We start from the raw sequence: 247,977 nt of genomic DNA on the forward strand, positions 1-247,977 counted from the left end.
AGAGGCAGCAGCTCCCTGACCCATCCTGCTCCCCTGTGTGCTCCAGGAATTCGCTCATTAGGAGGCCTGGGCTGCAGGGATCACAACAAGGAACCCCCCAGCTCTGCTCCACCCTCGGCTCTCAGGAGGAATTGGCCCAAGGGGCCGTGACCAGGGAGAATGGAAAAGGAAGATGTTCTGCCAGAGGCATTGGCAGGGTCAGCAGGGGAGCACGGCCACGTCCCGGCAATCCTGGATCTTCCTCCGGCCGTGACCTCGGGGTCAGGACTGCAGCACTCTGTAGGGATGCCCTGTGTCTGCTCCAGGAGCAGTCAGGACTCATCCAATTGTCCCCAAAGGAAATTCAGAGTGTCAGATCTTGGCAGCAGGACTTGGGGTGACACGTCCCCACCCAGGAAGAACAGCCAGCACAGGGTAATGGGAATATTTTCCCTCTCCTGAGGAAACTTTGGTGTGGCTCCTGAGAATTCATCTGCTCGGCTTAGTTTTCAGATAAATGAGAAGCCCATAAAAAAGGGATTAAAGCAGAGCAGATTCCACCACAGGACCAAGTTACGCTCGTCCCATCACAGCAAAGCCAACAAAACAAGATGATTTTTAGATATGTCACTGAGACTTTTCACAGATCTCTGGAAACCTCGTTCAGATTTCTAACAGAACTGGAATGCTGGACATGGACCATGCTTGGGAATGCAGCAGCCATGGAAAAGGGATATTTTGTGTGTGCAGGGAGGCACTTGGACTGTCTGGCACTACTGTACACGCTCCTCTAGGCAGGAGAATTCATAAATACAATTATACTGTGGAAAAATTTACACATTGTAACCTAATTTCTTTTCAAAAGAATACAGAAAAAGAGGGTTTTAAGGTTAATCAACAGCCCAGGGAAACGCCAAGAGTTCTTAAGGCCTCTTGTCTGTCTCCAGGGCATGGTCTGCTATAGACTTGTTAAAGGGTGACTGTCTGTCTTTCTCAATAGAGGAGAGGTCGAGGTGAACCACTTCACTTTCATAAATCAAAAGAAAGAAAAAAAGTGAGAAAATCTCCCGAGTTCAAACATTTCTTTAAACCCCAAACTTTAAATACTAAATGGGCTTCATGGCTGCCATTTTGAAAAACATTAGTTTGCCAAAGGACCCTTTTGATTCCTATTGGAAAAGCGAGCGCTCACAGATAATCCATTGAGAATCCAAACCCCCACAAAAGGCTCCCTGAAACAATCGCGGCGCTGCTGAAGGACAACATTTTTGTGCCCAAAAGAAAACATTTTAACGCGCTACAATCCATGACACATATATTCCTCCATTTCCTTTCAGTAATTATTCATTAGAAAACATTTAACGTCACTGTGGATTTCACACTGGGCAGTCTGCACACAAAGGAGAAGAGTTGGCCCATTTAGAAGGGGCTGAGGCCGCCTTTTCTCATCCCAGGAGCTCCAAGGCGGAGGGGGCTGCCGGACACAAGGGGCCGGCTAAATTGTGCGGTTAACGGTCAAAGCCCCCCTGCCTACTTTGACACTCATTTAAAGATGACGGGGAACAATAGAGATTTGTTCTTAGCAACTCTTTCTTGTGCCACGGGGTCCCCGTCGGCCGCGCCGGGCGCTCTGAGGCCTGCGAGCGGGGCCTAGGCCCGGGCCCACCTGCCCCCGGCGCTCCCCACTTTAACACAATGAGACAGGTAAAGAATATCAGCAAAAAAAGAGCCCCATTCAGCACGTCAGCTTCAATAAAACAATGGCCTGTCAGGTTCATGCCAGCAGCTCGGAGTTTGGGTGGGTGCCAGCAAGCCCGGCCCAGGTTAGGCAAATGCTTCAGAATTCCCAGTTTGGATCCGTGCTGCCAGGTTACAGCAGGCAGCCAAGCGTTCAGGCACCTGACTTAGAGCATAAAACATTTCTTTAGAGGTTTTTTCACTCATAGGAAGGGCTCTTTTGCTGTCTCAGCTTGTTTCACACGCACAGAGATGCTGCCCAAAACTCCCTGCATCCCAGACATGGATGAGAGAGGAAAGCAGCAGCAATTCCACCTTCCTTGGGAAATTTAGGAAAAACCAGGTAAAATGCAGCCCAAATTCTGTCAGGCCAGAGCACGAACAGTGTAGTGCTCACTCCCTCAGTTGTTGGCTTTTAGATCTGAATTTCAGAGTTTTCTTCATGCTTGGATTTACTGACCAGAGACAGCTCCTAAAAGCACCCTGAATCCTTATTAATTGCAGAACAGGTGATTTATTAGAAAACATCAATATTGATAAACTCCATAGATAACCTCTTTATGCTCCAGAGCATTCCCCAGCTGACATAGCACAGGAATTCCAGCTGAAAAACTAAAACTCAGAGTTAAAAATCCTGGGAATACAGCAAGGCAGATTGATTAAATTTCTAGGAAAAAGAAGGATGGTCATGACAGTCCCTAAGGTACAGGAAGAGGAGTGTTTAACCACAGTAAATTCATGTATTCCAAGCTGAACACACTTCCAGGGTGTTTACAAGCCAGAACAGAGAAAGAGAGGAAAATGGCCCCAAAATCACATTTATGGCCACAGGAAGAAAGCCACTGATAAAGCAGGGATTGGGATCCAATCTCCCATAGGAGTGTTCCAACACCCCCCAAAGGCCAAACCCTTTGGGCACCAGGCAGCAGAAAGGAGCTCCCTGTGTGAGCCAGCATCGGAACTGAGAGCAGATGAGACAAATGACACCTGGGACAACAAATCCCAGCCCAAACCAAGACTACAAGTCCATTTCCCACAGCAAAATCCAGTTTTTATCACTCCATAAGAGCCTCCCAAAAGTCAGGGGCTGCTTCCATAACATCTACACACCAGAGACTTGCAGAGGCTGCAACACAAGGTCTGATTGAGGAATTGCAGCCAAGGTCACCCAAAGCCCTCTGTGATTTAGGACAGGCCTTGCTGTGGCTCTGCTCTGTCAGGGTTGAGGGGACAGCAGTGCCAGGGCTGCAGTTTTGGGTGGGAGGAGCTGGAGGGGCAGCAAAGAGGCTGGAAGGGCTCATGGCCAGGCTGAGGATTGACTGGCAGGGCAGGATTTCAGCTGAGCCTGGAGATGCAGTCACGATGGGAATAAAGAGCATAAACCTCCTCCAGAAAACACCTTCATCTGCCTTTCTGTGGACCCTTGGCACACAAAGCACTTTGGTACAAGATTTGGAATCCAGGAGTCAGGCACAGAGACATTGTCATTCTCTCCAAAATACCCCCAAACTCCTTCTCCCTCTGTTCCTTGGAGAAGGACAACAGCCACTGCTCCCAGTCAGGTCCCAGTTTGCCATTACTCAGAAATTCCCATAAAACCTAAGGAAGAGTTCTGAACTTACCCCACTTTTCCACAGTGCTACAAAAAGGCAGCTTAAGGCAAGCCAAGAAGGAAAGAGGAAAAATTAATCCCCCCCAGGCTTTCTGAATCACAAAATTATTAATTCCATGTGGGGTGGAGGGCAGGGCAGAGCAGGTGGAGGCACAGGGGACTCAGCTGATTCCCAAATGGCTTCTGGATGGCTGACAGAGGGAAAGGTAATCCTCTGAAACAGGGAAAACCTGTAAATGGGTCAGAATAGCCACATTTTATTGGATTTAGGTGCATGTTTGAATCAGAAAGTGTTGCTATTCCTCATCTTGAAATTTAAATGTACCTAAAATTAACAAGTTTCTTTTAAAGAGTCTCATAACTCTTTATGAATTATTTATTATTTTTTATACTTACAGCTAAATGTTATTTGAGGAAGTAGAAATAACTGCAGTGATTTAGATGGAAATGTTTTACCTATTAAAAATAACACAGGAGCTCTTTAGAGGAAAGGGATGAAACTTCCCTGGAAGAATTCCTCACTGAGGACTATTTACAGTGTGTGGAAATTATCCTGGCAGTCAGGCTGAGAATTTCCCTGCTGCTGGATGAGGAGCAAAGAGAAGACGTAGGAGAAAAGCAGGGAAGAGAAAGGAGAAGGCAGATCCTGCAGCCAGTGCTCTGCCCATGTTCCAGCTCTGCAGCAGAACAATTATCCCAGTAATTATCCCAAATTATCCCAGTAATGAATGTTCTCATCCTGTTTGCTGGAATTCTGCCTCGTGTCATTAATACAGTAAATATCCAGACAGGGATTCCCATCTGACAGGGGAAAAGACCCCTCCAAACCAAGCCTTCCTGAGAAGGAATTATTCTTGAGCCTCCTGCAACCATGAGTGAAAAGAAATTCCCTTGCTCCTCTATCAGCTCCAAGCCTCAGTGGCAAAGTCCTTACCCCAATGGATGGACCCTCCTGCTGCTGAATTTTGGGTCATTGAGCAGGGGGATCCACCACCCCTGACTCAGCCAGACCATGCAGAGTAAAAATCCAGCAGTAATCCACAGTAAATTTACCCTGCAGCACAACATGCAGAGTAAATATCCCATCCATGCTGCAACAAGGAAAACTCCAGGGATCTCCCAGGATTGTCCCACAGCCAGACACCCCCAGCTCAGCCCTCAGGACCTCAGCCCCCTGAGACACCCCTTTGCCTCCCTCTCTGCTGGGACCCACCAAAGCAAACCCACCTCTCACTCCGTGTTCTCACCAGACTTCAGATGTGGCAGGAATTCATTGTGGCTGATTAAAAATTAAATCCTCCCTTGCCTTCGGTCACTGTATTTCTCTCTCTCTCTGCCTCAGCCTGTCACGCTCTGCCTCTGCCACCTTCTCCCTGGGAATAATTTCCTTCCTTCTCCTTGGCCTCTGCATCCATATGCCCTGAGGAGCCTGGCTCCTGCTCTGCTCCCAGCTGACCAGCTTGGCTGCAGCTCCTCTGCCCGTGCCTCAGAGTCACTCCTTCCTTCTTTCCTTCCTTCCTTGCCTCCAGCCCCCCCAGCTGCAGGGCCTCCCCCTCCTCCTGCCTCTTTCCAGCCCAGGGAGCAGCTCCCTGGGAAGCTTTTCCAGCACATTTGGAGCTCCCAGAGCTGCTGCAGGACTGACCTTCCTGGGCTGAGCCCGGGCTCTGTGTCCCACCAGTTTTCCGCGGGAACAGGAGATGCCCAGGGAGCCTCTTGCCTCTGAGCAGGTCTCACCACACCAATGCTCAATAAATAAACCAAGGATTAACCAGGTTATTTGCAGCAGGTGGAATGTTTGCCAAGGAGACCACAGGAATTTCAGCCCCATCCAGTTCTTCAGGAGGCAGCTCTGGACAGAGAATGTCAAGGTTACCTGGATGTTTGTCCTGCAAAAGCCGTGCCCAGGTTTTGTGATGGGATTTGATGCAGATTGCAGAGCACCACACCAAAACTGTGACCTCTGTCCAAGGAGCCCAGCTCCAGAACCTTGGGAGCATTTAGGAAAATTTAACTGGACTGTTTAAGAAATCAGCCTGCACCCATGTTAGTGGTGCAGTACTGCAGAATTTTCCCTGGAAGTTTCCCTAAAGTCTATGACGAGAGAAACTCATCAGCAGAAACCAAGAAACCTGCACCTTAATTATAATTTGTTATAAACCTTCCCATTTCAGCATCTTCTTGGAAAAAATAAAAAAGTAGCTGGATTGATCCTGGAGTTCCATCTGTTATCTCCTCTGTCAAGACTTCATTACCATGCAAGTGAGATGTCATCCCAGTCCCAGCTTCCAAGATATTTCTGTGCTGAAGTCCAAAAATGCCATTAGCCAGCAGAGAAGGAAAGGGAGCCTTTAGGACCACACAGGAATCAACAAGAAAAGTCACTCTTACCCCACATTCTCCAGGATAAACCCAAATATATTTCTGCACCAGGAAGTTTGGGAAAAAAAGTCCTGATATTTGTGTCTGAATTACATCAGTTGTGTGCTTTATAAAAATACAATTTTCAGATCATTACCCCATCATTTAATCTATAGAAATGCCCCACTCAAATACACAGTAATACAAATAATAGAAATCTTAAAATCCCTGAGTGATTGGTTTGGAAAAGACCTTAAAAACCTTCCAGTCCCAACCCCCTGCAGGAAGTGCCCCATGGAATAAATCTCTCTGTTAATGCATCTCCCCCTAGAGCCATGATAATTTGAGTTACCTGGGCGTCCATCCTGGCTGCTGTTACCAATTATTCCAGGGAAACCATTCACCAGGGGCTTTGAACCTGGGTAAGGTCCCTCAGAACTCTGGGCAGCTGGGCAGGGACAACGTCCTCACCCCAATTGAGCACCTTTAATAATTTACTGGGACCAGGGACTTGGACCTATGGCACTTGCATCCACTTAGTGGCCACTTTTCCAAGATAAGAACTAGAAACTGTATCTTCCTCCAGATTAGGTTGCACTTGAGGATCCTTGAGGAGTCAGGGTGAGTGTTCTGTGTTAATTACAAACTGCCCAAATTAGGGAGGGCATCCTTTGGGTGTGTTGAGATGGAGCCATCCCAGTTTGATGGCACCACGTTGCAGGTGGTGGGTGCTCAGCTGCTCCTTCAGAACCCACTGCAGGAGCTGCCTGGAGCCGGGAGCTTTAAGGTTAATAATGTATATTCCCTTGGTTATAGGATCTCCCTTCCCCAGGCTAAGACATGCTTAAAAATTAACAGTGCAGATGTCCCACAAAGGAGGAGCAGGTGCTAAGACTCCACATGAATCTTTCATGCGATTCCAACTCACAGAGGCAATTTTAGCAGCTTCCCTGCATTGCTGCAGCCTTTGGGATCTCCCCACCTCACTGGGACAGGGCCCAGGGTGGGTAGAGATGACCCTGAAGGAATTGGAATAAAACTCTTGTGGAGGATGAGGGCCCCCACTCTCACATGCAGATATTGAATTCTGCTTTTTTCCTCGCCGGGGTCCTGACGTGCTGTAACCAGATCTGGGGAGAGGCTGCTCCTCCTGCACCTTGCCAGCCTCACTCAGCATCAGCTGCTGAAAAACTACACCCCGAGCTCTGAGCCATTCCTACAGCTGCTTCTACAGGGGAAATATTCATTAAATTCATTCAGGATTTATCCCATTCATTCCTCTGAAGCATAGGGATATTGCTGTGGGTGTTTGAACTCGGAACAGAGGGCAGGGAGCACTTACAGGACTGAGCAGCACCAAAGCTTTAGGGTAAAAATCCCAGGGATGAATTGGGAAATGCATGTTAACACTGCCAAGCCACTCAAGTTTAGATCCTGGGCACCTTCCAGGAAAAGGGAGAGGAAAACAGAGAAATGAATATAATATGAGGTGGTGTAACACAGAGATGGAAAGCATATAAATGTGTGTTATTGACTTTGGGGCAGAAACACTGAGGAAAACCCATTAATTCATTTAGGGATGTGCTGGAGCAGAGCTGAGGGCGTCACTGAGAGTTACAAGAAATGGAAAACAAAGGGTGCTCGTGGCCATTCAGACTCTCCAGGCAGGTCCAATTTATCCCTCCCAATCCCTTCTTTTGCTGGCAGAAAATCCCAAAGTCCCTGTCTGGTCACAGGGACAAGGAGGATCTTTCCAGTGAGCTGGCCTGGACTGTTGGATGTGCCATGGGCATCCCTTGTCCACCTGGACTGTTGGACATGCCAAGAAGGTGTCACCCTGTCCACCAGAACAGCTCTGCTCTCTCCCACACATTATTTCTCACAAATTACAACTGGAAGTTGCCACCAGCTAAAATAAAATCCCAAAGAGATCTTTCCATGCCACCAATGGAAAGGGGATTACTCAGGGAATTGCAGAATCATTTGGGTTGGGAAAGACATCCAGGATTGAGTCCAAGCTGATCCTGACCTTGTCCCCAGCCCAGAGCACTGGGTGCCACATCCAGTCCTCCCTTGGACACCTCCTGGGATGGGCACTCCAAACCTCCCAGTCCCTGACCACCCTTTCCATGAAGAAAGCACAGAAAAAACAGACTAAAAGGAATTAAAATAGACATAAATGTTGTTCTCTGCTGGCAAATGCAAAATGACAACTTTGTAGCTGGAGCCGGGGTGTTGTGATGGACACATGGAGCCTTCAAATACTCCTTGCAACTCAGAATCCTGCTTTCCTCCAGCAAAATATTTTATTTCTAACCCACATTCTTTCTCCAGCTGGTTGAGAGGAAACAAAAACAAAGGAGACAAAAAAAATCCCAAAAAAACAGCACCCCAAAACAGCAGAGAGGGAACAGGAGATCATTTGATCCTGGTAAAACCCATGAAAACCACAACCTGTTCATTCCTATGGACGGCTCATGGGATGGCTCCCAGGAAATCATTTCCCTGTGTCCTGTTCTCCCTGCCCTTCCCTCCAGCACAGCCCCAGCCCCTGCCCTGCTGGCACAGGGACATTTCAGCAGCTGGCAGTGGCTCCCTGTCCCAGCTCCTTTGTGTGCAGAGATCACCCTCAGCGATTATTTATTGCGGGAGTTCAGATTCCTGCCTTCCTGCGACATGATGAATGACTTTTAAGTAACATAATATCTGGTTTCCTCCTCTTTCACACACCCATTTCATTGCCAGGTGTCTTCAGTGACCAGATCCAAAGGGATTGGTTGCAGTCAAAAGGGAAAGAGAAATCCTTCACCACGTGCCCAGCCTCCTCTTGTTCATATTTAATGGAATTCTTGCTTGGGTTAAAATGATTATCAATTATTCGCCCTTGATCTCAGTAATTCCAAACATCCCAAGTAATAAATAGTACTCCTCTACTGCTGGTAAAAATTCCCAAATATTTTGGGTTTTATTTTTTAAGCTCTTCTCCAGGTAATTATAATATATTCTATTTATTATAGAATATAAATGTATATATTAATTAAAGAATAAAGCAGGTTAGCAGGCCAGTAGTGTCAGGAGGCAGATCCATCAGCTCAGGATCTGAGTTTGTCCCATCACTGCTGGGAACAGCACTGGGAACAAAGTCCTGTCCTTTCAAAGCAGCCCTCAGACCTCTCTTTCAGCCTGTTTTAACATTTGAAAAGAGTATTTCTTGTCTGGCTAAATTAAATCCTCGACATCTTTTGTTTCTAACCCACATTCTTTCTCAAGCTGGTTGAGAGGAAACAAAAACAAAGCAGACACAAAAAAAAAAAAACCCAAAAACCCAAAAAACCACCCCAAAACAGCACTGAGGGAAGAGGAGATAATTTGATCCTGGTAAAATCCATGAAAACCACAACCTGCTCTCAATGAGCCTCTCCAAACCCTGCTGCACCTCTGGAACAGAGCAGCCACACATGAGGAAATTCTGTCACTATAATGTTGGAATTTGAGATTTTTACTTTGCGTTTAAAGCCCAAACAAGGTGGGAACAATCACAGGTTGGACTGGATGGTCTGGGAGGTCTTTTCCACCCTCAGTGATTCTGGGATTAATCCAGCACAGCCAGAATAATCCATGAGCTTCATGTAGCACCAAGGTCCATAAAATCATTAACTTATCCCATTAAAAGTTCATATTCATGAGGCAAAAAAAAAAAAAAAAATCAGGAAAATGTGACCTTCTCTTCAAATGAACAAATCCTTCTCTGCACTTGAAATTGGGATGAATTTCTTAGGATGAGGATTTAAAGTTTCTTCCGAACAGGAAAACTTCATGGACCCAGCAATGTTGTGCCCTGACTGGGTAGCTGCAACTCACAGAAATTAATTGTTACAGCAAATATGAGAGTAATATTTTTGTTAACTCAGCAACAGAAGGGGGAACACTGAAACCCTTTATCTCTGGTGTGAATTTCCCCCAAAAAATGCTGTACTGAACAAGCACAGGCATAAAACCCAGCATCCAAACCACTCCAGTCTCCCTCACCACAACCTTCCCACAAAAACACCCAAAACTTCAGCTCCACACCCACAACGTGGCTGACCATTAAAGGATGACAATCCTTTCTCTCCCTGGTGTGGCTGCAGGGAATATTCCCAGCAAAGCCTAAATCCTGATGTGCAAAAGGCAGAAAAATCCCAAATTTAGACCCATGGGATCATGGAAAGCTGTGATAAATACTGATACACAGAGGCATGGAAAGCTGTGATAAATCCCAAATACTGATACACAGAGGTGTGGAAAGCTGCAATAAATCCCTTTCAGGCTCACTCCTCACACAGGTCACTAAATCTGTATTTTTGGGATTGTGCTGCTCACTGGACAAAGGCCTTTTCTCTCCAAGTTCAGTCAAAAGGACAACAGCACATGACAGAGCCCTTGGATCTGCTGGGATTTTAGGGTCAGAGCAGGGACCTCCTGCAGGGCCAGGGAAAGAGGGGGATTCTTAGCCAGGATAAAGCAAAAAAAAATCACCCAATGAGTGGAAAAGCTGGGGAGTTCATGCAGTTGGTGCTGTGTGGCTGGAAGAGCATTTCCAAGCTGGCTGTGGGGATGGAAAATCATCCCCAGAGGTGCCATCACATCAACTCTCAGGTGAGTGGTTGGGCTGAAAATAAAAGCAGTTTTGGTGCTATTTTTGGAGGTATTTTTGGAGCTGTTTTTGCTCTCCCAGCAGAAGTGACAGCCTCTGTGTGCAGCAAAAGCAATGCCAGGAGGAAAGCTGGAGATCCAGCATGGACAGGCAGCAAAGGGCTCATCCAGGAGCTTCTCCAGGCTGCAGGAATTCCCTGATCCAGAAAAGGTGGCAGAGGCAGCAGGAGAATTGAGACAGGACTGAATTTGGGCTGGGAAGGGTGGCTGACACCAAGGAGAGCATTGGGAAGGAGCAAGGACTGGACAAATATTGAGTAATCCTTGCTCATTTTCTCCAGGACAATCCCAGCCTCCAGGCCTGATGTCAGAGATTTCCATAATTAAGTGTCAGTTAATTAACACAATATATAATTACTAATGCAAACTGCCCAAACTCCTAAAAGTAAAGATCCCACTGTTCCAAACTGTAGGATCCTTGTCTTGGATTCCTCAAGACATTTTGGATGTGTTACTTCTCATGGGAGAAGTGCTGCAATTTGTTTATTTGACCTTCAAGCAAAGCTGAAGAGGAAAGTACAGAAAATATAAATATATCAAAGGAAATGTCATTTGAAACGAGTGTTTGACCTCACCTGTGCAAAGGAAAATCCAGTATTTAATCAAAGCCTTGGTTCCATGAGTAATGCAAAGAGTTTTGTGAGGGATTAACTGCTTTGAGAACTCTGGCAAAGTTAAAGCTTCAATAACAAATGACTTGGTCTTGCAGCTGACTCAACGAAAGAGCACAGGGAATGATTTACCAAAGTGATTTTTATGGCTGAAAACCACCAGAAGGGTGAGACAACTCCTTCCTCGGCACGGGCTGGAATGTTCTTTCCCTAAGAAAATCCAAGACACGAACATTTATTATATTTACAGCAACAGGATGGTTCAATTCCATCTTTATCCAGAGGTGTCTTCACAGAAAAGCCCCAAATGATAGTGATAAAAATGTTGCTTTGTGGCAGAAAAAAAGCTGTGAATTGAACAGCAAAAATGCCCATGTTGAGGTATTGAGAGGAATCTTCCCTTTAAATTCTGAATAAAAACTTCCCACAGGAATTTGGGGAAAACTTTCAGCAGTTTCTCTGTTTGCATGACACCCCTGCAAATCTGTTTAAAACTACCTGAACCATGTGAAGCTCTCACAGGCAGCCTGGGCCGATTAAAGAGATTTTCATCACCACCCTGGGCCCACTTTGGATTTTTGGTATAAAAGTTTAGAGAAAAGGTCCAACAGGTGCAGGGCCAGGTCAGGTTCTAATTAACAGGAGTGTCCTCACACCCCAGGCAGGTTTTACACAACACAGAGCTCAAAGCAGGAACACTCTGCAAAAAGCAAAGCCTGCAAACAAACCCTGTCGTTCTGTGAAACTTAAAATACAATTTGACTCTGTCATAGCCATGCAGATGAGCTATCTGCATTAAATTGTGTTTAATTTAACTCTAGAACTATAGGGCCCAATTAAAAATAATGAGGCCTGTCTCCAACTGTCAGGCTTAATTAGAGGTAATGGGAAGTGATAGTTCCTGGAATAGATTCATTTTTGTCTGGTAGACGAACTGGGGCAGGGGTCTTGGCAGGGGTCAGTGGAATAGACCTGCCAACAAAACACGGGTCAGTCAAGCTTAAGGAGTCTTAAGGAACCTGGTTATTAAATAAGGAAGTAGGAAGTAAATCAAATCCAAAAGCACATGAATAACCCCAACAGATTCTTTTTTTTGTTGTTGTTTTTCCTGTTTTATCCCCATATATCGAAATTCATCTGAGCATTAAAGTGCCCATTCTGAACCTAAATACAGGAGAAATAAAGGTTAAAGCTGTTTGGCAGGGCTGAAGGGGAACTCGAAAAAGAAGGGCCCAACTTCATATCCCAAGGCAAAAAACTGTAGCAAAACCACCGAGCTTTTATCTTATAAAAAACAACCATCAGCAATGATGATTTGGATGTAGAAAGAAACCAAGGTGTTGAAGAATGTAATGAGAAACCAAGCAAGGTGTTCTGCGGGAAGTGGATTTGTAGAGTTTTTAGGGTTTGATAGAAAACCCTAAAAAACTCTCTACAATTCCATTTTAGGATTTGATAGGAACTCCTAAAAACTCTCTACAAACCCATTTTAGGGTTTGATAGGAACCCCTAAAAACTCTCTACAAACCCATCTTAGGGTTTGATAGAAAACCCTAAAAACTCCCTACAAATCCATTTCTCACATCCTTCTGTGTGATGATTTGATTGCTTCGGGCAACAAAAACCGGAAAAATTTGCCAACTTCTCCTTCCAAAATCGCAGCAGAGCAGTCAGAGCAGCTCAGAAGCGAAACCACTCACCCTTGAGGAAGCTCAAATGGGTGACAACCCTTGGTCACCAGACAGTGGCTGTCATTTTGGATGAGTAATTGATCCTGAGTGGGGAGGGAGCCGCAAGGCCGGGGCCCGTGTGGGCCGTTCCGTGTGCGTCCACACTGCAGGCACTGCAGGGACAGAATCCTGTCCTTGTCCTCATCCCTGCAGTGCCTCTGGGGCTCGTGTTGGATAATCCTGATGCTCCCAGCCAGCCTCTCCTTTTGTTTGTGTGGGAAGACACTTTTTTAATCTAATGATATCTCTCTCTCTCCGTGCACCGTGCCCGCGGCTCCTCATCCCGGCTCCCCTCCCCCTTGTGCAGCCCAGCCTGCTGCAAAGTCATGCTTTGAATTTAAATCTCTGCTCTGGGGGCTTCTGAGGAGGGAAAGAACAGCTCAGGGACTGAGCTTCTCCCCAGCTGTTCTGAAAAAAAAAATGGGCAAATTTGTAATTAGACTTGTTGTTTCTTCTGGTCCTTCACTACTCGCTCACCAAGAACCTCAGGAGGGGACACAGAATGACCAATGAACAAATCCTTCTCTGCACTTGTGTCACTGCTGAAATGCAGCAAAGGGTCACTGGCAATACACAGGATCAATGCTATTCCCTTCCTGCAGGGTTTTAAGGCCCTTGACAGACCCTCACCCCAGGTCTGGGGGAAAACCTTCCTGAGCTGCCCACATGGGAATCACCACAGGCAGGAAAGGCTTGGCAGCCTGAGCCACCACTCGGCAGCTGTGCAAAACTCAGAAAAACAGGGAGTCAGCTCCAATCACCACCCTTAGGTGTGATCTAGTTCTAAAAATCCCTACAGAGATGTCTCAGTTTGCTCTGAAGGATATCCAGCTCCTGTCGTCCAGCACTCGGGATTTGGAGGATTCTGATATTTGAGCTCAACACAAAAACTGCTCCTGGGATTCAGGGCTGAGCTCCTGGTGGGAATTCAGGTGTGTGAGTACAAGGCCCAGCCCCTGGAAGTGTCCAAGGCCAGGGTGGATGAAGCTTGGAGCAAACTAGGACAGCAGAAGATGTCCCTGGCCATGGCAGGAGTGGAACTGGAGGAGATTTAAGGTCCCTTCCAACCCAAACCATTCTGGGATTCTCTAAGTACAAGGATGTGTGTCCTTAAGAAAACCCTCCTGATTACTTCATATCTTAAAATCTTAAGCTGGGAGCACTACTTAAAATCAACTGAAATGTTTTAAACTGTGCTAGAGACAGTTCTAGACCCTGACCTTTTGTGTCATGGGTGTGGCAAAAGGAGAAAAGCCAGGAAAATCAGATTTAATGTAGGGATTTGTAAGGTTGGCCAGGGAAAACCTTTTGATGATGAGTAGAAGAAAATAAAATCATTTTTTCCATGCAGCTTCTGAAATGGTATAAACCCCTGTGTTTACAGAGCAAATAAAGTGTTTTTACTGTTTTTATTGAAGTAAAAGCAAAGCCAAAGATTCTAATTTCCAAATATCAAATCCTACATGGAAGAGAATTTTATTTATGGCCAATTCTGCCACCCTCATGAAGCCAGAGATTGTTTTACCTTCAATGGCCAGGAGCAGACTCACAACAAAATCAACTTCATGGTGAGACCTCTCCAGAAGGCTCAGAAGGTTCCTCCAGCAGGTGCATCCCACTGCTCCACAGAAACCCCTTAATTTGCTATACAGGCTGAGATGTTGCCATCACTTAAATCTGAAGACTGTCACCACCACAATAATCAGACGTTTATCTTGCAGGGAATTCCAAATACAAAGAAACGCAGCGGGCAGCCAAGGAATCCCCACCCCCGGGGCTCCTCTGATTAAAAAACAACCTTATGGGGAGGAAGGGAAAGAGACACACCATTCATCCCGAGGATACCAGGGGGTTTTTCCTGCTGAGTGGGCCCTGGTTTTGCCCAGGAGCCCAGGGAAGCACCAAGATCATACAGTCGCCCCTTGGTCACTCGTTACTGTAGCAGAAAAATCAGTTTATTCTCTTGTGACAGTAACCCAGGGAACAAATCCGTGATGACACCGTTCCATGCATTGGTGAACTTCGTGGCCTCGTAGGTCACTGGACAAATCTCTCTAAACTGAACTGTTGACAGTTCTTTGCAGGGTTCCCCCCAGGAAACTGAAGGTTAATTGACCATTCTTTCAAACCATGAAATGCTTTTGAAAATGTTAGTTTTAAGTCTCCTAGCCTAAAAGCTGATGAAGCAGCGTGTTCTGTACTGGGGTGTCTTCTAATTACTGCAATGAAGAGTTATGGCCAGGGAAGGTGCAGAAATGGTTTAATTAGACTTGTGTGCCATGGAAGCAGGAAACAATATTCCCTAAATCGTGGGGCTGGTCAGGGCAGAGCTGCTGAGGGAGCAGGAGAAGCTGCTCATAAATGGAGCTGAGGATTTCTTGGCTATGTTAATTTGGTGATGGCCTCATTAAGAGAAGGGATCTTAATTTTTTCACTCTTAAAAAACCTCAGGAAAATACTCACAGGCTTCTCTTTGCTCACTGGCTCCAAAGGAATGGTCATGGCTGGATTCTGATGGGTGCTTCCACCCAGGAATAGTTGCACAAATCCTCAGAAACTGGGATCCCTGAAAACATCCAACACTCTGGATGCTTCCAGGAATAGTTACACAAATCCTCAGAATCAGGAATCTCTGAAAACACTCAGCACTCTGGAACACAAGTAGGGATGATATCCCTCTTTTCTGAGGGATGATGCATGGGTAGAACCAATATTCACTAAATATTTAGAGAAACCAGGGAGAAAATGGAAATCAAACCTTCTGTCCCTACTGAAAGGATTTGGGCTGAATTTGGGCTGTACACACTTGGATGTTACTCTGACATCCTCTGAGTATTATTTTTTATTTGAGATAAAAATGTGTCTGTGACACACTGAAAATATTGCAGAAATAAAAACAAAGAAAAAAAACCTGTTTGTTTGTTTGTTATTAACACTTCTCCACAAACCTTGAAGAATGTTCTACTTGAGCATCTCCAGTCATGGCTGAGAGTCCTGATGCCATCAGGAATTTTGAGCTCTGCAACATTTCTAGTCCCAAATCAGACTTTGGCATCCTCTGTCATCTCTGTGGTTCTGTGTCAGAAATATCAATTTAACCATGGTCAGGGTGGGATCCTCAGACCATCCCTGTCCCTGTGCCAATGGAATTCCCTCGCTGGGAAGCAGAATGAGCTCTCTGAAAGTTGGGCTCCAGCTCTGGGTTTTTCATGAGCTGCGCCCTCAGGGATGAATTTCCCAAATTATTTCTGTATTCACTCAACATTCATTGCTTGCATTTGCCCAAAGATGGAGCAAAGAGCTCCAAAATCTCCTTTTTTTCTTCTTTCCTTTTCACCTACTAAGACAAAAAACTTCATGTGAGCACAGAGACAGAGAAAACCCTGACTGCCATTATCTGCATGACACAATCCACGGGGATTTGCTGAAACAATGAGGGACATTAATTAAGGAAAAGTTAATTACTATGATGAAGGAATAGGTGAGACCTACACAGGATTCTCAGTTCCTCAGCTGTAAATAAACCACAGGCTACAAAAGAGCAATAAAGAGATCAAAAGTGACAATTTTGTCTGCTCTGGGACTGAAGTTGTCTCCTCCAATGACAAACTAAATTAGGAATTACATCCATCAGCCAACAGCATATTGATAGCCCTCTGTTTTTGGGGAAAAAAAATAATTTCAGAAGCATTTATTTCATTCCCTAAATGAAAAACAAAAGTATTCATTCTATGCTGACATAATACACAGATTTGTTCTAATTTCATTGCTGCATATTATTGCACACAATAACCACTGCACAATTACAGCACCTATAAACCCATTTTGCCCCGGACTGGACATAAATCAGAGCAAAATATTCTTGTAGTGCACTCACAGATGTAAAAATTGTGCTAAGCTTAGGTTTAACTGGCTAAATAATAAATATATTGTCAGGCTTTGTGTATCTTTGTGGGTTGGGTTTGGGGTTCTGCCAGCACAAACAATCCTGGCTCTGCAGGATTTCTGTTGCAGGGGCATTTAGAAGCCACGGGTCCATTTTTCCAGGCAAATCATGGAATCCCAGAGAGGTTAGGGGTGGAAGAGACTTAAATCTCCTCTTGTTCCATTCCTGCCATGGGCAGGGACACTTTCCATTATCCCAGAGCCCCCCATCCAGCCTGCCCTGGGGCACTCCCAGGGATGGGGAATTGCACTCACACACCTGAACCCCCACCAGGAGCAGGCAGCACGATGGATTCTGTTCCTAAATAAGAACAATTTCACATTAAAATCAGGCAGCAGCTCAGCTGGCAGTTGGAATTTCAGGGCTGTGCAGGGCAGCAAATGCCATTTCACAAGGATAAAGATTAATTTCTTCCAGGCCAGGCTTCCAGCACTTCACAGCATTTTCCCTGTGGGATAGACAGAATTAATTCTGGGGAACAAGAAGCTGCCAGACTCTGAAAGGAATCCCCATTTGTTGGTGTTTGCAACCTAAAGATGCAACAAAACAAGGAAAAAAAAAAGGAATAAGAAAAGAAGAAACACCATTAGGAAGTAAAAATGGGGTTTGAGCTTTCAAAGGGAGTCAGAGCAGGTTCCCCTTTGTTTGGGAGAACTTTTCCAGGGCAGATTTTCCAGGACAGCTCTCCCAGCAGGAGTCAGGCTCCAGCACCTCCGGAGATTTCCTCACCTTGGCCATGAGGAAAAGCTTTCTGTCCGTTACATCCCCGCATCTCATCAGGGCCGGGGCCTTTTGTCACACGCCCAGGCACCATCTGTGTGCTCCCAAGTGGCCAGGCCAGGGCCAAACCCCCGGCCCGGCGGGATTAATCTGCAATTTCACACCAAATGATTTTTAAGGATAATTTGTTAGGATACAGTATCCCGAAATAAAACAAACGGTCGGTGCTTTCGCAGGGGGATAAAAGGAGGGAGCTTGTGGGGTTTTCCTGTTTCCAGTGGCTTGGGCTGAATCCATTTGCACATTTTTGTTCCCATATGAATGCACAAATCCTGGGAAAAGAGCCTGTGGGGAATGGGAAGAGCTGCTTTTGATTTTTGGGGGTGAGGATGGAACCCCAAATCCGGGCACTGGAAAGGGGATGAAGTGTGACCAAATTCCCATCTCCAACAGGGGCTGAGAATCCGAGACTTATCTGAATATAAGATCTGAATCTTATTTCAGTTCTCCAGAAGTGCCTGATAAAGGCATTGATTCATAGAAGTATTGATTAATCTCCACTTCTATTGACAGCAATTAACAGAGTGAGATTTGATGCTCATCAAAGCGAACAGCTGCAGTTTAAAATGTGAATAGAATATTTCACTTCTGCAGGGATAAATTTAATTTGGTAAAAATAAAGGACAAGCTCAAAAATCCAACCTTTCCCATAAAACAAAGCTGGCTTAAAGTGTGCAAGTATTACTCTGTAAGAAGCACTAAATGCTTTCAGAGCTGAATTAACATCCGTATTTCCCCCGCATCTGGAAGAGAGAGATGAAAACCACAATCAGAAAAAAAAAAGCCAAGTGAGGAGCAGGAAGATCCAGGGTTGGGGCACCCCAATGTCCTCTCACAAAAAACAACAACAATGAATAAACATGAAGCTGCTTTTCAGCCATTCTGGGTTCACCACAAAAACCACAGGTCCCAGTCCAAACTGCCTGAGGTGGGGGAAATATTTTGATTTTCCAGCCTGATGCAGAGGTCACCAAAATCTTCACAGAGTTCTCATCAATCTCTGCTTTTGAAGGTTTCTCAGCTCTCTCTTGCTCTTTTTTTTTTTCCTCCTATTTTTCTCCTAAAGCAGTGGAGAGTGTGGAAAACAAACCAAACTTGTTTTATGATGACCTCAGCTGGTAGCAAAATGAATTCAGTTTGTCATCCAAAAGAAATTCCTACAGTTTAAAAGAAAATCTGTAGAAATTAAAGATATTTCAGGAGAAATTCATACAAGAGAAAGTGAATGCCTTTGAAAAACAAATCCCTATTTTACTTTTGTTGTTGTATTGCACTGTTTGTTTACTACAAAGTTGTTAGTGCAAATAAAGGAAGAAGTTAATTGCTGAACAATGTTCATTTAAAGGCTATATGTGATTTTTCATGCCACCAAATAAATCAGACAGAAATTGGATCAATAGAAAAACCTAATGCACATTTCTCTGCTAATATTCACAGTAAAAATAACTTCAGTTGTGCCAGGTGAATTTGAGCCATTCCTTAACTGAGATAAGGATAAATACAAATACAATCAGGAATTGTCCTTATCTCGTGATCTTGCATTTTAAATCACAGAAAGAAACAGAGCTGCTGGACACCAGGAGAAAATACACCCCAATATTCCTTTCCATGCCATTCCAATGGACAGCATCACTTCTCCAGCCTGGCAGGAACTGGTGAGAAAAAAAAACAAAAACCAAAGGGAAAACCCCAATTTTTTAAAAGTCCAACAATCAGCCTGCAGTTCTGCAGCTCCAGATGGAACATGGAACAGCTGCAGCTCCCTGGGCTGTGGAAGGGACTGAAACAACCTGAGTTTTTAAGGTCCCTCCCAACCCAAACCTTTCTGTGCCTCCCCGAACTCCTCAGAGTTTTGTCCCGTCCAAAACCTCCCCAGCGCCCATTGCAGTGTTGGACTTCCCCCATTGTGAAAAAGCTCCTTGCACCAATCTACTGGATTTTTCCTTGTTGGAACTTGCTGCTGCAGGTTTTGGACAGCTAAGCCCTTGATCCCTGCCCGTGGCAGGTGAGCAAACGGGGCAGGAGCCACCCCTTGATCCTCACCTGCCCTTCCAAGGTGTGCAAACCACCTGAGATGGGGAAAACCAGCTCGGGCATGGAATGTGTTCCTGCGGGAAAGCAGCCAGGGGGAAAGCTCAGCACAAGGTCTTGAACAGGCTCCAGGGAGACCTGGAGGGAACCTTGTGTTTTATCCTCACCCCTCCTGCAAATATTCAGCCACAAAACCCCATTCTTTAAAGTGTTTTTTGAGTTACCAGGTAAGGATGTAAAGATCTGAGATGACCTTTTAATAAGTTGCAGCCCAGCGCTAATTAATGCAGCCTGTAATTAAGGGAACCCTTGCAACTGTGCAAACTCCATGCCTGAGGCTCTGCCAGTACTGTGACTTCTCCTCTTATTTCAGCTCTCCAGAACTGCCTGATAAAGGCATTGATTTCATGGAAGTATTGATTAACCTCCCCTTCTATTGACAGCAATTAACAGAGAGAGATTTGATGCTCATCAAAGTGAACAGATTCTCATTAAGAACAGAATAAAAAAGATCTGTATTCACATTTCACCCCCTCCATACTCTGTGGTAAACTGGCAAGTACAAGGAAATATATTTATCATGGATCTTGTGGGTTTTCCTTGTGCAAGGATATTGGGAGTATTTCCACATTTCAGCTTTGCTGTGCAAAGGTCCCAGTGTCATCACAGACTTCAAACTTTTTCCTGACAGAGAAGGTTGGTCCCTGTTTTGATGATGGGTTTATAGGAAATAAAACCTGGTCTCAAGAAAAGACCTAGACAGTCCAAGCCAATATTTCCTGGGGCTGGATCTGTGCTGGTGTGGGATTTGACCTTGGCTCAGATGTTTGATCCATGATTTTGTGGTCCTTGGAAGTAACACTGTCCCAAATTCATGCCATTATCATCAGACTTAACTCTCTGATGGCTAAATCACGCTTAAAAACCTCTGGTGAAAGAGGAGGCAGAATTACAATGCTCAGAATGACTTTTTCTCTTTACAGATTGCTCCAAACCCTGTCCAGCCTGGCCTTGGACCTTTCCAGGGTTAGCCACAGCTTCTCTGAGCATCCTGTGCCAGGGCCTCAGCATCCTTCCCATCCTCATCCTTCCCATCCTCATCCTTCCCATCCTCATCCTTCCCATCCTCATCCCTGCCATCCTCATCCCTCACCTCCCGCAGTGCTGAGACTCAGGCCGGGCGCTCCCTGCCCGGGGCTGTCCCGGCTCCGTTCCCGCTCCCGCGGCCATCCCGGTACCGGGGACAACCGGGGACAACCGGGGACAGGCGGGACAGGCGGTTCCGGCCGCTGCCTCCGCTCCGCTTCCCGCAGCAACGAGCGGGGCACCGAGCACCGGGTACCGAGCATCCGCTGAGCACCGTGCACTGAGCACCGGTACCGGGCACCGTGCGTTGAGCACCGGCTCCCCCCGCCCCGCCCCGCTCCGCTCCGCTCTCCTCCCGCCGGTGCCCGTTTGAGCGGGCGGGTCCCTCCCCCTCCTCCCTGCGGAAAGTTGCACAAAGTTGGGTCAATCCGGGCTTTTCCCCCTTTTCCCATTCGCCGCTCTCCGCCGGGACGCGCCGCCCGGTGCGGCGGGGCGGGGGCACCGGGGGCGGGGGCGGCTCTGCCCGGCCCTGCCCCGCCGCTGACCCCGGCCCGGGCCGCGCATGCTCGGGGCTGGACAGCTCCGGAGAGGGAAATTTAAACCGGGGCCGGAGCGCGGCCCCGCCGCCGGCCCCGCGCACCGAGCGCCCGCCGAGCTCCGGGCGGCCCCGGGGCCCCGCCCGACAGGTTGGTGCACGGAGCGGGGCAGCACCGGGTGAGGGGTGGGAGACCGGGGATGGGGAGCCCCGGGCTCCCTCCGTGCCGGGGCAGCGGGGATGGGGAACCCCGGGTTCCCTGCATCCATCCATGCAGGGACAGCAGAGATGGGGACCCCCGGGGTCCCTGCATCCATCCATGCCCGGGGCAGCGGGGATGGGGAGCCCCGGACTCACTCCATGCCGGGGCAGCAGAGATGGGGACTCCCGGGTTCCCTCCATGCAAGGACAGCGGGGATGGGGAGCCCCGTGTCCCCTGCATCCATCCATGCCCGGGGCAGCGCGGTGGGAATGCCGGGGCTCGCTCCATCCCGGGGACCCCCGGGCTCGTCCATCCCTCGTCTCCCCCTGACCCCTCCCGAGGTTGCGGGGCTGGCTTTTTTCCAGGCTCGCTCCATCCCCGTGGATGCGGGGCTGGGGTTTTCCCCGGCTCCCTCCATCCCTGGGGCAGCGGTTTGGGGATTCTCCCGGATTTGGGATTCCCCTTCTATCCGCGGGGCTGGAAGCACCAGGCTCCCTCCATCCGTGGGGCAGGGGTGCTGGGATCCCCCCCGGGCTCCCCTTGCATGACCGGGAGTCCAGGACTGGGGTCTCCCCTCATCCCCGCGCTCGGGCCGCCGCAGCTCCCGCAGCTTTTCCACCCAAAATGCGGCGGATGCTGATTGCGGGATAAGAGCGGGAGCGCTCCCGGCTGGCTCGGTGCTCCCGGTCCCCTCACCCCGTGGGCAGCTGTCCCTCCCTCAGGGGTCCCTCTCTGGGCTGGGATCATCCCCGGGATGTTTTCCTGCCGTTCCCGGTGCCAGCAGCGCACCTGGCCGCGCCGGTGCCGGTGCCGTGCCCGGGGCCGGGGCTCGGGCGGGCTCGGGGGCTCCCGCCGCTGCTGAAGTGCTGGATAGCTACTGCTGCTGACCGCTGCCTTCTGCTGCTTCCCCAGGAGATGATAGAGAGCGATATCCCGTCCATAATGTCAGGAATCATTAGGAATTCAGGGCAAAACCACCACCCCTCGCAGGAGTACAGGTGAGGTTTGCTCCGTCTCAAAAACGTGCACTGCACTCCTGCTGCCTCCTCCTTGCTTCCTAAAAAATCCTTTTAGTATGTAGAAATCCACTTTTCTTCTTCTTCTTTATTTTTTTTAAAGCTATCTGAGTTATTTCTCCACTCTAAATAAGATTTGTAAGGCTGATGAGCAGTTACAATGCATTCCTTATTCAGAAACATTCCTGTTTAAAGTATTCACATTTGGATGAAGGCTGGACTTGGTAATATTGCAGGTCTTTTACATCCATAATCATTCTGTGATTCTCTGATTTTGATACTAACCTATATTTGATAAACACACCTCCAAAACCTTGGGCTGACCTCTCTGTAAATTCTCAGTCCTGTGTGAGCGCTGCCACAAAAGGAGATTCTCGTTACAATATAATAATTTAAAAGTTCCCTTGCAGATCACTTTTTGCATTGTTGTGGAGCAGTCATGGAGAGACTGAGCAAGCGACACTGGAGGAGTTTTTTTTAATTAAAACAAGCACTTGTGCAGCCCTCCAAAGCACTGACAACCTGTCAAAGGGCTTTTAATATGGGTGGGAACAAACCTGGCTCTGCCAAAGAGCCTTTCATAATTTAATTTACCTGCACCGCCGTGCCTCCATTTATCATTTCAAAGCATTGTTGGAGGTTGCAGGAGGGTTCTGCATGAGTTACAGAGCCCTGGGTTATGTTAGGTTACATTTTGTCACATGATGCCGAGCTCCAACAAATACAGAACACACACAACACGTCCCACTTCCCACGACAAAACAGAAAAGCAAACCAGAAGGAAATTAATTCTTTTTGTTTTAACGCATAAAACGAGCATTGAGAGAATCCTCCCTCCCAGCCTGAGGGGTTTGCAACCTTTCCTGGGGCTGCTGCAGGTATTCTTCTCCTGGCCTCTCTCTATTCAAAATGCAAAGGCTGCAGCTCAGGCTCTTGCAGCTGAGCCAGGGATTTGTTTTAGTCCCTGCAGCCTCTGGGGAAAGGGTTTGTGCCTCTGCCTTTGCTCTGTGCCCAGGCACTGTTGGCTCGGGGCATTTTTCTTGGCTGCGTAAATATTGGTGAAGAAATTATTGGGGATTTAAGGAAGGGTGTGGGTGAGAGGGACTTCTGGGGACGTGGATTTAAGGCTGGGTCTTCAGTGCCCTGCAGAATTCACCACCTTAACAAAGCCCCTTTTTTAGGGAGAGAACTGTTCTTTAACTCAGAGCTGCAGGGAAAAAAAATTATTTTTGGGGGGAGAAAGATAGGATTTATCTTATTTCAGTAAAAAAATCATAACTTTCTTATTTTCTCCTTTTAAAAACCAGCTTTGAGTCCTCTGTGAAACATTTTGTGCTCAGTTCTCTAAAGTTTTTCACCCACTTGTGTTTTGTTTTTTTTTACCACGGCTTTAAAACAAATTATTTGACCTCGTTTAATAGCGGCAAATTCTGATAAAAATGCATAAAATCTGAACTGCACCATAAATGCAGAGCAGTATTTGTCCTACTTCATGAGAAAACACTTTGGATTATGTAAAAGAAAATCTTTTAGACTGAATGATTTTAAGAAAAGAATAGACCTGTCAAATTCTATCAGCTCTGTTTACTCTCCTGCTGTCACCACAGTCCAAGACTGGAACCCACAGTCCTGAGTTCTCCATGGGGGAGCATCAAGGCTCCACAAAATGGGGAATGGCCTCCAATTAGCGAGTGGGAGGCTGGGGCTGTGCTGAGAATACTCTTCTGTCTCATTTGGAGCCTTTCAATGGGACAGTTGGACCTGGAGGAGCCCCGGCTCCGCTGGGGAGGGAGGGGATCAAACCCCCAGACACCCATCAGTCTGCAGGCAGGCTGTGCTTACAGCTGGAAAACTTGGGATTTTATAATTTTTTTAATTTTTTTTTTTTTTTTTTTTTTTTTTGGTGAAGGGAATGTGGCAAAAATCTGATTTTAGCAGATCTTTGAATTGCGCAGCTCCAAAGCCTCTGCAGTGAATTTGAATTTGCTGTGGCTCGGGGTGGTGATGAAGTTTTGGCCGCAGGACTTTCTGCACCCCAGTAAATTGATTTTAGGCAAATGTCTCTCCCAGCAGTGCAGCTCTGGGATATTAAACAGCACAGATTAAGGGCCATCAGATCTCCTCCACTGCCTGTTTTTATGGTGCTGTCACTGCCTGGCTGCGATGCAAAGTAATTATTTATTTTAGCAGCTGCCTCTCTCAGTTTCCTACAGAAAATACCACCATATTCAATATATTTACCCTTGTAGGGCTGACAAATATTTCTAATAATTCCATATTGCATTTAAGGGAATGAAAATAGAGAGTTGTAACACACCGAGATTTTTTAACCCTTAGTACTTCATCCTTGTTAATCATCATTAATAATTAACATGCTTTAGTGCCAGTATTTTGATTTTAAATCACAGCACAGGCAGACCACGAGTTTTCTATACAGTGGTGGCTCGTGGTAGCTCCAGCACAGACCTGTACAAATTATAGGAGCCAGCTCCAGGCTTTTCCCATGGAATTTATGGTCTGATTCCTGATAATCCAGGTTCTTCAGCTCCTGGGTGCTGCAGCCTTCAAGCAATATTTTGAATTGAAATATGAAATCTGTCGTTTTGATTTTAAGATCTGATTCAACAATATTTGGTGTAAGGACCACATTTCTATTTTTTTGCTTTATTATGTATTTCCAGTTGGCAGAAGCCTTGTGGAGAGTTTTGAAGGCCTTGCAATGTATTTTCTATATGTTAAATGGGAATTAAGCTTTAAATTTTTGATGAAAAGGTGTTAATCATTAATAATTCAGTATATTGGTAGATTTTATTGTCCTTTACCCCATTTTAATTATCTCTTTGATTCTTAAAGAATTGTCTATATTCATTAGCTCATTAGTCTGATCAATTTTTTCCTTAATTACTTTATGTTGCCACAGTATAGTGTAAAATCAGATTAAGATGCACAGAACTGCTGTACTCCATAAATTCCAGATGTGACAGCATTCCAGTGTGGAAAAAGATGACAAATCTCTAATTTGAGCACATTTGTTGTCCTCTCATGTCTGGGGTTTCTGGAGAGCAAGTGACGCCTCTGTCCCCTGGGATGGATGGATGGATGGATGGATGGATGGATGGATGGATGGATGGATGGATGGATGGATGGGAGTGTGCACACAAAAAGGTTACAAATGCATCACTAACAACACCCTAATTGTTCCTGGAGAAAATGCCAGTGTCCATTCCTGTGACATTCCTGTGACAGGCACTGAGATAATGACTCGAAGTGCCCCAGGAATTCCAGCACGGGAGTGGCTTCATTCTTTTCCCCAAAAAAAAAAAAAAAAAAAAAAAAAAAAAAAAAAAAAAAGAGAAAAAAAAAAAGTGAGAAACCTCCAAGGAATCAGTCAAACTGGATTGATTTAAGTGGATTAGCACAACTGTTTCCTCAGCACTCCTGAAATGTGCTGATCTGGAGGAATAAAATTTGTGGCCTTTTGCTTCTCCTGGGGCTGGTTTGGGGCAGCACCCCGGGATCCTGTGAGAGCAGAAAGGGCTCATCCATTACCTCAGAAAGGCCAAAACATGGATAGAGAAAGGGATTTGGGATTTTTCCAGCATTCCTGAGGGATCCCAGAGGCTCATGTGCAGGAAGAGGAGCTGCTGCAGGCCCAGAGACTGAGGGGTTCTGAGAGCCCTGCCCAGGGACAGGTTGGAGAGCTGATATCCATCCCCTCCACACTGCTCTGACACCCACACAAGGCTCCAGGGCTAATGAACAGCAATTCCCTAGGAAAAAGCAGCTCCCCAGTCTGACCATGGTCCTGATTTTAGTATAAAGCATTCCTGTGGTGCCTGGTGCTTCAGCACGTTTTGCTTGTTCTGACTTCGGTCAAAGGGCTGATTTTTGAGTTGTTTGGTTTGGGATTTTTTTACCAAACAGGTTCCAGAGTCAGATCCCAGCTGTATTTGGCAAATCCCAGCCTAGGGATGGTTAGGGCAGAGCAGGGAATGAGTGGCTGGGGGTGCAGTGCTGCCATCACCTCTTGTTTCCTCTTGTGTTTAAGCATTACACATTTCACTGTAATTCAGTTTCCACTGATCCCACAGCAAACTGGTGTAATGAGGGCTGTGAAATGGGGAGCTAGGATGGATAAAAGGCTCCAGGAGTGCAGCTGTAGCTTGTTCTTAGTGCCAAGTACCTTTGCAGGAGATTTTCAGAGTCCAGCATGGTGCGAGGAAAGGGGACCATCACCACCTACCAGGTTATTGATGATATTTAATTTTTCCTCACTAGTTTTTGTTCTGATGACACTATGTTTCTTGAGTTATAGATAAGGAGGGACCCTCTTGAAACTTAATTTCTGTTCTGATTTCCAGCAAGGCCAGAAATAACCCAGAAATCTTGAAGCCAGAGAGAGGGGTGGGATGATGGTGTGGGACTGGATGTGTGTGCTGTGCCTTCAGGGAGAAATCACAGACCAAAAACTCTGGGAGCTGCTGGTAAAGCAGGAGAGGGGCTGGGACAGAAACAAGTTGTAGGGTGTTGTGAGTGTGGAAACCAGAAAACAGTGGGAGGAAAAGCACCTGGGAGGCAGGAAAATGAAGGGGAAGGACTTACAGGGAATGAGGAGCTGAAGGAGATGGGGAAGTTGAGTCCCTCAGTAAAACAGAGGACACTTCTCACCATGGACACAGATGGAGAGTCACAATACAAATCTTCTCCTTGTCTTGCACATAAGAACTCCCTGTGCTTGCCCTGAGGATTTTGTGTAACCCCAGACAAAGGAAAACACCACTTCTAGAAGAGGTTTGCTTTGGACTCTTCCTGCCCAGTTGTCTCTGACTGGAGAAACCATTGCAAACAGTTAATTAAGAACTCATCACCCAATTGCTCCTGCCTGTTGAGCAGTTGTGTCACCCAAGCCTGGGATAAAAAACTCAGTGCTGAAAATGGGAAACAGCCCTGTCCACTGAGTGCGACTCAAAACCCTGGAATATCCCAAATGCAGCTGTGGGCTTTTGGCCTGGCTCTGTTTCAGGTGGAGGTGATGAGTTCTTGAGATGATCCTTACAGTCTGCAGCCATGAATTCACTGTCCTAGGCAATGTAGAGGTGGATAATTCATGGATAATTCCCCTGGCAGAGGTTCCCAAGGGGAGGAACCACCTCGAGCTCAGCCTGAGGGAAGGTGGCAAAGCCCCACTGGTGAGCACAGGCTCAGATCCAGCTCTGGTGTTAAACTCCTGCAAGGCCAGGCCAGGAATGACCCCAATTCCACCTTGTGCCAGCAGGATGCCCTTGATGGTGGGGGGAAAATGGTGAAAATAACCTTTAGGTAGCTGTGAGTGAGGATTTTGTGCTGCTGGCAGGCTCTGGTGAACTTTGCCAGGATCAGATCTGGAAAGGGGTCTCATTCCAAGGTGCTCCTGATGGGAATAAATATTTTGGGCAGATAACTCCAGAGCAGATTGTAAAGACTAACAGTGTCAAGGAGCATTTCTGTATCACACCCAGTTTTCCAGGCACTTTTCCCAGGATCAGCATCCTGGGACACACAGGAGAACTGGGCTGTAAACCCTCAGCACCCTCTGGATTCTCATCCTTGCAGGAGACAAACAGAAGCATGAGATATTTTACTGCAGAGGGGTAAAAGTGGAGTTGCATCATTTCACCACACTCTGAAAAAAACAACATCATGTTTGCAGCACCTCTGCTGGGGCTGCAGCCTCCCCTTGCTGGGGTTCTGTTCCAGGAGCCCTGGGAATGAGCAGGGGAGGCTCAGCAGTGCATTAATTACAGCCTATCACTATTTATCTCATTTACATGCACTGAAAGGCTGCTTTTACCACAGTGCCCCATTGTGCCAGGGGCTGTGAACACCCAGCCAAAGGCAGGAGCTCTGACTCCTGGAGTTTGTCCTCCTGGAATTTATCCTCCAAAGTGAGATGAGCAAGGTTGTGGTGGGGAGCTGAATCCAATCCCACCTGGTATTCCAATTTATGGATCTGTAGCTGGCAATTTTGAGGTCAGGAAGACTGAAGCCCAGGAGATGACAGTGTTGGTTATTCCTGTGCTTGGCTCTCTCTCTTTTTTTTTTTTTTTTGCAGTTAAATTAGAATTTCTTCACTGGAAGAAATTGAGCCTGTGGCCTGGGAGATGTGCTGGGTTTATGCTACAGAATATTCCCAGATTTTAAAGCTCCTCAGCCAGGCAGCAATGGGAATTCTTTAAAATTTCACCTACTTTAAGACATGAGAGATATCAACATGGGTTTTGAAGGCAGCCTGGAGAATAATCCTTAAACTTGAAACCGTGGAATCATAGAACTATCAAATCATGGAATCGCAGAATTATCAAATAATCACAGAATCCAGACCGGTTTGGGTTGGAAGGGACCTTAAATATCTTGTTTCAACCCTCTGCCATGGGCAGGGGTGTAATTCTGATTGAATTTGCTTTCTCCTTCATTTTTACCAGGATGTTAATCTGATAAGTAGCAAATCTATTTTTTAAAAAAAGCGTAGTGAACAGGCTGAGGTGGTTTTAAAAGAATTACTGTAAACTCAAAGAAGGGAAGGGAAGGGAAGGGAAGGGAAGGGAAGGGGAGGGGAGGGAAGGGAAGGGAAGGGAAGGGAAGGGAAGGGAAGGGAAGGGAAGGGAAGGGAAGGGAAGGGAAGGGAAGGGAAGGGAAGGGAAGGGAAGGGAAGGGAAGGGAAGGGAAGGGAAGGGAAGGGAAGGGAAGGGAAGGGAAGACCATTGACTTGGACAAAGAGCCATTTTGCACACTTCTCTAGTTACTAAATACCATTACACCTTCATATCCATTTAAAACAGAGCCTCATGCACTAACAACAATTTCCCATCCTATACCAGAGCCTTTCCTCGCCCCTCTCCGCGTCCCTGGCGCGGATGCTGAGCGGGACACGCTGTCCCACCTTCCCGGGGCTGGGAGCATCCCGGGCCAGGGCTGGGCAGCAGAACGGCCGGGAATGCGGCCCGGGAGCGCCGATCCTGCCCGGGGGAAGGGCCCGATGGCGCAGAATTGGGCGATTCTGCGTTTGCACGATGCGGAGCGCTGACCCCGTTCGTGCCGGCGGGGCGCGGGGTGCCAGATGGCGAGGGGACGTGTGTTGTGTGTCGCCTGTCACTCGGGGCAGATTAATGGGAGGCTTGTAAAGAGGGAGCGGGTGCGGGGGGTGGCACAATTAAGCGGGGTCCCCAAAGACAAAGGGGACACGTGCCAGGGGCGGCGGGCGTTGGGCGCACAAAGGGCCCGCGGCTCCCCCTGCTCCCAACCAACTGTTGCGAGCGACCCCCGAGCCTGCCCGGTTTTCAAATCATTTCATGCCCCTGTTTTCTTCCAATCCAGCCAATCTCCGAGCCGGGAGAGCCGTCACCTGATGATGGGGTTTGCTTTTTTTTTTTTTTTTTTTTTTTTTTTGGGGTTTTTTTTTTGTTTTTTTTTTTTTTGTTTTTTTTTTTGGTTTTTTTTTTTTTAATGGATGGAAGTCCCCAAGCCTGGCCAAATAACGGCGTAACCATGGCAATGCTAATTATTGCCCTATAACTACAGTAGGAGAGAGAAAGCGGGGCAGGCTGAGAGGGAGATTTGAAGAGGGTTTTTTTATTCTTTGGCTCTTGGTCCCGTGTTGATTTCCCCCCCGCTTTTCTCCTATACAAAATCTTTTTGCAAACAAAAATATTTTTTTTTAGTTTTTTCCCCCCGACAGTGGTTCAGGGAGCCTTTATAGGTGTTTCTGGAATTCCTGAATAGAGGAGCTGAGAGCTCCAGGGCAGGCAGGCACTGAAGTTGTGCCTTGCTCTTTTAAGCTGATTTAGAGTCGTGTAAAGCATAAAAGATGCTTCAGCGAGAGATCAGATTTATTTAAGTTTCCTGCAGCATCACTTGGCAGCAAACACGCATCAGCAGCAGACACCACTTTAACACATCTCTGAGAGCTTTTGAAAGCAAAAGGGTTTGAAAGCAAAATCAGCTGCATCCAACTAAATTGTGTTCTTCTGAGAGATAAAGATGTTTTCCTGGATCTGAATCCCTTTAGGTTTACCCTTGGTGTCAGTGACAACTCCCTGACATGTCCTAATTACTGCTTTACTCCTCCAGGTACCAGTGACTCCTGTAATACTCTTCCACATTAATTAATTTAGCCTTTCATTTGCAAGAGTTCTTTTATTGACTTTAACAGGGAGTTTGGACCACACAGGAATTTTTGAGTACTGTAAATATATTCCAATATTCTCATTTTGTACCACATGCTCTATCATAAGCAAAGCAAAACAGGTGATCTGGAGCATGTAAAAGGTGTCAAAAGCAGAGCTTTAAACCAAAAGCAGCCTGTCACAGCTGTGCCTGCTGTTGTTGCTGGTGCCTGGCAGATATGGTGCCTCCAGTCTCAAACCTTTCATTCTGCTCCTTTACTCTGTCAAAAACTGCCTAAAAATTGGTTTTTTAAGTATCAATAACTTCATGTATCTGAATGGAAGCTATCAGCAGTCTGTGGAGCTCTTTTTATGCAGATGCTGATCTGTCACAGCTGACAGGATCCAGGGGCTGGGAGAAGTTTTTCCAGGTGTTCCAGCATTACCACATGTGTTCCCCAGGAGCTGGGCACAGAGCTCCTTCCAAGGCTCTGAGTTGCAGGGTTAATACAGAATGACCAGGTTATTTATAAGTCCTGGTTTCTCTCCCATCAAAGCCAAACAAGTGCAAATTTCTGACAGATGTGAAAATCAGGAATCATATTGGGTTTGTTTCCAGGCAGTTTCTGTGCTGGGTTCCTGGGCCTGCTTCCCCTACAAATGCTCCACAGGAGGTTTTCTCAACCAAAATGTTCCAGACTGGACAAAGGAACACAACACCAGGTGAAGGGTGTCAGAACCCAGCTGTGAAGCCACGGGGCACATCTGGATTTGGATACAGAATTCCAGCCTGGTGGTTCTTCCCCCTGACCTGCAGGAGCTTTGGCACCCATCCATCTCTTTCCAGGGCCAACGCAGCCATTCCTGCTCCCTGTTAACCTCCCCTGCTGCTTTGCAGGCTCCTGGCCTCAGACCCTTCCCAGCTGAGTGAGGATGAGCTCCCGGGGGATCTGCAGTCCCTGTCCTGGCTGACATCCGTGGATGTGCCTCGGCTCCAGCAGATGGCCAGTGGGAGAATGGATTTCAGCCTGGGGGCCCAGAGTGCCATGCTCCAGCAGACAGGTACTGTGGGGTGGAAAATGGGAAATGGGAAATGGGAAAAGGGAATAACTGCTCCTTAAACAGCACAGCCTGCCCCTGCCACTCCCCCTCAGGCTCCCTTTTCCCATCCTTTCACATTTTGCTTCCTGTCCAAAGACCTGGAGCCTGTTGGCTTCTCTTGAGGGCTCTGCTGGTGCCTTTCCCCCCATTCCAAGAGGGAGAGAGCTCCAGCGCTGGCAACACTCAGATCCTATGGGAATTTCTGTTCAGTGCAGCTGCTGGTGCCCTGTTGGGCTGAGGTATTTTAAGTCCTGGCTTTCAGAGGTTTTCAACACCTCTGAAATGAGATAATTAATCTTTTTGCTTTGTTTCAACACTGATAAAGCAAAGGGCACCTCATTTACCTCACACCTCTTTGCTTCTTGCAGCCTTGCAGCGTGTGTTGGCTGAACTCCTTTCTTTCCCTTGTGAACATCCTTTAGGCAAACACACATCACAGAGCTCAGAGTGTCACCCTGCCTGCCCGAGAGCACAAATCCAGCTGATGCTGAGCGTGTTGTTTGTCTTTTGTAAGACACAGTGTCTGTGTCACCGCCGTGGGCTGTTAAACAGCTGCCGCCTCTCATTCCCTGCCTAACGAGTTTTGGGAGCAGCTGATGTCATCTGGGCAGGCTGTGAAGAGCCAGGGAGGTTGGATTCTCCACTCCAGAGCTTCCCTGTGCTCAGCTGCATCCATTAACCCCCTCCCTTCCCTGAGCTGTGCTTCCATGGGAGCATCCCTTGCGTTCCTCTCTCCGTGCCAGGTGCCGTGGGGAGCGCGATGCACTCGGCGCCCGGAGTGATGATCCACGTCCAGGCCAGCCTCCCCCAGGGAATCCTGGGCCTCAACTCCATTTCCACACATGGAGCCAATGTAAGAGCAGGCCTTGGTGGGTCTTTATTGCCCCAGCTCCTGGGATAAGGTGGTGGTCATTCCTTGACTGTTGTGTTTTTCTCGGCAGATGAGCCCCTACGCCGTGGGTGGGCAGCTGTCCCCTGGTTTGCAAACACAGCAACAGCTCTTCCCTCCTCATCCTCCTCATCCTCCTCATCCTCCTCCTCCTCACCCCCAGCAGGTGTTTGCCCTGGCCCAGAACCCCCAGCAGGTACTGGTATGTGCTTGTTGTCTGTCTTGGAAGTACCTGCCGAGATCAAATCTAGATATCTTTTAAAAGAAAACCAAAATATCCCTAAACCCACACACCCCAGTGGACATTTTGCATCTGTCACTTCCCTTCTTTTCCCTGTGCACACAGTGTAACCCAGCAACAATCTACAACACATCCTATGGGACACAGCCACACTATTCCCAGCCACGCCTGGCTCCCCACTCTGCCCAGGAGCTGCACCCAAAGCATTATCCCAAGCCCATCTACTCCTACAGGTGAGTGGGGAGCAGGAGGCACAGTGCCCACAGCCTATCCAGGGGTGCCTGTGATGACACTGCAGGGGTGTCAGGGTCCTTTGGGAGGGAACAAAAATCCCCCCATCCATGCAGGAGTTGTGTGGGAGCTGCCTCTGAGGGGTGGCAGGAGTGAACAAGGGAAGTTATTCCTGGAGAGCAGTGAGAGAGTAACAGCATAGAGGAGTAAAAAACCTGAGGATCACGGGGAAGTGGCCACAGCACCAGGCCTGGCAGAGCCCAAGAAGAAGGGTTTGGACAATCCTTTTGGGAATGTGGTGTGACTCTTGGGGATGGGCCAGGAGCTGGACTCAGTGATCTCCGTGGGTCCCTTCTAAATCAGCTCATCCTGTGATTCTGTGACTTCTGAGCCCTTGGGAGCAGGCATCCCAGGATCCCAGCTGTCTGTGTCTGAAGAGGTGGGTCCAAGGGTGCCAAGCACAAGAAGGTGTGGAGTGACAGGACAGGAGGAGTGAGCTCCCACTGCCAGAGGCAGGGTTAGATGGGATATTGGGAAGGAATTCCTCCCTGTGAGGATGGTGAGGCCCCAGCGCTGGCTGCCCAGAGAAGCTGTGGAAGCGCCCAAGGCCAGGCTGGACATGACTTGGAGCAACCTGGGCTAGTGGAAGGTGGTGGCAGGGGGTGGAACTAGATGAGCTTTAAGGTCCCTTCCCACCCAAGCCATTCCATGATTCCAAGCCATTCCTGGGTTTCCTGCCCACAGCTGTTTGATTGCCATGGCACTGAAGAACAGCAAGACTGGGAGCCTGCCCGTGAGCGAGATCTACAGCTTCATGAAGGAGCACTTCCCCTACTTCAAGGTACCTGGGCCTTCCCCAGCTCGGAAATGCCACATCCCTGCCCCCTTTCCCCCGTGGTGTGGTGTTGTTGGGTCCCCACGACGAGGTGAGAGATGAGAATTTGACTCCAAGTTCTCAGAAGGTTGATATTATATTATGTTATGTTATGTTATATTACTTATATATAATATAATATAATATAATATAATATAACATAACATAACATAACATAACATAACATAACATAACATAACATAACATAATATAATATAATATAATATAATATATACTATTGTAATAGTATATTATATTATTTATAGTATAGTAATATTATAGTATATTAATTATATTGTATTAATCATATTATTCTGTTTATAGTATAGTATAGTATAATATACTATTATATCATATCATACTATATCATACTATACCTTATATTACATTACATTATATTATATTATATTATATTATATTATATTATATTATATTATATTATATTATATTATATTATATTATATTATATTATATTATATCATATCATATCATATCATATCATATCATATTATATCATATTATACTATATATCATAACTAATGATATACTAAAACTATCCTAAAGAAAGAGAAAGGATACACGAGAAGACAAGAATGGCAATAAAAACCCATGACTGACCAGAGAGTCCGACACAGCTTGGATTGGTCTGGGATTGGTCATTCAGTAAAAACAACTCACATGGAACCAATCAAAGATGCACCTGCCGCATTCCAGAGCAGCAAAACACAGGGAGAAGTGATCAGATAATTGTTGCTTACATCTCTTTTCTGAGGCTTCTCAGGAGAAAAAACCCTGGCCAAGGGATTTTTCAGGAAATATCATGGCTGCTCCCATTAACCCCTTCCTGCCCTCGCAGACTGCCCCTGATGGGTGGAAGAATTCCGTGCGCCACAACCTGTCCCTGAACAAGTGCTTTGAGAAGGTGGAGAACAAACTGAGCGGGACGTCCCGCAAGGGCTGCCTGTGGGCCCTCAACCCCGCCAAGATCGACAAGATGGAGGAGGAGATGCAGAAGTGGAAGAGGAAGGATTTGGCTGCTATTCACAGGAGCATGGCTAACCCAGGTAGGGCCCACGTTCCCCATCCTGCTCGTCCACGGCATTCCCTGCACGGCTCCTCTGCCTCTGGGGCTAGTTTGGGGGAATATTTTAATATCCAGCCATATTTAATGCACTTTTCATAGAGAAGCATTTTAATGCCATTTCTTGCCTGTTCTTCTGCAAAAATCTCCATTTCCTAAGACACTTTCTTATTTATAAAATAGAATTTAATATTATTTATACTATATTAACTACAACATATAAATATTATGTAGTTATATCTATTATCTATATTATCTAATATATAGAGATCTAAATAGATATATATCTAATATTATATCTATCTATTTATTTATTTATAAAATATTACATTACATTATACTATATATATTATATTATATTATATTATATTATATTATATTATATTATATTATATTATATTATATTATATTATATTATATTATATTATATTATATTATATTATATGTCTATATCTATATCTGTAGATATATATCTAATATTATATCTATTTATTTATATATAAAAATATTATATTATATTATATTATATTATATTATATTATATTATATTATATTATATGTCTATATCTATATCTATTATATAGAATATTCTCTATAATATATTTATTATTTATAGCTTATTTATGTATAATTCCCTCCCTTATTTATAACATTTCTTATTTATAAAGAAACACATTTTAGATGCTTTCAGGAGCTCGGAATTGACAAAATCAACTGGAATTTTTTTTGCTACAAAATCAGTAACATGCAGTCAGTGATAAATGACATGTTATTGTTTAAAAGCAAAAGGGCCACTGCAACAGCCAGGAGTTTTTTGCAGTTATTTGGGAGACAAGCAGAATTTTTTCATACTTATAGATAAGCAGAATTCTGAATGTTTCTCTGACCACAGAGCTCTACAGCTGGGAGTGAGCTGCCATCAGGGGTGCCTGGGCTGCTCTGCAGTTGCATGATCATTCCTTTGGCTCAGTCAGGGATAACCATGGCTTTGGGGAAGGAATTAGATGTCATTTCTTGCTCCCTGCACAGTCACAGCCTGTGCTGGGTCTCACACTGTGACAATCAGTTCACGCCACAAACGCAGTTGTTCTTTGGGCAGCACCGCCTTGAACAAACGTGTTAAAGCATCTCTTTTCCTCCCTGGAACGGGCAGAGGAGCTGGACAAGCTGATCACCGACAGACCCGAGAGCTGCAGGCGGCCCAGCAAGCAGGCAGAGCCCGAGGGGCCCCCCCTGGGCCGCATCTCGGTGTCCCAGCTCCAGCCCCAGCCCATCATGACGCTGTCCCTGCAGCCCCTGCCGCTGCACCACCAGCTCCAGACCCAGGCTCGCCTCGCCCCCAACTCGCCAGCACCTGCACAAACCCCTCCTCTGCACACCCTGCCTGACATAAGCCACAGCCCCCTGCCCCACCACCCCATGGGACGCGCCCCGGACTTCCCCAACGTGGCGGTGGACATGAGCACGGAGGTGGATGCTCTGGATCCCAGCATCATGGATTTCGCGCTGCAAGGTACGGGGCAAGGCACTGGGAGGGCACAGCTGGGGTTTGTGGGTGTGTTCACGCTGAATAAACAGCCAGGATCCTCAGGGGGATGTTCTGGGATGGGGTTGGGTGGTGGCATCTTCAGGGTGACTTCCCTCAGTGGATTTTTGTCCCTGTGCCAGGTGGGAAAGCTGGGACACCTTCCTGGCCCCAGTGGGGGAAGCAGGGGTGTCCAACCAGGTGGATGTGGGACACCACATGCTTTGGGGTTCTCCTTCTGTGCAAGTAGAACTTCTCTGGTTTGTGGCAATGCCTGACATGGTCCTGGGTAGAGCACAGGTAGAGGGATGCTGTGTGGAAAGATCTGGAAGCAGAGGATTTGGGAGATAGACACACTTGCTGCCCAGCAAGGTCTGGGATCACAGGATTTGGGGGATCAGACACAGAAAATCTGGAATCACAGGATTTGGTGGATCAGACTTGCTGCCCAGAAAGGTCTGGAATCACAGGGAATTACAGGATTTGGGGGATCAGACACTTGCTGCCCAGAAAGGTCTGGAATTGCAGGATTTTGGGGATCAGACTTGCTGCCCAGAAAGGTCTGGAATCACAGGATTTGGGGGATCAGACTTGCTGCCCAGAAAGGTCTGGAATCACAGGATTTGGGGGATCAGACTTGCTGCCCAGAAAGGTCTGGAATCACAGGATTTGGGGGATCAGACTTGCTGCCCAGAAAGGTCTGGAATCACAGGATTTAGGGGATCAGACTTGCTGTCCCTTGCACCACCACGGTCCCACGCTCGAGCATCAAATTAAGCCCTTCAGTCCCAGCCCCGTGGAACTGGGCATGTGCTGCTGTGAGCAGGATTCCATCTTTTCCAGGGAACATTTGGGAGGAGATGAAGGACGACAGCTTCAGCCTGGACACCCTGGGTGCCTTCAGCAACTCCCCCCTGCATCTCTCCGACTGCGAGCTGGGCACGCCCGGCCTCACGCCCGCGTCCAGCGGCAGCGACCGCTCCTTCTCCGACCTGCAGGTCACTGGCCTTTACACCACCTACACCACCCTGGACAATGTGGCAGCTGCTCAGTACATGAACCCCCAAGGCAACAAACCCATCCCTCTGCTCTGAGCTTGGCACCGTTCCGCAGATCCCGAGGGACGGTTCTTCCCCGTGGTTAAAATCCGACCGGGAAGCTCCAAGGGCTTCGTCCTGCTTTGGGATGCGTTGGCTGCTTCCACAGCGTGTGAGGCCAAAATAAATCAAGCTGGGACTTGTGAAACCACTTTCCCCCATGGCAAGGGCATGGACACTCGTGTTGTGGGACTGGGGAGCTCTCCAGAAGGACCTGGAAGGCAGCAGGAACTTTCACTGGAATGTAACTGAGCTAAAAATCACCAGGTTAAGGGAATTAAATTTATTACACACCGAGGTGGAGCTGCTGTGTCACCACTGTCACAGAAGCCACCACAAGCCAAGGGGCTGGCCAGCCCCAAGTTAGTTGATTGTACCCCTGGTGTGTCATTTTTTTCTTAATTTGCCAAATTGGACAAAGACCTCCCCCAGTTCCTGGAGATGTTTGCACCACTAACACTTTTCTGATGTAACTGTTGTTAATTTATTGTTAGGAGGTAGGAAAAAAGGAGCAAAACCACTAAAAAAGGAAAAGTCACCTCCCTAGCAGATCACTGTTATATCTAGATTTGTAAAAGTCCTCACCCCTGAAGGAAGTGGTACTACTGAACTATTAAACTGATCACTGGCTAGAGGATTTTAGGAATTATGCAGATTTTTAGGATTTTTTTAAAAAATAGATTTATAGTCTTGTGTATTGTGCTTCTGTCTATTCTTGTGCTAGGCAGTATTACTATTTGTAAATTTATTTATATTTATTGTTATGAAAAGAAATTATGTGAACTGAGCACTGTTCAATTTGTATAATGCTGCAGTAACCTTTCTTACAGCCACTAAATTATTCATCCTCAGAACCACAACCATCCTATCAGTTTTTACACTACACTTCTTTAATAAGCACTTTTGATACTGTGAAACTCATGCTTTTTAAAAAATTCAGAGACCAAATATTGTCACTGTACCTTTCATAATAGTCTTTGCTAATTAACTAAAACCCCTGATTCTAATGTAGCTTTTAAAAAAGAATTTCAAACCCTGCTTTGTACTTGTTAACATGCATTGAAAATAATGTGATGAAACATCTGAAATATGTTGGAATTTAGCATTTAGTCTACTTATACCTCTGTGAGCAAAAAGTGATATTTATACCTTGGGTTTTGTCTGTTCCTGTGCATTCAGAGAATTTCCCGGTGCCGTACCCAGGTGCTCCCAGGCTTTTCTCTCCCACACCCATCCATGGATTAAAGCTGGAGGGTGCAGGATGCTGGAGTGGCCCCACAGGGCACTTTCTTGCTTGAAAAATATGAAGATCAGGGGGCTTGGAAATATCTGTGCCTGTATCCTCCCAGTGCATCCCTCCACGGCAACCTCTTCCAAAGGGCACCATGATGCTCCACATGATAATTTATTGTCCAAGGACAAATGTGACGAATGATCCTTTGCTGTTACTGGTGTCACCTACAATGTCTTTGCTTTTTTTTAATAAACATTTCTTAGCACTACGCCTGGGGCATTCTGGATGTGCTGTGCGGTGCCTGCTCTGGTGTTATGTTGGGTTTCCCAAGCTTTTTTCCCTTTACAGACCCTATGGCCAAATTGAAGGTGGATCCATGGCTCAAATCCTCCAGGAGAGTAAGAGTTTACAGGTATTTACTCTAAGAGTTCACTCACAGGTATTTACTCTAAGAGTTTACAGGTCCTGTGCCACAGAGAAGGGGCTGCCCAGTGCCAGAGACACCAGGCCCTGCTCAGGACAATGACAGAAGACACAGAGGTCAGGGAGTTCTCTGGGAGCTGAGCTCACTTTATTGCCTGTCAGCAGTGACACCTTCCAGCCAGGAAGTGACCCACAAGACCCTTCCCATCCCCACCCCAGGACAGGAGACCTCCTACAGACCTTGTGGGATCCCAGGAGGTGTCCAACACCTTCGCCCAGGGCAATACCAGCACTGCACTTGAGCCAGGTGTCCCATCTTCCTGACCCTCCTCTTTTTGAGCCCAAGGTAAATCTGTGCTGGGGAAATGACACAGCCAGAGGCACAGGAAAACCTCAAATTTCCCCTCCACAACCAAGGTGATCAAAGGCTACCTGAGCAGCAGGGTGCAGGTCCCAGCAGGTGACAGCTCCCCCTGGCTCTGCTGCTTCCAAGGAGGAACCAGGACACTGGAGCCATCCTCCCTCCTCTCCATGCTCTGCAGGAGCCAGAAAGGACACGAGAGGCACAGCCAGGTCAGCCAAAGCCTGATGGATCCTTGGACATTCCCAAGGGAGCAGCTCCCAGATTAGCTCACTGGGGTCTTTCCTGGACCATCAGCTACTCATGGCCACATTTTCTCTTTGCTCCCCAGTGAGGGTAAGGATGACACAAATTGCTCCTCACAGTTTATAAAGCATCACTTGGAGGCTGCTTCTCATTTCCAGGTCTTGGTGCCTGGTCAGCTTGAACCCAGCCAGCTGGACACTGGCCCTGGCCAGGGGTCTGTGCCTCCAGCTCTGTCCAGTCTCATGAGACGTGTCTGACCTGGTGCTTGTTTGGAAGACCAAGGGCTGGCAACTAAAACAGGAAAATATTTTGGATTCTTTTTAAAACCAAGTTCTGCACCAGGTCCAGATTCCAGGCTTGGCTCGGGACAAGTTCATCTTCTGGCAGCACCCCCAGTGCCAGAGAGGACTGCATGGATGGCAAGACCATCTCCATGGCTTAAAATACTTAAAAGCACTGGTGTCCTTTATTTAGGCACATAAGCAAGAGTCCAAGGCTTCAGTTCAAGGGCTGAGGAGCCAGGTGGGCAAGTGAGGTCTGGCTGTGTCCTGGTGCTTCTCCTACCCTGTGGTGATTGTCCAGATCAGGAGGGATCATCAGTGTCCACCCTGGACAGGAGATGGGCGACCTGGGCCTTCTGTGGGCCGGTGATGTGCTGAGCCATCTGCACGATGCAGTCCATGGTCAGCTCAGGGTTGGCCTGGAGCAAGCTGCAAGGCACAGGGCAGAGAGAGGCTAAAGTGAGAACTGTCTGGTCTCCACCACCTGCTGTTCCCATCCCAGGGACCCCTTCTCATCCCAGATCCCACAGCACTCACCTCCGGATGTGCTTGAGGATGTAATCCCGCTTCAGGTACTTGATGTTCTGCCTGATGGCTGACTGGGTGCCATCCTCCTCCTGCATGTGCTTCTCCAGCCACTCCACCACCACCTGGTTGTTGTCCCAGAGGTAGCCCTGGAGAAAGCAGCACTGTGGGCAGGGGGTTCTGCTGCCTGCACAGCCTGAGCCCTCCCTTCCTCCTGGAGCCTCAAATCCAGGCCATGGGATTTTTCTTCCCTGATCTGCACCTGTTTGCAAACCACTTAAAAAGCAAAGAGGTAAAACATGGTTCCTTTGCATGTCCTGCTTCCTGAGGAAGGCACAGCAACCTGAGTGTCATTTGAGAACAGCCCAAATGCTAAAAACCCCATTTTTGCTGTGGGAAGTAAAAAATGTTTATTTGTGGACTAATTTGCCATCACTGAGCACCAGCACCCAACTGGAGTCACCTGATTTGAAGAGCCAGCCCCAGCCCAGGGCTGCTTCACTGCCCATGCTCACACATTCCCATCACACACTGAAACACTACTGACACTTCTGAATGGTGGCAGAGCAAGCTGAGATCCCTCGGGATGCGCTGGCTGGAGGTGCCTCAGGAAGCCGGGGCTGGGGGTACCTTCTCAGCTCCTTCGGTCTCCATGAACCAGCGCCGCAGCATGGACTGGATGTGGATGTGGGTGAGCTCGCTGTTGGCCTTCAGCACCTCCCCCTTCACCATCTCCTCCAGCAGCAGCCGCCGCAGCCGCCAGTAGAGGAAGGAGCGGGCGCTCTTCCACTCCAGGATGTCCTGGGGAAATCGGAGCACAGCCCGGGTTTGCCGGCGGCTGCTGGCTCCCGGCTCCGGCGGCATGGAGGGCAGGGATGTCACAGGGGAGGGATTTTCCCCCCACCTTTGCCTGTCACCTCGGAGCCCCTCCCCGGTGCCCGGCTCACCGTGATGACCCCTTTCTCCTGCATGCGGCCCGGGGTGTCGTGCAGGTCTGCGAAGCGCACGGCCACCTGGTGGTACACGGGCAGCAGCAGCTCCTCCCGCGCCTTCAGCTGCTGCTCCAGCTGCTTGCGCTGCGCCTCCGACAGCTCGGGGGAGCCTGCGGGACACAGCGGGCTGAGCAGCCCCCCGGTGATGCCACCAGGGTGTCGCCTCTATGCTGCCACATCAGCCACCATGCCCAGTGCCATGGCTCTCTCCTTGGCACGCTGACACCAGAGCCATACAAGCCACAAAGAGGTCACACCACACTCAGTGCCTGCTACATGAAAGGGGAGATGGCATTTGCAAGGATTTTGTGGGACCATGCTGTGGCAGGCTGGAGGGACATGGGGGCAAGGAGCTCCTGATGCATCAGGAATCGATTCAACGTGGCCATGGCCATCCTTCATCTCAAAGCATGGGAGAAGACCCCAGCCCCATTTAACCCATTGATGGAGCCCCCAGGAGATACCAGGTGTTCTAAAGTACCACCACATCCTCTCAGCTCCACCAACAGAAAAGACAAAATGAGTTTTCCCAGGACACTGGTGGTTGCCACCAAAGTGCTTGAGCCTCATGTTTAACTTACCACCACCAATGTCCACAATCCCAAACTCCCTTTCCTTACCCATCTGTTCAACAAGCTTGGCATAAACTGTATCAATCCTTCTCATGGTCTTCACTAGATCCTTCTTTCTGAACTTGATCTCCACTGTTCCTCCAGGCTCCAAAATGCCTCCCCTGGAAGGGAAGTTTGGTAAAACAAGGACTGGTGTGCATGGGAGAATAAATCCTAGGACAAGATGACACACACAGGTATTTTGGATGACCCACACAGGTGTTCAGGCTGCTGACCTGCTCTCCTTGTCAGCGTAGAGCTCCACGTGCAGGGGGTTGATGGTGGAGTCGATGACCACCCAGGAGCCGCCGCGCAGCTCGGCGTGAGGGGGGATGTACACCAGCACCGGCTGCCTGAAGTCCCGCAGGCTGTCCACGATGAAGGCGCCAAACTTCAGCATCTGGTCGTACATGTCTGAAACACAAAGGGACTCAGGGGCTGGGTGTCCCAAATGCCACCGTCCCAGCCTGCTCCCAGCTGCCCAAAGCCACCTTGTCTATTGGAGAGACAAAGCAGCCTGCAAAACCAGCCAGCAGGAAGCCACCAACTCCTGGGACTTCTGCCCTGTGATCCCCCATGACCTCCTCAGCCCAACCCAACCCCACATCCCAGAGTGCTGCATACCCTGGTAGGCTGGGCCATCTCAGGACCCTGTGGGGTGGAAGGGGTGACAGAGTTTTGTCACACACCATGGGAATGTGGGCATCCCAAGCACAGGTACCTTTCATGCCGCTGGAGAAGCCTCTCCAGTTGGCAAAGATCATCAGCGGGAGGTGCTCCCGGTTGAAGTCCCGAATGGCCTGGGCTGTTTTAAAAGCAGAGTCTGGGAACCACACCTGTCCAGCCTGCTGGATTATCTGGAAAAGACAGTGAGCAGCTGAGACTGTGCCAGTTCTTCCTGGCATGCTGCATGAAACAGCTGCAAGAAAACAAACTGCCCCAGCACCCTTGATTTCACCTGAATTAAGGAAAATTATGCCCAAGGATCATGCTGAGCTATTACTCCTCCCTTCCCCCCAGTTCCTCTCAGATGCCACCTGGCCCCAGCTGTACCCCACTCACCTTTGCCTCTGAGTCCAGGTTGGCAGGGTCAGCAGGTATTGTCACCTCCACGGTGCGGGTCTCAACAGCGATGACACCCACAGGGAGACCTCCCAGCCTGTGGCAGGGCAGGGTGGGCTCAGCAAGGCCTGTTCCCCTCCACCCCAGCCCCACCAGAGAGCTGCTCCCTCTCCACCATCCCAAAAGCAGTGCCACAGACAGGGATTGAAGGTGAAGGGCCACACATGCAGGATCCCAGCTGCATCCCCTGCTCCTGGCAGTACCTTGCTCTGCCAACCACCACGGTCTGAGCCCACGGCTTCATGATCTCCATGAAGCTGCCCTGGTCGAAGAAGCCGCTCTGCCAGGTCCCTTTGAGAGCTGCAGAGCACAGGAAAACATGGAGTGGTGCAAGGGCAAGCACTGAAAGGTTCCTGAACACCAACCCACAGCCAAGAGCATCTTCTGCACCTACAGGATGCATTTGGGAGCAGTGCTGCACAGGCCTTGGGTTGTTCTCACTTACTTCTCACTCTCACTCACTTACTTCTCCCTGCCAGCATCCACCTGGGGTCATAGGGGACTTTGGAAGGGACAAAACCAATTTCTCTTTCAACAGGGTCAACTATGGCAGTGACAGGCACTGGGCTCTGGTTATCCTGTAAGGGAGACCCCGAGGGCAGGTCACCAGCCAGGTATGGGTGACATCCCCCTCCTTCCCCCCTGCAGCACCCTCCTACCTTGGGTATGTATGAGAGCCACTGCAGGATGGTGTAGACCCCCTCAAAGTCATCTGGGACAGTGACATGAGAAACACCATTGTTATGCATGATCTGCACTCCTCCCAGCTGGTTGTTGGATGTGTAAACCTCCCGTCCCAGCACCTAGGGAAACACATGGGGCTCTGCTGACACAGGAGCTGCTCCCTTGCTCTGTTTGTCAGCCCAAGCCCCTACACAGGCAAATTCCCTCTAGGCTGAGGCAGAATGTCCACCTCTATCCAGGCTGATGTTCCATGGGACAGGGAAGGAGCCCACACAGGGAGTGGTGAGAAGGACAGTGCCATGGAGGACATGCAGCCAGAGCTTGGTACCTTGTTGAGAGCTGTGACACCTGTGAGGATGATGTGGGAGTTCTCCACCTGGATGACACGCTGGCCCAGCCTCACCAGGTAGGCACCGATGCCGATGGCACGACAAGTCACCTGGGCACACACAAAGGGACACCTGGGGTCACTGGGGCTGCAGCACACACCTGGAGAAGGATGCTGTGAAGGGCTTGTTGCATCCTGTCACCCCTCCCATGGTGACTTTAAGAGCCAGCAGGAGAGAGGGGAGGAGCAGAGAGGGGAAGGGCCCCACTGTACCATGCTGATGGTCACTATTTCGTCATAGGCACGGGAGGACTCCCCAGCTATGGTACCAGCTGCTCTCAGGTTTTCCACCCCAAATCCATTGTCCTTCCCAATGATGTCCAGCAGGACATACCTGCAGAGAAAGTGGAGCTGTGGTCTGGGAAGCACTCACTGCATGATGTGCCTGGCAGGATGCTGAGGTGGAAGCTGCATCTTGGTGGGGTTAGGGCACAGCTTGCAGTGGCTCTGTGTGTCTCATGGGATATGGGACTCACCTGGACTCTCCACCTTCCTCCACATGCTCACAGCGCACCGAGTTCATGGCGCTGATCCTCGTGTAGTCCTGGGGAGTCAGGTACAGGTACCTGAACCCCTGCAAGGAAAGAGGAGAAGGATAATTTATGGAGCCCCCCACACACATGCTCACATGGCACATGGTCCTTTCCCAAACCTATCCCAAACCATGCTGTGCAGCAGCTCAGGGACCAGAGCTGAACAGAGCAGCCATGCCAGCACTGGCACCTTCACCTCCACCACGTGGGAGAAGCCAAAGGAACCACCCCCATGGTGCTGGGTGCAGGTATGGTCTTACTCCTGCTCTAATCCCACAACCTGACATCCCACTTTTTCTGCTCATCCCTTCCCCAGCTGGACCCTCTGCTGTTTCCTGTGCTGCAGGAGGGGAGGTGCCCACACACCTTGAAGGGCTCAGCTGGGTCCACCCAGGCCACCTGGAACATGTGTTTGACCTCCTCAGCGAAGCCGATGCGGGCGCCGCTGTTGGCAGCGATGTAGATGCGGGGGATGCCCTCAGCCCGTGCCAGCTCTGATGCCCTCAGGAACACCAGGTCCTCCTCAGGCCCAAAGGAGCCAATCTTGTGTGTGATGTCGTTGCAGATGAGCACAATGTCCCGGCCTTTGGGGTACTCAGGGGTCTTCAGCTTCATTTTGAAAGCAACCATCCCCACCTGCCTCGAAACGGCACAAGGTTACACAGAAGAATCTCCAGAGAGTCACAGAGTCATTTACAGAATCACAGAATTAACCAGGCTCAAAAAGACCTCCAAGATCACTGAGTCCAATGCTTGACTGATCACCACTTTGTCAACTAGACCAGAGCACTAAGTGCCACGTCCAAGAGACACAGGGGCTGAGCTGCAGGTGGCATTAACCATCAGACAAAATGGTTGAGGAGCATCTCCCAAGCTTTAAACACAGCCAGATTAAGCCACCAGCCATTCCCACCTGCTTCCTCTGCCCAATTCCAAACAATTCCCTGCTACCTCGTTCCCTCCAGGGACCCTGTTCATCTGCACAAGGTGCCCCTGAGGGTCCAGGACCAGCTCAGTGTAGGTCATGATGTCCTTGGGATACAGGTCCGAGGAGCCCCACAGCTTGAAGAGAGCCTGTGGAGACACAGCATGTTGCTTGGAATGGTTTAGCTTGGAAGAGAACTTAAAGACCATCTAGTTTCAGGAATTCCAAGAGCTAGGAATTGGTTTAGAAATGTTTCATATAACCAAAAATGTTGGAGCTTGGGCTCTTTTTGTTTTCTTTTGGCAGCCTGAGGAGACGGACCTTTTCCTCAGGTGGGAATATTTGGGGATAAAGAGCAGTAATTTGGAGCCTCTTTCTGCTCAGCCAGGCTCACCTGCCTGATCATCTCTGGGAAGTCATACACATAGGTGGTGCCCAAGGACTGTGCCTGGAAGCGCTTGGCCTGAAGCAGGTCCTTGGTGACATAGGGGGTGTTGATGAGCATCCCATGCTGCGGCCCGTGCTTGTCCCCATACGACTGGAACATGATCTGGAGAGAAAAGCAGAGCATTGTTTGCCTTCCCTGGATGTCATGGTGACTTTTTCTGGAGCACTGCTGAGCCCTGCTTGGTCAAGGTGATTTTCCACTCATTTTTTCACTATTGAGGGGACTATCACACTGATGTGCTGCCAGTACTAGTGACACCCTAACACTGACCATCACCTCCAGCACTCAAAACTGCCCAGCTCCACACCAGCATCAACTCAAGGAACCCAACTGGGTGAAGCTCAGCACATTTTGAATAAAGCACCACCCCAACTGGATGCAGACAGATGGATGAAACCAACCCAGCTGTGGGAATGCTGTTGGAAGTCTGGGGGTTCACAAGGAGTTTTGCAGAAGCTCCCCCAAAGCTCTGCTGGAGCTGGCAACTCTCAGGCAGGCATGGTTGGGTTCCTGCAGTCACCACTGGGGTTACTCACGCTGCCAGTGCCAGGGTCCTTCACTTCCTTGTAGAGGCTGATGTCCAGGTAATATCCGGACTCGTTTGTGAGGAAGAGGCGGATGGGGATGGCGGTGGCAGTGGGCGTCAGGCGGATGTTGATCTTCACCTCAGCCTGCAGCACACGCAGCTTCCAGAGGCGGCTGCCGTAGCGCATCACCATGGAGCGCACCGACTCCTCGATCTGCACAGGGGATGGCACAAAGGGGGGGTTGGTGACCTCAGGGACAGCACTGAGCACACAATGCCACGGCTGGAGCAGCCCTGTTGCATGTCCACCCCCAAACAGCCATTTTGGATTTGCTTTGGGTGAGTCCCTTCTGTCTCTCCATGGGCCTGGTGCTGATATCCACCCTCTCCACTGGGGACAGGGAAAGATGGTGGGGGCTGGCTGCCCATCTGTGCACAGGGCATGACAGAGAAACTTTTCCAGGACAGAGGAAGCAGGACCCCCAAGAAACACACCTTGGACGGGTCCATGATGACGGTGGGCACGAAGTTGAGGAAGATGTGGTTGCAGTCGGTGCGCACGATGGTGTTGTTGAAAGCCACCTCCAGCTCATCCATGGCCTCCAGGAGCAGCCGCTCGCCCTCGTTCTGCAGGTACTCGAAGGAAGCCTCCTGTGATGGAGCAGGTGGCTCAGCAGGGGCCAGGCCAACCCCGCACCCTCACTGTGCCCCAGGGTGCCACCCTGCCTTGGTGATGAGGTCGGAGTGGCGCACGATGGCGCGGATGAAGAAGCGGTAGTCGGTGGCCTCGGTGCCTGCCTGGACCTTGGCAGCCCCCAGGTACAGGTGCATCTTGTGGTTGGCACAGGGGATGGCCGTCAGGTCGAAGTTGCGCATGCGGCTCAGCTCCAGCTGGAAGGCGAGCGCCGGCTCCAGGTGCCGGTAGATCCGATCCTCTGCGAACTGCCGGGCACAGCCGTGAGCCAGGGCCGTGCTGGAGCCGCGCCGGCACCACTCCCACGGGATCTTACCTCGTCCCTGGCTCTGAACGTGAAGAACTTTGGGAATTCTCTCTGCAGCAAAAGGGAGAGAGAAGGCAATGTGAATAGGCCTGGCCCACAGAGGATTGTTGATTCTCCATTGATTGATTCTCCATTAAAAAAAAACTTTGCAGGCTTTGTTCTCCCCCAAAGAGAAAAGGGCGGGGAGGGATTGATTAGATTGGATTTAGGAAGGAATTGTTCCCTGTGAAGGAGGTGAGCCCTTGGCACAGGCTGCCCAAAGAAGCTGTGGCTGCCTCATCCCTGGAAGTGTCCCAGGCCAGGTAGGAGAGGGCTTGGAGAAACCTGGGACAGTGGAGAGTTCCACCTCATGGCAGGGAGTGGAACAGGATGAACTCTAAGGTCCCTTCTCACCCAAACCACTCTGGGCTTCTACTCTGTGAAGGCTTCTAAAGGCACCTTAAAGCTATGGAGTGGCTCTGCAGGAACCACGTTACTGGAAACATGAGCAGGATAAAGGATTATACAGGAGATGAATCACTCATTGAATTGCTCATTAATTAATTCCCAGCTCCTGAAGCACAGTGGGTCCATCCATCACTCAGTGTTGTGTCTGTAAGGTATTTATAGATGTCAGAATCAGAGCTGCACTCACCTGCTGGGCAATGAGGAATGTGATTCTCCGGAGACCATGTTCAACGAGGATCTTTTTCTACACAGAAACAGAAAATGCCGCCAGTTAAGAGAGCTTAAACATATCCACCAAGGGAGCAAACAAAACCTAAACTGCAGCATTTTGGGGTGCACTGCATGGAGAGGAGGCAGTGTCCTTGGGTACAGTGTTCTGGCTTGCAGAGTTAACAAAAAGAGGGTCCAGTCCCAGCAACAAACCTTGGACTGGGCAAAGGCTCTGAAGATGGGCACCAGCTTCTCATCTTCCGCGTGGTCAGCTGAGCAGAGCGCGATGTTGAGGATGTGGATTGGCTCCTCATGGATGTTCTGGCAACAAAACCCTACAGTCAACCCTGGCCAGCAGCATCAGTGCTGTCCCAGCACCACCTGGGGACACCAGCAGCAGCTTCATGCCCACCTTGGTGTCCTCCTCATCGTAGGTGGTGGCCTGTGCATCACTGAGGAGCTCACTGTTCAACGAGTTGGAGAAGCACCAGATCACTTCATCAAAGTTCCTGCCCAAACAGCAGAGGTGGGGTCACAAGCCAGCATGTTGTGCCCACGTCCTGCCTGAAGGGACAGCGCCAGGAACCCACTGTGACAGTGCGACAGGGACACAGGTACCAGCACAATGGCCCCACCATCCCACAGCAAACCCACAGCTCAAGAAATGCAGCTCTGGGCTCTGCTGCATTAATGTTCAAATCTAAGCTGTGCCATGTAAGCTTTCCCCACGTTCCTCATGTCCCCACAAGGTTGTTGTACTGAGAATACCCAGTCTGCAGCTACGCTGGGAACTGGAGCTGCCTCTAACACCACCCAGCTGCCCCCAGCTGTGGCTCTTTCACCCCAGTTTGCTTTCCAATGACCCAAAATGCACAAACACTGGCCAGGTGTGTCCCTGCATCTCCACCTTTTGAAGTCCTCGAATCTGCGGAAGGCCACCATGACTCCCATCCTCTGGCTCCCAGGGCAGAAGCCGCTGTCCATGAAGAGCTCAGTGCTGTGCCGGGCCAGGTCAGGGTTGGTGATGCTGACAGGGATGGATATCCTGCCATGGGGAGCAAGTGTCAGCTCTGGGGAAGGCACCGTGTGGGACCACACAGCTCCCATAGGGGACCCTGACCTGGAGAGGGCTCATCCTGCTCCATTGGCAATGGGACAGTGTGGTGGCAGCACCCACTTTGCACAGAGGGAATAATACAAAGCTTTGTGAAAGGCTTTGTGTCCAGGGGAGCAGGACAGGTGTGTGGCAGGGACCCCTGTACCTATTGGGGTGGGAGCAGGGCAGCATGAACTGGAACTCCACGAGGCAGGTGCCATCAGAGAGCTGCTGGTGCTGCAGGCTGTGCAGCTCGTAGGCGATGTACCCCCGCCGCACGTACACCTGTGAGGGGACACAGGAGGTACCACCTTGCCCCTGCCACCCCTGGGCCCCCCATGCCACCCTCAGGCCCCACTCTGTGCCCCCCAGGCCTCACCTCCAGCGCTGCCATGCGCACCACCCTGTTGGTGTGGTAGAAGAACACGGGGAGCACATCAAAGATGGAGGTTTCTGACAGGATCAGTTTCTGCGGGAAGAAAGGAAAATTTAGGGCAAGGATGAAGTGAGACTTCCCTGCTCCATTTAGGTGCAGGACTGGTCACCAGGGTGCCATGGAATACCCAGCCCACCATGGGGAAACCAGAAGAGTCAGACATGGATCCACACATCTGTTCCCTCCCAAATGGAACATGGAGCAATGCATAGAGACTGGGGTGCACCCCCTCCTCTGCTCCACACAGCCACTACAGCAAGGTTTTGAATGATTTTTAGTTGTTTTTAAGACTAAACCACTTGCAGCCAGACCCCTTCCCTGAAGTCACCCAAATTCCCTCTGGAAAAACACATAATTCCCAACCTTCAGGTTCTCAGGGCAGTACTCATGTCCGTACATGTCGATAGCAGAGATGAAGATGGACTCAACCTGGTTGTGCCGCAGCTCGTAGGAGGGCATGTGAGAGGCAATGAGCACCTGCCAGGGGAGAGAGGAGCTGGGAGCACAGGGGACAGGGATGGGGACAGGAATGGGGTGGCACTGCATGGTGCTGGCTGACCTGCCGGGCCCTCAGTGCCACTTTGGAGTGCTCGGTCTTGCTGAGCTGTGTCAGCTCATGAAGGATGGTTGTCAGCTCATCTGTCAGCGTGGGGTCACGGCCACACAGCTGGTCCTGCAAGGTCACAACCACCATGGCTCAGCTCAGGCTCCTCACTTTGTGGGATGGCTTCGTCCTGCATCCCAGCCCCATGCAGCCAAAGAGGACAAGACCCAAGGGACTAAAATGGGCTCTCTTTGACCCAAGCATAGTCACAAAACACCACAGAGGGAAGATAATTAAAATAAACCGATAACGAGGCACAAATGGACACTTCAAACAATGCAGAGCTGCCTTGACTCTTCCCTGCCACCAGCCTTTGCTCCTGGAGTCTCAGGCACAGGCTGTACTCACAATTAACATGATCACCAGCTCGTTCTTCTTGGCCACCTGGGCATGGGAGAAGATGCTCTCCACCACGGGGGTCATGTTGGGTTTGCACTGCTCCCGCAGGCTGATGACACACTTGTCGTAGTGAGCTGTGGGGCAGGGTCTGGTGAGCCCTGCAGCTCCTCCAGAGAGCCCTGCAGCTCCCCCAGAGAGCCCTGAGCCCTCACCATGCTGGAACTGTGTCTCCACTTGCAGGTAGCGCCTGAGCAGGTCCAGCACCACGGCCTTCATGTAGCCCCGGATGCCACTGCGGTACCTGGGGAGCAAAGAGCCCATCATGCTGTGAGGAGGTGGCTGTGGGGGGACATGGGGGTCACAGACAGTATGGGGCTCACCTCTGCACCAGCTGCACCAGGCTCTGGGTGTTCATGAAGAAGACCTCCCGCTCAGCCTTCCTCTGCAGCGTGGCTGCATGGGTGTCCAGCACGTTGGCGATCTGTGGGGAGAGGGGACAGGGTCCAGGGTGGCTCAGGGGCATGAGGCTGCCATCTCCCCCTTTGCTTACTCCACCCAGAGCCTTTCCCTTGGCTTTTTTTTCCCAAAGTGAAAAATGCAAAGTGACAAATGAATATAAAAAAGAAAGGCACACACAGAAGCAAATACACATACAAAACCAAACACACATACAAAATATAAACCTCCACATATTTCCCTCACTCATTTCATTTGTTATAAAATCTTGGCAGCACAAATTGAGGTAGGAGCTCCCAGCTGGCTCCAGTGCAGAGGATGTGAGCCCCCTTTGGCACTCACCTGCTGGCTGGGGAAGCGGCAGAGCACAGAGGTGATGTTGCTGGCATACTGCGCCATCACCTTCCGGATGGATTTCTCCACAGCCAGCGGGATCCGTCCCGAAATGCTCGTCATGATCTCCTGCAGCTCCAGCAGGGGCAGGGCAGGGTCCCGCAGGGTCTTCATCAGCTGTGCCACCCACTCCTTCACCTGCAGGAGCAGAAGATGGTGCTGCTGGACCTGCCCTCGTGGCAACTGGGTGGAACCCATGGTGCCTGGCACCCACCTTGGTCTTGAAGTAGGGCTCGGGCAGGCAGTAGCCGTTCATGACGTTGGTCAGGTTGTCCAGAACGTTGCGCAGAACCTGGTGCTGCTTCTCACCAGTGATGGGGAGGGTCTGCTGGGCTGGGAGTCCCCCTGTGAATGGATTTGCCTGGAGAGGGCAAAGGGAGGTGGGCTGAACTGTTGTTGTTGTCAGAAACAGAGCTCCTGAGAGCTGCAGCTGCCCCAGAAACCCAGCACAACCCATGCTTTGGGTCAGGTATGAGGAAGCACCTGACATTAAGCATAATGGATCTGCCAGTGTCTCATGATGAAAATAACATGGAAAAACTGGCGATTTTAGTGCTATAAATGCACTTTTTAGTGCATGTGAGCTCCTGCACATCGAGGAAGCAGAGTGGAGCAGCACTTGAACCCAAAGACAGCCCAAGGACATGGCATGACCTTCACTGTGACGCCCCACTAGAGCAGCTCCTCCATTTTGCCCCATAGGGAGCATTCCCAGGATGCCAACTGGGAGCTGGCAGGAGGGGATGGCAGCCCCTAGGAGACTCACAGGCTTCACTTTGGAGGGATCATCGAGCTGGAGGCGGGCAATGACACAGCCAGCCTCCAGCAGCGTTCCCGGCCGCTTGACGTAGTTCAGCTTCCCCGCCTCCTCCACCGTCAGCGTCATGATGATCTTCATCACCTGGGAAGGAAGAGACACGGTCACTGAGCCAGCAGCACCAAAAATTCTGCTCCTCCAGCTCTTCTGCAAAGCTCACCTCCATCTCTGCATAAACCTTCCCCTCGTCCACGTGGCCGCCGTCCTCCACCATGTACTGCAGCAGCTTCCCCGCGCACGGTGAGCGCAGCACCGTCGGGTCCTTCTCCTTCTCGAAGGTGCACGTTTTGTTGCCGATGGTGATCCGGTACCTAAGGGACAGGGGAAGGTGTCACCAGCCAGCTGGTGGCCATAGGGGAGGGGGAATGGTGGCCCTGGCAGGGGGTACCTGTCAATCTCCTCTTTCATGTAGGTGGTGTAGCTGCAGCCGTCGTAGGAGAGCAGCAGCCCACCGTCGTTGAGGCGGTGCACGTCGATCTCGATGTGCGTGCAGTTCATGATGACCACGTAGGTGGTCAGCGACTGGCGGGCCACCTGCGGGCAGGGGACACCGTCAGTGCAACCCCAAAACACACTGGACAGCAAGGCTAGGGGCTGAGGGGGCACCTCCCCATGGGCTGCTCCCATGGGATAGGGCTGTGCTGGCAAGGCAGGAGGCACAACCTCAGGCTGCACCCAGGAGCTGGTCAACTCTGCCCAGAGCTGGTTTAACTCACAGCCCAGAACTGGTTTAACTCAACTCTGCCCAGAGCTGGTTTAACACACAGCCCAGAACTGGTTTAACTCAACTCACAGCCCAGAACTGGTTTAACACACAGCCCAGAACTGGTTTAACTCAACTCACAGCCCAGAACTGGTTTAACTCAACTCACAACCCAGAACTGGTTTAACACACAGCCCAGAGCTCATGCAGCACATGGCTCGCTTGCCACTTTCATAGTGAGTAAGGAGTTTTGCATGAAGTCCAACTAATTTGGTTTAAAAGCAAGAAAATGAAGTCCCTTAATAACTCAGGGCAACGGGGTGTATGAAAAAGTTTGTCAGGTTAAAATGAGGTAATTAAGTTATGAGGTTATTAAGCTCATTTTTACGTTGCCCATTTTTAAAGGACAGCTCTGTATTCATTTCAGTTTTCTCCCCTGGGACAGAAGCATGTCCCTGACCCCTTGAGAAGCACTGTGGCTGGTTTGGGTGGAGCACAGCCCTGTCCTCACCTGCAGAATGTACTTCACACCCTCATAGAGGAGCTCCACATCGACAATGTTCAGCAGAGAGGCTGCTGGCAGCACCTGGCCCCTGAAAAACAATGGAGGGATCAGGCCCCAGGGAATTCCCAGCCTCTCCAAGCCTGTGGGATGTCAGCAGTGCTCCCAGTCCTGGTGGGAGGGCACAGTGGTGACCAGAGGGGACAAGCATCAGCTTTAAGTGACCCACACGAGCACCATGCACAGCCAGGTCTGGAGGGAGGCCAGGCACTGGGAAAACACTCAGATAAGGCACATGGGAGAGCCCTGGGAGTCCTCCAAGGCTGGAGGAATAACCTTGATACTCAACAACAAAAGCAAACTGCACAGCCAAGCCACTTCCCCTTGAAAACTGTTTTCCCAGCCAGGGGAAGCCTTTCCTACTGTCCAAACTGATAACTGAGGATCCAGATACTCCTGTCCCTGCATGTCACAGCACTACTGTCACTGAACTTGTAAAGCAAAACTGGAAGGAAGATGCCCCAGAACAACACTTAGGTCTCCATTGTGACTGCCCCAATCCTGGAATTCCTCAAGGCAAGGTTGGATGGGGCTTGGAGCAACCTGATCTGGTGGAATCAGATGATTCCACATGACTGAGCCCCCACCCTGTGCAGCCCCCACTCCGCACCTCTCCAGGGTGTGCAGGAAGTCACTCATGCACTCTCTGAAAGCAGCATCTGCCACGTTCAGGGCACCACAGACAACCCCCAGCATCGTGTCTGGCTTCTCTGCCTGTGGGGGCAAAACCAACAGGGTTTGGGTTTTACCCCAAGGGAGGGGAGTGGTGACCCCAGGGCATCACCCCCACCTGCACTTTCTCAGCAATCAGGTGGTCCAGCCAGCCCGTGTGGATCTCGTTGTTCTGGAAGCTCTCTGTCTCCAGCAGCTTGATCAGGTACTCCACCGTGGTGCGGAAATCCCCACGGATAGACAGCTCCTTCAGGGCCACCACCATGTTCCTTTCAGGGAGAGAAGTCCTTCATTAATGACTGAGAAGGTGGCACTTGGCTCCCAGCAGAGGGAACTGGGGAGCTTCAGGGCCTAGGGTGATGAGCTCCTGAGGTGATGAGCTCCTGAGCCCCCAGCACCTTTATAATCACTGCATGGTTTGGGTTGGAAGCAACCTTAAAAACTCTCTTGTTCCACCCCCTGCCATGGACAGGGACACTAGATCAAGTTACTCCAAGCCCCATCAGCTCGTCCATGAAACTGCTGCTCAGTTCCTGATGGACACTGCTGCTCATGGGCACCAAGCAAGGCTCGGCAGATGACTTCAACATGCCCTTGAGAAACAGGTGGATGAATTGGGGCTGTAGGACCACCACAGTCCAAAACATTCTGGCTTTGGCCAGACAGCCAGGTGCTTAGCACAGCAGCACCGCTCTGGTCCTGTCAGATAAAAACCACTTTTCCCAGCTCACACATCAACTGTGACTCCTCCCAAGGACACACGCCCTCCAACTCATCCCGCCACACTCACGAGGTGGCCTCCTCCCGGTTCTCTCCCCATGAGAAGCAGTGTCCAAACTGGGAATCAGCAAACTCGTGCAGCCCCCCGGCTGCTGCCACGCTGAAGTACCCCCAGACGTTCTTGCTGCTGCGGAAGTTCAGCTCCTGCACCGTCCCCGAGCTGGGCTTGAAACCCTGAGCCAGAACAGAGCAGAGATGGAGGAACCAGGATTGAGAATCCTGCAGCAAGACAGGGAAGGGGAACCCCCATGGATTGCACCAATCCCATGAACACTGTCTGGCTGGGGAGGACCATGCCCAGCTCAACCCCGCGGGTGGCAGAGTCCCTTTGTCTCAGCCCAACCCCAGCTCACCTCCTCGGGGTTCTCGCTGGTGATCCGGGCAGCAATGACGTGGCCCCTGGGCACGGGGGGGTTGGAGGGGCTGTGGAAGGAGATGGGGGTGTCCCCCCAGGGGCTCTCCCCATACAGCACCCGGATGTCTTTTATCCTGTGCAAGGGGATGCCCATTGCAATCTGCAGAGAGACAAAGGCCTGAGCTGCCAGGGAGACACCGACAGAATCTGAATGGAGAGCTCCCAACGGGAAGCCAGAGTAGAAGGAAAGCTGCCACACCTCTTTCACCTGCACCCTCCGTGCTGGGATATGGGGCAGCTTCCCTCTGCCAGGCTCCAGCCCAGTGCTCTTCCCTCAACACCCAAACTGCCTCCTCCAACACCCCTGGAGCGAGCCCTGTGTGCAGCTACCTGCAGCTGGGCAGCCGGGAGGTTCACGTCCGCCACCATCTCCGTGCACGGGTGCTCCACCTGCAGCCGGGGGTTCAGCTCCAGGAAGTGGAAGCTCCCGTCCTCCCCGAACAGATACTCCACGGTGCCCGCACTGACGTACCCAACCATCTGCGCCAGGCGGACAGCGCACTGCGGGAGAGGGAAACCCCTGGGTCATGGAATCCTGCCTGGGAAGGGACCCGCAGGATCGGCATCCAGCTCCTGCTTGTGCAGAGGACACCCCCAAAACCCCACCGTGTGCCTGGAAGTCCAAACGCTCCTTGGACTCTGGCACACTTAGGGCTGTGATCACTTCCGTGGGGAGGCTGCTCCTGTGCCCGACCAACCTGGGCAGGGAGTCCTGCTCAGCTCAGGACCCCTCCCTTCCTTAAAACCCCAATAAACGCAGCCCAGTTTCCCATTAAAACTGGGAAACCCAGCCCTCAAGCTGCCCTTAGATCAGGCCACCCACCTTCTCCATCATCTCGGTGACAGCGGGGGCAGCGATGGTGGCGGGTGCCTCCTCAATGATCTTCTGGTGGCGGCGCTGGATGGAGCAGTCCCGGCTGAAGAGGGAGATGGCGTTGCCGTACTCATCTGCCAGGACCTGCACCTCCAGGTGCCGAGCGTGCTGCGCCAGCTGCATCAGGAAAATGGGGGATCCGGGCGCCTCCGCCTGCACCTGCGGCCGGAGGGAGGGTCCTGCTCTGGCATCACCGCCCAAAATTCATCCCAGGATGGAGGCAGAGGTGCGGCAGGAAGTGGGAGGTGCCCCGGGTGGGAGCAGGACCCTGCCAGGATGGGACAGGAACAGGGATGGGGGTTCCAGGCACCTCTCACCTGCCGGAAACTGGCACTGAATTCCTCTGCTGCCTCCACTTTCCGGATGCCTTTGCCCCCGCCGCCTTCTGCTGCCTTGATCATCAGGGGGTAGCCGATCCTCGTGGCCACCTGAGAGGGTCAGGGATGGGGTGACTGTAGTGTTTTGGACCCCAGCACATCACCCCGACAGCCCACACAATTCCAGGCATCCCTGAGCAGGGTTATCCCAAGTGACATTCATTCAGTGGGACAAACTGCTGCTGGCACAGCCTTGTGTCACTGTGGTGTGTGCTGGGAGGCCAGAAGAGCCAAGGCAGGCAGGCTCTGAGGAGGAATCATGGTGGGCAACAGATAAGCAGCTGCCTACAGGCTCAGCTTTACCTCCAGGCCTTCCTCCACGTCCTTCACACAGCCCTGTGCGTACGTCTCCAGAGGGATGCTGATGGTCTGCTGCTGATTCTGGTCCTCCTCGGACCACTGAGCCACCAGACCTGCAGATATGGCCAGGGCTGTGGTCACCACCAGGGTGGCACAGCTGGGGTGGCATGCTGGGTGTCCCCAGGGAGCTGAGGGTTCCATTGTTTCCCTTGTTTCCTTGCACTTCATCTCCAAAATCCCCCTGCCCGAACCAGCTGCTGCAATGGGGTCCCCAATACGTGTGGCCAGATGGAGCAAGGACCCCCATCCTGGTGCTTGTTTTGGGGGCAAGGAGAGGCAGGGAAGAGGGGAGCAGGGAGAGTATGGGGGCTGTGAGGAGGCACTCACCACTCCCACTCCACGGCAGTGTGGGGATCTCCAGGGTCTGAGCCACGATGGTGGAGGCAACTTTGTCCCCCAGTGCCCACATGGCATCACTGGGGGGACCTTTGGAGAGGGAGAGAAGAGCTGAGGGGGTGCTCAATCCACCAGCCCATCCCCACATCACTGAGTTGGCCCAACAAGCCTTCTGCAAGGACTAGGAATGTAGGACAGGAACCTCCCCAAACCCACTGCCCAGCTCAGGACTGGGAATCCCACAAGGTCTGCTCCCACCCAATGTTCCTCTGTGAACACTGCATCAGCCTGAACATTACAGGGAAAACCCAGAAAACAGCAGGATTCCTGGGAATGCCCCAGGAAACCAGCCTGAGGACTGCCACTCCATGGGCTGGGCATGCCAGAGGCACCAAAGGGGCACTCCCAGTGCAGTGTCCCTGGCAGCGACTGTGAGTGCACACACCAGCCCAACTCCCAGCACAGAAAAGCAGTAAGACCTTACCTAGGAAAGCTATCCCATTTTTCTGCAGCAGCTCTGGCAGCTTGTGGTTCTCTGAGGCGTGTCCCCAGCCAGCCCACACCGCCTGGCACAAGGAGAAGCAGCAGTGGGTGGCATCTCCCACCATGCCCAGCTCCTCAGCACACAGGGACATCACCCCCCTTGCAAGGAGGTGGGAGCCACACAAATGCTCATTACCTGGACTGGGATCCGTTTGGAAATGTCCACAATCAGCTCCACGTTGGCGTAGTTGTTGTTGTTTGTCCCTCCAGGGACTGGCACGTAGTGATCTGCCATCTTGATGTACTCTGCAAGAGAGCACGGGGAGTGGTGGTGAGAGCCAGATCCCTGAACCAGATCCCCGAGCCAGATCCCTGAGCCAGATCCCCGAGCCAGATCTCCCTCCCAAATCCTCCATCCCAGGGAGGCTGGAGCAGGGAAAAATTTATTCCTGGATTTGGCTGCGCAGGAGTAAACTGTGTGACTCCAGGCTGTGCAGAGCCCTCACGTGCCAGGCAGGAAAGGGCTGCCCTGGCTCAGCCACAGGCAGGGAACCTCCTTTTTGGGGATATTTTCAAGAATTACCTGCGTTAGCCTTGAGGTCCTCGGGGGTGACCATGACCACGAAGCGAATGGCGCGCTCGTTGCGGAACATCTCGTAGGCCCAGCGGCGGATGGAGCGCATGCACTTCACAGCAGCGATGCCATTGTTGGCAATGAGGACCTGGGGACACAGGGACAGGGGGTGGCAGGGTGAGCCCTGGCCTTGCTACCCCCAGGGATGGCAGTGTGTGGTAATGCTCCTCATTCAAGGTCACCAAATGTGGTAACGTTCCTCACTCGTGGTCACCAAATGTAGGAATTGCAGGCATCCCCGACATGGGAAGAGATGAGAATCTTGACTCCTTGTTTCAGAAAGCTGATTTATTATTTTATGATACATATATTATATTAAAAGAAAATTATATATTAAAACTATGCTAAAGAATAGAAGAAAGTATTTCATCAGAATGCTTAAAAGGAATAGAAAAGAATGATAATAAAATCTTGTGATTGCTCACAGCCTTGACACAGGTGGCTGTCATTGGTCATCAAGTAAAAACAATTTCACAAGCTGGGTAAACAATTCTCCAAATCACATTCCAAAGCAGCAAAACATGGAGAAGCTGAAGCTTCTCAGTTTTTCAGGATAAAAGATCCTAATAAAAGGATTTTTCATAAAATATGCCTGTGACAGCAGTGCAGGGGCAAGGGGTAAGTGTGGAGCAAAGCAGGGGGAGTGTGTCAATCAGGAGCTGCCATTGCTCCAAGCCTGGCAGACACAGGACATTTGGGCAGTGCTCAAAGATGTCCCTGTGAAAAACAGTGACCCCCTAGCCAGGCACAAGCAGGGATGTGTGGGGACAGACCTTCTCGATGACACGGTTGCCCCCAAAGCGGGTGACGAACTCGGCTGGGGAGGCAACAGAAAAATCCCGCTGCAGGTCCATCTTCCTGCGGGTCCTCTTCGTCAGGCTCAGCCCCGACATGCTGGGCCTGTGGTGGGATGTGGTGGCTGTCACTGAGCCCAGGGCCACCCCAGAGAGCCCAGAGCCACTCCAGTGAGCCCTCCCCCAGCCCCAAACCCCCTGCAGAGCCTGTCCTGCAAAGGTCACCAACCATGTCTACAATGTGACTCAGGAAATTCTTTATTTGTGGAAGGATGGAAGAATAGCACGGATACTGCTGGCAGCACCACCTCAAACCCTGCGTGGCAAGAGCCACCGTCGGGCTGTCGAGTGTCACAACATGTCCCTGCAGCTAAAGGTTTGTTATTTTTAGCCACAGCAGAGCAGCTGGAGGAGGCAGGCAGCAGCATTTGGCTTCCAAGTTGTTTCTTCTGGATATATCAGCTGTGCTCCCATGGGAGCTTCCCAGTGAGCTGCCCCACATCCAAACTAGAGATTTTGGAGGGCACCCCCTGCCCTGCTTCTTGCCGGTGGCACTGCTGTCACACAGCCAAGGACACTCACTGGCTCTCCTCCCTCAAAGGGAGCAGGACTGGGGACATCACCTTGTGGTTCTGAGGAGCACCTGCACATGTGCACCCCAATTTTATTTATCAACGGCAACGTACCCACCACAAGCACCCACCCTCCCTAACTGGGACATCCTTATCCGACCACGCTCCGGCCATCGGGGGTTGCCTTCCGTACCTGATGCCGCCGCTGGGCTCCAGAATGTCGCTCACGGTGGTTGGCTCGGGGACGGTACCGGCCACCCCGGCCAGGCTGCTGCGCCGCCGGCCCACCTTGAAGGCCGTGGCCATCGGCTCATCATCGGAGGAGTTGTCGTCGAAGGAGCCCAGCACGAACTTGGCGAGGGCCGGGCGGCGCAGCGCCGCGGGGTTGTACACGGCGAGCTGCTCCTGCTCCGAGCCCGCCCGCCCGGCCCGCGGCGGCGGCTGCCGGCCCGGGGGGCTCTGCCGGCCCGAGGGGCTCTGCTGGACCGGGGGGCTCGGCATGGCTGCGGGGCTCTCCTCCGGCTCCTTCTCCTGCTCGGACCGAGAGCTGGACATTTTGGCCCAAAGGAGCAGCAGCAGAGCGAGCAGGAGCAGCGCAGCCGGCAGCATTCACGGGCCCTGGGGGACACGGAGCACGGCGGTCACGGCTGTGCCGCTGAAACCACGGCCCCGTCCCGCAGCGCCCGGTGCCGGCCGCCCTCAGGCGGAGCGGAGCTCCGTGAGGAGCCGGGGGGGTGACACGGCCTGGCCCGGCCGGCCCTCACAGCACCCTCAGGATGGCGGTTCCTCACACGGGGGGGCGTTGAACGGGACCCCCGAAGCGCGGTGAGTGCGGTGGATTATCCCCGTCAGAGTGGGCATGGGGGTGAGGGAAAAGCGCCTCACTTTCCCCTCAGCCCTCTCCCTTCCCTCAGCCCCCCCAAGCTCCCCTCAGCTCCTCGCCCTCCCCTCAGCCCTCGCCCCCTCACCATGGCTACCAGCCCCGAGCCCCCTCCCTGCCGCTCTCCCGGGTCACTGCAGTGTCAGCGGTCGGTCCTCGGTCCGTGTGTCCATCTGTCCCTCCCCGCTGTCCCCGGGCCGGAGCCCACGCGGTGCCAGGGCCGCCCCAAGGGAAGCACAGGCCGCCCTCCCTGCCCGGCTGTTCCCGTTTGGTCTCACACGTGACGGTCACGTCAAGCAGAAATATTTCGCTGCTAACGCGTCTGGAAAAGTTCTGCTGGAGATGAGGGTGGAGGGAGGGAGGGAGGGGGACACCCGATCCTTGGGGGACAAAGGTGCCCTGGCCCTGTGCCTGGTCACGGGGATGAGGACAAGGACACGCTCATGGGTTTGGTTCCCTGGGGGGAACAGGGACTCCCCATTCCACCCTCCCCGAGTTAAAATACCAATGCAAGATCATGTAAACAAAGTCATTTTTATTTAAAAAAACACACTCGGAAAAAAAAAAAAAACCCCAAGCAAACAACATATACAGCAAGGCCACAGACAGTGTCAATTCACTGGCGATAGTGTTAGCTCAGAGAGAACACCAGAGGAAGGGTTACAAGGATATTCTATAAAAACTGGTGTGATTTCCAAAAAAAAAAAAAATAAAAGCTCTGAATTTCCATTAAAGGAATTACAAAGTCGAAGATGGGCTGGAAACCCAGGAGTATGAAGTCAACACCTCTCCCTCCTGGAAATCCTGACAGTTATTGCCAACAGTAGGTGGAAACTTTAATTTGCTCCCAAAGTGGCAAAGCACAAACTTCCATGTTTTAAGATCTTAAAAAGATCTGAAGTAATTTGCAACTATCAGTCCCTGAACTGGGAGATGTCAATGAACAAACCTTCGCTGCTGCCATCAGCAAATACCCCCAGGTCCTTGGTCAGCACAGCTCACCTGTCACCCAGGTGATTCTACACCCAGGAAGAAACTAAAACCTTTGGATTTTCCTGTCTAAATGCCAACAAAAAATTCAAAAGCATTTCCAGGGGTCTTGGTCACAGCCTCCCTGTGGCTGAAGGGAGGATTTATCCCGAAATCTTGAGATCATGGACACACCAAGCAACACTCCTGACCCTGTATTTTCTTTACAGCCTTGAGAAGCCGTTTGTGTAATAAATCTGTAGCAAAAAGCTAAAACCAAAAGCCTTTTCCTCCCATGGACACAGCTCCATTCCCCCCAAAGAGGCAAACTGGATTTGTGTGGGATGGAGGAAGCAGAGCATGCACAAAAGCTGAGCAGCTCACTAAGAACTGACATCCCTTCACCAGAGTCTGAAAATAAATTCTCATTGCCACAAAGGCCACAAATTAATACACAACTCTGGTGTTTGGGATCTTTTTTTGCTTCAAACCAGGCCAAGATCTGTTCCAGCAGCAGAGCTGTCCATCAAACACTCCCACACACTCTCAGAAAATAAACCTTAAAAACAAAAATATAATCTGAAAGTTTGGAAATTGATCAACACCATCTCCGAAAGTTTGGAAATTGATCAACACCTGAAGAGGAGTTTTTCAGAAATGGCCCAGGGGCTGCTCCCAAGCCCCAGCCCCAGCTCAGAGTGCTTTCCAGTCAATGGGCTTCTTCCCAGATTTCCTGAGGAATTCATTGGTCTTGGAGAAGTGCCGGCAGCCAAAGAACCCTCTGTTGACAGAGAGGGGCGAGGGATGAACGGTCTGCAGGACGTGGTGACGCTTCTGGGGACAGCAGAGGAAAACACTTGTTAGATTTGCAGGGTTTTGGCTGCTCCTGTTCCAGGGCAGGTGATTTACCCCCATTCCTCCTTTTCCTGCTCCAGGGCAGGTGATTTACCCCCATTCCTCCTTTTCCTGCTCCAGGGCAGGTGTGATTTACCCCCATTCCTGCTCCAGGGCAGCTGTGATCTCCCCTTACACCCCCTCCTGCACCAGCCTGAGACCCAAAGAGAACCAGCCACAAGCACCAAGACTTCTGTCCCACTAAGCAAAGCCATAAATGCCCTGGCATTTCCCAATTGCTGTCAAGCCACCAGCAGATTTCATATTGATTCATGACCCCTCAAGCTAGGACAAAACAGCTCTGTCCTTGTGGGACAACAGGAGTTACACTTGCTCCAATCTTCTTGCTCAATTCTGGCAAAGGTTAAGCCGGAGCAGAAGCAGAGCTCGACCTGACAGAGCTCAGGCAGGGAAAATTCCCAATTCTGTAAGGGAAGTGCCCTCTAGTGTCCAGCAAACCGAGTGGGGAGGAGAGGGAAGGGCTGGGGAGCAGGAGGTGTACCCACCCTGTCGATGGAGCTGCCTTTCCTCTGGGCATAGGCTCCCCAGAGCATGAAGACGAGCCCGTGCAGGTTCTTGTTGAGCCAGGACACCACAGCATCCGTGAACTGCTCCCAGCCCCTCTCCTTGTGGGACGTGGCCTGGTGAGCCCGAACCGTCAGCACCGCGTTCAGCAGCAGCACCCCTGGCAAACAGAGCACACCCAGAGGGTCAAGCAAGGGTTAATCCATCCCTGCACTGCCCAAGGCCGGGCTGGATGGAGCTCTGAGGAGCCTGGCATACTGGAAGGTATCCCTTGGATAAGCTTTAAGCTCCCTCCCAACACAAACCATTCTGAGATCCAAATTTCTTTTTTTTCCGCTGAAGCAAATTTTCATTTTAAGAAGTGATTTTCTCTCCTACAAGTGGATTATTTCCAACCACAGGGCTGGTGTTTAGATAGGATTTTTTCCTGCTCCACAGGGCGCACATCACTGAGGGTCTCTGAGCTCACCTTGCTTGGCCCAGCCCGTCAGGTCCCCGTGGCCAGGGTGGGTGAAGCCCTCAATGTCCTCAGACAGCTCCTTGTAAATATTCTCCAAGCTGCAAACCAAACCAGCAAAAGATTGTTAATACAACAAGGAGAAGCAGCACCAGTTATTCCTCTAAGCAGGCAAGAAAAGCATTGATTTTAATCTTATTATTTAAGATAATAAAGCCATTTGCAGAGGCAGGGCAGCAGTAACTCTGTGTGTCTGCCTGGAAGCTTTAATGAGACTGAACATGGAAATTTACATCCAGACTATCACCAAAACTACACAGAATTATCCTTCCAGGTAATGCACAACACAAATCTAAGTAGTTGCAAACCGCCTCACGTCAATTTTTGCCAGCCCTGAGCACCACAGAACTGCAAATAATTAAATAACAAAAGGGATTTTGTACATTTTCGTACCTGGGAGGAGGTGGAACAGGTTTCTGGACACTGAAGCAGAGCCCATGAGCTTGCTTGGGTCCATGGTATGGATCTTGTCCCAAAATAACAACCTTTACCTGAAAGCAGACCTTGGTTAGCACTGAATTTCAACCAGCATTACTGCCCAGAGAGTGAGGGAAAAAAAGTTTATAAATGAGCTTTATCTTCAAATAGAGATAAAGAGGTGCCACAAACCAATCCCTCCAAGAAACTGAAGCTAAATCCCAGATATCTCATCGCTAAAGAGCACAGAGCCCACCTAACACTAGGGATTAACATCCCTATGGCTTTGCTGCCAAAATAAAGACTATAACTAATATAATTTGAAAGCAGAAGACCAACGTTTTCTCAGTCACAAAAAACCACCTTGTTCATTTCCAAGTAAGTTTCATCCCATTTCAGCTGCATGCCACACTTGTGGTATTTTGACAGCTTTTATTGGAAATAACATTACCTTGTGTTGTCTTATTTTCTTAATAGTCCTTAAGAACAAGAGATGTACGAGATCAAAAAACTATGAGCTAGGTTAAGCTGTTAAAACCAGAAAAAAGATCAAAAGGCCCAGAGGAAGTTCAGTGGCTTGTGAGGGTAATAAAACAATAAAATCACGGTTTGTTATCAGACATGAAAGGGAAGGCTGGATTTATGAGTTAGGTGAGCCAAACAACAGCACCCACACTTCATGGGATCCAAGTTTAAGTGACAAAACACTGAAGGAACGAGTCTGTGCACCCACCCCGCACCTGCAGGGTTTTAAACTGCCCTGATCAGCTCAGAGAGCCCCACACCGCGGCTTTACTCACATCCCAGATGTCGCACATCTGCGTCCAGGTGAAGACCTGCTCGGGGGGCGGATACACCGTGTAGCGCTTCCTCTCCTGGGCCACGAACGCCATCAGCTGCGGGGACAGCGGGGGCTCAGCGGGGCTCAGCGGCCGCTCGGGGCGGTGCGGGGGGATCGGGGAATGCCGCTCACCTCCGCGAAGTAGGGCTTGGAGAACTCCCCGGCCAGCTGCCGCCGCCAGCTGTCGCCGAAGCCCGGGGGCACGTTCCGCTCCGCCAGCAGCTGCCGCGCCGCCTCCTTGTTCCTGCGGATGCGCTCCTGCTGCTCCGCGCTCAGCGCCGGGCTCGCGTTACCGTCGGCTTCCTTCGCCTTCTTGGCGGCGCTCACCTGGAAGCAGCGGGCAGGGGGGGAGCTGCGGAGGGTGCGGGAGGGCAGCGGGGACAGCCTGAGGCGGGAGTGCAGCCTGGGGCGGAGGAGCGGCCCAGGGCGGGAGAGCGGCGCGGCCACGGCGGCACCGGCCACGGCTGCAGAACGCGCGACCACGGCGGCACAGGCCACGGCTGCAGAACGCGCGGCCACGGCTGCACCGGTCACGGCGGCACCGGCCACGGCTGCAGAACGCGCGGCCACGGCGGCACAGGCCACGGCTGCAGAACGCGCGGCCATGGCGGGACACGCCCCGCCCAAGGGGCAGCCCCGCCACACGCGGCGGTTGCGCGGCACGACACAGAACGCACCCCCATTGGCTCGCCGCGGCCGGAGGGGAGGTTTTCACCTAGTAACTGTGACGTCACGGAGGGACTCAGCGCCCATTGGGCGGCAGCGGAGCATGGCCGCTTGATTGGCAGCTCAGCCACGCGTGGAGCGGCGCGGCAGTTTGGAAATTGTGGCCCCCCCCACAATTCCCCTCAGAAAAGGCCGGCAGTGCCCCCAGGCCCCCTCAGAGCCACACAGAGCCAGGCACGGACACGCCGCCACCAGAGCCGTCTCCTGCCTCCGCTCTCCCCTCCTCCGGAGCCGCGGGCTCCCTCAGCCCCCCGACCGCTACCTCAGAATCGCCGTCCGGCTCCGGGGAGCGCCCGCGCTTCTTGGCCGGCGCGGGGCTGAAGAAGGAGTGCAGCGTCCTCTGCCCGATCATGGCTGCGGCGGAGCGGGGCAGGCAGCGAGCGAGGGCGGCCGGGGCTCAGTGAGGGGCGGCAGCGGCGCGGAACGAGTGGGGGGGCGGGACTCGGATTTGGCGCCAAAACCGCGCGCGTGCGCTGGGGGCGTGGCCATGTGGAGAAGGGGCGGGGCCTCGCGTGCTCCCGTTTCCCGCGGGATCGCGGCTCCCGTTCCTTCCCTCCCGGCCATCGCTCCCGGTGCCGGGTCCGCCCATGGACGCGTTCGTGGTCAAACTGCCCCGCGGGCCGGCGGGGGATGGCGGCGGTAGCGGCGGGAAGAGGCCGCGGCTGGAGGAGCCTGGCCCGGAGCGGCCGCCGCCGCGGGAGATCCGCGCCGAGGGGCTCAGCTGTGATTACCGCATCCTCTTCGGCAAGGCCGAGGCGGACGAGATCTTCCAGGAGCTGGAGAAGGAGGTGGAGTATTTCGAAGGTACATTCCTGCCCTGTGAGCGTGCTGCAGCACGGGCTGTCCAAGGAGGCCTCCCGAAGGGCCTGGAGAGGGCTCCTGGAGACCCTGCTTGGGCAGGAGTGTGGCCTGGATGACCCCCCTGGACCCTTCCACCCTCAACCTTTCTGTGTCCACCTGTATTCCCCTCCATATCCCCCTTCCCAGTGAAGCATTTCCCTGCCCAGCCCACCCAGGTGGGTCCCAGGGCAGTTCCCAGGGCTGGGCACAGCTGGTGGGCACTGGGAGGTTCCTGCAGCCACCTGGCGTTGGCCCTGAGAAGCCAAGGGACACAGATCTGATCCTGCAGGGTTGATTTTGCTGAGCTGGAAGTGTTTGTCAAGGGATAATCCTGGAGTGGTGGCTGGAATTTGTTGGAGGTGCAGTGTGTGAGGGATGTCATGGGGGAGGACAGACAGAATCCAGCTTTGCTGGGACACAAACCCTGGGAGCAGGGGTGACAGCTTTTGGGTTGTCATGAGCCTCCTCACTCCTGTTTGGAGATTCCCAGGAGCTGCAGATCCAGGAGAATATTGGAGTGTGCAGAGATTCCCAGGATCTGCAGATCCAGGAGAATATTGGAGTGTGCAGAGATTCCCAGGATCTGCAGATCCAGGAGAATCTTGGAGTGTGCAGAGATTCCCAGGAGCTGCAGATCCAGGAGAATATTGGAGTGTGCAGAGATTCCCAGGAGCTGCAGATCCAGGAGAATCTTGGAGTGTGCAGAGATTCCCAGGAGCTGCAGATCCAGGAGAATATTGGAGTGTGCAGAGATTCCCAGGATCTGCAGATCCAGGAGAATATTGGAGTGTGCAGAGATTCCCGGGAGCTGCAGATCCAGGAGAATATTGGAGTGTGCAGAGATTCCCAGGAGCTGCAGATCCAGGAGAATATTGGAGTGTGCAGAGATTCCCGGGAGCTGCAGATCCAGGAGAATATTGGAGTGTGCAGAGATTCCCAGGATCTGCAGATCCAGGAGGATATTGGAGTGTGCAGATTCCCAGGAGCTGCAGATCCAGGAGAATATTGGAGTGTGCAGAGACTCCCAGGAGCTGCAGATCCAGGAGAATATTGGAATGTGCAGAGACTCCCAGGAGCTGCAGATCCAGGAGAATATTGGAGTATGCAGAGATTCCCAGGAGCTGCAGATCCAGGAGAATCTTGGAGTGTGCAGATTCCCAGGAGCTGCAGATCGAGGAGGATACCGGAGTGTGCAGACACAGTACAAACCCAGGTTTCTTCCTTCCCCAGATGAGATGACAAAGCTGCAGGTGTTTGGCACGTGGCACAAGATTCCCAGGAAGAAGGTGACCTATGGAGACCCTGGCCTGTCCTACACCTACTCGGGGGTCACGTTCCACCCCAAGCCCTGGATCCCGGTGCTGACCCGGATCCGGGAGCGCGTCACCTCAGAGACGGGACACGCCTTCAACTTCGTCCTCATCAACAGGTACAGCCCCTTCCCACCCGGCAGCTTTTTCTTCAAATATAACAAAATAACACCCAAATTTTTATGTTGGAATCTGAAATGCAGGCGACTCTCAGGACTTTGGGCCTGTAAGATAAAGTTTGGGATTAAACACAGGAGTTGAGACCTTTGGAAAGGCTTCCAAGCTTAAGTAGTAGAAGCAAAAATGTGGATTTGTGGTTTAAAGCGGAGACGCTAATAAAACTAAGTAAAACTAAGTTTAAACTAAGGAAAAGAAAGTTGAGAATTATAGGGTTTAAAATACAGAAAATATAAAAGTAATTAGAAGAATGAACAAGTTTAGAATGCAGCGCTATAAGTAAATTATTATTAAATTAATTAATTAAATAATTTGATTATTATTAATGACATTATTAAATTATTAAAGTAATTAATTTAGTTATATATTATTGAATTGATTTATATATAACATATATTTATATTATTGAATTGATTTATATATAATGTATATTTATATTTAATATAATTAAGTATAAAATGAAATGTAAAATGTAAAATTAATAAATAGGTAAAATACATAAATATATAAAAGTAGTTAGAAAGATAAACAAAAAGTTTAGAATGCAGCACTATAAGTTAATTATTATTAAATCAATTAATAATTTGATAATTATTAATGAAATTATTAATTTTAATGTACTTAATTTAGTTATATATTAGATTTATAGATAAAATATATTTATATTTAATATAATTGAATGCAAAATTAAATATAAAATGTAAAATTAATATTATAGTTATAGTACATATAATATATAAATATAAAATATAAATGTATTAAAAGTAAATTAAATAGTTAAGTGTAAAATTAAATATAACATAAAACTTGTATATTGATAATATATTTATATATTAATATATAAATATAAATATATAACTATAAATTTATAAAATATTGATATATTAAGAATAACTATAGATAATTAAGTGTAAAATTAAATACGAAGTTAATATATTTATAAATATATTTATTATATATTAATATAACAAATATAATATATTAATTTTATTTATTTGTTTGATATATTTATAATATAAAATTATATTTTAATAAGAATATAATATGTTAATTTTATTTATTTGATATATTTATAAAACTATATTTTAATAAGATATGTATAAATATTTTATAAAGTATACAAATATAGAATTATGAAATACACACATATGCATATAAAATTAAATACAAAATTAGTACACATTATATTAATTATAAGTAAATATTAATTTAATAATAATTATTAGATTAATAATAATTAATTTAATGATTAAAATTAAACTAATGCCAAGCCCAGAATTAATTCCCAGGTACAAGGACGGCCTGGACCACATCGGGGAGCACCGTGACGACGAGAAGGAGCTGGTTCCCCTCAGCCCCATCGCCTCGGTGTCCTTCGGAGCCTGCCGGGATTTCGTGTTCCGGCGCCGGGGAGGAGCTGCGGGCCCGGGGAGGATCTGCCTGCAGCTGGCCCACGGCAGCCTGCTCCTCATGAAACACCCCACCAACGTGCACTGGTACCACAGCCTGCCCCCACGCAGGAGGGTGCTGGCCCCCCGCGTCAACCTCACCTTCAGGAACGTCCTGCCCGTGTCCCAGAGGGGAAGCGCTCAGCCACGGGGGCCTTTGGGCTCTGGGAAGTGAATTTAGTTCCTGCTGGAACTGTGGATGCGCCTGCTGTGAAGTTTCAGTTCCTGCTGGAGTTGTGGAGTCATCTGTTCCAGCAGGTGAATTCTGGATTCACCTCCTGGTCCATCACCTAATGGACAAAATTTGCTGCTGAAGCCTGTGACCACCAATCTCAATGGCAAGGTTGCTTCTGGGAATGTTGCTCTGGTCCTGCTGATCCCTGTTTTTGCTGATTGTTCCCCTTGTTTTGCTTGGGGAGAAGTTTGTTCTCAGCTGATCTTTAGCTAGGCAGTGTTCCAAGATGAAAATGCTCCATAGCTCTGAAAAGTGAGGTTTTAGTTCCTGCTGGAACTGTGGATTCATCTATTCCAGCAGGTGAATTCTTGATTCACCTAATGGACAAAATTTAATAATTTTGCTGCTGAAGCCTGTGACCATGATCTCAATGGCCGAGTTTTTTACTCTGGGAAATGTTGCTGTGGTCCTGCTGATCCCTGTTTTTGCTGATTGCTCTCCTTGTTTTGCTCGGGGAGAAGTTTGTTCTCAGCTGATCTTTAGCTAAGCACTGTTCCAAGAAGATGAAAATGCTCCATGGCCTGGAGGCAGCAGTTTGTAAACACTGTGAGCCACAAGCTGAGATTGTGTAAAGCTGATATTCTACTGGTGGCACTTTCTGTCAATGAGCTCTGGTTTGCTTGGGGTTTTTTAAATTAAAATAAAGCAAAATGAGCCTGACATAAGAAGGAGAGTTCTGAGCTGTGAGGACAGGGTGTAGCTGGATCTGCTTGAATTCCTCTGCTCCTGAGGAAGGATGCTCTTGCAGGAGAAGCACAAGATTTTTCCTCCCTCAGGTATTTTGTACAAAAACCAGGCAGCAAAAACTGCCCTTGTGGGGAAGAACTGGGTTGTCCCATTTCCACTGGAAGGTTGTCACTTTCCAGTGGAAAGTGAGAGTTTATTTTCCTAAATAAATTCCTATATAAATTTTAGAGTTTATTTTCCTAAATAATTATCCCTAGGGATCCCCTCCTGACTGCCTGAAAGCCACCACCTCCCACACCCACAGGGAATCCTGCTGGAAATGAGGGAATTCTGTCCCATCCCCATGAGATCTTGAACCATCAAGGAATGGAAACTTCTGGGTGAGAATGGGAACCAAATCCTGTGTAACCTGGCTCCAGCTTCTGGAATTAGTGCTGGGCTCTGGCCTTCAGAGCTGGATCCATTATTCCTGTGGAATTAAGGCCTGGTACTTCCCACCCTCTGCCACTCTTGAGATGCTCTGTGGAGCTCGGAAATCTTTCTTATCCAGGGCTTGTGAAGTGTTGTTTCAACCCCTTTGGCTGCTCCCAGCTTGGTGTTTGTTTCAAGACATTGCCACACTTGATTTTTCTACCAAGTTTGTTCTTTTATTGCTACTGTACAGTTACAAAAATACCCTGAAGTGGAAAAAAAGCAACTTCAAACAGTAGTGCAGTGCTTGGACTGGAACAGACATTTTTAAATTAACACACAAAATAAAGACAAGAATAATCCAAACACAGAAATGTCATCTTGGAGCTCTTAATTCTTTACAATTCATTAACATCTTCTCCACCATGGCAGCTTGGGAGGGACGAGTACCAGAGTTTGAGCCTTGTGGCTGCACAGAGCCCTCCCAGAGGGGAGGTTTGGCTGGAAAACACAGAATTCTGTGACCTCTGGAAAGACATCCCAGTGATCTCCAAAGGGGAGGCTGGGCTGGCAAACACAGAGCCCTGCAAAGGGGAGGGCTGGTTCCCAAACACCTGCACAAATTCCAGTGATCTCCACAGGTGTGGCTGGCTGGAAAACAGATCCCAGTGACCTCCAGAGGGGAGGATGAGCTCCCAAAGCCCTGCACAGATTGCCCAGCTCACAGGGGGCTGTCAGGATCTGGCACAGCTCAGGGCCACGACTGAGGTGCTGGGCTTTGCTCCCTTCCTCACCTGAGAGTTAAGCCAAGCTCATTTACTCCTCCCCACCAAGCAAAGCAAAAAAAAAAAGGCTCAACCCTCCCCTTGACAGCCCTTGAGGGAGATCCAGAGTCAATCCACAGCCCAGGGAAACAGCTCTTGGCAAAGAAAACCTGCTGGTCCCAGCTGCCAGATTTCAGGTTTCAGTCCATAGTGTGCGTGTCCTCTGCCCCTCCTCCAGCACAACCAAGGGGCTGCTCAGCTGAACCCCCAAATCCAAGAAAAACCCCCCCCAAATTCAGGAAAAACCCCCCAAGCAGAGCACTGAGCCTGGAGAATGCAGGACTGCCACTGCTGGCACTGGAAATGGTTTCAGTTCTGGGCTGCAGGGGCAGATCTGCTGCAGGGAGATGCAGGGGTGATGGTTTTCGATGGCTCCCAGTAGGGAGGGCTGGCTCCTTCTCCAGCTCTGTCAGCTCTTCCTTCATTGGCCAGAGCAAATTTTTGGCATTTTGCATCCTTTTTGTTTGTTTTCTTGGTTTTTTGTAAATTAAAGCAGGTTAAAACCAAGCTACTGCTCGTGCAGCACAGCCAGGAACCAGGTCCCAGTCCAGCAGTGGATTTATCAATATTTATGTACTATGAGCATTTACCTGGGCCAGGAATTTGTGCTCCAGACTCTGGAATGATGAGTTATGTAAATAATTTTGCATATCCACCTATTTTACCACTCCTGCTTTGGCTGGTTTGGAGCCTCTCCTGAGGAAGTGGGAACACCCCCGAGCTTTGGGCAGCACTATGAATTCATGAGGTACAAAGTTGCCCTAAAAAAACTATTTAAGACAGTTGTTATTTGAAAACTTCACACTGAAAAAAAAAGCTTGTCTGATGAGGCATTTTTCTCCTCCAAGCTTACAAGGACAGAAAAGAGCTAAAAACAACCTACATATTTTATGCCTGGTTATTTAAAAGCAGGTTTTTAAAGGAGGACTTTTGCTGCTTTTCCCTCTGTGCTTTGGGATTTTTTTTAATTTTTTTTTTTGCACATCAAACAATCCAGAGCAGCAGAATTCCCCTTATTTCTATTTACAGGGCAGCCTGGAGCTGATGCAGGATTCCCAGATTTCTTCATGAGACCAGTAAGTGCCCACCAGTCCTGGCCCTGTTGTTTATATTCTATTTAACAAGGCCAGGGGCTGCAAGCCAGGAGCATGGATCCCAGTGCTGGGAATAGCAGATTCCAGCAATAAAATGGGAAGGGCAAGTCTAGAACAGTTACAGCAGCTTGGAAATCACAGCATTAAAAGTTGTAGTTGATGCTACAAAACAACTGGATTCAACAGTGCTGAAGGAAATGACAACACTGAGCACTAAGCAAACACTTCCATGTGCTGATTCCAGCTAGATTCCAAAGGTATGGAGCAATAAATTAAGGTTTCAGCTCTTAATAGATACAAAATTATCTCCTGGATAAAGCAGTTTAAATCAGGAGAAGGAATTTATAATATAAAGAAGTAAAGTGGGAGGAAAATTGTGTGACCAGGGAAATCTTTTTGATGGGGGACAGTTTGTGGAGATGCCTTGACTTGATGGGTCAGGAGGAATGGGATTCCATGGGTTCATCCCATGGGTGTGAGGCATTCCCAGGACACAGTGGGCATGCAGAGGGCTGGGCCAGTGGCAATGCAGCTGCTCAGGGAAGCTCAAGGCACTTTTGTGTCTTAAATCACTGCCAGCAGCAGCTTCCCATCACCCCCTCCCAGGGCTCCCCACTGGGAAACACTGGGAATAGAGCCTGGGGATAAAATCCCTGCCTGACAGACAAGGGCTGCTCAACACTTGGGGCTGGAACAGCTCTGGGAATTTTGGTACAAAACACAATTCCCAGCCATTGCCACGGGGAAGGGAACCTGGAGGGGCTGGTGCATCGTGGAGAGGGATTGGGATGGGCAGGGGCTCCTCAACAGCAGCTTGACATCAACTCTTTGCAGGGCTCTCCCTTGGGAAGTGAAATGTGTGGGATGGGATGAAGCATCTCCCTGGGAAAAGTGCAGTGTCAGGACATGGACCAGAGCCTTGGGACAGGCAGAAAACACTTCTCAAACACACCTGGGGCTGCTCGGTGCTGGAACAGCAGGACCTGGGTACAAACCACAACTCCCAGCTGCTCCCACCGGGAAGGGAGCCTGGACAGGGGGAGGTTTGCATAATGGAGAGGCTCCATCCCAGGGCTTGGACCACTCCAGGGGCTGAGACTGTCCCAGGAGCTGGGGCCATCCCAGGGGCTGGAACCATCCCAGGGTTTGGACCATTCCAGGGGCTTGGACCATCCCAGGGGCTTGGATAATCCCAAGGACTGGGATGGTCCCAAAGGCTGAGATGGTTCAGAGGGCTGGGATGACCCCAAGGACTGGGACCATCCCAGGGGCTTGGATAATCCCAAAGGCTGGGATGGTCCTGAGGGCTGGGATGACCCCAAGGGCCGTGAACATCCCAGGGGCTGGGATGAACCCAAGGGCCATCCCAGGGGCTGGGACAGTCCCAAGGGCTGGGATGGTCCTGAGGACTGGGGCGATCCTGAGGGCTGGGACCGTCCCAGGGGCTGGGACAGTCTCGAGGGCTGGGATGACCCTGAGGGCCGTGACCATCCCAGGAGGGTCCCAATCCCTCTCCACGATCACCCTTGGGGATGACGCCAAGGGCTGGGATGACCCCAAGGGCTGGGATGACCCCGAGGGCTGTGACCATCCCAAGGGTTAGGATGACCCCAAGGGCTGGGATGATCCTGAGGGCTGGGATGACCCCAGGGGCTGGGATGACCCCAAGGGCTGGGATGACCCCAAGGGCTGGGATGACCCCGAGGGCTGGGATGACCCCGAGGGCTGGGATGATCCTGAGGGCTGGGATGACCCCAAGGGCTGGGATGATCCTGAGGGCTGGGATGACCCCAAGGGCTGGGATGACCCCGAGGGCTGTGACCATCCCGAGGGCTGTGACCATCCCGAGGGCTGGGACTGTCCCAGCAGCGCTGTCTCAGCTCTGGGCCGGGCTCTGGGGCTGGCCCCGGCCGTGCACGCGCTCGTAGAACAGCAGGTAGGCGCTGGCTGCCAGCACCTCGTGCAGGCTGGCCCTGCGCACCGACTCGTCCGAGATCCAGAGCCACTGGCTGCCGCGGGCGCCCGGCGCGCGCCGGAAGGTGACGAAGTGTCCCGAGTGCATGTCCCCGTGGTGAACCACCACGGCCATCAGGCGGTACAGGTACAGCGGGGCCCTGCGGGGACACGGGTCAGCCTGGCCACACACACACGCAAACACCAGAGCAGCCACAATTCCTGCCTGAGCAAGGGGGTGGCTCCCTATGTGGCTGCTCTGTTCCTGGTCTAGTGGAAGGTGTCTTTGCCCATGGCAAGTGGTGGGATGGGATGATCTCCAAGTTCCCTTCCAACCCAAATCATTTTGTGATCTAAACTGCTTTTTCCTGCTGCTCCATCCCTGGAAGTGTGTAGGAAAGGCATTTTGTGCTTTTTTTGTGAGCCAGCAAAGGCTTCCTGAAGTAAGGAAAGCCCCGTATTGTCACAGACATCTTTTATGAAAAACCTTTTTTTTAGGATTTTTCCTCCTGAGAAGCTGAGAGGCCTCAAGAACAAAATGCAAACAATGGTTATCTGCTGCTGTGGAATGCAACAAGCAGATCTGTGATTGGTCTCATAGAGTTGCTTGTAAATAACAGCCAATCACAGTCAGCTGGCTCAGACTCCATCCAAGACACAAGCCTTTGTTATTATGAATCATGTGGCTCCTTGTTCACCTATTGAGAATTTGTTTCTTTCTTATGACCAATGGGCAGTGAATGTGTCTGTTAAGTAAATGTAAATATCTTGAAAAACTATAAAGGCAAAATGTTGCTATGATAAATCTCTCTTATGCACCTTTCTGATGGAGTCTTGGTGTTTTGCACCATGTCACGCTCTATAGTGGCATTAAGTGTCCAAGGCCAGGTTGGATGGGGTTTGGAGCAACCTGGGATAGTGAAAAGTGTCCCTGCCCATGGCATCTCCATGTCTCCTTTCAACCCAAACCATTCTGGGATTATGGGATTCAAACCTGCTGCTCCATCCCTGGAAGTACTCAAGGACAGGCTGGACGGGGTTTGGAGTGACCTGGGACAGTGGAAGGTGTCCTTGCCCATGGTAAGTGGTGGGATGGGATGACCTCAAAGTTCCCTTCCAACCCAAATCATTTTGTCATCTAAACTGCTTTTTCCTGCTGCTCCATCCCTGGAAGTACTCAAGGACAGGCTGGACAGGGTTTGGAGTGAGCTGGGATAGTGGAAGGTGTCCCTGCCCATGGGAAGGGGCCTGCACCTGGATGGTCCCTAAGTTCCCTACCAACCTAACCCATTCTGGAATTCTATGGAGAAGGATTATCAGCCTCAGGACAAGGAGAGAAGAGAGGGAGACAATTTGAAGGAATGAAATGAAGAGAGAGGGTACAAATCTCTAACTTACCTGCACTCAGGGAATGCAGCAAGTGGGAAACTTCCTGGGGACATTAAAAATGAGGGAGAGGAGGAGGAGGAAGAGGAGGCACCATTCATGAAGAGAGGTTTGGTACCAGCTGGTTGTTCTGCATCTGCCAGAGGAAGGAGAAATTTAGGGATTTAGTTTGAATGCTGTTGCTAAGAACAGAATCCCTGCTCCTCAACACGGGATATGAAGGTATTTCATTGATTTTTATATCCAAAGGCAATGGATATTTTATTCAAATTCATTTTACATGACAAATATGGAAATTGCCATGTGTCCAAAATCCCAACTAAAGGAATATTGAGCTGTCTAAGAACACACCTCCTACAGCTGGATTTTCCAACTATTTTTGAAGAATCCACCATTCCCTCTCACTTGTCCTGAAGCCTTGGAAGAGATCTCTAACAAGAAAAACCCTGGGACATCCCAAGTTCAACACTCCTTTGGATATATTTTTTTTTTAAATATATATATATATTTAGTAGGATAAAATGAAATTTTCCAAACTGAACTGTAAATTTAGGAAAGGCAAAGGGATTTCTGTCCTCTTTGCAGAGCTCCACATCATGGCTTGATCCTGCAGAGATCCCTGACATGCAGAAAGAGCTGAACCATTTTATGGGCAAAAAAAATGGTACCTGAAGGTTTCCCTGCTCTCCCATCCTTCATTCCAGGGGTTGTCTCCTCAGGGTTTTTCTGGCTGAGCTGCTCCTGGCAGGATTTGGGACCAGGAACTCGATATTTGTAGATGTCCATGACCAGGAACTCGTTGAACTGGACGTGTTCGTGTCTCTTCAGGGGAGTGCCTTGGTTTGACCAGCTCAGCCTTTGCAGGTGGATGCACAAACACTGGGGCAGCTTCAGCAAAGGAAAATCCACATTTTTCATGGAAAGAAACAGCTGGTAAGCCCAGGGAATGAGGAAATGCATTTCCCTTATCTCTGTGTAAACTCAGTGGCAACAGTGTCCTTAAAATGTGACAATAATTCTTGTGAGATTCCTGATCTCTCCTAATCCCCAAAAATTAATGGCTTTGCACAGGGGAAAACCAAAAATATTAAGTGTTATAAAGAGCTGAAATTAAAAAGAATTGCTGTAGCAAGAAACACATTATTATTATTATTATTATTATTATTATTATTATTATTATTATTATTATTATTATTAGCACCTGAGGCTCCTAATTACACACCAGTGCCCTGCTGGTCTCTGCATGACAGGATTACAGAGCAAAAAAAAAAGTTTTTTCTTAGAAATCACACCTGATGTTTACTCACCAGCTGTACTAAGAATATTTTAATTTCTCTCAAATGAGGAATTGCTAAAGATGCTACAAATCCTGCAAATATAAATCAATTTGCTCACTGAAGAGCAAATGTAAAATTAATGTAAAATCTAAGACATGACACTGAGCCAAATTCACATTTAAGTGTTTTTCTAAATAACAGAATATTCACATCCTGTAAGTGTTTAATGTTTGATGTTTTGCTGAGTTGAGGCCTCAATGCCCACAGATATTTGCCAGGTGAGTTTGCTTTGAAAAATAAAACATTTGTGGTCTAGCAGCAAGAAATGGACACAACCAGCTCCAAGGGAGAAGTTACTGTGACAGGATTTAGGGGATTTGGAGGGTTTTTTTTGCCTCACCTTTCCTAACTTTAATTGCTTAACAAATGTTGTTCTCTGGTTTTCTATGCTCTGTCCATTCAGAATTCCTTGTGCCTGGATCTGGAATGAAAAGGGGAAAAAAATGAAGGCACCTGCAGACAGGAGCAATTTATTGTCTGGTTTATGCTCAGTGCATTAATCACACCTAGGAATGCTCTTCAGAATTCTTAAAGGATCAAAATTCTAAACCAAAATCAAGCAGAAATGAGAATTTTGAGAACTCCATTCAGAACTGCACTCATTTGCCTCTTTTGTTCATTTTTAAACAGAATTGATTTTTAATACCAGAGCAAAAAATTATCCCTGGTGACACCTGGCAACTACAGAATAAAATATTTGTAGATTTTTGTAACAGCAGTAGCAAGTAAAGCCGCAAATACTTCATGAGGTAAGAACTCCTTGTTACATATCTGAAATCCCAGAGGTTTTCCCCAAGTCCTGAAGAAAAATGAGGTGGAAAGTGAAACCAGGATTGTGTCAGCAGGCTCAAAACTGAGCAGGCAGGTGACAGGAATTAAAGTGACAGGAATCAAAGGGACCTACTTTGGTGCAGTTGTCACACACAACATCCTTGACAGACTCTGAGGAGATGAAGTGATGGAGGCAATGGTCCAGTGTCATGGGACGACCCTGAGGGCCAAGAAAAAACAGAATTATTTGCAAGAATTTTAGGGTGCATTCCACTGGATTTTGGGAAAGGATTTTTAATAATTTTTTCCATAAAAAAACTACAGAACTGCAGATTTATTTCATGAAAGAACTGAGTAAATGGTTTTGGGTGATCGTGGAACTGTGGGGATTCTCCTTTAGCCTGGATTAGACATGGAAAAATTTGCAGCTTTTTGGTAACAGCAGCAGTGATTCCCTGTGTGAGCCTTTCAGTGGGATTTTAAACCCCAGATTTCTGTCCTGTTCCTATTTATCTCTCATTCCAGCACTTCAGGGGTCACTTCATGCTCTCTGGCCCTCTCCATAGCAGAAATACAGCTTTTAATGGGATTTAGGCCTCCTTGCTGCCCTTCCTCATATCCTGCCCTGCCAAGGACTGGATAAAACAAAACACAAAGAGCAGAAGATGTGTCCAGATTTCAATCCTGGCTGTCCAGGAGGGCATTCTGCAAACAGCAATCACAATTTCCATGAGCTGTGGAAAGAAATCCCTACCAGACATGAAGCAACGAACTCTTACAGTCCAAAAATATCCTGCAGATGATGCCCTAAAAATCCACAATGTTTTGTCATTTTGAAGTCCAGAAAGAAATGGAAAAATTTTCCAGTTGAATTCACCCCCTGGTAAAGCCTGGATGGGGTAAGGTGTGAACTGCCACCTTGCCAGCCCTTGGGATATGATCTGGGCTCTTCAAATTTGTGGAATTTGTGGAAAAGACCAAAATTTTGTGGAATTTGTGGAAAGGACCAAATCCTCCACCAGGAGAAACAGAAAGCTCTGCTGGCATCACCAAGTTCTGCTTGTTGGGCTCATCAGAACCTCTTACAGCAGTTAGGGAGAAGGTCCTGCAGCAGCACAGGGTTGAAACAGAGCAGGAAAATCAAGTCCTGAAGGAGCTCTGAGTGTTTTCTGCACCTGAGGAAGGGCTGGGAAGGGCAGGGAGGATCAGGAGCAGGGGGATACGTACCCACACAGCTGCTGGAATGCTCAGGGAGAGGCTGTCAAAGGTGTCAAACCTCACAGGGCTCTGCAAGAGAACATTCCAGAGCCAGCATTTATGTCAGTGATGCTTTCAGTTTTAGCTTTCATGTTTTTCACATTCTGCACTGCATTAGGATCTAACTCTGAAATTCACAGAAAGTGTTAGCAAGTTCTCCTCACAGTTCAGTCAGACACAACAATTCTTCTCCAGCCCCAGAACCAAGGATACTATTACAGCTTCTAAAAAGTGTAAACAACAAAAAGGCCCAAAAAGTCCAAAAAGTGTAAATTGAGGAGAGCAAACTGAGAGGATGAGACTTCATAACCTGAAGTGGTAATTGGACAATTAACCCCAATATGGAAATGGACTTTAACTTATAAAAAAGTGTGAAAACTCGTGACCATCTTGGGTGTAGCCCTGCCCAAGGTGTATCCTGTGAAGGCCTTTTTAATAAATATTTACTTTATTCTTTAACAATGTGTAGCCTCTGTTCCAAGTAGCCTTCAAGGCATCATCCCCAAAAAATCCAACCCAGCTCTCCCAAGGTGAGCCTGTGCCCTGCACTGTCCATAATTCCCTGGTGGAACAGGATCCAAACCCCTCAGTTCCCCAGGGAATATCAGCAATGTTCTGCTCAGCCTCTTCCTCCTCCCCATTCCAATTTGTTTGCAAGGTTTTGGGAAATAAAATGCAAATGTTTTCTTGGTTTGGGCTGTAAATGAGGTTTATTTTCTGGATTTTTTCCATTGTTCAGGTTGTCTGCATCTCCTTATTTGGGATAACTGGACTTTGCAAAATGTGCTGAATGAGCACCAAGTCCTAAACTCACCCAGCTGAGTGGATTTTCACTTAAAATTATTAATTGTTAATTCATTAATAGAATAAAACAACCATTATTCTGTTTGATGAGGCAGCTGTTACCCCCACAAGGTGCATCACATGGATTTTTATTTAGTCTATTTAGGGATAAATCCTTGTTCATCACCACGGGATGATGGTTCCAGGAAGAATTCTGAGTGCTGGAAATCCCTCCTCACACAACACAGATATTAACAATAATAATATAAAACATTATCTATTTCCACACCTGGTGCTCACAGTGTTTGCAGACCATGTTGCTGGTCAGCCTTCCATGGAAAGGGTGCTGGGATTTCCAGTGGTTGGACACAGGGGGAAGACATCCTGCAACACAAAAATTGTCCTTGGATTTTCCATTCATCCACTTCCATCATTCCAATCCCACACTCTTGCCCTTCAGTTACAAAATTAATGCCTTCACAGCACACTTTTGTCTCAGTGATTAATAATTAATTGAGGACTATTTATATTTTTGATTTCTATTTCAGTTCAGCACAAAGATCAATTAATATTATCCCTTTAATAAACAAAACTACCCTATGAATATTCAGAATATCCAGAAGGGATAAAATCCTACCTCTTGTTCTGCAGCTTATTTGCTTTTGGATTATTTCTGGTTGCTGCAGAGGGAGATAAAAACATTTCATTAACCCTACCTCAGCAATATTGAAAAGATTCAGAAATTTAATACATGAAGTATTAAATGTGCTCCTATTTCATCCCTAATTGTCTTTTCTGCCATTAGAAAAATTGCAGCTCTTTATATTTGTAAGAACAAAAAAAAACCTGGAACAAAACAAATTTATAATTGACAATTGCTCATAAAAGGAATCATGAATCTGCAGAACTCTCTGCCTCAGAAAATGAAAATGGGAGATTTTGTCTTTTTTTGGTCTATATTTTAGGCAAAACCAGATATTTTCCATCTGCATCAAGCTTATCAGCAAGCTGGAGGGTAAGATCAATTTTACCTCCACAAAACTCTTCCAGAAATGCCCTTTTTGCACTTTTCAACCCTTTTTCAGGTGGGAAATAAAGATCAGAGTAACTGCTTGGAGGGACTCAAATCCCTACATCCCATGGATTTAGGGATGCAAAACCCTCAGGAAAGCAGGAACACTGAAAATTCAGAGATATTTTCTTCGGAAAACCTGAGAATTCTTTAAATTTGACTTATTGATGAGTCCTTATCAAATGATTAAAAAACAGCTTTGGGAAGAGAATCAAAATATCCTAAATATACATTTTTCTACTTGGGAATCTGGGCAGATGACAGGAGTTTCTGCTGAGGAAATAAGGGGGATCACCTCCAGAGAATGCACATCAAACAGATGGGTCACACGGGGCTGCCGATCCCGCTCGTCCTCCAGGGAAGAGGTCAGGACATGGAACAGCTCGTGGGCATCCTGGAAATGCAGTCAGGGAAAAAAGACATCAAAAAACACCCCAGGAGGGCTGGAATTCCACAGGAAATTCAGGAAAAATTACAGCTCAGAGACTGGATTTATTTTTATTTTTGTTTTTAATCTATAGCTATATTTATGCCTATATTTATACTTACAAATTTTATGTGTATAATTTAATATTTTATATTTATATTTACATTTACGTTTATGTTTATAGTTATAGTTTTAGTTAAGTACATCTAAAATATATAATCTAGATCTTAATATATAATATTATATATATAAAATATGTAAGTACATACTAAATATAAATAATAATGACAAATAAAAGTTTCTAAATAAATATATTAAATGATTATTCAATTATATATATTAAATATATATTATACTTTATAAAATTATATATAGCTATTATATACAATTACTATAATATATAACTTTTATAAAGATATATTGTATACATTATTATAATATATTGTAATTATATCTAATGCATATAATCATTATTATATATTATAATTATATATGTTATTATATACAATTACTATTATATATCACTATTACCTATTAACCCTACTACTACTATTATTATTATTATTATTATTATTGTTGTTGTTGTTGTTGTTGTTGTTGTTGTTGTTATATTGGTGTTTATATTGAATCTATTTTGTTGTGCCCAAAAGCTTCCTAACAGCACAAGGTACTCAAGACATTCTGGGCCATATAAACTCACAAAAAATGAAAACACTTGGGAGTAAAAAATACCCCCAAATAAATTTCCAAATCCCTGTTTTCCTGGATTTTGAGGGAAATATCCTTGGAAATCAGTAACATATTTTAGGAATGGATAATTGATGGAGTACATTGGCAATACTGACAAAAATTGCAAATAATTAGGATTACTGAAAAGATGAGAAGAGATCCATTATCCAGAGGGAAATCAGGGATCTGCTGTGCTTTAATATTCCTGGTCCTGTTGGTAAGGACAAGGTTTGGAATTCCCTGAGGAATTCCCAGCCCACTGAGAGCCCCATTCCCAAGCTGGGGATGTTTCCCATCAGTTTTTGGAGCAGGATCCAGGTCTGTCACTCCAGCCCGGAGGGTTTTCCTGCTGCATTCACCTGCTCCTCAAAGGAGATCTGGTATGGACAAGATTTGGAATATCCCAGCCCACTGAAAGCCCCATTCCCAAGCTGGGGATGTTTCCCATCAGTTTTTGGAGCAGGATCCAGCTCTGTCACTCCAGCGCTGAGGGTTTTCCTGCTGCACTCACCTGCTCCTCAAAGGAGGAGATCTGCCACCTGTTCATCCTGAGCACCTCCAGCAGGCAGCTGGCATCCAGGACATCGTCCTCTGGCACCTCCTGGCACGACAGAGCTGGGGAGGAGAAGGCAGGAGTGTCAGGAGGAGCCAAAAATGGGAAAAATCAGTGTTTTATGGGGTTAGAGCACCACCAGCCTCACACCACTTCCACAGGAACAGCCCAAGGCAGAAATTTCCTTTATGTGAGGGAAGCCAGGGGGTCGCTTGAGGGTTTCAGAGATTAATTTAGACCAAAAATTAATCACCTTGAGCTTAAAATCTTAAATATTTTATAATAATATTTTGTCTTTTACATAATATGTATTACATAAATTTATTTATACAGTTGTTTATTAGTTTATTTATTGATTCATTAATATAATTTGTTCATTATATAAATTTATTATATAAAATAATATTATTTATTTTATAAGAAAAAATTGTACTTACATAATATTTTATATTTTATATGTTATATAATACCTATTATATGAATTTATGTATATAAATTTATATTTTAAATTTATAATTAAATATATATTTATATATATTATATATAAATTATATATATTTGAAATTATATTCTAAATTTACAAATTTATAATATAATTTATAAGTTTATTTATCAATTTATTTCTATAATTTATTACATAAATTTGTTATATAGAATTATATTATTTCTTTTATGATAACTTATATTTAATCTTTTATAGTTTATATTTTATAATAATATTTTGTATGTTATATAATACCTATTATATCAACAAGTATTAATATAAATAATAATTATATATATAATTAATACATATACATTTACTTATATAACTTGTTTATTTATTTTACTAATTCATCTATTTATAGAATTTATTTCTAATATGAAGTTATTATATAAAAGTATATTATTTTAGAATAATATTTCATATTTATATAATATTTTATGTTTTATCTTTTATAATAATATTTTATGTTTTATTTTTTAGAATAATATTTTTATTTTAATTTTTAATATCCAAAACCTTACAAAGTATGGTTGAATATTCCCAGGTTTTTGGAAAAATAGTAAGCTTGGGGAAAACAAAAAAGCTTAAATTATTTGCTAATAATTTTTAATAGAATTCTAAATTTCTTGAACTCTACGGAATTCAACCCTTCTGTGAAAGGTGGCTGAGCTTTGCCCAAGGCATTTCAATTAATCTGAAAATTAGAGAGGGAAATAAAGCAGGGAATACAAACCCCACGAGCTTCTTTCTTTGGGAAAAGAGCCTAAAAATGACAAATGTTCTCCTTAAACATTTAACCCTTGGCTTGCCACAAGAGGAAACGTCCCAGTACCTCTGAGGAGCTGCAGCAGAGTCACTGAGAGGTGCTGGGGCTGCTCCTGGGGCTGCTCCTGCTCCGTCCTGTACTGGGCTGTGAACTCCTCCAGCCACCTGATGAACGAGGGGCAGGAGGACAGGCCCTGCAGCAGGGAATTCATGAAACACGTGTTGCCCAGGTTCAGCAGGCCTGGCACGAGCCCTGCAAAGAGAATTGCAAGAGTTTCCACCACGAAATCCAAGGGCAAACATCCTGGTCTTCAGCAGGAATGCTGTGTAATTCCAGAAAAATGGATTTCTGTTAGTTCTGTTTTCAGTTTGTGGTGTTTCAGTTCATTTTTTATCATCTTTCAAAAATTTCACTATTTTTTCCAGTATCCATATAATTAATATGGTATATATATAATTAATATGGTGTATATGTGTATAATATGCTGTATATGTGTAATATGTATATAATTAATGTGATGTATATATAATTAATATATGGTGTCTACATAACTAATATATGGTGGCATTATATATTAATCAATATATATATAATTAATATGATGTATATATAATTAATATATGGTGTCTACATAACGAATATATGGTGGCATTATATATTAATCAATATATATATAATTAATATTATATATATATAATTAATATATGGTGTCTACATAACAAATATATGGTGGTATTATATATTAATTAATATATCATTAATATATATAATATAATTCATATATGGTGTATATATAATTAATGTTGTGTTTATGTGTAGTATGTGTATAATTAATATGGTGCATATACAATTAATATATGATGGTATTATATATTAATATAATTAATATATAAAATGTGTACATATAATTAATATTGTGTTTATGTGTAGTCTGTGTATAAGTAATATGGTGCACATACAATTAATATATGATGGTATTATATATTAATATAATTAATATATAAAATGTGTACATATAATTAATACGGTGTATATGTGTAGTATGTGTAGAATTCATATGGTGTATATATAATTATTATATGGTGGTATTATATAATAATATAATTAATATATAAAATGTGTACATATAATTAATACGGTGTATATGTGTAATATGTATAGAATTAATATGGTGTATATATAATTATTATATGGTGGTATTATATATTAATATAATTAATATATAAAATGTGTATACATAATTAATATGGTGTACATGTGTAATATGTGTAATATGTATATAATTAATATGGAGTCTATATAATATGATGGTATTATATATTAATTAATATATAATGAATATATATTATAATATGTATCATAAATATATGGTGTACATGTGTACAATATGGTGTATATGTGTAATATGTGTATAACTAATATATGGCGATATTATATATTAAGTAATATATGGTAGTATTATATATTAATATAATTAATATATATAATGTTTATATATGATTAATATGGTGTATATGTGTAATATGTGTATAATTAATATGGTGTATATATAATGAATATATGGTGTATATATAGTTAATATATGGTGGTAATATTTATTAGTATAAATTATAAAATTATTATATAATTATATATATTATATTATAAAATATAAAATTATTATATGATATATTTATATAATATAGAAAATTAATAATAACAATAACATATTAATTAATATATAATTAATTAGTTAGTGTAATAGAATTTCGTTTAACAAAACAGTTATTCCGCATTCTGAATAACTGTTCAGAATTTAGGAATTCCTTCCTAAAATCCCACCCAGCCAGCGGGAAAAACGGGATCAATCCCGTGCCGGGGCGGTTCCCGCTACCGGTTACCCCCAGTTCCCCCGGTACCGGTACCCGCAGCCCCCCCGGTACCGGTTACCCCCAGCACCCCCGGTATCGGTACCGGTATCCCCCCGGTACCGGTATCCCCCCGGTACCTCTCCGCCGCCGTTTCCTGCCGCTGATGGGGCCCCACAGGACATAAATCCCGGCCGCCAGCGCCGCCGCCGCGCCCCCGAGCACCCCCCAGCTCCGCATGGCTCGGTGCCTGCCTCGGGAAAAACGGGAATAGGGTCAGGAGCCGCGGGAAAAACGGGAATAGGGGCAGGGGATACGGGAAAAACGGGAATAGGGGCAGGGGATACGGGAAAAACGGGAATAGGGGCAGGGGATGCGGGAATAAGGTCAGGAGCTGCGGGAACCCCGAGAGCCCTCAGCCTCCCCGGGCCTGCCCCGGTAACCGGAGCGCAAAGAGAATGCGGATATGGGAAAGGGGAAATGGAGCAGGGAAAGGGAAGGGGAGAAGGGAAGAAGGAAAGGGAAAGGGAGGAATGAAGGGGGAAAGGGAAATGAAGGAGGCGAGGGAAGAAAGGAGGCGCTCGGCCGAGGCTCGCCGCGATCAAGCCGAGGTCCCCCCGCCCGCCCTCCCCTCGGACCCGGCCCCCTCCGGGCTCATTCCGAGCCCCTTCCCGCTCCGTCCCGACGCGCTCCGGGTGCAGCCGCCCCCTCCCCTCGGACCTGGCCCCCTCCCCCGCCCGCAGCAGCCGCCGCACCGGCCCCTCCGCCAGCATGGCCGCGCCGGAACGCGGGCGCGCGGCCGGGCGGAGCCGGGGGGACGGCAGCGGCGCGCGGACCGGCCGGGCGGCGGTGCCGGAAGTGGCGCGGGGGGGCCGGTGATGGCGGGGACCGGCCATGGCGGCGGGCGGTACCGGGGGCGGCACCGGGGGCGGGCCCGGAGCGCTGTGGGCGGCCCGGAGCGGGGGAAACGGGCCCGTTCACGGTGTGACAGCGGCTGTGGCGGGCAGCCTGTGCGGCTCAGGCCGGTCCCGGTGTGACGAGCTGAATCCCCACGCTGCCCGGCCCTCACGGGGTGTCCCGGGAGAGCAGCGGGACAACACCGCAGTCCCGCGGCGCTCTGGTTGGGATACTGAGGGCAAACCCTCCCGGAAAGGTTGTGCAGCCCGGAGGTTCCCGGTGTCGCTGGATGTGACCCCGGGGACGCGGCCCGCGGCAGCGCCCGGGCTCGGGGCTTTACCCGGTCCAGCCCCGCTGGGGCCATGGGGGAACCGCGGCTGAGCCGGGCTGAGCCAAACCGAGCTCAGGCAAACGCTGCGAGCCGAGGCGAGCTGTGCTGAGCTGAGCTGAGCTGAGCTGAGCCAAACCCCGCTGAGCTGAGCCAGGCCCAGCCATGGCCAGGGCGGGAACCGAGCCGAGCTGAGCTAAACCGAGCCAAACTGAGCTGAGCTAAACCGAGCCACGCTGAGCTAAACCGAGCCAAACTGAACTGAGTTAAACCGAGCTGAGCCAAACCATGCCGAGCTGAGCCGAGCGGAGCCAAACCATGCCGAGCTGAGCCGAGCCGAGCCAAACCGAGCCGTGCCGAGCCAGGCTGAGCCCCGCTAAGCCGAGCCCAGGCGCGGCGGTGCCTGCGGAGCTGTCCAGCCCTTGCAGCCTCTCCAGCCGCTCCATCCCGCAGCCCGAGCCCGCCATGCGGGAGCGATGAGCGCAGCCGCCGCCCGGCCATGGAGGAGGATTTGTTCCAGCTGAAGCAGCTGCCGTGAGTAGCTCCGGTACCGTGAGTAGCTGCGGCCCCTCCGGCCGCGGGGATCCCGCCGGGGAGCGGCCGGTGCCACCGGGGAGCCGCTCGCAGCGCGGCGGGCAGGGCCATTTTCCCGCCGGGTGGAGCATCCCGAGGGATGCAGGAGCTGTTTGTTACATAAATTCACTCGTCTCGCTTGATTTGCTCTCTTTTTTTTTGTTTGTTTGTTTATTTTTGGGGGGGTTTTTTTCTTTTTTTTTTTTCTTTTTTTCTTTTTTTTTTTTTCTCGGCGTGGTTTTTACCACCATCAAAAAAAAAAATGGCACGGGATAAAATCGTGGGGATTTTGCATCACCAAGGGTTGGGATAAAATCGTGAGGATTTTAGGAAAGGAAACGTCGGGGTCGCCTTTGCAGCGGGGTTTGGCTGTAAATAACGTTGTGCTTCCTCGCCATCCTCCTCCTCCTCCTCCTCGCCAGGGAGGAATTGCAGAGCAGAACCTGCTCTGTCAAGGTGGGGTGGGGGGGACCCCAAAATCTCCCTTGGGATTGGCATTTCTGGAAAGCTGCGCGAGGAAAATGCTGATTTTTTGGGGGGGGATGTGGTTGCTGGATCTGTGCAAAAAAAAAAAAAAAAAAAAAAAAAAGGCAAAAACCCAACCCCAAACCTGATAAAATCTTTGGTGCCTTTAACCCCAGGAATTCCTTCCTTCCCCCTCAATTCCTTCCTTTCAAACCAACCTGCTTTTTCCAAATGCTCCGTTCTCAGGTGTTTTGCAACATATTTCCTATTTATAAATCATGGGCTCTGCCAGGCAGGGAAGGAACGTTTCAAGTTGCTGTTAAATATTCATGAGCTCGTGTCAATGACAGAGCACCCTGTCCCAAAACATTCCTGCTAACTTGGACAGGAGCTCCAGCTCTTTTCCAGCCCTTGCTTAGGATTCAGCTTGTCGGGGAAAAGAATCTGAGGTTATTTTATCAGAGGTTATTATTTTGTCAAGCTTTTTTTTTTTTTCCCATTTTTAAGCCCAAAACCTGGGGATACATCCCAAAGTACCTTCCAGTGCAGCCGTTTTGGTGCTGTGAGATTTTGCAAATAAATGCAGCAGCTCCCTGAGATGTCCCAGATGTCAAAAATTTGGCAAATATGGAACAGAAATTATCCCTGTGGAATTTTTTCCTTTGTTTGTATCAGTTTGTTTTGTATATCCCTAAATTATGCACCTGTGTTTTTATTTCTGTGCTGAGGAATGTGGAAATCTGGATTTGTGATTTCAGCTTTTGTAGGATCCATCACCTCCAAAGCAGGGATGATCTTTAAGGTCCCTCCCTGTGATTCTGGGATAATTTAATTTATTTCCAAAACTATTTCACTTTAATCCAAGGGATTTTCACTTTCCAAAGGAAGAAAGTTCTGTTGTGTTGGATAAAGTGAAGGAACTTTGAGGATCTGTTCCCAAATCTTTGGCCACAGAAAACTTCATAAATGGGAAAAGAACTTTCTCTGTGGGAAGGGAGTAAATCCCTCTGACCAAAACATCAAAGCTGTGTCAATTTAGCAAATTCTGGTCTCAAAACACAGATATTTCCTTAATGACATGATATTAAATAATTCTGTTTAAGATGAAAGCAGAGTCACAGAATCATCATCCTGCTGGAAAAAAAACCCCCATCCATTCAGCTCAATTGTATTTCACTAAATACTATTTCAAATTCTGGTGCATTTCTGGAGTTTTTAATCACAAAAACAACTCAGGAAATGGAATCTGGGCTCTTCCTGCCTGAAAACCCCTGAAATTCAATGACACAGCAATGCTTAATTCCAATTAAATCCAGTTCAATGACACAGCAATGCTTAATTCCAATTAAACCCAGGCCCACCAAACATGGATCTCATTAAATATGCATCATTCCATCATATTTTTATGACCTCTGTGGTTTTATAACTTTGTGGATAGCACAATAACAACCTCTGTACCCATCCCAGGGTAGGACACCTCAAACCAGACCCAAAACCTAAATCCCAGTGGAGAGTGGGAGACAGGGAATGAGGAGAAACCTTGATGGAAAAGGGGTTTCAATCCTCCTGGAAGGATCCATCCCGCTTTTTTGTGCTTGCAGGGTGGTGAAGTTCCGCCGCACGGGGGAGAGCTCGAGGTCGGAGGAGGATGGAACTTCGGGAGAGCACGAGGTGCAGATCGAGGGGGTGAGGACGGAGCTGGAGCCCGTGGAGCTGGAGGATGGAGCCGCGGTGCCCAAGGAATTCGCCAACCCCACGGATGGTGAGCAGGGCTCGTTTTCCTGCTGGGAGAGCCTTGAGGGATCTCTTTATTTCAATCAGGCTGGGTACAGGAGGTTTGGAATTTTCCAACCCCACCCACAGCGAGCAGGGCTCGTTTTCCTGCTGGGAAAAACCTTGTGGGATCTGTTCATCCCAGTCAGGCTGGGTACAGGAGGTTTGGAATTTGCCAACCCCATCCATGGTGAGCAAGGCTAGTTTTCCTGCTGGGAGAGCCTTGAGGGATCTCTTCATCTCAGTCAGGTTGGGTACAGGAGGTTTGGAATTTGCCAACCCCATGGATGGTGAGCAGGGCTCGTTTTCCTGCTGGGAGAGCCTTGAGGGATCTCTTTATTTCAATCACGCTGGGTACAGGGGATTTGAAATTTTCCAACCCCATCCATGGTGAGCAGGGCTTGTTTTCCTGCTGGAAAAGCCCTGTGGGATCTCTTCATCCCAGTCAAATTGGGTGCAAGGAGTTTGGAATTTGCCAACCCCACCCATTATGAGCAGGGCTCGTTCTCTCTGCTAGGAGAACTTTGTGGGATCTGTTCATCCCGGTCAGGCTGGGTACAGAAGGTTTGGAATTTTCCAACCCCATCCATGGTGAGCAGGGCTTGTTTTCCTGCTGGGAGAGCCTTGTGGGATCTCTTCATCCCAGTCAGGTTGGGTACAGGAGGTTTGGAATTTCCCAACTCCATGGATGGTGAGCAGGGCTCATTTTCCTGCTGGGAGAGCCTTGAGGGATCTCTTCATCCCAGTCAAATTGGGTGCAAGGAGTTTGGAATTTGCCAACCCCACCCATTATGAGCAGGGCTCGTTTTCCTGCTGGGAGAACTTTGTGGGATCTGTTCATCCCAGTCAGGCTGGGTACAGAAGGTTTGGAATTTTCCAACCCCATCCATGGTGAGCAAGGCTTGTTTTCCTGCTGGAAAAGCCTTGTGGGATCTCTTTATTTCAATCAGGTTGGGTACAGGGGATTTTGAATTTCCCAACCCCACCCACGGTGAGCAGGGCTCATTTTCCAGCAGGAAAAACCTTGTGGGATCTGTTCATCCCAGTCAGGCTGGGTACAGAAGGTTTGGAATTTTCCAACCCCATCCATGGTGAGCAGGGCTTGTTTTCCTGCTGGGAGAGCCTTGTGGGATCTCTTTATTTCAATCAGGCTGGGTACAGGATGTTTGGAATTTTCCAACCCCATTGATGGTGAGCAGGGCTGGTTTTCCTGCTGGGAGAGCCTTGAGGGATCTCTTAATCTCAGTCAGGTTGCGTATAGGAGGTTTGGAATTTCCCAACTCCATGGATGGTGAGCAGGGCTTGTTTTCCTGCTAGAAAAGCCTTGTGGGATCTCTTCATCCCAATCAGGCTGGGTACAGAAGGTTTGGAATTTGCCACCCCCACCCATGGTGAGCAGGGCTCATTTTCCTGCAAGGAGAACCTTGTGGGATCTCTTCATCCCAGCCAGGCTGGGTGCAGGAGGTTTGGAGAAGTTAAGGGTGCTCAGATATGAATAATAACTCAAGGAAATTGTGTTAGAGCTGAAAATGGTGGTTTGATCAGCCCATTCCCTGTGGGGAGCTCTCTGTGCTCCTTTTTGTGTCCCCAGTGCTGGATGCTCCTGTCAGGAGTTGTGGATGCAGCTGCCACACTGGAATTGGAATTCTGAGCTCCCTCAGGAGCTGCTCACACCTGGCTCTCCTTCAAGGCTGAGATGAATCTGCAGAGTTCCTGGCTCCTCTTTTCCTGGAGGACATCAGGAATGTCCATCTCAGCTTCTCTTCCTGCCTGGAAGGAGAGAGGAGAAATTTCTCCTCTCTCACTGCTTTAGGAGAGAGGAGAAATTTGAGTTTGTCTTGGCTCAGTGTGAAAATTTGGTGTTAATCTTGTTTTTGTGCTTTATCCCTTGGATTTTGTTTGGTTTCCTCCTGGTTTGTGTTGTTGTGGGGGTCTCACAGCCAAAGCTTTTCCTGAGGAATGTCCTTTCCAAGCTGATACAAATGTTAGAACTGTGAGACTTCAATTGATTTGAACAACTCAAATATCAAAATGTGCTTGTCTTGGTCATTTCATTTTGCATTTGAGCAAAGGAATTTGAGACATCTCAAATCTGAGACATCTTTGAGCACCTTCAGCTGGAACAAACTAAAGATGTCATGGAAAACAACCAGCAGCATTTTTAAACAGGGTTAAAGATTTGTGTGTTTTGGAGAAATTCTTGATTTAAATAATGAGAAGTTGCACTGAAATACTCCCTCCAGCTTCCAGCAGTGCTGTGGAATGGGGCAGAGCAGTTTCTCTCTACAGAAAACTCCATTTCTGTGGCTGCAGGAGGAAGAGGCTGAACATGGGCTAGATTTGTGGGTGCCACACTGATTTACCTCCATGTGGTTAAAATATTCTAGGAATAATTCCAATTATTTTGGCCACAGAGATTTTCCTGAGTAGGAATTGTATAATTACAACTAAGTAGCTCTGTTATAGATTTGAGATCTCAGCAGATTAGCCCAATTAATTAGTAATTAAACCAGAAAATTCTCTCTCAAGGGCTGGCCTTTCTCAGGAAGGAATCCACTGGAATTGTTTTCTTTGCAGATACTTTCATGGTGGAGGATGCAGTGGAAGCCATTGGATTTGGGAAGTTCCAGTGGAAGCTCTCTGTCATTACTGGATTGGCATGGGCAAGTAAATGGGATCAGGATCAATTCATGATCATCACTTAGAGAACCTCAGGGATTTCAAATAATTTTCAAATAAATTTACAATAAAGCAAGAATTTCACTGGGAATTCTAAACCAACAGCAGCACTCAGCCTTGTTGTGAGGGATAATGATGGATTTGTCTCTGAAGTTTTTAGAAATCAGGGTTTGGAAAATTATTTAAATTCTTCACTTCAAGTTGGTTTCAAATGAAAGAGGTTCCAGGCTGCTCCTGCAGTGATTTTGCCACATTCCTCCCATCAGCTGCCACCTTAGTTGTCTGTATCAGTCAGGATTGCTGTAATCTCAGTTTCAGAGGAGCAGCAACCCAGCACTTCCACTTTTAACTTTGATATCAACAATAAAAAAGTCTTGGTTTGCCTTTTTCTGCTGTTTCTGAAGCTCTGTTCCACCTCCTGTGGTGCATTTCAGGATCCTGATACCCAGAGCTGTATTTACTGGCTTTTATCCATGTAAAAAGCTGGAATCTGCCATGGTTAGGTCCTAGACCAGCTGTGGAATTTGGTTTCAGGGTGATCAATGCAAATCCAGGAGTGTTTAAGGGAATATCATAAGATATTAAACACTCCTGACTGAATCCATGTGGGAAGAAGCTGAAATCTGGAATTTGCACTATGGAAGTGACTGAACTGTCACTGACCAGCCAAACCTCCTCAAAACCTTTGCATTCAGCTCTTTAAATCCTCTCTGCCAGAGTTACTAAAAGTGCTGACAATCAGAAATGACTTTAAATATTAAATATTCAACGTTTTCTTCAACCACGAGGTGGGAACATCATGGAAATGTCACCAAGGCCTAATATTGACTCCTAAATCCACCTGACTTGCAGGCACTTGTTGATTTTTGCTTTCTCTTCCCCCTGCAGATGGCAGATGCCATGGAAATGATGATTTTAAGTATCCTTGCTCCTCAGCTGCACTGTGAGTGGCGCTTACCCAGCTGGCAGGTTGCATTGCTCACCTCGGTAGGAAAAATACCTGACAGCTCCTGTCTTCCCTGAGCTTTTGCCATCATTGTTATCCAGACATTTTGCTTTGTATCCCCCAAAATTAAATCTCCTCGTGGCCTTTGCAGGTTGCCTTCAGCTTGGAAGTTTATGGGAGGTTTTTAAAAAAAGATTTATAGGAGTTTTTTTAAAGATTGAAGTAACGAAATTCAGTGAGAACTGAGGGCAGTTTGCAGGTTTCAGGCTCAAAGTTTCGTATAATTTCCAGGAAAACCTATGGATTCACTCAGATTTATCCTAACATTCAAACCATTTGATTAGTTTTTAAAAAATTGGTAAATTTTGAGTATCTTGCTTGCAAATCTTTCTCTCTCCCCACATCTAAGCTTTCTGACATGCTGAGAGCCCTGAGAGAGAACAAACAGTTGATTTTTTTGTGGTTGGACTCAATGATATCAGAAATCTTTTCCAGCCTAAATAGTTCTGGGATTATCCAGTGATCTTTGGAAGCAGAGATCTTACAACACCACCTCCAAGGATGGTGCTGTGATGTTGGAATCCTGCAGTGCCTTTAGGCATAAGAAAACAAATTTGGGAACCCTTCTCTGAGCACAGGCCACTGCTGAATGCAGGCACTTTATTCCCTGAATTTCTTTTTCCTTTAGTTTTTAATGCCCTTTGTTTGATTGTGTAAAATCCTTCAAATGCTCAGCAGATAGAAATGGTGTCCTTGAACCCCATGAATGTCCCATCCCTGAGTGCAGCACATGAGTGTCACCTCTGGGTATTTTCTTTCACACTTCAGACTTTTGTAAACTTTTAAGGTGTAATTTTATCTCCATTCAAACCTGGGAGCTGCTGAGGATGGTGGTAGATCTCAACCAACAGCTCCTGAGCATTTATTCAGGGTTATTTTCCCTGGAACTGGAGATCTCTGTGTCTTCCAGGGCTGGACTCACAATGGGACAATACCAGTGCTCCCAGTCCAGGCCAAACTGGGGTTGTCTGGGTTGTCACTGATGGATTTTTTAATGCAAAGCTGACTTGAGGAGGGACCTTGTTGCTTCCCTGCTCCAACCCAGAGAGAACTGGATGATCTTTAAGGTCCTTTCCCACCCAACCCATTCTCTGACCTCCTGCACATCTCACTCTGTTTTGGGCTGAAATGTTCTGGTTTCACTGGAAATTTGTGTTCTGTGTTTGTCACACTGGAATTTTCACTTGTTGAGGGAAAGATTTTTTTTTCCTGCTGTTCCACAGGTGGTGTTTGTGGGAATGATGTCCAGCTCCACCCTCTGGGGAAACATTTCAGACCAGTATGGGAGGAAAACAGTAAGTCTGCAGCTCCTGCTGGGATCTATCCCAATATTTCTGCAGCGTGGACATTTCAGTGCAGCTGGCCCAGAGAAGCTGTGGCTCCCTGGAAGTGTTTGAGGCCAGGTTGGAGCACCCTGGGATAGTGGAAGGTGTTCCTACACCTGGAATGGGATGAGCTTTAAGGCCCCTTCCAATCCCAAACCATTCCAGGATTCCACAATCCCAAATGTCCATGTATACAAAGCAGCACTAAGCACATCCAGAACTGAGCCCCTATGAAACAGAAGGCATCTGAAGGTCTGTTTTACACTTTAATTTGTGTTTTACACTTTCATTTGTGATTTTTAACTCTTGCTGAACACAGGGCCTGAAGATCAGCGTGCTGTGGACTCTCTACTATGGGATCCTCAGTGGATTTGCTCCCATTTACAGCTGGATCCTGGTGCTGAGGGGCCTGGTGGGCTTTGGCATTGGAGGAGTGCCTCAGTCGTAAGTAAATACTCACAACTCCAAACTCCCTCATTTCTCTTTCTTCCTTAGGAGATTCTCCTGTAGGACTGAAGTTTTGTTTCTGTTCAGCCACCCCAAGTCTTGGTCTTGTTGCAGGGCAGGTCATGCCTTGAACAGGAGGATTTAGAGGCAGAGCTGAGCCCTGATTCTGATTGTAAAACCCCAGATTATTGCTCAGTCAGAGCCTGAATTCCCCATCTCACCCTGAGCTGGAATTTCAAACCCACACAGCCCAGACCTGAGCACTGGAGATGGCTCAGAAGGAGAGGGAAGTGCCAGGATATTTCTCTTATCTTGTGTGCTTCCTTTCACTGAAGAGAGGGATCCATAAATCTCCCACCTGCAATAAATAACCCTGCTCAAGGCTTTTAATTATAAATGTAAAGAGAAGGGTTCAGCCATTCTCTCTTCTCTCTCTGTAGACTTTTATCCTTACCAAGAATTGATTTTTTTTTTTTTTTGCCTTCTGGAGGTGCTGTTTTGGAGCAGGAGAGCCTGGCTTGCATTGATGGCTCACAGATTCCTACTCCCAGATAAAAACCCAGAGCTGCAGGTGCAGCCCAGCCAGGGCCTGGGACTGGACTGGGCTCACTGAGGTTCTGTGGCTTCATGAGAGAAAAACCAGAGGCAGTTGCAGATCTCCAGGTGGATCCCATCCTCCCTGAGTCTGTTTCCTATTCTGACTGTAAAAGGGTTTATTTGACAGAGGGGTAAACATGGATGAGGCAGGAAAAGTAGTTCCTTTCTAATTCCTTAAGCTGTGGATTTTGGAGGGATTTTGGTGTGATTTTTGCCTGGATCTCCATGGAGTGAGAGTCATTTCCTCCTCTGGACTGGCTCCAACAATTCCATGTCCTTCTTTTGCTGGGGTCATTCACCAGCTCCTGTTTTCTCTGCACTGCAGAGGGGCCTGAGCTACACTTTAAGATGTGATTTGAGTTCTGTGAATCTCTGCTTGAATGAAATATTGTGTGAAACTTCCTGCTTGGGCAGCTTCTCAGAGATCAATCCACTCTTTAAGTTTGTAGGAATTTTGTCCCAAACCTCAAAGGAAGCAGGAACAGACTGAGTCAGTGGAATGCAAACAGAGCAAAGCCAAACCTTCCCAGTTTGAAAGAGATGGCAGAGCCTGGACTGGAATTCCTCCTCAGGAATTCCTCCTGGGGAAGTTTTGCCATCACTCCTTGGCACAGGCATGAAACAAAGCCTCAGTGGCTGCTCTTTGAATGCCACAATAAAAGAATGCAAATTATTTTATATCAGTGACATGAAATAATTCCCCTCTTGGAGAATTGAACCCTGGCACAGGAGATGGATGGGAATTCTCTGAGCCAGTTGTAAAGCCCTGAAGAAATTCTTTATCCAGCAAGAGTTTGTGTTGAATTCTGATGGACCACACTGAAAATACCCAATAAAATTGTATTTCCAATGGACTTTGCAAACATGAGCATCAAGATCTGCATTTAAGTGATGACCATGGGGTCACAAAACCACAAAAAAAGAGCAAACTGTGTCCTCTGTTGCAGTGTTGAAAGGTTTATTCTGGGGTGGAAATGGGGTGTGACCCAGTGTCACAGCCTGGCTGGCTCTGGGGACAGGGAGAGCTTTGAGTTGCTGCTCTGAGTCTGGCAGCTTTATTAAAAGGCAAAAGGGATGTTTGAACCTGTGGCATTTCCCTCTCTGTGCTGACATTTTCCTCCCTGTTCTCTCTTTTTAGGGTAACTTTATATGCTGAGTTCCTTCCAATGAAAGCCAGAGCAAAGTGCATTTTATTAATAGAGGTGAGTGGGTGCATTCAGATCCTCAGGGGACAAATCCTCTGGTGGTCACATCCCTTCCATCCTCCTGCCTGGAAGTGCCCTCAGAGCTGCAGCCAGGCCTGGCCTGTCCATCTTGGTAGAGCTCCTGAGCTCTGGAACCAGCCCAGCTCCAAAAGCAGCAGAAACTTCCTGTCACACTCCACTCTTGGTGTTGAATTTTCCTTTTTCCAAGTTATTTTGCACCCAGTGTTGCAGAGTGAGCACAAGAGGGGCATTGGGTGTCCATGATTTTGTGGTGAAATCCATCTCAGTGATGGATTTGGAGAGCTGACAGCTCCACAAATTCAGTGCTAAATTCAGCTCCACATCTTCACCCAAACCTGTCAAAGTCACTCAGGGCAGAATTTTGCCCTTGGAATATTTTAAGGCAGAACTTGCACCCCTGGAATTTCTCTCTCCAGCCATCCCTGGTGAGCACAGCCTGGAATATGCCAAAGAAGAGGCCTTGGGGACATTCCATTCCTCATTTTTTCTCTTGTTTTCCCCTCTTGCAGGTGTTCTGGGCCCTTGGGACAGTGTTTGAAGTGCTCCTGGCAGTGGTGGTGATGCCCACGCTCGGCTGGCGCTGGCTCCTCATCCTCTCTGCCCTCCCACTCCTGCTCTTTGCTGGCCTGTGTTTTGTAGGTATTCCTCATGGATTCATGTGAATTCCTGCAATTCCCATTCCTTTACCCAATTCTGTGACCCAGCTGAAGGAAATCAGGGCAGTTTTGAGCTCTCTGGTGGTGTATTATGTGAAATAACTGAAATAATGATCAAAAAATGCAGTTTCAACAGGGTGCTGGGAAAAACATTCCAGGGGGAGTTGTGTTGATGTGACTGTAATTCCTGCAGGGCTGGAATTGAGTGAAATCAGACCTGGAATCCTCTCCAGTTTAATTACTTTGTTCTAGCATTTTATCAAAAGCTGTTGCTATTTCCCTAAACCCTCTTTAGATTTTGTCACTTCTAGAATCAATTCCCACTTAAGAATCCTCTCAAATCAGGGATAGAATCTGCAGAGTGCAGGCCAGATTCTAAAATAAGCTAAACCTGAGCTTCAGTGATATATTTTATTATTTATTTATTAGGTGATATCTTTGCCAATCACTCAGTCTCCTCATAGAGAAATGTCCTTGTCAGGTGGTTTAGCAGCCTTTTTTATTCCTTAGTTTTTTAGGAATACCTGCAGTTATCCAAGTGATCACAGGCTTGTTCTAAATTAAAAGGAGCCTAAACTCATAAATTTTATTCAATTTTATTCCAAAATTCCATAAATTTTGGAATGCCAGGAGCATCTTGTTATCTGCTCTGGATTCTTTGCCATTCATGCACAGAAGGGATAATGTAAAAAACCTGCAAAAATTCCCAACAGCTCTCAGGGATAAACCCAAAGGAATGGAAGGGAAAGGGTTCTGAGTGATGGGAAAAGTGGGGGATTGCAGTTTTTAAAGCCTGATGAGAGAATTCTTCCTTGGAATTCTTCCAGCTTAGTTGTGTAATCCTTTGTTATGTGGGAATCTGCTGGAATCACTGAGATTCCCCCAAGGAAAATCCCAGATTTATTTATTGCTGCTTGTGACACCCTCCTGTGTGTGTGACCTGCTCTGCTCCCTTAGTGGCTGCCAGAAAGTGCCAGGTATGATGTTTTATCTGGGAACCAGGAGAAGGCTCTGGCCACCTTGAAGAGGATTGCCACAGAAAATGGAGCTCCAATGCCCTTGGGAAAACTGGTGGTGTCCAGGCAGGTATGTACAGAGCAGTGAAACTGAGGGGGTTTGTGAGCAAATCATCAATGTGTTGTCAATTTTAATGGCTCAAATAGGCAGAAACAAAAGAGGTTTAATCATCTTCCTCTTTTCTACTGAGGAAGAGTTAATTTCTCATTTGGGAGTGAAAAGCAGCTTTAAAATGGGCATTAATGTGATTTAACCTCCCTGTTATTAAAGAAAACCAAACCTTGAGGTTCTTGAGGAGCTCAGGTCAGAATTCCTGGATCTGAATGCATGAAACAAGATGAAGTTTGGCACTTTAGCTGTCCCTCATCACCCAACTTCTGCTTGTTCCCAACAGGAGGACAGAGGCAAAATGAGGGATCTTTTCACTCCCCATTTCCGCTGGACCACGTTGTTGCTCTGGTTTATTTGGTAAGAGAAAACCTGAAGGTTCAGTGCCAGCACAGCTCTAAATGGGTTTTACTGAAGGGATTTTACTCAATACAGCAACTTCCTCCTTATAAAAATACCAAATAAACAAAAAACCCCACCTGTATTGATTTGTAATTTATTCAACCATCCAAGCATTCCAAATCAAGTTGCCCTTTAATTTTCTGAAGGCTGAAATAGCTTTGAGGTAGAACTTTTGATTGGTGGTGTTTCTTTTAAGTTGGACCAGCTGAACCTTCCTCTCTCATTTGCTTCCTTGCAGGTTTTCCAATGCATTTTCATATTATGGGTTAGTTTTATTAACTACAGAGCTCTTCCAAGCAGGAGATGTTTGCAGCAGTGAGTATTACTCCATCTTTTCTTTTTAAATATGTCCTGTTAAAACTGCTGGAATATCTTTGATTAGATCACCTTCTGCTGATGGTTTGGAAAAGGAACATGGCTGAGTTTTAAGTTTATTTTATTTTAAATATTTCCTCATCTCCCCAGTGCAGATAGGTCCTGCAGTGGTTTTGAGCCCAAAATGTCAAACAGAAAGACAACCTTCAAGGCAGACCTGTTATCTGTTCCTCTTGATTTAAAAAAAGTGATTAAATAAATAGAAGTTTGCAGATTTGACAGGTCTAATTAGTTCTGAGAATAAGAAACTGCTGCTGTGGAGCTCCTGGGTTCTCAAGATGGGAAAACCTGCTGAGAAAAAAGATAATGGTGGGAAATCAGCATCCTTTGTGTTGCAGAATTTTTTTGGGGGAAAAAGAAGGTGCTTTGACTGAGTTAAGAAGAGGCTTGAACAGTTTGATTCCCCAGGGGAGAAATGATTGCATTCAGAACATTTGTAATTAGGGAAAACTGCCTGGAAGTTGGGAAATGATAAAAGGTGGATGAGGAGTGTTGGAGCAGCCCCAGATTCCAGGGTTGAGCAGCAATGATGAGCTCTGAGAGCTCTGACTCAGGTTTGCCTCCTCAGAGGAGGCTGTAGCCCTTAAAAACCCTTGTTTTCATAAGGACATGGGGTTTTTCAGTATTCTCAGAGTGTAGGAAGTGTTGGGATCCCAATATGTGGTGGCAGAAACTGAATTATTGGAGTTAATTCTGTCCTGAGCCCTGGGCTGGAAAATATTTCTGCCTGTACAGCTGATAAGGAGGTGGAATTTTCACCTGTCACAGAAAATATTATAAATGTTCACTGTTTTCAGGCAAAATCACCCAGCATTGCTCTTCAATGCCCCTCTGACTCTGAATTCCATCTCAGGCATTCAGAAGAGGAATAACAATTAAATCAAAGGGGCAGAATCACTTGAATTTCTATCCCTAAACAACTTCCCAGGAGTATTTCAAAGGATGCTGGGTGCAGTGAATCCATCCCAGTCCTTCCAGCCCATCCCTTCCTAAATTTCAGCAGTAAAAATGAGAGACCCAGCAGGAAGGGTAAACAGGGAAGAGTTTGCTTAAAATATATTGAATATTTGTCCTTTTTTTCTCCCTGCAGTATCCAGCAGAAGGCAGGAAGTGAAAGCCAAGTGCAGCCTGACCTGTGAGTACCTGACAGAGGAAGATTACACTGACCTGCTCTGGACAACCCTGTCAGAATTCCCTGGTAAGGACAATGGGAAGCTCCAGCTTTTCCTTGGAATGGCTCAGGGTGTGGAAATGAGCTCTGGAAGCTGCAGTGGGACTGGGATTTCTGGCCTGATGCTTCCCACAGCACTCAGAGCTCCTTGCTGTAGCTGTGGATTCTCCCTGTCCTGGGATCACTCCAGAAAAAAAATCTGTCATTGCTCTGGAATGGCCCCTCTGTGTGTTCCAACCCAGCAACACTTCAGGAGGAGCAAAACCTCAATCCAAGGGGCAGAAACACTGGAATTTCTATCCATAAGAGACTTTCCAGAAGTATTTTCAAAGGATGATGGGTACAGTGAATCCATGGAGAACTTGCTCTCTAAATCCCTGCATCCAGCCTCAGTCCTGATCCTGGGATTTTCAGGCAATTCCAGCAAATTTCAATGGACAGTCTGGCACAGGACAAGCAAAATAGTGTGAAACAGCCATTGATCCTTCAGATGGAGGGGATCTCTCAGTGTTAATGTGATTGAAACAGCACCAGAGACAGGGATCAGGATGTTTTCACTCTCCTGGATCCTCATCCAGGGCTAAAAGCTCAAGGAGAAGCCATTTAATGAATGTAATTTGCAAGTATGACTGAGAAATCTGCACAGTCATTGCTAAGAGGAGTGTGCTGCCAAACAGGAATTTTGGGAAGGAGACCCAGAAAAAAAGAGTGGGTGCTTGGAGTGGTGCTGTGGCTGCAAGGTCTGGTTTGATCCTCACACACACTGAGGTGGGAGTGAGAAATATTGGCAGGGTCCCTCTGGATGTGGCACTGATGCTGGAATAATCCCCACTCCTGCTGTGCATCAGCTTTCAAAAGGATCTGGGAAAATTGCAGGAGAGGGAAGACCTAATAGTGAGATTTACTGAGCTTGATCTATTTCTTATCAAAAAGCAGGAGAGAAATAATTTGGTGAAACATCTAAATAACAGGACAGAAAGAAAATCCCACATTCTAAAGAGCCTTTAAATCCAGCAAGCAGCAATGGCCAGAAGTTGAGCAGAAGTTCTTTTCTTCCAGTGAGCCATGAGCAGGTGTTTTAGGCATTGCCATCAGTAATCCCTGGATGGGAGTGGGGATTTGTGCATTTGTGGAGCAGCTGGGCCACAGAATTCCTGTTCCCACATGGCACCAGCAGCAATCCATCCCACAGCCCTGCCTGGGGCCAGCAGGGGTTTGGAAAGAGAGGCCAAAATTTCCAATCTAAACCACCCAAGCTGTGTTAAATCTGCTGCAAGCCCTCTTTTCTTGATTCCCAAGGGTCTCCTGGTCTCTTCCCACAGGTGTGTTGGTGACCCTGTGGATCATCGACCGCATCGGCCGCAAGAAAACCATGGCCCTGTCCTTCCTTGTCTTCTCCTTCTGCAGCCTCCTGCTCTTTCTCTGTGTTGGAAGGTGAGTCCAGCACAGGAAACAGCTGGAGTGAAGGATTTCCTCATGTTCTCTCTTGGTTGTGGTGGGAGAACTGGTTTGAAAAGCTGTGGGATGGTTGTGCTCAGCTGGAGGAGGATTTAAGGCTGGGGTTGGGTTATCTCACCAGAGTTTGGGAGGGAAGTAAAAGTGAAATCCAAGTGAAACCCAAACTCTGCTCTCCTCTTTCTCCTCACAGAAATGTTCTTACTGTGCTGCTCTTCATTGCAAGAGCTTTTATTTCTGGAGGATTTCAGGCTGCCTATGTTTACACTCCTGAGGTAAGGGGGTTGTTGTTGATGGGAATATTCAAGGGGAGTGAGAACAGGGTGGGAAAGTCATTTTGATGACCTGTTCCCAATGGACCTCACCCCAGACTGGAGCTGTAGATCCCATTGTCATTGTCTGACAGAATGTGCTGTGGCACCATTTATAAATTCCCATTGATTTAGGAGTGGGAGGAGAAAAACTTCCCACTGGGACTGATGAGATGATTTTTTTTTCCACAGGTTTATCCCACAGCCACACGTGCTTTGGGCCTGGGAACGTGCAGTGGAATGGCCAGAGTGGGAGCCCTCATAACCCCGTTCATTGCACAGGTAAATCCCTTCTCCTCTGAGACTGGACACACAGGAAGCTTGGATTGATGATCCTGGAGGTCTTTTCCAGCTTTTGCAATTCCATGATTCCATGAAGGTGATGCAGAACCTGCTTTCACTGTCCCAGGTTGCTCCAAGCTCTGTCCTTGGACATTTCCAGGGATGGAGCAGCTACAGCTTCTCTGAACAACCTGTGCCAGGACCTCCCACCCTCACAGGGAAGAATTCCTTCCTAAAATCCAATCTAATCCTCCCCTCTGAGAGCTTAAACCACTGTCCATTTTCCTGGCACGATCTATAAAATCTCCCTCCTTTCCAGAAACTTCAAATTAAACTTGATTCCCAATACGACGATTAAAATTCCAGTTGTTCCACCAGTGTCTTCTGTTGCTCCACCAGTTTATTTCCATGCTGAGGTGCTGTTTTGCATTCCCTGCCTTTCTCCTGCAGGTGATGTTGGAATCTTCAGTCTATCTGACCCTGCTGGTTTACAGTGGCTGCTGCCTGCTGGCTGCCCTGGCCTCCTGCTTCCTGCCCATCGAGACCAAGGGCCGTGGCCTGCAGGAGTCCAGCCACAAGGAATGGGGCCAGGAGATGGTGGGCAGAGGATCTCATTCCCCAGGGGAATCACAGGAATGATGGGACATGGAAACCTGCTGGAAGAATGAAGGAGATAGGAGCAAGATGTCTCACAAAACCTCCGAGCCTGAAGCATGGAAAGCTGACCACCATCACTGCCATCCTCACGTGTCAAACTGCAGGAGTTTGGGGTTGAACCTCAGCAAATTGTGTTTTCTGCTGCTCTTTGCTCACACTCATAAAAACTTTTTTGGATGGAGAGGCCTTTGATCCAGATATCCTTGGAAGTTTAGCAGGAAGGGTTTCTCTTCAGTCTGTCGTGCTTGCATGGTCAGCTCTTCAGCTTAAAATGTCCTGTGCCAAGCAAATGCCAAGTGACTGCAGCCCAGCATAAGCTGTCATTAAAACACTGAGCTCTTGATGCCTGAAACCAAGAGGTTCATCTTTAGTGTGGCCCTGGCCTGGCACAGGGTGGATTCCATCCCTACCACTATGGATTAAATGCCTGCCTTGCACTTTTAGCCATCAAAACCATCACCAAAATGTGATTCTGTCAAACCAACCCAAGCTTTCCAGTTGGGTTTTGTTTCTGGAGAGTGGATTGCTTGGAAATTGATTCCTGACTGTTTCTGCCATCCCAGGTGGGTATGGAGCAGGGAGGGTGGTGTTGCTGCAGAGCTGGGACCTTGTAGCAGAAATGTAAACCACAGAGTCATTGAGGTTGGAAAAGACCTCCAAGCTCATCGAGTCCAATGCATAAATCCTCATGTTTTGGAGCAGAATTGGACTTCTCTGGTATTGCCAGGGACCTTGAGCTCTCTCTGCTGCTTGGAGTGAGGAGGTTCTCACTGCTGGGGTTCTCTGTGTGGATCCAGGTGTGTCCCTGCTCCATTTCCTGGGCATATCCTCATGGTGGGGTGGCCCCAGCTGCTGTTGGGATGGAGCCACTCCCTGGCAGCTGGGCAGGACCTTTCCTGCTGATTGTACGTTGGTGACAGAGGAATGTAGCTGGAATAAATGAACAAAACCATGGGAAGAGCCCATCTGCAGTGCCCTTGGATGAGAAGCATCCCTCCTGCAGGTGTGGCTCCTCAAGGGATGATCCTGCTCCTGTCAGGGAATGTAACAGAGCTCAGGTGAGGACAAGGTGAGGACAGGCTCATCTGGTTTGTCACAAACTCTGTCAGGTGGCAGAGTCTGTGGGAATGTTTAGGGATCTGAGATGTGCCTCAGTGGATGTTCAGGATTCCAGACCTTGGGACACACAACCAAATGTGGTGAGATGAACTTGGGTGAGGCTGTGGGGGTTTGTGGTCTGTCTGACAAGTGACTCACCTGAACACAGGTAAATGTGCAGCACATTTGTACACTTGAACATTTGAAGTATCCTGGGAAGCAGGTGCCATTCCTGGGGTCAGGAATAGGTCTCCAAGTCCATGTTTGGGGCAGTACAAGTGAGCACTGTGGGGCACAGCTGTCACTGAGGGTCACAGCTCTGAGGTCACTCAATGCTCCACCACATGCCAGGCTGCTTGTTTGGAGACTGAGGGGAAAACAGGAGTGGAAAAATCTTTAAAGAAAGCCAGGAAACTGATGAAAAAGGTTGAAATTGTGTGAGGGAGGGATTTCTGCTGAGAGCAGAGTTTGCCAAGGCACCAAGTGTCCATCCAGTCCCACTGGAGATTGGTGACTCAGTGAAGGATTCCAGGAATGGTTGGTGGAAACAGGCAAACTTGGCTTTGCCCAGCAAGATGAAAATGAATTCAGCTCCCAAGAGATCCCTGGGGTCCCTGGGCTCAGCTGTGGGTGGTGGCACAGAACCCTCTGTCCCTTCCAGCTGGGTTGGTTCCCTTTGTGTCCCCTGTCCCTGTGTCCTCACACTCCACCAAAATCAAGCTCCAGCTGATCCCAGTAAACAGCCAGGGCTCTCCTGGCACTGACACCAAGCACAGCTCATCTGTTCCCCTCCCTCTGCCAGGCTGGAGCTGGATCCTTCTCCCTGTGAGCCTGGAGCAGAGCCAGAGAGATTCATTCCATGGAATACCAGAATTCCAAAGTGATTTGGGTTGGGAGGCACCTTAAAGCTCCTTCAGGCAGGGACACTTTCCACTAGACCAGGTTGCTCCAATCCCCATCCACACCTGACCTTGAGCACTTCCAGGGCTGGGGAACCTCTCTGCTTTCACGTGGTGGGTATGGGACACAGCAGTGAGGAAGCAGATCCTGGGTGGGTTTAATCAGAAATTACCCCACATGTGTGGCCAGAGAGCTGGAAAAGCTGCTGGAGCTGGGATCACCCCTCAGTGACAGCTCTGACATTCCATCCTCATCCTCACCCTGCTGCTGCTGGAGGCCCTCAAGGCCATTCCAGTCCCCCAGGTGTTTCCATGCTTCCTTCCTTGGCCTTGCCATGAGCTGTGTTTGCATCCCAAAACTCTGGAACGGAGCCTGGGTGGAGGTGACAGAGAATCCAAAGTGCAGGGCAGGCCATGGCCCAGTTTGTTAATCAATGCCTTGAGTTAAAATTCTGCTTTCCTGGGGTAATGATCACATCTCACTCCATTTTTTTTAGGTGAATATTCAGCAGTTTTAAGGAATTGCATTCAACTGCCTTTAGAGAGTTTTAGGTGAAGTTTCTCTGTTCATGCACACCTGGATCCTACAGATAAGCCACTTCCCAGGTAAAGATTTCTAGGGAATGCAACATTTTCCATGCTGTTGAATAGATCAGTTTTAACCTGTGACATTTACAGTGTTAACCAAAAAATGGAAGGCATTTTTGCTCTTCACTTTTTATTAATTCTGCACTAAAAAAAAAAATCTATTTAAGGATAGAAATACCTATCCTAAAAAGATTGGTGTTGCTGGATCTTTGATTTTCTTAAAGCTTGATCCAAAGCTCACTGAAATCTGGGAAAATCTCCTGTGGATATCCCTGGGCTTTGGATCAGCTGAATGAAAGGAGCCCACCACAGCTGATCCCACCTGGCTGAATTCAGCAGGAGCCCATTGGGCACTGCAGAAACAGAGTTGGAATTGAGGATTTGCAGGAATTTGCATATAATTAATAAGAGAAGGCCATTTTAGCTTGTTCACTGAGAACACTGGGGTTGACACACATCAGTTGTAAACCACCACTATAGATTTTATCAGTAGGGCAGCACCATTTAGGTACAAAATATTCCAAAGAATCCTTGTCCACACTGGATATTTCTCACTGGTAAAGGAATTATTGCAACTGCTTTGTTTCAAACAGGAAAGTGAGATCCTTTGGAATTCAAACAGAATTGTGGGATTTGGTTTTGCCAAGCTGGTGTGGGAATGTAATTCCCCAAATGTATTTGGATGGGATGATTTGTTATTCCCAAATACTTGCTGAAAGAGCAGTGAATGTTTCCATGGCTGAATGTACAGTTTCTAAGCTGGATTTACATTTTATTGTTGAAAAACTTGGTGTATCTCAAGCTTGTTGTAAAATACTCCTCTGGTTCCTGTTCCTGACATGGCATTGGAGAGTTGAAGTCCACATTAGATATTTTATGTTAAACAAATAAATAGTTTTTTCAGGAAATAAGTTTTTGGCTCTTCTGGGGGATGTTTAGGAGGGGTCATAGCTTTGTTTTCTTTGGTTTGGGTTTTTTTGTCTTGGTGTTCAGAGGTTTGAGCTACAGGGCTCAGCACTCTGCAGGTCTGACTCATTTTCTGTTTGTTTTGTGTATTTAGATGTAAAGAAAAGTCACAGGATTCCTGTTCCCATTGTAAGTAACCTCACTACAGCAAAATATTCTGGATGCTGCATCCCTGGAAATGTTCCAGGCAAGGTTGGACAGGGCTTGGAGCAACCTGGGCTAGTGGAAATTGTCCCTGCCCATGGCAGGGGTGGGACTGGATGAGCTTCAAGATCCCTTCTCACCCAAACCATTCAGGGATTCTATAATTTTTTTTTTTTAATTCTCTTAAATCTTTAATTGATTTTCATATTTAATTCAGTTTCCCTGGGTGTGCTGGCATCAGGTGGCTCCACATGTGTCTGGACTTAGGGGCAGGGAGGGTTCCTTCTATTCATTTCCATTTCAGTATAAACCCTCCATTTCCCCATCACTTTTCTAAACCATCATTAAGTGCCCAACCCTATTTTCCTCCAACCTGTCAATGATATTCTTATTTTGATGCCCAAATAATTTACAGGCAGGAGGTGGTTGAAGGATGAGTCAAAATGACTCAGGAGCTACAAATCCTTCTCATGTAATGCTGGGTGTCCTCATCCCAGAGTGCTTCCATCTTCCTTCATCCCAGAGCTTCCATCTTCCTCCTCCCAGCCTGGGATGCAGAGCCTCCTTCCTGGGAATGGAAATAATTGGGAACTGGAAGGGTTTGTGTGGCTGAAGCAATGCTGGTGGAATATTCTTTCGTCTCTGGTTACTTTTTGGCATCCTCAGGCATTTCTAAAGCTCATCCTCAGGATTATGGAATATCCTGAGCTGGAAGGGAGCACAGGGATCATCCAGTTCAACTCCTCAACAATCCCACCCTGTGCATCCCTGGGAATGGTGTCCAAACACTCTTTGAGCTCTGGCAGGAGTTTCCCAAATGCCAGAGCTGCTGTTTGCTGACTTCCCTGATACTTGATGTGCTTCCAGCTTTGTTCTGGGTCACAGGAGGTCCTTGTGGAGTTTCTAAAATGTGCTGACACTGGAGATGAGAGGTGGTGCTTTGTGTGTGTCAGAGGACAGGCAGGAATTGTCCAGACCCCATTCCCTGACCTTCCCTGGCCTCAAAATGAATTTTAATCCCTCTGATTAAAATTTATTTTGATAATTGATTAAAATTGATAAAACTGAAAAAAGTGGGGATTTGCTGTGGCTGCCCCATCCCTGGAAGTGTCCAAGGCCAGGTTGGAGAGGGCTTGGAGAAACCTGGGCTAGTGGAAGGTGTCCCTGCCCTGGACTGGATGATCTTCAAGGTCCCTTGCCATCCAAATCCACAATTCTGTGAGTTCTGTGAGTTCTTAATGCCCTGGGCACTGTCAGCAACCAGAGATCTTCACAGGATGATATTCCAGGATTCCTGGTCCGCTTGGAATCTGGAGTGATGACTCCTACTCCTCCAGGATTAAATATTTAGGAAAAATGTGTGTGGACACATGGAATGATGAACTCCTGGGACATTTCTGTGGAATCAGCACTTGAGGCCTTTCCTGTGCCATCACTGAGAGGAAGAACCACCATGCACAGGAGATTTGAACATTCCCTTTATTGGTCACACAGATTAAATTGAGGCCTTTAGAAAACAAACAGAGTTAACCTGCAAATGTAATTACAGATCAGCTCACTCCTGTTTGCCCAGAGGCCACGTGGGATCACAGGGCTCCTGCAGGCTCTGAGATCAAAGAATCAGCTGCTTCTTGTCAGGTGTACAGTGATTTCCTACACCCCTGTTTGTCCAGTGGAATTTTCCCAGAATCACCAAAGTGGGGCTGGATTTGCAGCAGAGAACGAGCTCCTGAATGTCTCATATTTGGAATAAATGAAGGGCTCCAGTTCTCCTGAATGGCTTTTCCTGAGGTGGCATCACAGACCCTTGAGTTCAGCATTAATCAGCAGGGAATTTCCTCCAGCCTTTGTTTCCCTGACTTTACCCAGTGACTGCAGCATTTCCAGGGAAGCTGGGAATGCTTTGGACAGTGGCTCCCAATTCCCCCAGCCCAGCTGTGTCTGCTGAGCCCAGCAGGGAGGTGCCCACGCTGGTGAGCTATTCCTGGCACACAGAGTCAGCAGGAGACAGGAGCTGCACCACGGATGAGTAAGGAGCACTTGGCTTATCCACACAGGAGAGTGAGCCAGGCACTGTGCTGGGCTCACCACAGCCTTTGGATCTGAGGCTTCCTCACCATCCTGGCTGGGATTGGTTTGTAAAGCAGGAAAGACACATGGAAGGGAAAGATCAGCCAGGCTGTGTCTTCAGAACAGTGTGTTGGTCCCCAAAAGCATCCCTGATCACCCCAAAAAGTCCTGTTCCTCCTCTGAGGAGCACAACCTTCCCCAAGCCAGGCCCTCTCTCCAAGCTGGGAGAAATGGGAAGCTGAGGGGCCCGTGGGAGTTTTAGGGACAAGAAGAGCTATTTTCTTATGCTCTCTGCTATATATAGAGCCTGGCAAGCCCACAGGGCTGGAACAAGTTGCTTTTGTTGCTAAAACATCGTTTGGAAAGGCCATTTTAGGCAAGTGCTGCTGTCTGGTGCCAGCTACACTAAGCAGGTGCTGTGGCCCGAGCTTTGTCCTGGCAGGAATGTGAGGGGAACTGGAGTGAGCCAGGCACGTGCTCCCAGAGCTGCTGCTCCTTCCCTGGGAGCCTCGGAGCTTCTTCCTACTAAGGAGCTTTTGCCTCCTGGGGGGGAGCCTGTGAATCTAATTGCACCCTGGGGTGTTGGAGCAGCCAGCAGAGACCTCAGGTGTCCCCAGCTCCGTTTCAGATCCCGTCCCCTGGTGCAGATGAACTGCAGGGCTGTGCAGTGTTCAGCTGAACCCAGCCTGACCCCAGACAGCCCTCTCAGTGCACTTTGCCACGGGTGATTAGTCCATATTTGAAAGCCTTTCCTCCAGGCAGGGTGTGGAGGGAGTGGAGACATCTGGAAAATGGCAGCGACCTGGAAATGAGACGCTGAGAGCCAAGTGAATCCCTGTGCTGTTCCCATCCTTCTGCTGTGATTCCTAAGCCATTTTTGTCACACATTCCAGGGGAGCAGGAGCTCACAGACGGGGTCCTGGGGGCGTGCCCAGCTGCTGCTTCTCCTGCAGGATGGTCCCAAAGAGCCGAGCTGCTGCCATGGCACAGCCCCAGTGGATGGTGAGCCCAAAGCCGCCGTGCCCGTAGTTGTGAATCACCTGGGGGAGAAGCACAGAATCCCAGCATGGGCTGGGGAATCTCAGAGCCCTTCTTGTGCCATCCCCTGATGTGGGCAGGGACATCTCCTACAAGCCCAGGTTGCTCCAACAGATCCCTGAGCACTTCCAGGGATGGGGCAGGACATCAATCATTTGTTTGAGTGTCTCTGACATTTATCCCTGGGCTCAGAGATTCCCTCGCTGTGGTGGGGAGATGGAGAGAGGGATGATCGCAGGAACAGGGCTTGTTTATCGCTGCCCCAGGCACAATTAACACGGTGATTAATTACACGGGGCGGGTACCTCTGCCTGGCGATTCCCCAGGCGGATGCTCTCCCTCTCCAGGCGCACCGAGGGCCGTGCTGGTCTCAGCCCGCTCCACTCCCCGACGATCTTTGCCTTCTGGAAGCAAAAGCACGTCAGCACTGCACAGCATTCCTTGGAATCCCGCCAGCCAAACCTCACAGCACCAGCTGAGCCCTGAGGTGAGCAGGGACAGGAACTTCCCATCCTGCAGCAGCTCCAGGCAGAACGGTTTGGGATGGCAGTGCCAGCCTGGAGCTGAGGCAAATCCCTGTGCCAAAGCCCCACAGCACCTTTCCTGCTAATCCAGGGAATAACAGCAGCACTGGGAGTGGACACAACCCAGCCTCACCCCACAGAACCCTTCTCTAAAGGTGTGGGGACAACGGGCTGGAACTTCCCAAAGCTCTGGTTCTATACATGAGTAATTATTATCCCTACAAACCTTGTCTCAGTGCCAGCCCCAGCCCTGCCTGTCCCTCAGCCAGGTGGAAGAGCCCTAGGTGTCCATGATGGACACACAGCAACCCTGATGATGGACACACAGCAACCCTGATGATGGACACACAGCAACCCTGATGATGGACACACAGAAATCCTGATGATGGACACACAGGAACCCTGATGATGGACACACAGGAACCCTGATGATGGACACACAGAAATCCTGATGATGGACACACACAAACCCTGATGATGGACACACAGAAATCCTGATGATGGACACACACAAACCCTGATGATGGACACACACAAACCCTGATGATGGACACCCAGAAATCCTGACTCATGGAAACAGCTCCTGTACTTTGTCCCAGCACTCATTCCTGCATCCTGAGCCCCCCCAGCTCCCTGTGCCCCATGCTGGCAGTCGGGTCACCCACCTGGAGGGCTGGCAGCAGCTGGCAGCAGCTGTCCCAGATGGATTTGTGGTCCTTGGCACTGTTGTCCTCACTCCAGTTTCCGTGCTGGTAAACCCCTCCCAGGACTGTGAACTCGCTCCTGCACCAGGAACCAAAGGAGACACACAGGGCTGGTGGCTTGTCCCCAGCTGTCCCCTGTGGGGCCACCACGTGGAGTGACACTGTGTGAGTGTGGTGATGCATCCTGCTACACCCTGAACCTGCAAGATATTCCTGGTGGGAGGAACTCCCACCTGGAGCAGGCAGGGAGAGGAGCCTGCAGGTCTGCTCGTGAGCAAGTCACTCATTAAATCCTGTCAGCCCTTCTTTGTCTGGGCAAAGCAGACAGATAATTCCATCCTTATCAAACAGGTCTGCCCCTGCCTGGCTCAGCAAGAGCTGGGAGGAGCAGGATGGCTCTGGAGGGGAGCACAGAGATTGGTACTGCTGCTGCCCCAAACTCCTGTGGATTAACAGAACAAGAGGCAGGTTAAGGCTGAGGGGGCCTGGAGGTGTCTCTATGGCTGGACCCTTCCAAAACCTTGCTTGATCATTGGGAAGCACAGAAGCCAAAGGAGGGACCCTCCAGGGCTGAGCTGTCCAGCAGGGAAGGGGTGCCCTCACATGAGAACTGGATCCAGCTCTTCCTTTGGGATCAGCCCTGACAGCTCCAGCTGAAACAAGCACAGGCAGAGGAATTCATCTGAGCCTGTGATCAGGAATCACTCACAATGTGCTGCACTGGGGCTGTGAACCTGCAAAGCTCCTCTTTGCATCCTGGCTTACTGCCTGAGCCTGAAATGTGAGGACAATAGGAAGTGCCAGACATGCAGCATTCAGATGTGAAAACAAAACTTCTCCCCCAAAATATCCACTCCACTGTCAGTGTTTGGCTCTTTGGGAACTTGGCCAGGGTGGAGTTTGCCTTGGTGGGGTTTGGTCCTTGGAAAAGGACAGGACATGGCAGCACCGTGGTGCTGGGTGCTCTCTGTGCTGACTGGGAGCTCCCTCGCTTTGCTGCCCACGTCCTTCTGCTCTCCTCCCACACAGCAAGAACAGCACCAGGGATGAAGCCAGGCCTGGCAGACACAGCACGAGCCATGTCCCAGCCCAGGCTTTGGGGACAGTGGCAGAGGAATGTCACTGGTGCCAGCCAGCCCTGGTCACCTACCCTGGGATGACATAGGGCGAGTTGTAGATCCCGGATCTGAGGTCGTGAGTGATGATGAAATGCTTCACCCATGGGGCCAGCACCTGGGACATGAAAGAGAGAGTCAGAATGGGTGCCAGGCTCGGGGGACAGCAGGAGGGATGTGAGGATCCAGATATGGGACCCTCCCTTAGCTCAGTGTTCCCTGTGCTGGCTTCCCTGGGAAGATGGGAAAACCGGAGTGCAGGCAGGGAGGAGCTTTTACTCACCTGTGTTTCTCCAAATAATCACCACCTTCCCCCAAAGATTTTGTCTTTTTATTATTATGCCTCTGACCTCTCCCAGCCCTCACCCTATGGACATTCCCAGAGCTGGACCAGGAATGGGATCTGTTGGTTCCACATGAGCAGTGTTTGCTGGGAATCAGGGCCTGACCCCAGTGTGGACCCAGCCACAAGGCCATGGCTCTCCCCAGAGGGCACAGCCACTGCTCGTGGTACAGATGGGTTTTTGGGGAGCCCCAGGCCTGCCCCAGCTCACCCTGATGATCTGGCCCCGGCCAGGCTGCAGCTCTGGGTCAGGCTGCAGCTCCCCTGAGCGCATCCCACTGCAGTTCAGCACCACATCCACACCCTGGGAGAACAGCTGAGGAGAGAGGGAGCAGCACACAGGGATTATGTTCCACAGAGACACAACATTCCTGCTTCCAAACCAGCCAAGTGCTCTTTCCAACAGTCAGGAAATGGATAAAGCATAAGGGGCAGATCCAGGGCACAGCTTCTTCCCCAGCCAGCTCCTGCTGACATCCCATGTGTGCCACCAAGCCATTCCAGGGAAAGCTGCCAATCCATGCTGGATAAATGCTCTACCCCATCCTCTGTCAGCCATCCCTTAATACCCAAAACCTTTTATCTTTCCTGGTAGAATTTATTTTCTGGATTTTGGCATAGTCTTGCTGCTGTTCTCTGTCCCATCGCTCATGCCAAGGAATATCCCAGAGCAGCCCCTGCTGGATGCTGCTTCTCCCCTCTGGGATGGGGCTGTGCCCTCTGCCCTGGCTCCACATCCCCACTCACCTCCTGGAAAGACTCAACCTTCTTATGGAAAAACTTCACTCCCCTCTGCGTCAGCCTGGGAAGCAAAAGTTCATTTGTTACTGGCAAATTAAAAGGAAATGTTCAATACCAGGACACCTGCTCAGCATTAGAAATTACAGGAATAAAATCAAAGCCCAAATTCTTCCAAAAGCACTTGGATACAGCTCCAAGTATCCCATTACTTTGATTTTTGTCATGCAAAAATTACACTCCTGGGCTCACTGTTAATGTGTTACCCCACTGGGGCATTGAACAGGAATTCCAGAACCTCTTCCCAGGGATGGATCTCTGCCCACCCTATCCTGATGGGCAGGATGAAAATCCACACCTGCAGCCAGAGGAAGCAGGAGCAGCTGCACTCACTCACCTGTTGGTGAGCCAGGGCAGGTAACTCCTGCCCTCCAGCATCAGCGCCGTGTTGAACCAGCCATGGCTGAAAGAGGAGGAGAGGAGGCTGTGAGCACCTGCAGGAGCCTCCTGCCCCAACATTCCTGACAGCCACCGTGGCTCTGGGACCCCAAATCCCCCTGGGACCCTCCTCACATGAGTGCATGATTTTCCCTCCCTTTTTACAGCATAAAACACCTTCTGGTTTTCCTCTCCTGTTTTGACATTGAGGTAAGAGAGGAGCCTGAATGGTTTCTATGCTGGGCCATTTGAGCTGTTGCTTACTTATTTGAAGGGAAGCATTTTTAAAGAAGTGAGGACGTTTCAACACCTGCAGTTCCTTGTCCCACTTCATCCTGCCAGGGCTGTATTCAGGAGGTATCCAGGACTGTCCTACCTGAGTCTCCAAAAAACAAACTGAAAAATACCTGTAACCAGGGAAGAGTTCCAGTTCTTTTGGTGTCAAGTGCCTGAATCCCAGGACAATGTTCTTCCAGGATGGGTCCTGAAGAGAAAGAGCTGAGATCATTAATGAGCCGAGAATAATGTCCTGAAATCATTAATGAGCTGGGAAATAATGTCCTGAGATCATGAATGAGCTGGCATCACCGTGGGACAGGAGCCATGGGACACAGCCCATGCCAGAGGGACACAGCTGGATGTGCAGCTGCCAGCACAGCTGGACAGGCTCTGTCACTCCCACTCTCCCATTGGATCCTCACACCAATATTGCCTCAGGAGCACAGAAAACACCACGTCCCAAGGCAAATTTGGAAATATTGGGAAGGGCTGGCTGGAAGAAGCACAGCTCCTGGAACCCTCCCCAGCCCAGGCTGTGACCTGCTCCTTCCTTCCTTACCGGCGGTGGCTCCCTGAACAGGTTGTAGCCAGAAATGAGGAAAAGTCCCATTTCCTTGGCCGCTGGGGAGTGCAGCTGCCCCAGGAGGTGATCGAACGTCTCTTTATTCCAGAGCCTGGCGTGAGAATGGGACAGTGGTGGCTCTGCCAGCCCCATGGAGCTGTGCCAGGGCAGCTCATGGCGCACAGGGAGAGGGGACAGGGACCATCCTCATCCTCCTGCCTTACGTCTCCTGCAGGTTGCCGCGGTCGCTCACGTAGGGCTGCCACAGCCCGGCTGCCCCGTCGCTGGTGGTGTGGGGGGTGAAGTGGTCGGCGTAGATCTCCAGCTGCAGGGAGGGCAGCAGGCCCTGGAACTGCTCCTGGATGCACAGGGCGCTGGAGAGCCCGATCACCCCGGCCCCGATGACGGCTACACGCATGGCTGCGGCTCCGAGGGCACGGCTGGGGCTGCGGGAGGAGCTGGGGACACCACGGGGGAGCGTCAGCTCCTGCGGGAGCTCAGCTACACTGCCAGAGCGGCAGGGAAGGGCTGAGCTCCTCGTGGTTCATTCTTGTAAAGCCTCCCAGCCCTCCTCAAGCTCTGATCCAGGAATCATGGATGGGGATTGTGGTTCCTCACGGTGTCTCCACCCATGGATGTGCCAGCAGAAGAGCTGCGGCGTGGCTGGCATGGGTGCACTGCTGGCACAAGGAGCTCCAGGTGTGTGATGCCCCAGGGATCCTCCTGTGTGTCCCACCAGCCACAGGGATGCTGGAGCACCCACCACAGCTCCATTTCCCAAGGGACACGGTGAACCCTCCACTCCCAGTGACCCAACCCTGCTCCGAGTGGGCACGGGTGAAAAAGATGGGAAGCAGCAGTTGTTTCCCAGGGAGCAATGCCAGCTGTGATGGGTGCAAGGTTGGATCCTCACACCATTGTCACCCACAGGGCTGCACAGGAGGGTGGCTGTGCCACCACCCCAAACCCTTCCAGGCACAGCTGGGAGGGTGGCTGTGGGTAACTTCTGGCTGCAAATCAGAGAATCACAGAATCCCAGAATCACAGAATCTCAGAATTCACACAATCACACAATCACTGGGTTGGAAGAGACCTTCAAGATCGTTGAGTCCAACCCAGCCCAAACACCTCAGCTCAACCCTGGCCCCCAGTGCCACATCCAGGCTCTGTTAAACACACCCAGGGATGGTGACTCCACCACCTCCCCGGGCAGCCATTCCAGAACTTTATCACGCTTTCCATAAAAAACTTTTTCCTGATATCCAGCCTGTATTTCCCTTGGTGCAGCTTGAGACTGTGGTTCTGTCAGTTCCTGGAGAAAGAGCCCAACCCCGTCATACTAAAACAACCTTTCAGGGAGTTGTAGAGAGTGATAAGGTCACCCCTGAGTCTCCTTTTCTCCAGGCTAAACACCCCCAGCTCCCTCAGGGGTTCCTCACAGAGTTTGTGTTCCCAGCCCCTCACCAGCTCTGTTGCCTCCTCTGGATGTGCTCCAGAGTCTCAATGTCCTCCCCAAACTGAGGGGCCAGAGCTGGACACAGCTGCAGCCCCTCTCCATCCTCTGGTTCCCTCCTGACAGCACTTTCCTGCCTTGGAAAAGCCCTGTGGTCACTCCTGTGCAGGGAGTGGACAAAAACCAGTGTGGGGAAGAGCTGGGGGTGCAGATCCTTGGCTGGTTCTGGGAGCAGGAATAAATTCCAGCCTACAGGGTTTTCTTTTTTTTTGGCCAAGGTGAAGTCCAGCATCTCTGCTGTGACAACAGGGGGGTGACATTTGCCAGGATGGAGGGATGAGTCATTGGAATGGCACAGTGGGAGCTGCTTCCCATCTGCCATGGTTTTATAACCCTCAGGACGCAGGGTCACCTCCTCCACCAGGGACAGGGACTCGCCCCAGCTGCCCCTGCAGCGCCAGCTGAGGAGGATCTGCCAAAAAATAATGGGAATGCACATTTTCCACCAGTTTACCTGCAGAGTGTGGGGTCCCTGGAGCTGTCAGTGCCGTGTCCAGAGGCTTCAGAGTCAGAGTTGTTGCAGCTCAGCAGGGCAAGGTCTGAGTGTCCAGGGCAACAGGACCAAAGTCTGCCCTCGCTCTGGGAGGTGGAGTTGCCACGTGATGCCACTGGCAGGAGGCCCCAGAGCCATGGAAAACGGGGTCACCACCATCCATGGCAAAGTGCCACCCCTGCCTCTTGTCTCCATGGTGAGCACTGGCACACCAGGACACAGGGATGTGTTTGTGGGCATGGTCCTGGAGGTCTTTTCCAGCAGCAGTGATTCTGTGACTTCCCGGGATGTGGATTTGCAGAACCCCTTAGATTGGACAAGAGGACTGAGGTCAACCTTTGACTGATCACCATCTTGTCAACTAGACCACAGCACTAATGTCACATGCAGTTGCTTTTTGAACACAAAATTCCTGTGGGATTTGGATAAATTGAGTGCTTCTGGCTCAGTTTTTGAGTAGGAAGAGAGGCTGAGGGCATCAGGATTGTTCAGCCTGGAAAAGAGAAGGCATTGAAGGGACCTAATTGTGGCCTTCCAGTACCTGAAGGCAGCCGGATGGAAAAATGGAGAGTGATTATTTACAAGGGCCTGGAGTGACAGGACAAGAAGGAACAGCTTCCCACTGCCAGAGGCCAGGGTTAGATGGGATATTGGGAAGAAATTCCTCCCTGTGAGGTTGGGCAGGCCCTGGCTCAGACTGCCTAGAGAAGCTGTGGCTGCCTGGGAATGTCCCAGGTCAGGTCAGATGGAGTTTGGAGCAACCTGGGATAGTGGAATGTGTCCCTGCCATGGAATGGGATATTGGGGGCGGGATTCGGGGTGGGATGGGCCGGGAAGCCCCGCCCAGCACCGCAAATGAGCCCCGCCCATGGAGGGAAGCTCCTCCCACTCCAGCCCCGCCCTTTCCCTCGCAGGCGCCGCCCCGGGCCCGCCCCTTCCCGGCGCGAGGGGGAGGCGGCCGCAGCCCCGCAGCTGCAGCCATGGCGCTGGTCACCCTGCAGCGCTCGCCGACCCCCAGCGCCGCCTCCTCGGCCAGCACGAGCGAGGTGAGCGGGGACGGCATGGGCAGGGACGGGGAGGGAACGGGAGGGTGAGCCCCGGGAGCGGCGGCGGCGGATGGGGAGCGGGGAGGGGCGGGGTGAGGCCCCGCTCGGGGCCAAGCCCCTGCAGCCCCCCCAGCATCTCATAACCCAGAGCTTCTGGCTCCATCACCCTCATGGTTCCGGCCTCACGGCTCTGGCCTTTCACAGCTTTCCCCTTCCAGCCCCTGGTTCCACCCCCTCGCGGCCCCTTGGCCCTCCACAGCCACTTGTCCCCTGTTTCATCCCCCCGCATTCCCATGGCCTGACTTCCGACAGCCCCCTGGCACCGGCTCAGCCCCTCACAGGCTCCCCAGCCCCTGCTTTCAGGCCCTTCGCAGGCGCTGGTCCCTCATGGCTCCCAGCCCTACAGACCCTGGTCCCCCATAGCCCCTTCCCCCCAGCCTTCCTCCCCTCACAACCCCCACCAGCCCCCGGCCCAGCTCAGCCCCTCGGGGCCCTCACCCCATCCCCTCTCATAGCCCCCGATGCTGCCCAGCCCCAGCCTTTTGATGCTGCCGGGCTGAGCCAGGCCTGCCATCCCCCCACACACATCCCCATTCCCCTGTAACTGTCCCCCCATTCCAGCCCTCAGCTGGCAGGGAGCCTGAGCTCCCTAAACCCTGGGGCAGCCTGCTTCACCTCTCTCACGGCAGGTAAATCTCTGGGCAGAGTGCTGGGCCTGTCTGCATGGAGCAGCTGTGCTGGCCCTTGTCCCTGCTTGGCATCCCAGAGCTGCCAGCACCTCCTGCCCCAGGGATGCTCTGCTTTGCCCTGTGGTATCCCTCTGTCCGTGGCACCACCGTTCCCCACATCTGCTGCCCCTCTGGAAATTCACACCAGCCCTTCCCCAAGGTGACCGTTGTCATTTCTCCAGGAGCAGCTCCCATCCTGCTCCACCCCGCACCTCTGCCACTCCTCACACCTCACACCTCTCCTTCCCCCAGCTCTGCTGCTCCAGGACCTGCACCTGCCACTTCACCTCCCCCATGGTGCCATCCGTGTCCTGCTGGCCTGGCACTGCGTGTCCCAGCCCTGCTGCACACCTCCTCCACTCCTGTGCCCCAGGAATGCCCTCTCCTGCCTCTGCCCAGCCTTGGCCTTCTGCTTCCCCCCACACAGCTCCCACGTGCCATCCAAACAGCTGCACCTCCAGTTTCTCTTGCTTCTCACCTTTTTCCCTCCTAACCCATCTCCTTTGTGACCCTCAAAGACAGGCCTGGTGTTTCCCTGCACATCCTCTCCCCCCCAAGCTTCTTTCCTTTGATGTTCACTGCCCTTGGCTTCGCTCTGTCCCCTCTCCTGCCAGGTAAACAATCCTATTTGTCACCTGTCAGGTCCCTGTGACTCCCCCGATTAGCTGGGCTGAGGGGGGAGCAGAGGGGGGAGCCACAAAGCTCCCAGGTTCTCCCTGGCCCCAGGGGCTGCAGGGACCCAGTTTGGGCCATGCTGTGCCAACTGTGGAGCTTGGAGATGTGAGCTGCACTTTTTGAAGGAGTTTTCAGAAGGAATTTTGTGGGGTCTGGTTTAGACAAAGTCTTAAACAAGACCTAGTCTAGAGAGATGAAAATGAGCTGTAACCCCAGAGCAGGCAGTGGAATTAGACTGGATTTAACTGGTGCAGGTGGGAGAGGAGGCAAAGCAGGCCTTGCCATGTACATCTGTCTTAGGCATTGCTTTGTGGCAGAGCTGCTGCTAGTGATTGAATTTTCTGTGGGGTGACCGTACAGTTCTCCTTTTTCCTCCTAAAAATGCTGCCCCAAATTTGCCACCAGGTGTTGTCCATGGCAGGGCACTCACAGCTCAGCTGTGCTGTGGTGGCTCCCAAAGGAAGACACTGAGTCCTGATAGAATGGGCTCTTCTGGCATGGAATAAAATTATGATTTCCAGATTCTTTTTCCAGGTTCAGCATGTTGTTTTTTGTAAAGTTAATTTAAAGAAAAATCCCATAAAAACTGCCAGCCTGGTTCTGTTCTTTTAGGATCTTTCTTGCAAGGAAAGTCAGGGTAAATTTGGGCTTTTAGCTGAATAATTAGTAGAAGATATTTTAATGGGAAATGATGGCCACACATCCTTGCTGATTGTGGCTGTGCTACTGTGGTCTCTCCTAACTCAGGAGCCCAGAGGAATTTATAAAATGGATGCTGCTGCCTTGACATAGTGAGCCATAAACTCTTAGGTGAGAGTGGTTCACACACACGTGCAAACTTGCCCTGCTCGTGCATCTCCCTTGCACACATCTCCCACTCCCCTGGTCCTCCAGAGTGGCCACGCTCAGCACAGGCCCCAGGGAGGGTCTGCCCATGGTGCATGAGCAGCTCCAGAGCATCTCCACAGTGTGTGGTGCCCCCCAAACCCTGCCAGCTCCCAGGGGTGCTCTGAGCAGCACAGGACAGGCCAGGAGGGCTCGGCCTTGCTGCTGCCTCACTTTGGTTTTCCTGCAGTTTTTAGTAGAAAATACAGAGAAAGTCAGCTTTGGTAACAGCTTAGCCGCTGCAGGAGAGGAGCCCACAGCAGCTCCAGGCCCAGCCCTGCTACTGAGCCCCAGCTGACGACATCCCAGAGTCATCATCCTCACAGTCACGTTTGTTTAAAAAGGGAAAAAAAGTTTTTCTCCCCTTTGTTGCTACGTGACGGCCCCAAACAAAAACAGGAGGGTGACCCTGCAAAGGTCCCAAACCTGCCAGACCTCCAGACCTTCCCAGGGCTGGGGGATCTGCCCGTGGGGGCTCTGGGGCTTGGGGTGCTCTGGGGCCCTGCTGCAGCCCAGCTCTGCACTGTAAACAGACTAAAAATAGCCGTGGTATGCTCCTCACCCTCTGCCGGGTCAGTCGGGACAGCCTTGTGCATCTCCCTCCTCCAGAGGCCGCAGCTCCAATATCCGGCCTCTGCTCTTGCATTTGCAGGATTTCTCCCCCCTGGCTTTACTTGGTTCTCACAGATTGTCAGCAGAGCAGCTCCTGTGCCCTGCAGCCTCCCAAATCCTGACTTGAGAGGATGGGGAGTGATCCAGGTCCCCTCATCCCTCCAGAGCTCCAGTCTTGAACATTTGAAATGGTGCAAAACTTGTACAAAACCACCTGGAAACAAGTAACTCTTCCAGGGACCTTTATTTGAATCCTTTATTTGTGGGTTCTGAGCAACCAGGATGTTCCCCAAGAGTCAGCACTGATGGAGCCTGATTCCTGCAAGGCTTGTGTCCCCCCAGCTTTGTCAGGATCAGGTGTGTTGTGAGTGTGAAGGATTTCATGTGAAGTCCCTGCTTTGCTTTTTGGGCCCAAATCTTCTCCCAGCACAGCCCTGCTCTCCAGGGGATGCTCCCAGCCCTTTCTCCTCTGCACTCACACAGAACCAAAGCAGAACTATCTCAGAGCCTGTTGTTTTGGTTGCTTTTTATTGTCAGCTCTGGATGCAATTAACCCCAACTCTGCTTTTCTCTGATGAGGAATTTTGTCTAAAAGCTACTCGGGAACTTGAAGGGAATGACTGCAGAGCATGACTCTGTGAAAATGCTTGGGTTTGGAAGCAGGCTGAGGTCACACTTCTCTTTTGAGGAGACTCAATAAAAGTGTAGTGTCACCTGAGCAGCCAGATTTGCTTCAAGGGGGGCTTTCCCCAAGTGCCTGGTGCAGAAGTGCCAATTTTGGTCCACTCCTGCCACCAAAGCAGCGTGTTCCCTTGCAAGGCAGCAGGCAGAGTGTGACAGTATTCACAGGGGTCTCAGGTTGAGGGAAGAAACAAGGATTTGACTCTGTGTTTCAGAAGGCTTGATTTTTTATTTTATGATATATATTACATTAAAACCATATTAAAAGAATAGAACAAAAAACTGCCTCAGAAAGCTGGCTAAGAATAGAATAATAAAGAATGATAATAAAAGCTTGTGGCTCGGGCTCTCTGTCTGAGCCAGCTGAGCTGTGATTAGCTATTAATTAGAAACAACTAACATAAGCTAATCAAAGATCTACTTGTTGCATTCCACAGGAGCAGATAATCAATGCTTACATTTTGTTCCTGAGGCCTCTCAGCTTCTCAGGAGGAAAAATCCTGCGACAGCAGAGGACATGCATTGTCCCAACGTGGGGACACGTGTGCCAGCACAGGTGGAGGTGGAACCTTGTCCTGCTTTGTGCTCCCTGGAGCTGCACATCAGGGACATTCCCAGGGAGCACTTTTGGCCGTGTCTTGGTGCTTGGGACACCCCAGTGTTGGTTATTCGTGGCTGCCAGCTGCTGCCCTCACGTGTGCGCGCGGTGGCAGCGAGGTGTGCGCCGGTGACGTCGGGGCTGGCGCTCCGCACAGCGCTCTGTGCTCCAGGACCAGCTTGCAGGATTAGAGCCTAATAGCCTGAAAATCCCCCTGAGCCCCTTTGTCACCCGGCGCCGGGTGCTGGTGCCATACAGGACTAGGGAGTGTCATTTCATTTAGCCCTGGCCCCAGGAGGAAAAACGCTGCAGGAAACAGCCCCTCACACCCTGTTGGTGCAGAGATTTTATTTATTTTATTTAAAATAACCAACCTGTAACTCTTGTGTCCTTTCCTCCCCTCAGGCAGAGGCTGGCAGTGATGAAGAGCGTAGACTGAATGTGAGGTAAGCTGAACTGTTGGGCTCTAAGTTTGCACTGTTGTTAATTGTCTGCCCAGCATCTGAGTCCTGACTCTGCAGAGATCCCCTTGCCTAGAGGATCCCCTCCAGGTGTTTTTGCAGAGAGCTGAGCCTGGGGATGCTCTCTGCCTCATCAGTTTTAAGATGAGCATTGAACAAGATGAAAGAATAAAAGAGTTTGTGATCCTTTTTTCCCCTCCTGAGAAGACCCTGGAAAATTCCTGGTCAGCTCTGGCCACAGCACTTTGGTGTTATCGCAGCATCTCTGGCTCTGCTGCTGCTCCCTGAGGCTGGGGCTCCACTCAGGAAGGGGCTCTGCTCCCAGGGTGGGGAGAGGAGAACTCTGCTCATTCCTGGCTGTTATCTACCAGGAATTTTCCTCCTTGGGGTCGTGCAGAGCCACTGTGTTCATGTGAGGGTAAGAAAGGGCTGAGCTGTCCTGCCAGAGAAGAGAGAGGCTCCTCTTGCTGACATTGTGCAGATCTAAAGTGGTGACACAAGCTTATGTGCCAGGGCCCTGGCTAATGGGCTCTGAGTAATGCTGTGGATGGCTCACTCCAAGCCTGGCTCTTGCAGGCAGCTCTTCCCCTCTAACCTGCAAACCACAGCCCAGGGGAGCAGTGGAAAGGCACAGCAGTCACTTCTCAGTCTCTTCTCCTTGTCCCTCCTTCCTGCTTTCCTTATCCCGGCTTCAGGAAAAGCAAAGCAAGTGAAGTCAGAGAGCAGAAAGCAGGACAGCTCATGGACAGAGGAGGAAATTGTTGGAGTTTTTTATTTCTGAGTTTTGGGATGGTGTCTCCTGGCTGCAGCCTGCCTGGGAGGCCTGGAATTCCCTGGCTGTCCTGTGTGCACACACAGAAGTGCTGTGTGTCTGCTCTGTGTGCTCTCCTGTGTGTATGAGCATTTCATGGCTGTCTGTAATGCCATTTGAGAGCTGACCCTGTGGGGAATGGATTTTGTATTGATGAAATCAAAATTCAGGGTTCCTTGTTCTGCTCCTTGTACAATGCAAGGCCCAGCAGGAGCTTGAACAGCCACAGAACCTTAATTCTTGTGCTTTTCCCCATGTGGTATTAAACAGTTACATGTAACCAAGCAGGATGGCAGCCTCCTCCTTTGGATATACAGTTCTGTGCTGAAAGAGAAAATACAACTTTATCCTCTTCCCTCAAATGGTGTCACTGTACAAACAAATCCTGGTGAGACACCTTGGGTCTGTCTGTCTGTCTGTCATCCACCCCTGACCAGAGCCACCAGGAGTGTGGATGCACTTAGAGCAGGCTTAAAGGCTGCTGCTTTTCTCCTGGCTGTTGAACAAAGCTGCAGCCCTGACGTTGGACACTGAGATCCCATGAGCTTCCCCTGTCCTTCAGTCTCCTGGGGCTGCTCTTTCGTATACGATTGTCAGGATAAGAATCTGGTAATTAAATAGCCAGACAGAGCTGGAGAATCAGATGGCTCTCATGCACAGCCTCTGCTGTCCTCAGGGGGAAACACTGCCAAGAGCTGCAGCAAATATGCAGACATAACTCAGATGATGAATGGAGCTCCTGTTGGTTTGGTGGGTTTATCCTGTCCCCTTCCCTGCCCTGCTGAGACTCTGCCCGGTGCCCAGGGGGTGGCAGAGTTGTTCAACTTCATTGTGCTCTGAAAAATCCCTGCAGCATGGGCTGTGCTGGTGTTTGTGCCTCCTTCAGTCCTGGTCTAGCCTTGGTGACAGCTGGGCTTTGTCACACGTGCCCTGAGCATGAGGGTCAGCAGTCCAGCCCCTGGCTCTGCAGACTTTGGAGATCTAAGGGTGAAGGGAAAGGAAGGATTGTTGGAAACACATCCCCAGCATGCTGCCAGCTCAAGCTGTGTTTCATCAATGCAGGATGGCTGTGCTAGTACACATTTCTGACATCATGTATTCATCTGCCTGCTGAACAATTATTTTTGTTCATTCCAAAACATTCTGGGATTTTCATTTGAGGTTGCATAGTTGGATCTGGCTCCTTGAGCCATCTGATTGTTTTCTTGGAGGAACAGGTCTGTATCTGATGTTGCACCCAGCCATGTCTTGCTGCTCCCTGGTTATCCTTCCTTATGGTTTCTGTCATTCCAAAATGCTTTTCTTTCTCCCTGGAACAGCTTCTACCCCAGAACAGACCAAGGGGACATGCTCTAGCTTCAAAGATATTGCTGCTGTCCACATTTTCTTAGGCATTAATCTGCTTTTAGCTCTGTTACCAAAAATTTTCTGGAAGCTTTGGCAATGTAACATCCACACCGCTCCCAGCAGGCAGCCAGGAGTTTGTATTGCTCCCTGAGGGTAAAGACTGAGAGCAGAAGGAAAAATAAGAGATCTGAGAGCCCTGTTGGGCTCAGTGGAGCCAGGAGCTGCACGTCTGAGCTGTGTTACCAGTGTCTGCTCAAACCTTCCCTCCTGGAGAACCATCAGGGAGATGCTGTGGCTTGGTCCCTTTTTTCCCCTACTGGTGCAGTGCACCCACAGCTCACCCAAACCTTAGTAAAGCTGCTGTCAGGGCTGGGCCAAGCCCGTGGCAGGATGTGTTAGCCTAGGCTTGAACACAGCCCTGAGTTCTCTGAGATCGAGTTCCGTGCGAGCCTCGTGCCTGTGGCCTTATCTCAGCCCCAGATCCTGCTCTCCAGAGCAAACCCTGAGGAGATGCTATCAAGGAGGAGGCAGAGCAGAGCCCAGCTCTTTCCCAGCTGCCTGCTGTGCAGTTTTTCCTTTTTGCTGTGACCCAGTTGATTCTCAGTCCTGGCCGTGTGCTGGCTCTGTCACAGCGAGGCAGAGGAGCTGTTGTACAGCCCAGATCGCTCTGTGAGTGTTGGCTGATTCTCAGATGTGGTTGGCAAACACAGCAAGATAATCACTGGTTTTAATTACAAATATAAATAGGTTTGTTTAGCCAGTCATTCTGTAATCTTTGCCATTATTGGCTTTTCAATCACAGCCTGAATGCAGGGCTGGGTGAGTGTTTTCAGGCACCTTCTGCAGAGATAGAGGTTGCACCACTGCAGAAGGCCTGGAAGTTGGTTATCTCCAGGCTCTGATCAAGCCTGAAGGTGGTTATGGAAAGAATTGTTCTTGTTTGGCTCATCTAAACCAAATTTTAAGAGCAGCTGTGGGAGGTAGAGGTTTTCAGGGTAGGGCTTGTGTATATTTGCAGATCGGTGATCAACAGGAGGAGTCATTGGTGCAGACAAACTCTTAACAGAGCAACTGCGGGTTTAGATTTGCTATCAGGGAAAATTCCTTCATGGAAGGAGTTGTCAAGCATTGGAACAGGGTTCCCAGGGCAGTGATGGACTCCTCATCTCTGGAGGAATTGAAAAGCTGCATGGATATGGCACTTGGGACCATGGTTTAGTGGTGGCCTTGGCAGAGCTGCAGGAACAGCAGGACTTGATCTTGGAAGTCTTTTCCAACTTAAATAATTCCATGATCACCCCTCTGGCACACACCACAGGACACCATTGTATCTTACATCCTATATGTTTTATACATTTGATTTACATTTAATGTCTATTATATTTTAGTGCACCAAAATGATCTTTTCATGCACCAGAATGATCTTTTAGTGCACCTTGATCCTTAATTTCTTTAGGGATTTAGGAGCAGGTTTTGCTGGAGCAGCACTGAGTGAACCCTTGTACCCACAGCCATGTCCACGGTGCCGGGCAGGCGCTCAGGGCAGGGGGAGCAGCTGCCTTGAGGATTTATTTGTGGGGACAGCAGCTCATTACAGCCTTGACAAGCCCTGCTGGCTGCAGACTGATCGTGTCCCGGGGAGCTGGTGGGAGATCTCGGGGCAGAAGTTGCTGACTTCACGAAGTGTTCAAAACAGGACGCTGAATCACATCCTGGCCGGCGGCAGCATCCTGCCTTAGCGTGCTCCGTACAATGGGGAGGCCCCGGCCCAGCCCCCGGCCCTCGGGAGCGCTCGGCCCGGAGGTGTGGCCCTGGAGGCTCGGGAAGGTGTAATTAGACCTTCACGTTTTGTGGTGGGCTCTGTGTGGATGTTCAAAGGCCACAGAGCCGGGGAAACGTCACTGATTTGAGACTTATTTAAGATCTGGCCTTTCCAGGAAACTGTTGCTGACTTGGAATTGAGCAATATGAGGAGTTTACTTGGATGTAGGTAGAGCAACAGCCGGAGAGCTGCCAATTTGAAGATGTGATGATCAGACTCTTTTGGAATTGTATCTAAATCTTTTTGGGTTTTTTTTTTTTCTTCCATGGAACCTCAGCAGTTTGGCAGAACCCAAACCATGAGGCCCTATTGTCAGAGGTGCTGGCTGTGCACTGAGCACTTGTTCCTGTAAAAGGCCAGTGTGGTCACTGTTTATTTAGGTGTTAGAGCTGGGTCAGAACAATATTTTGGTTTCAAATGCCTCTAGATTTTAAATATCTTAATCTTTGATAATTGTCTGCCAAGATCTGTGAGTCAGGCATTTCTCATACAAATCAGAGCTCTGCTCTGCCTGGCAAATACTCCTAAGATGTTTTTGGAATGGGGAAAGGACATAACACCTTCCCAGGCCTGGTTTTAGTTCTAATGAAGAGTGTTGAGATTATTTCCTGATTTTTTTCCCAAACATTTACACATCCCTTTGCAGCATTTAATCCCTGATGCAGAATCACTTTACCACTGTACAAAAATAAGCCCAGATTCAAACAGATTAGGGTGCACTGCACATCCATCAGTTGTTTAGGTTTATCTGGGATCAGGACTCTCCTCTGCAGGGCTTGTCTTCCCCCTCTGAAAATTTTAGTTCCTTGCTGCAAGAACTGCTGGTGAAGGAAACTTCATATCAGGGACCAAGTCAGCCAGAAATGCAGGGCATGGGACAAAACGTCCCGTTCAGATTTCCCAAAAAGCTGCCAGGTTCTGTGTTTGTTCTGTCTGCCATCCAAATGGTCACATCCAACCATGTCCAACACTTGCATCCCAGTGGGGACTGCTGCCCATGGCTTGGCATCTCCCTCCCAGCCCTGCAAAACATCCTGACCTCCAGCTGTCTGCTTCCCTCTGCAACACCATCCTGCCTGGAAATGTGGATTGGATGGGGAAAAGAAGGATGGTCTTGGGGTTTTTACCACCACTTTTCCATTGTGAGTGAGCTTTTCCCCTGCCTGGCACTCTCCAGATTTTGGGAGTGCTGGCTGTGTACCCTCAGGGGCTGCAGTCCAGTCAAACACTCGAGGTGTCAGGGCTGAGCCAGAACTTCTCTCACTCTGCTCTTGCCGCGCGTGATCCGCCTGGATTTATTTTGTTTTGTTTTTTCCACGTTACCAATGTGTCAAGTACTCCCTGGTCTCTGCTGCCTTTTTTGGAGCCGTTCTGCAAGCTGGCAGCTCAGCTGGTTTTTGGGTTGCTGTGCCACCAAGATTCCCAGCCATGTTTCTGATGCCATTGTCTGTGTCCTGGCTGACCTTCACTCACACCGCTCAGGAGCTGCTCCCTTAATCCTTCAAGCTGTTCCTCACCTGCCTTTTCTTTCCCAGGAGTGCCCTTGGAGAGTTTCCACTTGTTTCTCTGGGAGACACTGAGTGGGTGAAGAGGGGTGACTTAATAAAATAGTTCCAAGGATTAGAACAATGGGCTGCCAGGAGGAATGCAGGAGGATGGGCCCGTGTGCTGACAGCTCGGCTGGGGAGGAGGACAGGAGCAGGATCAGCTCCTGCCAGGAGCGTGGGTAGAGCTCTGCCTCTGGTTTGCCCTCCATGGTGGGCACCATCCCACCTCTCCTTCAGCTCAGACACTGCTCTGGGACAGCTCCAGGCCTTGTGGCCTGGCTGCCCCCTTATCTGTGGTCATGGAGCAGCAATGGCAGGAACGTGGCAGCACCCAGAACAGTGACTTGTAGGAAAACACAGGGAGCCAGTGTTTTGGGGATAGACCATCAGGGAAATCCATGTTGTTGCTGATGCTGATCTCTGTGTATTCCCCTGTGCCAGCTGCTGCTTTCCCAAGCCTTGTTCTCCAAGTCCATGACTCCAGGTGAGGGTGAGCTGCTGTGTGGAGCAGCTCTGCCCAGCCCCCACGGCAGGGTGGGTGGCACTGGGTTGGCACAGCGGGCTGGGGACAGCCCAGGGCATGCACTGGGGACCCCAGTGCTGAGGAGCTCTGTAGGGTCAATACTCCTTTTCCTAGCAGCTCGTGCAGGCTGAGCTTTGGAGAGGATCTGGCCTGGCCTCCTGAGACAGTGACTGTCACCAGATGCCATCGTGTTCCAGTGGGAATCTCAGAAATGCTCCTTGGGATTCAGAGCGAGTTCCAAGCCCGTGGCGTCGCTGGGCGATGCTGGGATCAGCCTCGTGCCTTTTTGAACTCTGCCATTAATGGGATGAGCAGAAAGGATTTCTTTTTCCTTGTGAAACAATCTCTTATTTTATTTGGCTTTTCACCATGCAAGTCCTAGGGATTCCTAGAATTTTCTCATTCCTGGCTCTTTGGGAGCAGTTCTGTCAATTTACTTTGCGCAAGCCTGCTGGAATGGGGAATGATCCATGATCCTGCTCCTTTGTTTGTTTCCCTCTTCCTGCCCTTTCTCTTGGAGGGTTTATCCCAGCTCCTCCTGGGCTCTCTGCAGGCACAGCCTGGATGCTGGGGCTGCCCCCAGGGTGGGACACTCAGAGCTGAGCTGGTTCTGCTCTGTGCAGATCTGGATCTGTGCTGATTGCTGCTCCAGCCCAGTGCATCCCAGGAGTGGCTGCAGGGACATCATCAGCAGTCTGTTTCTGTTGGGAAATTGGCTTTTGTGAGCTTCATGATTGATTTCGTTTTTGTCTTTTTGCCCTTTGTGCCAGAGGAGGGTTTGTGTGTGAATGGCCTGCAGTGTGTGCAGCCCTGTCAGCATTCCTGCCCACGGTCCCCACGCCTCCGAGCCCAGCAATGCACACTCACACTGCCCTTGCTCCCTGCTCTGCTGACAACAGCAAAGCCTGGTGAGTTTGTTGGTCTCCCCAACATCTCACTTCCTTCACAATAGATGGGAGAGATGCTTGCTCCTGCAGGGAGGCTTTACAACCAACACCCCCAGCTGCTGCTTCTGCCTGCCCCCTTCCTGGCACAAAGATGCCCTGGCTGTGTCTGAGGAAGGGGAGATGTTCTCCTTGAGAACCTGCAGCCCACATTTTGCTTTTCTGCTGGGGGTGACTTGTCTCCAACTCAGGAGGTCAGGGAGTGATGACTTTGGGTGTGGAAGTCATGGGTATGGAAAGAGCTTTCCTGCCTTGCATTTCTGGTAGTAAAAACACCTCAGTCCAAGTGGTTCTGAGCAGATCTCTGACCTTGCCAGAGAGCCCTTGCAGGAGCCCTTGTTTTGGGCTCCTGCAGTCCTGACCACAGGTCAGTTTGTCAGCATTTCCCAAATCCTACACGTGTGCAATAGCGCTTTGGTGTCTTTGTTCTAAACCATCTTTGCAGTGTTGGAACTGGGCTTTTCCTGGGGAGCACACTGCTCCTGTGGCAGCCCTGCTGAGCTGGGATGCCTGTGCTGATATTCCCACCAGTGTTTGTCACTTTAATCTCTGTGTGACACGGAGCAAAGGCCACTTGGGCACACTCCATTGAGAGCAGGAGAAGGGACTTGCTGCTGCTGCTGGAGTTCCTGGCGGTGTGCAGTGCCCTGGGAATGAGCAGCTCTGAGGTCCCTTTTTCCCCTCTGCTGTTTTGTGCTGCTCAGGCCCCTTCCAAAGGCCCCTGTGGTGGTCAGGAAGTGTTATCAGATGTGCCTCTATCAGCCCTGAGCCTCTGCTTTAACCATCGGCTGTTTTGGGGAGCAGGGGCCACACAGCTGCTCTCAACTCTTCCTGTTTCTCTCCTTTCTCTTTGATGTGCCACTTCCCAGCTTGGGTTGTGCTGCTGTTGTGGCTGTGGGACAATGCCAGTCCCCTCTGCTGGCTGCAGTGTCCTGCCTGAAATCCACACTCTGGAATGGGAGGCTCTGGCTGGGCTGTGGGAGCATCCAGCAGGGCTGGCTCACCCTTCTCCAGGGCTGCTTTTTGTTCTTTCTCAGTTGCCTTGAGGTGGCCAAGCTTGTTCCAGACCAGGCAGCAAAAGAGGGAAGAAAAAAGGGTGAAAAAATCAGTTCTCTTCCTCCTTATCAACAGGGCTGTAGAAAGGGAAGTGTGTTCCATTCTGTGGTGCTCACAAGTCCTGTTTTTCCCTCACCTTATCAGTCTGGAAATGTTTTGAGTAGAAGATGCCATGAAACCCAAAGAACTGGGAGGCATTACCGTGTTTGCCTTTGTAAAATCATGACCAATTTTGAGAGAAGTGAATGTTCCTTTTCTTGTAGGGGTTTGGGGTTTTTTTCTTCCTTAAACACAGACCTGGTTGCAGGAGGCTGCTCACTCATCTCAGGCTTGCCAGGAAAAGTGGTTTTCTCTTTTCTGACTCTGAGTTCTGTAAAGATGTGTTAATAGAGTGTTTTCTTGTGTCCTGCAAGATGATTATTTTTTGTGTGAGATTCCCCATTAAAACACGGAACTCAGGCACATGAGGATTGCTCCTGGGACACCTCACAGCTGGAGCCACGATGGCAAAGCAAACTGCCTGGGGAAAACTGTTGTGGGACTGGCATCTGGCTGCCCAGGAACATGAGCAGCTCTGTCTCTTTTCCCAAAACCCCGTGTTTTTCAGGGATTGCTTTGTGGCATTCCTGGCCCCGGGGGGTGGCAGTCTGTACCGCCGAGGAGGCGCTGCCTATTGTGTTCCTCAGCCACTCGAAATGGGGCTGATGTGTGTTGCAGCCACGCTCCTCTGGAGCTTTCCCAAAGGGGAAGAAATATTTCCTTTTCAAGTTGAGCAGCACGGAGCCAAGGGATGGAGCAACAGCCTCTGGAGCCGGGCTGTGGCCATGAGCACCCTGTCCTTGCCAGCCTCCGGGGGTGTCACTGTCTGTACCCTCCTCCTGGCATTTCCCAGGTGTTGGAAGTGTTGGTTTTTCCCTCTTTTGGGGTAATAATTTCCTGTGTTTGGTGAGCTGAGGTCAAGGAGTGGGAGGAGAGCTGGTCTGCAGCTGTGCTGGAGCATCAGGGTCCTGGGGCTGTGAGTGGGCTCTGTGTTTATTCCAGAGCCTGAAGCGACTCCTTGTAGAGAAGTTTGGTCAGGATTCCTGGAAGGGCACGCAGGGATCGGGTGGTTTCTGTGGTGTGTGCCAGTCAAACTGGGAATGCACAGAGAGCTCCTCATCCCCTGCTCAGGCTGGTGGGACCAGAGTGGCCTTATGGTGTGTGCCTGCAGAAAGAACTGGGGTTTGTAAGGCACAAATATTCAGGGAATTCAGTGCTCCCCGTCCCCGAGCACCTGAGAGACTCCTTGTCCAGGAATGGCTCTGAAAACCCAACGGGGGAGCTGTGCACTGAGGGAAGAACCATTTAAATTTCCTGTATCTGTATTAAAGCATTGCTTTCACTGTGAAGGAACAGCCCATAGGATGCTTTTCCCCTAGTCTGTCCCGCAGGGATTATGGACTTCCAGCCAGGGGCTGTGTGGGTGCTGATAGGAGCCTCTGGAGCACGAGGGGGGAAGCAAACAAACAAACAAGTCTGGAGGAGGGAAACGATTAGCCGAGCCTCAGCTGGTTGTTTCCCCTCTTGAATGGCTCTCTTTCATCAGGATGTGTTGGGACAAGTGCTTTTTCAAGGCAGGATATCAGTGGAAGACACAGTGTTCCCTAAAAGCCATCCAGTTCCCGGGGAGCATCGGCAGCCGCGATTCCTCTGCTGCTCTGCTCCTCTGACCTTTTCTTTGCCTTCTGCTGGTTTTTTTTTTATGGGTTTAGAAGCAAAAGGATGTGAGTTTTCCAGCTGGTTATGAATCTCTTCGATTTTGCTGACTTCTGTCTGACGCTGGGGCCACCACGATGCTGCCGCCGTGCAAAGAGAACCAGCCCGAATTAGTATGTATGGCTTGTGCTTCGGGGCATCTGTCACCCCTGCCGAGGGGATGTTCTTCAATGCCAGCATTTGGGTGCTCTTTAGGAGTTTGTTTTTTTTTTTAAATGCTCGGAGTTTTAGTTGTTTACTGGGATTGCAGGGTTTAAAAGGGAGTTGTGCCTTGTGTTTCTCACCGAGCTGTGCCCGCAGCAGTTGTGAGGAGTGGCAGAGCGCAGGCAGTTCCCAGAGCGGAGATAAGGGCCGGGCTCGGGTAACGCTGTTGTTACAATGTGGTGTAAAGTGTGAGCAGAGAGGCGTTTGGGTGTGCTCCGTGTGGCTGGCACCGTGCTGGGCACATGGAAACCCGAGCTGGTGCGGAGATGGGCAGTGCTGGGGGCACGGGAGGGTTTGTGCAGGGAGGAACGGGGATTTCAGTGGCAATGCAAACCTTGCTCTCAGCAGGCTCCTGGCTTTGCTTTCTGGGTCATTTCCACGCACGTGGAAACACGGGAACAAAAATTTTGCTCTGTGAGTTGTCATTTTCCTGGACCACTGACTGCTCCAGCAGCACAGCTTTCCCTTTTGCCTGCAACTGGGAATATTCTGCTTTATTGTCACAGATTTCCTGACTGCAGGAGAGGAGAACATCTGTCAAGATGTATCACCAGAGCAGATCCTGATAACTTTGGGAAGGAGCTCTGCTTTTTCCAAGGTTTTTCCTGCTGTAGAAATCCTAGTCAGTACTTTGAGATCAAAGATCCTTTAGGGTAAAACACTGGAGTAAAATACCCTATTTCAAGATATTTTTTTTTGCTTTCCTAAAGGAAATTTCCCCCAAATTCTCAGGGTGGGAATGCTGTGAATTATCTCCTGGTGCATGATCTAAGCATTCCCTGCCTCTTGTGAGTGCTGAATATCCCATACATTGTGTGGGGGTCGCTGCTGTGTGTCACTTCTGGCCTTTTTTAACGCTTTCCTGTGAGGTCTGGGGTGAGAAGGAAGCAAGGCTCTTCCTGGCTGGCTCTGGAAGGAGCCACGTTCCCATTTGTTCCCATTTGCCGTTATCCCGAGCCAGGCTGAGCTTGGATCCTGCTCAGTCCCAGCCAGTGAGGTGAGGGGGGAGTGCTGGAATCCTGTGGGAATGGAAGTGGAGAATTGTTGGGATGAGAGTGTGCTTCTCCTGCTCTGTTTTATTGATCTTGTGGAGCCTGAAGTTCAGGCAAAAATTTTAGTTCACTTTTTAAAAAGTGAACTCAAAATTCGAGAAATCTCGAGTTTAAACCCGATCCAGATTTTTCTGGGGAATTCTTGCAATTCAGTTGAAACAGGAGGAAGCTTTTCCTGGGAATCTGGGCTGTGTTCTTAAGAGATTAGAAAATCTGAAACGATGTGAATTTCATGTCTGTCCTCACAAAAATGCTGAGGTAGAACAGAGCATTGGGAGCATTACCACTCACTCCTGCCCCAAGGCAAAGACCATGGGTAAAATATGGAATAGTTGAGTGCTGGGAGCAGTGACTCCAGTGGGAGATGAGTGCTGGGAGCAGTGACTCCAGTGGGATCAGTTGCTGCAGCATAAGGAGCTCCTGTGTAGCCCAGTCTCATAATGGATATTTCTGTTTAGTGGATGCAGACAGTGATTAATGGTGAGCATGGGGTGCTGGAAAATTGGGCTTTGGAGCAACAGATGGCTCTTGTGCAGTTTGAGGAGCAGAGCAAACACATCCCAGGCAATTCCTGTGCAGCTGAAAAGTGCCTCAGGAGACAGGGGTTTCCAGCCATGTGGGAAATGCAACTTCCCTGCTTCTGGCCAAAGCTGCTTCTGAAGGATTTCTGAGGTTCTCCTGTGATACCTGACTGTGCCGGTGCTGTTCTGCCTTCTCTCCTTTATTCTCCAGCCCTGGGTGTCATTTCCCTCTGGAAATGTCACTGTGTTTGCCCAGACTCTGTCCCAGGGTGCTGATCCAGCCACAGCAGAGCCAAACCTCTGCCCCTGTGCTGGCTGTTTTCCCTTGAGGGTCCAAAGCTGTGTCTTTTCCCTTGGGATGTGCAGGTTCCACCTCCCTTCCCCTTTAAATCTCCACAGTTGCAGGTTCTTGTTTTTGCATTCCAGAGAAATGTCAAGAACTGCAATCAGCAGGAAGTGATGGGCTCAGAACCTGCTCTCCAGTCCATTGCAGGTCTCAGCCTGTAAAGAGTCCAACCCTTTGCTTCTTTTGAGTTGCAGAATTGTAGAATCAAGTGATAAAGTCATTTCCAGCCCATGACAGCTCAGGCAAGTATCTCCTGCAGGGGCCAAGTAACAAACCAGTGCTGGAAAATGACAGATGAATAATCCATGAATAATCCCAGAGTCATGCTGTGCAAGTGGCTGTGGCAGAATCCTACTATTTTAGTGAGGAAAGCACTTCCTTTCCCAGATATGCACATTTTGCTGCTCTTTCCTTTCAGCTGACTCCTGTGTGGTTTTTGTTTTTTATTTTCCAGCCTCAGCGAGAGCTTTTTCATGGTGAAAGGTGCAGCTCTTTTCTTACAGCAAGGAAACAGCTCCCAGGGCCAGAGAAGCCTCCAGCATCCCCACAAACATGCAGGTAATGATTCCATCCCCTCTGGAGATCCTTTTTCCTTCTCATCCAAAGGGACAGGTGGGTGACACCCCAGGTTGTCTTGCTGAGCCTTGTACAAGCTGCTGAACAAACCCAGGGTTTCAAATTACTGAATTTTTTTATTGGGATCATTGAATTTTGGTTTAAACTTTTATCATTCTTTTGGAACTGTGACTGGAATAGAAACTCTGTGCAAATCATGGCATTTTGCATGGCTTTCTTTAGGCAGGGGAGCCTGTGCAGCCTGAAGGGCTGTGTGGAATATCTCTCCCTGTTTTCCCCAGTCACAGAGGAGGAAATGTCACTTGTGCTGCAGTGAGTTATTCTTTGCCTTGTGGCAGGGCTGAGTCACAGAGCTCAGCACCCCTTGGGCACTTGGGGATGTCCTGGACATTTCTCCAGGGGCTCTCCCAGCCTCCAGTCATCTGAAACTTGGGACTTTTCACTTTGGAACTTCCTGTTGCTGGTTTTGTTTGGATGGTGCTGGTCAGAGTGAGGAATGTTTGATCAGGATTTGGCTATCTGGACAGATGGACATTTGTTTGCTCCTCATATCCTGGTTTCAGGAAAACCCCCTTTCCTGTCAGCTCACCACAATCTGTTGGAGTTTATTGTGGTTTAAGAACAGGCTGTCCTGCTTCCCCCAGTCCCTTCCAGTTGCCAACTGGTCGGAAGAAATGGCAGGGAGTGGTGTGGTGAGTGTGCACAGAGATTTGGATGCAGATAAAGGCATCCAGGGAAGTTGATTCTGCTTCCCCAGAGTTTGCACCCTCTGCCTTTGGCACTTTGGGAATAGGTGGGTACTGGGCAATAAGAACTAGGATTTGGGGGCATTTTGAGAGCAGGAGCCTGTGGGAAAGGCACAGTGTGGTTCTGTGTGGTGCTGCTCAGCAAACACTCCAGCACAAAGGGGGTGTTTGAGTGCCAGGCTTGGCTTTGGGTTTCTTTAACTGTCAGCAATTCCACATACCCAGCAAACAGCCTACGGAAGGAATTTTATCTCCCATGGAAAGTTATGAGTGCATTGCTGAGTTATTAGATGGGAACTTGGTTTGTTTTCCTGTAGATTCCTTGTTCCTTTCGTCTGCTTTCCCCAAACAGAAATGTACCCACAGCACTGGAGCTGAGGGGACTCAGTGCATGAGCAGAGCTTGGAGACAGAAGGGCTCCATCACCCAAACCAGCCCATTGCTGCAGCCCTTCCCTCTGGAGGTCACTCCTGCTCAGCCACACCCTCTGCAGGGCTGCTGGGGCTGATCCCACCATGCTGGGGGTGATTCACAGCTCAAAGTTGTTCTTTTCTCCTTTGTTCCTGTTTTTTTAATCAGAGTTTTTCCTTCTCTTCTTCCTCACCTGTTCTCATGGCCAAACCTTTCTGTCCTCTGTAGGGTGCTGTGACAGGAAGAGAATCCTCTCTTGTGCCAGGCACAAGTGGTTTCAATTGATTTGGTGGCTTCCCAATACTGTAAAGATTGGTTCTCACCCATCAAGGGAATGCCCATCCAGGAATCTCATTGCTCTTGGTGCTCTCTGGGACAACAAAGTTAATTGACCTCCTTAATTAGTATTTTTTTACTTAAAAACATCCAATTTCTTTAAAGGTCAAGATTCTGCTCCTAGTGCAGCAGGAGCCCCTTAGTGATGATTGCTGTGCTTTCTGTGCAGGTGACTTGCCCCAGCACCTGCAGGTGATGATCAACCTCCTGCGCTGCGAGGACAGGATCAAACTGGTAAGGACAGCTGCATTTTCCTGCTCTCTTTTCTCTTGGAAGTGTTTGCAACAGACCTGTAGAGGAGCAGGAAAAGCATTGGCAAATCCTGGATTTCAGAGCTGCCTTAACTCTGTGCTGGTTTCCAGCCCTACCCCACTTTCCTGACCACTCCTTTTGTCCTGGTCCTTGTGTCCAGGTGTGAGCTGGGTCAGGGAACTGCTCTGCCTGAAATGGGTTGTTGTGTTGGATTTCATTTTCCATCCAGCAGGAGGAGAGACAGGACCTTGCTGGTTCTCTTGGACACTTTTAAGTCAGCCTTGAAATTGCATCAGCTGGGCTGGGCTGTCTTTTGAAGAAATCTGCAGATAAAAATCTGCTGTAAAAGTCACTTCTCTGCAGAGAAGTTGATGCCAGTTGTGCCTCCTGCAGGACTGAGCTGTTTCAGTGAAGGTTTGGGTGTGGAAGAAGCCTGCCTGTTTTCAGCTCAGTGCACCATCAATGTTTTTACACTTCCTGCTTGAAACTTCAGAACTTGGGTTACATTTTGTAGCGTTTCCCCAGCCTGTAATCTCAGCTCGTCTTCCCTCACCAAAACAGCAACAGGCCTTGCTGTATCTTCCATAGTGCACTAAACAAAGCTTTTTGGGGGTAGTGAGAGTTTCCAAAGGCTCGTGCAGCAGTGGCAGCACTCATGAGGCAGAGGTGCTTTGCAGGCCGTGCGCTTGGAGAGCGTGTGGAGCGACCGCGTGCGCTACATGGTGGTGGTGTACAGCAACGGGCGGCAGGACACCGAGGAGAACATCCTGCTGGGAGTGGACTTCTCCAGCAAGGAGAGGTAGGTCTGAGCTGGCAGCCAGGCAGGATGGGCTCTCTGGCAGCACCAGGCAGTGAGGGTTACCTGCAGCTGCAGATTCCAGCAAGAGAAAGGACAGGGGGATTGTCACAGACACATTTTATGAAAAATTCTTTCCTTAGGGTTTTTTCTCCTGAGAAGCTGAGAGGCCTCAGGAACAAAATGTAAACAATTATTATCTGCTGCTGTGGAATGCTGTTACTGGGCTTGCAAGGGTCTTTCAGCGTGAAGAGAGAGGCGAGAATCTTGACCTCATGTTTCAGAAGGCTTGATTTATTATTTTATGCTATATATTACATTATAACTATACTAATAGGAATAGAGACAGACATTCGCAGAATGCTCGCTAACTAAGAATAGAAAAGGAATCAATAACAAAGTTCTGTGTCCAGGCAGAAAGCAAGAACAGCTCTGCCGTGAGTGGTCAGTAAATCCAAACATCCACAGAATCACGGATCCACCTGTTGCATTCCACAGCAGCAGATAACCATTGTTTACATTTTGTTGCTGAGGCCACAGCTTCTCAGAAAGGGGAAAAATCCTAAAGAAAGGATTTTTCACAAAAGATGTCTGTGACAGAATGCAACAGGTGCATCTGTGATTGGTCTCATGTGGTTGTTTCTAATTAATGGCCAATCACAGCCCAGCTGTCTGGACTGTCTTGGTCAGTCACAAGCCTTTGTTATCATTCCTGTTCTATTCTTAGCCAGCCTTCTGATGAAATCCTTTATTCTGTTCTTTTAGCATAATTTTAATATAATATATATCATAAAAAAATAAATCAAGCCTTCTGAAACACGGAGTCAGATCCTCATCTCTTCCCTCATCCTCAGACCCCTGCAAACACCACCTCAGGGGATGAGTCTCTTTCAGCCTCTGTGGAATCAAAGGCTGTGGCATCCACCTCACCAGTGGGAGTTTGCTGCCTGCTCCCTGCAAAATGCTCTTGCAGACACATTTACAAAACTGGAACTCATTCTCTCCCCCAGACTCCAGTGTGTTGATGGAATGATGCAATGGAGCTGCTTTTGTAGTAGCTTTGTTGCCAAATAACGTCAAAAAACAATACTGCAGAAGTGGCTCCAAAAGCAACAAACAACTGTGTCAGCAACGAGCTGTTCCTTTTGTCTGACTGATAAGAGCACACAGTATTTGGAAAAGCAAGTGAAATATTTTGTTATTGCAGCCTCTCTCAGATCATTCCAGTTCTGGTGAGTAAACCAAGGCAGAAAAGCTCTTGGCTCAGGGAGAAGGGGCTGGTTTGGCAGAGCTGGAGGCAGAGGCTGGAGCTGCCAGGCTGCTGTGTGTGCTCTCCCAGGGTTTAACAAGCTGCCCTGTCCTTGTGGTGCAGCCTCTGTGAGTTTTGCTTCATTCTGGAAAACCTCAGTGGTGGTTTTCCCTGGAAGGTGGGAAAGGGAAGCTTTGCACAGCAGAGGGATCTGTAGGGAAGCCCCCAGCTGTGCCTTCCTTGTCAGATTATTGTCACTGGCTTTGTGCTGCTCTGAAATTCCCATGTGGCATTCCCTTGGTGTGCCACAGCAGGGGAGGTTTGCCATGTCACCTCCACTCTGAAACAACCTTGCATTAATTGGCTCCTGGTGATTATTGATGTGAGGCAAGAGGAAGGATGGATTTCTGTTGCTGTCTGCATCCCAATTTCCTTTAAAACTTGAATATCTCAGTAGCTTAATTATTTATGGCTGGAAGTTCCTGGCCCTCATTATAGCAGGGTTTTCTTGCCAGATTGCCTGTCTGAACTGAAAGTGTTCTTTTGGGTCAGATAAAGCCCTAAAACCCATTTCCATCTGTTCCACCTGTTGGAGTGATCCCATGGAGCAATCACCACAAGTTATCACCTTGTCAGACCTTCAGACTCCAGCTTCCACTTTTATTTAATGGCCTGAAATATTACAAGAGATTACTAGAGCAAGGCTTGAGGATTTTAAAAATTAAAGAGTATTAATAATTTAGGCTATTGGCATGACCACATTGTGGCCTATATTTAACTTCCTGTCTCACCACCTCTCTTCCAGTAAAAGCTGCACTATAGGAATGGTTCTTCGCCTGTGGAGTGATACTAAAATCCATCTGGATGGGGATGGGTAAGAAACCACATTGAAAGGATAAATGTGAATGTCCTTCCCTACCTGGGGGCTGCTCTAGCAGAGATTCTCCATCACCTTGCAAATGAAGTGCCCAATTTGGATTCATGGCTGCAGAGTCCTCTTATTCAGACAGTGAGTTCTTGTCTTGCTGCCCTCACACTGCTCCTGTGGTTCCAGGGAATGCTCTGAAGCCCCACTGAGGACTGGAGCTGCCATTCCTGGCAGCCTCTTGCCATTCATACTTGGGAGGTTGGAAAATCAGTGAGAGAAATTCTCATCCTGATTGTTTTGGCCTTTGGGTGCCCCAGTGCAGTGGCTGTTTGTAGAGAGCAGGTTGGGGTGCAGAGAAAAGCAGTTTTAACTTGATTTTCCCTCTCTCCATCAGTGGCTTCAGTGTGAGCACTGCAGGGAGGATGCACATCTTCAAACCTGTGTCAGTGCAAGCCATGTGGTATGTGAGGGGCTGGGCTCAGGGAGACACTCTTCTTTCTGTCAGTAAATTTAAAAAATCAGCTGCATTTTATGTTTCTCCACAATGGGTATTTAGTGAGCTGCAGCAGAGATCTGCTTCCCTGTGTCAGCAGAGGGGCTGTGGGAATCCTGATCCCAAAGCAGGATCTGCTGCTTCAGTTCAGAGCAGCTCTGTGTCCTTCAGCAGGGGGGATGAATAAATATGAAGGATGAGCTCAAATTCCAAGAATTTCCTCTCTCTGCGTGTTTCTCTCAGTGGCTGACAGAGGAGGTTCAGGGCCCATTGCCAGCCTGTGGCATTCCCAGTGTCCTGCCCCATTCCTGGGGTTCCTGGTGCCCATTCTCCTTCCAGCTCCTGCCACCCCTCCCCTGTGCAGAGATTCCAAACCTCTGAGCCAGCAAATTCCTCCCTGAAGAGGCTGCTCCAGTGGAACTGCATCTCCCTCTGCCTGGGCAATGCTCTGTCCCCTGGGAGCCTGGAGAGATCCCAGTCCCTGCAGCATCTCCTAGGGAGGAGATCCAGCTGTGGAGAAGGATGTTGTGCTGGGGATGGTTTGGTACAAAACCAAACAAATCTCCTGTTCCTGTCAGTTTTGAATTTGGCCCCTCCTGCTGCCAGCCCTGGATGTGGTTGATGTGTTCAGTGCAACAGCTTCGGAGTAGAGCCTTAAAGAAAGGAAAAATTGAGGGGGGAAGGAAGGAAAAAGTAATGTTAGGATTTGCAAAAACAAATGACCCAATCTGGGCCTTGTCCCTGGAGCCTGTCAGGGGCCAGGAATGCTGGTAAATATGCATCAGGCTCCTTGCTGGAGGTGGCTGGAAAATTGTCCCTGTTCTTTATCTTCCTTTGGCTGTACAAGTTGGTTCATGATTAGATCCCACAGCGACTTGTGCCTCCTTCTTCCCTATTCATTAGGAGAAGATTTCAGCCCCTGCCTCAGCCCTGCTGTGAGAAGCCCCCAAGGTGCAGTTTGTGCCTCTTTGAGCTCTGACACCATAAATTTCCTGCTTTCAAAGAGCAAACTGCAACAACTAATACTGAAAACCACTTTTCCTCTGTGAAACTCTCTCAGCTCTTGCTTTGTCTGCTCACAGCTGCCCAAATCTCTTCTCCCACCCTGCAGGTCTGCTTTACAGATCCTCCACAAAGCCTGTGAGGTTGCCAGGAGGTACAACTACTTCCCAGGGGGGGTGGCCTTGGTGTGGGCCACCTACTACGAGAGCTGCATCAGCTCGGACCAGAGCTGCATCAACGAGTGGAACGCCATGCAGGACCTGGAGTCCACCCGCCCCGACTCCCCTGCCCTCTTTGTGGACAAGTCAGTGCAGCATTTTGTTTGGAAAAGTTTGCTTGGCTCATGAAGGAAGTCTTCCCTTCTCCCTGTTCTTCCTGGCTTAGTTCTTTTCTGGGGCTGCAAAAGAGAATTTGTGTGAAATAATCAGACCGTAAACTTTAGCTTGTGATATAGTGTATAAACACCAACAAACTGCTTTTTTTTTTAAATTTTTGTCATTATTCCCATAAAGATTCCCTTTAAGCCAAGCCTTTCCCCTCAGCCCTCAGTGCTGTGCAGGTGCTGCCAGCCTGGATTCATCCTCTCCTCCTCCTGTTCCTCCCCAGGCCGACGGAAAGGGAACGAACGGAGCGGCTCATCAAAGCCAAGCTCCGGAGCATCATGACCAGCAAGGACCTGGAAAATGTCACTTCCAAGGAGGTAAATATCAAAAATTCTCACTCTTGTTCTTCCTGCCAGACTCCCTCTCTAGAGAGTGGTCAGCAGGCACCACATGCCTGGGTGTCCCTGGCTTTGGAGTGTGCATTTCAGCCGTTTTGTGAAGGCTCTGCTCTGGCTTTGCTGCACCTCCCTCCTGAGAAATCAAGATAATCCCAGCATCACAAGTGTCTGTCAGGACCTCAGTAACAGCTGGGTGACTTTCAAATTAGATTTGAAGGTTTTATTTCCTTTCTTTTTTCCTGGACAAATGTCAGAGGACCTTGCAGACAGCATTTTGCTGGTGAGTTTATGGATGGAAAATCACAAATCAAGGCTAGAGCTCGTTTGGATCCATCCCCCAGGCTGGTGTAATCCATCCACCCACAGTGCAGACATGATCAGAGTGGGAATGGTTCTTTTTGGGGTGGTTTTTGGTTTTTAAGAGAGGTTATTAACATGCAAGTGGTAGGAGGAAGCTGAGAACGTGTCTGTCTGTGGATGTGTTCACTCCTTCTGCAGACAAGCTCTTGTTCTTTATCTCTCAAATTACTATTTTTAAGGAGCAGGTACCCCAAAATACTTTTTTTCCCCCAGATGTTATGTGAAGCTTTATTTACAGCTCCTTAGTTTGGGGATTTAGGACACCAGGATGCCAGGGCAAGGGACAGTGGTTTTAAATTGCCAGAGGGGAGGGATAGATGGGATATTGGGAAGGAATCCTTCCTGGTGAGGGGCTGGGATGGAATTCCCAGAGAAGCTGGAGTCCCTGGAAGTGTCCAAGGCCACGTTGGAGCAACCTGGGATAGTGGAAGGTGTGGAATGAGATGAGCTTTAAGCTCCCTTCCCACACAAACCATTCTGGAATCATTGGAGAGATGCTGTCTCCAGAAGGCTGAGTCCCTGTTGCTGTTTTTAATGAAAAAGTGAGAAGTGTTCTGCAGGGAAGTGCCCAGAAATGTTTCTGTTGGACACCAAGATTCCAGATTCCAGTGCCATCCTTTGTGTTTGCTCTGCAGATCCGAAACGAGCTGGAGAAACACATGAACTGCAACTTGAAGGAATTCAAGGAATTTATAGACAATGAAATGCTGCTGATCCTGGGTCAGATGGACAAACCATCCCTGATTTTTGATCATTTGTACCTGGTGAGTGGCAGGAGCTGCAGGAGAGCTCTGCTGTGCTGTGTCCAATGCTTTGCCACTAGATGGAACTCCAGGCAAAACCAGGCTCTGCCTCTGGAACAAAGACTTCCCAGAGATGAGCACTTTGTGCCCATTGGGTCTTTTTGTTGTTGTTCTGGATTGAGTCAGAGGAATTGCTCGTGTTTCAGGGCAAAATCTGCTTTTTAAAAGTTTAAAGCTTCCTCTTGTGAAGGTCTAGGGAGAATCCAAGGTGTAACTAACCCTAGAGTTTCAGGATTTGCCTGACTTCTCATGTGTGGCATGTCTGGGATCACAGGTGCATTCACTTTGTTTCCCTGAACTATTTCTCCCTGTGTTTAAAACTGCAGAGTGGGCAGGGGCAGGGATTTGGGATGAGCTCAGTCTCACCCTGGCCTAGAACTAACTGTAGTGAGTTGTGCCCTGGTCCCTCCTTCAGCAGATCCCTGCCCCTCAGGACAGGACATCAATGTCCCATTCCTGTCTCAGAGGCTGTTCCCAACATTCCAGTGAGCTCAGGAGGATGGCTGGGGCTGGGGGATTGCAGAACCTGAGGGAAAGGGGCTGTTTTGGGGTCCCTTGGAAATGTGAGTTTGTGGCTGTTGCAGGGCTCCGAGTGGAACGCGTCCAACCTGGAGGAGCTGCAGGGCTCGGGGTGAGTACTGCTCCTCCCGCTCCAGACCCTCCACTGTGTGCCTGCCATTCCCCCAGGACCCTGGAGAGGACATTTGCAGGCTCTAGAGTTGATTTTACCCCTCAGCTATGTGGTAACTTCCTACCAGCAGCTGTGTGGAGAAATCTCTTCAACCTCAGAGAGTGAAAATTACAAAACTTGTCGTTGCTGAGGTCCATCAGGATCTCCATCCCCCAGTGCTCCCAGTGCTGTGCCAGGTGGGAATTCTGCACAGCTGCCTGTGGATGAGCAAACTCCTCCTCACCTGCCTGGACAGGCAGCTCCAGGTGTCTCTCCCATCCCCATGGTGCTGCTTGGCTCCATTCCCTGCCACACTTTTTGGATCAGGAGAATTCTGCCCATAAATATTTGCTGCTCACTCAAGGCCTGCACCAGCCTTGCTGTAAGGAACTGAAATTCTTCAGAATTTCAGCACAGCTGAAAATGTTTCATTTGGAGTCCTTGGGAGCAGATGTCTGCACATCTTGGGACAAGGAAATCAAGCAGGGTGTTAATGATTATGTCTTGCATTGGGATGTGCAGTGTCCAAAGGCAAAGCTGGACAAATTCTGAGACAAATATCCTGTGTCCTTATTTTTCTCAGTGATAGGAGGTGATAAATCAATCTGGACATTCGTTCTCGGGTACATTGTTATCCCTGCTGTGATATTTGGCAGGAATCAAGAGATACCATGTGACTCTCATGGTTTTGGTCAGAAAGAAGGGGAAGGGATGGGATTGCAGCTGAAACCTGCAGCTGGAGATGGTGATTCCTGGGCTGTGTTCCCAGATGATTCACTTCTTTTTGCATCTCCAGTGCTGTGTGGCACAGCAAGGAGTTCCTGGTTGGGTTACACACTCAGAGACAATAAATGGGATAAAATAAATTTCTCCCTCCTGTGCCCAGGGTGTTTGGACACTTGGGATGTGCTGGCAGTGAGAGGTGGCAGAACAGCCCCTGTGTGCCAGGATTTAAGAATTAGGGCTTAGGCAAAACCTTACAGCTCATGTTGGGTTGGATTGCATGGATTCCCAGTGTCCCTCAGGGCCTGTTTGGTGACCATGGCAGCTCAGGGTGTCTCTCCTGGTCCCACAGCATTGACTACATCCTGAACGTCACCCGCGAGATCGACAACTTCTTCCCAGGCCTGTTCGCGTACCACAACATCCGCGTGTACGACGAGGAGACCACGGACCTGCTGGCACACTGGAACGAGGCTTATCACTTCATCAACAAGGCCAAGTGAGTGCTGGGACACCTGGCCCTGGGGAGGGCACATCCCAGCTCTCTGTGTCTCATCCTGGACCCTCACAAAGCCACAGGAGCTGCAGGCCCTTGGCATCATCATTCCAGTTCCTGGAGCTCCCTCGTGCCCTGTCCCTTCCTGGACTGGCATTAACCTGTCCTGGCCCAGCATTTTTTGTCACTACTTTGTTTTGCTTCCGAAAGGAAATGAGGATCTTTCCTCTTCTGGAGATGTTCTGGAGCTGCTCCAGCTGTGTCTGTGTTGGACCTGCCCCAGCTGTCTCTGCAGACAGAGCCTGTCAAACCCTGTTGAGCCTTTACACTCAGCCTTTTCTCAGTGATCCCAGTATCCAAAGACTTGGATGGAGGCAGGAGGCTTCGTGGTGGTCTCTGAAATGAATGAGGCTGCCAGTCTCTACCTCCCAGCTGTTCTGGAGAGGGGTTTTTCTCCTGGCCCTCATCATCCCAAGCATTCTCCCCTCCAGAGCTGTGATGCAGGGTGGACAGAGCACTGTCCTGTGACCGTGTTCACAGGGGTCCCAGGTTGAGGGAAGAGATGAGGATCTGACTCCATGTTTCAGAAGGCTCGATTTATTATTTTATGATATATTACATTAAAACTATACTAAAAAGATAGAAGAAAATATTTCATCAGAAAGCTAGCTAAGAATAGAATAAGGAAAAATGGTAACAGAAGCTTCTGTCTCAGACAGAGAGTGTGAGCCAGCTGACTCTGATTAACCATTAATTACAAACAACTAACATGAGCTAATCACACATCTGCCTGTTGCATTCCACAGCAGCAGATAACCATTGTTTACATTTTGTTCCTGAAGCCTCTCAGCTTCTTAAGAGGAAAAATCTCAACGAAAAGATTTTCCATAAAAGATGTCTACGACACTGTCCCTCTTCTGGTGAATCCACAACAAATCCATAACTGGTGACATGGGATTTATTCTCCTGTTTGTCCTGCTGCAGGAAGAACCACTCCAAGTGCCTGGTGCACTGCAAGATGGGCGTGAGCCGCTCTGCCTCCACGGTCATCGCCTACGCCATGAAGGAGTTTGGCTGGTCCCTGGAGAAGGCCTACAACTACGTGAAGCAGAAGCGCAGCATCACGCGGCCCAACGCCGGCTTCATGCGGCAGCTGCTGGAGTACGAGGGCATTTTGGATGCCAGGTAAGGCTTGGGGTGAGGGGGAAGGAAAGGAGCTGGTTGTGGGTAACGTCACGAAGGATTGCTGGATCTCTGTGGGGCTCTGTTGCTGTCATGCCCACAGATGGGTGAGGGATGTGGCCTGAAGGGACCCTGGGCCAATCGTGCTTTTCTTAAACCTTCCTGTTACAGCGACTTGATGAGGTGAAAGAGATGGACGAGAATCTTGGTTCATGATCAGAAGGCTGGATTTATTGATATATAATACATTATGACTATACTAAAAAGAATAAAGAGAGAAGTTGCAGAGGCTTGCTAAGCTAAGAATAGAATCTAAAAACAAGAGAGTTCTCTGTCACTGTGTTCTAGAGAGCTTGCCCTGTGATTGGCCCTTAATTGTATGCATGGAACATGAGCCAATAACAGGGGCAACCTGCTACATTTCACAGCAGCCGATAACAATTGTTTACATTCTTCTTCTGGGGTCTCAGCTTCTCAGAAGGGATAATCTTAAAGAAAGGATTTCTATGAAAAAATGTCTGTGACATCTTCCCTGTGCCAGGCTCCCTGCGTAGGAATTAGCTGGGAGAGCTGCTCTGGTGTAATTCAGGGAGGGTTTCTCCGTGCTTGGGAAGCACGTTTGGGTTTCTCAGCAGTCAGTGCTGCTCAGCACAGCATTGTTCTTGTTTTATGAGGCAGAACTGAGCTTGGGCCATTCTGGAGGCAAAGTGTTCGTGGTTGTGTGCCAAGCCCAGGGCTCTGTCACTGCAAGGGCTGTAGTATTTATCTTCTAAGGACAGAGGAGAGAATTCTGTCCCCTGGTTCAGCAGGAGCTGTGCCATGGGACGTGCAGAGCGGTCAGTTTGGGGTGTTGTGCTCTGTGAGGGCTTCTGTGCCCTGAGGAGTCTCCCAAAGTCTGATCTCACCCCAGCTGAACTCAGGGAACTGCTCTGGAATGGGCAGGTGGGGAGGAAAATATCCTAATGCTGAAGGTGGTTTGTGCAGGTGGGATCTCAAGTCTGGGCTGTGGAATGGAAGGAAGCTCCTGGCATTGGGCACCCTGCAGGGCAGTCACTCATGTCCTTGTCCTCTCCCCAGCAAGCAGCGCCACAATAAACTGTGGAAGCAGCAGGCAGAGAGCAACCTGCCCCAGAACACCGATGGCACCACGGGCTCGGGAGACTTCTTACTGGAGAGCTTGGACATCGACCTGGAGAACCGCCTGGCTGACCTGGACATGCCCTCCCAGTCCGCCTACCTGGACAACCGGGCCGGCTCCGAGGGCTTCGGGTACTGCTTCCGCCGCCTCTCGGACACGCTGCTGGAGAACAAAATCCCCGGGGACAGGGAGGGCTTCTTCCACATGGAGCAGCTGGAGAGGGATGCCCTGGTGGGACAGCCCCCGTCTGCACCTTCCCAGGGGAGGCTGCTGGAGATGGAAAAGGCCCCGGAGAGAGCAGAGCCGCTGGCAGAGCTGGGCGGCTTCTGTGAGAAAGAGGCAAAGAAGAAACAGGACTTCAGCCCCAGGAAGGGAAGGATGGTCCTTGGGGAGCCAGGGGAGGATGGTGTCAGGGAGGAAAACCCCATGGAAAAGTGGAAGCGGCGTTTGTCCATGCACAAGGAGGAGAGCAGGCTCAATAGGGAGAACTTGAATAACAACAACAGCAAAAGGAGTTGCCCAGAGGATTTTGAGGTGCGTATGGAGGTGAGATGGAGATGATTGGCATGGCTGACTCTGCTGCAAGTGAAACTGCTCTTGTCATCCTCATAGCCCAGTTTCATTTGACTTGGATAAAGCCTTTCATTCCATGATGAGCTTCTCCCCTTTCGAGGCGCTTCTCACCAGGGCTTTGCTTGCCCGAGCTGTGGATGTAGATGCCAGAGAGTGCCCAGTGAGTGCCCTGTAAAGTGCTGTGGGCAGCTCGCTTGCATGACCCTCGCTTGGCACGGTAGGTATTCCTTGGAGACACTGTCTGCTGGGAAAGCACGTGGCTTTAGTTCCTGCTGCAGGGCCTGAGGTGGAAATGGGCTTTGTTCCAGATCTCTTTGGCTGTCCCACACCTTGTGGGCTGTGCCGGTGTCTGTTCCGTGCTCGTTGATCTGTCCCTGTTTTCTCTCCTGCAGCACGATGCCGTGTTTGGGATCCTCAGCAAGGTGAAGCCTTCCTACCAGTCCTGCACTGACTGCATGTACTCCTCAGCAGGACTGGCCCCCGACCCCTTTGGGGAGCAGTGCGAGAGGCTCGGCGCCGGCGCCGCGCGGCGCAGCAGCACCATCTGCACCCAGCCCCCCCTGCTGTCCCACCTGCACTCCCACCTGATGGAGCACCTGCCCAGCAGGGCACCCCCGGAGGAGCCAGGCAGGACTAAACATAACGAGGCTCCGCTCCCTCTGGCACCAGGGGCTAGGGATGTGGAGGTTGGCACGTGCAGGGCACCGGATCAGCACTGCGGCCTTTTGGAGAGAGGGAAAGATGCGCCAAAAACCCCCGAAAAAACTCTGCTGCCCAGGAGAAACTCCCACTGTGACAGGAGCCTCCTTCACGCAGAGGTGGTGAGGGAAGAGTCTCTGGCCAGAAAGGACCCCAGACCTACCAAGGACCTGAAGTACCTGTTGTTCAGCAAAGACTTGGAAAAGCCGAGCGCCAACAGTTACTTGATGCAGCACCAGGAGTCGCTGCTCCAGCTGCAGAAAGCGGGGTTGGTCAGGAAGCACACCAAAGAGCTGGAGCGCCTCAAGAGCCTGCCCTCAGACCCCTCAGTGCTGCTCAGGGACAGCCCCCTGGGCAGGGTGGACTCCAGCATCGTGGAGGAAAGCGAGGACTTGATGGCCCATCCCGGCCTTGTGCCTCTTCTGGCCCCAGCCCAACTCGTGGCCGGAGACGCCGAGAACGACGTGGAGAAGCTGGGGGTGAAGCGTGTCCTGGAGGGGATCTCCCAGAAAACCTCCACACCAGCTGGGTGTCGCCCGGAGCACACGAGCAGCTTCACCAAGGACTTCCTGAAGACCATCTGCTACACCCCCTCCTCCTCCCGCAGCTCCAACCTGACCCGCAGCTCCAGCAGCGACAGCATCCACAGCGTGCGGGGCAAGCCCGGCCTGGTGAAGCAGCGCACGCAGGAGATCGAGACCAGGCTGCGCCTGGCCGGCCTCACCGTGTCCTCACCCCTGAAAAGATCCAATTCCCTGGCCAAGCTGGGGTGCCTGAACCTGTCCTCCGAGGACTTGTCGAGCGACGTGGACGTGGCCACCATCACGGACTCCAAGGAGGCCGTGTCCAGCGAGTGCTCCGTGCTCTGTGAGCCCCCGGCGAGGGGCGCGGACGGCGCCTCCAAACCAGGGCTGAAGCCTCTGGCTGGGAACTTGAAGAACACGCTTTGGATGGGCAAAAGTTGATGCCTTGCTGGGGGGGGAGGGGGCTGGATTTTGGGGGTTTGCAGAATTTATTCATTACACCAGTGCTGTTTTATCATCTGACTTGCAGCAGCTCATCTGGTGCCACCTCCTCGTCCCCTCTTTGTGCTCGGAGAGAGGAGGGAAGAACCAGATGGGTCACAATGAAGGGCACAAGGGAAGTAAAATGTGTTGCATGGCTTAGAGGAGGACTTGGTGTGTGACTTGCCTGTTGTCCTGCAGGATACTCTTCCTAGTACTGTTTGCCAAGTGTAATAATGTGGATTTGTGTGTGGTTATGGATAGATATTTGTATCTCTATCTATATCTAAAATGCTGAAATATTCCGTTTCAAAGACTCAAAATAATTATTCATTACTTTTTTTTACAGAACAAACACAAGGCTCTGTTTAAACAGGGCACTTGTGGAAAATCCTTAAAATGGTGACACGCACACTACCTCTGTTCTTGCTGGCTTTTTGTCCTGGTTTATTGTTTGGGGCTTTTATCCAAAAGGCTTTTCCCAGAATTCTTGCTGTTGTTTGAAGGAATTCCTTTAGCTGTAAAGGCCTGGAGGAGTGTGGACGCAGAGGCTTCCCCAGGCCTTGCTGGGAGGTGACAGTGCTGAGCTGTCCATGGGGACCCGATGTCACCCTGGCTGTTGCTGTCACAGGTGTTGTGTTCTTGGGGTGTTTTGCTGTCGTTGTGGTTGGTGTTGTCCCAGTGCTGACAGAGCCTGGCCAGTGGTTGCCTGTGGACCCTCGTGATGTGAAGCTGTGTCGGTGTCGTGGGTGCTCTGGGGACCCTCTGTCACTGGGTGTGGGTGACATGAGGTGGCCGAGGAGGGGTGGCTCTCCTGGACCCCAGTAGGTGACAGGGTGTCTTTTGTGGTTGTGCTGTTGGTTTTGTAGGATGGTCCCTGTGCCCGGGGAGCTGCTGGAGGAGTCCTGGGTGTTGTTTGTGGTGGCATCAGGAGTTTGGGTGCCACAGCCAGGCTGGGCCTGTCCCAGAGCTCACAGGGCTGTGTGTGAGAGCCCTGCTGGGGGAGCAGTGGGACAGAAACACGGACACGCTCTGAGAGAGGGGTGTTGGAGGAAGGCTGGGCAGCCTGTGCTGTCTGTGCTCTCAGTCCAGTGTTGCCCCCTCCTGCCAGGGCTGCTGCTTGGATTCCAAAAGGAATTCACATTTTCTGTGAATAGTTTTGGCAACCAGCCTGGTTGAGAGCTGCTCTATGTGAGCCTTTGCTGAGTCCAGGGGGAAGATCCTGGAAAGTGAGCAGGGGATGTGCTCCAAACCTCTGATCCCATCTGAGGCCTTGTGCCTTTGGGTGATGTTTTGAAGTAGATTTGGGGGGTCAAAGAGGTGGATTTGCTCACCCTGGCTGTGAGTGGGAGTATTCCCACATTTTAAAATCTCCATGGAAAGGCTTTCTTGTAACTCCCCTCTGAAGTGGGGCAGAGCCAGGCTACAGCAGCTGCCCTGAACTGTGTTGATTGAAAATCCAGTGTCTTGAGGAAGGGAGCTGTGCATTTTCCTGCCCTATATGCCTGGAGTTCCCCTTTTCCCCTTAAGCATAAAATCCTGCATGTTTCATTTGTGTGAGGAATTGTAGGGACAGGCAATCAATGAATAATTGTCCCTCCTGAAAGAGTCTGAATTTGATTTGCACTTGCTCCACCCAGGAGTGCTGGTGTGGAGCAAAAGCTGCTCTGGGAGGGAAGTTTTGGAGGAGCCTCTGCTTGTCTGGGCTGAGGCAGCGCTGGGTCGTGCTCAGGGCAGGATGAAACCCCACAAGCCAGGGCCGGATCCATTCCCTGTGTTTGGATCATTTTTATCCTCCTGTGCACCCAGATTCAGATTTGGGAAGGGGCAAACGGGAGGCCTGGGGCTGTTGGGTACCGCAGGGTCGGAGCAGCACCTGGGGAAGCTCCGTGTCCCCTCCCCGGGACAATTCCACCGTCACCCTCGGCTCGCCAGGGCTGCCCACACACAGGTTATTGTTCTGTGTGTGCTGTCGACCCTTCCCATCCCTGCCTGGCTGAGGGAAGAGGTGCTGGGAACGGTTTTGAAATGAGTTTGGGAAATTCCGTGAACCGATAGAAGCGAACATCTGATTTCCTTCCTGTTTCTCGAGTGCCTGCCGAGTTCTGCCGCGTCCATCCCGCCGCGTTCCGGGCCCAGCTCGGCACCCTCCGCCTTCCCCCGCTGCTGCTCCCGCCTGGCCCCGGCTGGATCAGCCCCAGGCTTCGCTCCGGGCCCGGGGCTCCCTCCCTGCGTGCCCGGGGTGCGGACACGGCTTGGTGGGAGCTGCTCCGGGAGCTCCGCGGTGCCATTCCCGGGGGTTGTAGCCAAACTCCCCCGTCCCGTCGGGTTTGTTGCATGACAAGGTTGATGTGCTTGTCCTCCCCACGTGTCGTACGTGTCCTTACGATGGAGTGCCTTACTCATAGTTTACAAACACTGTGTATCTGCTGAGCTGTTGGACTCTGCTGTTTGCTGTTCTCTAGGGAGTTTTTGGTGCTTTTGGTGTTTCCGATGGCCGTCCCTCTTTTGGTGAGGCCGTCCCTCCTCCTGTCCTGCCCTCCTGTCTCCGCCGAGCTCGGCGCTGCTCGCCTGCTACCGCTTCCCTCTGCTCTGGGCATGGCAGAACCGAAGGGCTCCGTGACAGCCGCGGTGCCAGCGGCTGCTCCCGGTGTCCCCATTTATTATCCCATTTATTATCCCGTTTATCCCATTTATCTATGCATCGCTGCCGGAACGCGGGCGGGATGTGCAGGGACACATCCATCACCGACCACGCTTTGCTCGGCAGACCCAAACCCCGTCCCGTCCTGCCAGAAATCCTGAAATGCACAAACCGGTCCCTCATTCGCGGCCCTGGTGGTGTCGCTCCGTGTGGCAGCAGTGCCGGATCTCCCGGAGCCCTTCCCGTGCAGGGTTTGTCCCGGCCGTGTCACCGAGCGCTGGGGACAGTCCCGGGCAGTCCCTGAGGAGGGGGTGAGTGATGTTTAGCTGTTCTGTGCATTGCTGTACTCCATAACAACGTTCCTTTATTCCATGGTATTTCTTATCCCAATTTTATATGGAAATCTGCAGGATTTTTGTACTGTATGCCCGCGGGAGGGATGCATCATGCACTTTTTTTTTTTTTTTTTTTTTTTTTACTTTTGTTTGTAAAAATTGTCCTGGATATTTTATGTTCATCTTGTGAGGAAAAATAAATAAACTTTTTTTTTTTCCTAATACAAATGAGTTTTGTAGCTTTGTTTGGAGGTGGGGAAGGAACAGATGGTGAAGAGGGGGAAAGAAAAGGAAAGAAAAGGAGGGAATGGGATATATCTCAGATGTCTGCCCTGTGTTATCACTGCTCATCCATCCTGGCTCTGCTTCCCTCATTTTTGGGTCCTGGCTGTTTTCTGGTGCTCCTGAAGGCTGGATCCAGAGGAGCAGGATGGAAATCAGTCATTCTCACCTGGTTTCTTCAGACCCCAGCCTGGGTTCAGGAAAAGCCTCTCACGGTCCAGAAAGGATGCCAGCAGTGGAGCAGTGGCACATGGAAAAGTGACACCTTCACCTTGCTGAGCCTGGAAAATCCCACCTGGGAGAGGCCTTGATGCTGGCACAGCAAGGTGGGCTGTGGGATTCCACAGGCCTGTGCTGCTCTCCTCAGCAGAGCCACATGCCAGCTGTGCAATCCCAGGAGCTCACACAGGGACTGGCATGGACAGCAGCTCCCTGGCTGGGGAAATCACTGCCCGGGCTGCCAGGGGTGGGTTTGGAGCATTTGGGTCTCCTTCACCTGAGGATATCCCCAGGGAGGGATGGATCTGGAGGTGTGGGAGCAGTTCTGGCACAGCCTGGGCAGGTGAAGAGCAGCTTCCTGCTGTTGTTTGAGGTCCTGGAGCACAGCCTGGCCCTCAGCCAGCACCGTTTTGGGGGCACTGCTTGCCCCCAAACTCACACATCCCTTGGCTGGGTTGACAGAGGCATCACTCCCTGCTCAGCTCAGCTTCCTGAAGATGGAGCCTCCCCTCAGAGCCATTCCTGGCTCCAGAGGTGGGTGTGAGCTGGATATGGGGAACCACGAGCTGGGACTGTGGAATGGCTGGAGCATGCCCAGGCTGCCGGTGAGTCCCTGGCTGTTGTTTTGTTCTTGTTAGGATTGGAAATTGGTTCTTTTCAGAGCGGTTCCTCACGGCTGAATGTTACATCCTGTTGTGATGTTGCCATGGCAAAACCAGGCAACATCTGGAGCAACACAAATTCTCTCCAGCGACCAGGGAGGGTTTATTTATAGCCTTGCTGACCAGAGGAGATGCCTGAGCCTGGAGCTGCCGTGGGCAGGGGCAGCTGGCACTGGGTGCCCTCCTGGCTGGGAACTGGGCTGGTGGGAAGGTGCAGGGTCCAGCTGTTCCCTTCGTCTCTCCCCCATGGAGGAGCTGCAGGTGCTCCAAAGCTGCTCTCCTCAAGGGCCCTCTGATGGGAGGATGGTTCCCTGGCAACATTTCCCAGTTCCATGTGGAGCTGGGGTGGTGAGCAGGTACTCTAACGGTGGTTTGGGGTGAAAAGATGAGGTTTCGCAGGAGGATGAGGCTGATTGCAGCACACAGAGAAACTGCTGGAAGGACTCTGGGGGCTGTGGCTGCATTTCCACACTGGCAGAGGAGAAGCTGCTCTCTGGCAGTGGCTCTCCAGCTGCCTGCAGCCCCAGGATGATGCCTCTGTGTCTGTTCCTGCTGGGCTGTGGCTGAACAGCCGCTCTGGCCCCTGGAAAGGTGGAAATGTAAATATTTTTCTAAGCAGAAGCTGCGAGTCGGTGCTGCCAAGGCCAGAGGAGCCGGTTCCTGCAGCGGGCACGGGCCGAGCTGTGCTGCCAGTCAGGTTTGCTCCCGCCTCGGTGTGTATTCCCTAAAAGTCTCTTCCTCCCTCTGTTTGAAGGAAGGGCAGCAGCAATGCTGCAGCAGCTGCCATTTCCTTTTATGCAGAGGGTTCAGAGCAGAACCACGTTGGTGCCATGTCAGAGTTCTGAGCAGCTCCCTGGAACATGGGACACAGCACCCAGGGCAGGTCCCAGGACACGGTTGTGTCCCTTCCACACCAACCCTGGGCTCTGCAGTCCCCACACCGGACAGGCCTAAATCACCACAACATCCCCAGATTGTGAGGGTTTGTGAGAAACATAGAAGGAATTTGGTTTTGTCACGAGGGCTTGAGGGGAACACTCAGAATTACTGATGGGGTCATAGTGCAAATGTGAATGAGTTCATCCCAGGGGAGAGGTGACTTGGCTGTGAATGTCCTCACTCCTGCACCTGCCAGCACACCTTGCTCAGCATTTCTGTACCTGTCAGGACTGCTGCTGCTGCCAGGTGCTCCTGTTGCTGTTGGCAGGAGCAGCAGGAGCCCAGCCACCAGCCCTGATCCCGCTGGGAGCTGGTTGTGTTTGCTCTGGGCAGCCTCGGTGGGGATTTAAGACTTCCAGTGGAAACAAATGGGGTTTTGTCTGTGCAGAGCAGCTCTGCAATGTGCACTGATACAGAACAGTCCCAGCGAGGGGCCTGGCTGGCTCCAGGCTGATAAGGGCTGGGATAACCCTCATCCCTCACTCCTTCCCCTTGGCAGTGGCCAGGATTCACTCCTGGCATGGGACACAGGATGAGGCAGTGGCATCATGACCGTGGTCCTGGTGTCACCCACACAGCTGCCGTGTGTCTGTGGTGCTCAGAGGCTGGCTGGGTCCTTGAGGTCTCTGGACAAAGCCCCGTGGGATTTTCCAGCCTCATGGAATATCAGGGGATGCCTTTGTGCTGGGGCCAGGCTCTGTTTGCCAGCTCTTTAGGTGACACTGGGGTAACTCAGCCCCAACACCATGAGGTGCCTGTGCAGGCAGCTCTTTTGGGATGATCTAGGTGTTTTCCTGCATCCTGCCCCGGGATGCTTCCCAGCTTGGGGAGCCATAAAAGGCAAAGCCCAGGGCAGCGGCTGGGCTGGGAGCTGCGGCTCCCTGCAATGCCAGGCATCCCAGCTGTGTACAAACGGATTGGAGCCCTCCCGCTCCCCGGCTCCACCGCCAGCCGGAGGGGTGTCCAAAGGGAGCAACGTTCTGCTCGGAGGGTTATTTAGAGAAGTGCCCAATGCATTAATAGGGATTTTTGATAAGTTGTGTTTTGGAGTTTCTGCAGGGAAGGTTGTGTCTCAGGCTGCTGTGGGGCTCCCGTGTTTATCTCGGGCAGCCGGTCTCTGTCACATCAATTCCCTTTTCCATAATGAATTCCCGCAGACCATTCCAGCTCTCTGGCTCTGCCCTGTGTGCTCTGTGCAGGCAGCATCTCTCCCTCCAGCTCTGGGACACAGCCCAAGGCTGAGTGCTGCTTCCAAGGAAGGAGTGCTGGGGGAGCTGCTCCGCGTCCCGCGGGCGCGGGGCAGGGAGGAGGGAGCAGTGCCAGGGGAATGGACGTGGGTTCCCTTCTCTCTTTGGAGCCCACAAGGAGCTGGCAGAGGGATTCTGCCCAGACAGCCTGGCAGGAAATCCCTCTGGAAGCTGCAGAATTGGAGGCAAGCCGGGATTGCTGCACAGGACTGTGGGGAGCTGTTGCTGGAGTAGGTTGGGGAAAGAGGAGAATCCCTGGAGAAGGATGCAGATGGGAAGCAAGTCCTGACTGTGAAGCGCCATGGACCAGCAAATTAGCAGTTGGAGGGGATTTTTCCAATTATCCAGGTGGGATGTGTTAGGGTAGGGACCAGCATGGCATCAGCCGTGCTGGGTGTGGTGTCAGGAGTGGCAGAGCCCGGGCTCCATCGTGCCAATGGGATGTTCCTCTCCGCTGGCCATGAGGCCAAGAAACGCCGGTTCACATGACCCAGGCTCCGACGCTTCCAAGTGCCGCCGGCTCCCAGAGCAGAGCGAGGAGGAGGCGGTGCTGAAATCCCGCCGAGACCCAAGGTGGGAAAAATCTTGGCTGGCCAGTCCCAAAGCATTTGGAACCAGGAATTATAGTGACAGATCTGCCGGCCATGGAAGCCTCCACCTGGCAGTACCGTGGATATTTACGGGATGACACAAGTAAAGCGAGGGGGAGAGACTGCCCAGCTGCCCGGGGAGACTCTGCAGGCACCTGTGAGGATTATCCACTGCTGCAGCTCAGCCAGGAGGGCCTGGGACACAGCCGGGAGCGGGGGGACCGCCCCGACCTCCGCAGCGACACCGCAGGCCCTGCCAAGAGGTCAGAGATGAGCAGCAGCGGGCAGAGAGGGCAGTGGGGGCCGGCAGGGGAGCTGTGCCTGGAAGAGCATCCCGTGTCCAAAGGGTGCAGGAAAGGACGGGAGGGAGAAGCCCCTCCAAAGGTGTACGAGCTGGAGGTGGTGCCCAGGCGGGTGGGCACGGGCAGGACGGTGAGGCCGGTGGTCTACAGGCTGGAGGAGAGCGAGTACCGGCGCCTCATCCAGGAGGCAGAAACAGAAACTGAGGAGGAATGGGAAGAGGCAGAGGACACGCTACCCTTGATTCAGGAGGGCTATGCAGGGGATGGCAAGGTGGCGAGCCCGAGCCTCAGCAGGCTCAACTCCTTGGAAAGAGTCCTGAGGAGGCAGATGAGCCGCTCGGACTCGGAAAGCAGCGTGGAGGGCAGGCAAGTGACCAGACTGAGCCCCAAGGGCCCCGCGGAGGGGAACAAGCCCACCGTGCCCGTCAGGTCCGACAGCCTGGAGCTCATGGATTACATCCTGCAAAGCAAGCAGGACGCAGGCACACCTGTCTCCTACATCCCCAGGGACAGCAGCAGGGACAGCCTGAGGCAGGCACGGAGCTTCGCCCCCCAGCCCGATGGAGCACTCGAGCTGTGCCAGAACGGCCAGGCCAGCGAGGAGGACCCGGCCAGGAAGGCCGAGCCGGAGCAGCAGGTAGTGAAGAGCCTCGAGAGAATGGTCCCTGCGGTCACCAATTATCATCCCTCGGGGGCCAGAGACACCGGGAGGCTTTCAAGACAGAGCAGCAGCCAGCTCCCGGATAGCAGGGAGCAGCTCGGGGGTGAAGCTGATGAACTCGATTCCTACATCCCGAAAAGAACCCCCCCGGCCCCCCCTGTCAGGACCCACAGCAAGGAGTGCCTGGCTCTGAGTATGAGCAAGGCTGTGGCGCTGACGGAGGCGCTGCTGGAGCCCCTCGGCGATGAGGCCAAGGCTGGCAGGGAGCAGTGGGCAGCGGCGGGCACGGAGCTGCTCCCTGGAGGCAGGACTGCGGGAGGAGGGGGCTCGGAGGAGCCGGAGCGGAAGGGGAGGCAGAGTCAGGAGGATGAGAATGTGCTTAAAGTTGCCGATGCCAAGAAAACCTTCGAAAAGTCCAAGGCGTCGGAGGGGACGGCAGCAGCACCAGCGCCCAAAAAAGGTGAGGAGTGAGGGGTCCCGACTCTGCCGTGGGGCTGGGGGGTGCTGGGGGTCGCAGTTCCAGGGGAGATGGGAACATTGCCGTGAATGGGAAATAGCTGCTGGGAATAGTTGGGTGACAGACGGGATGTCCTCAGGGCACACGGAGTCTCCTAAAGAGGCAGGATGGGAATCAGGTGTTGGTTCAAAGTCCTTTATGCAGTGAAAGTGTTTTGGGGAAAGATTTGTTTTATCAGACATAAGTACAATATTCTGTTTCTCACAGCAGCCACACTGCAGCAGTGTCCATAGGGTGCATCCTCCCACTGCCATGTGGGATTATTTGCTTCTATCTCTCCAGCCAATGTAATTTTATTTTAGCTATAAAAAAGCAGCATTATTTTCTCTAAGTTCTTTTTCTCCTGCACCGTGACTTCACTGAATAAGCCATTCAGGAGAATGACATCAACTTGGAAACCCTTTCACTGAAAAAAAAAATATGGAGAAGTGAACTCTGTTGAAATTTTCCTGGTAAAACAGCAGTTCTGCAAAAATAGGAAGGATAGAAATGAGTGTTTGTGTGAGAGTTTGGATCCTGCAAGGAGCCACCCGACCCACGCTGCTTAACTCCCATCTTCTGTTCAGTGACAATCTGCAATTGTGCATTTCCTTATAAGGGAAAATAAGTGTTTAAGGCACAGGAAATCTGTGGTGGCTTTGATCTGAGTTTGCTTTATAAAAAGTAGGTGTGATGTGTTACTGTCGCGACAGAGCCGGAGCGCGGACGTGGCACAGTTTGTGCGTGTCAGGGATGACAAAAGCCCTGCAGGGATGGCAAACAGCTCCTGTGCTCTCAGGAAGCAGCTGAGGACACATTGCAGGATGTAAGGAAACAGAGGTGGGAGATGTTTGTCACTGCAGGCACTCCCAGGCTCAGAGCAGGGAGCAGGGTGGTGGTGTGAGTGTGGATCTCCACACCCCGCAAGGTGGAGGAGCTCTGGTGTCACTGGCACAGCTGAGCTGGAGCTTCCCCTCAGCCACAGCTGGCACTGGGATCTCTGATCAGCTCATCCTTCCCGGGATGGAAGGAGCAGGAGCTGAGCTGGAGCTTCCCCTCAGCCACACCTGGCACGGGGATCTCTGATCAGCTCATCCTTCCCGGGATGGAAGGAGCAGGAGCTGAGCTGGAGCTTCCCCTCAGCCACACCTGGCACTGGGATCTCTGATCAGCTCATCCTTCCCGGGATGGAAGGAGCAGGTGGATGGAATAGGTCTGGCAGAAGAAGGGGTGAGAAGGGATACAAGGAATCAGCTCCCTCCCCAAGTTAATCCCCTGTGCAGCCCAATCCCTCCTGACACATTTTTACCTCCTTGTTCTCCAGAAGAAACAGGGAGGGAGAGTTGAGACAATATTTCAGTGCTGAAGTGTGGAAATGTTGCAATAAAAAACCACAGACTCACGGAATTGCTCTGGTTGGGAGGGATCTCAAAGCTCATCTCGTTCCTCCCCCTGCAGGGGCAGGGACACCTTCCACTGGAGCAGGAACAGCTTCCCATTCTGTCTGTCCATGGCAATCTGCTGGGGTTTAAAAAATGGGTTAAACATTGATCTTCCCAAATCTCAAACACACACACCTCACCTGGATTTACCCTTATGTGTTTCCTTTCTTATATCTCTGATTTTTCCAGCACCTTTGGTCCAACCTGGTCCTAGACAGCAGAGAGAGAAACAGAAGGAGATGGCAAAAGAATTCCAAAGTGCTTGAATAGTGAGGCTCTGTGATCAGTGCCCAGGAACCCAACACCCAGCCCTGGTTTCTTCCCTGATTTTTTCCTGCTGTTCAGGAGGATAGGAATTGTCAATCCCAGCATATTCATGTTGTAAATAAAATACAGCTTGCTTTTTGCTTTTTTTCTTTTTCTTTTTTTTTTTTTCTTTTTAATTTTTTTTTTTCAGTTCTGCTTTCTTGTCTCTCTCCTCCTCGTTAATCATCCCGAGACAGCAACAAAGGAAATCCCATCTGTTGCAAGCAATTGCTTTGGGTTTATTTGGTGGCCCAACATTTTAATTAGGAATTGGGACCTGCCTCCTTTTCACTGCAGAAATAGAAAAGAAATGAAAATATATTTCACAATCCTGTCTAATGATGGAGAAAAAATACATGAGGAAATAGATTAGCTTGAAATTAGAGGTTTCTTTTTGCTGTAAAAGCTCATTTTTTGATGCCTTTCTTCCAGCTGAGTTGGGAGGGATGTGTCTGACACTGATATTGCTGCACAAAGGTGTGAGAGTGGGGAGATGCAGTAATAGATGTGCTGGATGAAATCTATTGTAAATCATTAATAACAATAGCATTAATTATTAATGCACATCCTGGCCTAATGTTCACTCATTCCTGATCCATCTCCAGCCTCCTCCAGCCTTTCCAGTGGCTCAGGAGTGATGTCAGCACAGGGCCTGATTCATTTTATTTTTATTTTAGTGCCCTTTGGGGAGGGGGTTGTGAATGACCCCAGTGCTGGGGTCTGGAAGTGGCACAGTGATGGCTCCACGTCACACAGAGCTGGCAATAAAGCTCAGGGGTGGTGGCTCCCAACCCTGTCCTTCAGTCCATGATTTCCTCTTTCCTTGTTGCCACACTCAGACACTTCTCCCTTCCTGGCTGTTGTTCCAAAGCATCTGATGGAACACTTTGCTCTCCTTATCTTCATTCCCTAATTCTACAGCTCCCCTTTCTGGCCAAGGATTGAATAAGGCCAGTCCAAAGGGATTCTGCTCTGTCTCTCCAGCCAAACCCTCTGCAGGAGCTGGGGAGCACTTCCCTGGGCACAGCACATCCTCCCAGCCAGACACAGAATCGATTTTCCATTACCCAGAGCCCCTTCGTGGTGGCTCTGAGGACAATTTCATCTTGGCAGCTGCTCAACAGTTGATGATCATGGAAATGTCTCCTAAAAACCAGGATTGGCAGTGGTTTCATAAAGCTGCCCCTGGCACTTGCTCTGTGCCCACAGACAAGGAGGAATCAAGGCAGAGAAAGGAAATGAATGCTGAGAGTAAATCTAATTCCACTCAGGGAAAGTGGAGTGGGGAGGATTTGTCACTGCAATCAGTTCAGAGATTCCCAGAGTGGTTTGGGTTGGAAGGGACTTTAAGGACCATCTTATTCCAGCCCCCTGCTATGGGCAGGGAATGTTTCCCTGCACTAAAAATCACTAAATCCCAAAAATGTTCAGTGAAAGGTAAGATGACATTCCTGATTTCAGCAGGAGCAGCTCTTCCCAATGCTGCTGGGCCTGGCCTTGATGGGATCCCTAAATTATGGAAGCCCTAGAAGAAGAAATATAAAAATATTCAAATTTCATGTGGGAGAACCTAGTACTTCCTGGTAAATAAATATTATAATAGAGTAAATATAATAATAATAATAATAAATCAAAAGGTTTTAGGAAATAAATACATAAATAAGGACATAAAAGTCCTTGAAAAGCTGTATAACTTGGATATGTGCAAAACCAGGGTTCAGGACTGTCCTGTCTGGCATATTTTGCTTGATTTAGAAGTTAAGCTGCAAAATAACAGGACTTTAAATTGCTGATCTCTCTAAGCCCTCCCTAAGCCATTTCCCTCCATTCAGAATATATTTAGCAGGGAGGATTTCAGCAAAACGAAATGTTTGAGACAAATCCATGCCTCCAGTGACCTCACTGGTTCCAGAAATGGGGTTTGTCACCCCTTTGGGATGGCTCACAGACACCAAACTGAAGAAATTAATCAAAATTTCTCCTTTGAAAAAGGTGCCTCAGGTGTTTCTTTTCCTCTTCCAACTACAAACACAGCCTTGGTGGGGAGGGCTGTGGGACACACCTGGTGTGGGCCTTGGGAAGCACACCAGGAGCAAAGCAGGGGGTTTATTGCAGGGATGGAACTGATGCATATTTGCAGGAGGCTAAATTTAGCAGCTGACATAAGTTTCAGAGGTGGAGTCTGTAGCCACAGTGCTGTTTCCCTATAAAGGCTGTGAGATAGTTTGCAGCAATCCTGCAGTGATGTAGCTGAGGGGAAAATATGTGGGATGGCTAAAAGTGAATTTTTTTAAATAAATCCTGAATTTCTGCAATATGTGCTAAGCAGGTGCTGGAAAAATGGGGTAAATTTTGGTGTGTTTCTCCTTGTAGCTGTAAGGGTTTGGTGTTTTTTCTGTAGAAAAATTAGAATTTGTGGCATATTTTGACAAGTTGTTTCAGTTGCAGCGCTGTGGATAACATTTAAATTGTTTGTTAGGGTGGCTTTACTCATCTGAAGTGATGAAAATTAGTGGTTACAGCAGAACCAAAGAGCACATGTAAAACCTGAGCTGCTTCTTCTGTTTGTTGGAGAATTCAGCCTAAAAATTCCTGTAATTTCTTCATCACTTTGTGATCTAAACAGCTCATTAATCCCAGACAGGATCTGGGTGTCCTTTGGAGTGTTTCCATCCAGCTGTTTTAGGAAGCTGTGGTAAAAATTCCACAGGTTTTATTTCCACCTGAGCCCATCTTCAGCATCTTCCAGCACTGTTGAGCAAGGAATTTTCATCTCTGCAGGATCCACCCTTCCCAAGGCAGCTCTTGAGAGGATTAGGCTTCAATCAGATTTCTCAGGACAAATTTCACTTTTGTGTCCCCTGTGTGTCACTTTCTTTCCAGCTGGAGGCCAAAAATCTTCTTTGGTTCCCCTTCTGAGCTGGTGGGCAGTGCTGGGTGCTGCTGCCTTCATTCCTGTTTTCCAGCCCAGGCTAAAGCATCGCTTGGCACATAATTTAAATATAAGTTTTATAAACTTTAATTCCCTCACCCAGTTCTGAGACTCCTAATAAATTAAGGATGGGCAAGCAGGACTCTCAGCTCTATCACTGACTCATTCTGTGACCTTCAACACATCGTGTATGTACGTGGAAAATGTGAATCACAACCTAAACTCCCTAAACTCTGGGTTACCTTCAGCTCTGCTCCAAAGCTGCTTTTGTTTTCTTCTCCTTTATCTTTAAAGGGACTGTTTGAGGGAGCAGAGTGGTGTAATTGTGCTGGGCTGGTTTTCAGAAAGAAGCTGTTGATTAATTTCAGGGCAATTGTTGTCATGGGCAAGGGTGCAGCCTTGCCACTCCAATCTCTGTTTGTGTAATTTTTTTATCAAGGTGTTGCTGAGTAGGTGAGAGAGGCTTCCCTGCTTGTTGGATCAGCGGTTACATTTAGTGTCAAAGGTTAATAAATGCAGGATAACATTTGTTTAATCTGTAGCTACTGATGTTTCCATCAGCTGTGACAGTCAGACAGACCAGGACAAATGTATCTGGGGGTTTTAACACCAGCTATCACTCACAGTGGGTAATTCATGGTCCTGTCACTGCTCCATAGGGGAAGAGCAGGGCTCTCAGCTCAGCTCATCACACATATTCCCCCAAATTCTGAAGGATTAGAAGAGAAATTAGCAGGGTGATGCTCCCCCAAAACATCACCCCACCCCTTAAGCATCAAACCACATGCAAATGAACGTGCAAACGTCGGCCCAAGCGGATGAGGAAGCTCGAGGAGTTTTGGTTTTGGCCATGTATGGTAACACTGAGGGCTCTGTGGGCTCTGCTCGGGTGTTCTCACCCGCCCCTCGGGCTCCCTGAGGCCGCGATGGCCCCGAGTGTGGCGGTGTTACCTGGGTACAACCAGGTGTGTGTGTGCAAAGTGTTTGTCCCACATGTCACGACAGATACACACAGATACAAACCTTACACCTTGAAGCGCAGCATCCCCAAATTGCCACAGTGCAACGGGGAGAACTTCTGGTCTCAAAGCTCTGCCATGGTGTCTTGTTGGAGTGTGGTTCTTAGCTGGGGTTGAGCTCTGCAGTCTTTAGCAGGAGCTTTTGTCACTGTCCTTTTTTCAGCACAGCCACCGTGATTTGGTGTGACAGCGTGAGGTGACGCGGTTGTTTTCTTGTGGAGCTCCTGGTTCTCCTCAGCGTTGCCTCTGAGGACAGCAGGCTCATCTCACCCCTCAGGGCGGACATGGCCGATCCTTCAGGGAGGACACGATCAGTCCCCTCAGGGAGAACAAGATCTGTCCCTCAGGGAGGACATGACCATTCCCTCAGGGAGGACACGATCAGCGGAGGACGTGACCAATCCCGCAGGGATGTCATGATCGGTCCCTCAGAGAGGACATGACCGTTCCCTCAGGGAGGACACAATCGGTCCCTCAGGGATGAGGCGATCCGTGCCTCAGGGATGACATGATGGATCCCTCAGGGCAGACACGGCCGATCCCTCAGGGATGAGATGATTGATCCCCAGGGATGACATGACGGATCCCTCGGAGCGGACAGGACTGGTTCACAGGGAGGGCATGGCCGGTCCCCAGGGCGGACACGATCGACCCCTCCGGTCCCTCATGACCTCCCGCCCCCACTCGCCGCTGTGGGGCGGCGGGGCGGGGCCTGAGAGCGCGCGACCGCGCGTGGTGGCGAGAGCAGCACGGCAATTGGCTGGCTGACTCGTCACTCACTGCTTTGACCCGCCCCCACCGAGCGCGGCTGGGGCGGGCGGGGCCAGACTGAAGGGGCGTGGTCCTTTCTGGGCGTGGTTACCGAGGGGGCGGAACCCGCGGCCGCTCTGCCCCGCCCCGCCCCGCGGCGCTCAGTCGGGCGGCGGCGGCGGGCGGAGGAGGAGGCGGAGGCGGCGGCTCCGCCGGGCTGAGGAGCGGACGCGGGAGGCGGCTTGGGATCGCGGTGCGGTTCGGGGGCGGTGAGGGCGAGCGGGGAGAACTGGGCAGCACCGGCCAGCGGGGCTGCGGCAGGGCGGGCGGCGCGGCGCCCATGGGAGGGAGCGGGGCAGGGCGGGGGTCCGGCCGGGCGGGCCCTTCCCGCGCGGGGCCGCCGAGCCCTCCGTGAGGCGGCGGCCGCTGTCAGCGCGGGGCCCGCGGCGGCAGCGCCCTCCCCGCACCGCCTCGGCCCCGGCCGCTCCCCGCTCCCTCCTTATTAGGCAGCGGCGCGGGGTCGCCGCCGCATCCGCATCCGGCCGGGGCCGCCGGGCAGGGCAAGCCCGGGGCGGGGCGGCGGCGCCGGGCGCTCCCGCCGCGCACCTGATGCCGCGGCGGGGACAGCGCTGGGGGGCTTTTGTTCGGCACGTTTTCTTTTTTTTCTTTTTTTTCTCCCCATTTTTTCCGCCCGGCGATGCAGCAGCCGCTCGGTGCCACCGGCGTGTGCCGCCCCCGGAGCGCCCGTCCCCGCCGTGCTCCACGGCAGAGGACAAAAGATGAGCGCCCTGATGGGGATTTAGTTTGGGGTTATTTTTCGGAGGCTCCTGTAGAGCAGGTCCTTGTCACGCTGTTATTAGGGGCTCTTTGGAGGCTGTGCAGATGTGTGGGCTCCTCCTGGGCTGTGTGACATGTCATTGAATCACCAGGGGATCCCAGAATGGTTTGGGTTGGAAAAACCTTAAGGACCATCTCATCCCATCCCTTTGCTGCGGGCAGATGTCCCTGGGCTTTGTTTTCCTATGCAGGAAGCCACGTTGTTTAACAGTGATGTGCCGAAGGCTGGAATTTAAATGCTGGTCCATACCTGTGCTTTATGAAATTCCCACTGATTCCATTAACAGCACGAGGGAAGATCTTGGACACATGGACAGGTGTCTGACACAGAGAGAGCTTCAGCTGTAGGACATTGTGATGCCTTAACTGACTGATTGCACAGGAGACAGGTCTGAAAAAAGCAGGAAATAAAAAAAAGGCAGCGAAACGTGCCAGGAAACAAAAGTGAGCCCTATGGAAGCAGTTTTATTGTTGAAGATAAGTGAGATGCGTTAGGGTTGGGGTTTTTTTTAGCAGCTGGAGTTGGTCTGAGCACGTCTGTTCGTGCAGATGTGCGTGGGGATTACTGGAGCAAGACCAAGGACGGTGGCAAAATCAGAGAGGGATGTTCTGAACGCACCGGGCTGCGGCTGATTTTTCATTTCGCTGCTGAATCTCCCGATTTTGTTTTAATTTTAGGCCAGGCTGTTCCCAAATTACCTGGTGCCATCCTCTCCCTCTGTGGCACGCACGAGGGGAGCTCTGGAGTGTGGGAAGATGGTGTGAACTGGCACAGCACGTCCCGGGAGCAGCGGGTTTGGATGTGGGGAAAGCAGCGGGTGCCGTGTGCGGGAGGCAGGAGAGGGTTTATTCCATTTTTCATTTGAATAACCAGCATTGAATCATCTTTTCTGCTCAAGGAGGAGTGGGGGGAAAAATCCAGATGGCTGTGTGCTTGCAGGAAGGTTTTATTGCAGCTAATAGTGGTGTTTGCTAAGGACTGTGTACACAAAGGTAGAAGATCAAATACTTTTGTGGCAATGCGTGTTTATTTTGGGTATATGTGTTTTTTTTGTGTTTTTGGTAGCCCCAGTCAGACCTGACACACATGGGGACATGTCAGGCAGCATTTGCTTGGTGTTTGTTTCAGTGCAGCACTTCATAATAGTAATTTTTCAATGGTCACTTGTAGCCTTTTATCCAGATTGCTTTAATCAGCATTTGTGCTCTCTGTTGGCATTGCTCTGTCTTCTCCTGAGCTGTCTTTTCAAACATCATTGGATTTTTTCAAGTGAAATCTTCATGCTTATTGCATCTGTCACTTCTGGGATTCACTCCAAGCGAGAGGCAGGGATTCAGTTTAATGGCAATGAGGAGGAATGTGCAGAAGGGGGAAATATCAGCTTTTCCCTGGGTGATGCAGCACAGGGTGCCGGGCTCTGCCCTCGGTGACACCGCGGTGGCCACATCCAACATTTGATTAAATGGCTCATTAAACCAAAACCTTGTGTTGTGATGGGGAAGGGATTTATGCTCCTGGGTTTCACTTGGTGATCGATTCTGAGAATTATCCCTGGGATGCCAGCTTCCTATTCTGAAGACACGAGCAAAACACTTCCTGGCCTGAGTTTGCAGCTGGGTGAGGTCATCAGTGCACCACTCCCAGGGCCAGGAATGTCCTCTTGGGCAAGCTCACAGGCACATTTTCACTTGACTTTTAAAGTCTGGCTTTGTTTGTTTTGATTTTTGTTTCACTGAGGTTTTTGCGATAATCTCAGCCCTTCTCCGAGGATGTGTTGGAACAGAAACTCACTGAGGATTTGAAGTGCCCCAGTTTAAGCCTTTGCAGGGCATAGGAACAAGAATTAAATGTCTGTGCTCTCCTCTAGCTTGCTCCCTGTAGTCTCCCTCACTTAATGTTTTTTGGGCTGGCATATTCTGGTGGGTAACCCTGAAATTTGTGTGATTAGAAACTGCTTAGAGCTTCGTTTTGGAGCCATGTGTGAGGAGTCAGGCTGCTGGTGGCTGACAAGATGGGAACTGTTCAGTTTTTGTCACATTCTGCACAGTTGCTGCTGGTGGTGAACACCAAGTTAAAATGAAGCCCAAAAAGGTTTTGGGCTCAGCTGAGTGACTCAGGAAAGCAGCAGTGAAAGTTCATTTTTCTGCATGTGTTGGCTCCACCAGTATGGTTGGGAATTGTTTACTGGGCCCTTTCTTTTTATCTGTTAATGGGATTGCTTTGTTCTGCTTTTCCTCCTGTGAGTAACTGTGCAAAAAAAAAAAAAAAAAAAAGGATTATTTGTTTCTTTTTGAGGTTATAATTGTTCAGTACATGACTTTTTGTGGCTTTTCTCATCTCAAACCACACACAGGCATGTGAAATACCAGTGTGACACAGAACTGCTCAGCTGCTCCCAGGTTCCACTGGCAGCTTTGCAGGACTTGTCCTTGGAGGAACAAATTGTCTGGAGAGGATCCTAATGGAATATCCCAGCCATTAGTTGTATCACCAGCCATTAGTTGTGTTCATGGGCTTGTGTAGGGAACATAAATCCAATCAGGATTAATGGCTGGAGGTAATGATGTAGGAAAAGTAGAAGGTGGCTGTTGGTGTGGCAAGTTGATGATTTGACTTTATTCCCCTCCCATGAAATTCCTGATGCCGATAAGACAGGGGGGATCCCTTGGAGAAAACACCTTCCTAAGGAGTCACAAAGTGCTCCTCAAATGGAAGAGGATTTTCTGATGGAACATCCTGAAAAATTTAAAATGCTGCTCTGTAGGTCAGGAAATTGACAGGGAAATACTGAAAATGGCATCTGCTGGGAAATACCTGTGGGTTTTGAAGGTTTCTGACGTGCCCATGGTGGATAGAAGAGACCTCCTTGGTCTGAAAGTGACAAATTGTGGCCTTTTGGACAATTTCTCCTCTGTGCTGATGATTTAGAGGGAGAACCAAGGCAGAATCGCTGCACTAGGGAAAGGATAATTTCTTCAGCATGACCACTTTGCTTCTTCAGCACCCCTGGCTTTGTTGGTGATAACAAAAATGATCTCTAATCTGCTTTTTGCTGAGCCTGTGGTGATGTTTGAGGTCTGGCTCTTGGTGGGAGAAGTTGCGGTGACTCTGACATTGAGCTGGGCCTCTCAGCCCAGCTTAATTAGGTTTGTCTTGTTTTCCTTTTTTAATAATTGAATTTGAAAGAGCAATGGAAATAAACCAGTGGTGGGATGTGACTTAAAGTGATTAAAGCTCAGCCTGATGCTGAGATGAGCTCACAGCTCTCCTTGGGGTGTTGCTGAGCTGTGCTTGAGGCCAAATGTTCCCCTTAGGAAGAACCAGGGTTTCCCTGTGGTTTTCCACATTTTGGCTGCCATCTATGTAGGAACAAGCACATAGGTAATAATTCTTCTGAGCTGAACATTAAGGCACATTTCTGCATTTTTAGCAGGAAAAATAAAACTCCATGGGAATGGTGTGCCTGAAACTACTCCTTGTCTGCATCCCTGTATGAACCTGGGCAGTGCTTTGCACCTGCAGCTGCTTCCAGGGTTTAAGTAATCCCTGGAAAATGGAGTTCGAATCACTCAGTTCTGAGTATTTGGAAATATGGGAACTTCCCCTCCCTCCCCCTGGTTCTGCATAGAGTTGCCATGGAGACAGTGTTCCGGAGTCCTTGAAAATCCATTGTTTCTCCCAAATAAACACAAAATCTGCAGTGTTAAAGCAGCACATTTTCCATCATCCCTTTCCTAAGCATTCCTTCATCAGGAACTGTTGTGGCAGGACAAGGAGCAATGGACTCAAACTGAAAAAGGGGGAATTTGATTTAGGTTTAAGGAAGAAATTCTTCCCTGTGAGGGTGGCAAAGACCCTGGCACGGGGTGCCCAGAGCAGCCCCATCCCTGGAAGTGTCAAGGGCCAGGCTGGATGGGATTTGGAGCAACCTGGGAGCATGGAAGGTGTCCCTGCATGGCAGCAGCTGGAATGGGTTGGGCTCTGAGGTCCCTGCTAACCCAAACCAGTCTGTAAACCTGATGGAGACTTGACATTTTACAGCGTGCCAGACCTGGATGCTGGACAAACTGATAATGGGTGTAATTAGCAGCTCCAGGGATTAGCAGGCAGCCACAAATTCAATCCTTGGGAAGCAGGGTGTCCCTTGGGAACTGGGCAAACTGGCCATGCTGGGCAGATGATGGCTTGATAGGGAAGATTGTCATCAGCAAAGCCTCAATGCTCAGGCACCTGCTCAGGGCTGGAATTACCTCCTGGAATTGCTTTTTTTTTTCTCCCCTTTTCACTTTAAATACTTAAAAATCCCTCATGGTTGTTGCTTCCTGCTGGAATCTGGATTCCCCAGCTGACTCAGGGTGTCTGCTTGGCATTTCCTTAATTTTCCATCATACCTGTGTGAAACAGATTGGGATCCTTCCTTCCAAGCTGGGAATGTGGGGTGACACATTTTACTCAGGGTCTGGCAGGTCCTAGGCTGGGAATACTTTTAGCATGTACTACTTGTAGCATGTACTACTCAGTGGAGTTGTTGTTTTACACATGCTTCAGGTATTTGCCCCAGCACACATAGTGGGGTGTGTACATGTGGATAAATTACAATTGTTACACTTTTAATTTCTTAATTCCCTTCTGCAGTACTTATATAATGATACCTTATCTTGGAGGCCCAAAGCTGTCTCATTCACAACAGGAGGTGTATTGCATTTTTTTTTTTAAGTTTTCAGTGATACTTTTTAAAGTTTATTTGAATTTTTGGATCTGCTGAGAGATCAGTTTGCAAGGCAGGAGAGAATCCTGAGCCAATTTAGGCAAACACAAGTTGCCAGACATTCCTCGGCAATATATTCTGCTTTAGCACAGCCTGAAGGGTGGGCACAAAACCCTTCTAGCTCAGTGGTGCTGTGCTTCCAAGCATCTTTTTCTTGGCCACTGCCAGGAGAATTGCTCCTTTCTGGAACAATTTGTTGTGTGTGGTGTTTTAAGGTGGGTGCCCCTGGTTAGGGTCAGGCTACCCTGGGGTTATCTCTCTGTTCTTCCCTTGGCTCCCTGATGTTTCTTTGGGGGTAAAGGTTATCTTTTTGTTCTTTGTATCCCTGCTTTGCCACATCCATCTCCTGCTCCACTCAGGGTATTCTTAAGTGCTCTGCAAGCTCCCCATGAAAACCAGCTGGGCTTATCTGGGTGTAATTGTGTTGTTTTGGCTGGGCTCCTCTGGAGCTGCTGGAAATGCCACAGGGATTCCCAAAGGCCTGGAAGTGTGGGCTGCACGTGCAGCAACGTGACTGTCAAAGCAACAGGTAAGTAAAGATTAAAGGTCATCAAGGCACAGGCTGGAATTCTTCACTGGAAACCAGTTCTCCAGCTGAAGGGCCAAGAATTCCCCAAGGAATCAGCCTTTGCCCAGTGCTGGGGTGGGGGTGATTCTCCCTGTCAGGGAAGCTCAGACGTGGATGTGGGGCCATGGAGGTGTCAAGGACATGGGTAGGAATCTGAAATCTGTCTTGACAGCCTAGAATGTTTATTAAAGCTCCTTAATAGATTAATCCACTTCCCTAAATTAATTTTTTGCTTCTTGCCTGCCCAGAGAAGAAGTGAGATAAGTGCTTTGTGTCACCCTTATGGTTTGACACCAGGTAGTGCCCCCTCACTGTCATCCCACGACAGGTCGGTGACAAAGAACATCTGTAGGACAAAAAAAATGTGTTTGAACTTGGAGGCCTCTGCTAAAACAGATGTTTGGGGGGCTGTAATTGACACCATGAGACAGGGATTTAAAATCAAGTGAGCAGATTGAACTATCTGGATTTGAGTTTCAGCCTCCTCCTGCCCCGTCCTCCCTCCCCCAGCCCTGATTTCAAATTGCACGGTACGGAGACAGGACGGAATGACAATGGTGCTCTTGGAATTATAGGCTGCTTGGCCAGAAGAGCTGGCAGGACAGCAAATGGAAATGTGGAGAAACACAAGCCAGTTCCAACTGGGAGCACTGAGATTCATTTTGCAGCTTGTTTGTACTGCATTAAAATCTGAGATGTTGGCGTTGTCCGGCCCAAACCTCCCACGTCCTGGGTGAGGATGGTGTCTTGTCTTTGACAATCACTGTTGTTTGGGTTATTCTGAGAGCATTAAAAGCAGTTCAGTGTGGGGCCTCACCTGTTGGGTGGCTGTTGTTGAGGAGTGGAAGAAGGTGCTGCTCAGAATGTGGCAGCCAAGCTCATTGTCACTTTTTGGAGCAAAGTGTGTCCACTGGAAATTCCAGTGTGATGCACCACGCTGCTCTGTGCTGTACCTTCAACCTACCTGAGATGTTCTCCAGGACTCCAGCCCGTCCTGTTAGCTGTTACAGCAGGAGATGTGGTGTTACCCATTGCACTGGGCCATCCTGCTGCTCCCAGCTCCGTTCCCCAAGGCAGCTCTGGCTTCTCCCAGCTGAGCTCGGAGCCGCTGTGGTCAGGCCGGGTCATGTGGAGAGCGCTGCTCCTCTCTTGGTCAGTCTGACTCACTCTTGGCCAGGCTCTTTGTGAGCCTTGGTTGTGCTGATCTGTTGTTTCTGCCTTATTCCAGATTTGGGAGGAATTTTGTTCATTTGTGTTTGGAGCAGAGGGTTCTGCAGGTCCTGGTTCCCTGATGGTGCAGTGCTCTGGGAGAACTGAGACCTGCAACCTTTTATCTGTGAGATTGTTTATCTCTTAAAACACCTTTAATGTTTAGAATTTTTTTCCTATGGATGCCAAGGGATGTTGCAATTGAGGAATAAAAAACAGCTTATCTGTTTCTTTGGGGATTGGGCTGGAGCCCTTCTGCTGTGGAGCCAGGCTGGGAGAGCTGGGGGTGTTCATCTGGAGAAGAAAAGGCTCCAGGGAAACCTTAGAGCCCCTTCCAGTGCCTAAAGGGGTTCCGGGAGAGCTGGAGAGGGATTTTGGACAAGGGACAACACCTTTAATATTAGAAAAAGGTTCTTACTTGGTTGGTTGGGAATGCTGAGATCTGGTGGTGATTTGAGAATTTCATGAAGCTGTGCTGGGGAGCAGCTCTTTTTCTGTTCATAACCACCAACCTTTGCCTAAAAAAAAAAAAAGAAAAGCCTCCAATGTATCTCAGGAATAAGGTCTGGAAAACGTTGGCATGTAACCTTTGGGTGAGAGAGGAATCCAGCGGGCTGGGGCAGCAGCTCTGACCAGATTGCTACTTCCCTGTTAGCTCTGATAACAGAACTAGGTCAGTGCTGGGGAGAAGCATTTTCTCACTGGATTCCCTCTGCTGGAATCCTGGGAGAGCCTTGCACTCCTGCTTGTGTTTCCCTTGGGATCACAGCATGGTGTGGAGCCCTGCTCTTCCCTGCTCCCCACGGGTGTCAGGAGCGTCCCTGGGGCTGCTCTGGTGTCTCTGGTGCAGCTCCCAGGGCTGTTGTTCAGGATATTGCTCTGTCTCTTGGCAGTGGATGGGATACAGCGTGCAAAGAAGCTTCTCTGGTGTTTATTCCAGTGGAAAAGGAAAGGAAGGATTTTTGCAGGGGATGATGTGAAAGGCCACGACCTTCTGTGGTCGGCTGCTGGAACGGCGGCGTTGGAGGTGGGAGTGTGTGGGAGGCTTCCCTTTCCTTGTCCAGCAAAAAGCTTCTGTGGTGTCCAACCACCGTGCAACTGTCTCTGCTGGCAGCAAAAGCAGAAGCTGAAATGCAGAGATCACAGAATCCCAGAATGGTTTGGGTTGGAAGGGACCTTAAAGCCTCATCTCCTTCCCCCACCTTCCATGAGTGCACTGAGGCACCTGGAGTGTTCAACCCCTGCTCTCTTATTTTGTATGCTACTTGCCTTTATGAGGCTTTGTCCTGAGTTTTAATCCTTTATTTTTAGCTCCACTTTGCTCTCCTCTTTTCATTTTAATACCCTTTTTTGTCCAGCCTGTGGTAACATCCCCCAGCACCTCTGTGGTGCCAGCTGCCAGAGGATGCTCTAAAAGACATAAACCCAAAAGAAAAGGTTGTTTGGAGTGCAGCAGAACTCCCATTCCTGCTGGTGTCTCCCTTTGCTGGTTCCCCATCACTCTGTGGCTCCTGCTGAATTATTTTGTGTAATGATTTTTGTGTGCATTCATTGCTCTGCCTTTCTGGTAGATGACACAGATTAAATGAAGCCAGACAACGCTCTCAGTTCAGGGTAATGACTTTAACTGCAGTGTCCTTATGTCACTGCAAATTATGGTCAATGATGTAAGGCTGGATGTGGAGATACAGTGACAGAGTGTGGGAGTGGTTAGATCATCCCAGAAGGGTTTGGCTTGCAAGGGAGATTCAAGCTCATCTCATTCCACCTCCCTGCCACAGGCAGGGACACCTTCCACAAGCAGGTGATTCCCCAAGAAGATGAATTATACATCCCTGGAAATCTTGAAGTGAAAATAGCCCCAGGGGGAGATGTGAGACGAGCGCACACAGGTGAACCCTCAGGAAATAACGAGTCCTTGGTGATCCTGGGAGATTTGAGCTCTACAGGCACTTCTGACTCAAGAGTTCTTCATATTCTGAAGGTTTTCATATGATCATTTCAGGTTAGAGCTCTGAAATCCAGAGTTGTATCAAGTGTTTCACAGGTTGCAGCCAACACCTTGCTCTTGGTCCAGAACAGAAATTTCAGTTTATTCAAAGTTTGGGTTGTGTTAAATTTTTGAATGTGCTGGGCTCCCCAGTTGAGATATAATCAAATTCCCTGGTAGTTTGTGGTTTAGGTTCCCATCCCAAAATAGAATCTTGCCAGTGGTAGAACAGCTGGAAATTTCAGTATTAAGTTCATATTCCAGCTTTTTGTCTTTAAAATGAAGTGAAATCAGATGGCAGGGTCTTGCTCAACCTAGGCTCAAGTAACCAAAGACTGAAAATAATCTGCACGCAAATAAGATGTGTTTTGGAATTGTGACCATCTGTAGTAGTGTTCACCTTTGTTTTAAATAACTCTGAACAGCTGAAAACAACAATTCTGTCAGCAATGGACTGGATATGGATTGATGGGAAAAGAGATCCACAGAGGGAACAGAATTGTGTTTAAAAGCACAGAAACTGCATCAGGGCATTCGTGGCTGTTCCCTTTTTCTGCTGAGCTTTCATGTGAAGTTGTGGGGTGAGCTGAACCTTTTGTGGCCATGTGACATTTCTTCTCCCACTTCCTTCTTTGCCTGAGTCTTGCAAGACTTCAAATCACGAGACTGAGTTCTTTGGTTCCGTGGATTCTTGGAGAGGGGAGATGAAATTTTCCAAGAGCATGGAGTGACAGGACAACAGGGAATGGGTTCAAACTGAACCAAGGGAAGGTTTAGAGGAGATATCAGGAGAAATTGTCCCATGTGAGGGTGGTGAGGCCCAGGCTGGCCAGAGAAGCTGTGGCTGCTCCGTCCCTGGAAATGTCCCAGGCCACGTTGGACAGGGCAGGTGGAAGGTGTTCCCTGCCCATGGAACTGGGTGAGCTTTAATGCCCCTCCCAAACCAACCCAAACCTTTCTGGGATTTTATTGTACTGGTTCCTCCTCCAGCCTTGCTGGTGACAATGGTGGCAAGGTTTCCCTGGAATAGGTGTGCAGCTGGACCGAATGTGTCCCTGTCCCTGGGTCACTGGGAACCCCAGAGCTTGCACAACCAAGGCTCTGAAGTGGAAAAAAAAGCCAGAAAGGAAGGATTAGGAAATAACCTGGAGGTCTCTGTGCCTTTTCTCAGTGGGTGCAGCTCTGGGCTCAGTCCCTGCTCCCGTGGGCCCACAGTGGTGGGACAGAGCCATCCTTGCTGTGAGGAGCACGAGGGCATGGAGGTGTTTCAGTGGCCTCAAACCCCCTGAAAGCCTCTGCCCTCCCTTCCAGTGTGGCTCTGTACTTTATTTTTTATATTTATTTTTATATAGGATGTTCAAAGTGCTCCGAGGAAGGAATTGGCAGATTCCTTGTGGGCTTTGCTCTGGTGCTTATCTCCATGATGGCAAACTGCTCTGCAGATGTGGCTCAGCCCTGCTCCCAGAGGGAGTTCTCTCCATGCCAGGGGCAGCTTGGAACATCCATGGTTTGGGTTTAGGATTATCACACACTTCCTAGATTTTTTTGTAAGATTTTTTTGTGCTCAGATTTTTTGTACGATTTTTTTTGTGCTCAGAGCTGGTTTGCTGGTGAGGTTTTGCTGATGAGGCCACTGAGGCCTCACAGTTGGTATTTGGGAATCCTCTGGGCTGTCCCATGTTGCAGTTTCACCAGTGGGACCATACCCTGTCCCTGCTGACCCCAGCACCCCCTCCATCCCATAACACCATTCATAACTGCTGCTGGTGCACTGCCTATAGAACCATGGAATTATTGAGGTTGAAAATACCTTTAAGATCATCAAGTCAACCCATTGACATCTTAATTTTTATTTTTCTTAACCTGCTTCTCATTTTTTTAACAATTAAGACTGGACCTTTATTCCAAAGCTCCTCAGCAAGGCTCAGACTTGGGGATTCACCATCAACAGCTGCAACTTGACTTTTTCCACTTAAGGAAGAGCTTTTTTAGTCCCAAATATCAACCTTTTATAAATGCTGCTCTCCCTATCCACTGGATTTGTATCTCCTCACCCCCCTTAACAGCAGCCTCTGGCTGTCTGACTTCAACTGGCCTTTTATTCCAATGCCTCCCTTTCCAGAAGGGATCACAATCACATGGGCTGAGCAGGATTTTGCCATTAGTGGGGGGTTTTCCTGTAAGTGTTCCCTAGCAGGATGCATTTCCTCTTGCATAAGCAGGCTGCAAACCCTCTGAAGCCACAGAAATCCATCTGTTGGATTCTTGAGACAGATAAATCCTTTATAAACAGGAAAATGGGCAAACTCATGGCAGCTCTTGTGACACATCGTGATGGGAGATCAGAGAGGAGTGGGATGAAAAGTGTCCCTGTGTGAGCATGGCCACGAGCAGCATCCAGCCTTGCCAGGCTCCTTTCAAAAGCTGCCACAAGGGCTGGGCTCTTCAGAGGGCAGATGAACCCCAAGTTTTGGTAAAATTCAGCTGGAATTCACTCAGGGAGGGAATAAAGGAGAGGTTTGCTGTGTCCCCACCAAGATGCCGTGTGTGGCCGAGCGGGATCCAGGAGCTCAGCAGCCGTAGATCTGTCAGCACTTCTATTGTGGAGGCCTTTGCAGGGTGTCCAAAGCTTCTGTTTTAATTCTGCTGAGGGTTGTAACTCTGGCAAAATTTAAAGGCCTTTCAGCTCCCAGTCAGGAGGTTTTAAATGCTCTAATTTTGCACTTTACCCCCCCCCCCCCCCAAAAAAAAAAAATATATTCTGCCTAGCAAGTGGGTAGGGAGTTCCTTAGCCAAGGTTTAACAGCATAGATAATGATCTAATTAATTTCTTTTTTTAATGCTCATGTTCCAAGTCCACTTCCTAAGCGAAAATCCCCAGCACAGCCCCATTAGCCATGGATACACTTCCTTACCCACTTGGGTATTTCCAAAGTCACTTCCCAAGGCTCCCTGAACCACCCAGGTCATCCTTCTGCAAGTGTGATAGAGGCTGAATCAGCCCTTCCTTAGGGTGAATCATCTCAGGTGTTGGTGTCTCACTTGATAATCCCAAAAGTGGCACAAAAAAGACATGGACCTGTTAGAGCAGGTCCAGAGGAGGTCACAGAGCTGCTCTGAGGGATGGAGCCCCTCTGCTCTGGAGCCAGGCTGGGGAGAAGAGAAGGTTCCAAGGACACCTTAGAGCACCTTCCAGTGCCTAAAGGGGCTCCAGGAGAGCTGGAGAGGGATTTTGGATAAAGGATGGAATATCAGGACAAGGGGCTTTAAGACAACAGAGGGTAGATTTAGATGGGATTTTGGGAAGAAGTTTCTGACTATGAAGGTGCTGAGGCCCTGGCTCAGGTTTCCCAGAGAAGCTGTGATGCCCCTGGATCCCTGAAGTGTCCAAGGCCAGGCTGGGAGGTGTCTCTACCCATGGCAGGGTGTGGAATCGGGATGGGACCTTTCAGATTCCTTCCAAACCATCCCATGAACTGGCCAAGCCTGGAGCTCCTGCCTGTGACTCTGCTGAGAGAATTTGCAGGTACCAAACTGAGCTGTGGATTTTCTTGGAGATGGATGAGGAGGAAGAGGAGAAGGATTGAGAAGCAAAGAGGAAACAAAACCCTCTTCCCATTTAGGGACATTCTGTGGCAGGGCTAGGGACTCTTTTTGGGGTGCTCGGCTCTCCCTGCCCCCGTTGGGTTTTTCACCTGCTCTCCCTGGTGAGCTGAAAGAGCCACAGCGCTGCTCCTTCCAACCACAAGCAGCACATTCCCCCCCTCCTTCTCCTTGGAGAGCTGCCAGATCAAAATGGCTCTGATCCAACGCCAAGAATCACTCCCTTTGCTATGGAAATGAGCGCTTGGAGGCTGCTCACCATGTGTTGATCACAGAGTTCCTGCTAAGGATGACGAGCTGTAGGTGGGGAAGAGGGCAGGGAAGGTGTGTTCCAACAGATCCCTTTGGAACAAATAAGGATATTTTTGGAGGCATCTGAACTCTTTGCATTTTTAAAAGGTAATTTATAGAAAATCGAATTATTACCCTTTGCATCAGAGGGTGAAAATGAGGGAAATCAAACAGTAGGATTTTACCATGGGGTAAAGAGTTTCTCTTCTGTTAAAGTGGAAGGGGTGACAGATCCCCAGCATCAGATATTTAAAATTTAAATTTTTTTTCCTGCTGTTCTGGTATTGATCAAGTGAAGAAGTGATACAATTATCCAAGTGATACAAATAATCCTTTGTAACCATCACACCTGAACTGCCAGCGCTGGAGGTGCCCCGTTCCCACCCCCTGGCCCTGTGGGATGTGATTCCGGGCAATTTGCTGTGCTGGCTCAGCACGACAAGTTCAAACCTTCTCTTTACCTTCTTCCCAGCTATCTGATTTTAATCTGGATTCACAGCAGGGTGGGAATGTTGCCAGGGGGTGAACACTCCTGGAAATCCACCCTGCACAGAGCAGGAGCCTTTTCACGGCTCCTGGATGATGAGAAGGGGTGGGAAAGGGCTGAGGTGTCACACTGGGCTCGGGAGAGCATTCCCAATGTCCTGGGGGTGGCCTGGGGTCACCTGCAATGGTGTAAGATGATGGTGCTCACTGCCAGACCTGGCCACGGCCTCGGAGGTTCAGCTGAGCCTTCCCAGCTCTGGGAGGAGCCCTGGGGATGGAATTGTGTGACAGGGCTGGGAATGAGTCGACACAAATCAGTCACTGGGTGTGGAACTGCATTTTTTATCATGTGTCTTATCTGAACCTTGAGACTTCAGCATTTCTTGTCATTTGGGTATCTTGGAGTTGAAATTCACCTTTTGTTTGTGTGCATGATTTGATGAGGCTGGGATTGTGCTGGAGGTGTCCCAGGCCAGGTTGGACAGGAGTAGTGCAAGGTGTCCTGCCCATGGCAGCGGTGGAGCTGGATGGGTTTTAAGGTCCCTTCCAACCCAAACCATGCCACGATTTTGTGTAGTGCTCTCACCTGCTGGCTGGAGCTGGAGAGCAGCTCCTGGTTTGTGATTTCCTGTCACTCTCTGGTGTTCCGGGGCGTGTCCAGGCCTTTGATTTGTGCTCTGAGGGAAACAGTTGGCAGAAAGTTCATTACACAATTCCAGTAACTGATGGAAGCAGGGAGGGAGCCCAAGTTCAGCTTCAATAGGAGAGAAATCATTAACAATTTCCATATAGCTCTTTTCTGTGGACATCTTAAACACCTCAGCTCTTCCCAAAATTTTGCATTTAAAATCTATTTTTTCTTAAATGTTGTTAATTATCTTTAAAATATCAGTAGTGTGGGGAACCCCTACCTGCTTTCCATGGCTGGGAATGACCATGGAGCCCATGGAACATGAAGGTGTTCAGTGGCCTCCACCCCACATCTGGGACAGGTGTTCCCACCACAAAACTGACCCCAAATCTGCCTTTACTGGAGACACTGGCACTGGTACATCCCTGTCCCAGCAGCTGAGCCACCATGGAAGTGACCAATGCCAGTCCCCAAATGGGCTCTGGTGCAAAACAAGTGCTCTGCTCCTTCTCACTTCCCTCTGCAGAGCTGGAGAGTTTCACTGCAGAGCTGTCTGTTTGCTTAATTGGAACATTTCCCTCCTCTTCAAACACATTCCGTGGCATTTCCCGCCTCTGATGAGCGCTTCCCTGCAGTTATCCTGCTTTTTGTCCTGGTTAATTTTTTATTTCACCTCCCAGACTACAAAACAGCCATCAGCACTCGCTCAGCTCTTCCCTGGGAGGGCTTTGCAGTCACAGACAGCCCTGGGAGCTTTCATCACGTTTGCAGCAGACAGCCTGGGAGCAGGGATTTGGGATGGAACCACATTCCCAGTCTCTCACTCTGGAACATTGCACTGGAGTGAGGAGCTCCAGGGACTGGGCAGTTTTTCCCAGCCTCTCCATGTGCTTGGGGACCTTCTGGGAGGAGAGATAGGAGCTGGACTCTGCTTATTTTTATTTTTTTCCCTTTTTTTTTTTTTGCTATCCCTAGAGACTGGGACAGAAATATTTTTCCCATATGTAAAAGCAAGATGCTGTATGGAGACTCCTCTTCTGCTCCATCTTCTCTGAGGGAGAAAGGGTTTTTATAACTGGGATGATGGGAAAAGCCCTTCCCAGATGTGAGGGCTTCATAGGTTGCATCCCTAATCCAAGTGTTGTCCCTGTGTCTTCTCCCAGGTGCTGGAATTTTCCACACCAGTTCCCTTTCCCTCTATTCTAACTCCAGCATTCTTGAAAATAATTTTTCTCAAGAAATGCTACAGACACACCAAGTTAATTGGAGTCATTAACTTGTTTCCATTACTCCTTTCTGCCTAGGAAACAAATTTTTTTTAGGGTGATTTTGGAGTTAGAAGAAAGAACTGGAAGCTAGGGAACATGTGGAACCACTTCACAGGAACACCAGATTTTGAGAGCTTGCATTTTTATTTACATCTTCTGGACCCTGTCTGACTTGAAAGTAAACAAGTTCAATCCAAGACTAGATTTATCCCTGAAAATATGTGGAGACTTGTCTAAAAACTGCTTTTGGGATTAGGAACTTCCTTTACTGCAGTCAGGGAACAAACACATTTACAGTGGGGAAATTAACGCTTAACTGGCAAATTCTGTAAAAGCCCCCTGGAAATGCAGTTGGGTTGGGTTGGGTGCAAGACAACCTTAAATTTGAGTTAATAAAAGAAGGAAAAGGCAAAGCTGGCTGAGAATTTGGCAGGTCTTGAGATGGAGGTGTCCAAGGCCAGGTTGGATGGGGCTTGGAACAACCTGGGATGGTGGAGTGTCCCTGCCCATGGCAGGAGGTGGAATGGGATAGATTTTAAGGTCTTTGGTGCCAAGAGGATGGTGCCAGACTCTTTCCAGCAGTGCCCAACAACAGGATGAGGAGCAATGGCCATAAAGTAAACCAGGTGGAATTCCACCTCAACATGAGGAATAACATCTTCCCATGGAGGGTGGCCGAGCACTGGAACTGGCCAGGGAGGGTGTGGAATCTCCCTGTCTGGAGAAACCCCAAACCCACCTGGATGCATTCATGTGTCACCTGCTCTGGGTGACCCTGCTGTGGCAGGGGGGATCTCCAGAGATCCCTTCCCACCCCAACCATTCTGGGATTCTCCCAACCCAAACCATTCCACGATCCCGCGAACCGCGAGCGAATCTGTGCCGAAAGCGCGGCCGCGGAGCTGCCGGGAACATCCAGCGTCGATCCTTGTCCAGGAATCTCCTGGCCAAGCAGGACATCCCATCCCCTTGCCTGGAACTGACCCTCTCCTTTTGCAGACACGATGAGGCGGGTGGTACGGCAGAGCAAATTCCGGCACGTCTTCGGCCAGGCGGTGAAGAACGACCAGTGCTACGACGACATCCGCGTGTCCCGCGTCACCTGGGACAGCTCCTTCTGCGCCGTCAACCCCCGCTTCGTGGCCATCATCGTGGATGCCAGCGGAGGGGGAGCCTTCCTGGTGCTGCCTCTGCACAAGGTAAGAGCTGCTGGAGTGTTTCTGGAGTTCCCTGCTCGGCTGTGCTGTCACCCCAGCACTTTGGGGGATGATGAAGGTTGTGGTGACAGCGGGTGCTCGGTGGTGTCGTGTATGAATGTGTTTAATGTCTGTAATCAGCCTGATGCTTTCTGTATACATTAAACACAACAAACAAGCTGTTTGCTTGACTCATCTGAGCTGATCTGGCAGAATTTTCCATGTAGAATCGTATTTTAGAAGCCTTTTTATGATCAAGTCTGGTTTTTGTGCTGTCAGGGATTCAGCTTTTTTTTACCACCTAAATCCAACTGCTCCTTACAGATTTAAACCAGGAAACCACCTGAGCCCAAATTCTCCTTGAGACTTAAACCAGGAACTATCTGAATCCAGCTGCTCCTTGCAGAATTAATTCAGGAACTATCTGACCCCCAGCTGCTCCTTGCAGATTTAATTCAGGAATGCATCTGAGCCCAACTCCTCCTTGCAGATTTAATTCAGGAATACACCTGAGCCCAATTGCTCCTTGCAGCCCCACGTTGGAGGGATGCAAAGGAATGAGCTGGTTCCAAGAAGGGCATTCCTGTTGCCCCTGGTCCTGCATGGAAAAGTCACATCCATCTTCTAGAGGAGATTCTTCTCATCTCTTTCTGTAATGCTTAACCAGCAAATTCTTGTGATCAAAAGAATTTTTGTTGCGACATTCTTTTCCCTGTGACCCTCAAACTCCTCTCTTAAGCCTGTGGTTAAGTTGTCCCCAGTCTGTCATCAGTTCCCAGCTCCACTTCCAGCTCTGCCCTGTGGAACACAGAATTAGTGCCCAGGATTCAGCACCACTTCCCTCCTGGCCAGGGCAGAGCGGAGGCAGCGACGTCTCCGTCGTGTTCAGCAAAGCCAAACCCCAACCTCCCAAAATAGCTCAGTTTGCTGCTCTGATGAGCAGCCCTTCCCTGCTTAGGGCTCATCCTCAGGCCACGTGTCCTCCTCCTGCCTGGACCACGCGTGGTGGCACTTGGTGGCACTGCCCTGGATTAGGAATTCCTCCTTCAGCTGCATCACGGCACAGATGTTGGCAGCTGGGGATGTGCAGCCCTCTTGTCCTCTCTTAAATCCCAATGTTTGGAGCTCAAATCTGATGAGGGAGACTGAGGACTCAGCCTGGACAAAAGGAGGCTCAGGGGGGACCCTCTGGTTCTGCACAACTCCCTGACAGGAGGGGACAGCCAGGGAGGGTCAGGCTCTGATCCCAGGGCACAAGGGACAGACCCAGAGGGAACGGCCTCAAGCTGTGCAAAGAGAGGTTTAGATTGGATATTGTGGAAAATTTCTTCATGGAAAAGGTTGTCAGGCATTGGAACAGGCTGCCCTGAGCGGCCTGTGATGGAGTCCCCATCCCTGGAGAGATTTAAAAAGCTGTGTGGATGTGGCACTTGGGGACACGATGGCCTTGGCAGTGCTTGGGGAACAGTTGGACTCAGTGGTCTCAGAGGGCTTTTCCAACGTTAATGATTCCAGGATTCTGTGTTTTCTCAGTCCTTGGCAGAAATTCCTGTTATTTCCGAATGCCCTTTTTGCATTTTGAAGTGCCATCTTTGTCATTATGTTCACATCCATTCTGTTCTTCCTCCCACCCTCTTATTTATCACTGCCTCGGTGCCCTCCACTCCATTCCTGCCTTCCACAGGCATTTAGATCCACATCTGAGGGGGTTCCACGGGAAGCTGGAGGAGCTGTGGCCCTCACCCCCAGCCTGACACGTTCTTTTGCAATGCAGTGCTTTGCTGGCTCTGCTCTAACCAGTTCCTGTGTTCCGCATTTATTTTTATAGCCTGGGCTGATGAAATTGTTCCTTTAGTTCCTTCAACACCCTAAATAACATTTGGATTTCTCTTTGAGCTTGTTTAGCACAGATACTTATTAAGCTCCCCGCAGCAAAATCTTTGTTGTTATAGTCAAAAAAAAAAAAAAAAGAGGCAATTTTAAACCATGGGATTGGGCTGATTTTAAAATCGAGCCATAAAAATACACTTGCTGCATTTCTGCAGGGGAAATGTCCCATAACGACATCGTGGCTGCTCAGTCCCATCGCTTTGCGGCTCACTGGGAATTACCTGGGATGCGACTGACCCTTGGGGCGGGAGCACAGAAAAGGGGCGATTTTACTCCTTTTAATGTGCTTTTCTTGCCAATTCTCAGTGACATTACAGGGTTTTGTTACGGCCGGGGTTTATCGGTGCCGGGCTGGAGGCTCCCAGCTCCCTCCGGGCGCTGAACGGGAGCTCTGGGGGTGTTTTTGGGATATTTTTGGGGTGTTTTTGGGGCGGGATGAGCCCCCCGGGACCCCGCTCCATGTGCTCGGGGGGGGGGGGGGGGGGGGGGGGGGGGCGGACACCGGCGTGAGGGGAGGCTCCGCCCCTCGGGGCAAGCCCCGCCCCTCCGCGCGCGCGCACCCGCGCTCTCCGCAGCGGCACTGCGGCGGCCGCGGCTTTTTACCTTATATGGTCATGGCAGCGCTCGCGGCCGCCGCGCTGATTGGCGGGGGCGGGGGCGCGGCGCGGCAAGTGCGCGGGAATTAACCCGTGAGCGCGGGAGAGAATTAACCCGTGTGTGAGAGCGGGAGTGAATTAACCCGTGTGTGTGCGGGAATGAACCCGTGTGTGTGCGGGAATGAACCCGTGTGTGTGTGTGTGTCTGCGGGGAATTAACCCGTGTGTGTGCGGGAATGAATTAACCCGTGTGTGTGTGTGTGGGAATTAACCCGTGTGTGTATGAATTAACCCGTGTGAGTGTGAGCGCGGGAATTAACCCGTGTGTGTGCGCGGGAATGAATTAACCCGTGTGTGAGCGCGGGAATTAACCCGTGTGTGCCGTGATGAATTAACCCGTGTGTGAGCGCGGAAATTAACCCTTGTGTGTGTGGGAATTAACCCGTGTGTGAGCGCGGGAATTGACCCGTGTGTGCGGGAATGAATTAACCGTGAGCGCAGGAATTAACCCATGAGCGCGGGGATTCATTAACCCGAATTCATTTACCCATATGCGGGATATAACCCGTGTGTGTGTGCCCGAATTAACCCGTGTCACCCACGTCCCCGCCGCCTCCCCAGCTCCCCCGTGCTGCCGAGGGTCTCTCCGTCCCCTTGCACCAATGGCAGGCCCAGGGGCTGCATCCTCTTCCCTCCCTGCAGCCTCTTTCCATCCCCGGAGCAGCGTGGCCGAGCCGGCTTTGCTGCTGTGGAAATGCTTTGTGCGAGCTTCCTGTTTTCCTGCACGCACATGTGCAGGGGCTTTGCCAGGAATCGCCATTCCCATGCTCCGGCAGGAGCTGCTGAGCATCAGACAATCTGAATTCCCACAGGTTGCTCGGTCTGGGGGTTTGGCCTCTGTTGGAATGAGCCACATAGTTTGGGAAAGCTGTAATTCCTCCCGGTCAGGGTTGTGGAGGTGATAAGAGTCAAGATAATCAGTGTTAACTCTGCTCACCAGGGAAGGAGCTGGAAACTTCACTGCTTGTGCTGGGCTGTGGTTGTAGAGTTGGTTTTCTCTGAGGGAAAGCTCTGGGTACACAGGGAAGGTACTAGATAAAAATTCCTTGGGTTTCCTGATATGTTGGGCAGGATGACTTGGAAACACCTGGATTCAGGGGGTGGTTCTGGTGCTGGATGTGTGCTCCAGCAGGACTAGAGAAAAATTCCTTTTTCCCCATCCTCCTTCTTCCCTTCCCATCCTGTGCAGTTTTTATCTGCACAGAAAAACCTGCTGCAAATGTTCCTTTTTGTTTGAGTTCACGCAGAAAGATCCATTCAGCCACGAGCTGTGTTACATAAGGCTTTTACCAGAGGTTTATTCAGTCCCTTTTGGATATGGCTTTAATTAGATTTTTCCATTTTCCTGATCCCTTCGTGCACCCCCTTCCCAGCAGGATCTGGGATCAGATGGTGCCCTCAGAGGCAATTAGCATGTGGGTGGGGGCGTGCACACCTCGGGAGTGATCTCCTCCAAGGAATATGTTGTTCTGCAAGTGACAGGCCTTGGTGTTCATCCATGAGAACTGTTAAGCAGCTCTTCCCCATTCCTATTCCACCAGGAAGGATTTGAGGGGAAGGAAATCATCTTTTTCTGAACTGTGTGTAGAATGAAACCAGGAGGTTTTTGCTGTGATGGGTTTATTGAGCCTTTCCTGCCCTTTTAGGGGGAGTGTGATGGATTTTGTCCTTTTATTTCACCTTGGATTTTTCTCTATAAAAAGAAGTTTCTATTTATCACTGTCAGCTTGATTCCAATGGATCATCAGGTTCTAATGCAGTGGGGAAGAGAGGGCAGCAGAGGGGCTAATGGATCTCATTCCTCCAGGGAAAAAAAGCAGCAAATTCCATCCCCTGTCTTACAGCCAGAGGTTTGTACAAATATCTCTGCAATTTTAAGGGTTTGTCCAATAATAAAAATTGAAGTTTTACTTGGTGGAGCTCTGGATTATGTGTTCCCAGCTCATGGGGATGATTTTTGTGGATTCTTGTGGATCTCTGTCTCCTTGCCCAGCAGATCTGCTCTCTCTGGGTGGATGCTCATCCTCTGAATGGCAGCACGATTTTTCCACTTTATCCAGAGCCCTCAGCTTCTGGGATACCCATTGGCTTTCCTGCAGTTGGGAAGGAGCAGGGGGATGAATTGCTTTGGAAATTATATTTTAGAGAGGAAAAAAAGCACTACTTCTGTCCCTTTTAATTGTAATGTCATTTCTGGGACAGATATCTATGGAAATGCTGGGGCTGAGCTCCTCTCCCAGCTCCTAGTGCTGGGATTTTGCAGGTTGGGTTGGTTGTGAGGGCTGTTTTGTGTTGTTTTTTGGGATTTTTAAAAAAATTTTAAAGCCAGCATGTGTCCATTCTGTGGCAGCCTGGGATGGAATCATGGAATCCTTGAGGTTGGAAAAGCCCTCCAAGCTCATCAAGTCCAACCTTTGGCCAAGTTGAACTACATCACAAAATGCTCCAGCTTCTTGTATTTTAACATTTCCAGGGATGGTGACTCCCCCACTTCCCTGGGGAGCCTCTTCCATGCTTGCCCACCCTTCCAGTGTGGAAATTTTCCCCAATACCCAGTGTCACAGCCCTGCAGCTGCCAAGGTGACAACAGGAGCGCTGCTGAGGGATTCTTGGAGAGCACAGTGGCCTCTTATTGCCTGACTTTGCAGTGGATCTTTAGGGAATAACACTTCCTAATCTTCCAGATTAGTTCAGGATGCCTGATGGCTGCTGGGCATGGGCAGGAATTTCCATTTCACCCCAATTTTCTCCCAGTTGCCTCCTCCAGGCCCAGCTGCTGCAGCCAGAGATGGAGGCTCAGTGCTCAGAAGTTCCCTGGATGAAATTCAGGAGTGGTTTGTGTTTTTTTTTTTTTTTTTTGAGGAAAGCCCACAATTTAAAGAAAAGAGGAGTATTTTCTCTAGCAGAGAAAAGGTGCAGTGGGTTGGGGTTTCAAACTTTGCAGTTGTGACCTGATTTCCTTCCTCAAACTTGTGCAGAGTGAGGGGGGGGAGCTGCTTTGGCTTGTGCAACTCGATGCCACTTCCCTAATTTAAATGGAGATTTCAAGGAGCACAGCCATGGGCTGGGGAAGCAGCTGTTCTCCCTGATATTTTTACCATAATCCATGAGCTGTTTCCTGCCACCAAATGCCCTTTTCTGGCAGAGAAACGATCACAAGACACTCAAATTAATTCATAGAACTCCTACTTTTAGGAACACTTTTCTTGTGTTGCTTATCCATCCCTTTTGGATTTAATCATATTTTTTTTCCTCTCATCTGTCACTTTTTTTTTCTGGTCTGGGTTTAATATTTCTGATGATTTAACTATTTTTTAAATTTAATCTGGAATACATTAAATACATTAACATTTAATTTTAATAATTTCAATTATTTAATAAGGCAGATTCACCCCTTGCTGAGTGTGTATTCAGAAAACACCATCTTTATTAAAAAATCCTCATAATTCACCTTTTTGACCAACATTTTATAAAACACAACTCCAGATTTCAAAAGTTATCAGGGATGTGTCAAACCACAACCCCGGTGGATTATGAGAAGGATTGAATTTCTTGAAGTTAATTTTAAGCTGTGTATCAGCACTCGAGATTTATTTCAAATCCTCTCCTAATTATAAGATTACATTTTCCAAATAAATAAATAAATCCCCAAACCTGGGAGCATTAGGGTAGCATGGAAACACACCCAGCTGCCAAACCTCGTGGTGTCCCGATTGTAAAATAATTGTGTTGAAGACCATGGGATTGGTGATTTTTGCAGCCTGGTGGGTTTTTATAACCCTAGTGCAGCTTTTCCTTTTGGCAAATCCCTGAAAATACTGATTTTTTTTCTGAGCACAGTGCAGTGCTGGGAATTGGGGTTCTCTGCTCCAGGGGGCAGAATCTGATGGAGGAATCTCCGGGAGGAGGAACCCGATGGATGGAATTTGCAGAAGCCATGCTGAGAGGTGGTAAAGCACATCCCTGAGTTCAAAGCTGCTCACTGCTCACTCCGAGGGCTCAGCCCTGAGGTGGTGCTGAGGGTGGCTGTCCCGTGCTGTCCCCTGTGGGGTGGCAGGGCTCTGCTGGAGGTGTTGGTGACGAGGGGCGGATGCGGCGCCGAGCTCTCGGAACGTGCTCAGGAAGACGCCGCGGTTTCCTCTGCTCTGCAGAGACCGTTGGGTGCCTCTGACCACAAGGCAGGAGCTTCTCCCCAAGGGTTGGAGCTCCTGCTCGCCCTGCTGGGGCCTCCTGCAGCACTTTTATGTCCTTATTTAGTCTCGTTTTGGTGTTTGCTGCTCATTTTTGTACATCCCCAGAGGCGGCCGAGGAAGGGCCGGACGTGGCACGCAGGGCTCTGGGCTGGGTGACAAGGTGGGGATTGCTCACAGGTTGGGTCATCTTGGGGGGCTTTGCAACCTGAATGATTCTGGGATTATTCCTGAATGATTCTGGGATTATTCCTGAATGATTCTAGGATTATTCCTGAATGATTCTGGGATTATTCCTGAATAATTCTGAGATAATTTCCAACCTGAATGATTCTGGGATAATTTCCAACCTGAATGATTCTGGGATTATTTCCAACCTGAATGATTCTGGGATTATTTCCAACCTGAATGATTCTGGGATTATTCCTGAATGATTCTGGGATTATTTCCAACCTGAATGATTCTGGGATTATTCCTGAGTGGTTCTGGGATTATTCCTGGTGAGCAGCAGAGTCTCTCCTCTCAATCCCAAGTGAAGATGTTGATGCCCCTGGGCTCTTCATCTCCCTGGGATTGTCTTCTTCTGCCAGATCCCATGGAGATGCTGTGTGGGACATCTCCTGCTCTGCTTTGTCCTCTCTCCCTTGGTTTGAGAATCCTTTGTGGATAAACAAGCCTGAGGTTGCTGCCTCTCCCCCACTGCTGCTAAATAACATCTCCTTTCCCCGTTGTCCCTGTCTGTTCCCTGTTGGGAATGGGGTTTGGTGTCACTGTCCTGGTGCAGGTGGGACAGGGCTGTCTGTAGGTGATGCACAGGGAATTCTGTCCCTCTGCCCTGCTCAGGTGAGACCCCACCTGCAGCACTCTGGAGTTCCAGCACAGGAAGGACGTGGAACTCTTGGAGAGAGTCCAGAGGAGGCTGTGGAGATGCTCTGAGCTGAGGGAGCTGGGGGTGTTCACCTGGAGAAGGCTCCAGGGAGACCTCAGAGCCCCTTCCAGTGCCTAAAGGAGCTCCAGGAAAGCTGGAGAAGGATTTGGGATAAAGGATGGAGTGACAGGACCTAGGGGAATGACTTTAAGACAAAAGAGGGTAGATTTATACGGGATTTTGGGAAGAAATTCCTGCCTATGAAGGTGCTGGGGCCCTGGCTCAGGTTTCCCAGAGAAGCTGTGGCTGCCCCTGGATCCCTGGCAGTGTCCAAAGCCAGGCTGGATGGAGCTCAGATGGTGGAAGGTGTCCCTGCCCATGGCAGGGACTGGATGATCTTTAAGGTCCTTCCAGCCCAACCCCTTCCATGATTCTGGAAGCTCTGCTCCTCGTGGAAGTGCAGGATCCTGGTTTAGGAGCCAAGCTCCATCTCAGGTGCTGGGAAGCAGCTCCTGGGTGTCACTGCTGTCACAGGCTCTTGGCTGCTCCTGTTCAGCCTGTGCAGGTTCATCATGATCAAAACTGAAAGGTGAAGTTTGGGGTTTAATTTGCTGAAATTAATATTTTTTTTTTTTGCCTCCCCACAGTAATAAATAACTGTAAAAGCCCAAAGCTGAGCTGACAAGTGCTTGTGCAGCCTGGAAATAGTTACCAGGAGCTCCTCCTGGAGGATCCCACTGATTCCTGCCAGGGAGCCAGAACAGGCAGTCCCTGACATTTTACATTATTATTCCTATTTTTCCTTTTTGGTTCAGGCCTGTATTTGTCTGTGGCCTGTCATGTGCCTTCTGCAGTTCATGTGCTCTGCATGGTTCTCCTTTTAATTGAGTAAATTAAAATGGATGAATTCTACATGGCAGTTGGGTGTATTAATTTTTTAAATCCTATTTCACATTATGGCATCCAAGAGGGATTACACAGGCTTTAATTTTTGAATGGCAGGTTTATGGCTTTCCATCTACAACTCTTCCCCTTTTAATAATTCCACAGGCAGTTGAATCACTGAGTCTTTTTTTTTTATTTTTGAGGCCTAAATTTGGCCTTTTAGGTGCTAGTGGGATTTTTTTTGGGATCAATATCTTGTTTTGCTGTTTGTGGAAGGCTCCAGGTCAGTCATCCTCTAAAGCCAGTGTCCAGCATTATTCTGGTTATCAGCCTTGAATAGGAGGGTGGGAGGCATAAATTAAGGAATGTCACCTCCAAGGTTGGGGAATGTTCCCATCCAATGGCACGAGTGAAATTCCAACCATTTCTTCTGCATGTTTAAACACAAAAGGAGACGACCCCATCCCAGACCTCTCCCTGCTGTGTCTCTTCTCCCATCACTCATCATGAAAAGGTCATTCCCTGGAAACAAAACCCCATGGAGCAGGAGCAGGGGTGAGGCTGTGGAAGTGGAGGAGTTTCCTCCTCACCCTGCTGTTATTGCTGTGCATCTTCAGCATTGTAAATATTGCTTCCCTTGTGGCCAAGAGAGGGGATGATGAGGGTGATTTTCCTTTTCCTTCTTTGTGGGATCAGGTCTTTCAGGGGCTCCTCAGCAAAATGTAGACTCAGGGGCAGAATTGATGTTTCAGCATCACTGGATTTGTGCCAGTTCAGGTTTAGGTGGCTCATTAGCTCATTTTCTTGGAGATGTTATCCCTGTAGGGAGCTTGGCATTGGTGGCCTCGGTCCTCTGGCCATGGAGAGGTTGGTGTGGCTGTCACAGTCCATGTTGGCAGCTTTTATTCCTCAAAACAAATTTTCCTCTGCACAACTGCATCCTAAAAATCTTCCCATCCAAGTAAAAGCCTTCTGTTTTAAGAAACCAAGCAGACCTGGTGAATTCAGTGACCAGCAATGGCCTCCAATGACATTTTTAGCTTGGTTGTCTTCAGCTCTCTTTGTTGAGAAGCACAGAGGAAACCAGAACTTTGCTCTTCCCAAAAAGCTGGGATGGAAAAAGGGATGGTGTGGCAGCAGGTGCTGAGATGTGGGATCACAGCCCAGCTGTGCTGGATCTCTGAACCCTTTCCTTTGCTCCATGGGGAGCTTCCAGCTCATTGATGCTGCAGAGCTGCTGGTCTGTTCCTCTGCTGATCCACGGGTTCAACTCTGATGGAATTGTGGATATGAAAGAGCAAACAGAGGGTTGGGAAGCACCTTCCTTCAGGATATCACAGCTCTCTTTCTTCTTCTTCTTCTTCCCTCCAGACAGGCAGGATTGACAAGTCCTACCCCACAGTGTGTGGGCACACGGGGCCGGTGCTGGACATCGACTGGTGTCCCCACAATGACCAGGTCATCGCCAGCGGCTCCGAGGACTGCACTGTCATGGTGAGTGTCCCTTCTGGGGTGGGCTTTGCTCCTGCTCCAGAGGATGCTGGAATTCCTGGAGGTGTCTCCAGGAACCTTCTGTTCCGAGGTGAGGTGAGGGCAGAGTCGTCGTGGAAGGGTTTGGTTGGAAGGGACTTAAAGCTCATCCCATTCCAACACCTTCCATGGGCCAGGTTGCTCCAAGCCCTGTCCAGCCTGGCCTTGGACACTTCCAACCTGTGCCAGAGCCTCACCACTCTCACAGTGAATAATTTTTTTCCATTTTTCCTTCCCCTTGGCATTTGTTTGCTGTTTGGGAAGAGGAATGAGAGTGCTGGTCTGTGGTGAGGTGTTCTGATTTGTTGAGCTTTGAGAAGACAGATGGCTCCTTACCTCAGATATCCCAATGGATGTAGAGGTGTGTGTTGGGAAGAGGTAGGGATAGGAAGGAATTGGAAGGGAATGAGCCCAGCTCATTGGTAGGAGCAGGGCATGGATGTGAGGAGCCCAGGGATCCAGAGTTGGAAGGTTCCAAGATTCCTTCAACCCTTGATTTAAGGAAGTTGCTTGAAATTTTCCCTGTATCTCCCAGTTTTGAGCAGGTGTCAAAAGGTCTGTTTTTAATAAATAGATAAAAATAATTTCACAAATTCTGCACCTGCCAGCCTTGGATTTAGACCTGTTTTAAGTCAGTGATGGCCCAGCCGGGCTCGCTCCGTGACGGATGTGGAATCCCACGTATGCAAACACAGCAGAATAAGTGAAAGAAAATCCTTGGAAGATGAAATAATGCCAAATAACTCCAGGGATCTTTGGCCATATTTAGAAATGCTGTAGGCTGAATGTTATATTGAAATCTTATTATAGATCATGTCAGATAAATTCCTTTGCTTCTGTTCATCGTTAAAATGTTTGGGAGGGGATTCATCCCAAGAGGCTTTTCCTGGGACAGCTCTTGCCTGTGATCTCTCAGTCTTGGAAGCTGAAACATGTTAACAAAATGGGCTATATTTAATATTAAACAAAACAACAACTTCTGTGTTAGCAACTCTCACTACTGGGCTGGAACTGAGCTTTGGAAGGATGCAGGAATGTTTCTCCAACCAGAATGGAGAAGGGCTGCACATTGGGAATGTTTGTGAAATGTGAGCATCAGTGAAGGGCCAGAGCTGCCTCCTTGGAGGCAAAATAAGTCTGTAATCCAAGTGCAATGAGAAATATGTTTGGGAGGCTCCAGAGGGACTGAATTGTGGAGAAAAACTGACAGAGTTCAGTTGCAAGTTGTCCAAGTGGCCAAGCTCTCTCCCTCCCACCATCCCAAACCCACTGTGTCCCTCACACCATCCTGATGGGGACACAAACTGCAGGAATCTGCACCTCCTGCTGGACTCTGGGGGCTCTCCACACATCCCAAGGTGGGGATGAGCTTCCCATCCATCCCTGGAGGCAGGAACCGTGTGGGAAGGAGGGTGGAGCAGGGTGGGGTGGAGCCCTCTGGGGGTTTTGTGTTTGATGCGACCTGTCTGGAGTGGAAGGGGAAATAGGTGAGTCCTTGCTGCACTTCCAGGATCAGGGATGTGCAGGGTTTGGGAGATGCTGGGGGTGTGTCAGCTGGAGGTTTGGAATGGGAGATGATGGATCCCAAGTCGTTCAGGACAGTTGGGAACTGCACATCCCAAAGGACACCCCTGGCTTGGACTTTTGGGAATGAGCTAATGAGCTTTCCCAGTTTGAATTGCTTTTCTGGCCTGGCATGGAGAGTTCAGTGTCCTTTTTTCCCTGGAGAAAGGGTTTGGGTTCTGATTCCTGAGCAGAATAAACCCAGGGAGCTTTACAGGACACGAGGCTGCTCGTGGGCTCCGAGCTCTGCTGATGGGAGGCACAGAAAGTGACGTGGGGGATTCTGTGCAATTCCAGCTGCTGGAGAAAAATCCTGGTTCTTAAAGACCATCTGTGCCCTGGCACTCAGGGATTTAGGATCTCACAAGAAATCTCAGCTGCGTCAGCCAGACGTGTATTGAGGGGGGAGAGCGTGGATTTGGGATGGTGTGAGGGAGAAAATGTGAATTTGGGATGTTATTGAGGGAGAAAATGTGGATTTGGGGTGGTATTGAGGGGGAGAATGTGGATTTGGGATGGTGTGAGGGAGAAAATGTGGATTTGGGATGGTGTGAGGGGGAGAATGTGGATTTGGGATGGTGTGAGGGAGAAAATGTGGATTTGGGATGGTGTGAGGGGGAGAATGTGGATTTGGGGGAGGATATTGAGGGGGAGAATGCGGATTTGCCATGGTATTGAGGGGGAGAATATGGATTTGGGATGATCTGAGGGAAGGAACGTGGATTTGGGACTGTGTGAGTGAGAGACAGCATGGATTTGGGATGGTGTTGAGGGATAGAACATGAATTTGGGGATGGTATTGAGGGATAGAATACGGATTTGGGATGGTATTGAGGGATAGAATATGGATTTGGAATGGTATTGAGGGATAGAATACAGATTTGTGATAATATTGAGGGATGGAATACGGGCTTGGGATGGTATTGAGGGATAGAACATGGATTTGAGGTGCAAACCACTGTCTCCAGATGGACAGGGCTGATTCCCTGCAGCCATAACTCTGCAGCCTCCCTGTGGCACAAGGAAGATTCACTTGGCCCTATCCAAAGCCAGAAACCTTTTCCTCTAAAGAAATTCCCAGATTTTTACAAAACCTGTCCATAAACCTTGAACAGGTTTGGTGTTAGGAATACCAGACAGCATTGGAGACAAGACTGGGAAAGAGGAGAGGACCTGACATCCCTCTCCAAAGGGTTCCTTGCAAATACCTTCTGTGGCCTCTTCCCTTGGAGGAATTGTTTCTTTGTGCCAGCAAATGAGGAATTACTTAAATATTCCTGCTTGATGTTGGGCTGAATGGCTCTGATGTACTGCAGGCTTTTTGTTCAGCTGGAAAATGTTTTAGTGGATAAAGATTTCTAGATGGTATCGAGGCCCTTCCTCAGAGATGGAAAATTTTCTTCATCAGAAGGTGGATTTTAAGGAATTTGTGTGGAAAGGCCAGAGCAGAGCTCATGTGATGGAGCAAATTCCTTTAAAAATCAAAGAGAGCTCTTGCAGTGACCTGAGCCACCAAGCAGGGCAGGGGGAATGAGGAGAAGATGTGACCCTGCAAAAATGATGCGCCAAGAGCCTCTTCCTGCAGGGCCATGGATAAATCCAGGCCCCAAATTCAGTTGTTTCCTTACTTAAAGTGATAAAAATTGATATATATGATGTAGGAAGTAATGCTTTTTATAAACATGGATTTAATCTTCTTTTCAACTTGTGCAGAGCCAGAGGAGGCCATTTTTGCTTCTCTTTAAAGGGGGTGAAAGAAAAGTTTGCTTTGTTTTCTTTCTCACATGCTGTTTGTGCAAAACCTTCCCCTCCTGCCCTTCCTGCAGCCCCAAACCTCTCCCTCAGCTGTGCCACCACTCCACTTCCTCTTGCACAAACAAACAGCCTTGATAACATCATAACTCCCTTGATAACAACATAAACCCCCTTGATAACAACATAAACCCCCCCAAAAACACTCAGACACCCACGGGAGGGAGAGCTGACAAACCCTTCCCAAAGCCCAGGCAATCCTGCAGCAATTTAAGGTTTCCTTGGAGTCATCCTGAGTCCTCCTTCTCGGCAGGGTAAGTCCTGCATCCAGAATTCTGTGATTTCCCTGTGAACCTGATTTGATCCCAGGCTGAGGCCAGACCCCCACCCTGTGCAGGAACGAGGGGCTGGGCCATGCCCTGACCTTCCACATTGGTTTCTTTGTTATTTTTGGGAATAGCAGGCAGGATTATTGGGGCAGTAGTCTGAAATCTGCCCAGGATTGCAGTGCTCTGCAGCTGCTCCCAGCTCTTTACCTGACAGAAAATTCCATCTGTCTTTTTCACTGGAGTTTTGCCTCCCTTCCCTTTCCCACCCTTTGCACTTGCTGTCTCATGTTTAAATTTGGTTCTGGAGTTTTCTGGCTCCTTTGCACTTGCTCAGAGGGATCTCAGGATCCTTCCTGGCTGAGATGGTGCAGAACAGAACTGAGTCCTCCCCTTTGGCAGGGTGAATCCTGCATCCAAAGTTCTGTAATTTCCCTGTGAACCTGATTTGATCCTGGCTCTGCACAGACACCCCAGCAATCCCACTCTGTGCCTGAGAGCTCCAAAGGCTCTGGAGCTCTGGCAGCCTTGGGGCTGTGACCATTTTCACCCCTTGCAGTGGAATCCTCTCCTGGGGAAGTGTTCCCGTTGTGGTCATTCCTCCTGGAAGCTGAGGGTGTGGGAAGGAGGGCACTGGGAGCTGTGTCCATGAAAAGCCAAATCAGTTTTGGGTTCTTTAGAGGTGAGCTGGTACCCACTGAGAATCTCTGTATCTTGCTGGGTTTTTTTCCAGTGCAAGTCATTCTCCTTTGAGAAGGGAAAAAGGGATGGGATTAGCACAAAAATCCACATGTCCATCTCAGTCTGCCTCACTTCCTAAATCCACTCCCTCACATCCCACAGCTTGTTGGGCATGGTGGGCAGGGGCTGGCAAGCCCCATTCTCCCAACTCCAGGAAAAGCAAACAATGGGAAGCAAAGCAAACGTGCTCTGATGCTGCCACCTACCTACAGCAGCTCCAACTGCTCCCCGAGGAGCTCTCCCTGGAATTCCATGGCATTTTTTAACACACTCTATGTAGGTCAAATTCAATTCCAAGATGATTGTCCAGTGCTGAATTGCAGGAATAGTTTTGGTGGGGCTGATCCTGCCCTGGGGCTTTGGGGTGATGGGTTTGTCTGTTCCATCCCTGGTCGCTGCCAGCTGCAAAAGCCACCTCCCTCCTGCTGGAATTCCAGTGCTCTGGCATCCTTGGGGGGCTGTTCCTCCTCCTGGTGGCCCTTCCCTGAGGAAGTTTGCAACACAAGGGTTGTGTAACCAGGCAAGAAGTGAACAGGCAGAGCTGATTTGGGCTGCTCTGGCTTCTTCCAGGACCAAACTGCTCTTCCCTGATTAAATGGGATCTGGAAGAATCCTGAATCTAACAGGAAAATGAATTGCTGGTGTTCCTAAAATAATCAAAAGTAGGCAGTGGTAGAGCTGCAGCAGGACGGGCATAGTTTGGAAAGACAGCAGCTCTTTCCATGGAATTGGAGCTGCAGGGGAGATTTTCCAGATTCCTTGGGGAGCAGGAGCAGAGTGGGTCTGTGCACATGGAAATACTGGGGCTGCACCACGAGGAGCTGTGGGTTTGTGCTGGCCCATGAGTGAGGAAGGATGTTCCTCATGGATCAGCCAAGGGTTTATTGACAGCTGGGGGTGATTCCCTCCCTGATTCCCTCCCTGATTCCCTCCCTGTTCACACGGGGCACTGACAGCTGCGGCGGCTGCGGGACGCGGGAAGCAGCCGAGCCACGCGCTCTGCAGAGGGGCTGCCCTTGCCTGAGCAGCTTTCCTTTGCTTTCCTGTCCCTCCCAGGTGTGGCAGATTCCCGAGAACGGGCTCACCCTGTCCCTGACAGAGCCTGTGGTAGTGCTAGAAGGCCATTCCAAGAGAGTTGGCATCGTGGCCTGGCATCCGACGGCGCGGAACGTGCTGCTCAGCGCAGGTAGGAGCACAGGAATGGGCATCAACAGCTCCTCTCCCTGCCTTCCTTCCTCTCCAGCTTTTCCTTCTTCCCTCTCCCAGCTGCTCAGATCCCTGGGTATCACAAGACCTGTGGCAGTAGCTGGGAGCACTGGGACACGTGGCTCACAGCCCCCTCTGTATCTCAGTCTTTTTTATCTTCAGTTTACAGGGATAAGCACCAAGGAATTGTCTGGAATTGGAGTATGAAAGTTGTTCCAGACTTTATTTGGTCTGCAAGAACAATTTACATCTGCATTTCCCACATCCCTGTTCTTAGATACTTCTAGAACAGGCCTAAGTGTTTCTCTTTTCCCTTGATCCCTGCAAGGTATCCCAGAGTCCAGCTGTTCCTTCCACAAGCTCTCATGGTCAGCATTTTCCAAATTGTCTCCTTGGCCAGTACAGTCCATAGAATGAGATTCTTTTGACCCCTGAAAATTAGTCACACCATTATGGAAATAAATTGGATAATTCATTATCCATTGGTACCATCTGAGACTTCCACAGGTTGGGTCCCAAGGAAAGAAATGAGTCCTTTCAGCTGGATTGTTGGATGAGCTGGGTGTTTTCCATTGATAAAAATCCCTCCTGAGCTCCCAGTCTGGGTTTTGGTTTCCCCAAAAACCACTTTGGAGCTGCAGGGGGTTTATCCCTTGTTCCCCACCTCTAGCTTTGCCCCTGTGTCCCCCAGTTCTGTGACTGGAGCTGTTATTTCCCATTTTAGGCTGTGATAATGCCATCATCATCTGGAATGTGGGAACAGGAGAAGCCCTCATCAACCTGGATGACATGCACGTGGACATGATCTACAACGTGAGCTGGAATCGCAACGGCAGCCTCATCTGCACAGCTTCCAAAGACAAAAAAGTCCGAGTTATCGACCCCAGGAAACAAGAAATTGTTGCTGTAAGTTTGCTTAATCATTAAAGAAATAACTGGATTCACTCCAGCAGGAAGTGAAGAAAATATGGAAGAAATATGTGGGTTTTACACACCACGTTCAGTCTCTTTCTTCATAAATTACAGGAGGAATAGTAGGAGTTGGAGGATTTGTCTGGGTTTATTGGGATTAGTGTTTGAACTGGGATTTTAGGGCTCAGTTTTAAACCTGCAGGAGTGTAATTCCACATCTAATCCTTTTGTATAATTACAGTTCCAGAGTTGTGCATGCAAAGCAGAGCTTTAGCTGTAGCTTGCAAAGAGGTTTTCCTTCAGCCTTGCAAGAGGCAAAGCTGGAATGAGCCAGGAGTGTCCCCTTCTCCCCTGGCTCAGTGTTTGGGCTCTTCCCTCAGGCAGCAGGGGAGGAGAGCTGGGTGTTGGAGAGGAGCAGTGTGTCCAGAGAGGAGCCACCACTCCAAGGGTTTTTCTGTTCACTGCTGATCCTGATCTGCTCCTCTCTTCCAGGAGAAGGAGAAAACCCACGAGGGAGCCCGGCCCATGCGAGCCATCTTCCTGGCGGACGGGAACATCTTCACCACCGGCTTCAGCCGCATGAGCGAGCGGCAGCTGGCCCTGTGGAACCCGGTACGAGCCCAGCCTGCATCCCTGGGCTCCTCACATCCATGGCCTGCTCCTCCCAGCCCAGCCCTGCAGCCATGGAATCCTGCAATGGGTTGGGTTGGGTTGGGTTGGATGGGGCATTAAAGCAAATCCCGTTCCAGTCTCTGGGCAGGGACACCTTCCACCAGCCCGGGTTGCTCAAAGTCCATCCAAACAGGGATGGAGCAGCCACAGCTTCTCTGGGGTCTTCTTCAGGGCTTCACCACCCTCACAGAGAAGAATTCCTTCCTAAATTCATAGTTTATATACTTGAGGTTATTCCCACTCCATCTGCTGCCTGCTCCTGCTTCCATGATTTTGGCTGTGTGGTCACTCAGTGAAGGAACTGAGCAGGAGCTGCAGGTTGGAAGTGCCTGGGAAGATGCACAGGGAGCAGAGGGGCTGTGGGAAGGTCACTTCTCTCTGTGCATTGTGGAGAGCAGGCCAGCAGCAATCCCAGGAGGGTTCAGGGTGGAAGGGACCACCTGGATTGTGTCCAGGTGGCTTTTGAGTGTCCCCAGGGAAGGAGCCTCTGTCCCATCTCCCATCCTACTGACACTAACTCACTGTGTCACATATTTCCCTTGACTTGGTGAATTTTCCTGGCTCCTGTTTTTATTTAATTTAGTGATTAAAATGCCCTTGGGGAATGAATCAGTTCATGAACATTCCCAGCATTTGTTGTAACACACGGATCCTTCTGGGTGGTGCAGACACCACTGGGAGCTCACTGCCTACAGAGTGTTAATAATTTAGACCCTCCCTCTATGAACAGAAGCTTTTCCAGTCTTTATTAACATCCCTGGCATTTTTATTTCCAGAAAAACATGGAGGAGCCAATAGCCCTTCACGAGATGGACACCAGCAACGGGGTCCTGCTGCCCTTCTATGACCCAGACACCAACATCATTTACCTGTGTGGGAAGGTAAGGAGAGGCTTTGGAGGCACCTGGAGGGACTGGGGCCTGTGAAATGTTCCCCAAAATATCAGTGCTGCTGTGAATTTGGGGCTGCAGAGAGACCAGGCTGCTCTGGAAGGGGTTTGATCCTCATTCTGCAGAACCTGGGAAGGACCTGGATGTTTCTTGGAGATGGGTTAGGTAAAGCTGCTCCTAATGCAGTAAGTCCCACACTGTTGCCTAAACATTTCTTGCTGGTGTTGACCTGGATGATTTTATACTGGTATGGGTGGAAGGTCCATTTTGGGTGTTGTCCTCCGTGTCCTCAGAGATGCTGGAGCATGTGGCAGCTCTCTGATTTTATGGGGTTAAAGATTAGAAAACTGGAATTAGGTGCTCCTTTCTAAAAGCAATTTGTAGGAATTTGGTGCCCACATGTGATGGACTCCTACAAATAGGAGCCCAAGCCAAGATGAGCAAGGAATTACAAAGGAAGATCCACACAAGTATGTTCATAAATCCCATCTTTGTAGCAGCTGATGAGGAACATTTGGTTTCTGTCTGCCACCCCTCCTGCAGTTTCAGAGACAGCAGTGTGATGGAGTTGCTTGGAATTAAGGATAAACTGGTTTATAGCATTTCTGCCTGATTGTGGCAGGAGGTTTTTCCACAAGAGGTGATTTGGGGCCACTCCCAGCCTGGGAGCAGAGCTCAATCCCTGTCCCACAGTGTTTGGAACAGGACTTGGAGGAATTGTTCAGTTGATTTACTCAGATTGTGGAGGGCTCCAAAAACAGCTGCAAGCTGTCCATGGCAGCATTCCTGGAAGGAAATGGGAGCAGCAGTGTGGGCACAGGTGCTGCAGCTTCTCCTGGGGTTCCTTGCAGGGTGACAGCAGCATCCGCTACTTCGAGATCACGGATGAGTCCCCGTACGTTCACTACCTCAACACCTTCAGCAGCAAGGAGCCGCAGAGGGGCATGGGGTTCATGCCAAAGAGGGGCCTTGATGTCAACAAGTGTGAGATTGCCAGGTGAGGAGAGCTCATCCCAGGGCTGGGAGCTGGGGCTGGGCATTTCAGGAGTGGTTAAAGCAGCAGAGCAGTGAGCACAGGGCAGTCGTGGTTCAGAAAACCTGGGGAGGGCAGGAAACATCTCAGGATGTCACTGTGGTGACATCACTGTTGTCTGGGAACATGAGCCATCTCTTCTCCCAGGAAACAAGTGATAGGACAAGGGGAAATGTCCTCAAATATTAGGAACAATTTCTTCATGGAAAGGGGGGTCAGGCATTGGAAGGGACTGCTCAGGGCAGGGATGGAGTCCCCATCCAGGAGGGATTAACAGCACTTGGGGACGTGGGTTATGGTGGCCTTGGCAGTGCTGGGGGAATGGTTGGACTTGATGGGCTCAGGGATTTCTGTGGTTCCTTGGGGTTGCTCCTTTCCCATCTCCTCCATCTCCCTGATCCTCACTCCCTGTCCCACCTCTCCTCTTCCACCAGGTTCTTCAAGCTCCACGAGAGGAAGTGTGAGCCCATCATCATGACGGTTCCCCGCAAGGTGAGCACTGCCCTGGGGCCCGGCTTTGGAGCCAGCTCCTGCCTCCCAGAGCTCCTGACTGATCCATGTCTCCTGCCTTGCAGTCTGACCTCTTCCAGGATGACCTGTACCCGGACACAGCGGGCCCAGAAGCAGCTCTGGAAGCAGAGGAGTGGTTTGAGGGGAAGAACGCTGATCCTCTCCTCATCTCCTTGAAGCACGGGTACATTCCAGGCAAAAACAGGGATCTCAAGGTGGTCAAGAAGAACATACTGGACAACAAACCTGCTGGCAACAAGAAGGGTGATCTCATAAACGCTCCAAAGAAAGCAGTGGATGCCTCAAACTCCGTGAGTAAACTCCAGGAATTGTGGGGATGATGGCCTCTGGTGGGAATGCCAGGGTGGGACCAGTGACAGGACCTGAGGGAATGGCTGGAGCTCTGCCAGGGGAAGGTTAGATTGGATATCAGGAAAAGATTCTTCTTCTCCCAGAGGGTGCTGGGACACTGACCAGGCTCCCCATGAGATGTCACAGCCCCAGGGACAGCCTGGGATTGTTGGGGTGTCCTGGGCAGGGCCACGAGTTGGACTGGATGATCTCTGTGGGTCCCTTCCAACTTGGGATATTCCATGATTCTGTGATTTTAATGCTTCTGTAGATTGGAAGATTACTTGGAATTGCTTTTTCTAAATCACAGAACCACTAAATGTTTGAAAAGATTTTCAAGATCCCCCAGTCCAACCCTAATTCAAGATCTCCAAGTCCAGTCCTAACCCAGCACCAGCACCTTGTTCACCACTAATCCCTGTCCTTTGGGACAGAGAGGAAAGTATGGCTTTTATGGTCCTGGATGGGTGCACTGGAGATGCTGCTCCATGCCCTGAGCATCCCAACTGCTCCCAGATCTGTCACAGCCTCACCCCTCCAACAATCCCACAGGGAGGAGCCCTTTCCTTGGAGAACCCCAGAGCTCTCCTCACTCATCCTTTCTGATCTTCCAGCAAAACGACGCCAAATTGGACGAGATTTTGAAGGAGCTGAAATCCATCAAGGACACGATCTCCAGCCAGGACGAGCGCATCTCCAAGCTGGAGCAGCAGATGGCCAAGATCGCGGACTGAGGGGGCCCCAGCCCAGGCACAGCCCAGCTCCCAGTTCAGCCAGCAGCAGCCTGCAGCATTCCAGTACGAGCTTTCCTGTTCTCCTAAATCCACGTCAAGAGAGCCGATGATTTCAAGCCAAGCTTTTTAGTGAAAGATCTTTTTCGTTTCCCGATGTTCCAATGAATTTCTGTGACTGTGTCAAAAAAAGAAGTGCTACTTTTACAGGTTTTTTTTTTTTTTTTGGGTTTTTTTTCCCAGATGTTATTATGAATCCTTGAAAAACGAATCCATTCTTGACTTCCAATGTCATGCCCAAATATCTTTTTCTAGATGTAGGGACCAACGCCACATTGTTCTTAAACCTTTTTTTTTTTTTAGAGTTGCCAAAAAATAGAAAAAAAATTGCTTTTATTTTTCTTATTTGCCACTTTGCAGTATTTGTGTTTCCATTCCAAGGGACAGGGGGTGTGGGGGGTGTTTACACTGTGCAGAGAACAAAGCTGAAGCTATTTTGTATAAATCCTCCATTTGGAACAATCAGGTGGGTTCCCTTCCTTTCTCTTCCCTGTGGAATCCCCTTGGAGATGGGATCAGCTGCCTTTCCTGCTCCACAAAGTGTCCCCAGCCCTGTTGGTTGACAGAAAAATACAAATATATCATTCTGAGTGAGGGGATTTATTTCCTACTGAAGTTTTAAGCCAGCACCATGTTCCCATTTTCCTACAATCCCAAAGTTTGTTTCCATGACCAAACTCACCCGTTTTTTACTTGCTCATTTTTATTTCCATTTCAAGGCAGAAATTACTTCCATGCAGGAATGTTTTTATCCATGGAGCATGGAGTTCCAGGTGAGCTGTGGGATGCCAGCAGTCATTGCTGTAAATCCTTGTTCTTGCCTCCCAACACTCCTGAGCTCATGGATTTTAAGGAGCTTTTGGAATCCATCAGCCCTTCACACTAGTGCTGATAATAGGAATTTTCTGTGCTTCCAAAGCAGCATTAGCAGCAGAAAGGTGATTTTCCCATGATAATTCTCCACAAACAAAATGGCTCTGTTGTTAACTTTTTTTATCATTTGTTTTCTCCTGTCCATCGTTCCCATTCCTGCCTCCCACCCTTCCATGCAGGAAAGGATTTGTTCCCGGATCAGATGAGCGACGTCCAACCCCAAACCCCCCCCTGCCCTCCCGGCCCTTCAGAGAGCAGAAGGGACTGGGAGGGTGGATTTGATCCCAGTTTGGAGAACTGGTTTCTCACACAGCTCCTTTGGGATCCTGCAGGGAGAGGCCCTGTGAGTGCTCTAGGCTGGCGAGCTCCTCCTGGCATTGCATGGCAGCTCAGCAAAGCTGTGCCCTGTGGAGGGGCTGTCAGGGATGATGGGGCAGGCTGGCTCCCTGCTCCCGGGCCGTGTCCTTGTGCTGGGAATGGGATCCAGGACACCCCACAGAGCTGTGCCCAGCACGATTGGTGCTGCCATTCCTGGCACAGCCCATCCCTGCAGTGCCAGGGAGTGCTGATAACCCATCCTGAATCCAAAGGTGGGCAGGGACCATCAGGTGTCTGAGAGCTCTGGATCCTCATCCCAGCTGGGCTCTGTCCCTGTGGCAGCTCCGTGTGCTCCCACCCGGAGCACCCCAGTGGACACGAGTCCCTCATCCAGGCTGAAGTGATTGATTTTTTTATTATTTTCCATTAGTTTAGCTAGGAATTCTCTGATTTTCCATTTTCCCCAGTGTTTGCATGTTCAGAATTCCAGGTTAAGGATTCCCTGTTGTGGAGGGATGTGTGTGTGGAGGCAGAATCGGCCGGGGGACGTAGCTGGAGAGGCACGAGGAGGACGGGATGGAGGAGACAGAGGATGTGGAGGGATTGCAGAGCAGGAAAGCTTCAGAAAAGTGGGATTTCTGTGTTTTAGGGACAAGTGGCATCCCCTGCCCTGTGCCCGTGGATCCACAATCCGGCTGCTCCAGGTTCTTTGGCTGTTTGGTGACGTTTCTGTATTGCAGTAAATGCCTGAGATGTGTATTTTTATGGATTTTATTTTTTTTTTTTTTCCTTTTGGATCCCAAACCCGAAGGTTGTTCTCCCCACAGTGGTGATTTCTGTGTTGATTTGTACGTGTGACTTCAGGGTTGTGTGCTCGGGGACCTCGGGTTTGTTCCTAACATTGGAGGGAAATCAGTTTTGGGAGCTGCTGGATTGAGGTGCCCGGGGGTGGGGGTGTGGGAGATTTTAGTTCCTAGCCTGTATTTTATTTAAATGAACTGATGCCTCGCCAGGCTCAACCGGAGTCAGTGCCTGAAGCTTTTTGTAGCCGTGATATCCCGGGAGAGAACCAGCCCAGTCCGGAAAGACGCGCTCTTATAGAGCGGCCAGAGTATCTGTCCAAATATTTGCTTCCATTTTCAAAAGATAAAAGTCATTGATTATAAACTGCCTCTGCTTGGCTTTTCCTTTGGCTCTCGGCATTCCAGCTCTGATTGATCACTGGGATATGGAATGAGGGATGCTTCAGTAGGGGGCTGTGGATGAGGGGATCCTTGGGGACCTTTTGCCAGGGCCATTCCTGGGGTCACACATGGAATCTCCCTGGTGATTCCCAGTGAGGAACCCAAGAGCTTGGCTGGGTGTGGGATGTGATGGGATCTCGGGGTGGATGTGGGTGATGTGTTCCCAGGTAGCTTGGGAGCTACCCTGGATCTGGGTGGGGGGCTCATTCTGCTCTTCCCCAGGTGAAATTTGTTTTCAGGCTGCAGGAAGTCTGAAATCACACAGAGCTTGGGCTGGAAACAGCATCTCTTACCCCACCCAGGTTTGAGCTTTCTCAGGGCTGAGGCATTTCAGGGGATGTTGCACAACCTCCTCCAGAACACCCTGACCCTGACACCACCCCAAAGCCGTGCAGGGATGCTCCCAGAGAATCAGTGCTCGCTGATCCCATGGATCCATCCCGGGGATGCTCATCCCACATCCTGAGCCCCTTCTCTTCCCTTTTCCAGCCCCCTGGCCAGGTGTTTCGGAGCGGGGACGGGCCGGCCTTTCCGAGGGCGGGGGGTTGGTGACGCCCCGAGCCCGTTCCTGCGGATGCGGCTCTTGCAGCACCTTCCTGAGGCTGCGGCTGCGGCTCCCGCCCGAGCCTGCGGTTGGGGCGGGGGCTTTCCTGTCGTGCCAGTGCCACGAGGCCGGGACAACACCCAGGACAACACCGGGCAGCCCCCCCGAGCATCCTGGGCATGGTGCAGAGAGAAGGAGCCCGGCACAAGGGCTGTGCAAAACATCGAGTCAGGCCCTCACCCTCCTCCTCCTCCTCCTCGTTTCCCGGTGCTGAGGTGTCTCAGGGCACCCTGGCCCCCTCCCCGGCCATGCCCACACCGTGCCCGCGGGGGTGGCAGCCCTGGCACCAGGTTTGCCGTCACTTCTGCTTTCGGAGCGACGCCAGCCCCGGCGCGCAGCTGCTCCGCTGGGGCCGAGCCCTCCGAGGAAGCCCCTTGGTGGGGAGCAGCCCACGCCGTGCCACCCTCGCCGGGGGTGCCCGCAGCCCCCGGCCCTCGCTGGCCCCGCTCTCGCCGTGACGTTCTTCCCCTCCCCGGGCTCTGGAAACCGCAGCCGCTTTCCGCGCTCCCTCCCTGCCCCGCCCGGCCGGAGGTGCAGGCGGAGGGCGGCCCACGACGCCCCTCGGGTGCCGCTGCTGCCCTCGGCCCTCCGTGCCAGCCTCGCCGGTGATTCCTGAGGTTGGGATCCATCAGCGCAGGTGAGCCCTGCTGGGAAGGGGCTGGATCGGGGTTTGGCCCCAGGGATGCTCTGGGTGCAAAGGGGATGCTCAGGGAGGGACCCTGAGGGTGCCACGCTCCGTGCTGGTCCCTGGGGTGTGGGGAGGTGGGAGCCTCCTGGGGATGCTCGGAGCGTTCAGCCGTGTCCGGATGCTCTTGGGTGCGGATCCTCGGGGACCGCCGTGGCCGCCGCCCACCGGGGCTGCCGAGGGAGCTGTGGGGGGGTTGGTGATGGAATGGGGGGATTTGGGGTGAGTTTGGGGTGGATTTGCCCCTCTCCTGCTCCAGCACAGAGACACAGGCTCATGGTGGCCTCAGCCCTGTGCCAGCCCAACCGGCGGGTGGAGGGGGGGACGGGCACCCTGACAAGGGGTGTCTGTCACAACGAGGGTGACATCCCTGTGGTTTCATTTCCGCATGGACGCACTCATCCCGCAACTGCCCCGTCCCGCCACAGCCGCCTCCATCGCGGCTGATTTCCCATTTCCAGACACTCGACTTCCTTATCAAAACTTGCTCCTGGAGCAGAGCCGGGCTGAGCTCCCGCAGGTGGGGGCCGTGGCAGGATGCTGGGTGCCTCCTCCATCCCCCCAAACCCGAGGGGGACAGGAGGATCCTCTGTTGGAGTGTGATCCCACATTGGGGCTCAGCATTCTCCTGTGGGGAGCAGGACCCCGATGTCACCTGCCCTTTCTGTCCCCTGCAGGTGCCATGGCGCCGGGCCGGGCCCTGCTGGTGCTGCTGGTGCTGAGCCCCCTGTGGGCGTGTGGGGCTGAGCTGCTGGAGCCAGGGCTGCCCTGGGGCGGGCAGTGGGTCTGGGGGGAGGCCAAGCCCCTGCCCCTCTCCCGTGGCAAGAGGGATGACAGTGGGCAGGAGCCCGGTGCCACCGCCATGATCAGCAGTGACAAAGGCGATGGTGTCTCTGTGCCACCGCCAGCACCTGGCACCAAGGCCAGCCTGCTCCTGGTGCCAACCACAGCCGATCCCATGGATGATGATTCCCCCGAGCCTGAGCTGCTCCTGAGCTCTGCAGCACCAGTGCCCAGCACCAACTCCAGCCTGCTCCAGGTGCTTGCAGTGCCCACCACAGCCGAGCCTATGGATGAGACAGATTCCCCTGCTCCTGACTTACTGGAGGATTCTGTGGCACCAACAGCGACCAGTGCCAGCACCAGCCTGCCCCGGGTGCCCACCACAGCTGATCCCATGGATGAGACAGATCCCCCTGATCCCGACCTGCTCCCAAGCTCTGCCCCACCAGCAGCACCCAGCACTGAGGCCAGCCGGGCACTCGTGGTGCCAACCACAGCTGATCCCATGGATGAGACAGATCCCCCTGATCCTGACCTGCTGCCAGGCTCAGAGCCTGGCACACCATCAGCAGCCCAAAAGAGCGTCCCCACCACCACCCCCGGCTGGCTCACGGCACTCCTCGAGGAGGACACAGTGACTGATGGCCTGGACAGCGACTCCTCCACAGGGCCACGCTCAACAGCCCCCCCAGCCTTTGTCCTCACCAGCGCGGGCTACGGGAAACCCAAGAAATCCGGAGCTCCGCCTGCATCGACCCTCGCGGCCACCTGGGACACGACGCCGGTGGGCACCGCGGTGCCCTGGGAGCCCAGCGGGGCGATGGGCAAGTGCCTGCTGGCCATCCTGCTGCTGGGGCTGGTGGCCGCCGCCTTCCTGGTGAGCACGGGCGTGCTGGGGACGCTGCTGTGGCGGCGGGCGCGGACGGGGGAGCGCCGCTTCAGCCCCACGGAGATGGTTTGCATCTCCTCGCTGCTGCCCGACGCCGAGGCGGCCGCGGGCCCCCGTCCTGTGCCAGCCCGGAGGCACAAGCAACTGCTGCCCGACGGCAGCTCCGAGCCCGACGGAGACAACCTGACTCTCAGCAGCTTCCTGCCGGAGCACTCCTGAGCCCCAGCGACGGCTCCTGCATCCCGCAGCGCTGCGGGGCCCGGGCCCCCGGTGGAACCGCCGGCAGGGTGTCCCTGTCCCCTGATGTTGTCGCTTGGACCAGTGAGACAGAGCTGCTCCCCCGCGTCCAGCTCGGCCCCCGAGACCCATCCCAATAAAAAATTACACGGACACGGTGGTCTCTTCCTGGCAGGGACCCGCCAGCCCCCTCCCGGCCCCTCCGCCTGCCCACATCCTGCTGCCAAAATTTCGCTTCTCCATCCTCCCCCTCAAGCCCCTGCGGGAGCAGAAACGAAACCCGCGGCCAGGCAGGGACCGGAGCCCCCGGGACCTTGGGGATGGCACCGCAGCCCCCGGGACCTCCTGCCCGGCCTCGTGGGAGCTGGAAGGGCGGCGGGGACGGGGCGGAAACGGGGGGGACGGGGACAGCTCGTGGCACAACGTGTTCCTGCCTGCGGTCGCTGCAGCGAGGCGGGGACGCCTCCGGGGCCGCCGCTGCCTGTCAGGTGCTCGGCCCCGAGGGGAACGGTGGTGCAGGGGCTCGGCATCATCCAGCTGGGACTGGGAGGGATGGGGAGAGCAAATCCATGAGAGGCCAGCCCAGGTCCCAGCGTTTCACCCGCTCAGTCACCCCTCAGGCCACCAACTGATCCCTTCCTTGAGGGAGTGAAAATAGCCCAGGACTGGCCCTGTCCTGCCAGGCTCAATGTCCTCATTTTTCCATTTTGCTCCACCCAGGCTCCCCATCCCCACATCCTCACATCCCCATCCCTGCTGTGACCAGCTTCAACGTCCCCATCTCTCCATCCTCCCCCCTGCCCCTCCAGATTCAGCATCCCCATTCCCACACCCCCATATCCCCTTCCCCACATCCCCAAGCTTGCAGCCCCCTCGAAGGCCACTCTGGGCTGGTTATCCAGGAGGAATTGCCAGCGTGGTCATTCACCTGCATCCCAGCCCTGCTGCCTGTTTACATTCACCCTGAGCTTGGGATATTTTCCATCTGGATGCTGGCAGCTGCACAGCCCCGCTCCGGCTGTGAATGTAAATGTTTATGGGTGAGTCAGCCGGGCCAGGGGACCCGCAGCTGGTGGCCGTGGCCGGTCCCCACGCAGGACACCCTGGCTGTGGGCTCCTTGCTGATGCCACCCTGCTCTGTCCCAGTGTGTCCCCATGCCAGCCAAAGCAGCCGTGGAGGAAGAGGGATGCTCCCATCCTCAGGATTCACCCCACAGCAGCTCATCCAGCCTCTGCCCCCGCTGAGGATGAGGTTGGTGAGGAATAGGATGGGTGCAGATCCGAGGGATTGCTCCCACTCTCCCAGCCCTGTGCCAGCCGCTTTCCAGCAGGAGCCCAGCGAGGAGAAACTTTCCTCCACCACGGGAGCAGGAATCGCCCTATTTGGCGCAGTCAGCAGCTCCCGTCGGGCTGCCACGGCCCGCCTCACGGCACAGGAATTCACGGGAAGCCTGCGCGGTGTCACAGCAGGATCCTCAGGGCAGCGTGTGGTGGGGTGGCACCGGGCTGTGGTGGGTGACAGGACCCTGGGGGTGGCACCAGGCTGTGGTGGGTGACAGGGCGCTGGGGGTGGCACCGGGCTGTGGTGGGTCACAGGAGCCCGGGGGTGGCACCGGGCTGTGGTGGGTCACAGGAGCCCGGGGGTGGCACCGGGCTGTGATGGGTCACAGGAGCCCGGGGGTGGCACCGGGCTGTGATGGGTGACAGGGCGCTGGGGGTGGCACAATCCCACTCACGACACCGCACACGGAGCTCCACACGCCCCGTGCCGCTCTGCAGGACGGGCGCCCTCCGGGTATTTTGCTGGCACAGCAAAGCGCAGCCCAGGGAAGCAAATTAGAAGCAGAGCAAGGCTGCGATGCCTCAAATTGCCGGTTCCCCGGGCGGGCTGTGCCGCCGAGCCCAGCCCTGCACGCCGCGCGTTCCTGCGGCCCCAAATTACACGGCGGCACCGGGCGGTGCCGGCCCTGCCCAGCTCCGAGGGGCCGGGCCCGCGGCCGCTGCAGGCAAAAACGGAATCGTAATGGGATGGTGGGAGCTGGCACCGGGAACCGGGCCCGGGATCCCGGCTGCGAGGGTGGGGACGCTGGGCAGGGAGGGATGAGGACTCTGAGGTGGGGACGCTGGGCAGGGAGGGACGAGGACTGTGAGCAATGAAGCGGGGGAAGCGAGGGCACGGTGGGATGCAGATGCCGGACAAGGAGGGATGGAGACTCTGGGGGAAGCGGGATGGGGATCCTGGCTGCGGTGGGATGCAGACCCTGGGCAGGGTGGAACGGAGACGCTGGACAAGGGAATTGAGCCCAACACGGGCATTATTGGGTGCGTGGGGAGAACTCGGCCCTGTCCCCACCTGGGCTGCAGGAACAGGGCCGGATGCTGCTGGAACTCTGGCCTCCCCTCGCCTTTCCCCCTTCCCCTCTAAGATTTCATCACTGAGCACTTAAGGCCGGGAAAAGCCGCCCGAGCAGCTGCAGGGAGCCGCTGGGACAGACAGACGGACGGGGCTTTTATTTTGGGGAGCGGCGGCGACGCCGCAGAAACCCCAGCGGCGCCAGCCCCGCTCCGGCCGAGGGGACAGAACCCGGCCCCCCACCCCGCGGGGGTCACGGTCCCCAGGCGCTGGCCGCGGCTTTTTGGGGGGTCTGGCAGGTCCCCAGAGAGGAGCAGAGGAAAATAGCAGCGGGATGAGGTCACACAGCGGCTGCAGCCTCTTGAGCAACCTCAGGCCAGGCCGAGGGGACCAGGGCAGGGGGAGATAGAGATTGGGGGGGCTCAAGAGATGCCCCCAGACCCCAAGACTGGAGATCCTGGGAGCTGAGCAGCTGCTGTGTTTGTCTGGGGAACCAGGGGTGCCCCTGCCTGTGTCCCTGCCTGCACCCCAAGGCAGAGGTGCCCAGGCCAGAGCATTTCCAGGCTGGGATTTTAGGAAATGTTCTTCTGAACTTATGGGGATGATCCCAAGCCATGTTTGCCCCACTGCCTCAATAATGCCAGGGCACTGAGCCCACATCCCTCACTGTCCCCCTTGGACCCTTGGATGGGCATTACCCCCATCTTCGTGGATAAAAACATTAAAAACAACCCCCTGTGTGTGACCCTCATCCCCACTTGCACCCCAAAACGTGGCCCCTTCCGGGGTTGGTGATGGGGGGCACCGTGGCTCCTTTGCTGATGGGATAAGCCAGGAAACACCCCCAGCCCCAGCTGGATTTCATCTGGGAGGGGGCTGGGGGCTGCCTGCCTTTCCCTGGCCTCCCACACCCCCTCCCCATCCCGGCCGTAATGAGAACAAGCTGGTCCCGGGCTGCGACGCAGGAGGAGGAGGAGGAGAAGGAGGAGGAGAGGAGGGAGAAGGAGGAGGCTCCATCCCAGCAGGCTGCAGAAAGGGGCTCGAGGTGTGTGGGACAGATCTCGTCTTCCCGGCTGCCGGCCGCGGGCGAGGTGAGGATCCCACTGGATGTGCCAAGCTGCTCCCCAATTTTTGGGGGGCTCTGGAGCAGGGCACAGGCTGTGCCACAGCCAGGGGTGCTGCAGTGAGGGCTGGGCATGGTCCCCACGGCGGGACAGGGGACGGAGTTGGCCACACGGCTGCATTCCCAGGCAGGAATCGGAGCGTGCTGCCTGTGGACAACACCGAAATCCTGAAATTCTGCAGCGGTTGGGAAGCGGAGCTGGGAAGGAGCTGTGGGTCTGGGGGTGGGCAAGGAAGGGCTGGAATGGGATTGGGATGGGGTGGAGGGCTGGCAATGCCCGTGGTGCCAGGCCCAGCTCTTGGCACTGCTCTGGGCTTTGCTCAGCCCCTGCATGGCCACGGCTGCTCCTCAGCTCTGATGGCTGCCGGGGAATTGGTGCCGTCCCCATCCCGGGACCCCTTTCCCGCTGAGGGGCCCCTGTCTGGGGCGGAGAGGAGGATGAAGGGGCTCATCTCAGCCCCTCCAACCCTTCCTTCTCCCGGTGCTGGTCAGTGCTGTGACCCCACAGCCGCAGCAGTGCCCATGGGGAGCCGGGAGGGTTGGGGGTGAGGGCACCTCCCACCTCCGCTGCCGTTTTTTTGCACCGGATTAATGGAAACCAGATTGTGCAGCCAGGAGAGAGTCTGGAAGCCAAATCCTGCTGCTGGAGTGCCTCTCGTTCTGTAGAGCTGCTGGCTTGGGTTTGTTTGGGGAGGAAAATGGGATGTGGGCTGGGATTTGGGGAGCCTGAGGCTGGGGAATTGTCATGGGGGGGTCCCTGCTGATGTACCTGGGGAGCTTTTCTGGAGACCTCCCCATGGAGCCGTGTGGAGGGGAAGAGCCCCGGGAATGGCTCGGTGGCGTTACGTGCGCGGCACGCGTGGATCCCTGGGGAATGTCTCGCAGTGGAGACGGTCACGTCTCTCTCCCAAACCCCAAATCCCGTGGGGTGCAGAGCCCAGCCAGGGGCTCACCCCAGGGGTGGGAACCGTGTGTCCTGTGTCCTACAGCACGCTGTGGGCTGTGGAATGGGGCAGATCCAGCCCCATCCGAGTGAGGAGCACAGCACAGGGACAAAGCCAGGCCTTCCCCCTTCCCAGGGACACTCAGGCAGCTGGAACCCCATTCCCTGCACCCCAGCTCTGGGGCTGCCCCTTTGTCCCACACCCCATCCCGGCTCCACTCAAGCACATGGTGGCACCAGGGTGAAATCCTGCCCCAAACTATTTTTAGCTGTGTTCCAGCTGGGAATTAACAGTCTGGGACGGCGGTTGGGAAATGCATCTTGCGCCGGGCCCGGCCCTTTTGTAGCGTTGCCTGTGTCAAAGTTTCCACTGCAAACCTCCATTTTTCAGGAATTCTCTAATCAGCCAAATGACCGTTGTCTGGAGCCGGGCGCTGGCAGCAGCCCCGGTCCCCAGCCTTGAGCAATCCCACCCAGCTGGCTTCGAGCTGTGCCCTTGGAAAACAAACAGAGCCCCCTGCTCTGTCGGGGCGAGAAAACCAGAGCTGCCTTTCCACTTCCATAAGGAAATCCAGGCGGGTGAGGGCTGGCTTGGGGGGCTCGCTTTGTTGGGGTATTAACCTGTCCCTCACCTCTCTGCATCCCACAGGTTTCCTGCAGGAATCCTGGGAATGGGCTCAGCCATGGGCACGTGGTTGCCGCTCTTGGTGCTGCTGGTGGCAGCCCCGGCGGAGGCGGCGGCGCCGCGGCACCGCCCGGTGCTGCCGGACACGGCGGGCAGCGGGGACGGGGACGAGGCCTCAGCCACGCTGCCCGCCCAGCCCGTGACCCCCCGCGTCAGCCCCACCGTGGGGGCGGCACCGGGGACCACCGTGACCAACAGCTCGGCGCCGGGCGTGCTGGACGGGCTGGTGGACTTCTTCAAGGAGTACCTGCTGCTGGTGGTGGTGGTGGGCTCGCTGTCCTTCGTCCTCCTCTTCATCATCTGCGCCGCCGTCATCGTCCGGCAGAAGCACAAGGCCTCTGCCTACTATCCCTCCTCCTTCCCCAAGAAGAAATACGTGGATGAGCGGGACAAGTCGGGGGGAGCGCGGGACTTCAGCGAGGTGCCCGACAAAGCCCCCGAGGCCGGCGCGGAGGAGCCGCTGGACGGCGGCCGCCAGCTCCAGGCCGACATCCTGGCTGCTGCCCAGAACCTCAAATCCCCCCACAAGGCACCGCTGGCCAACGGAGCCCAGGGCGAGCAGAATGCCCCTCAGGAGGAGGAGGAGAAGGAGGAAGAGGAGGAAGGAAAGAAGTTGGGGGATGAGCAACCCAAGCCCCGTGCCCAAAATGCGGGTGCGGAGGAAGCGGCAAGCGCGGGAAGCAAGGATGGAGGATGCAGCCCTGCTGCCTGCCAGGATGGCTCCCAGGCTCCCTCTGGAATCTGAGGCAGGGACACGGTCCCGGGCAAGCCTGAGGAGCTGCTGCCCTGGGACACACGATGGACAGGGTGGATCAGGCTCTGTATGTACGTGGTGGCTCAAGGAAGCCCCGATGAAGATGCCGTTCCCTCCCAGCTGCCCCGACCCTGGTGCTGATGGGATGCTCATGGGGGGGATTTGCCAGCTGGTGGTTTTCCCCAGCACTGGAACGCTGTCAGCCCCAGCTCCTGCTGCCCAAGGGGCTTCTCCCACCCCAGGCACTGCAGCTCTGCCCCCCCTGTGCCAAGAGCTTCCTGTCAAATGTCATTTTAATCATCAGCAGCAGCCTGGTCTGTGCCGGGCTCCTGGCTGGGAGCTGTGTCCCTCTGGGAGAAGGGATGGGACCAGGGCTGGAAGTCTGTGGGATATGGGTCAGCTTTGCCCAAGGCCACCCAAGGGAGAGGGATGAGGATTTAGGGACAAGGATTCTCCTTTCCTTCTTCCACCCCAGATCCCAGCTGGATTTTTCCTCCCTTCCTGAACCCCTTCAGCTAGAAATAAACGTTTCCTCCGCACAGCTCCTCTCCCGTGTGTGTCTCGGCCGTGGGGTGCCCAGGGGACAGTCCCTGTGTCCCTGTGCTCCTCCAGGGGCACAGCTGGATTGGACTCCAGGGCCAGTGGAGCCCTGGGCAGGGTGTTATCAGTCCCCACATCAGCACATGACGTGCCCTTCCAGGAAACCTTTATCTTGTACCCACAGCTGTGGGGCTGAGGAGGGGCTGTGGGGACTCAGCCACGGCCCTGGGGTGCAGCTGCTGCTGTGGGGACAGCAGGGAACCCTGGAAGGTGAGTGAGGCTGTTCTGCCCCCAAAGCAGCACATCCCTGTACCCCTGAACCTCCTGTGTCCCCGTGTTTTATCCTATCATGTCCTTGCCCCAGGACAACCTTCCCTTGGGAATGTGTGTCCCCACACAGAGCTGGTTTTCTCCCAAAGCAAATGTGAGTGGGTGAAGTTTCCCTGATTTTTTTTAAAACCAGGAAACAGCAGGGTGGTTCCATGAGGGAGAGGTACATTCCTCACTGCTGGAGGGTGCCAGGAGCTGAGGAACCACAAGAGGGACCTTGTGAGTGACAAACTCGTGTGACCTCTGTGTTCAAAATTACAAATATTGTGCCCGGATGGAGCAGGATGAGACAATTTTTTTTTTTAAAATGTGGTTTTAAATGTTTAACAACACCCTCAGTATGAAAAATGGGAAGTGATGTGTCTTGTGGGGGGTTAGAAGGTTAAAAAGTGAAGTCTGCCAATGTGTTGTCTGCTTGGTTTGGAAATATTCCTCCAGAAAAGAGGAACTCTGGGAGCTCCCCCTCAGCTCTGTACTCCAGCTCTGCTATTTCCCCACTGGGGTTCCACTCTGAGGGTGTACTTTAGGGAATATTGGAGTGGGGTTTGGGTATGAAGGGATCCTTAAGGTCATCCAGTTGCAAACCCCTTCCTTGGGCAGGGACACCTTCCTGTAACCCAGGACTTACAGCTCTAAGAGAGCACCTGGTGAGTGAAGAAGTGAATTCTTAGAGAAAACACCCCAAAATTCAGGCTGCTCCTCAAACAAGTGCTTCAAAAATTAAGTGGTGACAGGATGAGAGCAGAAACCACCGGTGTTTCCTGGTCACTTTTCCCTTTGGCACCAGCAAAACATTCCCAGAATTCCAAGAGCAGGAATTTGCTCCTGGATTACGAAACCAACCCTGACCCAGCCAGAGCCAGGGACAGCCCCACATCTCTCACACACACACACATCCAAACCAGGGCAACGCTTCCCACCAAATTCCATAAGATATTAGGCAAAACTAGACATCTTCCCAAAACAAAAATGAAAAGTGCAGCCCTTCCAGTACCGGACAGCGGGGTTGGGTCTCCGGAGCGGAGTCGTCCCGCGGCATTCCCGAGGGGACAGCAGCCCCCAGCCAGGGGAGCACTAGGGGGTGCCTGGACACCACAGGGACACGTTGTGCGTAACTTGTGCGTATCTTACAGCTTGAGTAGTGCACAGGGTCCTACAACAGCTCGGGAATTGCACTGCAGAGTGAGGAGGGAGTGAGGGGGGGAAGCTGCGCAGGCAGTTCAGGCATTGTCGGCTGTTTTGTCGGATTCTTTGTTGGATTCTCTGTTTGGATCCTGCTTCAGTTTGTAATCAGCCAAGGCAGCCTTGATGGCGTCTTCAGCCAGCACTGCAAAGCGAAAAAAAAAAAAAAAAATTTGCATTTTAAGGACAATTCAATGGCTTTTAGGACAAAGCAAATAAAAACAAAAGCAGGCAGCAGTGAGCAAACGACCAGCAGCATAGACTGGCCTTAGGAGTAGAATCTGAATAGAATTCCTAAAATATTGAATTCCTACAATGCTGATTTAATGTAATATAACTTCAGATAATAACAGAATTCAAAATCTGATTGTTTATTATCAGTCTGCTGAGCTACAGGCTCCAAAATATTGAAGTGATCTGATAATTCTTGAATTAACCCTGAAATCTGAACATGTTTTCTCTTAAGGACAAGGTTGTGCAGAAATTGTTTGGAAAACAGCCTTCAGAAGCATCTGTGCTATTTCCAGAGTGTCTGAGATCCAGGGTTTTTACTTACTGGAGCAGTGCAGTTTGACAGGGGGAAGGCAGAGTTCCTTGGCAATATCTGTGTTCTTGATTTTCAGCGCTTCATCAACCTGGAACACAGGCAGAGGTGGTCAAGGGCCCTGCTCTTTGTGTTTGCTAAGAAGGTTTAATGCCCCAGAGCCAGCAGAATCCACAGGAGAGATCCTCTCAGCTGCCCAGGGCAGTGAGGGATGTGGGAATTAAGGAATGTCTGATGACATATCAGTGACACACACTGTCCCCACTTGGCCTGTTTTGAGTCTGTTCATCCTCTATCACAACACTGAGGTGCATTTGCTGTGGGCAGAAATTATCTAAAGGTCCTCTATAATTAAAATTTCTGCCATCAGCCTGGTTTTGCTCATTGCATAAAACACAAAGGAATTTCCTGGTGGAATTGTTCCACGTAGATGTGGCGCTTGAGGATATGATCAGTGGTGGAGCTGCCAGTGCTGGGGGAACGGTTGGACTTGATGTTCTTAGAGGGCTTTCCCAACCTTAATGATTCTCTGATGAGAAAAAGACAATTACTGCCCTACAAGTGAAACCCTGACAGTGCTGCCAGTCACTCCACCAGCACAGAGCAGTGCAGGGACCTCCCTGGAGAGCATTTCCTCCACGATCCCAAAAGAGAACACAGGCACGTGGGAAGCCCTGCAGCCTTCCCGGAGCTCCCTCACCGTTTTCCCTTTGACCCACTCCGTGGCCAGCGAGCTGGAGGCGATGGCTGAGCCGCAGCCGAACGTTTTGAAGCGAGCGTCCACGATCTTGCCGTTCTCATCCACTTCCACCTGCGGGAGCATTTTGGGGACACTTCAGTGCCCATTCTGGGGACACTTCAGTGCCCGGTTCAGCGCGGCCAGGTCCCCCCAGCCGGGCCCGAGGGGAGCGGGACTGGCCCTGCCCCGGGCACAGGGCGGGCATGAGGGAAGGTGAGGGGACACGGGCAGCTTTAAACCTAGCAACAGCGCCGTGTGACCCCACCCAGGTGCCAACGAGTCCCCAAGGTCACCTGCAGCTTCATGACGTCGCCGCAGGCCGGGGCGCCCACCAGGCCGGTGCCCACGTTCTTGGAATTGCGGTCGAGGGAGCCGACATTGCGCGGGTTCTCGTAGTGATCCACCACCTGCCAAGACACGGCGTCAGCGAGGGTCACCCCGCGCTCCCGCGTCCCTCCCCGCGTCACGCTCGCCCCTCACCTTCTTGTGGTAGCCCAGCACAGCCGGGGCCGGCCCGGCCCGGGGCCGCAGCAGCGCCGCCCCCGCCGCCCTCAGCGCCGCCATCTTGACTGAGGGGAGGGGCGCTGTCCGCCTCCCTTTTATAACCTCGGTGTTGGCCACGCCCCCAGGCACGCCCTGACCACGCCCCTTCGGCTCCGGAGCTCGCGTCTCACCCCGGTCATTCGTTGGCGGCGCAGACGGTGTGAGCGCTGGAGGCCGCGCTGCGGCTGAAACGATCAGTAAATAAACAAACGCTGGGAACGCCTTTCGGTCGCGCCAGGGTTTCTATCGCGACAGACGGCGCGCGTGCGGCACGCGGCGCCACACTCAACATGGCGGGCGAACGGCGCCGCGCACGCCACGGACCCTCTCGGAGGCCCCCTGATGGCCACACAGCGGGGTGCCCGCTGCGCTGCCTGCGCCACGGACCGGCAGACAAAGGGTCGCGCCGCGGCCGCACTCGGCGCAGCGCGGCCCCGGTTCGCGGGCGATCGTGGGGCGGGGCGGGCTGAAGATCCCGGTTCTTCCCGCGCGGTTCGGCCGGCAGTGGGGCGGAGCAGCGGGACAGGCGGCGCGGGGGCAGCCGCGGCGGCCGGCGGAGCGCGGCGGGCGGCGAGCGGAGCTGCATAAGATGGCGGCGGCGGGAGCTGAGGCGGCGGCCGAGGAGGAGAAGCGGCTGCCAGAGGGAGACCCCGAGTCGGGCGGCGACTCGGACGATGAGGGCGATTCAGACTCGTCTGGGGACGGCGAGGATGAGGAGAAGGAGAACGAGGCCGAGATCCAGCGGCTGGAGGAGCAGGTGGGCCCGGCGGGTGTGGCGGGAACGGGGATAATCCGTGTCTGCCCCGGCGGTTCGGTGCTGGCACTGGCAGGGTGTGAATTTCCCTGTCAGGGTGTGAATTTCCCTGCTCCTTGTGAGTTTCCTCAAACTCAGGATGTTCATTCATTTTATGCCGTGAATGTTTGGTGTCTGAGATGGAAATTGACCGGCTTGGGATTGTTTTGGAAGGAGGGAAGTCCCCGTAAGCAGTTGGTGTTCATTGAGAAATCTGAGCCGGCTGCCCGCGGGTTTTTATTGCCTTTAAAAAAACTTAAGCATAATTCTATGGTGGGACCGAGGGAGCGGCTGGGGCTGTGTCAGGGATTTTATTAAATCTGAGAAAACTCTGCGTTGTCTGCCTCTGTGATCACACCACGAGAATTGTGTGATTTGTTTTCTGACCTCACTCAACACGACTTCTAAAATGGATTTATTTTTATTTGTTTTAAGCTCTCCATCAATGCTTTTGATTACAACTGTCACTTGGATCTGATCAAGCTGCTCCGGCAGGAGGGAGAGCTGGTGAAGCTCCGCAGAGCTCGGCAGAAGATGAGCGAGCTCTTCCCCCTCACTGAAGGTACGGAACCTCCTCTGCTCTCCACAGGTGCAGGATTTTATTTCAGCAGTGAAATAAAATATTTAGGCCAATTTTCAGCACCCTCAGTCAGGGAATGTGATCCAGAGCTCAGCAAAGTCCTGCTAAAAATTTCATAGGCGGACAGCAAAGAAAATTGCCTCTTGGTGGAAATTGTGGGGACTTGAAGTGGGGATTTCTCTTTTTGCTCATAACTCGGAGGTGATGGAAATATTGCAGCGGCTGTGGGATTTTATTCTTGGAAAGGGATGGCACAGAGTGCTCAGAGAAGCTGTGGCTGCCCCTGGATCCCTGGAACTGTCCAAGGCCAGGCTGGACAGGGCTTGGAGCAGCCTGGGAGAGTGGAAGGTGTCCCTGCCCATGGCAGGAGGTGGAATGGGATGATTTTCAAAGTCCTGAGAAACTCCAACTTCTCCCTTTAGTTGGAACTTCTCCCTTTAGCACCAATGTAGAAGGTCTCTGCCCAACTTTTATTTGAAATTAATTAGAATTTGTGGAGGTTAAAATTCATCTCTTTGCCTTGCTCTCCCTCCTTTAACTCTGTTGTTAAAAACTCACCAAGTGGACATAGGTTATTATTTCTGAATATTAATGATATGTTCTAAATGTTTTCCTTCCAGAAATCTGGCTGGACTGGTTGAAGGATGAGATAAAAATGGCCTCAGAGATCTCTGAGAGAGAGAAGGTTTATGAGCTGTTTGAAAGAGCTGTCAAAGATTACATCTGTAAGTCACCCAAAAATGCTCTAAAACGGGGCCAGATTTGGCTTTGTAGGGAGCTCTCTTGCTTCTGTTTGTAGTGAAGAAGTTGGGGCAAAATTTCAAATTAATTTCTGAAATTGGAATGTGAAGTGATGCAAGGGAAGGATGTGGTGTCTGGTTTCTCTATTCCTCGGGAGCTGCTGCAGGTGTAGCTTAAAATTTTGGGGACAAATCCCTGAGTTCTTTGGGGATTGGGGTAAAGAGCTGGAAAAGCAAAGCCTGAGGAAGTGGAGGGAATATGGAGGTAAATCCCCCTCAAAAGCTGTGTGCAGAATGTCACATCAGTGACAGTACCTGGTGTTGGTGATCCCTCAGGAAGAAGGAATGGAGGTGAAGAAGTGAGGAATTATCCTCTGGATCTGCTGGATTGTATTTGGGGTTTGGAGGCACCTCTGGAATCCAGGGCAGTCCCACCCTGGGGGTCCCTGAATGGAATTTGGTGTTGGTGGGAATGGTGCCAGGCAGCCAGTGCTGTTCTCCCACCTCCCCTTCAGCTGCTTCAGGAGATGCTGATCAGGAGTTTGGAAAGAGGAGGAGGAGGAGCTGCTTTAATCTGAATTATTCCAGAGTGTGACAGCTCTGTGGTCCCAGCTCAGGAAATGGGAATTTGCTGTTCAGGCATCTTGGTGTGGTTTGTGTGGCAGAGGTGACAGCCAGGGCCAGTCCCTGTCAGCAAAACCACAGGAGTGGCACCACTCAGAAGGAAACTGGGGCTGCTGCTGCTGAACCAACAGCATAAACACAATTCCCAAATATTTTAACTTTTTAGGATCAATAAAACATCGCTACGTGTTTTTCTCTTTATATGCAGCACATGAGGCATTTGGGGAAGCAGAGCTGCGTTTCCTCGTTATTATTTTTGAAAAAAAAAAATCAAATCACCTGCTTCTCCTCACCTTGTTTAGGTCCTGAAATTTGGCTGGAATATGCCCAGTATTCCATAGGGGGCATTGGGCAGGAGGGAGGCATCGAGAGGGTCCGGTCCATCTTCGAGCGGGCCCTGACGGCCGTGGGGCTGCACGTCACCAAGGGCACGGCCCTGTGGGAAGCCTACAGGGAGTTTGAGAATGCCATCCTGGAAACAGCACAGGTGAGCCCCTTCCCCTTTGCTCCCACCCCAAAAAAAGCTGTGGTGCAGCTCCTGGAGTCACCTGGAGCTGTCTCCTCTCTGTCGTGTCCCAGTTGTTTCTTCCCAGCTGTAAAAATCAGCCCTGTGCTCCAGGAAAACCATTCTGTGGATTTGGCTGATAAAGTGAAGGATTTGTGTTTCTGTGTTTTTAAATCATCTCGAATCCAGGAGCAAAGTTTGGCTGTGCTGCTGACTGAGGTGCCAAAACCAGCTTTAAATTGAAATGTTCCATTATTAAATAATGTTCTGTGGCTGTTTCTGCACAGAGTCAACCAAGTTTAAATTCCTAGACTGTTCAGCTTTTAACTTACTCATTATTCCACAATTTATGGATGAGGGTATTTTATCCACAGGCTTTTGGATGAGGGTATTTTATCCACAAACTTTTGGATGAGGGTATTTTATCCCTGGAAGGTACAGTTTGGTATCTGCAAAAGTCACTTTTCCAAGATGGCCAGAATGGGAATATTTCCTTATTTTTGATAATTTGCTATATAAGAGATGGAAGTTGAAAGATGTCCCTGCTCATGGTAGCAGTGGGAACTATTTGGTTTTAAAAGGTCAGTAACAGGAGGCTGTTCTTTCATTCCTAACAAAGGAGTAACAGGAGGATGGTCTTTCATTCCCAAGCACAATTAATGCTGGAAGTTTTAGATCCTCTCCCCACTCCCTAGGGATTTACTGAAACCCTCTTTGGCAGCATGATGGGGTTGTGAAATGGCACAGTCACCTGCTGCTTCCTTGTTCTCAGGTGATCATTTCCCTGTGTTTGTGTCAGCTTTCAGTCAGGAATGCTTTTCCCATTCATCCACCTTCCAAAGGCAGCAATTCCCAAGTTTTAGCTTTCCTGACAATGACTGAGATGCAGCTTGGCCCTGTGTGCCCTTCAGGTATCACATATTCACTTGGATCTCAGTTCCCTCAGCTCATAAACAATTCCCTCTCGTGTCCATCAGCTGGGGCTGGAGGATGGAGGATGGATTGAATTTCCCTGGGTTTTTTTTTGCTTGCAGCCAGCTCCTGGCAGCATTCCATCCCCGGAGCAGCAGCAGGTGCTGTGCAGCCAGCTCGAGAAGATCCACACGCTCTTCCGGCGCCAGCTGGGGATCCCTCTGCTGGGTAAGGGCTGCACTGCTGGGACAGGGGCCTGGGGGTGCTCCAGGCATCAGGATTCTCCTGGCACAGCCTCACCAAGTGCAGCTGGAGGTCTTGTGCTCCCTTGGAAGAGGCAGAGATCCCTCCGGGTCAAAAACGTTCTGAGTTGTTGGAACTTGGCTCGCCAGGTTGGGAATTTGAACATCCTCAAAGTGCAAGCAAGGAGCACAAAATGTGACTTAAAAATGAGGAGTTCAGCTGTGATTGCTGCATAAAACCCTTGGTAGGAAGTATCTGGCAGCTGGATTGTTGGAATTCTGCCTTCTCTAGTTCCTGCTTTAAACTCCTCAAGTCCCTTGTCTTGCTCATGGAAAAAATTTAAGCACAGTTCTTTTGACTTCATTTCCATCTAGAAAGAATTTGGGTTCTCTTTTTTCTGATGCCTTGGGGAAAATTTTGCCACTTTGGTTTTCTAATTCCAATTAAGCAGCTTTAATACAACTTGCCTTGAGTTTGTTATAGGACACTGTATGAGATGAAATGTCTGAATCCTTTAAGAATGCAGCAGTGTGGCAGCAAGACCAAAAGAAAATAAAAGTTTAACTATTTGTTCCAAATAAATTATAAATATCATATAAATAAAATAGGAATTTGTCTTAGAACCTAATATAGGTTGAAATCTGAATTTATAGTTTCATAAGTGCATTATTGATGAGATTTCATGTTTTAATAGACATGGAGGCTTCATATGCTGAATATGAGGAGTGGTCAGAAGAGCCCATTCCAGAAACAACAGTAAAGAACTACAAAAAAGCTCTGCAGCAGCTGGAGAAGTGTAAACCCTACGAGGAGGCACTGGTAATGCTGGCACTTACACCTTCCTTCCAGACTAAGAGGGAATTACTTTGGGGGATTTTATTTTTTTTTTTTTTCAAGATTTAGTATTTTTCTAGTCCCCAACTGAGGGACTTTGTTAGCAATGGGAATACTGACAATTATATATTGGGAATACTGGAAATTATGGGGTGCATTGAGTGTGCCACACCACCCTGAGGTGCACATGAGGACTCTGGGTGTGTTTTTGGGTTAAGGGGAATAAACCCAGGATCTGAGTGATTTCAGGCTCACTCAGAGATGTCTGAAAATCAACAGCTGCTGATACAGAGACAAATCTCTTGTGTGAAATCTTGCACAGGAGCTGCTCTGAGGAACAGCTGAACTGTTGGAGTCTTGCTTTGCTGAAGAGTTTGATGTTGTGTCTCCCTGGTTGTTTTCCAGCTGGGTGCTGAAACCCCAAAGCTGGCAGAATACCAAGCTTACATTGATTTTGAAATGAAAGCAGGTGACCCAGCTCGGATTCAGTTGATCTATGAGAGAGCTTTGGCTGAGAACTGCCTTGTCCCAGACCTCTGGGCACGCTACAACCAGTATTTGGTAAGGAAATAAACCCAGGAATGTTTGCAGATTTGTTTTCCTGTCTTTACTTTTGTTTATTTTTAATCTCAGTTCCTGATAAACAGCCACTAAGTTCTACTTCAGTCCTGTCCTTTAATCTGTAAATCTTCCAGAAAACAGATTTTCACCTCACCTTTGGTTTCCTCCTGTTTTTAGGGGTGTGTTTATTCCTCTTGTGAGCATTTCTCACTTTTCTCTGCTCTAGCTGTGTTTTCTCTGCAGAATAACAGGATGTGGGCACTGAAGCAAACCCAGATGTTCAGCCCCTGTTTCCAGGGGGGTTTGTTAGTGCACTTTGAGCTCCAGAGGCAGGACAGAAGGTGGCTGGATTAAGGGATCAGGGCTGACTCCCTGCAGGAGCTTATCCAGGCTCAGTTTTTCCATCATCTCTTTCTCTTCCCAGCTGGACACAGCAGGTTGCAGGTGGAACAACACCTGCACAAATAGGCTGGGTGTGCTTCTTCTTTCTATCCTTGACATTCTAGGAACAGTTGGGAATTCACTCAGTGCCTTTATTACATTTATTTCTTTGGCAGAAAACACCTCAGTGGCCTGGTAGTTCCTTCCTGAGCATATTCTTCCTCATGAAGGCGTTTTTAGGAATACAGAATTTAAAATACCCATCTGAGCTTTTTAAACACAAAATGAAAATGCTGGGTTTTAGGTGTTGGCTCTTTTTGTCTCAGGTGGTCTCTGTGGCTGACAGGAACTTCACTTTTCCTGTGTGATCCTTTCAGGACAGGCAGCTGAAGGTGAAGGAATTGGTTTTATCCGCTCACGACCGCGCTGTCAGGAACTGCCCCTGGACTGTTGGGCTGTGGATTCGGTACCTGCTGGCCATGGAGAGGCACAGGGTTGAGCACAGCATCATTTCTGGTGAGGAAAGAACCAGCAGTTGCAGTTCAGAGCTGCTCTCTGCCCCCAAACAGGCTGGAACAAAAATGGGATTTGCAGGATCTGTTCTCTGCCTGCAGGTCCTGCAAGGGCAAATTTGGTTGAGCAGCTTCACCCCGAGCAAGCAATGAACAGCTTGGAATGAACATTCCTTAATTCAGCTGCCTTTAAATTCACTTCCTAAACCAATTTATTGTGTAGGACTTCTTTTCCTGTCTTCCTAGAAACCAGTGGTGTTTGTGTAGTATTGCTTTGTGCTATCACTGCAGCTTGCTAATTTTGACAGTATATGGAAGTAACTGTTTTTTCCCCATTTTTCTTTCAGAAATGTTTGAAAAAGCTCTGAATGCAGGTTTTATTCAAGCAACAGATTATGTAGAGATCTGGCAGGCCTACCTGGATTACCTGAGGAGAAGAGTGGATTTTACACAAGGTCTGTATGATAAATACAAAATAAATATCTATACTAGTTTCTTTGTACTTCTTGAATGTTACTTTTTTAAAGAAAATTAACAGCATTTTCATTTTTCACAGAAATTAATGTCTGTAAAAAATAGGAATTTGGTTGGTTTGCTATTGCAAAAATGCCCTGCCTTATATTTCTGATAATTTTAAACATTATTCATGTAGTGAGTTTTACTCATTATAAAATCATAAATTTAAGCAATAATAACAACGAGAAATAATAAATTTAATCTCCCTTTGCTACCTAATAAATTAATTGTGGGTATTAAGGAGATGGTTTTATTGGGAAATAAAAATTAAATTATTATTTTAAGGCTGTTCTTTCTTTTTTTTCCCTGCAGACTCCAGTAAGGAGCTGGAGGAGCTGCGCTCTGCGTTTGCACGAGCTGTGGAGTACTTGAAACAAGAAGTAGAAGAAAGTAAGTGAAATCATCTCAAGTAGTGTTTTCTCCTCTTCAAAATCATTTTTTGAGACCAGTTCTCCACACAATATTTGTCTTGTTGTCTTGTTCAAGTATCTTGCACATTTCAGAAGGCTGCAGATAAAGATTTCATCTCCTTGTAGGACCTGTTTAATAAACACTTTTATTTGTGAGAGCCAAGTGCAACAAACAGATCTTGTGTTTCTTCTTAGGGTTCAGTGAAAGTGGAGATCCATCCTGCACCATCATGCAGAACTGGGCAAGAGTTGAGGTGATGTTTCTCTCTGCTGTATTTAAAATTGCTGAACCTGATAAATGCATTTAAAATAAAATGTTATAACATTCCAACCATGGAATTCATTCCTTTCCCAATCCATTTCCCCTCTTCCTAAACGCAAACCAAGTTCTTAGTCTGGGGAATTATTAGGTACATTAATCAAAAACAAAAGGAAGAAATTCAGAAACAGCTCTGTAGTTTATTTTATAATGACCAAAATCAAATGGATGTGGGAGCCAGAACCAAGATTATGGGAGAGGTGGGCAGAGAAGGATTATTCAGTAGTAGGATTGTGTCAGGTGTTTATTTTGACCCCTGTAAGGCTCAGATGTGTCTTGCTGGATCTGTCTGCAGCATCTGTGGGGTGTTTTTGGTTTGAAATTCATGATGTTGAACAAATAATCCTGAAGGATATTTTGGGTGCTCCCTTGCAGGCCCGCTTGTGTAACAACATGCAGAAAGCCAGGGAGCTCTGGGACAACATCATGACTAAAGGAAATGCCAAATATGCCAACATGTGGCTGGAATATTACAACCTGGAAAGGTAAGAATTCAGTTTTTAGCTTTCTCATCTGTGGGAGAAAACAGTTTAGAATAAATGTGTTTTGTTTGTGTTTACAAAACACCTTTGAGCTTCTTGAGGCAGCTCTGCTGTGGCTCCCAGGAGTGTCCCAGCAGCTGGGGAAGGAGGGGCAATGTTTGCATGGCTGGAATTGTGTGTGGTTTGTCCCCTCAGTGTGTGTCCCCTCCTGCAGGGCCCATGGGGACACCCAGCACTGCAGGAAGGCTCTGCACAGGGCAGTGCAGTGCACCAGTGACTACCCCGAGCACGTCTGCGAGGTGCTGCTCACCCTGGAGAGGATAGAAGGTACCTGGGCACTGCCAGGGTGTGACAGGCAGGGGGTAATTAATTAACAGAAGGTAACTCAGTGACTGGCAGAAGGTAATTAATTACTGCATCTCTTAGCCTGGTTAGGCAGAGGTGGCACACAGGCTTTTGATCCCGTGTTTTGTGCTCTGCTGAAGTCTCACTTTTCACTGCTGTCAAATCCACAGACAGCTCTTTTCTTCCTTGCTTTTCTGAAATCACTGGATTTTTCCATGCCTTTTTGGAGTCTTGCATTATTAATGAGAGGTTTCTGCTCTGCTTGGCTCTTGGTTTTTTTTTTTTTTTTTTTTTTTTTTTTTTTTTTTTTTTTTTTTTTTTTTTTTTACCTTGTAGGCTAGTTGTTATAATTAGAATTTTCATGTGGAATGTTAAATATGAACAGCAAGTGCCATGAACTCAGTGACTCTTATTTTTCCAGAATTGTATCTTTTAATTATGAGGAAGCTAAATAAAAGGCTTTTTAAAATTTATTTTAATTTTATCCTTTAGGAACACTGGAAGACTGGGATGCAGCTGTTCAGAAAACTGAGAACAGATTGGCTCGAGTGAATGAACAAAGAGCAAAGGTCAGAACTTTCTGTGAGCTACCAAAGCATTTTATACCCCTAAATTAAATCCATGCTACTCTGAATGTCACATTTTTAATGTGGCTTCCCCCCAGATAAACCTGACATGCCTTCAAGCCCTAGAACTATTGATTTTTACTTTAAAACTATGATTAGCAACCTCTTGCTGCTTTTTATCTTTGTCCTTTTGCCTCTTGGCTGGCCACAAGAGTGATGTGCCCTGCAGGAAAGCTGTGAGAGCAAAGAATTGGGATGAGATTTAAATGATGTCCCTGGTAGTGCTGGGCTTAGGAGACAACCCTCTGGGCTCGGTGCTCTGGAAAATGCTCTGCAATCTGCAGCCAGTGGGAGAAAAAAAGAAATAAATCTTCTGTGTTTTAGGCTGCTGAGAAAGAAGCTGCTCTGGCAAAGCAGGAGGAGGAGAGAGATGAGCAGAGAAAGCAAGCAAGGGCAGAGAAGAAAGCTTCCAAAAAAGCCAAAAAAACCAGAGCTGGGGACAAGCGCAAAGCAGACGAGGATGACGAGGGTGAATGGGGACAAGAAGAAGGTAAAAATTAAATTAAATTGAAACTTCAGGGCTTTTGTGGTAGAGGGAGCTGAGGAATTGCCAGCACTGGTGTCTTTCCAGGGCTGCTTTCTCCTGGGAAGTGTTCAGTGTGGGAGTGAAATGCAAACAAGGCTAAATGGTTTTATACCAAGAGAAAAACAGGTTTATAGAACTTCCAGAATTTTCTTGGGGTTTCTTATTTTGGATATTGTGATTTTTGGTTTTTTCTTCCTTAATTTTCCTTTAAAGTAATTTTTTCTGACTCATCCTATGATACTGAGCCATGTGTCTAAATTGGGTTATTCAGAATTGTAGCAGCTTCTTGGAGGTGGGAACAGAACACTTTAATAGGTTGTTTCCCCTGGGATTTTTGTGAGCTTTTAGATTTCTTTTTTTTTTTTTTTTTTTTTTTTTAAATAAAGCACCATTAGACAAAGAAAAGAACATGAATCAGCGACTGTCAGTTATGACTGGCTGAAAAAAGGAACAAATATTCCAGTTGCTTTCATCTAAAGCATGTCTTGGTGAAATAATCTGTTGTTATTTGTTCTTTAAAACCTGAGATAGTTTTTTTTTTTTTGTGGTGTCTTTTAAGACGTGTCATTGTATTTTTGCTTCCATGTGCCATTTCCAAGCTCCACAGTGGGAATGGAGGGCAGAGGAGTTTCAGCGGGGAAGGAAATGGGGGAGTGGGGGGAAAGGAGGATAGAGTGAGGTGTTCCTGTAGTTAAATTTTGTAAAAATGGTTTTTCAGGTCATATATCTCCTGAAGAGAGAGGCCAAGTAGGAATTTATGATAGGATTTGTTTTATTTTTAGGGTTGTGCTTTGCTTTGGGGGGTTTGGCAGTTGTGTCTAACCCATCTCCTTATTATGGGGTGTTAGGGTTGGTTGTAGTGGCTGTTGCAGGGTGTGGTTGGGGGTTTCTTTTGTGTCTTTGGTGCTTGTTATGGTTTATTTAGGGGGATGTTGGTAGTGTTTGTTTATTCAGTGTTGTTGGTGGTGAATCCTTATCCTGAGGCTTGGGGTAGCTGGGGGGTTGTTGGTTATGGTCTTGGGATTTTCTCACAAAGGATTTTCTAACAATTCCATCAATCAGAGCTGCCCAGCAAGAGGCACAGGGCAGAGGGTGATGGAGTGCTCCCTGAAGAGGACATGGAAGTGGACACTGGGCTCTTTGGGAGGAGTGAGAAGCCTGATGGCCCCGCAGCCCCGAAGGAAAAGGCGTCCACCAGCCGCAAGGACGTCCCCAAAGTGCTCCACGACAGCAGCAAGGACAAAGTCACTGTGTTTGTCAGCAACCTCTCCTACACCATGGCAGAGCCCGAAGCCAAGCTGAGGGAGCTCTTTGGGAGCTGTGGGGAGGTCGTGGAGGTCCGAGCAGTGTTCAACAACAAGGGCACCTTCCGGGGCTACTGCTACGTGCAGTTCAGGGAGGAGGAGGCGGCTCGGCAGGCCCTGGGCTTGGACCGCACGGCCGTGGAGGGCAGGCCCATGTTTGTGTCCCCTTGTGTTGACAAGAACAAGAATCCTGACTTTAAGGTAAAAGTTTTGGTGGTTCCTGTTGGACGGTGGGTGTGGGGAAGGGAGTTGGTGGAATCCGTTGCGTCAAATCAATTAATGTTGTACTTTAAACTCTTTTTTGGGGACTTTCTGCATCTTGTTACTCTGCCAGACACCTGGATTGACATAATTTACTCAAGATTTGCAGAAATGTGCTGATGTGAGCAGTTTCGTGGTGGGACCTACCCAGGTTCAACCTCTGAAGAGCTTTCTTGGTCAGCATTTGTTACCCAATCCCCTGGCTGGGGATGTTCTGTACCAGAACTCAGTTGTGTAATCAGGAGATTTCTGCATTCTGGAGTTCGTGCACAGAAAAATTCAATGTTCCCATAGTGATAGCTGAGTAAGAAGGCAATATTATAAATACATTATTATAGGAATTGGGCTCTGATCCTTCTGGATCCCTTCCAGCTCATGATATTCTGTGATCTCAGTGTCTTTCCTCATTGGGAAAGGGTTTAGTAGCATTTAGTTGCAAGTCCTTGGTGTTTATATACAAATATCTTCCAAAACACCACTTTGCTGCTGCTTTGAGGCAGTTTTGGATCCCAAAAACAGGAACTACTTTTGGGGTGTGGAATTGAAATCCTTGGAATTTCTGGCTGGTTTTTGAACCGACATCCATTTTGTTCCTCCAGGTGTTCAGGTACAGCACTACCCTGGAGAAACATAAACTCTTTATATCTGGTTTGCCATTTTCCTGCACTAAGGAGGAGCTGGAGGAGGTGTGTAAAGCCCATGGGAATGTGAAGGACATTCGACTGGTCACCAACAGAGCTGGCAAACCCAAGGTAGGCATCCTTAACACACTCCTGGATTTAAGGAGTCCTTCAAAAAGAAGCTTGTCATGGAGTCTGGAGACAAAATTTGGGTTTGTTAAGTTGCCAGTGTGGTGTTGTATTAATACTTGTGGAAGAGCTTGGATTTATACAGCCCAGTGTGCCTTTGTGCAGAAAACCAAAAGGAATTTTTCCAAAATACTTCTTAAATTGCCTGAGAAAAATGGGATGGAGGGGGAATTGTTTAGAGCACTTTCAGTACTGTAAAAACAGGCAACTCAGTAAAAGATTAGTTTTTAAATAACTGGCTAAATGGGCTTTACCTGGTGCAACCAATTCCCATCCTCCTTTCTTCATTTTCCTGAGGCTTTTGTTCCTAACATCTGCTGCAGGAAGGGATTTGCCAGTGAGAAATGATCCCCCTCTCTGACAAGGCTCATTATTTCCATCCCTGAATAAATGACTCCTTGTTAAATAAGGGATTCTGAACCAACTGCTGCTCTGCCAAAATTCTACCTGACACCTGGGCTGTGTCTCTGTGGTGGGTCCTGTCCACAGGGACATCCTGGGAATGGTGTTCATGGATTTAAATTGAATTTTCTTGCCCTCAATTTCCTTGCCTGTTGTGTGCACACCTTGTAATGAGTGCTCTTGGGAACCCCAACTCTTATTCTGAGCTTAGTTTGAGCAGGGATTGTGTGTAAACCACAAATGAATGTATCTTGGGAAAGTTATGTAAAACCTGAAGCCTCTCCTGTGAAACTGGATAATCCAAAAAGTGCAGCTTAAGGCTTTGAATGTCATTTAAAAGAGTAACAGCAGGGAGAGGTGATGCCCTTCTCTGTGTGAGCCTGCCATGGTACTTCATTATATTTATTTAATAGCATTTTTAGAGTGGTTCTTTGCTTTTTTAATACTTTGTCTATACATGAGGGCATCAGGAGTGAGAGACCAGAAACACAGGTTGTAAGGAGAGTGATGATTGGAGTGAGCCATGTTGAGTTTCCCTCATTTACAAATTCCCCATCAGCTGTTACAGAAGAACTAAAACCTCATGTAGGTTTTTCATCTTCTTAATTTAGGGCCTGGCTTATGTGGAATACGAGAATGAAGCCCAGGCCTCTCAGGCTGTGCTCAAGATGGATGGGCTGACAGTGAAGGACCACGTCATCAAGGTGATGATCAGCAACCCCCCTCTGCGGAAGCTTCCGGAACGGCCCGACCCCAGCAAGGCCTCCCTGGCACTACCACGGCAGATCTATGGAGCGTGAGTGAGGGAGGGAAATGCTGGAAAAGGAAAGGAAATGCTGTGTTTCTTTATGTGCTGAAGTTGAGGAATCTCAGCTGGAATACGATGGTTTAGAAAAAGGAGAGGGATTTTTTGTGTGGGCAAGGGAGAAGGGGTTCCTGCAAGAGGGCAGGGTTAGGTGAGATATTGAGAGGGAATCCCTGTGAGGGTGAGGGAGATCCTGGCATAGGTTGCCCAGAGAAGCTGTGGCTGCCCCTGGATCCCTGGAAGTGTCCAAGGCTGGGTTGGATTGGACTGGAGCAGTTTGGATAGTGGAAGGTGTTCCTGTCCATGGCAAGGGTAGGACTGGGTGGTCTTCAAAGCTTCTTCAAGCCCACATCAGTGTAGGACTCTGTGAATCTGAAAGAACGTTTAAAAGGTACTGCACCATAAAAAACGGGTTGTTGGATTGATGAGGGAAAGATTTTTCCTCTTTACCCACAGAAACAGCTCTGTAGCAACAGGAGGATGAGGCACTGGCCATCCCCTTGGATCTGTTCTTGGCACTGATCCCTGATAACCTCTCCCTCTGGAGAAGCAGCCATTGTTCCCAGTGAACATTAAAGCTGCTTCTTCATCTTTTAGTGTTCCTTTTAGTATGGGATGAGCCCCTGTGGATAAACAGAGCTTCAGCCCTGGGGACTGTGGGGCAGTTGTTGTCTGCCAGAACTCAGGGATGCTTCGAAGACACCCATGGAAAGCTTTATCCCTGAAACAAATGACAGGAGTGACATTGAAATGTGCATTCCTCATAGCAAACAAGTCCTTGTTGTTCCCCCAAGCTAAAAGAGTGTTTTTAATGGGAATTTTTTCCCTTCCAGGCGAGGGAAGGGCAGGACACAGCTCTCCATGATGCCACGGGCGCTGCAGCGTCAGAGCAACCCCGTGGCCAAGGCTGAGAATGGGATGGTCCAGAACTCACCAGCAGCGTCCTCTGAGCCCCCTGCAGAGCCTAAAAAGATGTCCAATGCTGATTTTGCCAAGATGCTTCTGAAGAAGTGAGCGAGGAGTGTGCACTCAGCGGGTCTGGTCCAATGTGAAATGCCTTTCTGGAAGCCATGTTGTGTCCTTAAGCTTTGCAAGGAGAGAATGCCCATCCCAAAATCCCGTGTAAATACTGGACTGCTGCATTCCTCGGGATCAGTGGAGGATGGCACAAATCCAGGTGGTGGTTTTTGGTTTTTTTGTTGTTTTGTTTTTTTTCCTCTAAGAGCAAAGAGTTACACTTTTGTTCTGTTGAAATGGCGTTAATGTGATCCCTCATATTGAGGGTAACGAGGGGGGAAATGTTTCCTGCACAGCTCGGATGCCACATGGAGTTTCTTGGAGTACTTTCCAACAATTTTCTCTTTCATTAACGAATGAGATGCCATGGGAGGACCTCAGCAAGCTCCACTGGTCAGCTCAGATTGGGATTGCAGACATTCTCTCTGCCAACAGCCCCATTCTTCACCCAAACCCACGCACGCAGGGACTGTCGTCTCCTTCCATGCAGAATCCAACAGCAGATGCTCCAACTTCACCACAATGGCCTCTTTTAGTATTGGGAGAGTTTCTATACATATGTGTGTATATGTAGATACACAGATATACATATATATGTATCCAGTTCCTGTTCTGTTCCAGTTGCCCTGTTTTTTATATGGTGTATTTGTAAAGGACATAGAGATGATTCTTTTTAAGTGTCAGGAGCTGATCCTTAGGTGGTAATTTCTGTTTCCCATGAAGCTGGACGTGCTGTTGCTGAGGACCAGGTTTTTTGGTTGTTTTTTTTTTTTTTTGGTTGTTTTATCTAGCTAGCTCATGTCTTTTTGCAGGTGGTTTCTGTATGGTTTTGTACAACTGTGAAGTGCAAGCTGACGTTTCTCGGTTTATTAAACTCAAGTTCTCAAAGGTTTTCTATAAATACTGTTGCTTTTGTTTAAATGTGGGTGTTGGAACTGCACTTCTCCTCTGGCAGTTGGGTGATAGTGATGTACCTCACCTCTCAGGTGTGCTCAGTGTCCCTCAGGCCTTGAAGCAGCTCGTCCCATCTGCTCTGAATATCCTGAAATCACTTCAGTCATCACCTCAGACTTTCCAACAGTGGTGTGACTTTGGCTAGAAACATCCCTGCTTGTCAAATACCCTGGAAGTCACGCCCCAGAGGGGTGGATGTGAGGGGGGACCCCAGTGCTGAGTTCACTTGGACCACACTGCTGCAAATAAACACTATTTTCTGTGCTGATTTCACTTGGCTTTACTTTGAAATGATGACTCCTCTCATGTTGTCACATGGCTGAGGGAACCAGGATCCCTCCCATGGCTTCTCCTCCTCCACAACCACTTAGTTCACTGCAGCCAAGTGTGCTCTGACAGCAGCCTCTTCCAAACCAAGGCTTTCATATTAAAATAGTTTATTAATCTGTTACTAAAATAACATTTTTTCCCCCCACAGAGCTCTAAAGTGCATTATTTATACTCAGGTTGCACTACAAAAATAACATGCTTTGTAAAGACAGGACACCTTTCCTCCTGTATTGTCTGCTTTCCCTGGCAGCAGTGCTCACAGAGTCTCATCCTGGTTTCTGCTCCTCTAAAACATGTCCTAAGCTGCCTGTCAGGTAAGAGAGAGTTAAAAGGGAAGAAAACTAAGCCTAGGACAACCTGGCAGCTTTTGTCAAGGGGTTAAATGCTCTAAACTGGGATTTTAAATGGAAGTTTTGTGAGCTTGGAGTCGGTGGGGTCAATGATGCTGTTACAGACCTGGCAGGTTTGGGGTAGGGAGATCTGTGGGTACTTGTACCTTAAAAACCAAGGAAAAGGGGATTCTTTGAACTGCTCAGCAGCTCCAGGCACTGCACTGCCCCTGCAGCACACAGAGGCCTCGAGTGATTCTTGACACATTTAGCAGAGTAATGACGTGACCAGTGATTAATTGTGGAAGTTCCCTTACCTAGACTAAAGAAATGGAAGTTTTTGGCAAACTTCCTGTACACATTCTTCCCAAATTGGCACAACTGGTGTCTCCTGGCTCTGCCTGATGACCTTTTCTGCCCACAGTTCTGCAGACAAGCTCCTTCCAACCCCTCCACTGAAATGTCTAAGGACAGTTGTGCTTTCCCAGGGCTCCTCTTGGCTGAGATTTTCTGAGTCCTCCCTCAAGTAAGTCAGAGCTTTCCTCCTCTTGTTCCACTCCTGTCACCTGCACCAAACACTTCCCACTTTTACAAAACTCACCCCAGGAAAGGCAGCTGAAAGTAAACATGCAAAGTGCCACAGAAACAGAACTGGGAGAGGGGAGAGATGCCTTTGGGCTGGAGTTCAGCCTCCTTCCTGCTCAGTACTTGTGTGACTGACACCAAAGTGTCTGGGGCACACAGCTGGGAGAGTGCTGTTCCTTTAGGGATGTGTTTTGGAGCTACAGGGAAGAGGCCACACAGAACCAACTCAGTTTAGGCTTTGCTGAGGTCAGACAGTAGAGCTCACTGCCTGGGTAAAGGGTTGTGATGGAAGCAGCTTCTCAAAGCTTATTTCTAAGGAGAAATTCAATTTCAGTTCCTCTCTTTGAGCCCTCTGACATCTCTCCCCACCTCCTTCCAGTGCACAGCCACCATCCCCCAGCTCCGTTTGGCATCACGTATATAAATAAATTATATTAATTTAATCAAATTTAAATAAAACACTCAAGTGCCACCTCCCATCCAGTCATTTCCCAGCAGGAACAACTTGGAGTTCTGTTGGACTTGCCCCAAACCCTCAAGTCTTGACGGGGATGGTTTGTTTGGAGCCAGCCTCGGGCAGGCCCACGGAGTACTCGGTGGTGGCGATGAGCAGCATGTCCAGCGTGGTCTCGGCGCACTTGGCGATGAAGCGGATGAAGGGGCGCACGTCGCCCTCGTTGGCCACCTCCAGCACGTGGTAATACTCGGCCCGCTGCTCCTTGCGGATGGTGATGGGCGGGTACCCCGCCTGCATCAGGATCAGGTTCATCAGCAGCCGCGACGTGCGGCCGTTGCCGTCCACGAAGGGGTGGATGTAAACCAGCTTGTAGTGCGCCAGCGCCGCGAACTCCACGGGGTGCAGGCTGCTGGCGTCCTCCGAGTTCATCCACTGCACGAACTCCTCCATCTGCTTCTCCACGTCCTGCGGGTGCGGCGGGATGTGGTGGCCCACGAAGACCTGCGTGGCGCGGAAGCGCCCGGCCTCCACGGGGTCGGCGTAGCCCAGCACGCGCCGGTGGATGTCCAGGATGTCCCGGCTGGTGACGGAGCCGATGCGCGACACCAGCGTGGTGTTGACGAACTTGAGGGCGGCGTGCATGCCCAGCACCTCGTTCTGCTCCGCCAGGCTCTTCCCGGGAACGGCGTACCTGTGGCACACATGGGTTCCGTGAAAAACACTTTTGTAAAGATTTTTTTTTTGTCCTGAGAAGCTGAGAGGATGTGGGCATTTGCAAGCAGCCCCAACACGGGAAGAGATGAGAATCTTGACTCCAGCTTTCAGAAGGCTGATTTATTATTTTATTATCATTATAGATGATATTATTTCTTTTATTGTTTACATTATTATAGTATATTATAGTATATTATAGTATATTATAGTATATTATAGTATATTTATTATAGTATATTTATTATAGTATATTTATTATAGTATATTTATTATAGTATATTTATTATAGTATATTTATTATAGTATATTTATTATAGTATATTTATTATAGTATATTTATTATATTATATTTATCATATATCATTACATTAACTATTTAATTATTTATATTATTTTATATCTTTATATATAATTCTAGAAATTAATTATTATATAATTCCATAGAATTATTATATAATTCTATAAATTATATAATACCATTATATAATATATTATATATTATATAGATTATATAATATAAATATATATTGTAATAAAATAATTATAATATATTTTTATATACATTATATAATTATATGTAAATATATCATACTTATAATACTAATATTATACTATATTAAATAGAATATTGCATAATATTATATTTATTGCATTATCTAAATATATATTTCATATTTATATTATTTTATATTATGTTATATTAATTATATTTTCATATATTATTATTTCTTTTATTATGTATATATATATAAAATATATATAGTATTAAAACTATACTAAAAGAATAGAAGAAAGGATTTCATCAGAAGGCTAGCAAAGAAAAGGAATGATAATAAAAGCTCGTGACTCTCAGAGAGTCTGAGACAGCCAGACTGTGACTGGCCATTAATTAGAAACAACCACATGAGACCAGTCACAGATGCACCTGATGCATTCCACAGCAGCAGATAATTATTTTCTTTTCCTCTGAGGCTTCTCAGGAGAAAAATCCTGACAAAGGGAATTTTCAGAAAATATCATGGCTTCAAGAGGCCTCAGAAATGAAACATAAACAACAATTATCTGTTGCTGTGGGATGCAACAGGTGCATCTTTGATTGGTCTCCTGTGGTTGTTTCTAATTAATGGCCAATCACAGTCTGGCTGTCTCGGACTCTCTGGTCAGTCACAAGATTTTATCATCATTCCATTTTCCTTTCTATTCCTTGCTAGCCTTCTGATGAAATCCTTTCTTCTATTCTTTTCGTATAGTTTAAATACATCATTTTCTTTTAATATAATACATATCACAAAATAACAAATCAGCCTTCTGAAACATGGAGTCGAGGTTCTCATCTCTTCCCTCATCCTGGGACCCCTGCAAACCCCCCCCACGTACCTGGTCTCGATGATGTGCCGGATCTCGGACAGCGTCAGCGTGTTCCCCTCGATGGCCACCGTGTGGTAGATGTGGTGGTAGTAGGATTCCTCCATCACCCTGCGCAGGGCAGAATTCCCCTTGGGAATGGCCATCACCTTCTTGACCTTGCTGTCGATGATGCTGAAATACCTCTGGTCGATCTCCTCCACCAAGGGCAGCGTCCGGCCGCGGTTGCTCAGAGCCTTCTCGTTGTGGGGGGAGATGGTCAGAGCTTTGGAGTACAGGTAGTCAGCCTGCAGGATGTCCTTGTCCTCCTCTGAAAAGATCCCAAACTCGTTGAGGGCATCCACGTAGTCTGGGTCCATTTTGAGGGCGTACAGGAAGAGTTTGTGAGCCTTCTCCCGCTTCCCTTGGCGCTTCATCTCCAGGGCTTGATTCAGAGCTGCTCTGGCTTCCAGCTTCACCTCTGGAATGAAATGGTAACAATAACAGATAAAGGGCCGTGAGTTTTACTGGAAACCTCAGGAAATCTGGATTCCACCATCCTTGTCCCTCCCTTCCCACTCAGGATGTTCTGTGAATGTTCACTGATATAAAAACTGAACAAGAACTGGAACAGAATTTGTGTTCCAGAGGTTTATGCCACGTTTCCAGGCTGAATGTGAGGCAGCAGAGCCATTCCTGGCAGCAAGTGTGGGGAGGGCAGGACCTGTGGGCAGCAGGCTCAAGGTGGCCACAGGTGGCCACCAAACTGCTTCATGTGGGAGGAAACTGTTTTAACAGCGTTTTCTTGGCATTCTTTTAGGTGAAATTATCATGTTAACATGATTATCTTGGCTGCCAACAGCACTTCTGTTTTTCCACTCAACTATCCAACGTTTTCCCAGCAGTAAGAGCTTTAATGCAAACACAGATACAGTGCTGGAATCGGAATAATTCCTTTAAGTGTTTTCCAAATGAATGTCCTGGCTGATACTGGCCATGGCTACAGCCTGACATTGCCTGAAAGGCTGTTCTGTGCCAGGATTTTGGGATTAATGCTGTGGAGCCCAGATTTCTGTGCATTAAACCACCTCTCTGTGTTCCAGTTACCTCCACAGAAGTTGCTAGTACTGAAAACACCAGGAAAAACTCTGGAGTAGACGGAGCAATGCCAGCACAGGGCCCTGGAATGCAGTCAAGGAGCTGATGAGGGCCTGCCTGACCTCGGGGGCATTTACAGCCAGTGTTAATTGCAGTTAATTACAGTTTGTTACCATCAGGGTACAGTGTCACTGCCATCAGGGGTACAGGACACAGTCAGGAAGGGGGTGAAGATCTCTGGGTTGGTGTCAGGGCTGGAAGGGCCCTCTGGAAATCACTCCAAGGCAGGGTCACCTGGAGCAGGAAGGTGTCCAGGTGGGTTTGGAATGTCTCCATGGAGGGACATTCCACCACTCCACGGGCAGCTGTCCCTCATGGAAAGAGGCTGCTCCTCATGTTGAGGTGGAACTTGGGTTTTAATTTAGTGCTCTTTGTCACCACTGAACAGAGCCGGGCACCATCCTCTGGAGATGTTTGTATGGATTGCTGAGATTCCCTCCTCCAGACTGACCAGGCCCTGCAGTCTCCCCTCATCACAAAGATGCTCCAGACCCCAAATCACCTCTGTGCCCTCTGCTGGACCCTCTCCAGCAGCTCCTGAGGAGCTCATCCATGCCCACCCAGCACCTCTCACCTGGGGATGCTTTTCCCTTCAGCACCAGCAGCTCCAGCCCGCGGGAGGTGACGCTCAGCTCGGTGCTCTGTCCCATGATCCTGCTGATCCCCGAGGAGGAGCCCAGCCTGTTCCTCAGCAGGGACAGGCCCTTGAGCACAGCCTGGCACTGGTTGTCCAGCGGCAGCAGCAGCATCACCAGGGAGCTCAGCAGCAGCACCAGCACGGCCGCCCAGCGCACACGGAGCCACAGGGACACCCACTGCAGCTCGGGGTCGGTCGCCATCGCCACGAGGCTCATCCTGAGTCCAGCACCGGCACCTGGGGCATCTCCCCTGTCGCTGCTCCCACCTGGGAATGCACAGATTTAGCCAGAGCTCTGTGTGGGGTAAGAGTGGGTCTGGGTGATGTGGGTGTGGTGACGTGCTCGGGGTGACGTGCTGTGGGTCTGGGTGGTGTTCTCTGGGTGTGGGTGATGTGCTCGGGGTGATGTGCTCTGGGTGATGTGGTTTGGGTCTGGATGATGTGCTGTGGGTGATGTGCTGTGGGTCGGAGTGGTGTGCTCGGGTTGTGGGTGATGCGCTCGGGGTTTGTCACAGCTGTCCCTGCCACCCCCAGCCCCATATGGGATCCGCTCTCGCATGCGCTCCCATGGATGCCCGGGAGCAGCGTGGGCACGGGGCTCTGCCAGCCGGTTCCGTGGGCATCACGGAGCTCCCCGTCCCTTCCCCACCCTCCTCCAGGCTTGCGCCCCCCGCCATGCCAAGGGTCCCTGCAATCCCTCCCCATGCTCCGCTTCTCCCGCAGCCACCGCTCCTTCCTCGAGCCCGAACAGGCCGGAATCCCCCCCAGCACCACGGCTCCTCTCTGCCCGGTGCACCCCAGGCTTTCCCCCGATCCCCTCAGCCCAAGACCCTCCGGTGCTGTCCCGGCCCCTGCCCGGTGTCCCCCCGGTCCCCCCTCACCTTTGCCGCCTCCCGGAGCCGCCCGCTGCCGGCTCCCGCAGCCCCGCCCCCGGCCCCGCCCCCACGGGCTGCCATTGGCTAATCCGCCCCCAAGCTCCTCTCCCATTGGCTGCAGCAGCGGACGCGTCTCTCGCGCTCCTCCCCTCCGCTTCCTGCACCGGCTTCCGGGTAGCGCCGCGCCCCGGGCGCGGGAGAGGCTCGTGGAGGGTGGGGATTGGTGAGCATGCGCGTCAATCACACCGCACACAGCCAATGAAAAGGAAGGACGGGGAGTGGGCGGGCACGGTTGCCATATAAGGGCATGGCGTGCTGTTGCTAGGCGATGGGAGCGCGGCGGGGCTCACAAAGGGTTAAATTCCATTGCCTTCAATTTCTGACCATTTCCATGGAAAATCACCTCGTTCTGTTGATACAGAGTTCCCGTCGCCTCTCCGTGGCCCTTCTGCATATTTCGCTTTTTATTTTTGGCCTTGAGCAGCAGCTGTTCCATACCTGGAGGCCAGGAATGGGGAGAGAGTGGAAGAAAATTAATACAATACAATATTTTAAAATGTATAAATATTATATAATCTATTAAAGCATTATTAATAGAAATTATATTATATTATATTATATTATGTCATACTATTATTGTATGATACTCTATAATAATATAACATAATAGAATGAACATAATAGAATATATATAATAACATATATAATGTATAGTATATATAGTATATATGAGAATATATGTTATGATATTATACATAATATTATATAATATATTAAAATATTATATATTTTAGTATATATTAATTTATGAATTATTTATTGATTTATAAAATGAATACTTGAAAATTATCCAGAATCATCAAGCTGTAAGGACCAAGAGCCCACTGTTCCTGTCCGTCCGGTGGATTTGGGAGCTGCAGCCGGCAGATGGCACTGACTCCTCTCGCTGCTCCACGGAAACATTCCTGCCTGCTCCATTCCCCTGCCAGGACCTGCCCAGCACCGATCCCGAAAAACATGTTTGGAGGTTGAGTAAGGCCCTGGCTGCCTTCTGGAACTGTTTGTGCTGGGATAAAATTCCCTTGTGTGTGCACTCAGAGATTCCCGGGTACACCAGCAGCTTGGAGCTTCCCAAAGCTTGCCCGGTGAGGCTGATCCTTGGGATCTTCCCTGGCCTCCATGTGGAGGCTGTGATCAGGCAGACACATCAGAGCTGTTTATTTCAGGCTGGGCTGGAGCATCCTGGGGCAGGGAAGGTGCCCTGGAATGATCTGGTCAGAGTGACCCCGAGACAAGCTAGAAAGTCTCTTTTCCCCGCCTGGTGGTTGAAGGAGTCAGGGCTCTTCATTTCTCATTCTCAAGGTTGTTTATTGTTCCTCATCTATAAAATATTTTCTCCTGTCCAGCCAAGCTCTGCTCAGCAGGTCAGACAAAGGCACTCTGCCTGCCCTTGGGGTGGTGTTATCTTTTTATACTAAAAACTCCATTATTTACATGAACTTCCCAATGCCTATCACCTGTGTTAGACAGTGAGCTTCTGCTCTAAACCAATCTAAAAGTGCCACCATCACAGCAGAAGATGGAGGCCAAGAAGAAGAAGGAGAAAGGCTGGACAAGCCCAGATCCCTCCTTCTTGCCCCCTGAACCCCTGTTCTAAAAACCCTAAAAAACATATTTTTCACCCTGTGATAAATTCACTATCATTCTACTTAAACTTTCCTGGCTTGTAATTCTTCATATAAAGGTTGGTAATTGTTTGTTTTTTGTTGTTTTTTTTTCCAAGGGCTAAATCAAAGGCACAGGGGTCTTGGGCTCTGTGCCAAGGTCTCTGAGCCCCCTGGGCAGGGTCTCGAGCCCTCCAGGGCAGCCAGAGGAATTTCCTGTGCTCTGATACCAGAACAAGCACAGAGGGGACGTCACCGAGTGCTGCATCCTCCAACAGGTGTGTGGCTGTGCCCCACCATGCTGCCCTTACTGGTGTTACTGGTCCAGCTCTTCTTTTGGGATCCCTGTCCTGGGATTCCTGTGATCCCTCTTTTCCTGTCATCCTTTGGAGCAGCTCATGGAGCCCAGCCAGCCTCAGCACCATCCTGGCACTGGTTTGTACTGGGAGCACTGGGAGGGGGAGGCTGTGGCCATCTGGGATGGGGAAAGGGCTGATCCATGAACTGGATGGAGCTGGGGGATTTGGGTTCCCTGTGGGAGTGATCTGGGTGTTGGGGACACCCAGGAATCCTTGGGATGAGCTCTGGATCCTCCACCTACAGCACTGATTCCCACCCAGCACAGATCCCTTTTTTCCCCATTTTTTATCAATTTCTTTCCCTCTTTCCATCCTGGAGCAGCTCTGGGCTCCGTTTGGCCGCAGGATCCCACATTTTCCTTGGCAAGGGATGGAAATTTTCCCAGAGGAAGGGGAATGCACTGCTGCCATAAATGCCAGGAATGCCAGGAGCCATGCCAGGAGCTCTCCCATGGCAAACCCACTGCCAGGGCTCCTGAAGGAGGAGCTGCACTTTGGATGTGCCAACCTCTAATGAAGGAAGAGCCTCCAGGCTTCCATTAATTAACAAATTAGCTCATCAAGAGGCTCCCTAATTTGTCGACTATAAAGCTGCCCTATTAATTAAACAAGAGGACAGATTTTAATTTGCCAGAGCACACGTTTAATTGATAAATGACTCGTTTAAATCCTTCATGGTGGAATTTTCCAGGAGCAACGATGGGAGAGGAGCAGGTGGGGTCCTCAAGAGCAAGGAGGGATTTGGGATCTCCAATATCCCATCACCTCTCTCCTAATTGACCCATCCACTAATTGGCTCTGCTTACATCCAGCCTCTCATTCCTCTTCCCCTAAATCCCATTAGCTCTCTGTTTTCCACAGGGGAATTGCTTTGCAGGAGCTGGGGATTTGCTGGCTTGGGAAAATGCCAGCGTGAGGGATACCCCAATTCCAGCTGGGGATATCCAGGGAAATGCTTTAAGTTTTAATTAGTTTTTAGCTTTAATTCCCTTGGGGATTGTGGCTCCTTGAAGGCAGCTTCTGCTGGTGTTGGGAGTGGTTGGAATTCCGTGGCCAGAATTAATTCCTGCGCTTGAAGGCCAGGGATAAATCAGAGGTCCCCTGACATTCCAATGATTTCCACACTGAATTCATTCCTTGGGCATCCTCTCCCCAGCCAGATGTGCCAGGGAAGCCACGTCCAGCCAGGTTATCCCAAATTCCCCTTTCCCAATCTGTTTTTTCCCCAAAATTCTTAAGGGAGGGTGGGTGAATTATGTGAAGTCCTGCCCAAATTTTCAAATTTTCAATTTATCCCAGTTGATTTATAAGGTATTCCCAAGGTGTGAATCCTTCTGGATGTGAGCTCCATTCTCCATCAGCCAGGAACTGAGCTGGGGACTTTCTGCACCCACTCCAGGCCATGGGTAACAGGGATTCCCTCTGTTTAGGGAATAAATATCAGGAATTCATTGGAGTTGGTGGATCTGGCGTCCATCAACAGCACCCTCTGGATAGATCCCTACATTTGTGGATCTATTTAAATAATTCTGAGATAACAGCTGGATTTTGGAACTGGGAAAGGGTTGTATCCAGCACGGGGCTGAGCTCTGGATATTGGGATCATTGATCATCTCCATCCAAGGGAGATGCTGTGGGGAACCCCAATGAGGGCACAGGTGCCCCCACATCTCCCTGGCGCCACTGAGCGCTGCTCCCTCATTTCAGAAATAATCCCAGCCTGGCAAAGGCTCAGGAATAAATCATATTTTGCTGTTATTTTTACAAATTCCAGGGCAATTGGAGCCCAGGGAACCTGCACCGAGGCCACCCCCAGCCAAAAACACCCCGAAAAAGGCATGGATTGCTCAGAGCTGGCAGGAATGCTGGAATTTCCCACAAGGAGCCCAGAGCTGGGCAGCCCCTGTGCCCATCCCAGTGATGGGGAGCAGGATGGGGCCATTGGCAAAGCCAACTTCAAAATTAATTGTCCCTGCAAAGCTCTGCTCCATGGAATGGTGAGTTCCCAGATGCTGATTGCAAGGAAAACTGGGTTTATTAATTAAAAAAAAAAAATCATAAATAAGGCAGGTTTCCTTATGGATGTTTGGGAATTTGAAAGAATCTATTGCTATTAAGTCATTGTTATCAGACAAATCCAGCTGGTGCCTTAAAGGATTGGGAGTTTCCTGAGGGGCTTTATCAGCCAGATCCCACTGATTTTTTTACTTTTTTTTTTGCCAGGAAATTTCAGGAATACTCTCTTCTATCCGTGTTTGGTGTCTCGGCACACCAGCAGCAGGAAAAGCACATCCAGAGGATTTTAGGATGATGCTTAAGGAGTTCAGGGTGAAAGATGAGCTTGAATTCAGCTCCAGCAGTTCCCAGCACAAGGAATTGAAACCTGGAGCCCTGTAGGCATTTTAACGGAATTTCTTAATTTTTTAATGGAATTTCTTAATTTTTTAATGGAATTTCTTAATTTTTTAATGGAATTTCTCATTTTTTAATGGAATTTCTTGTTCCAAGGCCAGGCTGGACGGGGCTTGGAGCAACCTGGCCTGTGGAAGGTGTCCCTGTGCATGGCAGGTAATGGAATGGGATGAGTTTAAGGTTTTTCCAAACCCAACCACTTTGGGATTTGGTGCCACCTCTGCTCATAAACCCCTGGGCAGGTGACATCCTGTCTGTCACCTGCTGAGGGGCTCCAAGGCAACGATAAAATGCCCATGCCTGGCAATTCCTCATCCCTGCTCCAGGAGCTGTCAGCGGCCTTTGATTTGGAATTGGAAATCGTGGATAAATCTCCTGATGTGGCACTTCCATCACTCCTGGGGAGTAGGTGGGGGAATCCATGGAAGAGCTGTGCCCCGGGGATGTTCCCATCAATCCTCCTCTGCCAAGGGTGGGGTTTGGGAGCCCAGAACTGGGAATTTTCCCCTGGCCCCTGGGCGTGCATGGCTCAGATCCAGCTCCTGGCACAGCTCTGAAGGAAGTGGAAAAATGGGGGAAACTGTGCAAGATTGGAGGCAAAGAGAGGCTCTGTGAGGGTGTTTGGGGGCTCAGCCAGGTGGAGATCCCTGACCTGCCCATCCCAGGGCTGGAATACAGCAGGATGAGGTGCCAGCCTTAGGAGCGCACATCCAGCTCCTGGCACAGCTCTGAAGGAAGTGGAAAAATGGGGGAAATTGTGCAAGATTGGAGGCAAAGAGAGGCTCTGTGAGGGTGTTTGGAGTCTGAGCCAGGTGGAGATCCCTGACCTGCCCACCCCATGGCTGGGATGCAGCGGGATAAGGTGCCAGCCTGAGAGCACAGTGGGTTTGGCCACCCTGTGCCAGCCCCGCTGTGTTCCTGGGGCTATTTATAAACTGGAGTTGCACAAGGTCGGCACTGGGTTTTTGGTTTTTTGCCTTTTTTTTTTTTTTTTCCGTGGTTGTATCAAATCAGCGAAAAAAAGGGAACGGGAGCCGTCTCCCGAACATCCTGTCTGTGGCTTCTTTATTTGTGCAGGGAGTTTGAGCCCGGATCGGGAGGCGGTGGCGGGATCCGGAGCTCGGCACCGCAGCGGGTGCGGAGCCAGGGATGAGCTCCCTGGGGAAAGGCGGGGCACGGTTATCCCTGGGCACAAAAACCCGGGATTTGGAGCTGGGATATGCAGTGGGAGCCTCCTGTCTTGTCCTCGTGGCTGAGCTCAACTCCTTTTCCAGCCATTCCCATTATCCCCACGGCTCTGCCCGGGGCGAGGGAAAGCGCTGCTGGATGCCTGAGAAAGCTCCCCCGGAGAGGGAAAACTTCCAAAACTTCCTCCGATTTCTTCCCCATTCACCGCCGCGTCTGTTTTGGGATGAGTCAGGCGCGTTCCCAGCGCCTGCCTGTGTGGGAGGGAAGAAGGGCGAGAACCGGAGGGGTCGGGTCGGACCTGCCGGGCTCCGGCCGCGCATCCCGGCCCCATCCGCGCATCCCATCTCTATCCGCGCATCCCGATCCGCGCATTCCATCTCTATCCGCGCATTCCATCCGCGCATCCCGGCCCGATCCGCGCATCCCATCCGCGCATCCCGGCCCGATCCGCGCATTCCATCTCTATCCGCGCATCCCGGCCCGATCCGCGCATCCCATCCGCGCATCCCATCCGCGCATCCCGGCCCGATCCGCGCATCCCATCCGCGCATCCCGGCCCCATCAGCGCATCCCATCCGCGCATCCCATCCGCGCATCCCGGCCCGATCCGCGCATCCCATCCGCGCATCCCATCCCCGCATCCCGGCTCCATCCCCGCATCCCGACCCCATCCGCACATCCCAGCTCGATCCCCTCATCCCATCCGCGCATCCCGGCTCCATCCGCGCATCCCATCCCCATCCCGGCTGGGCAGGGAGCAGCTCCAGGGCGTTTAATCAGCCCAAATCAATTTAGGGCTTTAATTGCTTTGCTCGGTGTGGGTGGCACTCGGCGCTTGCCAAGGACACGGAAACTGCCAAAGGCTGCGGCGCCTGCAATTGCCGCTCCCCGCGGCTGCTCCTGCCCGGATCCTGCTCCATCCCCAGCCCTGGGAACGGGGATTTGTCCTTGCTGAGCAGGCCCGGAGGGAAACCCCAACCCGCAAAGGCTCGGGATGGGAAATCACATCCCAAGTCAGCGTGTTTTCCTCTCATCTGGCCAAACACAGGGGTGAGACCAGGATCCTGCATCCTGCCTGGGTGTGGGGAAGTGGCAGGTGCCTGGGAAAGGAGGCACTGCCAAGGGATGGGCCGGTTCTGTGGGGCTCAGCCTTGTTGGGAACGCCGGGATTGTGCCAGATCTTGGCTCTGGACCTCTTGGATCTGCTGGAATTTTGGTCGTTGCTCCATGTCCTGAGCTCAGGCCTTGGCAAGGCCACGTTGCAGGAGCATCCATGGCTGATCATTCCCAGCCCCAGCAGGTCCTGGGGAGGTTTTGGGAAGCTCAAAGATCCCCCCCAGGTCCCAGCTGGTGCCACCTGGAGCTGCCTGGGCTGAGCATCTCTTGGTGGCACCGCTGCACTCCGGACACACAAAAGGAAATCCCATCAGTTTGTGGTTGTTTCTGTCCCTTGCTGGCTGGATTCAGGATGTTTTTTGCTCTGTCTTTACAGCTGGGGGTAATTAATTAGCCTTAATTAGCATCCTGTGGTAGACAAACTTCCTTTCTGCTGGGGAATGGCTGGTGACAAAGTCAGGGCAGTGCTGGGGTGTCCCAGTGGGACAAATCCTGCTCCTTTTCCAGGCTGGAGGAGGATGGGGGGGTATCCCTGCCAAATTTTCTTGTGTTTCCTTGTGCTGCCTTTGCTCCCAACACCTGCACTGACTCTTATCCCACTGGGATGGATGCTGGGACTGAGATTGGGATGGATGCTGGGACTGGGATGGATTCTGGGACTGGGATGGATGTTGGGTCTGGGACTGGGATGGATGTTGGGGTTGGGATTGGGATGGATGCTGGGACTGGGGCTGGGATGGATGCTGGGATTGGGATGGATGCTGGGACTGGGGTTGGGATGGATGCTGGGATTGGGATGCCTGCTGAGGCTTGGGATCTGCGTGGGGAGGGAAGGAATTTTCCCCGTGCCACATCAAGCCCGGGGTTATCCAAACCTCCTGCTCTGTGTGGGTGGGGGCTGCGCTGCTCAGTGCTCCCAAAAACCTCTTATATATCCCCCTGAACGCCATCCCTGCATCCAGCCTTCCCCATTCCTCCCACCCAGGAGACCCTGGAGCCTCTCCCAGCCCTCAAAGAACTTTTCTGGCAGGTGTCAAAGGGGCTGGGGGTGACGGATCTGCCACCACAGATCCTCTGCGGGCTGGCGGGGGGCTGCCTGGGAGCAGCTGCAGCATCCTGGTGCTAATGAAATCCATCGGGGGGAAAAGCAGCCCCTGAGCAGCAGGAGCGGCGTTTGGGAGCCAGATTTTGCCTGAAGGGGAAGTGACTCAACGTCTTGGAAGGAGTTGGGGGCGGTGAGGGGA

The 247,977-nt window shown here is 50.1% G+C and overlaps 14 protein-coding genes across 17 annotated transcripts; 8 read left to right on the forward strand and 6 right to left on the reverse strand.

The window, feature by feature from the left end:
• Window positions 1-22,217: 22,217 nt before the first annotated feature.
• On the forward strand, window positions 22,218-37,495 carry FOXN4 (forkhead box N4). Its single transcript, XM_063173297.1, has 9 exons — window positions 22,218-22,300; window positions 31,358-31,521; window positions 32,304-32,413; window positions 32,502-32,645; window positions 32,796-32,923; window positions 33,666-33,762; window positions 34,652-34,859; window positions 36,030-36,389; window positions 37,245-37,495. The coding sequence occupies exons 1-9, from the start codon at window positions 22,218-22,220 to the stop codon at window positions 37,493-37,495; spliced, it is 1,545 nt and encodes a 514-aa protein (XP_063029367.1).
• Window positions 37,496-39,281: 1,786 nt separating this feature from the next.
• Window positions 39,282-61,288, reverse strand: ACACB (acetyl-CoA carboxylase beta). The gene is made up of 53 exons (XM_063172869.1): window positions 61,127-61,288; window positions 60,352-60,776; window positions 59,566-59,692; window positions 58,742-58,880; window positions 58,355-58,464; window positions 58,160-58,241; window positions 57,667-57,765; window positions 57,283-57,392; window positions 56,920-57,030; window positions 56,552-56,761; window positions 56,059-56,229; window positions 55,667-55,828; window positions 55,324-55,487; window positions 54,652-54,802; window positions 54,472-54,575; window positions 53,811-53,892; window positions 52,985-53,130; window positions 52,757-52,907; window positions 52,546-52,680; window positions 51,994-52,140; window positions 51,729-51,917; window positions 51,311-51,411; window positions 51,143-51,231; window positions 50,940-51,064; window positions 50,547-50,660; window positions 50,351-50,464; window positions 49,931-50,020; window positions 49,718-49,836; window positions 49,363-49,500; window positions 48,868-48,964; window positions 48,669-48,776; window positions 48,433-48,489; window positions 47,808-47,849; window positions 47,524-47,739; window positions 47,293-47,448; window positions 46,808-47,011; window positions 46,218-46,373; window positions 45,850-45,972; window positions 45,265-45,534; window positions 44,842-44,939; window positions 44,579-44,699; window positions 44,306-44,416; window positions 43,953-44,096; window positions 43,760-43,871; window positions 43,497-43,593; window positions 43,234-43,330; window positions 42,893-43,028; window positions 42,408-42,585; window positions 42,181-42,293; window positions 41,516-41,670; window positions 41,199-41,369; window positions 40,581-40,717; window positions 39,282-40,472 (listed from the first exon to the last, which is right to left on the reverse strand). Exons 2-53 carry the CDS (start codon window positions 60,765-60,767, stop codon window positions 40,346-40,348), a joined length of 7,122 nt encoding a protein of 2,373 aa, XP_063028939.1. The 5' UTR covers window positions 60,768-60,776; window positions 61,127-61,288; the 3' UTR covers window positions 39,282-40,345.
• A 270-nt stretch (window positions 61,289-61,558) lies between these two features.
• UNG (uracil DNA glycosylase) lies at window positions 61,559-65,807 on the reverse strand. Its single transcript, XM_063173484.1, has 6 exons — window positions 65,334-65,807; window positions 65,161-65,256; window positions 64,337-64,434; window positions 63,896-63,984; window positions 63,408-63,586; window positions 61,559-62,841 (listed from the first exon to the last, which is right to left on the reverse strand). Exons 1-6 carry the CDS (start codon window positions 65,805-65,807, stop codon window positions 62,701-62,703), a joined length of 1,077 nt encoding a protein of 358 aa, XP_063029554.1. The 3' UTR covers window positions 61,559-62,700.
• A 655-nt stretch (window positions 65,808-66,462) lies between these two features.
• Window positions 66,463-70,605, forward strand: ALKBH2 (alkB homolog 2, alpha-ketoglutarate dependent dioxygenase). Its single transcript, XM_063172873.1, has 3 exons — window positions 66,463-66,731; window positions 67,998-68,196; window positions 69,544-70,605. Exons 1-3 carry the CDS (start codon window positions 66,515-66,517, stop codon window positions 69,875-69,877), a joined length of 750 nt encoding a protein of 249 aa, XP_063028943.1. The 5' UTR covers window positions 66,463-66,514; the 3' UTR covers window positions 69,878-70,605.
• Window positions 70,606-71,249: 644 nt separating this feature from the next.
• Window positions 71,250-86,936, reverse strand: USP30 (ubiquitin specific peptidase 30). The gene is made up of 12 exons (XM_063172872.1): window positions 86,462-86,936; window positions 84,541-84,726; window positions 83,180-83,283; window positions 81,808-81,906; window positions 81,078-81,120; window positions 80,730-80,824; window positions 79,628-79,687; window positions 78,534-78,620; window positions 77,970-78,050; window positions 76,961-77,180; window positions 76,305-76,428; window positions 71,250-75,067 (listed from the first exon to the last, which is right to left on the reverse strand). Exons 1-12 carry the CDS (start codon window positions 86,559-86,561, stop codon window positions 74,830-74,832), a joined length of 1,437 nt encoding a protein of 478 aa, XP_063028942.1. The 5' UTR covers window positions 86,562-86,936; the 3' UTR covers window positions 71,250-74,829.
• Window positions 86,937-87,312: 376 nt separating this feature from the next.
• On the forward strand, window positions 87,313-107,567 carry SVOP (SV2 related protein). The gene is made up of 16 exons (XM_063172875.1): window positions 87,313-88,080; window positions 90,186-90,346; window positions 92,935-93,020; window positions 93,925-94,023; window positions 95,266-95,337; window positions 95,687-95,811; window positions 97,550-97,613; window positions 98,147-98,272; window positions 99,251-99,379; window positions 99,705-99,778; window positions 100,059-100,135; window positions 101,286-101,393; window positions 102,689-102,800; window positions 103,015-103,096; window positions 103,325-103,414; window positions 103,865-107,567. Exons 1-16 carry the CDS (start codon window positions 88,046-88,048, stop codon window positions 104,051-104,053), a joined length of 1,629 nt encoding a protein of 542 aa, XP_063028945.1. The 5' UTR covers window positions 87,313-88,045; the 3' UTR covers window positions 104,054-107,567.
• Window positions 107,568-109,231: 1,664 nt separating this feature from the next.
• Window positions 109,232-117,677, reverse strand: DAO (D-amino acid oxidase). The gene is made up of 11 exons (XM_063172876.1): window positions 117,545-117,677; window positions 115,802-116,035; window positions 115,575-115,689; window positions 115,144-115,220; window positions 114,696-114,761; window positions 114,308-114,362; window positions 113,772-113,876; window positions 113,253-113,335; window positions 112,064-112,181; window positions 111,180-111,278; window positions 109,232-110,876 (listed from the first exon to the last, which is right to left on the reverse strand). Exons 2-11 carry the CDS (start codon window positions 115,993-115,995, stop codon window positions 110,742-110,744), a joined length of 1,047 nt encoding a protein of 348 aa, XP_063028946.1. The 5' UTR covers window positions 115,996-116,035; window positions 117,545-117,677; the 3' UTR covers window positions 109,232-110,741.
• An 871-nt stretch (window positions 117,678-118,548) lies between these two features.
• Window positions 118,549-153,463, forward strand: SSH1 (slingshot protein phosphatase 1). Of its 2 annotated transcripts, XM_063172883.1 has the most exons (15): window positions 118,549-118,629; window positions 123,214-123,254; window positions 135,652-135,755; window positions 137,436-137,500; window positions 138,196-138,317; window positions 140,369-140,437; window positions 140,826-140,891; window positions 142,036-142,230; window positions 142,533-142,626; window positions 143,643-143,771; window positions 144,395-144,441; window positions 145,556-145,702; window positions 146,684-146,884; window positions 147,959-148,553; window positions 148,985-153,463. In XM_063172883.1, the coding sequence occupies exons 1-15, from the start codon at window positions 118,564-118,566 to the stop codon at window positions 150,254-150,256; spliced, it is 3,213 nt and encodes a 1,070-aa protein (XP_063028953.1). In that variant the 5' UTR covers window positions 118,549-118,563; the 3' UTR covers window positions 150,257-153,463. The 2 variants fall into 2 exon arrangements, with proteins under 2 accessions (XP_063028953.1, XP_063028954.1); XM_063172884.1 differs by lacking the exons at window positions 118,549-118,629; window positions 123,214-123,254 and adding an exon at window positions 132,963-133,187.
• A 2,821-nt stretch (window positions 153,464-156,284) lies between these two features.
• CORO1C (coronin 1C) lies at window positions 156,285-205,093 on the forward strand. 3 transcript variants are annotated; one of them, XM_063172888.1, is made up of 11 exons: window positions 158,443-158,636; window positions 181,773-181,972; window positions 191,830-191,952; window positions 197,427-197,556; window positions 198,301-198,482; window positions 198,981-199,100; window positions 199,937-200,041; window positions 200,902-201,047; window positions 201,518-201,575; window positions 201,659-201,904; window positions 202,559-205,093. In XM_063172888.1, the coding sequence occupies exons 2-11, from the start codon at window positions 181,778-181,780 to the stop codon at window positions 202,676-202,678; spliced, it is 1,425 nt and encodes a 474-aa protein (XP_063028958.1). In that variant the 5' UTR covers window positions 158,443-158,636; window positions 181,773-181,777; the 3' UTR covers window positions 202,679-205,093. The 3 variants fall into 3 exon arrangements, with proteins under 3 accessions (XP_063028959.1, XP_063028958.1, XP_063028963.1); XM_063172893.1 differs by lacking the exon at window positions 158,443-158,636 and adding an exon at window positions 165,307-165,374; XM_063172889.1 differs by lacking the exons at window positions 181,773-181,972; window positions 191,830-191,952; window positions 197,427-197,556; ... (5 more) ...; window positions 201,659-201,904; window positions 202,559-205,093 and adding an exon at window positions 160,304-160,521 and having other exon boundaries at window positions 156,285-158,636.
• Window positions 205,094-206,295: 1,202 nt separating this feature from the next.
• SELPLG (selectin P ligand) lies at window positions 206,296-208,514 on the forward strand. The gene is made up of 2 exons (XM_063172856.1): window positions 206,296-206,411; window positions 207,137-208,514. The coding sequence occupies exon 2, from the start codon at window positions 207,142-207,144 to the stop codon at window positions 208,348-208,350; it is 1,209 nt and encodes a 402-aa protein (XP_063028926.1). The 5' UTR covers window positions 206,296-206,411; window positions 207,137-207,141; the 3' UTR covers window positions 208,351-208,514.
• Window positions 208,515-211,726: 3,212 nt separating this feature from the next.
• On the forward strand, window positions 211,727-214,767 carry TMEM119 (transmembrane protein 119). The gene is made up of 2 exons (XM_063172898.1): window positions 211,727-211,812; window positions 213,437-214,767. The coding sequence occupies exon 2, from the start codon at window positions 213,459-213,461 to the stop codon at window positions 214,215-214,217; it is 759 nt and encodes a 252-aa protein (XP_063028968.1). The 5' UTR covers window positions 211,727-211,812; window positions 213,437-213,458; the 3' UTR covers window positions 214,218-214,767.
• A 1,242-nt stretch (window positions 214,768-216,009) lies between these two features.
• Window positions 216,010-218,146, reverse strand: ISCU (iron-sulfur cluster assembly enzyme). The gene is made up of 5 exons (XM_063172899.1): window positions 218,042-218,146; window positions 217,855-217,968; window positions 217,523-217,633; window positions 216,835-216,913; window positions 216,010-216,423 (listed from the first exon to the last, which is right to left on the reverse strand). The coding sequence occupies exons 1-5, from the start codon at window positions 218,123-218,125 to the stop codon at window positions 216,317-216,319; spliced, it is 495 nt and encodes a 164-aa protein (XP_063028969.1). The 5' UTR covers window positions 218,126-218,146; the 3' UTR covers window positions 216,010-216,316.
• A 531-nt stretch (window positions 218,147-218,677) lies between these two features.
• Window positions 218,678-233,512, forward strand: SART3 (spliceosome associated factor 3, U4/U6 recycling protein). The gene is made up of 19 exons (XM_063172900.1): window positions 218,678-218,861; window positions 219,333-219,459; window positions 220,098-220,202; window positions 221,144-221,328; window positions 222,381-222,486; window positions 223,196-223,320; window positions 223,741-223,896; window positions 224,655-224,793; window positions 225,137-225,244; window positions 225,618-225,695; window positions 225,911-225,969; window positions 226,410-226,519; window positions 226,731-226,843; window positions 227,354-227,430; window positions 227,812-227,977; window positions 229,076-229,518; window positions 230,178-230,330; window positions 231,401-231,585; window positions 232,428-233,512. The coding sequence occupies exons 1-19, from the start codon at window positions 218,694-218,696 to the stop codon at window positions 232,606-232,608; spliced, it is 2,784 nt and encodes a 927-aa protein (XP_063028970.1). The 5' UTR covers window positions 218,678-218,693; the 3' UTR covers window positions 232,609-233,512.
• Window positions 233,513-233,985: 473 nt separating this feature from the next.
• Window positions 233,986-240,042, reverse strand: FICD (FIC domain protein adenylyltransferase). Its single transcript, XM_063172901.1, has 4 exons — window positions 240,001-240,042; window positions 239,057-239,386; window positions 237,358-237,805; window positions 233,986-235,957 (listed from the first exon to the last, which is right to left on the reverse strand). Exons 2-4 carry the CDS (start codon window positions 239,334-239,336, stop codon window positions 235,345-235,347), a joined length of 1,341 nt encoding a protein of 446 aa, XP_063028971.1. The 5' UTR covers window positions 239,337-239,386; window positions 240,001-240,042; the 3' UTR covers window positions 233,986-235,344.
• Window positions 240,043-247,977: the final 7,935 nt, after the last annotated feature.

The sequence above is a fragment of the Melospiza melodia genome, chromosome 20, assembly GCF_035770615.1.
Source record: "Melospiza melodia melodia isolate bMelMel2 chromosome 20, bMelMel2.pri, whole genome shotgun sequence".
In the NCBI taxonomy this organism is placed as follows: domain Eukaryota; kingdom Metazoa; phylum Chordata; class Aves; order Passeriformes; family Passerellidae; genus Melospiza; species Melospiza melodia.

Coding starts and splice junctions, on each gene's coding strand:
- UNG (XM_063173484.1), bottom strand. CDS start 65,807: ATGGCCGCGCGTTCTGCAGCCGTGGCCTGTGCCGCCGTGGCCGCGCGT. Junction 63,985..64,336: donor CCTGTTCCACCTCCTCCCAG/GTACGAAAATGT, acceptor TTTGGTTTGCAG/CTTGGAGAATATTTACAAGG. Junction 62,842..63,407: donor AAGGCAGCTCCATCGACAGG/GTGGGTACACCT, acceptor TGCTGTCCCCAG/AAGCGTCACCACGTCCTGCA.
- FOXN4 (XM_063173297.1), top strand. CDS start 22,218: ATGATAGAGAGCGATATCCCGTCCATAATGTCAGGAATCATTAGGAAT. Junction 22,301..31,357: donor CACCCCTCGCAGGAGTACAG/GTGAGGTTTGCT, acceptor GCTGCTTTGCAG/GCTCCTGGCCTCAGACCCTT. Junction 31,522..32,303: donor TGCCATGCTCCAGCAGACAG/GTACTGTGGGGT, acceptor TCTCCGTGCCAG/GTGCCGTGGGGAGCGCGATG.
- SELPLG (XM_063172856.1), top strand. CDS start 207,142: ATGGCGCCGGGCCGGGCCCTGCTGGTGCTGCTGGTGCTGAGCCCCCTG.
- ACACB (XM_063172869.1), bottom strand. CDS start 60,767: ATGCTGCCGGCTGCGCTGCTCCTGCTCGCTCTGCTGCTGCTCCTTTGG. Junction 44,700..44,841: donor GAGGAAGGTGGAGAGTCCAG/GTGAGTCCCATA, acceptor CTTTCTCTGCAG/GTATGTCCTGCTGGACATCA. Junction 43,872..43,952: donor GGCTCTCATACATACCCAAG/GTAGGAGGGTGC, acceptor TCTCCCTTACAG/GATAACCAGAGCCCAGTGCC.
- ALKBH2 (XM_063172873.1), top strand. CDS start 66,515: ATGGACGCGTTCGTGGTCAAACTGCCCCGCGGGCCGGCGGGGGATGGC. Junction 66,732..67,997: donor GGAGGTGGAGTATTTCGAAG/GTACATTCCTGC, acceptor TTCCTTCCCCAG/ATGAGATGACAAAGCTGCAG. Junction 68,197..69,543: donor AACTTCGTCCTCATCAACAG/GTACAGCCCCTT, acceptor ATTAATTCCCAG/GTACAAGGACGGCCTGGACC.
- FICD (XM_063172901.1), bottom strand. CDS start 239,336: ATGAGCCTCGTGGCGATGGCGACCGACCCCGAGCTGCAGTGGGTGTCC. Junction 237,806..239,056: donor GAAGGGAAAAGCATCCCCAG/GTGAGAGGTGCT, acceptor ATTTCATTCCAG/AGGTGAAGCTGGAAGCCAGA. Junction 235,958..237,357: donor CGGCACATCATCGAGACCAG/GTACGTGGGGGG, acceptor TGTGTGCCACAG/GTACGCCGTTCCCGGGAAGA.
- TMEM119 (XM_063172898.1), top strand. CDS start 213,459: ATGGGCTCAGCCATGGGCACGTGGTTGCCGCTCTTGGTGCTGCTGGTG.
- SVOP (XM_063172875.1), top strand. CDS start 88,046: ATGGAGGAGGATTTGTTCCAGCTGAAGCAGCTGCC. Junction 95,812..97,549: donor ATTGGAGGAGTGCCTCAGTC/GTAAGTAAATAC, acceptor CTCTCTTTTTAG/GGTAACTTTATATGCTGAGT. Junction 102,801..103,014: donor CTCTTTCTCTGTGTTGGAAG/GTGAGTCCAGCA, acceptor TTCTCCTCACAG/AAATGTTCTTACTGTGCTGC.
- SART3 (XM_063172900.1), top strand. CDS start 218,694: ATGGCGGCGGCGGGAGCTGAGGCGGCGGCCGAGGAGGAGAAGCGGCTG. Junction 227,431..227,811: donor TGAATGAACAAAGAGCAAAG/GTCAGAACTTTC, acceptor TCTGTGTTTTAG/GCTGCTGAGAAAGAAGCTGC. Junction 230,331..231,400: donor ACAGAGCTGGCAAACCCAAG/GTAGGCATCCTT, acceptor TTCTTAATTTAG/GGCCTGGCTTATGTGGAATA.
- CORO1C (XM_063172889.1), top strand. CDS start 157,268: ATGGAAGCCTCCACCTGGCAGTACCGTGGATATTTACGGGATGACACA. Junction 158,637..160,303: donor AGCACCAGCGCCCAAAAAAG/GTGAGGAGTGAG, acceptor TGATTTTTCCAG/CACCTTTGGTCCAACCTGGT.
- SSH1 (XM_063172883.1), top strand. CDS start 118,564: ATGGCGCTGGTCACCCTGCAGCGCTCGCCGACCCCCAGCGCCGCCTCC. Junction 137,501..138,195: donor GCGAGGACAGGATCAAACTG/GTAAGGACAGCT, acceptor GGTGCTTTGCAG/GCCGTGCGCTTGGAGAGCGT. Junction 144,442..145,555: donor GAGGAGCTGCAGGGCTCGGG/GTGAGTACTGCT, acceptor CTGGTCCCACAG/CATTGACTACATCCTGAACG.
- DAO (XM_063172876.1), bottom strand. CDS start 115,995: ATGCGTGTAGCCGTCATCGGGGCCGGGGTGATCGGGCTCTCCAGCGCC. Junction 114,363..114,695: donor CTGCCCTGGCTCACCAACAG/GTGAGTGAGTGC, acceptor TTTGCTTCCCAG/GCTGACGCAGAGGGGAGTGA. Junction 113,877..114,307: donor AGGTTGAGTCTTTCCAGGAG/GTGAGTGGGGAT, acceptor CTCTCTCCTCAG/CTGTTCTCCCAGGGTGTGGA.
- USP30 (XM_063172872.1), bottom strand. CDS start 86,561: ATGCGGAGCTGGGGGGTGCTCGGGGGCGCGGCGGCGGCGCTGGCGGCC. Junction 84,727..86,461: donor CAGGAAACGGCGGCGGAGAG/GTACCGGGGGGA, acceptor TTCTCTTTGCAG/GGCTCGTGCCAGGCCTGCTG. Junction 80,825..81,077: donor AATAAGCTGCAGAACAAGAG/GTAGGATTTTAT, acceptor TTTGTGTTGCAG/GATGTCTTCCCCCTGTGTCC.
- ISCU (XM_063172899.1), bottom strand. CDS start 218,125: ATGGCGGCGCTGAGGGCGGCGGGGGCGGCGCTGCTGCGGCCCCGGGCC. Junction 217,969..218,041: donor TGCTGGGCTACCACAAGAAG/GTGAGGGGCGAG, acceptor GTGTCTTGGCAG/GTGGTGGATCACTACGAGAA. Junction 216,424..216,834: donor TGTCAAACTGCACTGCTCCA/GTAAGTAAAAAC, acceptor TTCGCTTTGCAG/TGCTGGCTGAAGACGCCATC.